A 253,840-nucleotide genomic window follows, 5' to 3' on the forward strand; every position below is an offset into this window, starting at 1 on the left:
ATGAGGGTTGCCTATTTTTAACCTTTGCTTCAGGTCATGGGCTATAGGTAAAGTTAGAGTCAAAAGAAACTGACATTTTTGTAGTGAAATACAATGACGTTAATGTTTTGAGTGATTTTTGAGTACCTATCTAAATCTATCTTTGACAAGTAAATTACTTGTAGGTTCTACATCCTTTTCTGCCTAATATCGCTTTTAATGTGGTAAAAAGAGACAAAAGAGCGTTAAGGAAAACAGTGTTTTATGACTGCTTAGTTTTTTATGAAAGGGGTTAGACAGTAAGTACCCACAGCTAAGGACTGTGAGATTTTATGCAGTTGTATAATGTGCGGGCTGTACTTTTTCATGTTCGAAATACGAAATACAAACAAAAGAACTTTTTTTTCTCTATGATTCTGTCAATGTCGATTGTCGAGTGCCAAAAAAACTAAAAAGTATTTAAAACCAGCCAGTACCCCAGATTCTGATTGTCGTGCCCAAGGGAGCCTTGTTTGCGCGCTTCGATCCCGCGCCGGGCAAATATTTGCCCGAATGAATGTGCTTCCAATGGGGACGAAAAGGTTGTAATGCATAAAATTATTTTCACATTACCACCCCTACTCGTCTGATGGCGACTAACGGGCAAATATGAAATTCTCCTTAACGGGAGGTCAAATCATCTTTTTTTTTCTTAAAAATGGAGAGAGTCGTTCTCTTGCAGTGGAAACTAAATGATCTAATGATTTCACATCAGTTTTTGTGTGCCTCGTATGAGAAATAAGAATTTAGTGCTTAAAGTATAGCTAGTACTTTTGCTCTAGTTACAAATTAAAATCGTTTTTATGGTGTATGCCTGTTTTATTACTTATAATTTCGTTAATTTATTCATTTATCTAAACCAATAAAACACGTTTTTATTTCAGTGCTTATCATTTTCAGATTGCGTCATGATTTTACAGTTATCCTCTCTATTATGTTATGATAGTGCTTTTATATAATTGAAAAGTCGTGTATTTTCCCTGTAAATTAGAAGTTATTAATAATTTACTGATAATATTGATTGATATTATAAATAAGCGAGTAAAAAGTTACTAAACAAGAATGTGCGTCACATTGTTTTTTGTCTCTTATTTGAAACGTTTCCAATAAAGTTGCACGTACTCTATCTAAAATTGCCACGTAATGAAACGTAACTCGCAAAAAGACAAAGCACGATCAAACGTAAATATCTAATATGAAGCATAACAACAATGAGTTTCATTTATATCCTTTGATCGAACAGGAAAGTGAGGCTCATTCAGTTCCGATAAAGGGCCGAAATAAAAGCCGTCACAGCGATATTTGTTTACCAATGTCGTCCCTCATTCATATCATTATTCGCGAGCACCGTAGATAAGGGGCGGGCTGAAAATGTCATTACATTACGAGGTGGGGAGGTCCTGAGCCTCCGAGGGCTCAGACAGTCGAGTTTCACCCTCTGTGCAGGACGCCCGGCCACGCGAAGTACCGCGAACCGAATCAAACTGATCGGTGTTCTTTTTTAAATTCCATTTTCAAGTGCTGTGAGTGACTTTGTTTTTAAATTGGATTGACCGAACTATTTGGTGAGTATCGCAACCTTTTTTCATCGATTGCGTTTGACAGACGTCATTTGATTTGGCGCGCGTTTTTTATTAATGGCGATGGTTAAGCCTTTTATTTTTCTTTGTTATTGGTAATAGATCGTTAGTTAACGTTTCAATGTCGGATTAAATATTAATTGAATCGATAACCTGTTGAGTCGTAAGTGGTCGGGTTCAATTAACTTTTTAATGAAAGCTGCGGGTTCGCTCGGTACAATATGGCTGGATTTATTAATGAGCATATTCGTTAGGGAGACAGGTTTTTGCAAAATTTCCCGTTACCTTTCAGTAACGAGGGACATTATTTAAAAAATTTAACTTGTTATAATCATGAATTCATGACTGTAAAACTCTTACTTACTGTTTATTGTGAGCTGGGGCTCTACATCGTTAAAAATAATTTTCACCTGTGCAATTCGCTATTTGGCCGGTTTTTTAAAAACTATCTTTGACTATATAAAAAAAAAACTCAGTACGTTTCCAAAAAGAAATAATATCGCACTGTTCAAATAAAAAACACCATCTACCTATTTTATGGAATTAGTATAAAATAATGGCTTTGTACGTTTCTCTCACAACAACGTTTTCGCATAATATTGTATTGTCGAGCATTCATTGTCATGTAAATACCCTTGCACACAAGCGAAATACTTTATAATATGATAATATGATGATACTTCGGGCGAGATACTTACAATAAAGATTCTGCGATACAAATCTTTAGAAGGAATATAAATTCGTCTATTGTTGTCAAACCAAACGCCGCGAGAAAAGACATATTTTTTAATACTATTTGACCTACAAGAAAGTATATCTTGGCCAAATTTTAAAATTAAGTTAGTACAGAGCAAAGATGTTGCTAAACACATCCTTTAATTAATCAATATACTATATAAAAATCTCCAAAAGCATGCGTACTCTAAAAGAGTTCATAATGAAAACTCTAAACTACTAATTATTTTTTCTCTAAATTATATTAAGTGTGTTCAACTAACAGTACCTATTTGTACCTAATTGAAAACGTGGCTGCATGGCATATCATATGCTTTTGCCTTTGCTGAAGGAAAGAAAAGAACAATAAAATTCTATGATCATACTTTCTATCCTACTAATATTATATGGGTGGATGTTTGTAGCTCATTCACGCCAAAACTACTGAACAGATCTTGATAAAATTTTACAGTATTAGCCTAGGCGCAAACCACCGACTTTTAGTCGGCCGATAGTTGAATCGGGCTGTTAATCAGTATGAACATGTATGGAAGTGCGCACATTACACCGATTTGGTATCGGCCGATTCTTCATACAAATTAGAATCGGGCCCAACTATCGGCCAACTAAAAGTCGGTGGTTTGCGCCTAGGCTTATTGTTCATTTAACAGATAATAAAAATGTTACTGTGACAAACTAAATTTCATCCTAGTTTAGCCATAAACTGATTCTTTCAGACTTAAATTCATCATCGCAAAACCTACTAAAATACAGTCGAACAAATTAGAATCATGTCCAGACAAAGGGAAATCCTCAGGCGCCTCTAATGTGGATTGAAATATTTTATAAGAAAATACACTCTGCTAGAATTTGGCAGAGTGGCTCGCAGTTAGAGACGCCTACCACTGGTTTTGTACAATTTTAACAAAATTTCTTCATTCTTATTCTAAATTAGCTATGCCCGCGAATTTGTACGCATGGTAATCGTAATTTTCCCATGTTTTCTTACCGTAAACTTACCCTGGACTACGACAATCATTTCAAAACCAAAATAAGCCGTATCGTAACTTGTCGAAGATCCTATTGAAAATGCTTAATGCGTAATTGCTCGATGGATCGACGATTGCAGTAAAGAAGTAGTAGTTAGTGGCTGATGAAAAAACAAGGAGTTCCCACTTTGTGGAGGCTTTCTTCAAGCAATAGATTGCTACAATGTGATGGATGCAGGGCGCTACCAATCGATCAACGTGGAAAGCACTAGGGGAGGCCTATGTTCAGCAGTGGACGTCCTATGGCTGAAATGATGATGGTGATGATGATGAATGATGAAATGGACTTATTTCGTACATTACCTAATTCAAGTGGCATAGAAAATTCTGGAGAGTCCATCAAGACACGCCCTCACGAAATAGCCAAATGAAAACAAATCTGCAAAAGCCGAAACAAATTCAAATGGTAGAGGCGTGCCGAGCTACGTAGCTAGTGATGTACAAGGCTTGAAGCCTCTGAGTCCTTTTGTCAAAAGCTCGGCGTCGTTTACAGGACTCGCCGCGTTTAAATGAAATCAAAATAAAAAATATAGTATGTAGGTATATTTCAGGGCACTTATACACGTCCCAAATATAGCTTCTGGGGATTCTTGGATGGCTCAAACTTGGAGTGCAAATGCGGTTTTGTTGTGGCGAAGAAGCACATGATGTCGTGCCCTGCGTGCCCAAACAACTGCACGCAGGAAGATTTAATGAATGCTACTGACAACGCCACTCTTAGGCCTCAGCCTCGAACTTAGCGGGCAGCGGGGCGGGAGCGGCGGCGGCGCTGGAGCGGGGCGGGCAACGCAGACCCGTTCTCGAAACAAGCGGGCAGCTCGCGCGGCGCTTTAGCGGCGAAGTGTTGTGTTCGGGGTTGTGTTGTCGAGATATTTGTTTTTATTTGCAAACGAAATGTCTGAACAACGGCGACAATTTTATTTCGATTCAAATTTATTCCTAACGCTCGATTTATTGTGGGCAAAAGAAGGAGTGCGCTGCCCGCTCGTTGCCCGCTCCCTCGCCGCTGCCCGCTCGTTGCCCGCTGCCGCCCCGCTGCCGCGCCGCTGTTTTCGAGAACCGGTCTATTTGATTTTACGCATAAGATCCTGCCGCTCCCGCGCCGCCGCCGCCGCCGCCCCGCTGCCCGCTAAGTTCGAGGCTGAGGCCTTATAGCGGGGTTTTGGGCTGACACATAGGTTTATTGTCGACACGACAAAAAGAAGATATTTACTGGTGCTGAGAAGAAGTGACGGAATAATACTCTTACTGTTATCAGCGTAGTTTGTATGAAGCTCGATGACTCGGGACGGGACCTAGGAGTCTTTTTCAGAGCTCGAGCCGTTTCGAGAGCTCGATTGATAGAGACTTTTTTAGGGCTCGAGTCTTATTCTGCACGTTAGTTCTGATGGACTGCTAATGATTGAGGATAAGTAGTGGTAAAGGACAATAGATTACGCATATACGGTGCTCATTCTGTTTTAAGACATTCATCTTTTATAGCTTTAATTGTGGATTTTATTGAAGGCTTGCGTTCAACTTATTGGGTTCTCTTTTGATAGGTTAGGTAGGAGCTTTTTAGGTTCGAACTCTTTTGAAGCTCGCGTCTCTAGCTCACTGAGTCCTGCCAATCTCGAGGCTTCAAAAGTAGAATTCGACGCCTGGATATTTACGACTACATCACTAGTGCTCGGTACATAATTAATGAATGCTCGGGGAAGACAAAAGAAACAATATGATAATGCGGGGTCGATAACCTTGTCTTTATCACTCAATCGGGGGTTTTCGGGGAGAAAATACGCCGTTTCTATTTTAAATGTGGAATTGTGATGCGATGTTGTTTTCCTTTTAAGTCATTTGGGGGCCGTAAATTATAAATTGGTGAGGTTTGGAAGTTGTCAGCCTTTTTTGGGGTTATATTTTTATTTATTTTTTGTTGTTTTGTTAAGGTAGGTACCTACTGGCAGGACATGATTGTTTAGTTTCGGCAATACGAGTTTCATCATAGATGTTGGTTTCAGTAACTTGATTTTCTTTTTGTGAGAAAATCAATTTTAACTGAAGGATTCCAATACTAAATTATAGATGTTAAAGAACGGTTGCGTTATCTGATAATTACTTAATTCATTCGCCATTTCTAAATTAGTAACAATAACATAACCTTTAATTAAAACTAAATCTCTAAACCACATACTTGAGTATTGCTTATTAAATATCATATAGAAAACCAGTCACAGTCTGAAAATTAACAAACTATCTATTTGACTATTCAACCCGAACTTTGAGAGAGTTGTGAGCTAAAATGAACTCTATTACTGAGACACAAAGTTTTATTTATGGATATTCTCGATCAGACCCCAAAGTTGGTGATTGGAAAACTTGGGACTATCGACGTAGACAGAGATAGCTTATTCGCGGTTAACTTGTCTTGTTCTAGTTGGTAAGTCAAAATTGAGTAGATAGAGGAAAAGTTTTCATAAGGTAAATACTGCATTGGTTAACTAATATAAATATAACACTAACTATTTTATGGTATTTATAAAACTGGTAAAAAGGGACAGTATTTTACAGTAATATCATATTGTTTTCTAAATAAATCTACAAAGTGTAGGAAACAAAGAATAAACTGTCCTATTAGAAGAAAGAAGAAGAAAGAAAATATTAGTATTATTATAAAAAAAAGAGGAATAATACAGGGATTAGAGGAAATAATTTCAGGGGTTTTCCCTGAAACCTACACAGGGTGGAAATGAGAAGTGATCTCACTCGATTATTTCTAAGCTATACAAAAAATACTAGTTACTGATCCTGAAAGTGCTTCACGAGCTCTATGATACGGTATCAGTAAATAGGTAAATGTTTCTTGCTTCCGTGTATCGATTTTATATTTATATTTCTTTCATCATCCAGCTCTCATATGAGAGAAAAAATATGATTTTTTTATCTCATCTGATGGAAAGTAATAATTTGGCCGAAGATGGAAATGTTTTTTTTTTTTAATTTTTTTTTTATGTGATAGGAGGCAAACGAGCAAACATAAAACATAATAATAGCTCGCATCAATACTTATGACTATAATATTTTGTATATTTTAAAGACTGTAAACCCTTGAAAAGGAGGCTGACAATAGTGACTGAGTTTCTTGCGCTGCTTCTTCTCAGCACTGGCCCATTTATTGTCCCGAAGTAGTGGTAGGGTTAATATTGGGACGTGTAAAAGTGCTCTTTAAAAGCCTATTTGCAAAAATAAATGAATTTTATGAATTTTTACTGACTGAGCATATTGCCGGGGTACGCTTTCAGAAGTAGCCTGAAAGGGCGGAGTGGCCATACAAAAGACAATCGGAGTAGGTATTATTTTACTTCTATTGTCTGATATACCCTGTAAGACGTTATTAGATACTTAAGCCTTGTTCGTACTAGTCGAGTAATTTAGAGCTGACTTTTCAATCGTCAGTTATCTTTTAACTGGAGAATAACCTTGTCATTTTGACATATTTCCCATACTAAAACTGTCAATGTGCCCAACTTATTCTTCAGATATAAGTTATCTGACGATTGAAAAATCAGCCTTTAATATTCGAGTAACTCGCTTTTAGGGACTAAACTACATACACTCTACAGTATACAAATGATTGTGTTTTAAGGACAAAAGTTTGGCACATTGACAGTTTCAGTATGGAAAATATGTCAAAATGTCAATTTTATTCTTTAGCTAAAAGATATGCAAGCCCTTAGTAACCTACTCGACGGTGCTCAAACACTTTTAGCAAATTAAATTACTCAACATTTGACTGAATTACAAACCCGCACTCAAAGTAAAATAAGTATTACATTTCAGTTGTCACTTGTGCCGGTATGCACAATACTAAATCTCTTCATATCTTATCTTGATCACGTTCACAGTGTCAGCACATTTATCACGTATAGTGCTGATGCTGTGACGTCATTCACCTTTGATCTATATCGTATAAATAGTCACGCAGTTCACACTAATAAACAGATTAATATCAGAGACTAACTACAACCCGTGTCTCATTCATACGGTCTCCCAACATGGCATAAATTGGTGACCCCGACGAAGAAGACGAAGCTGACGAAGATGACACAAATTGGTGACCCCGACGAAGAAGATGAACCAAACGAAGATGCCACAAATTGGTGACCCCGACGAAGAAGACGAACCCGACGAAGTTGGCACAAATTAACCAAAGCCGACGACGAACCGGACGAAGAGGATGGTACCGATGAAGAACCCGACGTGAAGAAGATTAATCCAGCGATCCCAACGAAGCCGCAACGACGACGAAGATAAACACGAGAAGTAACCTCCATCACCACCATCTTCGGCATCAGCCTCCGCCATCCTCACTATCTCTGCCATGACATCAAATTGGTTACCCCGATTGAGCAGAGAAAATTACACGTCCGTGTCATCAACATCAACCATCGCGAAATCAACATCAATTAGCGAAAATTATAGAAGTCTCAGCAGTTCAGCAGTAAACGACAACATCAGCAAAAATTCAAGACCAAACAATGGAAAATGTGCTAACTCAGCTACAACAAGTGCAATTGAAATAATAATTGTGCCATGACCGTGAAAATTTTGCGACGCAGCAGTTACAGGCCAAGGTCGCCTAGTCAAGTAAGAAGATTTTGTTATTATAATATGTATCAACGTATGCAGAAAAATGTGAAAAATCATGTGATTGGAAACAAACGAACCAAGGAAACTAAAAATCGCACAGCCAGTACGGCTTCTGTGCTATTTACCCGTCTAACCGCCTTATTGTTACCGACTGAAAAAGTGGTATAAGGTTTTTTAATCGTTACGGGAGCAACATATCAGTGATAAGCAACAATGCCAAACGAGCAATATGTTATTATGCCACGAATGGTTCAAAGATAAACACTTACGGTGAGAAAACGCTGACTCTTAACTTGGGAATTCAATCATTTAGAAAAATGTGAGTCCCTCCAGAGCGAATAATTTCTTAGGTTATCCGATAACGAGCCAAGGAATCGCCCAACAGAGCAGAAATACTAAGCAATCGATGAATCGAAACAAAGTTAAGGAATTGAGAAAATTACGCAGCCGCGTATCGAAGTTGAATACTTTGAATATTTCAAGAATGATAATTTGCCTATCCTTTGGTCTTCAGAAGCCGATAACGCTTATGAAATGTGCAAGGACACAAGGCATGAACGCTGTGACTACAGCGCACCCATCGCGTAACGCCGAGCTTGCGCGAGGGCAACCCACGACTGTGAAAACGCCAGATAAGGAAGAAGCCAGTGGTTATGTTTTGTTATAATCTCATCTTTATAAACATTTCACCATTTTTCACCACATGATTTGTATAACGTAGATAGTTATTGTAATTTGCATTATGTAATTAGCACATTATTTTTATTTCTTGTATGTAAGTATGTAGAGATTGAACATTGAACATGTATTAACGTAGATAATTTATGTATGTTATTGTAATTAGCGCATTATTTTATTTTTTCTTATTTAAAGGGGGGGGAGTACTGTGCCGGTATGCACAATACTAAATCTCTTCATATCTTATCTTGATCACGTTCACAGTGTCAGCACATTTATCACGTATAGTGCTGATGCTGTGACGTCATTCACCTTTGATCTATATCGTATAAATAGTCACGCAGTTCACACTAATAAACAGATTAATATCAGAGACTAACTACAACCCGTGTCTCATTCATACGGTCTCCCAACATGGCACATCACTTAAATTGCTCAATGTGAGTTATTTTTGACGTCAGTTTATTAGATTATCATTTTGTTCAAAAATAGCACGCCAGATGCTACAGTATTTACCTTCTTGTACCGTTCCTTACAAATTGAAGGATTTGCCACACTGGATGCGGTCTGTGGTCTGCGGTCAGGTCAAAGTGTACGCAGCTTGCATCATGTAGCATTAACATTGTTGGTCTCTACATTTTGTACTCAGGCGATCTGACAGTGCGGACGCGAGTAAAGAACTCAAACTGACAGGTGCGGGCTGCGTTCATATTTTGACTTGGGCCCACATTGCGCTAATTAAATTGTAAAGTCTCCAATTCATTCGCCTTTCATCTCCAGTTGCGCTTGACTCGCGCTCCAATTTAATTCCAGATGATGTACAATTCGGTATCACGGTAAAGTTCACGCGCTCACAAAGACGAAACCACAGAATGCACTTTCCATTAATGATCCGAACACTTTATTTTTGAAACTAAAATTATTAAAACACAGCAAATGTTCGTAAAGCGTTTGACTTACGTTTGAGAAAAAGTAGCTTTCTTTCAGCTCACGTAAAGGCGCAGCTGTCATAACGATAGCGCGATATGGATTGGTCAAAAAGTTGATTTTCGTTCGTCGTCCAATCGCGTTGCAGTTGAAAATTTTTGGCGCAATCGGAGCCTGAACGCAGATCGCAGAATACATTCAGTGTGGCAAATGCTTTATTCTTTTATTCAAATGCAGACTGTGAACGCCTGATGTTTCACTCCAAATTCAACAAAGCGGGCGCTCAGTAAATAAAATTAAATGTAACATTCCTCATGTTCTTTCATTAGACGTCAGCGATTCGTTTAAATTGCAAATTCCTGTGTACACTTCTTATGTACCACCGTGGGTACAAATTGCGAGACATTCGTGTGTTCCCGTAATGTAGATTACAGCGTAGTATATTATACAGGGTGTTGATTTCAACCCTCGCCATATTTATTTAGGTGATGTATTATTATGACTTATATAAACGCATTATCCAAAAAAAAAAATTACAAACGAAATTGGAATTTTTAGCCAATATTTTCCGTGCGACATCAGCTGTATTGTTGCTCGCAATACTGCAATAGTTTACACTGCGGCACCCATCGAACTAAGCGGATCGCCATCGCTCGCTTATCATGTCGGAGAGCCTACTGAAAGAAGCCACGTAAAGTAGCTAGTGTGTAACGTAAAGTAATTATTCTGCAACTAAAGTTAAAGTTAGTCTTCAAATTTTTTCGAAGTCAATTTTTTAAATGATTCGTGATCAGAATAAGCTACTTAGTCAACTCCCTAAATATTATGGCGAGGATTGAAATCAACACCCTGTATACCACCTGCGGGTTTGCCTTCATTCTCTACGCTGTTTCAATCTGTCTATGTATTATAATTTAATCAAGTTGATCCCTAGTTTAAATTGACTTTTGTTAAAATGTCGTTAAACCAGTGTTTATCGCGTATTTTAAGTTTTTTGTAATAAAGCATAAAATACTTTATTTACTTTTTATGCTTCTTCACGTCGCTAACATGAGAAACGATGAGATACAAACTTTAATCCCATAAATCCTTTCCTGAAAGATAAGTTTTCGCGACAAAACGTATTTCCTTCTCTTTCTAACCGTCTCTACAAAGGGTCATCAAAATTGATTCAGTAGTTTAGGCGTGAAAATGTAATACGGGGGCAAGAGTCATACAGGGTGACAGGGAAACTCGATATATTCCTTGAAAGATAGATCTAAAATACTAAACTGTCCTATCCGTGACATTGACAGCGGGGCGGGATTTTTGCCATGTTGGAAACTATTTATTTGAACGATGGTGGCGTCCCCCTATCAATGAGTTTGGTGGGACAGTTCAATTTAGGTCATCTATACTAGAGGTAATTAGCAACAAATTAAGTCCAGTGAACCAGAGCCCCGATTACGGTAATTTTTAACGTCTCCAATCCATACGCGCTTCATCGATTCTGCGATACGATTGGTCAAAACAGCTGACGTACGCTGTTAATTGGTTTGGATTGGAGACGTTAAATTACCGTAATCGGGGCTCTGGGGTGATTTTGACATTATGACCAGACAGAGCACACAAATCTGAAGTTTCGCTGACATTTGACGTAACAAAAACACCTTCCCGTGCCGCCCCCATACAACAGGCACTGACTCAGATAAAAGCGCTACAGCTATAGTTTCTAAATAAAGGCATAAGAGTGATTCATGTTTCGTATTTACGCTCGTATTTACAAACATTACTATGAGGTCCGATTACGGCGAGGAAGACGGTGGGCGGGAGTTTGCATCGTGCGGTCCACACAGCTTATGACCGCAGTCTGTGGAGGAACACTATCTGTGGTCGCGATCCTTATCAGTGAGGGACCGAGGAAGAAGAAGAATGAGGTCTCACAGTGCGCGTGGACGCACAGGGTGACACACGAAGCAGTCGCAGAGCTCTATTCCATGTTGTGCGTTCGATTTGCTGCTTCACTTAAGCAAGCATTGTTTGTTAATACGGGCGATAGTTTCCTAAAGGCTGAATAGTGACTCATGTTTCGTATTTAACGTCCTTAATCAAAAGAACACTACACTAATTACAGATCTAAAGTCACAGGTCCTTCGCTGCGTAAAATATCACGTTCCGTACGTGTTCCGTATCAAAATGGCGGATCAGTCAAGCCCTTTTCAGCAAGTTTATCTTGATGGAGCGTCATGTGGCGTTACTTCGTAAAGGTGACTACACATGGGGAGCGAATGCGTGTAATGTGATTATGAAAGATTGTTATGATTATGATGTTGGGATTACTAAGGCTGAGTTGCACCATTATACGTTGACTTTGACAAACGTCAAAAATATGTCAAACTCCTTACAAAAAACACCGGTTCGTTAAAGTTACGGTCAAAGCTAGGTGGTGTGGTCCTCCGTGGTTGAGGATTCCGGGTGAAGCTCGCTTCCACCTTCGGCCTGATCGTCACTTACCACCAGGTGAGATACAGGCTAAGAGCTTCCTCGTTGCGGATAAAAAAAAAACTGTCAAAATGTATAAAAAAATGTTTAAAATATCACTAAGGCTGGGTTGCACCATCTTATTTTAACTTCAAATTCTGTCAAACTCCATTCAAAAAGCACCGGTTATTGTTAAAGTTACGGTCAAAGTAAGTTGGTGCAACTCAGCCTTAATATCAGATTTTTAACGTTTGTCAAAGTTAAAGTAAGATTTATTTATTTTTTTAAAGATGGTGCAACTCAGCCTAAGTCTGGGTGGCACTATCATACTTTAACACAGGTTGAAGTTATAGTTACGGTTGAAGTTAAGGTGATGCAACTTATCGTCGCTTGCCTCTCTAACTGACGTATCTGAATTTTTTTTCGAAACTGAGTTATCTACACCATCTTAATCAATTTCGCAAGACGAATCGATCTGTCTAATCGCTTGAAAAATTTGCAAAATGTCAGTTACGTCAGTTAGAGAGGCAAGCGACGTTATGTGGTGTCAATGTAACTCAGCTTTATTTGTTGGACAAACTGTCAGTTTCTAGTAGCCTACTAACGCCACCTGCCGCTGACGTCTGAAGTTTGAAGTCACCCTTCTTCACCCCACTCCTAATGTCCCTGCGGCTTAGCTGTGGGTAGTGACGTCACTTCCGATGTACTGATAACGGGATTGAGAGGAAAAATGGGAGTTTAGTTTTGAAATTGGGACAGATTAAATAAATTAGTTATAAAGCTAATCTATATTTATAAAAGCGAAAGGTCACTGATTGACTGACTGACTCTCACTCATCACGAAATCTCAGAAACTACAAGTGTGAGCAGTATCAAACTTTGCATGGGTTCCTTTTAGAATGTAGGTGATCACTAAGAACGGATTTTACGAAACTCCACCCCTAAGGGGGTAAAACGGAATCCACACGTACGAAGTCGCGGGCGGCCGCTAGTTTGACATAATATACCTCTAATCTTTCTTAAAGAAATACCAAAGTAGCATTATGTTTACAGTTTTCTTATATTCTTTACTTCTTACATGAATGAAACTAATTTTATTTTACATAGAGTAGATTAACCTACACCTAATTTGAAACCTCAAGGTACTGAAATTCAGCTGTTTTTCTTTCTAATTTAAATTATTTTCTATCAACATTGACACCTCTTTACTTTCATCAGGTGAGATGCAGACCAAGACATTTCTAGTTGTGGATAAAAAAAAGACTACCTTATACAGAATCTTCATCAAATCGGAACAAACCGCATAATTTTTTTATGCATAACAAGGCAGGTATTTGACCACAACGCACCTGGGATGCAGTCTAGGATGGTACATAATAATATCTGCCCTGTAAGTGCCTATTATTATTTCGCCTTCAAATTGGGACGTCTCAAAACACTTGGCATCACTAGCTAGACTCAGATTTCAGCCTTTAAATGGATTAAACGCATTTATATCAGTAAAACGACGACTCCATTTGCATTTCGCTCAAACAGTTTGGCGAACAATTAGAAAGGCTCCGATTTGGAGGTTAGATTAGATTATAAAGGGTTTGCGTATTTAGAAAGATAACCTGAAGGGATTTGCATGTTAACGGATTGGTAATGAGGGTAGCTGACGTATTTTGAAAGCATTGTGTAGGTTTACAATTTGAAATCTATATTTAAAGGCAAGATCTCAGAAACTACAAATGCTAAGAGTCTCTTTTTTGCATGGGGGTTCCTTTTAGAACGTAGGTGCTCACTAAGACGGGATTTTGCAAAATTCAACCCTTAAGGGGGTAAAACGGGGTCCAGGCGTACGAAGTTGCGGGTGGCCGCCAGTTTAGGATATTTACATTTTTATGTAAAATGTGAAACCTTGAAAAAAATGACAGATCTCATGTAAAGCCAAGCTTCTTCTTAACTTCTACTCGCCCTAACTTCACATGGCATACTCTACACTTCTTCTTCTTGTGGTGTCGACAACAAACCTCCTACACAGTGTCAGCCCAAAACTCCGCCACAAGAGTGGCGTTGTCAGTAGCCTTCATTAAATCTTCCTGCGTGCAGTTGTTTGGGCACGCAGGGCACGACATCATGTCTACACCTTAGACAAAATATGTGTATTGTCTTCATCACTAAGGCGGTTATCACATTGCGCCGCGCTCCGCCGCGGAGCGCGGGGCGACAGATTTAGAAAACACGCGCGGCACTTCACACTGACAACGCGTCCGCGTTTTCACATAAAAAATCGGAGCGCGGCGCAGTGTGATAACCGCCTAAAGGAAAGAAAGAGAGACGTTAATTTTACTTAGAGCCTTCCAGCGACTTGGCCCACTTTTAGCTTGGTCCATGGACCAATTATTCACTAGATTTAATTTTTAAATATTTTTTCTTCCTGAAACTGAAGTAGATTTTTGTTAATTTGGTGTTTAATTTATTTATTAAACATTGGAGGTGGACCCAGTTGCCGGAAGAAAAAATATTTAAAATACAAACCGGTGACTTGGCCCGTGGACCAAGCTAAAAGTGGGTCAAGTCATTGGAAGACTTTACTCAGAGATAAAGCGTCCCATTATCCCTAAATGCTTAAGAATAACCATTTTTTTCTGGCAGCGGTGGGAAAATTTTCCACGATAGCCTATTATCCTTTATAGCGTGTGAAACGGAAGGTAAAAAGTTACCCATGTTGTATTAAAAAAAAATGGAAGGGTTTTTGCTATCTTTCTTTCGTAGGTAATTTCTTTTGTTTCTTTAACTTCTTGAGGCTTCAAATGTGCTTCAGATTTGAATGTTCTGTCACGTCATAATATGTCAATGTCACCTCTCCCGTGCCGCACCCATACCCCAGGGCATTGACTCAATTAAGAGCTAGACCTGTCAGAGAGGTTATCAGTTAGTAATAAAACAGGCTCTATCACCGAAGACTTCCCGGAAAAATAAAATAAGATTTTTCCACGTAACCTATCCTTTATCCACTCTGAAGATTTCCCGGAAAAATAAAAGAAGTTTTTCCATGAAACCTATCCTTTATTATTTGTATACGGAACCCTCTGAACAGAGTCATACACAAAAATAAATGGGATTTATGGTGATTGTCTCGTTTTACGATGTTTTCAACTTGCTCGCTCCCATAACACTAACGTCTTTATTTGTATAAGCCATAGGGGTGGGTATATTGCTGTTTTCTTCAGCCTGGTCATTAGGTATTTGAGTTATTGGATTGTTAAACAGCTTATTAGCTGATTAAAGAGCTGACTACAAGTGAGTGACAAACATAAAATATTTATGAGTTAACATAAGTATGAGTGAATATCCGACGATCTGGTGAAGGTCGCGGGAGGTGCCTGGATACGAGCGGCGCAGGATCAGTCTTCGTGGAAATCCTTGGGGGAGGCCTTTGTACAGCAGCAGTGGACGTCTTTCGGCTGAAACTTAAAAAAATACGCAAATTGCCTTTTTTCATTCATTTGTTTTTTTTACATGCATACATTCTAATTAATACCAGTAAAAGTCTCATACATCAATGTCGCGTAATTATAACTTTTCATTTTACGCCATTTTCTAATTAATTAACGGCACCTAAGGGAACACGCGTTTTTCATGCTTTTTTCTGTTGTTGGGAAATGTCTATGTATAATACGTTATGTAGGTACCTACTATGAAAGTGTATGTAATACAAGGTGTTTGTAAGAGAAAGCCTATTTAATTGGCTTAGTCATTTCAGCATCAAAAAGACGAAAGAAAGAAGTAGGAGGAGCATAGGAGCATCAAATAAAGTCTTTCAAATAAGAGTTTTTTGAATGAGACGATACATGAATTAAGTAAGTTTATAAGTGCCAAAATACTGGTCAAAATTGAATAAATATTTTTTTTTTAAATTCGACCAAGCGGCAGCACTTGAACTAACTCTAGCCACTACAAACACTAAGTACTTGCTAAGTGCTAGGGGACGCCAACACGTCCGCGTTGCGAGTTTTTAGCCGAATGTTAGTCGTCCGTTTGCAGGATCGCATATGGAAACGTCTTTTGAAATAGCCTTAAAATAAAAACGCTAATTACATTTTTCATTATTCTAAAGCTGAGTTGCACCACCTAACTTTGATCGTAATTATAACGATAACCGGCGTATATTGTATGGAGTTTCAAAGATTCTTGACGTTTGTCAAAGTTAAAATGGTGCAACCCAGTCTTATTTAGTTATCTTCAGCTCGTACGTAAGTTGAAAGAATACCATCTATCCTATACTGGTATGCTGAAAGTACGGGCACTAACCGTGATACCTAGAGGTAGGTTCGTTTGTTCCAGCCAAATGACGTCCACTGCTGGACAAAGACTTCAAGGATTTTCACAACGACCGGTCCTTTGCCACCCGCATCCAGGCACTGGCGACCTTCACCAGATCGTCAGTCCACCTAGTGGGGAGCCTGACACTACGTCTTCCGGTATTCTAGAGGTAGGTAGGTAGGAATAAACCTCAAAGCATAAATCAATTATAACCATACAAAGAGGGATACTTCACAATGGCTGCTTGAACAAAGGAGTGACATAAAGCTGTTACACATGTCAGAGCTAGGGCTGGCTCTAAGGTAAATAATAAAGTAGACTGTTGTTGCAATTTCTTACAAAACTTGCGCGCAAAAAGCAAATCTAGTATGAAAATAATTAAACTTCTAATGCTCGTAACTCAGTTCAGACTGAGTTTAGAGGTATACATGCCATAGTAAGTTTAGTTTATTACACTATTTTGTAATCAAAAAACAAAGTTTGGTCGATGGCCGCGCGAAAAAAAAAAGACGCCACCTTCCATACAAAATCTAGCATTGCCATTTTATAGTTCTTTTAATTTTTTTTGTATGTCAAGTACAAAATTCTGATATCGGTTGCAAAGAAGTAACCGATCACAAGTGGCAACCCTGTCACAACGCATGGAGCTGTCACGTCGCTGACTACCAGTCCCGTCATTCCCGTGACATGACATGTTCCCGGCTATGCTATGAAATGCATAAAGCTTTAGCTTATTTTCATATAGGTAGGTAATATACAAATATATTTAACATCAGATATATTATTGTGGCAAAATGGCCTCGAAAAACTACATAAGATGCGACGGTGTTTATTATTTTCAGTTACAGTTCAAAATTGAGAACAATTTTGAGTAAATTCGTCATAAATGCGAATAGATAGCGTCTATTTGTCACGAGCAATAGTGTGACGAATAATATTTTTTTCCTGTGACGACTCGACTCTGTGGCAAATCCAGTATAACCCTGCGTCACCGTTGAGAAGTTTTCAAATTCACAAGTAGGTACTTATAGTTCCAAAATACTGAACTGTCCTATCGATGACATTGACAGCGGGGCGCCACCGTCAATACCGAATCGCTGGTTCCGATTTTTGCCATGTTGGAAACCATATAGTTGAACGATGGTAGCGCCCCCCTGTCATTGAGTTTGGCGGGACAGTTCAGCGTGGGTCATCTATAGGCTGACGGCTAGGTAACAAACGTCAAAAATCTGTCAAATTCCATACAAAAAACACCGGTTATATAATTTTCGGTTAAAGTTAGGTGGTGCAACTCAGCTTATGTCTTTCCTAACGCACAGTTTCGTATATAAAAACATCCCCAAATTCTTACGAGACGTGCTAACAAATATTTCATGCACATTTCTTCCTGTAGCAGCCATCAAACGTATTTTATGGCACAATGAATGAAACCCGAGGCGTGAGGGCGCCAATGCTGGAAACCTTTATACCAACTCGTGCACTAATAATATAAGAAAGAAGAGTTTGTTTCTTTGTGGTTGAACGCGCTAACCTCAGGAACTACTTACTGGTCCGATTTAAAACATTATTTTTGTGTTGTGGAGCCCATCATCAGATCCTGACTTGGTGACGATGGGACCACCTCAGGAGTAGGTATAAAAAAGAAAAAAGAAAATTTTAAACCTTTTTTTGAAGTTAAAAATTAACTATGTCAGTCCATGTTTCTGTTATTCTCTGAAACCATTTTTTACTATTGTTTTGACAAGTTAAATAACGCGCATTTTTTGAATAAAACCATTTATCATCTATAGGTGACGCTACCTGACACGGTAACAACCACCGAAACTGCCTACACGTTACACGTTAAAATGCGTGTTCCTGACAGGTTAACGTGCGGTGAATTTTGATGCGATGTAAGAAATCAGACGAGCGACATTATAGATTTTAAAAACTTTCGCGACTCATTAATAAATGTCGCATTAAGACCCGTGTCTTTCTATGTAAGATAGTCATTATGCCGGCTACTGCTTGCGATAGTGGTAGGCGACTGTTAGGCGACTGTCGGCGATTGTCGGCGACAGCCTTCGACTTGCGCCTCTTGTTGTCATGTCATGTTGACACTCTGACTATACGTTAGTGAGAGCCCGTCTACGAGAGTCACGATGTATCGGCGACTGTCAGCAACCATCGGCGGTACTCGCGATGCGTCGGCGACAGTCGTCTAATTTGAATATCTCGACGATTATCGGCAACTGTCGCCGACTTAAGTCGCAAGCAGTCGCCGATACTGTCGCTCGTCTGTGAGCTCTCCCTGGCGCGTTTGTATCGGAAAGCAACAAAGATATGTGGATATCACCGACGGAGGTGTAAAGTTTTCACTTGATATTTTGGGCTATAAAATAAATATAACCGGAGTTACTTAAGTATGTTTAATGCAAAAGTGAAAATTGGTCGTAGTAAGCTCACGTACTGAAAATAATAATAAATTTTACGCACGAAGAGTAACAATGATGAATATAAAAAAATATTTCCAACTTGATAACGAAAAACTTTCCAAAGACAAGTTTATTTTATTTTTTCGTCCTCACTAAGTAGGTACTTACCAGCTTTCTCGTGAAATCTCTATATTTTGCTTTTATTTAATCATAGAACCACTCTCTTTGATACCTACTTATATTTATAAAGTTTTTTGCGGTGACTTAGAACCTTTATTTTTTTTACTCTTAAGAGTAATATAATAAGTATTTCTGTCTGTGTGTGACGTTTTTTCACGCCTTTTCACGCCCCAATCCTTGGACTAATTTTATTTGTGATTAATTATGTGCGTTCCCTTCGAGAGGCCACTGTGGAAAACGAAGGTTTCGTATACATAAAGATATAGCAGAACCTCTAAAACAAATGTAGCCAGAATTATAAATTTGTAGGTGTTGTAAGTTGGACGCTACAACTCGCCGAATGTGGTCCCTCAGATGAACTATGTCAAATGCCAAATTACTGAATCTGACCAAATGAGATGATTACAACTTACAACACCTACAAATTTATAATTCTGGCTACATTTGTTTTAGAGGTTCTGCTAAATCTTTATGTATACGAAACCTTCGTTTTCCATAGTGGCCTCTCGAAGGGAACGCACATGATTAATTTTAGAATAGAGATGGAATTTCGGAGAGGGACATGTTCTAGCATGAAATTATGTGGAGCCAATATTGTCGCACAAAATTATGCTTTTGTATGAGGTCTGTCTTATCGAGACGATTGATAAGTTATACAACACTATTTTTTTACTTCTTTTTGCGATATGCCTTTATTTTATTTTGTTTTTATGTGAAATAGACACTAATGGGCAGGCCTCCCACTAGGAGGACAGACGATCTGGTGAAGGTCGCGGGAGGTGCCAGAATGCGAGCGGCGCAGGACCGGTCTTTGTGGAAATCCTTGGGGGAGGCCTTTGTCCAGCAGTGGACGTCTTTCGGCTGAAACGAACGAACGAGCTAGACACTTATAAAGTTAATAAAAAAAGTGTTAGTACAACACATAGGTCATATTTTTATGATAGGTAGTTCACGGTATAGTGAGTAGAGTCCATTAAGACTGATACTCGTCCGAAAGTAATTAATATAAGTCACGTCACTTATAAGTTATAAGTGACTGATCCTTTACGAACGTCAGGATATTTCGGCTGCACAAAAGAATGCTTTCAAGGAAAGAGTATGAATGATCTGAAGGAGAAAATGTTATGGCATTGTGCGTAGAATAATAAATGAGACTTATGTGTAAGAATATAGAGTGTTGATTTGTTTGTGCTTCTACTGAAATAAAAGTTGGTATGAAAACTGGCCACTACTACTTTTTTTTTCTTAGGGGACGTCATTTGGCTAAAAACGAACGAGCGATTTTTTTTTCTCATCGAAAAATATTTATGGCCTTGCGACACTGGCCACTACGAAACTGTTTTCTTGTCGACCATTTTCTTTGTTGAATTGTTATTTTTCACACGATTTTTTCAGACAATATTTTAGATCTCCAATTTTGACATTATATTTTTATAGTACGACGCACAAGACATAATATTATGAAAACAAAATAAATAAGTATAAGGCATCGTAATTTTATTCGTAGTTAAAAGTCATCATCATCATTTCAGCCATAGGACGTCCACTACAGAACACAGGCCTCCTCCAATTGTTTCCATGTTGATCGATTGGTAGCGGCAGCGGCCTGCGTGAAGGCGCTGGCCTTCCTGCTACCTTTATGATGTCGTCGGTCCATCTTAGGTAAAAGTAGGTAGAGATAAAAGTTTCATCCGACTTTACGGTGTAGTGCTAAGACTAACTTTCGCTTCAGATCTACAAGGCCCGGGTTTGGTTCCCAGAGGGGGCACTTTATGTAGCAAAATCGTGCTATTGTCTGCATCCTTCTCTACTTCACGTCCTACTCATTTTGTCCGTCTAAAACCAATTAAATGTCCATTTCTTTACATTTCTCCGTCATCATTTTCGGTCATAAATCTTCAGACGATTAGTGTTGTATAACTTGTCGATATCGGTTGTCAGAGAGTTTAACATTTAAAAGTATCGACACTGGACAGTTTGGTAGGTACTTTAAAAGCACAGTTTAATAAATGATTCCGTGCTATAGTGTAGCGACCGGTCCGATTGAGCCCTCAGATGCCGAAGATGTTAGACCTCATGAGCCCTTCGTTATTAGAAAAAAATAGTACTTATTTAATTTTATTTTTGCATTTATGAGTTGCATCTCAAACATTTTAAAAACTTAAAAAATCAATTTCCCAAGATAAGAATCTAGTCCGCATATTCTATCGAGATTATACTCAATAATTTACCGATATTTGTCATGCGGAAATATTGTTCGACATTTTGCAGTAACGAAATCGTTTGCCTTCTGCTTTGCAAAAAACAATTCGTCGGCGTCGTCGAACAACGTCGTATGATCGCAACCGTCAAAATCTGTTTTTTTGCATTAAACTACTCTAAAATAGCCCCTTTATAAACTAATTTTTTAATTTTTCAAAATTCGTAATAATATCGAAGATACAGAATCGAACACAGACGGATGTGATTATTCTAACGCAGTACAGAGACGTGTTTGTGCAAGCGTCATTGTACTTCGGAAGACTGCACATCGTTTGTTGGAATAGCTTATACATTTGTATTCGTATTGATATTGAATGTATCTAGAATTTCGTCTTTATATCTATAAGTTTGGACACTTTATCGTTTTGATGACTGAAAGTCACAACCATCTCTTTACTAGGGAAGTCAGAGAAAAAAAAACTGTGACGTACGTACACACCCGTCGTTGTACTAGGAAGTTCGAAAATAAAAGAAACAGTGTCCTTTTGTTTTTATTTTATGGTATTTGTAGGTAGATTGATGAGTATAAACATTAAGAATGTTTGGTACAAAATAATTGTTTTTGGTGGCGGATGTACTGAACTTACATTGTTCTAAGGACATTTGTTTGACGTTTGATCAGAACCATCGTTGTAGTTCGGTAAAGTTTGGTAATTTTGACGTCGGATATACACAACCGACTTTGTACTAGGGACGGGTATTCCAATTGCGCCTTTGTTCTATTTTTAAATTGCTTAAAAAATAAAATAAAAAATTGAGACTACAATAATTTGATTTTAATGTGTTTCTTTTTGACGATTTGTTACTCAAAATAAATATTGTGTTAAAAATAAAGGTTTTTTTTGCGTATACAGGATGACATCTTGTAATGAGTGAACATCCTTGTAAAGGATTATAGTGCATGTCATTTGCAATCAAATTAGATAAGTATTTGCCTACGCAAAACACAATGTAATTTTTCCATACAAAAAATCAAAATAATAATAATTAATATCCCGTAACTGATTTTAAATTTTCCTGCTTTTAAGCTAAGGTAGAAAAAGCCCAAACTATAAATAATAAAATTAATAAAAGACTTTATTAAACACACAGTAAAACATAAAAGTAATAAAATAAAAGAAAAAAATGTGATAAAAGGGCGCCCGCTCAATTTTTATCGGAACACCATGTTAGGATGTCCCTATTAAAACTGAGAAATGCTTGACTTTTGCCTAGGCATATACCTACATAAATAAATTGGTTACAATAACCTGTTATCCCTTACAAGGATGTTCACTTATTACACGTCACCCTGTAAGTATAGGTGTGCTTAGAAAGCTTTTCGTCTAAGTTAAATTTTATACTTATTTATTTTATTCATTTCTAAGTAGCACTTACACCGTCAAATCAATGCCCCCTTTACCCTTTCAAGCAGATCCCAACATTATTCAAAAAATGCAAGATCTTATAGGTGATAGTTTTTGCATCCAGCCTTCCTGCTACCTTTATGATCATCGTTCCGCCTTGGTTTGTGGGTGGATGTCGCACGCTTCGTTTTTCGGTATGCAGCCTACTCCAGAACCTTGGTGCCCCATTGGCCGTAAGTTTTGCGTACTATGTGTCCTGCCTATTGTCACTCAGCATGCTAATCTGTCGGGATATGTCATCGACTTTAGTTTGTTTACGGACCTCCATCATTTATGATTTGATCTCGTAAAGAAACACTGACATAACCCTTGCTATAGCACGCCGTGCAACTTTGAGCTTCTTTGAGAGCCAACGTTTTGGACCTATAATAGGGTAACACACACTGATGGTAGACTCTCGTCTTTAGGCACTTTAGGATTTTGGACGAAAAGATGTCTAGTTTTCCGGATACTGCCCAGTCGAGGTAGATTCGTCGATTGACCTCTTTCTCGAAGTTGGACCTACCTAGCTAAATCTTTTGTCCAAGGTAGACATCCTACTTGTCAACAATCTCAAGAATTGAGATCCCAACCGAAGTTGGGTAGGGTGCAACATGGACATTCGACATAAGTTAATTTTTTCCATGTTCATCCAAAGGCCCCGTTAGGATATTTTCCGGATACTGCCCAGTCGAGGTAGATTCGTCGATTGACCTCTTTCTCGAAGTTGGACCTACCTAGCTAAATCTTTTGTCCAAGGTAGACATCCTACTTGTCAACAATCTCAAGAATAATTGAGATCCCAACCGAAGTTGGGTAGGGTGCAACATGGACATTCGACATAAGTTAATTTTTTCCATGTTCATCCAAAGGCCCCGTTGGGATACTCGATTAAGGTCTTTAATATTGTGTCGAGGTCTTCCAAAGATTCTGCCATGACCATAATATTATCGTCGGCATACCTAAGGTGAGTGTTGTACTCGTCGTTGATATTTATGCCGAATCCTTTCATTCCAGGAGTTGGACAGGTGAACAGTTTTGGAAATAGGTATAAAATCTCCCAGCCTTACGCCTCGCTGTAGTGGAATCGCGCTCGTGCTCTGCTTCTGTATTCGGGCCGGATTGGTGCGTTCATGTAGAAGTACTTCAGCACCTCGATGTAACGAGAGTCGATATGGCCGCGGTGCAGGGAGAGATTGCAGCACTGCCCAAATCTCGATCGAATCGAAGGCCTTCTCATAGTCCACGAACTCCAAGCATAGTGGCAAGTTATACTCTTCGATCTTCTGCATAACCTGCCGCAGTATATGGATGTGGTTTATCTATCCTTGATTTTTGTTAATTTTCTTTGATACCTCATCAACAGCCTTTTACAGTCCACTGCTGGACTATGAGCCTCCTCCACTATAGTGGAGGGTTTTGCCATAATCTCCACGCTTGGCAGGCGGGTTGGAGATCGCAGTTTAAAAGATTGATGTTTTTAAAAGAGCGCTGCTGCCCATTCTCTGTTTGATGTGTAGTCCCTAAGTCGCCTCTTACGACACCCGCGGGAAGAGTAGGGGTTGGTGACAAATGTATTCTACTCTGCCGTCACCACACGGCACTTTCTTTGATACCTATTGTCTTTATTTATAAATTAATTAATAATGAAACCTGATAAACAATGTTTTTTATTTATTTCCTCCAACTTTCTTCATCATCCGACGGGTACTCATGGCAGAAGTTCCGTAGAATAATGACTAAAAGTGACATACGTCATATATTTGATTAAAAAAATTCGCGGAACAACGACGGTTTATCACATACATCCTCAAATTGTCCATAGAACAATGACGCATGTATGCATTTTTACAAAAAACTAAGTATTTTTGGAGATGGGTACATAGTTATATAAAATAACATCTTTATGTTTATAACATCCCCAAATTTGAAACCGATCAGCCAAGTAGTTTTTTTTGTAGACACAAAAAACCGGTTCCAAAACTTCAAAACGCTCTCCTGGAAACTTAACATTTTGCAGATACGTCGTTGTTCGACGACGCCGACGAATTGTTTTTGTTTCGGGTATTGATAAATCTATCGATACTGTCAACACGCATCACTACAGACGACTGATTAGTATTCGGAACAGGGCCGAACACTGTTCCTTGGGGAATTAAAAAACGAATCCGGGATGGGGGAGAAATTCGCACTTAAAATATTGTTCGCAAGTCCGATGGTTATAACTTGAGTGTACGCCTACGGTACTGATTTTTGAATTTATCATATTTTAAATCTCCTTTCCTCCTACTAGGCCGGACAGGCCTCTTACTAGGTGGACCGATGATCTGGTAAAGGTCGCAGCAGGCCTGTTCATCTCCGCGAGTTTACATCGAAAACAAAACACGCACGATGGCCCACCTACAGGATACTATTCGACAAGGCCTCACATACGAGCGAACATTGAGTCACGCACGCGTATTCTTGTGTATGATGGAAGAAAATAAAGAAAATGGTGTACTAAATACTGTGCAGTATTTAACTGCCTAATCTATACTTATAATAAATCTGTAGAGAGGTCAATTCTGTACATGAAATATATCTTCAAAATAACTATCAGGGGGTGATTAGTGATCGATACTGATGCCAAAAATGCAATCAGTAAAATTTTTGTCTGTCTGTCTGTCTGTCTGTCTGTCTGTCTGTCTGTCTGTCTGTCTGTCTGTCTGTATGTTCCTTATAGAAACAAAAACTACTAGACGGATTTTAACGAAACTTGGTACAATTATTCTTCGTACTCCTGGGCAGGTTATAGGATACTTAGGAATTCCCACGGGAACGGGAATAAGCGGGAAAATCCTTTTGTATGAAAAATCTAAACCGCTTAAGTTAGACGCTTGAAATTTGGCGTCCAGGTACCTTAGTAAATTTAAAGCTTAGTTACAACAGGATATTGCAAAATTCCCACGGGAACGGGAGTAAGCGGGAAAAAAACATTTGTATGAAAAAATCTAAACCGCGTAAGATAGATGAAGGGGGCAAAACGGGATCCACGCGTACGGAGACGCGGGCGGCCGCTAGTTAATAATAAAAACACAGAATGTACTTTTTTAAGTTGCCTCAAGACACTGAGAGGTAAATAAGTAGTTAATATTATTCATGATAATTCATGCTAAGTCAAGTTTTTCCTCCGCCATTTTCCGCAGTTTGGCACCTCACGTCACATCATTTTACCGAAGTCAGCCCTATAGCTTCGGCGCAGTGCCGATCACTGACGTTTGTCAACAAAATGGTGCCTGACTCTTGAGACAGGCTAAATTACGCCATATTGTTAATGACATTGAGCACACATTTTTTTAAATACCATCGCGAAGTAAAACTTCTGTACGTAGTACTTATTATTATTCTGTGGTCGCAGGAAGAACGGGAGGCCTTTGTCCAGCAGTGGACGTCATTTGGCTGAAACGAACGAACGAACGATTCTGTTTCCTTATGGAAAGTAATGATCAAGTCTTCACCCGGAATCCTCAACCACAGAGGACGTGTTCTATCTTACCTGTAACTGCCGGAACACAAAATGCTTTTATAACTAAGTATGTGGTTATGGAATGAAATTATCAAGATCATTTCGTAAAGTAGCAAATACTATCTAAATCCCAGTCCCGACTGAAAATCAACATTTGTCATTGAAATAATATTCAGACGGTCTGAATCAGTTTATTATTATGTTCGAACCACATAGTTAAATATTTTTCTTATTAAACGAATCAAAACTTTTCCACGTCATTTTTCCAATATTTCATTCAGCACTTCTTTCAACATTTTCCATTATTTCTAAGTATCTTTAAACTTAAATTCAACGATAGCTTATTCATAAACTAAAACGAATTATTTCAACGCAATCACAAGCAATAGGCAATTAATAATCTCAGATCGTTATCCAGGCAGATTCCAGGCATAACCAGTCTTTCCGCCTAGCAAGGTAAATTGAGATGCATAATTCAAGCGAGGACTCCTTTGAGCCAATAATTCACAGCAGAGTGAACACCCTGTATATTGGCATAGCATATTTGTATTGGTTTTTGAACGACTGCGTATATTAAAGTTTTAAAGATGAACGAAACTGGATGCAAAATGAATGTTGTTTTAGGAGACAAGCATTTTAGAAACCATATTTTTAAGTGACTGATGAATTTGGATATGAAAAATATTAACTAAAATACATACAGTCGAACATAATATTATTATGTTCGAGTTTATATTATAACCTCCTCCTTTTTTTGAAATCGGTTAAAAAAGATAAACTAAGTGCATTGTGTTCTACAAACAATAAAAATACTGCAATACTTTGTTTAAGTAGGCAGTGCTCGAAACAAATACTTACTTGGAATTGCATGTGAAAATAGTTGAAAATAAGCTTTCACGAGTTACTTGTAATTTGTAAAAAAATATTATACTTATTGTAAGTACATATACCATTGTGGAATTCCTTTGTCCAGCAGTGGACTTTTGGCTGAAACGAACGATGAAGTATACTGTAGTGTTCATAATGTAATTAAAAACACACGAAACGGTGAAACTATCATTCTTCAGTTACGTCCAATTTAGAGATTGCAAACCGGGTCCGGCCGGGTTGAGAAAAATACCGGGTTGCAATCTCTAGTTCATTAAAGTACCTACTTAATAGAAATACATGGAAATAGCCACTGAAAAATCGCATAACTGCATTGTGCATCACACGACTTAATATGTGTCTCGTGGAAATCACTGTTCCATCTGACAAACAAGATTAGAGGGAGTAAGAGTGTGTTATCACAGTTCAATGGGACAGTAAAACATGTTTAAACAGCGTCTTTTATCTTAAAATACTACCAATAAAGAATAACCACGTAGGACATCCACCCATAAGGTGGACCGATGACCTCATAAGATAGCAGGAAGACGCTGGATGCAGGCCGCTACCAACCGGTCAATATAGAAATCATTGGGTTAGACCTATGGTCAGCAGTGGAAGTTCTATGGCTGAAATGATGATGATGATGAATAAAGAATACACAGTCATCATCATCTTTAGTTACTGTCGATAAAGAATATTCTAGCTAGAACAACCTTATCAGCTTCTAGCAGTTTCTGTTTTCTCTCATATGCATAGAACGCCATCGTAGCTCTGGGATTTTTGCATCCAACAGCAACCTTAATAATGTCATTGGTCTTCCAGGTGGGAAGGCTTCATACTACGGCTTTGAGTCAGTAAATGCCATATAAGATCCTCAATATAGGAACTGTGATTTGTAAGCTACTAAAGTATATTTTTACATCTGATACAAAACTGGGTGGGTTTTCTAGGCTAAGTAAGAGTATTTTATAGAAGTTGTGAATGTCAATTGGTTAATGATATTTACTTAATTTGCCTAGAAAATAGTTATACGAATCCCAGCAACGAGTGAAGGTGCCTATGCGAATTGCAATTCGAATTCTTCCTGCTGTATGTATTATCATTTTAGCCACAGGACGTCCACTACTGAACATAGGCCTCCCAATGATTTCCATGTTGACCGGTCATGATTTACTATTATCTTTTACTGTGGCGCAATAAAGGATTCTGATAATGCATACATAGACGCAATCGCTGGGGGAAGGGCTCAGTAATGCTATTACCTAGCTAGGTGATACACCGGGGGGACGGTGGGTCGTTAGGGTGACCATTAAGCTTGTTGCAGACCAAGGCCTAAGCTAAGGCTACGGTCTATTAAACGCTATACGTGGCGTAGGATGTCGGCGTCAAACGTTCTTATCGACGTCCATAGTGTCCATAAGGCGACGTCAACGTTTAAAAGAGACTATGTACGTTTTTATAGTAAACTAACGCAGTTTCCCATAGTGTTTGTATAGTTTGCAGTTTGTAAATAACTATAGAAAACTCAGGTAAGCAAGTTAAACTTATCTCTTGAACTAACTAGCTTATCTCGTGAAATCTGCATCAAAAGCGGCGAAAATCATCTAAGTAAAGAACTAAAACCCTTTCCAACCCGCCTGGCCAGTGTGGAGTGTAGGCCGCTATAATCCTACATTTGTCTCCAGTGAATTAGAGAGGGTGTTACTCGCTAAATGACCTGATGATGAAGGGACTAATCGCACCTCTCTTTCCCTCCAATCTTACTCCAGTAATTGCTAGGATCAGAAGTTGGTCTCCATTGATCAGTGAAGGTTAGATAGGCGCTATGTGCCTGTAAAAAAAACGTAAACAATAAGGCCTCAGAATAAGTACAAAAATCCTAATTTTATTTATCTACAGAACAGTCTCTCCCTAAAAACAAATTATAGTCACCCTAAAAGTCGTAAGTCTGGATATTCACGGACAAATATAATTTGAGATTTCACAGTCGAGCTGGCGTTGCTCCTGTAAGCTGTTTGTTGTGCTTATATGAAAATATTTTCATATTTTTACTTAGGAGGTTTTACACGTCGGCCTCGGCGCAGGTTCAGTGGAAGTTAAAAGCTTGTAACTCCTTATTACGTTAAGGATATTAAGTCCCACTTTTGCTCACCTTTTGTGTGTGCAGTAAGTATAATTTTCTCATTTTTCGACGTACTATTCAACCCTTTGCTTTGCTTTGCAACGGAGGGAAGTCGAACCTTAACTTCGAACTCCTCCTATGTTCTTCTGATTAATTTCGTTGCGGGTCCAATGACAGTTTAACTTTCCCCCGGGACAAACTTGACCTTCACTGGTTGGGTTTTTTATTGGCGGTCAAGCTGTAGATCCTGGCTACACAGGAGTTGCAGCTGTGGGAAAGAGAAATAGTCCTGTACTATTCAGTTACAGTTAAAATTGTATCTTAGAGTTACGAGTACTTTCATAAAATATAAACTTAAAAATTAGTTGTTATTTTGAATACTTCATTTTATGTTTTGTTTTAGAGGCAACGTTATAGTGGGCACCGTATCACATTATAATTAATTATATTGTATGATATTGATTTACAAAACGAATGAATGTTTTTCTTTGATCTAGTATTCTAGTAATCGAATTTATTGACAATAGATAAATATAATTATCTAAATAAATATTGTAAAAGACGAATAGCGAATTCGCTATCATATTTTATTAAATATTTAGCCATTAATTTGGCTAGCCAAACTGCTTTTATTGAGCAGAACATGGATGTTCGACCCTTGGAATCTGTTCCAAATCATAATTTAAATTACATCGTAAGACAATAGAGGATAACTCTGGCATACAAAATTCGGGTACAAAGAAATTTAACGGTTTTAATTTAGTGCATCAAAATGTACAAGGCTTCTCCGGCAAAGACTTGGAAATTGAGTTATTTATCCAAGAATTGAATATTCATGTCTTATGTTTAACGGAACATTGGCTCAGGCAATATGAACTAATGCTGAGCATTAATAATTATAAGCTTATTAGTTCATTCACTAGAGAGTTAGCTATTCGTGGAGGGTCACTAATATTAATCAATGATAAATTAAAATGTAAAGAGCGTAAAGATATTGTATCTCTCTCTGTCGAGCGAACTATTGAGCTGTCATGTGCAGAACTGGACGACTATGTTATTGTATGTGTATATAGACCCCCATCTAGTAACTATGAATTATTTGAAACCACAATGGAAGAGGTACTTAGAAAAGTGTGTAATAGTTCAAAGAAAGTAGTTGTATGTGGAGACTTTAATATTAATATAATAGAAGATTCCTCTCTTTCAATACGGTTTTTAAATTTATTCAAATCTTTTAACTTGTTAAATCTTTTCTCTGAACCAACTAGGGTGACTCCAACATCAGCTACTTGCTTAGACAATATATTCTGTAACTGCTTAGTGCTAGAGAAATCAATAATAAATTTTGTTAATTCTGATCATTGCGGTCAAATAGTGTCATTTCAACACCATTTTGTGCCATCGAGCAAGGAAATAGAATATAGACCAGTCACTGCATCCCAGAAAGACAAATTTAAATCTCAAATATCTAATAAGGTCCCACTTTTGCATTATTTTAACTGTAGTATAAATATTTTATATGAGCAATTATTTGAATTAATTAAAAATGAGTTCAATAAAACTTTTCCTAAGAAAACAATTATTATTAAAAACAATAAAACTAAATTCAGTGACTGGGCTACAGTAGGTATTTATATTAGTAGGAAAAAAATGTTTGAATTATATGGTAGAAAAGCCTATAGTAGCGACCCGGACTTTATAGAATATGTAAAAAAATACTCAAAAGTTTTTAAACAAGTTTGTACCATGGCAAAATCTATTTACATACGTGACAAAATTAAAAACTCTGGCAACAAAATTAAAGCTACTTGGAATTGTATTAATAAAGAAACTTGTAGAATTATATCTCGGGATGACACATTCGCATTAAAAATTGATAATAAGTATATTAAATGCAATGATAAGGTAGCAAACGCATTCGAAGGTTACTTCTCAAATGTACCAATCATAACAACAAGCAATCTTAATTCATGTTCATATCAGGCAATGTCTCTTCTCGAGGGTTGTGTTGATGTTTGCAATAGCCCATTAAAATTTAGACAAATAGACCCCATAGTTATTATAAAAACTTTCAAAGAACTAAATATAAAAAAGACAGAGGATATATGGGGCATATCAACAGACATAATAAAACCCATCATTCCTCTTATAGCTCCCCATTTAGCTCATATCTTTAATGAATGTATTAACGAAGGTCAGTTCCCTACCCTGATGAAACATAGTAAAATCATACCATTATTTAAAGCAGGAGACAAAAGTGACCCATCCAACTTTAGACCTATATCGATACTACCTGCGCTCAGTAAAATATTTGAAAAAATTATTTTCAATCAACTACTGTCTCATTTTAACTTAAATAAACTGTTTCATGAAAAACAATATGGGTTCACAAAAGGGAAAAGTACGACCGATGCAGGGGTTGCTCTTATCAAACACATTTTCGATGCTTGGCAGGAGAAAAAGGATGCTATTGGTGTATTTTGTGACTTATCGAAGGCGTTTGACTGTGTTGATCATCAAACTCTGTTATTTAAGCTAGAACATTATGGCGTATCAGGCAAGGCCTTAAGCCTATTACACTCTTACCTCTCAGACAGATTACAAAAAGTAAATATTCACGGAACTAACTCTTCGGGCGCCCCCCTAAAAATGGGAGTGCCCCAAGGCTCAATACTGGGACCATTGCTCTTTCTGATTTATATAAATGATCTACCTTTTTATTCAAAGGACCTTTGTGAGATAGTATTATTTGCTGATGACACTTCTTTAATTTTTAAAACTGACAGGCGTCAGGAAATATTTGACGACGTGAATAATGCTCTTTCCAAAGTATTAGACTGGTTTACAACTAATAATTTGCTATTAAACGCAAAAAAAACTAAATGTTTAAAATTCACTATGCCTAATGTCAAACAAGTTAATACTAATATTACAGTAAATAATGAACGCATTGAACTGATAAACTCTACTGTCTTTCTAGGTATTACCCTAGACTGTAAATTACAATGGGGCCCCCATATTGCTGCCTTGGCGGGAAGACTTAGTTCATCTGCCTTTGCGGTGAGAAAGATCAGAAACTTGACTGATGTTGAAACAGCAAGGCTTGTATATTTTAGTTATTTTCATAGTATTATGTCTTATGGTCTTTTACTGTGGGGCTCAGCAGCAGACATAGAATCAATTTTCATTTTACAGAAAAGAGCTGTTCGGGCAATATACGGTCTTAAACCACGTGACTCGCTTAGAGAAGTTTTTAAAGAAATCAATATATTGACTGTGGCTTCGCAATACATATTTGATAACATTATGTATGTCCGTAAACATATACATTTATTTACTAAGAAAAGTGACGTCCACTCATTTAACACGAGACATAAGAATAAACTTGCTGTTCCATCATTTAGGTTGCATAGGATAGGTAATTCATTCTTGGGGAAATGTATTACCATATTTAACAAAATACCACACAACCTTGTCGAATTGCCAATAAACAAATTTAAGATACATATAAAAAATACCCTTATGTCCAAAGGGTACTACAAGGTTCGAGACTATATTGATGACAAGGATGCGTGGTCAGTTCAGTCTGCACATATTTGATGTACTTAAATTTGACTATTCTTACCGTTAGATAATTCCTGGCAATAAGTAGTGACTGAGTTTGTTCCGGCGTTTCTTCTCAGCACTTGCCATATGTTTGTCTCGAAGCGCTGGTAGGGCCCAAAAGATAAGGAGACATGTAAAGTGCCCCATAAGGGCTACCTTTTCTTTTTTTATTATTTTCTATTGACGTTCATAAGTGCCACTTGTGGTCTAAACTGAATAAATATTTTTTGATTTTGATTTTTTGATTTTTTTTTGAAGTGTTGCCCAAATCTATGCTACAATGATATGGCATAGGTACAGTTAACACAATATTTTTGTTACAAAATAACCTATCACGCCTAGGTTCAAAAAGTGGCATATGCCAGTGTTTGTACCTTGATATACAGTTCATACTATAGATAATTACCCTGCCCACATTACCAAACCCAGACTAATGAAATTCCAATACATTTGTTATGAGATTTATGAATATCGCGTGCTCAAGCATCGGTATTGGGTGTTGCCGACACCTTGAGGAGAATTTATACGTTCTGAATATTTATTGGGCCAATTATACTAAGAGCAGGTCGTCTGGGAATAATAGAAATAAAGGCAAGGGCAGACAGCAGTTTTTAATATTACCTGCCTGTGAATTCGTAGTACCTATTGCAAACTACAGGCGAATACATACAGGCACCTTTGTTTTGTCACCTGTCATCCGCTTTGCGCTGGAAGTCGAACTATTCATCATCATCATCATCAACAGCTCTTTACAGTCTACTGCTGGACTATGAGCCTCCTCCACTATAGTGGAGGGTTTTGCCATTATCCCCACGCTTGGCAGGCGGGTTGGAACCATTACGTAGTACCTACATAATTTATTCTGTGCTATAACGTCGAACGCCTCCTATTTTCTTCTGATTAATTTCGTTGACCTTCACTGGTTGGATTTTTATTGGCGGTCAAGCTGTAGATCCTGGCTACACAGGAGTTGCAGCGGTGGGAACGAGAGGTGGGAATAGTCCCATATACAGTACGGGTGAAAAATAACAAAAGTTTTCGAGTGGCGACCATAGAACAAAAAACGCAAGGTCAGGTCTCCCAGTCGGTGAATCGATGATCTAGTGAAGATCATGGGAAGCACCTGGATGAGGACCGTGCAGGACCAGTCTTGTAAAAATTCTTGGCGAGGCCTTTGTCCAGCAGTGGGCGTCTTTTGGCTCAAACTGTCAGACGTTGGACTGTCAAAATACGAGTTGAAATACTTGTAATGTAAACCGTCTGAAACTGTCTTTTAGTCCTAACTTCGCAAAAAGACTATCGGGAATATTAAAAACTAGCTTTCAGCCCGCTTCTTCACCCGCGTGGAATTTTGTCTGTCACAGAAAAACTTTATGGCGCGCGTCCTTGTTTCAAAAACCGGGATAAAAACTATCCTATGTCCTTTCCCGGGACTCAAACTATCTCTATGCCAAATTTCATAAAAACGATTCAGTGGTTTAGGCGTGAAAGAGAGACAGACAGACAGACAGAGTTACTTTCGCATTTAAAATATTAAGTATAGAGTATAGATTTAGTCATTTTCTCGGGAACTGTAGAACTCTAGTATTCACCCTAGGAGTGATTAATAGTCGCGTCGTCTGGATCTAAGGTCAAACACTCAGACAGCTTCACAAAATAACAAAATCGTGTAAAAACAAACTCAAGGTCAAACCAATGTCGAACGACGCCCGATCTTTTGATATCTCCTTTAGTTCTGAAACATCTCCGTGATTCTTTATGAAATGAAACGCTACAACAAAGGATTACGTTTTGGTATGTAATTCATCCTCTAGGTATTGTTCTAAAGATATCTGATAAATTTCAGATACAAACATCTTGGTTTGTAAATATTTGACAACAAAAATTGAATTTTTTTAGTTCTTTTGATAAAAGTATGTCTACTATTTTAGTAGGTAGGTATACTAGTCTACCTACAGAACTCACGATCTTACTAAAATAGTAACTTTTGGAGACGAAAATTTTCCTTCCCTAATATAAATTTTTCTTAAACGCTTTCATTGTTAGTCGATGTAATTTTATTGTTTCTAATAATGTTTCCCATTTTATATTTCTACGAAGTCCTCAGGAGTATAAATAGGTATAGAAGGAGGGGCATTGATCGTCTTGTTTACCCAAAGCTGCGTCATAGAGTAAATAGTCATCTCGTAGATATCGAAAGTGGTGGCACTATTATACCTACAAAATAAATTTAAATTAATATTTTCATAATAATTACCATGGACTAAGAGCTAGTGAACGCCAGACCTACGTTATTTTATAGAGACTGAAAGTTTGTCAGCACATGCTCCCAACATAGGTAAGAACTTTGGTGTATCATGAAGTTTGGGTCATCGTGGCTTTAGCAGCTAAAATTTTCACCATCAATCCCAAATTTTTAAGTGACCCCCATGGTAATACATAACAGGAATTTTGTTTTCACGTAAAAAAATCACGGATTGAAGGTGAAAACGGGCAAAAGTCTCTTTAATAGAAGCACAAATCAGTTCAGTCTTTTGATTAGGTACTTCAAAGATAAGTAATAACAAAGTATAAAAGAAATTAGATTTCGTCGGTGAGGCTTTTAGTTTTATACCTAACGGCCGTAAAAGATCTCCTCTGTCTGGTTATATTCTTTGACCGCTGTCCGCCGGGACATCTAAGTTTTTTGAGATTCATCTTTTTGGGCCTTTAACGATTTCGTTCTGTAACGTCGTTATGTTTCTACGCAGTCTGTAATATAATGTTTCTTTGATATTTTTCTTGGTGGTTCACTTTTTTGTGGGAATATAACAAACTTGGCCTTTTATTGGTGGTCAAACTGTAGAACCTGCCTACATTTTGCCTGCAACAAGAGTTGCAGCGATGGGAACGAGAGGTGGGAATAGTCCCGTGACCGATGGATTTAATAAATATATAGTTAAGCGTAATTTAATCTTCAGACCTTTCTAACTATAGAGTCATATTGAAAAATCACTGTATGTTTCGTCCCTGTTTGATCAAAATATTTTGTCTAAAATTAAAGCTCTATGAACCTTTTACATATTTTTAAACTAGGTTATACCTAAAGGCCTTTCATTGAAACATCTCACTTGACGTCATTGTATAACCCTGAATACACAAATAAAAAAATATCAAGAATAGAGAATTATTTACCTACTGTTTTTGGCCTTTTTCTACACTACACTATTATTAATACTAAGAAAACATTTGTTTGTTTGTATTGAATAAGCTCAGAAACTACTAAACCGATTTAAAAAAATCTTTCACCATTACAATTTCTACATTATTATCTATGCTAATCTGATGAACATAGGCGAACAAAGTTCGCTAGGTGAGCAACTGAGGGCTTAGTGCAAGTCCTCACCAGTGAGCGCGTTAAAAAAATATGTCATTTTAGTTTGTGTCAGTTTCCGCTAAGGGCGCTGTACAATTCGTCATATACATTTAATGTCATTTTTTTACGCGCTCACTAGTGACGACATTTGATGTAAACTCACACTAAGCCCTCAGATATAGAATAGACTGTAGATAGCAAACTCCCGCTTTAAAATAATTTAAAGTAATGCGACTAAAAAGCTAAAAGTACCATTTATACTCGTAATAACAGCCTAGTTAGGTATTTAGGTAATACTTTCTTTAATAGTCCATTTATATTCATGGCCGCACCTTATGGCGTGCGGTTCATGACATATCCTAGCCACCCACACCCTGTGTTCCCAAATGTTGAAACATTAGTATTAAGTCTAATATTAATTTGTAGGTAACCTAATTATGGGATACTAGCATTAGTTTGTGGGTCTGGAGTGTTTATAGAAAGAAGATTGTAAATCTTTGAATTCAACTTAAGGACGAAGCACACTTCGACCCGGAAACGGATCGTAACCGTATTAACTTGAGGCGGTCAGTTTTATTTATAAGATTTTAAACTATCACGTTCCATTTTAACTAAAATAGTAAGACACACTAAAATAGCAGCCGAGACATCAAGCCGTGAGTACATAATGTAATTCATTAGGTAATAAACGTCGCGTTAAGACCCGTGTTGTCGAACAAAGGGAGAAAAGTCGAACCTTAATGCAACTTCTCTTAATATTCTTCTGATTAATTTCCTTGCGATCCGTACAAATTATTGTCATTTAGTATGCATTAGAATTTGAATTTGGGTCCAATGACAATTTAACTTTCCCCCGGGACAAAGGCTTTCCATGGTTAGGATGTAGGTCCAGTAGAGCCTGGTTAATCAGAAGTTAGAGGTTCACGAGAGGTGGAAATAGTCTTGTTTTCTTGAATAACGCCCGTATTCACAAACATTACTATGAGGTCTCACAGTGCGCGTGGACGCACAGGGTCACACACGAACCAATCACAGATCTCTCTTCAACGCTCGCTGTGCGTTAGATTTGCTGCTTCACTTAAGCAAGCATCGTTTGTGAATACGGATGTTTTAAATTCAAAGATGTTAACACCTTGTAAGACGTTCTCCCAACTAAGCCTGCAAGTGGAATACGTAAACTTCGTAAAAGCTACTTGTTCATAGTAATTTAATGCGAGAAACTTGCCCATTCGTCAGATTCTATCACAGACTAAAGATGTACAGAAGGTCCATTACGATTATATCATTTTATCAATGTTTATCTTTTTATCTTATTATTACATGTAAAACCACAATGCTGTGGTTATCTGTTAAGATGAACATTGAACATGTTTGAAAGAAAGTAAGAAGAAATGTTTATTCAGTATTTTACACAAAATATGCAGATTTGCCTATTTAGTCGAGTAATTCACTAAAGTAAATTTATGAAAAATGGATATAAATCCCTAGCTCTTTGACCTTGGTAAGTAAATTTCTTTTTTCTCAGCGCTGGCCGAAATTATTCTTCTGAATCTGTAGTAGAGTCATAATTATTAATGAAAAAGAGCATATTAAATTATTTAAGTTACCTTCTTTTCTTTGTGTGATGTCCATTGCAATAACTGAATTCTTTCTTTCTTCTTTCAAATGTCAAACATAAACTATCTTTTGTAACATCAGGATTTAGATACTGTATTTTCTACACTGTGGTCTCTACGTAGTTAATCTGAGTTTGTTCGATAAGTAGAATCTATTTGACCCAGATTCGGTGAGCGAAAATAGAAGGCTTATCGTGGTTTGGAAATTAATAACAGTTCCTTAATTTGGTGCTAATCACAACTAAGTATGTTTGTTTGGTTTGCGTGTAAAGCTCTTTTAGATTATAGTTTAGTTTAGTCTCTTTTTGATATGAGCTTACACACTAGATTTATACGTTAACTTTTTCCCGTGACTTTGCTCGCATGAGATACAGATTGGATTCAACATCGAAGTAAATTATAGTCTTTTGTGTGCCAAAAACAACAAAAACAAAACATACCGTAAAGTTTCATCAAAATCTGTTCAGTAGTTTTTGGGTGAAAGAGTAACAAACATACCTACATCCATTCTGACAAACTTTTACATTTATAATAAGTCAACCATCCATTTGTCACAAAAATACTTTTACCTAAAAAAATAAAATGTATGCTAACAAACTGGCTGTGCCTATAATTACGTAATATTAATAGCTCCCCATAAAAGCAATATGTTTAATGTACTCCAAGTATGTATTATTTTATGTACAGTCTGCGTCAAATTGTGACACCACCAAACTATCAAAACGAGACTCTCCCATAGATTTAATATGTTAATACAAGCCCCTGACGTCACTCACTATTTGGTCAACTCGAACTACATTTTTTCGATTACAAATGCAACCAAAAATGTCAATTTACAGGTAATTTAGAATTTATTAAGTTTTTAAGACCAGAAAGAAGTGTCTTTTTTAAAAAGCTGTGATTTCGAATTATTGGGGAATGGTGTCAAATAAGTCTATTGTAACAAAGACGTGTTGCGAATTTTCGGCTACTAAGGTAGCCTTTCGAACGCGTAACACACACACACACAAAACATACACGTTTCGTAAGCGTCACAGACGCAGCGTCTTTAGCTTCGGTCTTGTGCCACCAACGCCGCGTCACTAACTCGCTTCCAAAGGCTACCTTTAAGACCAAAGCTGAAGACGCTGCGTCTGTGACGCTTAATTCAAAAGACTACCCTTAGGTGTCACGAACTATTTGACGCTGACTGTACTGGTAACTTTAGGGTGTCCCTTTAGTTTCGGCACAAAAGGAGTCGTATAACACAGGTGTGAATACCTTTTGAAAATGGGTCAAAGACACAAAGGAAATACCTACTCTTCACAGGCTATCGATGTGTACAGAGAGATACAAAACTGTCGTCAGCCATTTTCTGCCGATGAAAGTTCATTTTCGATTTACTTATGAATTAATCGTTAAGTTGTGTTGCTGTTTGTAACTACGCTACGCTAGTATTATAGAAGTGCTCGAATTATCGCTAAGGTTGGGTTGCACCATCTTATTTTAACATTGACAAACTCAAAAATCTGTCAAATTCTATACAAAAAAACACCGGTTATCGTTAAAGTTACGGTCAAAGTTAGGTGCCTAAGTTGTGTTGTACCGTGACGGTAGTTGGTATTTGAATAGTATGCTACCGTTATGGTACAACACAACACTATAGAGCGGCGATAGAACACAGCGTTTTCGGAACGTGTTTTATTTAGCAAAGCCTTCAGGCTCAGGTGAATTTTTCGCCTTATTTATATTCACCCGATAAGGATCAAAAGTTCATGTATTTTGTAGGCGAGTGTAGGTCGGTAGTGACCCGTGGCCGGGTCCCGACCGCAGTCCGTCCCACGGGTCTCGGGGTTACTCTAAAACAGATAGATACAGAAGTCCCTTCTATTTAAACAAATGAAAGTGTTAAAGTACAGACACTAAACGTGATTATTCCCACCTCTCGTTCCCACTGCTGCAGTGTAGCCAGGATCTACAGCTTGACCGCCAATAAAACTCAACCAGTGAATGTCAAGTTTGTCCCAGGGGAAGTTAAACTGTCATTGGATCCGCAACTGAAATTGCAGGACACTAGGAAAATAAAGGAACGTTAAGTCTACATACGATCCATAGGAATTTCAGCGGTGCAAACACAATTTTTAGCCAAAATGGTCAATTGTCAAGCAATTCTGCCTTCTTAAAAACAGCGGTGTGTACCTAAAGTTTACATGTTAGAATTTGGTCATTTACTGCTATAACCGCATCTCCTGCTGAAGACATTCTGTATGACTTAGCACTAAATTAAGGTAGGTATGTACGAATAATAAGATCGTCTATAATATATTTTTTTTAAACCCGTCTGATGAGATGGGTTCGTCTGGTCAGCGTGAGGAGTGTAGACAAAATCCTGCATTTGCATCTACATAGTAAATTGGAGAGTCGTGCTCTTGCAGTGGTGACTAAATTACTTGATGAATTATGATATTAATATGTTGAAAACCCAATAAGTATGCTCAAAAGCTTGCATCCCTATGCAAGTAAACAAAATGTACCAATCACTCTGAGCCTTTTTCTATTGCGCCCAGCACCAATGTTCTGATAGGTCAGAAAAAGCATTTCAATTTCACGAGGGTCAAAATAACGTAATCTCTGTACGAGTAAATAGCTTTGCTAAAGGCGGGACCTACCCAAGGACCCCTCGAAAGGTAGGGGTCACAAGTTTGGTGTCCTTAAATATTTTCAGAAGTTCCAACTTCAAATGATTTCGATCAATAACTACTTTAGAAACACGACTTATGAGAGTTGGGGGTCTTTGGCATACTTTGACATTGGAATATTTTGTTGATTTGTATTATAATATACGCGCTGTAACCGCGGCTTTGCTTGCGTGAATATCGTTGTCAGATAAACACCTTTATGGTGCAAGTGTACACTTTTAAAAACCGTGCAGGCAAACTTTACATGTTTCATAATCTTGGCACCGACTCCAAAAGTATCAATCATGGTATACCTACATAAATATTAATAATTCGTCCTAATAAATAAGTAGGTAATTAGTAATTATTTTTCTACTTTTTTTGGTGTAGGTTTTTTGGAGTCGGTTTTATTTTTTTATATAAAATTTTACTTATTTCTTGCTTTTTAGTTAACTAATTATTACCTTGATGTTACCACTGAAGGTAGGCAGTACATTGAGACCATATTCTTCATGTCTAGTGTAAAATAATATTCCCTACAAAATACAGGTTACAATATAGGAAAACTAAAAAGACCTTAAACCGTCAGCCCACCTTAAAAAAACATGAAAGAATACAACTGTTGTTTAAAGAATTATCCTACAACTCCTAAGCATTAAGGATTTGTACCTACCATGACCAGTTTTTCTTCAAATTCGCATGAAACCACCCTTTTGATAATACCTATTCAACAAAAAAATAATCGTTCAAATTGGTTCATAATCGGCTGAGATATTGCGTATAAAAAAGTTCATCCCCAATTTTCCACCCTTGGGGGTGAAATATTTTCTTCAAATTCGCATGAAACCACCCTTTTGATAATACCTATTCAACAAAAAAATAATCGTTCAAATTGGTTTATAATCGGCGGAGATATTGCGTATAAAAAAGTTCATCCCCAATTTTCCACCCTTGGGGGTTGTTTTTTTATTATTAAATTTAAATGGGACCACCCTTGAGGTATTACCTATACGCCGAAAAAAGATTTGTTCAAATCGGTTCATAATTGGCGGAGTTATCGCGTAACAAACATAGAAAAAAAAAAACATACGGGTCGAATTGAGAACCTCCTCCTTTTTTGAAGTCGGTTGAAAATCAGAGATATTTTATTTAGTTTAGACCAATATTTTGGCACTTATGACCTTCAAAATAAATATAAAAACTATTCTATGTTTTCACTTTTCTCTGGGTTTTCACAGACTTATCAACTCGGAAAGCGATGAACACCGTCAACCGTAAAGCCTTTTGCGAGCTGTCATCGCCTTACGCGCGCTATTAACCGCGAGGCGAGGCGTTTACGTTACGGTGCGGATAAGTGCGCGTTGCAGTATAGAGTTTCATACAAAGAATACTGACCGCCTCGAGTTGATACGATCCCTTTCTGGGTTGATAAATTAATGTGCTACGTCCTGAAGCGTGAAAAAGTGACAGACAGAAAGAGTCACTTTTTCACTTTTATCTTCATGTAGATAAGTCCCACTGAAAATTCAAACCATTTTTGCGCTTAGCCACAGCTAGTTACCATTATAATTAGTCTTGAAGCAAATGCTCTCTAAATAAGACAAAAATATTAAAAAACTTAAAAGCCCGGTATCATGTAAGTTTCACGAATTTAGTCAATTTAGTTGTTAACTAAACAATGACGTCACTTCGCGTTCCGTTCCACGCGCCCATCAATGGGACCGCACCGAGAGTTCGCGTGATCTCGAACATTTGGCTGAACGGAACGTGGTGCTAAAATTAGAATTGAAAGTTTCGCACTGACGCCTTTTGTTCGAACTTTTCGAAAGCTTGAAAGTAGTAAATTGAATTTATTTGTATTAAGTTTACTCAGATTAAAGTTTAAGGTGTTTTAAGAAATAAGTTGACGTCCAATCTAATCTAATCAACAAAATAATAGACGCAAACTCATAGGGAAATACATCATTTGTCATCATTCAAGCCACAAGACGTCCACTACTGAACAAAGACATCGAATTATTTTCAGATTGTTCAGTTGATAGCAGCCTGTATCCTTCAGAAGAGAAAGGCATATTCATAAAATTATTATAAAGTGCGGTCGTCTACAATCAACAATGAATCGCTGAAAAGTTATATTATTTTTCTCTTTCTTTTAGGATATTGTCCTTTGTCCTTTAAATGCTCAGTAGGTTAGAGGTATCCCGGTTGTAAATAATGAAGCGATCACGAAAAAGTGATATGGGGCTATTCCCACCTCTCGTTCCCACCGCTGCAACTCCCGTGTCGCTAGGATCTACAGCTTGACCGCCAATAAAACCCAACCAGTGAAAGCCAAGTTTATCCCGAGGGAAAGTTAAACTGTCATTGGACCCGCAACGAAATTAATCAGAAGAACATAGGAAGAGTTCGAAGTTATGGATCGACTTCCATCCAAAGACTACTAAACTACGAGAGACTACGAGAGACTACGAGACTACGAGAGACTATGAGACTACGAAGGACTACGAGACAACGAAAGAGCGGTAGATAATTCCAAGTTTTCGCACTGACGTCAGTTAAAGGAAACTAGAGCTTTTAAAAACGCCATTGCAAAAGTAAGATTCGGCCTCAGAATACCGTTATATTAGTCATCATGGCCTGTCTTCGAATTCGTGACGAAAGGCCGTTTGTTTAATGCTGTGTTACATCTGAAAGTGGGGAATAGTCTTTATTCCTTAAACTTATTAATACGTTTAAGGAATATGTGAACAGGCACTTTAAGGGAAAAGAGCTATTATAAAGTAAAGAAGATTAGTAAAAAAATTGCATAAGCTACCTACTTCTTATCAATGTAACCCTTGAAGAGGCAGACAAAAGTGACTGAGTTTCTTGCAGTGCTTTTTCACAATATCCCACTTGTTACGGAATTCACTTTTTCTATCACTTACCTTAAATCAGTCATGGTAAATTTATCTCGAAACAATCGCTCCAAAACTTTATAGTTATTTACGTCAGTGTACTTATAAGACTTGGACAGTACTGCGACACACCTCATCTTTCAAATGTTGCATATAAAAAGAACGCTAGTAACAAGTGGGATATTAACAACGTTTTGGTCCTGGAGCAGTGGTAGGCTTAACATTAAGCCTGATTGCAAAAATAAATTACTGAAATTTTAATCTATACTTATCTATAAAAGCGAAAGGTCACTGACTGATTGACTGACTGACTCACTCATCACGAAATCTCAGAAACTAGAAGTGCTAGGAGTCTCAAATTTTGCATGGGGTTCCTTTTAGAACGTAGGTGCTCACTAAGACGGGATTTTGCAAAATTCAATCCCTAAGAGGGTAAAACGGGATCCACGCGTATAAAGACGCGGGCGGCTGCTAGTGACTTATACGAGTTAAAATCACCCTTATCCGTCAGTAACCTAACGAATTTCCTACCTTATAAAGGTTGCAGGAAGGAGCTGGACCGCCAGATCAGCCAATTTGGAAATCATTGGGGAAGGCCTATGTTCAACAGTGGACGTCCTTTGGCTGAAATAATGATAATGGTGATGATAATATATTATTATTAGATATTGTCAGTTTAAGTCAATCTTTTTCATTAGAAGGTATGCTTAAGGTGGCTTTTCAATTACCTTACATACTTCTTCCAACACAACATTAATTTAACAATAATTTAAGTCATTCATCATTAATTCAATGATTCAGTCATCACTTAAAGTCTAATTATTACGTGTTGAAACCGAATCGTCGCCGTTCCGGGACTCATTAACGATTATTAATTACAATTTTAATGACCACTCGCTAACGAACTGCCACGGCCTGTAATTAGCAATTTAACAGACGCAGACAGCATTCATTTGCATTCGTATTAAAATGTAATGTAGATATGTCTGTCTGTTACCTTTATAAAAGATCATAGAGTGACATGATTACGGGCACAGCAGTGCTCCCGCCAAGTTGAGCATTCTTTTCTCGAAACAGTTCAGGCTATTAGAAGTATTTCTTCCATCTTTCGTAACTTCAGGTCAAATCTTTCCATTTGCTTCTGGTAAATTAGAGAGACCTGGTCCTGAAATAGAGACTAAATGACCTAATGATGATTATGTAATTATTTATTAGTTCTACAGTCGTGCTCGTTACATTTTATGTAGAGTTTTTAATACCCAAACAAAGAGTTTTGTACTTACGAATCTCAAATACTTTAGGTTAGAGGCTAGAATTATTTTAGCACAGTTATAAAGCCGTGACATTCTCACCTAGGCTTCCTAGGCAACCTTAGATAAGACCTAGGTCTGTTTGATCAATACAGGCTTACCTTGGTTTCATTCCGGAAGCTAAACAATTTGTTTTGTTAGGGTACTTGACGTAAATAGTCAATTGACATACTTTTTAAGAGCTGTCAAACACGAATCGAGCATTGATTGTATGGCAAAGAGTGTACTATGACGTCACTCGTTTTCCAACTTATTTGACAATTATTATGGATTTCAAAACAAGTGAAAATGTAACTTACAGAAAATTTAAAATTGAGTCGATTTTCAGGGCTATAGAGAATAAAATGTTTTTAAAAGCGGCTATGTATTTAATTTGGCGGCAGATATAAAATTCTTTCTATTCTTACATTAGAGATCATGAAATCAGATAAAATTCAAATTTAAATTAAATTCTTTATTCTTTATTGTTGGTATACAAAAGTACTTAGTATGATGAGCTAAAATGTTACCAATTTTAAAGGTTTCATGCATACATTAATTATTTTAATAGTTATTAATACCATTATTATTAATAAAACCATTTCAATACTAGAACCACTGTATTCATAATAGCCAGAATGCAATATTGTTTTGTTCAGAATACCAATCTCATTTAAATTGTGTTCTATTGATCCAGTTCTGGGAATTCTGTTAAAGCTAATATTTAGGTCATATCGGATAAACAGTTTCATAGAAACAGATACAGTTACACGAGTAGATAATAATGCCATGAAAGCGCCTATACAGTGTGTCCGGGCATGTAGTGATCAAACTTTTAGGGCGTGATCTATGGACAATTTTATCGATGAAAATACTTCAAATCTGAGGCTCGCAGAATTACAAGGATTTAAGTTTTTAATTTTTAGTATTCACCTCTTCCTTCAATAACAAGTGATAGCGTGGGTAACACTAATAAGCAAATATTTTAAATATCATGCGACAGCTAGTAAAATTATCTATTGGTAGAAGTAGAAAACAGATAAGTACAAGTTTCATACATTTTAAGGGAGTAAGAATGGATTTAAGTAGGAAAAATCATGACTTTTCTCACTTCTTTTTCAGTTATTTCACAACACAAGAAAAACCAGGTCGTTAAAGTATTTTTTACTTGTATTGTATTAGGTATTATTATAGTATTTAAGCTATTCTACAAAAAGAATTAAATTTATTAGTCTATGTCTATTAGTTCCGACGTTATTGTTGAACAAAGACCTTCCCAACAGTTCCATAGCGCTAGCATATCAACACTAGCTACCACAAGATAGCATTTTGTCAATATTGGATTCTGGGACACCCTATATTTTTCACAAGTCTCCACGTTTCTCGAAGTTAGATCGCATTCTCATAAAACGTGTGTGTGTGTGTATAATAATATTATAATATTATAGACGTGAGGCGGAACTTTGGATCTCATGCGCGTAGAAAATTAAAAGTTCTTCTATAATATTAAAGTTTGCAGCTCAGGGCTGCATTTTCCTCGTTTATTACTGGGATTTATTTAAATTAGAGTTTAGATACAGTTAGAGGTAAGATCGCCAGCTCTTCTGTAGTTGAGGATTCCGGGTGAAGCTCGCTTCCACCTTCGGCCTGATCATCACTTATGCAGGCCAAGAGCCTTTTCGTTATGGAGAAACAAATGCGACTAATATTAATAATGCGAAATTATATCTGTCTTTTTCAGGGTTTGTCTTAGATGAAAGGTTTTTGAAAGAGAGACGCGTGTTTTTCTGTGACAGAACTAATTAATAGGTATTCAAGCGGGCGAAGCCGCGGGTAATAGCTAGTAAAATTAAACAAACCTATGAAAATTTAAATGGGTGAATATCCCAAGCACGTTTTTTACGCGGCGGAGCTGAGAATCGATGGGAGAAATGTAACTAGAGCGATGATTTTTTTTCTGTACACAGTTTATACAGCGTTTTACACGATAGCAAAGTCATCAGGACAATAGGTAGTTATTTTATGTACTAAAATTTTTTTCAAAGACCCAAAATCTAATAGCGGTGGCGCGACCTAACTCTATTTCTACTCATAAATTGTGTTATTCCTTCTTTCTCGGGGATTCTAGTAATTTAAGAATAGTATAGCCATAAAATACATTAAATAAGACTTCCAAATGATATGAAAGAAATGTGATATTTCATATTTTAAGTGTTTTAAATGGCCTTTCAAAACTGTCCCACGAAAAAAAGCAATTACAGTGGCTCAATTTCGACACTCTCTTACTTCTCCAAAGAAGCTTTGAGAGACGTAGAGTGCTTCTTCCCTGCATCACTCAGCTGTGTCCTCCTGATCGGGCTATAAAGACTTGCGACTTGTGGTATTGTTTTTCCAGCAGACCGGTAAATATTTGTATCAGCGGCACAAGAATACAAAATTTTTCAATTTCGCTGGCAAGTGTATGAGTGAAAGCTACCTACTTAGATGCTAAACGATTCTTTAACATAATTAAAGTTTGGTGTTTTGTTGTATTTGCATACCGAAATTATTGATCAGAATTATAGTTTTCTTTATAATTTGAATTTTGTTACAATTTTTTAATTCCGGTGGCGCAATTTCGGTGGCTCCGGTGGCGAATCTATTGCCAGAATTGGTCTTATTGGCTCTGGAGCATTGTACCTAGGTCTACTAAGGTCTCAGTCATAACTACAATATCGTCAGTGAATCGAAGTTGTGTGATGTACTCGCCGTATCTTGATACTGAGCTCGGTCTAGCTCAGAAGCTTGAAAACCTCTAAGTGGGAGGTAGTGAAGACTTTAAGAGATTATGGTGTCTCCAACTCTGAACCTTCGCAGCAATTAGATAAGTTTCGAGTTCTGATCTTGGGGGAGGGCTGATATGATGAAGTTTTCATACAAATACTTCAGAAGTTGCATGTATCGACAGTCAATTTGACGCCATTAAAGAGACTATAGCACAGCCCAGGTCTTGACCGAATCGAAGAAGGTACAAAAAGGCCAATAATAATGACTGACTATAGTCCTCAGTCTTCTGTATAATTTGACGCAGCATTAAATATGTACGTAGTATTACGAACGTCTTTTCGAAAATGAGGTTGTCTGGGAGACTGGATGTTGGATAGCGAGAGTGTCATGTTTCAGGAAAAAGCTGCCTCACCTGACTGACCATCGCCAACGTCCATTCCATTCCAGTCTCTACCACCACCATGTCTTATTTTTTAGTTTATCGACCAATAAACATGGTGGTATTTAAGAGAACTTTAGTATTAGCATTCCATCTGATTTCATAAGCTCAGTTGTGATTTCATTATCTCCTGGTACATACCTTGTTGTTTTTAATAGGGCATTCTAATCTCACTCAAGCTAAAGATCCTAGACTTTAGATCTTCGCTAAAGTGTCGGAATAATCTCGATCTTCAGCCTAATTACTAGTAGTGCTTCTTAATCTCTCCTAGCAGCTTAGGCATTTACCATAATGGTTCTGCTATCCTCGTTATTTATGTTGGTATATTCAATTTGGTCCTCGCAAATACATACTTTCGATTTATTCCAAAAAATCGTCTCTATAATACACTTTGTATCAGCGTGAGGACTTGGATAGTTATTTATACATCGATACTAAGCAGAATCTTAAAAACAGATGAGAATAGTCCTGAAACAGCTAAAATTCCCTAGTCTCGTAGGTTGCAATCTATTCTGCCACTCGAGATGAAAATTCTTGGGGTTTTGGAGCTGGATTGGCACTGGTCGTGGCTTAGGCTTCATCAGTCGACATCTTTTGAGCATCTTTTATTCGGCATTCTTCTATTTCGGTGATGACTTCTTCTTCTTCCTCGGTCCCTCACTGATGAGGATCGCAACCGCAGATAGTGTTCCTTCATAGACTGCGGTCATAAGCTGTGTGGTGATCGGAGAATGCACATGAGATTAAATTGCCTGTTCGTCTAAAAATGATTACTATATTTTGATTTTTGCAGTACTATTAGGGTGCAGCTCAGTACGCTTTTACAGTTCTGGCATCTTTTGCTAGGCCTTCTCTCTCCATGAGGCTGGCTGGATTTAGTCCTCCGTTTCTTAATTGTACTACTTTCATTTAGCTCATTGTCGCTAGGTTTGCATAGTTTTCCGTTAAATTACCCTGTCACAAATATGTAATGTGTTAGTTCAGTAGCCTGCTGATATAGATCTAGAAATATCTTCATACTTAATCTCCAGTTCGCATGGTCTTTAGCGAATAATTAGTTGCGTCATCATCATCATCATCATGTCAGCCATAGGACGTCCACTGCTGAACATAGGCCTCCCCTAATGCTTTCCACGTTGATCGATTGGTAGCGGCCTGCATCCAGCGCTTCCCTGCTACCTTTACGATGTCGTCGGTCCACCTTGTAGGTGGACGTCCCACGCTGCGCCTTCCGGTACGCGGTATTAGTTGCGTAATTCTAAGTATAGGATAGGTATGATACCATCATGAAAACTTGGCTAGCCTGGACCAATATTTTTACTTATGGAAGATAAACCTAACACCAACCTGGGGCAGTTGGTCGCCCTCCCGAGACTAGAGTTGGTTTCTGGGTTTGAGGGTCATGTATGATGTCTTTGTGATGACTCTAGAATAACGGGGCTGTTGGCGGCTAGAGCCAGAAAGTTTTGGATTTGTTCTCTATGGAGGGATTTTGCCGTTATCACCATGCTTAGCAGGCTGGTTGGTAGTTCCAGTATGGTAGTATAATACCCGGAAAGATGCTGCAGCCCACCCTCCAGTATTTTGATTCCATAGTCGGCTATTACGACTCACATGGGAAGATCTGATGCTTTTTTAGGGTCACAACACAGGCCTGAATATTGTTTTTAATTATAAACATATTTACTGGATAATAATACTTAATTGATTACAAATAATAAGTAATTTTAGAACAATCATCCGTAACATTCCGAAGTCCGCTGTATAAATAAATTTCGGTGGATTGGTTCTTAATTCCGGTGGCTCAAATACAATTTCGGTGGCTCTTGATAACTTCAAATTGACATATCTCGAGAAGTATTAATAATATTTTGATCTCTACCATATCATTGAATAATACAAGTTATTTACTATTATTTCTGCCACAAAAAAGTTTTGGAAAGTGGAAATTAAAATTCGCCACCGGAATTAGGCAAAAAACGAGTTTGTTGATATTCACCCAAATATGAACCCAGTAAAAATTGTTTTCAAATTCTCAAATCAAACCCGGGACTTTGGGCTCAAGGCACCACTGACCATCATGCTCCGAAGCTTAATAATACCCAAAAATTTAATAGAAATTCCATTGTCTATGAATATACATTTATTGATAAATCATTTCCAGAACACACTAAAGAATGTGACGTTCTAATACAGCCCTCGCCCGAGGGTAGGTATCATTACCCTCCCATTATGAATGTTTTGAAATGTACCCTCAGCGAAAATTGGATTCATTACGCCCTCTGTTATAAATACGCCTCGTGTTTGATACTGGTTGTGCATTTTTAAATACGATTATAATGACAAAGCGATGTAGGTAGAAAGAGAATTTACTTATTTATTTATTTAGCATCTTTTTTCTCAAAAATTGCGGCAAAAAGGCGAAATTTCTTTTCAGACGACAGTTCGTTGGTGCTATTTTTCGTTGGCCAATAGTTTGGTCGGGCTGTTAATCAGTATGGGCATGTATGAAAGTGCGCACATTACACCGATTTGGAATGGGCCGATTATTCATACAAATTAGAAACCGACCAAACTATAAGATAATAAAAAGTACAGAGACTCTATCTTTCGTCAGAAAACTTAACTACATAGTTACTTACATATTTTTTGTGCGGATATCTATGACTATAGTCAGTCAGTCGTAATACATAAATATCCTTGGATATCTTTTCACTTTAACTGCTACAAAAACAAAGGAAGTTTACACATTTCCCAAAATCTTTCAGGAAATTCGTATTTATTTACTTTTCCATGAATTTTCCAGTTAGAGATCTTATTTTGCTTTTTCTATTGAAGAATGAAGAATGTTCACTAATTTTGTTTTTTAGCTTTCTGTATTCTCTGTTAAAAATAAAAAATACACGTGAAAGAATTATTTCGATACGTTAATTAGTTTCCAAGATATTGAATTTTAAAAGTGCGGGCGGCGGCCGGCCCGCCATTTTATGCGCGTGACGTCATATTACAACGACTGGCTCATATTTGTATGGGTGGAATCTTGCAAACTGAATTAAGACCCACTTCCAGGCAACCGATTAAGCTGAAATTTCGCAAACACATGTGATTTGGATGACCATGCAATATTATGATGACATGGAGCTGATCTGATGATGGAGCTGGAAGGTGGCCATAGGAACTCTATAATAAAACGACTTAAATGCATCGAGTTTGGGCTCGTTCGTTTTGTATTGATGAGTATTTTAATTCTATATAGTAATCGGGGTCTAATGATGGAGCTGGAAGGTAATTCGCAATAAAACGACACAATCGCATCAAGTTTGGGTTTGGTTCAATTTTAATTTCTGTGATGGGTCTGGGTGTTAATATGTATAATAAGTTTGTATTTACAAAAAAAAAAATATTTAAGTATGTTTATATCCGTTTTCTAGTGAGCGGACGCTGTGAATGTACGTCACACGGGGTCACGTGACCGTCGGCGGGACTCAATATTTAAGCGAACTTTGAATGCCTATAAAATCATAACTACTGGGTATTTTTGAATGAAATAAAAACTGATGTATTTGTAAATGTAAAAGCTTAACTGTAACATAGGTTTCAAGTGATTTTGCATACCTAGTAACATTCTCAATTGCGAAATTAAAGCGTTACAGCATTATTTTATCTTAGAATTATTGTTTTAGTTTGTCCAATAACGTCATGTTTCATAAAATAGGTCGAAATTAAGCCTACCTAATGTGTTAAATGTACTAAATGATTACTTAGTTTACTTTACTAAATTATACTTTTCTTTGTTCCAGATCAGCCAAATGAGGAGCAGCATGTTATAATAGTTGGGGAGGTTCAGTGACTAGTGCGCTCTCTTTTTTACCTTAACTAGTGTCGATTGTGCGAGCAGGATGGGATGCAACACCAGCTCCGAAGCCAAAACCGAGGCCAAATCTACCAAAGAAGAAAATCATACTCAAGATAACCATACGAAAAATGCCACAGGTAAGTTTATTATTAAACATTGGTAAAAAAAAACAATGACTCCAATAAATAAGACTATTTTAACATTGCAAACATATTTCAGTATGAAAAGTTAAAAAAAAAAGAAAATCGCGGGAAAATTTTCACCGTCGTATTCGAGTTCAGCGCCATCTATGCTGTATCTCGTAAACTACCTGCTAGAGACGTCTGTGCTTTGGAAGGCTTGCTTTCACCAACATTTAGTTCGGCGTAGCCTGAATAGATGGCGCGCCAACAAACAATCTTGGAAAATTATACCAGATGGCGCAGTAAGCAATTTATTTTGTTAATTCAATAATTTAGTATTTAATTATCAGCTTTCCATTTTTTCTGTTTTATTTGCCCTTCATATTAACTCGAATAGTATACAAACCTTTTATTACTCACTTCGTTCACAGACTCATTATGGACATTGTCTTCCTTTTCTACTGATAGCAAAAAAATTACTAAAAAATTACTAATAAACAGTGTTTTTTACACTGTCCCAGTTTAAATTAAACTTCATACTGACATTGCTTTCAGAGCGATAAAACAGTTAATTATATTTAATTTAAGAGCTATTTTATTTGACCTAGATAACCGTGCATGCAAATCATCCTTCAAGTTTATTACTGAGCCACTGCCTTCAGCTAAAATAGAACAGTAATTAAACGTTTAGAACTAATGTAAAAAATTTGACAAAACAAGTAAAACAATATTAACTAATTTTTTTAAGGGCTCTTTTAGTGATGCTTATGTTCTACTACACAGCACCCAGTCAAAAGAGTTATTTCACGAGTGTTCCTTTATGTAAGTTGTTTTTGGAATTACATTTATTAGTATCAACTACCAATGAGGGCTATCGTTTTAGCGCTCACCAGTTTGCGCCACTGTAGAGTAAGGTCCTGTCACTTGCTAGTAGCGAGGACAGTGGCACCATCTGGTGAGTGCTAAAGTGGTAGGAGGACTATCGCATTTGCACTCATCAAGATGGCGCCACTGTAGAGTAAGGTCCTGTCAATCGCCAGGGGTGCCAACTGTTAAGTATAAAAACGATAGCCCTCATTGCTGACTGATTTGATAACAAGTGACAACGACTCGCTTGTTGCAGTGTATTTAATTCATCAGTAGAGATAGGATCAAGTAAATTTTAAAAAAATCTTTATTCGAAATATATTATAAAATTTGGCATTGCTAGTGGTCTCCAAATTAGGTTTACAACGGTCTATTCCACTTTGATCACCTGGCTTTGATGACCCAGGTGATCAAAGTCCACTTCCAGCGACAATTTAGTGTCCTTTGATCACCTACATAAAAATCACACCTCTGAATAGACACGTCATGTCCAATTGTTGTAAGTACAAACATTTTCTTAATTTAGACATTTTTTTACAGCATGAAATATTTTAAAGGGTTACTTACCTAAACAATGTTTGTCCGTACATTAAGTATAAGAGGAGGTGTGATTTGTATGTAGGTGATCAAAGGACACTAAAATAATAATTTAACTGGAGTCCACTTTGATCACCCAGGGCGTCATATCCGTGGGTGATCAAAGGACACTAAATTGTCGCTGGAAGTGGACTTTGATCACTTGGGTCATCAAAGCCAGGTGATCAAAGTGGAATAGACCTTTACAACACCCTTCTCTTGGGGACTGAAGTATGAAGATTATTGAAGATTGAGTTGAAGTTAAGTGTAGTTGTAAAAATATACTTCATGATCTTTTTGGTGTACTTACTACATAGTATAATGATCTGTACGGCTAGCACAAAAAAACTTTCGAGGCTGTTTGCGTATTCGAATCGCCATCAAAAGATTTAGCACGAAAACTACAACAGCGCCCTTTTGAACTTGTCGTAAAGTGAACTTAGTATGAGAAATGGTTGCACGAAACTTATTTTGAGAATCAAAGTTGTCACATTATCGTTTATCGAATTTTGTCGACTATGCAAACGATTCGAAGATGAAAGTTGTTCATGCTAGAGGTACTGTCTTATCTTTCTGAGCTATGATCGAGGCACTGTCTGTCTGAATACCTCGTTCTTCTGTATGATATATTTAGTCCAAGCGCACCTCAACAAAACAGCGCACTAAAATTTATGAGCAGGCTTTATGATGCCATAGTTTTCGTATTTCACATGGCGTCTGTATAATTCCAACATAAAGTGGGTTTATTTCTGTTTTTCTGCTTTATTCTTCTAATTTAGGTTTTAGTTTAGTTTGGGACTAGAGGCGCAGAGTAAAATGTCTAAGGATATTTATTTATTTATCAGTCTGAGTTAAATAGCCTAAGGTTTGGTAAAACGGAATTAGTCAGTTTTATTTCAGGTAAAAAACGTTTTTCAGGGGTTTTTTTATGCATAACAGGGCAGGTATTTGACCGCAAACGCACCTGGTGGTAAGTGAGATGCAGTCTAGGATGCATTTACATATTTCATCTCCTTAAAGAGGAAAGGGGGTGACAAATGAAAATGTCTGAACATTAATTTTATGGTTGCTGAGTTCCTGAGGATTATGGTAAAGACATTCTGTTACCGATCGAAATTCACGCGGGCAGAGCCGCGGGCAAAAGCTAGCTTTTTAATTCAAAATGTTTGATAAACTGATGTTTTTGTTTTCCGACACTTACTTAAGTGAGATGCAGACCAAAAACTTCCTCTTTATGGATTAAAATCCACCCTAAACTGCAATCCACTTATATCAAGAGCGATTGCGGGTAATTTTTTTTATTCGTAACATGGCAGGTATTTTCCTGCCTTGTTCTGCATAAAAAAAGGTGGTAGGTACTTGATCAAAATTTATCTGTCACACATATAAAATGATACACATAGATGATGACAGACAAAACACATTATGTAACAGCGAATGCACACGTATTTTCAGCGGGGTAGTTCTATCTTGCCAAGCTATTTTCAGGATAAAACAAAAGCTATATCTGGAAGGCTAGGAGGTGAGGAATACCTATATTATTCCATTCCACGTGGAGACGGCGAGGAATTTACAATTCTTGTTCGGTTGCTTGCCGCATCGAAGAGAGAGCTCAATTCTGGAGTTAGTAGAAATTATGGTATCGAGTGATGTTTTACAGACACCGATTTATTGTTATGTTATCAATTTTACTAGGTGACCCGACTAGGTGTTTTGATCTATTTAGATAAGTTCTTATTTTTTTTTTTATCATCATCATCATTTAGCCATAGGACGTCCACTGCTGAACAATGACTTCCAATGACTTCCACATCGCACGGTTGGTAGCGGCCTGCATCCAGGGCCTTCCTGTTTCCTTCCCTTTTTTCTATCGTGTAGGTTAAAATGCTATAATAATGTATGGTTAAATCGGGAAGAACCTGGATGCGGGCAGCGTAGGATAGTTCGTTATGGAAATCCTTGGGGAAGGCCTTTGTCTAGCAGTGGACGTCATTTGCTGAAATGACGACGACCTCTCTAGATTCCAGGAAAAAATACAAAATGCATCATTCATGAAGTAAGCATCCGTGAGATCTTTCGAGCATCAGAAAAACTTGTTGATGAATGATGTTTCTAAGGGGAAGTCCCCTGGGCTCTCGATTACTGATTCTATAGACTCGAGCATTAGTTAGTAAGTCAATAGACTTTGAGGGCTCGTTACTACGGAGAAATTCAGTTTTTTGCAGGAACTGTTTTTTGCAGGATCCCATTTAGTACTGTAGGCACGTGTTTTAATATTAACGTTCACACGAACATCCCGTTTGCCTCAAACAACGAAAGGTGTAATTCGAATTTCAAACTCACATTATAATTGTGTTCACACGGCTGTCCAGTTTACAGGACAGATCCTTCAAAACTGGATTGCCATGGAAACGAGCCGTGATAGTCTCGAACTCGATCGGTTCCCTAATTGGCCCTTTAGGTTTATCCAGCCCCCATAAATTATCCTACCTGAATAATTCAGCGCTTTATACGAACTGACGGGCCTGATGAAAGTTTTTTTGACATCGCATTTGTCACTTTTTGTGGGGACTGAGGAAAATAACTGTTTATTGTGGACTCACAAGGTCGTGTCTTTTGACGTTTTTTCTAAAAAATAACTTAAAAAACATAACCCTCCTTCTGGCGTAGGGTAAAAGAGACAGTAGGTATATAGGATTACTAGTTTGGAAAGTGCTAAGTCGCTTGATCTCTTGTGAATAAATTATTATTATTACTGCCGTATACATATAGAGGAATGTTATTCTGATGTATAAACAATACTAAAAAGTTCCATCAACATCTGTGACAGTTTTTGCGCGAAAGAGTTCAAACTTCCATCCTTCCATTTATTCTACCACAATTTTATAATATACCTAATAGGATCAGTATACTCGTATTATACTCGTAATAGGGTAGTAATATATTTAGTGATACAGGATTTTTGGGTCCGTTATAATTGACACATAATGTTAAAAGTTACACAAGTTATCCCACAACTTTGTACATTTTCCCATTCATCCTGTATAATATACACAACATATACAGTATGTTAACGCTCAGTTTAAATAATAGAACTCTACTGATTCCCACCATAAAACATTTCTAGCCCATGGCACGAGCTTGGTTGAAATACGGCATGGGATTGTCCTGAAAAATGGCCGACAGAGATTTGGCAGGTGTCCCGGTGTAGGCTGCAAATATATTTAAATGTAAGCTACGTGTCTAGCGACTTTAAACTAGCTAAGTGAAATCAGAATTTAAACAATCATATAAAGCTGAAGAGTTTGTTTATTTGATTGAACGCGCTAAGCTCAGGAACTACAGGTCCGATTTGAAAAATATTTTTGTGTAGGAAGCCCATTTATTGAGGAAGGTTTTAGGCTATACATATTAATATCACCCTACAGCCAATAGGGGCGGAGCAGTAATCAAAATATTTTTACGCGTGCGAAGTTGCGGGCACAGCTAGTGGTATTATAAGTAGAATCACAGAAATAAGAAGAATGTATTAAGTTCGCCTTTTGTTCCTACTTTGATGTTATTGTGTGCGATAAAGAACACATCTATCGTGTGGGGTATAAAAGTTGAATCCTTATGTCAGACTATGATCCACCATAGCGAAAATTAAAGATCCTGTGATTTTACCGCCATAGTTTTGGTACAATCGCTACGCTTATGGACATAGAGAAATAAAGTTCTCGAGTGGCGACTACGAACCGGAAGATGTAGTGTAGGCATGCAAGTCTTTCACTGGGTGGACCGACGATCTGGTGAAGCTGGTGGGAAAAACCTGGATGCGGGCAGTGCTGGTCGCTATGGAAATCCTTAGGAGTGGTCTTTGTCCAGCAGTGGTCATCCTTTTGGTTAAAACAAACGAACGAATTGAAAACTTGAAAAATCCGGCCTTCACATTTAGAAACTTGAGTTTAGTCACAAATATTACACAACCCTTTTATTTTGTACTTCTGCAAAATAAAGTTTACGCTTGGCCCGTTTTTTCCCGTGCCCACCTGTCATGTTGATCGATCGAGCTATTAGTTTTCTAATCGATACAAATAAAACCAGTTTGTCATGAAGGACTGGTGTTGATAGGTTTTATTTTATATTATTTTTTTCAGTACTTTCATAAAATAAATGTATCTATCGACATGCTATAATTTATCACTTGCCAAGAGTAAAATTTAATTAAGTATGTTTAATTGGTTTTCAAAAAAGATCAAAGAATAATACAAACTGTAAATTATGTAAACCTACTTCAATACTGCTTTGAAACTCTACATTTTAAGGCGCATAAATTTATAATTATTTGGATCACATATCACTCTAATGATCTAACCCCAAACGAAACTACAAATAAACGCTTTCATATGCGTAAATAAAGTGAATATGTATTTGCAAAACACATTTAGTACTCGCATTAAACTAAATTATGTAATACTTGCAAAATACATAAACTGTTTCTTAAAAACTAAATTTTAAACATCAAAGCAAATATTTAATTCATACTTTCTTCTAAAAGCCATTATAAAGTCATGCTCTAAGTGAGTCTTCCCTCGTCAGACACGACGTATCTATACTAATATTATAAAGCTGAAGAGTTTGTTTGTTTGTTTACTTGAACGCGCTAATCTCAGGAACTACTGGTCCGATTTGAAAAATTATTTTAGTGTTAGATAGCCCATTTATCGAGGAAGGTTATAGGCTATATACCATCGTTTCTAGTAATAGGAGCAGAGCAACAATGAAAAATGTTGCGAAAACGGGTTTTCACGCGTACGAAGTCGCGGGCACAGCTAGTTACGAATATATAATAAGACGCGTCGATTAAGCTACGAGCTACGAGTACCTACACCGCTACGAGTAAGTGCTAAGTTCATACTACGCAGCTACGCGCTACGAAGATTGTTAGGAGTGATTTTGCATTATGAGACTGTAAAATAACGGCATTTTATAAAGTCATCAGTATTTTCTTGCGGTTTGCGCTCATATTTTTTGTGGTATTGTGGAATTGCTTTGATTAAACCAATTTGTACCATAATTTGTTTTGTATTAATAATAATATGTAAGTTGGTTGATTTTATGACAATCATTTTTTTATTTCTTTCTTTCTTAATTTAAGTTTTCTACATAACCTTGGTAGTTTTATATACGCGTTAATTAATAGCCAGTTAACGTTAAGACAAGTTTTTCAAGAAAAAAAAAATTATATTGAAGGCCAACCCACCACTATACGGTCAAAATATATACTACATAGACTTACAAGTCATCATCATCATCTCAACTATAGGATGTCCATGTCCACTGCTGAACATAGGCCTCCCCCAATGCTTTCCATGTTGCCCGGTTGGTAGCGGCCTGCGTCCAGCGCCTTCCTGCTACCTTTATGATATCATCGGTCCATCTTGTGGGTGGTAGTTATTTTCGGATTACTAAGCTTTGATAAAAGTAAGAAGAATGTTTTAAAGCGATTAAAATAGCTACTATAGTGGAATGTGTGGGATACTACATGGTGAAATTTAAGTCATTGGCATCTTTTAAATTAGGTTATTAGTATTTAAGACTCTAATCATAATACATACTCCAAATAAAGACAAATCCAAATCTCATGAGAAGAGTCTTATTTTAAAAGGTTGCCAACAATTTAAATTTCACCCTGTATAGTGAAAACTATAGAGGAAACGCTTACTTCTTAATGAGAAAGTATATTTCTTAATCCTTAAGTTTTGTGTACAGTAATCTGACGTATTCACATGCTAAGTTGTAGAGAGCATGTGTTGCAAACCGCGCCATGGTATATGCATGCATTAAATGTACTGTACGAGCTACGTTGTTACTAAGGATAACCGGGTGCATTTAGTAAACAATAACGGTGTTAAATGAAAATTAAAAGAGAGTGAATGTATTTAAATGGCTAGATTTAAAAAATGCTTGTAAAAATATAGTTTTTTAAAGTCAGGCAAGGCATTATTTTTATCCACTATTAAACGTTTAAAGGAGTATTGAATTTATTAAATTTTGGCAGAAAAAAAATGTTTTTTCACATTCTATTTCATTGCCTTTTTTTGAGCAGCATAGTTCTGTTGTCAGAGTTAAAATATTGATAACACGATGTCAAACAGGGTGTCAAAATTGTTACTCCATTCTCTATACTATTCTTCCACAATTTATTTGTTTATATTTCTACTAATCGTGTCCAAAAATAGTTTTAAATGAATACCTAAATTAGAAGGGGCTTTAATCCAGCGGTTAGTTCGATATTTGCGATTGCTCACTTTAAGCCGGTCGGCTGTCTAGGAGATTATCCAGCAGATATTTCCGATAAAACGATATTTCACGGATTCAAATACCGATTGGAAATCTAGCTTTGGTGATGGTTTGAAATCGTTTTAAGTGTACCTGTTTGAATGCAGGCAGATCCACCTAAAATGTTTCATTTTAGGTAGGTAACTTGTAGTAATTAGGAATTATCTATAGCAATATATCCAAATAATAAGTATCTAATTGTGAGGATGAATGGATTGATGGATGAATGTTTGTTACTGTTTCACGCAAAAACTTCTCAGCGGATTTTGATAAAGCTTTATGGTCTTGTAGATTTTACATCAGAATAATATAAAATGCAATATTTTACGTATTTGTCGTACGACGGTCTATTTATGACTAACTGAATTTCACGTAGATTAAGCCGCGAGCAAAAGTTAGATTTGCTATAAAAATGCATAGTAGAATGTGCTGTTATTCGAAAGTACTTTTCTTTATCCAATCTAGGGCCATAAATTATTCAACATCAGTTTAATGTTTTTAAAAATGTATTTATCAACAAATAGACAGGGCAACTTTAAAATTAACGTGAATAATGTTTGTTCTATTTATACATATAGCTAGATATATTCAACCCTTATAAATTACACGTATTCACATCAATATGACGTTTACGTGTGAAGTCTCCCAGTGATGCCTCACCGGACATTCAATACTGACCTAAGGCGCGTTTCATACAAGAGTCAACAATTAATATCAAAATTAAAATAATAGAGCACGAATTTGCACTGGTAGAGTCACTGTTTTAAAGATTTTATTCCCTACTAGCGGCCGCCCGCGACTTCGTACGCGTGGATCCCGTTTTACCCCCTTCATCTATCTTACGCGGTTTAGATTTTTTCATACAAATGTTTTTTCCCGCTAACTCCCGTTGCCGTGGGAATTTTGCAATATCCTGTTGTAACTAAGCTTTAAGTTTACTAAGGTACCAGCATGCGAAATTTCAAGCGTCAAACTTAAGCGGTTTAGATTTTTAATACAAAAGGATTTTCCCGCTAATTCCCGTTCCCGTGGGAATTCCTAAGTATACTATAACCTGCCCAGGAGTATGAAGAATAATTGTACCAAGTATCGTTAAAATCCGTCGAGCAGTTTTTGTTTCTATAAGGAACATACAGACAGACAAAAATTTTACTGATTGCTTTTTTGGCATCACCATCGATCACTAATCACCCCCTGATAGTTATTTTGAAAATATATTTCATGTACAGAATTGACCTCTCTACAGATTTATTATAAGTATAGATTTAACGTGATGTATTTTAATGTACACTTGATCGTCGGTCTATCGAGTGGTTGCCTTTATTACGTCTTCCGGTCTGTGGACCTTAATTAATTTTAAATTACATGTAAATGATGATTTTTGGTTGCATTGTCATTGACAAAAGTAATTTAATCTATATGAATAACTCAAAGGTGACTGACTGATTGACTGACATAGTGATCTATCAACGCACATCCCAAACCACTGGATGGATCGGGCTGAAATTTGGCATGCAGGTAGATTTTATGACGTAGGCATCCGCTAAGAAAGGAGTTTACGAAACTCCACCCTTAAGGGGGTAAAACGGGATCCACGCGTACGAAGTCGCGGGCTGCCGCTAGTTGAGTTTATAAAATAGTGACGTGGCAGGCTAGTATTGCCATACAAAATCTATGGGAGAGTTTCGTTTTGACAGTTTTAAAAAGTACGTCAATTGATTGGTGGTATCAAATACCGGCTAATCTTAGCAACCGGTTGCTAAGATCCGTTATGACCCCGTCAGTATGACCGCCGCCCTATCTGACCCAAATCCGGCCGCTGAAAGCCGTACGTCATCCGTCACAGTGAATAGTTAACGGGACTTTCCCCGAAACCCGGGATCCGGGATTTCGGGATCCGGGACGGGGATAATGAGCTAATTAGATACACGGCTGATTGTTTATTTTGCCTTCTAATTGCAGGTCTTCTTCTTGTCGTGTTGACAACAAACCTATAGTGTCAGCCCAAAACTCCGCTACAAGAGCGGCGTTGTCAGTAGCATTCATGAAATCTTCCTGCGTGCAGTTGTTTGGGCACGCAGGGCACGACATCATGTGCTTCATCGACTGGGGAACAAAACTGCACCTGCACTCCAAGTTTGAGCCATCCAAGAATCCCCACCTGAACAGATTGTCCTTACTACGGCCGACCTACGTTCGAAGACTATTTAAAGATACATTTTCAGGTGGTAGGTAGTTAGTATTTATAAAGGTTGGCATGGCATTATTTGTTGGGGGTTTAATGTGACTTTATTGCCTGTGTATCAATGTTTTTAATATTTTACTAGCCTTTGCGTGACTTTAGTAACTTAATATTTAGCACAATATTAATTGCCACTGTTGTAAATTATAGTGTGAATTTTATGAAATAAACTCTTATCAAAATAATTATATAAGTACTGTTGGTGTATATGTCTTTTTGGGGAAATTGGAAACATTTTTATCCGATCATAGAAAAGGACTCATGATAACCATTTTTTTACTATTTTATTTTTGTGTAGTTACAGATTTAGCCAATGTCAAAAACTATAACTGTAATATTATAAGAATTTCCATAAACTTAGTTGTGCGTCTGCCACCATCGGTGTTTTCTACCGATTGAATCCAAAAGTTACCATCTCTAGTATTGCAAATGTCAATGACCCATTTGTCACCATTCTGCTATAAAAAGTACCATAAAAATTGTAGGTAAATAATAGGTAGTTAAAACATTTTCTTTTTTCATAAACTTTGTGTAACTTTACTGTTATTACAAAGATTACATAATCAAAGACATTCATTTATATGCAAAGCCGATTCAGAATGTAAACTACACAAAAGTGTACATAAAAAGTAACACACGACACGTTTTCATACAGAATACTTTTCAAAAATAAAGTTAGCCGACAACAAAAAGATAATTGTCTTATCCGAGCGTCCCCCAAGGGCCCTCTACCGTAAAACGTCGCGAAACAGTATGAAATAATAAATAAATAAAAACTAGGTCAGCAAGGGCGGAAGAATTTTCCGCATTGAAAAAATCGTTTTTTTTTTCACACCTGGCTGAATGTTCGAATCACATCTTCATACAAAAGGGTACATTAATCAAATTTGTTATACGAAAACATAATTTTGGTGTATGAAGCGTTGAACGCCATGGCAATAGACGGGCAAGGCGGTTTTCCCGCGCCTCCGCCCGCCCAGAGAGTCTACGAACGCCGTCGGAGGCGCACGTCGCGACTAACTCACCACATTCTCGATCCAACATCGCTTTTAAAACCAATTCGAGTTTTCGAACGCGCTAAATCGACCGTCTAAATTCAAATTCGGAACTCGCGTGTGCAACCCGGAAGTTTGAAGACGCCATTTTAGGTGAGTTGGCCAATTTGGATGACATTTTACTTTTTAATTGCCTACTAAGGCGAAGGGGTATACTGATAAGATTCTTTCTGATGTTTGAAGTGTTGAAGGATTTGTCCAAAGGTCGGTGAAGAGGGCAGGTTAATTAGGTTAGAACTAATTAGAGAGGGTGGGTTTCCCTCTGTTTATATTTATATACGTGGTGGCTATGCTTGAAGTGAGGGCCGCACTATGCTCGGTTATTATCTTTTCATTATTGTGTTAATTAATAACGATGTGTGATAAGGGTTGAATGGCACTCGAATGGGCGAAATAATGGTTGTACCTAATATCTAATATGTCGTTTGGCATACCAGTCGTTATACAGAATTACTCATTAACATAACAGACTCTATTTTATACTTATTTTTTTATCAAAGATTGCAACAATAGAATGTCAACACAACACCAAAATAAAAGTATGTTAAAACGCTTTGTCTTGTCCCTTTTAAAAAAACTGAAAAAATAAATGTTTTTTTTTTTATAAAAAAAGGCATCTCACATTCTATTTTTTTTCAAAACAGTTTGTCATAAAATCACTCGTAAATGCTTGTTCGACATAATGATAATATGAGAAAACGGTTTGTACTTTCATCATCATCATCATTTCAGCCACAGGACGTCCACTGCTGAACATAGGCCTATCCTTTACTTTGTCCTTTACTTCCACAATAATTATAAGATTCGGTATAGTTACCTAAAACACGATTTCCTTGTCCAATAATGTGATTAAAAAAATCAAATTAAATCAAAAGTAAAAAAATGGAAACCTAGCGTGATTGCTGACTATACATCGAATTAATAAAGATTCATTTACATACGAGACCGAAACCTTAAAATTGGGGCATATTTTCCCGCAATAATTTCCTAACAAAATGTTGGAAATTTTTTCCGAACTCTATTCAGAGAGCCCTAAACAGACCGTTAACACCCTTTAATTTGTTAGGAACTTTTAAGTGGTGATTGTATTGAATTTGGACATTATTTCTATAGAAAAGTAAAACGATACTTTATAAAATAGCTGAAGTTAAAACATTTTAACAATCAATGTGTGATATAAGGTGTTAATTACGGAAAATGGCGGAAAATTAGTTTAAGTACGGATCTTTAACTTTCCTGAAAATATGTTAATAATGGACCTTGTTTAACGAGGAATGCAATAAAGATATTGACTATCTAAATACAATTATAACTCAAAGGTGACTGATTGACTGACTGACATAGTGATCTATCAACGCACAGCCCAAACCACTGGACGGGTCGGGCTGAAATTTGGCATGCATTATATGTTATGATGTAGGCATCCGCTAAGAAAGGATTTTACGAAACTCCACCCCTAAGTGGGTAAAACGGGATCCACGCGTACGAAGTCGCGGGCGGCCGCTAGTTGTCTATAAAACTAAATGTTAGTATGGTAAAGATAGACAAATATAAACATTGAAACAGCATAGACATAGGTAGTTTGACACCCTAGTCTGCGTAAAATACTATAAAAATATATGAGTAAAAAAGTTTCCTCAACGCAAAATAAAAAAAATACATTAATAGCCACTAGGAAAAACATGAAAAGATCATTAATTCGATTGCAAAATTAGATAGAACATTACAATATAATTTTCAATTTGAATCATCGAAAATGAGTTTCAAAATGATTTCACAGATATCAAATCCAATTTGTAAAAGTCAGTCGGTTGGAAAAAACTCGTATTCCACAAATATTTTGGCCTCAATGAGCCATCATTTCAATGGCCGACACGGAATTTTAGGCTGTTGTGTTTTTGTTGTTATTGTGTTTTAGATTTAGCACCGAATTTGCATTGATAATTATTTTGTTGTACGCTCATGAAATTGATATTTTATAATAGCATTATATGCGTAAGGTATTTTATTATTATTGTACCTGTGAAATATTTTGAGACGATAATAGCCACGGTGTCGGACTGCCATGCCGATCCGAAATTCGAGGAATGCTAGTTCCATTCCCGTTTGCATCTGATTATTGTAACTTTAAGTGTAAATTAGTACAAACATATTATAGCTTACCTAGAGGGGTTAAAAATAGCAGTCCACTATTGGATTTTGCCCCACGGAGAACCATAAAAAGCTTCGTACTGGATCCCGTTTTACTTCCTTAGGGGTTGAATTTTGCAAAATCCCGTCTTAGTGAGCACCTACGTTCTAAAAGGAACCCCCCATGCATAAGAGTGTAGCAGGATAGTCTTGGAAAAAGTGCTCCCAAAGCCTGAAGTTCGAACGTTCGAAGTTCTATGTAACTTACCCTTTGAGACTCATAGCACTTGTAATTTCTGAGATTCTGATTTCGTGATGAGTGAGTGAGTCAGTGACCTTTCGCTTATACATGTATATGTAGATATAGATGTATATTGGAGCCACAGGAGTTTGGTTTAAAATAAAACTACTTTTTCAACTGTTTTAGTTTCACAAAGAAAAATAAATAACCGGCATTCAATATCAATGTTTTTGACCTATAACGGTAACAACTGTTAAAATAATTTCACAAGTCTGTATAAACAACCCTTTCGGATAGATTGAGTTTTTGTTTCAAAGATTTTACTTTCTTTTTATCTATAAAACTAGCTCTGCCCGCGACTTCGTACGCATGGAAATAGCTTAAATAATATTTCCCGTTTTTCCAACATTTTTCTTTACTGCTCTGTCTCTATTAGCTATAGTGATGTAATATAGCCTAAAGCCTTCCTCGATAAATGAATGGGCTATCCAACACAAAAAGAATTTTTCAAATCGGACCAGTAGTTGCTGAGATTAGCGCGTTCAAGTAAACAAATAAACAAACTCTTCAACTTTATAATATTAAGTATAGTATAGATGATCCACTGATACAATTCAGACCTTTTCTTTATAAATTAGATCAAAGATTTTAATTAGCTATTCATTTACTCAGCGGTTGTTTTCTGTAACATTAATAATCACCAGGTTCATTTAATTAACAAAATATATTTTTCATGATCCCTGAAAAGCCCATGAAAATCCAATGGTTACCATGCTCTTTTTATTGTCTTGGATTATTTACCCCAAAAAGGTAAAACCGTAAAAATTTGTAGGGGAGACCGAGGAGAGTTGTGACAGAGGTGAGTTGTTACAAAGTGAATTTCTACGACATATATGAAGTTGTTACCTCGAGGAAACAATTTCGTGAAATCGTTGCTCTCTCGACACTTTTCACAGTTTGCGTGAAATTGTCAGCTCAATAACGGTCATAGGCTAATTAATTACTCATAAGATATGCCCCTTTAATAGATATTTTTATTGTCCGTGGTGCATTATCTTTTCTTAAAGGTTATTAAACCTTTGTTTGTAATGGAGGGAAGTCGAACCTTCACTTCGAACTCCTCCTATGTCCTTCTGATTAATTTCGTTGCGCGTTCAATGACAGCTTAAACTTTCCCCCATGACAAACTTGACCTTCACTGGTTGAGTTTTTATTGGCGTGGTGAAGCTGTAGATTCTGGCTACAAAGGAGTTGCAGCGGTGGGAATATAAGGTGGGGATAAAGGTCATAGGCGCAAAGAAATCGGCTTTGTTACAACTCACCTCTGTTACAATTCTCCTTGGTCTCCCCTATATTTACGACTGTTGGTGAGGTAGTAGTAAAGTAATGAATTTGTATTATTCCGAGCATATCCACTTGATTGCGTATCCATGTTGATTAGGGATTAATAATGCAAACGTTATTTAGCTGGGTAATTATTTTGCTCACAATGTCGCTAAATCTTACTTAACCTAGTGATAGTAGAGAAGAGAACTAAGATAATAAAATAAGGAGTGAATAGGCACTTACAGGGCAGATATGTACCATCCTAGACTGCATCTCACTTAACACCAGGTGCGATTGCGGTCAAATTACCTGCCTTGTCATGCATAAAAAATATTTTTTTTGCAATAAATTTTATCGTGCTAAGAAGTAGTTCGATTCATTTTATACATAAACTAGCAGCCGCCCGCGACTTCGTACACGTGAACCCCGTTTACTCCCTTAGTGGTGAAGTTTCGTAAAATCGGTCCTTAGCGGATGTCCTACACCCTTTAAGGAACCTATCTGCCAAATTTCAAGTATGTAGGTGTAACAGTTTCTGAGATTTCGCGATTAATCAGTGGTGTATCGTGTACCTACTTAAATTGCCTTTTTTAGATTTATAAAAATAAATAAAAATGTCATAAAACTCATTTATTTCTGTAAATAGGCTTTAAAAAAGCACTTTTACACGTCCCAGTATTAACCCTACCACTGCTTCAGGACAATAAGTGGGCCAGTGCTGAGAAGAAGCAGCGCAAGAAACTCAGACACTATTGTCAGCCTCTTTTTCAAAGGTTTACAGGTTTACAGTTCGCTATCTTTATTGAAAATTGCCTACATCTACGTTTTCATTATTATACTATAATGAATTCGAATAAATTGTACTTCAATAATGTATAATAAATCTCCAATTCGAATAGCCGTTGCTTAGAAATCTTTGGGACAGATTCGATAAGCAATTGAATAATTTATTCCCAACCACAGCGGTACTCGAACACGTAAAGTTACTTATAATTCAATTCTGTCTGCTGGAATCCTAAATATAATACATAAGTTCTACACCTGGGTCTAAATAGCAGACTGATACTCAGTCTGAAGGTCAGGTGTACTAGGCTGTATCTACAGGGTGTCCCAAAATTTGCATGTCACACTGACACCAGAGGTTAAGACGCATCTAACAAGTTTAATTAAGACCATTTAAAAAAATAACTAATATGAGTCGCATTTCAAAACTCATCAAACTTTTCTATGGACATGAATAAATAAAACTGGTCATATCTTAAAACTTATGAAACTTTTCTATGGACATTAAGCTTGTTCGATGCGTTTTAGAATCAGTTACCTCCAGTGTCAGTGTGACGTGCTAATTTTGGGACACCCTGTAATATATATGTATAGTATACATTAGTATACATTGTATACTTAGGTAGCCTTCTGATTGGGCTATTGTGCGAATAAGTCTAAAGGTATCAATAGGTGGGGTGTAGTCAATTGAAATACTTTTTAAAATAGTCAAAACGCGACTATCCAATAGATTTTGAGTACCAAATCTAGTGTCAAAAAGCATCAAGTGTAGAGCAGGAAATCCGCTTACGGAAATACACTTGTCTTCAAGGAATTCCTGAAAAACAATAGAATTAAAACACCGATGTTATACCTATATTGCTCAACTAAGTATGTTGGTAGGTATATCAACAATTTAAAGTCACGATAGCCGAAAGGACTGTATTTTTTAAAATATTATTTTAAAAACTTCCTAGAGTGGTTGATTTCCCAAAAAAAGAAACCTAAAACTGGTAAAAATTCTCCATTTTTTAAAGCTGGTGAAATATAATTTGGTTAGAGAAAAGAAGGATGGGATTTTGACTCTCAATCAATCATTGTGTTTAACTAATTTTCTTTATTGACAACTGAAAGTAGGTACCAAAAAAGTTCAAATTTCCCTGCAGAAGATTTTTGATCCATTATAAATGTCTATCTTTTCTTTATAAGGTACTAGCTTTCCACCCGCGGCTTCGCCCGCGTGGAATTTTGGTTGTCACAGAAAAACTTTATCGCGCGCGTCCCTGTTTAAAAAACCGGGATAAAAACTATCCTATGTCCTTTCCCGGGACTCAAACTATCTCTATGCCAAATTTCATTAAAATCAGTTTAGTGGTTTAGGCGTAGGACAGACAGACAGAGTTACTTTCGCATTTATAATATATAGATGGGACCCTAAAAAGACACTTCGAGGACGAACTGGAAGTAAATTAGAACTTCGACTGACATTCGCTGTGACGTTATTATCTTTTTCATAACACCCAAATGTCAGCCCTTCAGCTGACAAAGGGCGGTGTTTCAGCAAGTACTCGTACCTACGCCCTCAACGGTGAACGAGCCGAGTAAAGTATTAATTTATTTACGGAATTTTCCAACGCCTACAAGAACTCTGATTTTAGCATTGAAAAGTGTTTGGTAACAATGCGTAGGCAACATTCGCTCACGTAACATAATATTACTTACTAATGCGAATTGAAGCCCATTAATAAAGTTACAATTAAATTAACTAGTATATCGTATTTCTACACTCGCGAGCAAAACTATGGAATCATTTACATGAAGTTGTTTCCACGCGATCTTGTGTACTAACGAATTTGTTAGTAACAAAAAAAGTGGCACCATTTTAAAGATTAAACTTTTAACTTTAAATTGATACGAAATTTATTTAAATCACATCAGTATTTAAAAAGATATCCCGGTTAATGTGACGAAGTAAGGAAAAAGACATGTATCTACTCTTTGATACGTCGCGAGTTGCGGCCTATTTACCCCCTATAAAAGCACGTGTTTTCGGATTTTGCTTTTACACGTTGATCCTTACACATCTCCGCTTCTTTTGACACTTTACCTGGGATTCTACACCTTCAGAAGCAGCATAAATCGTTGCACTATTGCAAGAAGAGCTCAGCCAGCGGGCTGTCGCACGTCAGCTCCACATAAGCCAGTCCTGGGTTTCGAAAGTTTTAAGACGCTTTCGGGAGACTGGTGGCTTTATCCCGAGACCAAGTTCTGAACAGCACCGGTGCACATCGCAGAAGGATGACCGTTTTTTCATGTCAACCTCTCTATAAAATCGTCATTTGACTGGTATCGACGTCCAGCAAGAGCTCAGAAATGTTCGTAGGATACCTGTTAGCAAGTGGACAGTTCGTCTAAGATATAAGCAATAGAATTTGACTCCAAAAAGGCCTGCCACGGGCTCGAAACTGACGGCAGGTCACCGATAAGCACGCTTCCAATTTGCTCGTACACATCTCGATGGGAAGTCGAGCAAGCCACCCCTATAAGCCACTGTTTCAGCGAATCAGCACTGCACAAATCTCTCTCCAGGCCGCCTATAGACCCGACCTCTTCGACTGCTGCACTGCAAACACAGTCTGCATTAATCGGAGAACAAAACTCGCCTCCATTACTCACCTTCCCATCAAAATAAGTGCGAGCTAATTGAAAGCGTGCTAGTCGGTGACTTGCCGTCAGTTTCGAGCCTGTGGCAGACCTTTTTGGAGTCAAATTCTATTGCTCATATCTTAGACGAACTGTCCACTCGCTAACAGCTATCCTACAAACATTTCTGGGCTCTTGCTGGACGTCGATATCAGTCAAATAACGATTTCATAGAGAGTTTGACATGAAAAAACGGTCATCCCTCTGCGATGTGCACCGGCGCTGTTCAGAACTTGGTCTCGGGATAAAGCTAGCAGTCTCCTGAAAGCGTCTTAAAACTTTAGAAACCCAAGACTGCCTTATGTGGAGCTGACGTGCGACAGCCCGCTGGCTGAGCCCTTCTTGCAATACTGCAACGATTTGTGCTGCTTCTGAAGGTGTAGAAGCCCAGGTAAAATGTCAAAAGAAGCGGAGATGTGTAAGGATCAACGTGTAAAAGCAAAAATCCGAAAACACGTGCTTTTATAGGGGGTAAATAGGCCGCAACTCGCGACGTATCAAACAGTTGATACATGTCTTTTTCCTTACTTCTTTACATCAGCCGGGATATCTTTTTAAATACTGGTGTGATTTAAATGAATTTGGTATCAATTTAAAGTTAAAAGTTTAATGTTTAAAATGGTGCCACTTTTTTTGTTACTAACAAATTCGTTAGTTCACAAGATCGCGTGGAAACAACTTCATGTAAGTGATTCCATACTTTTGCTCGCAAGTGTAGTTTCAGTCCCACCCACGCTTACATTTAGTCAAAGTTTGAAAGGACAATGGGCAAAATGGTACCCGGCTCCAATAGATATGTGTCTAGTATCGTTTGAAAGGTCTTACCAAGATGAACAACTTTTACTATGATCACCAGCCTCAGATCTGGTTGTGTACGAAGATATACTCGTACATACTTTTTTGCAGAATGGTACCCGGCTCCAATAGTTATGTTTGTAGTGTCATTTGAAAGGTCTTACCAAGACGAACTACATTTACTATGGCCACCAGCCTCAGATCTGGTTGCGTTCGAACATAAAGATACTTTTTGTGTAACCTAAGTATCATACAGTATGAAGGGGGACGCGCTCGGGGCAGGGCACCGACGAGATGGTCGGACGCGGTGAGGAAGACGGTGGGCGGGAGTTTGCATCGTGTGGTCCACACAGCTTATGAACACTATCTGTGGTCGCGATCCTCATCAGTGAGGGACCGAGGAAGAAGAAGAAGAAGAAGTATCATACGTGTCCATCGTATGGTACTTAGGTTATGCGAGGCAGGAAGGGTTTACTGCTCCAGCATCCTTCCTTAACTCTATTATTATTGATGGGGATAATTGTGAAATAAATATTTTTATTTAAAGAAGTACTACCCCCTTATTAATAAAAAGTTACACCTAGGAAGAACCTTAGATTAAAATTACATTTCCATACCAAGTGACAATTTAAGCCAGAGTTCAACTAGGGTGTAACTTTTATTAATAAAGGGGTTGGAGTTTTATTACTTCTTAAGGGTTTTATTATGGGTTGCTAAAGCGAATAAACCCACAAGACCCAATAAGTCCACCCACAAGATGGACCGACGACCTCATAAAGGTAGCGGGAAGGCGCTGGATGCAGGCCGCCACCAACCGGCCATTGTGGAAATCATTGGGGGGGCCTATGTTCAACTGGACGTCCTATGGCTAAAATGATCATGATGATGATGATGAAAGCGAATAAAGGGCTAATAGCTTGGATAGTTCATCGTAGGTATAATCCTTTCCTTTTCAATGCTTCTTTTAGTTATATTAATAGATTGTAGTCATAATACATACTCGTATACATGGATGATTGTGTTATACTTTCATTATAATACTTAGTGGAATTACTGCTTTCAAAACGTGAATTAGAACTGGCCCCATAGCAGACATTTTCCTACATCTAAAGGCCTTTTAAAATATATATTGGTTATGGCTATTGGAGCGGGTACCACTTTCCATACATTTGTGCCCATCATCCTTTCTTTATTTGTTTAGACTATAAGGGCCCTCGCCCACGGCGACTTTTGTCGCGCGTTTCGTAAACAAGCGACTGCATCGCTACTAACGCGTGTTAGTCGCATTTGCAACGCACTACAGAAGTGATGCCAACGCGCTACTAACGCGATACAGCAGCGCGACTGCATCGTTACAAAAAGTCGCCGTGGGCGAGGGCCTTAAATAGTGCTTACAAATCGTCAAATGTTTATAGAAAAAAATAAGACTATAAAAATATTTTTGCTCTTATGAAGCTTTTAATGTCTCATAATCTTTTTGCCTTACCAGAACTAAGTACCTTTAGAATTTGTTTAAGAGACCTGTAGGCCTAAGATGCGCGCCGCGATAAGCGGTTATCACGCCATTTTATCGATTTTTCCCATACATTTTGACGTCGATAAAAGTTATCACGGCGCGCATCTTAGGCCTACTGTTGACAAATATCATCGCTTGTTTGAATCTCGTCTCTCTAGTAAAAAAGTTGAAATTACATATTAATTATTCTATTGGTTTCTTTTTACTAAGCTAAGTGTTTTTCAATATTGAAATTTTGTTACTTTTTTCTTTTTGTTTTAATTAAAGTAGAGGATGGCATAGTTAAGCAAGACAAGTATAATATTTTAACGCCCGTATTCGCAAACGATGCTTGCATAAGTGAAGCAGCAAATCGAACGCACACCGTTGAATAGAGCTCTGTGATTGGTTCGTGTGTCACCCTGTGCGTCCACGCGCACTGTGAGACCTCATAGTAATGAATACGGGCTTAAGTTTGACACACAAATTCTTCACTTTCTATACATATTTAATAAGTAGCACAATTTGTTAGATGTTTCGATTAAAAATTCTGAAAAATATTTCATGATTCTACAGAAATAGACTGCATAACCCAACGTATGCGTCTCACCATTTGTTTCGAGGAATATTCATTGAGTTCGCTTGGGAAATATTCGCTGACGGTTGACTTCTGAAAATATGAAATTCAGCTCACAGCGGACTCCAATTGTGGGTATGTCAGTTAAAAAGGCAATAAACTTTTCACGATTAAGGACTTTGCAGGGATTACATAGAGTTCATTTCTTCATTTTCAGCGAAAAGTGGGAAAATGCACTAACTTTTATATCTAAGTTACGTTCATAATAAGATACTGGTTAGTTACCACCGTCTTATTTAAATGTTAACAACATTTTTAGGTTTAGTTAAAACCGGAAAACGTCGCGTGGTACGTCCATTCACAAGATGGCCCGACGATCTCATAAAGGTAGCAGGAAGGCGCTGGATGCAGGCCGCTACCAACCGGGCGATGTGGAAGTCATTGGGGCAGGCCTATGTTCAGCAGTGGACGTCCTGTGGCTGAAATGATGATGATGATGAATTAGAAATAACATAAGTAGTTAGTAGCAAGTAGTAGTAAGATAAGATAGGTAGTAGCAAGTGAGATGCAGGCAACGAGCTTCTCTGATAAGGATGAAAAAAATATACCTAGTTATTAAACTTTACTGAAACCGTCTTTATTTCACTTTAAACAGTCTAGTATGCTAGTCTAGGTTTGCCGCGAAGATCAGCTACGTAAGCCATCTTTGGGCACACCAGCGCCGCCAAGACAGCTAGGAGTCGTAGTGCGACCTCTACCGATGGCCATGGCCCAAATCGGTCGGATAAATCATCATCATCATCACTTATGTCGGTTTGTCAAGTGCAGGAATATGACATGTTTATTATTAAATCTTCAACAATGTCATTAATATCATAAAAAAAACCAACGTAAGCCTTTTAACCAACAAACCTTATCTTAAATCGATGGAAATTGCTCGTTAAATTAAGAAGCCTTGTGTCCCTCGTAAGTCAAAGCGTAGGTAAGCAGGTTATCTACAAAAACGTCGGCGATATAGTCCTAGGTCATGCATGAAATGACACGGCATGTTAGCAATACAGAGTAATGAGATCAGTGACACACGGCAGTGGAGACTAGCGAACAGGGTAACACGATTTTTATTGATTATTTTAGTAAATAATTAAAATTTTATTTTGAAATAAGACTACTCGAAGACAAGAAACCATAGTGCCAATTTTTAACTTGAATTTGAATCGAAATCTAATCAATCAACCAAGAAAAATGTTTGTACAATCAGCGCCAAATATATAGTTCGTGACGCCCGTCACGTCTTTGTTACAATTGGAATAAGTATGTGTTATCAACTTTTTGTCCAGTTTGGAATTTAACGAACGACCTATTTGCCACTGACTGTACGTAAATTAATATTTAATATGATGGCGTTCATCCTAAGAGCCAAGCTTTGAATCAAAAATGCAGAATCCTCTGTGGTTGAGGATTCCGGGTTAAGCTCGCTTCCACCTTCGGCCTGATCATCACTTACCATCACGTGAGATACAGGCCAAGAGCTTCCTCGTTGTAGATAAAAAAATCATTCATTTCCAAATGTGAGTTTTTGTACGTGCGTCAGCTTTATTTTCTAACTAGCGGTCGCCCGCAACTTTGACGCGTGGATTCCGTTTTACCCCCTTAGGGGTGGAGTTTCGTAAAATCCGTTCTTAGTGAGCACCTACGTTCTAAAAGGAACCCCCCTGCAAAATTTGAGACTCCAAGCACTTGTAGTTTCTGAGACTCCGAGCACTTGTAGCTTCTGAGATTTCGTGATGAGTGATTGAGTCAGTCAATCACTGACCTTTCGCTTTTAAAGACATAGATTTTTTTTTTTGGAATGTGAGTTTGTGTAAGTATACTGTCTAATACCTAAACTGGCTCCACGTTCTTTACGTCCGTATGTCCCACTAATAGGATTGCGGGGCCGCAACGTCTGTCTGTTACGTATCGTAATTACCCGCGAGTATAGCCGCGGTATTTCACTACATTTTACGATATACAGTGATAGTGGTATTGTGTTAACAATGCGATTTGTAGCGTCACTATTTTATACTTCGTTCTCACGCTAACATGCTAACTAGTTACTAGACCATATAAGTAACAATTGATCGATCAAAATTCGTTTAGCAGTTTATGGTGTTGAACGAATTTTAAACGAACGAAACGTAGACTGGAACAGACATAGGCTTTGGGTTAGTTTTTTTGAACTTGGAATGAAAAGTAAAGTCAAGTTTTGCTGGCTTATATTTTCTGAAAAAGATTTTAGCGGATTTTGAATCATGTCATACATTAGGTATTATTAAGGGAATATAAGGCCTCCTCAACCAGTCTGACCAAACAGAAAGGACTCTCCATATTAGGTGACTGACGCGTTTTCACCATCAATCCCTAGTTTTTCAGTGACCCCTATGAAATTCGTCTACGAAAATCGTTCAACTAAAAATCCGTTCAACAGTTTTTGCGTGAAAGAGTAACAAACATGTTGACATCCAGACATCCATCCAAAACTTTCGCATTTAAAATATTAGTAGGATACAAAAACCCAACTGCGTAAAAATTTACAGAAAAAACGTAACCCTCCTTCTGGCGCAGTCGGGTAAAAAGATAGCTCTCCTTCTGGCGCAGTGGGGTAAAAAGTAGAAAAAAATCCCTTGTCCTCAATGAGGGCTATCGTTTTAGCGCTCACCAGTTAGCGCCACTGTAGAGTAAGGTCCTATCACTTGCTAGTAGCGAAGACAATGGCACCAACTTGTGAGCGCTAAAGTGGTAGGAGGACTATCGCATTTGCACTCATCAAGATGGCGCCACTGTAGAGTAAGGTCCTGTCAATCGCCAGGGGTGCCAACTGTTAAGTATAAAAACGATAGCCCTCATTGAAAAGTAATTCCAACACTTTCGTCACACGCCCGCATGGTTAATGTCTAAAGCCGTGCTACTATTAGCACTAATTAAAAACTAAACACAAACATTACTATGAAGTCTCACAGTGCGCGTGGACGCACAGGTGACACACGAACCTATCACAGAGCTCTATTCAACGCTGTGGGTTCGATTTATTGCTTCACTTAAGCAAGCATCGTTTGTGAATACGTTCGCTAGTGTTCACAAATGCAGCATACATTCTCAAAAAACATAACCCTCCTTCTGGCGCAGTCGGGTAAAAAGTGGAAAAATTTCTCTTTTCCTCAATGAATTCGGGCTATCGTTTTTTTACCTAACAGTTGGCACCCCTGGCGATTGACAGAACCTTACTCTACAGTGGCGCCATCTTGATGAGTGCAAATGCGATAGTCCTCCTACCACTTTCGCGCTCACCAGCTGGCGCCACTGTCTTCGCTACTAGCAAGTGACAGGACCTTACTCTACAGTGGCGCCAACTGGTGAGCGCTAAAACGATAGCCCTCATTGAAAAGTAATTCGAACAGTTTCGTCACACGCCCGCATGGTTAATGCCTAAAACCGTGCTACTATTAGCCCTAATCTCCGAATATCATTCCGATCACGTTCGCGGCGATAGGGGCGATAGAAATCATATGGGAACGAATTATCGTTCGTTAGAATTTGCTCTTTAACATTATTTCCCAACTTTTTTTCTATTTAGCCCGAAGGATAACTGGTAGAGAATGCCTTATGGCATTCAGTTCGCCTAATGAACCAGTTTATGTGGCATTTAAAATTAAATCACACGTACTAATATCATAAAGGCAAAAGTTTGTGAGTGTGTATGTTTGTTACTTCTTCACATCTTTAATGGCTGGAGCGATTTTAATAGAATTTGATATGGATTCGAGTTAGCTGACACCCTGAACTAACACATTGGCTACGTTTTACCCCGGGGAACACCGTGGGGCACAGCTAGTAAATAAATAATTCTAAAGCCCAAATTTTCTGAAAGAACGTCATGCCTGGCTTCTCTGTTGTACAAAATGATATGCTAAAAAAGTTAAGTGTATGTCTTTTATAAAATCCAACTTATTTCTGTGTTAAAACTATCAAAATCAGGTTAGTCGTGAAAAAGTAATGATGTAACAAATAATTTGCGTTCGCAACAAAGGACAAAAATATACGCCCAGTATTTTTCTTCTTTCGATTTCTTAAAACTTCATTTTTTTATAATCCACCTCTGCCTTATTTTTTCCAAACGAGGCAAATAGAAATATTAAAATTTCTTCGAAGTCTGCAAATAGCGTCTTGAAATACATTTCAGTATTTTCAGTCAATTACGCCGAACATTCTGAGAATATTCGATTGCAGTTGCAAATGGGCTCCATTTAAAAAATATGGAACATAGATAACGTTAAAATTATTCTTGTAAAAAAGTATAAAATAGGTAATACATAATAACTATGACATAGTGTTTAAAGCTTGTTACATACCTAGTTCTACCTACCTCCTTCTACGTAAGAGTAATTTAAGCAAAAAGGTAACTATGTGTAGGTATTTCTCTACTAAATTCCATTAAGATGTAAAACGTTAGATTGTTATTGGATTAGGTATTTTTCTTCAAGGTGTAAAATACGAGTACGAGTATACCTAAGTTTGAGTTTAAAAAAGAATGTTTACATATTAGCTGCCACCACGTTATATAATAACAACGTCTAAACATTGGATCTAATTAAATCACTGTGTTTGAATTCAATTTTGAGCTGCATTTAATTCAGTCTATATTCTTCTAAAACAACAATAGATTTTCAGCCCAAACACACATCCCTCGCTCCACAAAATCAGGCAAATGATTTTATACAAAACAAAAGTCGAATAAACAATGAGATACAACCCTAAAAGGGGTGAAAAGGGGTTGAATGCCCTGAATATAAAAGCTATAATACCTGAATGTACGAGTAAAATACGAACATCGTAACATTTCGCGTGCGGACAACGGGCTTACTAGCAATATACATAAACGTCGGATACCCTCCATTTTGTACAAACTGCATTTTTCGTACATCGTTTATAATACCTACTTGTAAGTACACGCCAAAAAATACTAGCAATTTTGAAAAATATTCACTCTTTTTTATGACCACGTGTTTTGTGATACTTTCAAACTTTATGAGATGGGTTAACCAATCCACAATCTTGGATTGAAAATTAGATTAATTTTATTTGAAAACCCAAATCGTCATCTCAGCCATAGGACGTCCACTGCTGAACATAGGCCTCCCCCAAAGCTCTCCATGTTGCCCGGATGGTAATGGCCTGCGTCCAGCGCCTTCCTGCTACCTTTATGATGTCGTCGGTCCACCTTGTGGGTGGCGTTTTCCGGTGCGCGGCCTCCACTCCAGAACCTTGCTGCCCCATCAGCCGTCAGTTCTGCGTACTATGTAACCTGCCCTTAACTGTCAGCGACTTAACTTCGTTTACGGATCTCCTCCGTTACGGATTTCTGATTCGATCTCGTAAAGAAATACCGAGCATAGCCGTCTCCATAGCGTGCAACTTTGAGCTTCTGTATAAGGCCTACAGTGAGAGGCCACGTTTCCGAACCATAAGTCATCACTGGTAACACACGTGGCCCGTGTCTTTAGAAAGGCTTCATTATGATTGTAAAATTACACAGCTTAAAATACTCCACGACTTATTTCATATCCTTAAAGGCAAGCCTCTTCATTTAATTGCCCTTTCTATCGACCAACTAACTTTTATTGATGTCAAACTTGACATGCTTATGACTCAAAGTAATGTTATTACCTGACAAGTCCCAGGTGCCGCTTTCTCAACACGTGTTTACCTTCACAGGGCCATAAGTATTTTACTAGCTTGATAAAGGGATCTTTCAAGGCAACATACGAGTATGTATGTCTTTTGACGCTTTATTTTTATTGTACTTTTAGACTTTTGTTCTAAAATCGCACTTATACTAGACTCATATATACAAAAGTTTAGTAAAAAAGTATACGATTGTATATAGATCGTTTCATCCACGAAGACGCACCCCACCATGCTTCCGCTAATGTTTGAGTGTTATCGGTACACGCAAAATCATCCATGAGTGCACACGCACATTACAATAAGGGGCCATCCATAAAGTACGTCACACGAATTTCACGATTTTTTGCCACGCGGGCAAAGCTAGTGTTTGATCGATTTTGGGGATCTTATTGACAAGCTAACTACATTTTTGGCAATCATCCTGCGTATCAGAATATTACCTAAACAAGAATGTTGAAATTTGAAAAATAATTAATTTATCGATAATTTTGCATTAATCAGCACATCACTAATGTATCATGTCGAGTGACCTGATTTCGTGTGAACCAGTCGACGTGTTGACTCGCCACCGCTTTTTAAATGGATTACCGACGGAACTCCGATTAATGGTCTTTCGTAACTTGCCCTTTAAATAATAATTACGAATCCATAGAACCTTTGTAAGGTACAGTCAGTCAGCGTCACATAGTTCGTGACACCCAAAGTAGCCAAAAAGTTCGTATCACGCCTTTGTTACAATTTTTTTATAATCACGCGAACTTATGTGGTTAAATCCTCCATTTACCTCTGGCAAGGTAGCAGGAAAGCGCTGGACGCAGGCCGCTACCAACTGGGCAACATGGAAAGCATTGGGGGAGGCCTATGTTCGGCAGTGGACGTCCTATGGCTGAGATGATGATGATGATGATGATAAAGTTAGAGAGGGTCGTGCAGTAGAGACTAAATTAAAATTTTGTCAACAATAAAGAGCATTTTTTATTTGTATGTTAGATAGTAATTTTTATACTTAACATTTTTGAACGAGAAAGCTATAGTTTTTTTGGAAGTATGGGAGAGGTGTGGAGGAGATAACAAAGATGTCATACCTACTTGTCAAAAATAATAAAATTGAGAAGACTACTTTGATCTGATAAAAGTCTGACAGAACGTTACGACCATATCGTAAGGTTACTTATTTATTTTCACAAAAACGGCCCGTTCACCAACTAAGGATCTTGCCTGATCTCTATCACTTTTCTTGATAACACGCCAAGTTACAAGGTTAATGTTTTGATAGTCTGTCCCGAGGTTGGAACATCAAAGGAAGTCTACGTGAGACACTTAACAAGAAAACATGATATTTGCCGCTAAAATTGTGAGCTGTTTGTTTATTCTTCACCTAGGGTTGCCATCTCTAAAATTAGGCAACTACAAGACACGTGAAAACCCCGGATTTGGGAGTCCGGGTTCTGGACTCCCAAATCCGGGGATGTCACTCAATCCTTTTTAACCGCATCTGTGGTCTAGTGGTAAGACCACCTGCTTCAGATGCAAAGATCCCGGGTTCGATTCCCAGTGGAGGCTGATTTTTCTGTTCGGTTTCGTTGGCTTGTTCTAAGTCCGCCTGGCTAGCTACCACCATCTTACCTAAGTCTGTCGCCATAATATCAATGTTAACAGCATTGTTGTGTTCCGGTAGTTAGAGGTAAGATAGCCAGTTCCTCTGTGGTTGAGGATTCCGGGTGAAGCTCGCTTCCACCTTCGGCCTGATCGTCACTTACCATCAAGCCAAGAGCTTCCTCGTTGTGGATAAAAAAAAGTCAAAAAGATTTTTTTTAAAGTTAGTCGCATCGTCGGGTTGCGTTTCGACCAGAGAATTTAAATTTTAAAATGAATTTTTAAACCCGGACACACCCCGGACGCCCTCTAAACTAGGACAAATCTGGGGAAACCCGGACAGATGGCAACCCTATCTTCAAAGAACTCTATTTATAGATCAGACATTTTATTTCCCTAGAAGTTGTTATGGATTGATCCGATTTAAAATAGCTATAAAATGTACTAACACAGAAAAGACAATAAATGATTATCTTATCTTATCTTATCTATTCTCAGAAGCATGTTTACCTGATGGAATTTACATGGTGTTTTATGGGTTTTCTGAATGTTTTCTAATAATTAGAGAATGTTTATGTATGTTTAATAATTTAGATAAATAAAAAAGGTTATTTTTAATCTATTATGCGGATAGTAACGGTGGGAAGGCCGGGTCTTTTGGGGGGAAATAGATCCAACACGATGAGATACGATATTGTAGGTACAATTCAAAATGTGTTAAATACTTTAAGCTTAAATGACTACTTTTGAAATTGGCTATAGTTTTTTTAATATGCAGAATAAGAACAAGGTAGGTATTTGACCTCAATCGCATCTGGTGTTAAGTGAGATGCTGTCTAGGATGGTATCTGCCCTGTAAGTGCTTATTCACTTTCGCCTTGAAAAGTCTTTTTTAGTTTCTTCTAGCTTGAGAACCTTCTGTATTCGCTGACCTGCCCGGTTGCAGCTGAGAAAGCTATTTTTGCTGTCTACCTTTTCAAAATACAGCCTCAAAAAATATCGACAAATAAAACTGGGTTTAAAATACCTAATTAAGGGATCATCGTAACCAATATATCGATGTCCCATCCCTAGCCACAAGGCAAGCCAATATGTCAACTGACCCGGTTCGGTGCAGAAATCAATCAATACGTTCCGTTGCCCCGTTTCAAGTTTTATGGTTCTACAGTCTATTTATATTAAAACTAGCGGCCGCCCGCGACTTCGTACGCGTGGATCCCGTTTACCCCCTTAGGGGTGGAGTTTCGTATAATCCTTTTTTAGCAGATGCCTACGTCATAACATCTACCTGCATGCCAAATTTTAGCCCGATCCGTCCAGTGGTTTGGGCTGTGCGTTGATAGATCACTATGTCAGTCAGTCACCTTTTTGAATTATATGTATATGTAGATAAATTAGAAGATAGATGTTATATCTCTCGCATTGGGATGAGACGAAAACCCCCTAGACAATGTTTAATTATAAATAATTTGTTGCAGTTTTGAATCATAGAAAAGAAAATCAAAACAACAAAAAAGTTTGACGAACAAACATTTTTAAGTATTTTATTATTTTAAGCTGCTAAATTCAAATACATGAGAAACTTGATAAAATAACATTTTTAAGATGATTTTTCATTAAAAATAATCGACTGTTTCAGGTAGGTGTTTAATTTCTATAAAAACACATAGATACCTAGTAAAAAAATACAAATGAAAAGATAAAAACTGTATACAAAAAGCATTGTTTTATAAGAAGAACTATCTCTGGGTGAATTTCAACAAGTGCATATTTTTGCCTAATTTTGGTGGAAATTGTTATTTGTGTATTTTTATTCTTTAATTATAGATCAAATTTATTGGAAACTTATACTGTTTCTAAAATGATTAAGACATTAAATTTTGTCCAGTAGTTTTTTAGATTTTCCTTACACCAAAATTAAGAGAACACCAAAATTTATATTAAAGCACCAAAATTAGAAAATATGCTGTCAGTCGGTCATATCTTAGTGCCAAGCTCAAGAAATGGTTTTAAATTTACCAGCACCGACTCCAAAAATATTAATCATGGTATATTGTCCTAATAAATAAATAACGACGTACTTATTTTCTATTTTTAAGTGATTTTTGGCGTCGGTTTTAATTTTTTTGTTAAAATTATTTTTTTTCATGCTTTTTAGTTGATTAGTCCTTGTTATTGTCACTGAAGAGGGACAGTACCTATGTTTAATGTGATTAAGACTATAATTTTCCATTTTGTAATGGAAAATTATAGTCTTAATTACAATCCAAGTGTAAATAATCTTTCTAGCAAAATACAGGCTCCCTACTTTAAATATCGGCAACTAAAAAGTATCAATGTATCATGTGTCAATGTATGTATCAACAAATGAGTATTGAGTATCATCTAACTCCTAACTTATGTTGTTTGACCTTTCATCATCAGCTCATCTTAAATACCTGAAATAATACAACTGTATGTACATACCTACCTAAAATATTTAAAGAATTATCCTCCAACTCCTAAGCGTTAAGGAGTTTTACCTTCCATCATCACCTCATCAACATTAGATGATGACTACTTGAATAACTTTAGAAAACGTATTGCATTCCTACAAAATTTGAGGTTTACTCTCGATTTCCCTAGGATCCCATCATCAGATCCTGACTTGGTGACAATGGGACCACCACATAAGTGTACCCTATAGAACAAAAAAAGAATTTTGAAAATCGGTTCACAATTGACGGAGTTAAGTCGGTTAAAAATGCTTTGGTGCACCACCAAAAACACCAAAATTGACTCACCAAAATTAGATTCTCGTTGAAAAAGCTAAATTATATGAAATCTGTTTTAAATATAACAATAACATTTTAACACATGGTATGAAAACAGTTCCTTTACATTATACGAGGAATTCAACTAAAAAGAATAGCTTAGAAATCTTATACAAAAAGACACCAAAATTGCAGAATTGTTGTCCGTTTAAAAAAAAACAACACATTTACGTTTTTGGCGGGAAGACGCAGAGGTCTTGCACCCGTCTGCCGTCACTGCTCGCGGGGGCGGTACTAAACCTAACGAATGATGGGAGTGTTTAAATCCTGTTTGATCTTTAAAGAAACTGACGAGCTATTTCATTATTGACACCAAAATCATAAATTTTTCGCGGACAAAACTTAAGGACGTGACTTAATCACAGTTATTTGGGAAACTTGCTTAATTTGGTAATCTTAGATAATAGATAGATTGTATAATCCAAAAATATACTTTTTCCCTAAGTTCTGTTTTCATCTTCAGCTAAAAAAATACATATTGTAAGAAATTAAGGATGTGGACACTGCACCAAAATTAGAAACGCTTAGTTCAATTATTTTTTGTCGAATTTGTAAAAGAAAATACTCATTAATAATGTTGTCCTCAAAATTGAACCTCTGTATATTTTCGTGTAAAAAAAAAACAAAGTTCTATGTCATAAAAAACATATGATTTTCAGCTACGCCGCTCAAAAAATGTGTTTGGGAAATTTTATTATTTTAAGCTGCTAAATTCAAATACATGAGAAACTTGATAAAATAACATTTTTAAGATGATTTTTCATTAAAAATAATCGACTGTTTCAGGTAGGTGTTTAATTTCTATAAAAACACATAGATACCTAGTAAAAAAATACAAATGAAAAGATAAAAACTGTATACAAAAAGCATTGTTTTATAAGAAGAACTATCTCTATATCTTTTGCAAGCTCTACAAGAGCTTACTTTACTTATAAGATACCTACACAAAGAAATTTGTCAATAGGTACATATTATATGCATCCTTCTTCGGAATCGTACTCAAGACACTCAATACAGTGTAAACCAGCCATCGTTTCGCTCAATTGCCGGAAGTCTTCATACATACTCTGTCAGATATATCGCTCAAAGCCATAAGAGTCTGCAGATAAGTTTTTGCGAGTCTATCTGTCTCTGTCGTATTTGACAGCTTCGCATTGTGAGTGAAAGAGGCCAACAATAAAAAAAAAAACACTCATCAGACACAACGCTGGTTTTCTTATTTCCTACTCCTGTCCATTTATTCAGTTCGCACGTGACTGGAAATAGATATCGAATCTCGTAACAACAAAGTACAAGTCCGAAAGCAAAAGTTTGTGTAGTAGGTAAAACACCTTTTCTATCTGATCTGGTCAGGGTGAATTTCAACAAACTCTTTTTTGGCATAATTCCGGTGGTGAATTTTCATTTCCACTTTCCAAAACATTTTTGTCGCAGTAATATTAATAAATGACTCACAATTAAGTGAAGGTAGGACTAAATTGCTAATGATTTTTGAAATTTAGTATGTAAATTAAACTTCCTGTTTAAGCTAATTTTTCAACGGGTCTTTAGCTAACACATTCTGATCAATATTTTGTATTTTAATACATATCTCTGGGTGCTATATTTCCCAGTTTTTGAGAAGCGTTTATTTTGTGACGTAATAAATATCTTATCGAAAAAAATTTGAAACTCATAATATAAATATAAATAAAGCGCCAATAAACGAAAACAAAATTACCAACAACGTCATATTCCAAAGAGGTTACCGCAAAATATTGATGTCTATGTCACCGGAAAATAACAAGACTCGTAAGTTGATCAATTTTCTAGGTAGTTGATCAACTCTCGGAAAATAATAAACGGCATTTGAAATGTACTATTTAACGTATGTATTTTAGTAAGTTGATTAATTTACGGCGTCTTGCCGTTAAATCATCCGACAAAGGCAAGGTGCACGTTGATTGGTTAAAAGACTCACGTGCTTTTATACCGCTCCCCGCCACCCGGCCGCCGCCATTACCGGTTTAAACGTAAATAAATCTATCTATTATCTTTATTTACAGTAGTAAAATTAGCAATTGTTGTTTTGTTTGGTAATAATTCTTATTATAACGCGTGATTTTATTTATGATGAGTGAAATGGAGTCTGTAGTGGTAGAAATAAACGAACAATCAGTGAGCAATACTAGTTTTGTCGATCGAGAACACTTTGATGCAGAGTTACAAAAGTACTACAGTGGGCTAAGTACAGAAAATAAATAAACTTATTATTTTCTGTACTTAGCCCACTGATTGTACTGACTGATTAAACTGATTATAATACTTATTATTAATATAACTTACAATAATAAAACTCTGAGCTCCAATTATTTTTTTAAACATTTTTCATTTACTTAACTAATATAGCATAGACGAACTTGAATATCCCTATCTCTAAAATATAAATCTCTAAAAAGTGTTTGTAACTCTATGAATAAACACTTGCTAAATGCTTATAATTAATGCTGTCGACCAATCAGAGAAAAGTGTATTAAGTGACGGATAATAGTGTACCGTCAAATAGTACACTGGGCAACGATTGGTCCATTTGTGGATGATTTTACTTGTAGCAATATAGTTAATTATTAAATTACGGCTAGGTACCGTAAGTTGACCAATTAGCTAAAATTCAATGCGTTAAATAGTACATTTCAACTGCCGTTTATTATTTTCCGAGAGTTGATCAACTACCTAGAAAATTGATCAACTTACGAGTCTTGTTATTTTCCGGTGACATCTATATCGCCCCGGTCTCCTCCCACATACTTACAGCGTTATTTCCCGTACCCCATCCGTCTTCACATGTCTACGTCACAACGTCTTGTTACGTGACACGTAATTGCAGGTATTGTTGTGGTATATTTTGCTGGGGGTTATTATTATGCACCAGGGATGTTATTTTTTTAATATTTATTACTTGTCTGGCATTCCCTGGCACAATCTAATATACTCGCCTGTTTTATTTACCTTTATCCTAGGTGTCGTCATAGTACATAAAGTGGCTATGTAGGTCGCGCAGCATTTTGGTATTTGAATTTTACATTTTTTAAATTGTTATCCGAAACTTTCGAATAATCCGAAATGATTTCATATCCGTAACCGTAACCGAAACCGGTATAATATTAGATTATCCTTAACATCCCTGTTAAGCACATCGAAAGTGGGCCCAGTTGCTGGAAGATTTTTTTTTTAAATTCCCAAGGACCAAGCTATAAAAGTAGGCCGAGTCGCTGGAAGACTCTTATACAGGATGTAGAGAAATTGCCGTAGTTTAAGGACTATCTTGACCTGAAAGTCTTGGCTTCGATTCGCACACACAACTTGAAAAAAGACATTTATAGCTGTCAAAAGGACACTGTTACTTCGATAGTGAGTGTAGTGGAAGTTAATAAATGAAAAGAGTGGACTGTATAAAATTGTCTATTCGGTATAAATTTACAATAATATCGAGATAGTTTAGTGCAAAGTCGTTGAAGAGAGTGCGTCAGGATCGTCTTCTTCTATGTTCGCTCGCGAACCGAACATTGCTCGTTCGTTCGCCGAACGCTCGCCGCTCTCTCCGGTCACGGCAATGTCCGTGAGTAGTCAGACACCTTATAGTATTTGGTTACATTTTAGGCCCAAATCAATAGATTTTTAGATAAGTTATTTCATGAGTCAAATTTGATGATGATTTGAAAACCCTTGAAAAGGAGGCTGACAATGGTGACTGAGTTTCTTGCGCTGCTTCTTCTCAGCACTGTCCCATTTATTGTCCCGAAGCAGTAGTAGGGTTAATATTGGGACGGGTGAAAGTGCTTTTTAAAAGCCTATTGTCAAAAATAAATGAGTTTTATGAGTTGTATGAGTCTTTATGATAACTGGTGGCCTGAGTGTGTCGAGTAATATCAGATGCCTATAAAACCAAAATGTTTATTGTTTACCATATTGAGTTATTATGACAATATTAAAATAAGTGCACGTAAAGCCCTTTAAGGGCGTAAAAAACATGGAGTCATAAAGTCTAACATTTAGGGATTATTCCTTTCCATTTTGGGGTTTCGTGAAAATATCGTTAATAAATGCATTTTCATTAAGGCCGGGTAGCAGAGAAAATGGCGAAAATGAGGTTTTCATTTTTCATTTTTGAGGTACTAAACAGTAAAACTAAAGGCTAAGATTTTTTTTGGGCATAGTTGAGGATATTTTCTAGGGCTATTAACGGATGGAAACACGATTTGATGAAGTTGACTCGATAGAATAAATTCCCAAAGTTACCTCTATTCGTTTTCTATTTATGGTTTTATTTTTTAAATAAGCGATTTGAGATTCTGAATCTTTTACTAAACTAAAGATCAGAAATAACTTGAGGGCTTTTAACGGATGAAATTTTTATATTGCGTCTTATTTAGTTACTATGTTAAAAAATGTGGAAAAAATCGCCCATGACGGCTTGGACAATCTCAATCAGTCGCGCGGTGGCGCTTACGGAGGACGGACGCGTGTCAGTTTTTTGGCCGTGACAGTTCGAGATTTGTCAATATTTTTGACAATGATGACTTTGATGAGTCACAGTATAATAATATCAGTGTTACTGGAGAAAGCTAAAATTTTTGATAATTAAGAATTAGGAATTTTGTCTACCTATTGAAATTTAAATCGTTGGCATCCTTTTAAACTAAGACTCTACTCATCATACATAGTACATTCCTCAAATATGAGACAAAACCAATGAGTTAAAATTACATTTTAATAGTACCTACATACAATCGTCTTACACTCCATAGAAGAGCACACTGACACAATTATATAATAAAAAATTAGGTCAAATATTGGGGCAACTGCACGTCACTGAAAGACGATTCTGTTTACTCGGCATCTGGGCTGGAGAACATGAATCCTTGCTTACAGATGCAGATGTAAATAGAGTTATAACTGGACAAATTTTACATGAAATGTTTAACAGAAATCAGTTAAAAGACACATACATGGAATACCAATAAGGTTGCGGAGGGAAAACTACCTATTATAAACTAGCGGCCGCCCGCGATCTCGTTCGCGTGGACCTCGTTTTAACCCCGTTAGATATGATGTTTTACCTCGTTTTACCCATGTTGATAGATGGCGTTTCACGGCTTCCCCCGAATGAATATTTACGAACGTCGTACCATAGTTTGTCCAGTGCTGTAGATTTTAACCAATGACGATAGATGGCGCTTTTTAGACACGTCTTATTTATTTATTGAAATTTATTTGCCACATATCGTCATAATGTTAATCTGGGTTATAAACAATAATACTGTAAAGTTTCAACAAAATCCGTTCAGTAGTTTTTGCGTGAAAGAGTAACAAACATCCAGACATCATGACATCCAAACTTTCGCCTTTATAATATTAGTAGGATATTTCACAATCCAACCTAATATTTACTATTTAGCATTTACTTACAGTAAATATTAGTTTGGATTGTGAAATATTTAAAATAAAAAAAAGAATAAAACAAAATAGGGTTTCAAATTACCTAGCTATCTATATCTAATATTATAAAGAGGTAAAGTTTGTGTGTTTGTATATTTGTTAAATTGAAAGGGGTAATCTCGGGATCTACTGAACCGATTTTAAAAATCTTTCACCAATAGAAAGCCACATTATATCTGAGTGTAATAGGTTATATAAAAACCGAAAAATTCCACGCGGGCGAAGCGGCGGGCGGAAAGCTAGTTTATTTATAATTATGTAAGAGCATAATTGTCGGCCGTTTGGTGTAGTGGTTCAGAACGTGCTTCTATGCCAAGAGGTCCCGGGTTCGATTCCCGGCCGGGCAGAAATTGAAATGATGAATTTTAATTTCTGTGACGGGTCTGGGTGTTACTATGTATAATATGTATGTATTTAAAAAAAAAAAAGTATATAAGTAGTATATCCGTTAAGCTAGCACCCATAACACAAGCATTAAGTTGCTTACTTTGGGGCTAGCTGGCGATGTGTGAAATTGTCTAAAGATTTATTATAAAGATTTATTTATAATTATTAAAGTCGAAGTCAAACATTCTTTATTTGTGTGGACCTATATTAACGAGAGATTACAAGGCGTCAAATATTTCAAGAAAAAAAATAAAAACTATTATAAAGCTAAATTTTGCTCTCATGGAGCCTTTACCTACTCTGACAAATTAAGACTTAGAGAAGAAACTAATAATAAAACTATTTAACTGTCCTGCAATGAAAAGCTTGATCGGGTACAACACCTCAAGTTATTTCAGAATTTGATTTCATTAAAAGACTCCGAATATCAAATCGCTTAGGTTTCTAAAGTCAAACGATTCTGAAATGTAAAGTGGCATAAAGTTGGGACTAATGAATAACCCATTAGATAGTAGCGCCTTCCTGTCAATGACATACCTGGAACGATAGAGTATTGGACAACTAATAAAAATGCTTTGTCCTAAATGACTGACGGATATCGTAGAGACCTGAAAGTTGGAAGATGTGTTCTTTGTATGACGTAGGCATCTCATAAGATTTTCCGAAATGGGGTCATGAAATGAAGGGGGTGAAAAAAAGGGGCAAAGTTTGTATGGGACAAAGTGATTCCTTGGTTCAATCTACTTGAAATTTAGCTTAATAATTCCTTAATATAATTCATGAAAGACGTGTGGAACGGGTAGAAAGTAATTTTGGCAGTCATTTTCTTCGAAGTTGATATCAATACTACTTAGTGCCTTTGATTTAATTACTTTTTATTTTTACAAGTGTTTGAAAACTCCATGTCAGATTGTGTTCAATGTCAAGTGAAATTTCAAATTGAAATGTCTCAATCTCAATAAGGAAACTCTGTATTTATTCCTAGAATTCCCCTAACACCGTCAAATTACCCTTTCGAATTCAAGACAGTGCAGTTTCCCATCAGTCTGCTTCGTAATGACTATAAACAAAGCTCAAAGTCAAACTCTAGGGACCTCTGCTTAAACTCCCATGAGTACACAGAGGTACGCAGGTAACCGCGTGTGATGCTCATAGAAATTTTCGATACAGAACCCCGTACATACGTCATACATATTATAGAAATAAAACACCCAGACCTTTACAAACAAATATGTTTCTGCAATTTTAGTATGATATTTTTATTTATTAATAAACAAAGAGACTGAACAAAATTGATGCGTGTACTGATTAATGTTATTAACCACATGCAAGGCTTTGTGAATTGCAACAACTATAATTTATTTTCCAAGCTCTAAATAATCGCTACCAAGAGTAACTTATCATAAAATGTTTTTCCAATCGCTCAAGCTCCCAAGGGCCTGCCGATAGGTCAGGTGACGTAATTTTGAAATTCTTTAAGCCGGCGCAGAACTTCCAGAAGGCCGGGCGACGCCACAGCCACTTTGAACCGTGTTTACTTCTCAGTTATATTTTATATTTATTCGATTCTAAAATATAATCCCAAAAAGTCTGAAAGGTGTTTTAATTTGTATCACTTGGATATGATTTGTATTAGAAAGTGTTGTGAGTGTGACGCTTGAAGGGAAGGAAGTCAACCTAACCTAACCAACTGCGTATTTCTATACTGTGTAGCTGGAAATTGTGGCGGGAGCTCTTTGGCGCGCTGTCTTCGCCGAAAAATTGCGCGCGCAGATTTTGACAGCGCGAAATACCTACTTTAGCAGAAATACCAAGCCTTAAGCGACGTTGAACCTCTTCTCTGATATATATCAAACAATAAATAATTTAGAAGGCCAAAAGCCCCAAAGTAATCTTACTTAAGTCTTATTAAATTATAAATCCTATTTCAAACAGTTTGTGCCATAAACAAAAATGTCTCTTTAGCCCCAGTTTCCCCGCACACTTACCATTATTTGTATTGCCCCATCCGTCTTCACGGTCTACGTAAGGCTTATGTCTACGTCACATCGTGTGTCACATACACACACATCTGTGACATACAGGGTGGAAACGATAATAAGTGATCTCACTCGATTATTTTCTAAACTATATAAGATACCTATCCAAAAACTGGTTACTGATCCTTAAAGTGCTTCACGAGATCTATCCAACGGTACCAATAATAGGTTAGAAAATAAACTGGATCTATCCGAAAATTCAATGTTTCCAGCTTTGATTTTTGTGTGAAAATAAAAATAAAACACTAATATCTATCAGGCCTCCTACTAGGTGAACCGACGATCTGAAAGGTCGCGGGAGGAATCTGGATGCGGGCAGCGCAGGACCGTTCATTGTGGAAAACCTTGGGGGAGACCTTTATCCAGCAGTGACGTCATTTGGCTGAAACGAACGGACCTATCACGTGGAAAAATATTTTATTTCATATTTGTAATCATATTTTTGTCTGGAAAATAGGGTCTTTTTTTAATCTGGAATCTATTCCCACTAGTAAAGGTTCTATGTTCTACAAGATTTACGTAAAACCATTTACAAATAAATCAACCCAGTAAAAATAATTCATATTCAAAAGTTATTCTAGGAACAGGTACACGTGTAAGTGTATGGGCACTCTTGCTAAATGAAAGCTGGAAATAGAATGGATGAGTCTTGTATGTAGTTCTTTATTTGTTTCGAGGCACGCTCTTTGTAGGGATGCCTCTGATGTTTGTATAATTTCAAATTTCCTATTTTTTTGTGAATTTTAGCTGTTATATTTTAAGACTGGGTTACACCATCTTACTTTAACTTTGACAAACGTCAAAAATCTGTGAAAATAAAAAAAAACATCGGTCATTGTTAAAGACGGTCAAAGTTAGATGGTGTAACTCAGCCTAAGCCTTGAATCACACTGGTGTTATCGTCATTATTATCATCACCAAATCATTTAGTCTCCGTCTTTTCACATTGCACTTCTTTTCACATTGACCATTTAAATAGAGGATTTAGGGTCATATTAGACTTATCAACGCGGAAACACCGCGCTGTCTGTCATCGACTTTCGCGTGCTGTCAACCGCAAGGCGTTTACGTTATGGTGCGGATAAGACAGTGTGCATTGCAGTACTGAGTTTCATACAAAGAATACTGACCGCTTCGAGTTGATACGGTTACGATCCGTTTGCGGCTTAATAAAGTGTGCTTCGTCCTTTAGTCTACACTCTAGCCCAGCGGTTCCCAAACTTATTTTGTCTACCGCCCACTTTGAGAATAAATTCTTTTTAGCGCCCCCATTGAATTTTCAAGAGTCAAATGCTCAGTCGGTGTCTAAGAGACCTCCTAAGTAGATGAAATTACAAATGGCCTACCAAGCCTCTACACAATGCCCCGATTTTTTTCCGGGGTCTCTTACCGCCCCCCTTTAAGCCTGCAGCGCCCACAAGGGGGCGTTATCGCCCACTTTGGGAAAGACTGCCGTAGCCAGACGGGTTGGCCTTTACGACATCTATTCTTTCGTACTAATACTAGATGTCTTATTATTATTTAGTTGCTATTTTGTGATAAAAAATGTAATGTGCTGTTAATATAATTTAATATTTTTGTTTCAGGTAAGTCTGCTGAATGCAATTTTGGGACCCCATCTGAAATTATTTTTAAAGAACTCATTGGTATGGTAAGTAGTGGTAACTAAGTACTCATAGAAAATATTATGAAACACGCAATATGCTCTTCAAATTATGATAATTTAATTAACGTGACATTAAATTAGGTTTCATAAACATTGCTCTTTGGAGTAAATTAAATAAAAATTACAAAGTTTTTTTACATTTCAGTCTAATTGAAAAGTTTAGATTCAAGAGAAGTTTTTTAATTATTTTTAAAAAACGGTTTTTCTAAAACATATATTCCACTGATTTTTCCTATCCGAGAATATGAAAATAAATCTGTACCTACAAACGTCTTAAAACTACAGAAGAAACTATTATTTATTATGAATATTGCCAAAAGTTTAGTTTCAAGATAAAAATATACTTTTTTCCTCATGTGTAGGTACTTCTTAGTTAGGGAATAGACTCGTAAGCTACTGAGCAGATTTTTATTTCGGATTTCGTTGGTTCGTTCGTTTCTGCCGAAAGACGTCCACTGCTGGACAAAGGCCTCCCCTAAGGATTTCCACAAAGACCAGTCCTGCGCCGCTCGCATACAGGCACTTCCCACGACCTTCACCAGATCGTCGGTCTACCTAGTGGGAGCATGCCCACGCTACGTCTTCCGGCTCGTGGTCGCCACTCAAGAATTTTCCTGCCTTAGCGGCCATCAGCTCTACGAGCTATGTGCCCCGCCCACTGCCACTTGATTATTTCTGATTTATTGATAGTTATTGTCTGTTCAACCCTAACAGGAACAATGTAATATAGCGAATGTCATGGGCCATCAATTATTTATGAACACCACACGTGGCTGTATTGGATCGATGTTTAGTACCTACGTACTACACACTAATAGTATTACCTATCATTTTATTAGTTAGCGATTTTATTTTAATACTGCGGCCAAATGAGCGTAAATTGAATAGTTTCATTTACGCTACATTTCGTATCATACCTACTACAGGGAGATTTTGTTATCAGTATCAAAATTTTTAGGAGCGACTCAGAATCAGTAACTTAATCGATTTACGTAAAGAACATTTTTTTTTTCATATTTAATTATTTTTATCCGCTGCGCGTGGTTTCAAAATTGGCTCACGTGGATAATTTGCTTCGTTCATAGAAAAATACGTACCTACAAACAGTTAACTACAAAGCTTAATAGATATAATGGTAGGTGATTAAAAATAATTAAGAAAAAGTTGTATTGTTAAATTGTTCTATTGAGCTTATTGAAAAAATGAATACTGGTAACAAATTCGCCCTGTATAGGTTCACTTTGGGTCACAATTTCATGATGACTGATTTCTATCATCAAGGATTACTCGTGACACCCAAAGTGGCGAAAACGTTGACACTTTTAAAAACTTTTATTTGATTGTAGCGTGCAATAAAGAATATCCATAATTATTTATAGACTCGCCGAATTAAATTTACAGTTTTCAATAGATTGGATTAGACACACTTTAAAAAGGCAGTTAACGATTTGACGACTTTTCAAAAGTTGAGAATATAAATAAGCAGTGATGATCGCTATTTCTTTTTGTACTAAGCCAAGAATAGAAAACTATCCAAGGTCTAACCTTTGAAAGAAGAGCCCTTCTATTAACCTTCCAATGTGATAGACAATAGTACAATAACAACTATAGAATGTCATGGATCATCAAGTATTAATGAACATATCACGTAGTAGCATCGGTCGATACTATCTACTACTTGAATAAACAGTAGTTTATGGTGCTTGTGGCAGTGGAGGTCACAATATGGTGTAGACATGCTACACTAGCATTATTACGAGTATTACAAAATTGTCTTTAACAAGGTACGTTTTTAAAACTTGTCATTGAGTTGATCCTCGCATTTTTAATAATGTCTAAGGTATGTTTTGCAGAATGTACTTTTCAGAATCTAAAATTTTGGAGTTCTTAGTAGTTTCGCACGAATGTGCGTAACGACCCCTTACGATAAAAAAAATTTTTAGTAGGCGTTTCGCCAGGATGTATCAAAAGTATTAATATCGCGTGCGAATTGACTCCTTCGAGAACTAGTAATCTCATACTACTAGTTCTCGGAAGAGTCGATCCGCACGCGATTTTAATACATCTGGGCGAAACGACTAGGTACTAAAAATATATTTTTATTGAAAGAGGACGTTACGCACATTCGTGCGAACGAATTTCGTGCAAAACTACTACTAACCCACAATTTTAAGCATGCTAGGTCATTCACAGGAAAGAATTTAAGACTAAGATTTAATGTAGTTAAGAGCAATGATCTCAATTAAACAACGCATAAAACTAATTTAATGTGATTTAAATTTACTTACTTAAAACACGTTAAAACCTGTTTTTTTTTAGTTTTTATTCATAGACAAAATTGATGTATGTACTTACCTTCTCTCATTCAGCCTCATCTAAAGCCTTAATTTGAAACTACTACTAATAGAGCCGGGCCAGCTTCGCTACGCCGGAACCGGAAGCGCCCGTCATCCGGAATTGATCCCTCTGCGGCGGAACCTCCGAACCTCTGATGAACCCTGACATATTTAGAGGGAACCCTATTTCCTGAGCAATTGGATGGGAAGGCTAATATTTCAGGCTAGGTGGAGGTGGAGTAATGGTATAGGTAAATTGGAATGACAAGGTTTGCCGAGGCCCAGAATCATTCATCATTTAACTCATTTACATTCATATTATAAAAAAAGTTTTGTAGGTAAGTTTCTAGAAAGTAAGCTCTGCAATTGAATAGACCATAATTATTAAGTTATATAAATTCTTAATTAGCTTTATATCATACTTAGACCCGATTCGACCAAATTTTTATCCGAGAATAACTCTTGGTATAACATTATTATTCTGTGGTATAACTGGCATTGGCACTGGGAAACATGTCAAAATAACGAATAACTGACGATTTATTCTGAGATTAATATTTACTCTTGTTTGGTCGAAGCGTGTTCTTATTCTAGAATCCGAAATAAAAACTATCCTGTTTTTTCCTGGGTCTCAAACTACAGCCAGTTTCACCTAAATCGGTCCAGCAGTTTAAGCGTAAAAGAAAAACAAACATACATCCATCTTCACACATTTTCACTTATAATATTAATAAGATGACATAAACATAAATATTTCTGAGTCGGAACGAAATTCAGGGCCAAAAGCCCAAAAGCTAGTTTACTTATTACAGTAATTTTTTGTCATCACAGGACACCTTTTACCTTTAAAGACGTAGCGTGGGCAGGCCTCCTACTAGGTGGACCGAAGATCTGGTAAAGGTCGCGGGAGGTGCCTGGATGCGAGCGGTGCAGGACACTCTTTGTGGAAATCCTTGGGGGAGGCCTTTGTCCAGCAGTGGACGTCTTTCGGCTGAAACGAAAGGACACCTTTTAATAATGCCTGTGGAGGCTTTGACGAAACTTTCTGAACGAAAACGTTTACCTTTTAACGTGCTTTGAGACAAAACTAATTCGTAACAGATGCGTAACTTATACAGCTGACACACAAAATGTTTGTTGCAAAATAGAGCCTAATACAACGACTTAAAGTTCAATGTTCACCTTGATATGCTGTCAGTATAGTCCTAAACACGCATCACGTAATTTGGGAGCAAACTTTAGGGACTGAGCCGGCGACTCATCCCAGCAGGGTTGTCACTTCCGCGTTGAATTAAAGTTTGATGAGACTGACACATTTAACTTTTTTCGATTAGACTAATGCACTTTTTAACTCTTTTTTAACTCCCAATATTAACAGAGTTATTACAAATGAGTAGGTCATCTTCATAGAAACGCAACGAGCGCGGTTTGTATGTGAGCGCGCCAATACGGATGCGGCGCGCACGCACACACTGACAAAATTCGGCGCAACTCCGCTAATCCACGCTAAATTTACGCATACGTATTGGCGCGCTCACATACAAACCGCGCTCGGTGCGTTTCTATGAAGATGACCTACTCACTCATTTGTATTTACTCTGATAATAATTAAAGTTTGACGTGTGTATTTTAATGTCTGCCTACCCTCTTCCACAGATGAGATCGTAAGTTAATTGAATGAACCAATTTTCATCTAGTATTTTGGTTGGAAAAGTGACTTCAGATTAAGAGGGATAGAAGAATTAAAATCTGCTCAGCCGATAAATGTGAAATATAAAAGCGAGAAATACACTCAACATCAAATAAATCGCACCTCCCGCAACAAGCACTTTCAAACGTATGCATCCCCACTTCCCACCAATATTGGCACCATTTAAAAGCCTAGTTCTAAACTTCATTTCATTAAAGGAAAGGTTTTTACCCCAAAAATGTGTCTTTAGAAGGATCTAGAGTCACTTCTTCAAAAAATAGGCTATTACGCTTGAGCCAACTTTTATGGCTATAAAACTGTTAAGTTGGGATTAATCGGTATCCATCTGTTAAAGAGGACACGTGTGATCATTATTTGGTTTTATAACCATCAAATTTGGTCTAATTGATCCCAGAGGTGAGCCCAAAGTGAGGTCTCTTTTCAAGTCACATTTATGGTATATGATAATCATTTATTTAGAAATTAAATGTGTTTTTCTTTAAGGATATTTATTGGGCTTTCAAATAACACCAATATTGTTGGGGCACCATGATTGTGTCAGAAGAAAATCTTTAAAGTTCGCGTCGCGGAAGGTGCGGTTTATTTGATGTTGAGTGTAAAACAAATTCAAATAGTCTTCAAATTCAAATCCTCGATTTGTCTCTTAATAAAAGGGGGTCATGTTCCAGTGGAGAGTAAATAACCTGATGATTCAAAGCGTCATCATACCGTAAATCATCCAATGAGATTGGACAAAAAGCTAATACATAAAAAACAAATATGTTTCTTATCCAAAATAGTAAGACACAGGTCTTAACGCGACGTTTATGAATGAGTCTGCTTGTGACCACGGCTGCAGCATAGCAGCTGAAACGTCAAGCCATGAGTACATAATGTAACTCATTAATAAACGTCGCGTTAAGACCCGTGTCTAATTTAGTTAAAATGGAACGCGAAAGTTTAAAATCTTATGTTTCATATCCGTCGTCTGATATCAGATTTAGCTAGGTTTTCAATAGATGGCGCTCGAAAATTATCCAAGATATAAATTACTACCTTTCCGCCCGCGGCTTCGCCCGCGTGGAATTTTGTCTGTCACAGAAAAACTTTATCGCGCGCGTCCCTGTTTCAAAAACAGGGATAAAACTATCCTATATCCTTTCCCGGGACTCAAACTATCTCTATGCCAAATTTCATCAAAATCGGTTCAGTGGTTTAGGCGTGAAAGCAAGACAGACAGACAGAGTTACTTTCGCATTTTTAATGTTAGTATAGAATTATAGATAGTATAGAAGTAAAAATTCAGGTGCCAACCTTAGCTAGGGACGTCACACCCGCTGAGAAATTGGCCGAAAAGAATGTGCCTTGGAACACCTCTATAAATCAAGCGAGAGCAAGTCATGGCGTTTTAGCAAATTACTGGCACTAAGCATTTTATTCTGAATGGCCAAGTTTATGAATAGAAGCTTGGATATGTAAGTTATACATATATAGCTGGAACAATAATGTGGACTTTTACAAAATTACTAATATTTTTTGCCTACTTATTTATTACTAGCTCAAAGTTTCGGTTGCATGAATTTTGGTCTTTTAGAAAGTCACATCCAAAAACTAGGATGATAAGTATCCTATGTTTACTCCTGGGTCTTAAGGTGAGTATAAACTTAAGCATTTACTTGTAACAGAACGAGAACGAACGAGCCGCTCTACAAAACTGTCACGAACCAAACGTCCTAGGACCATGAAGGGGACCAGGTATATTTTAAAGTAAAAATACGAAATCATTTCAACAGACGTGTGTAATGATTGATTCCAACCGACAGAGAGTAAAACAAAAGAATGCCATATGATTTTTCTCTGTCACAATATCCAAGTACGAGTAGGTTTTATCACTCGCGATCGCGAACATACCTGTATGTAAAATGTTACATTACATAGATGTGCTCTAGTCTAGATAATCATCTTAAGATGCGCGACACGATAAACTTTTTTCGAGGCGTTTTATCGATTTTGCACGATAAACTCATACATTTGTCGACTAAAATCTTTGAAAAGATTTTATCAAAGTGCGTATCCTAGCCCGACAGGAAATATCAGCTTTGCAATCTGTCTAGCAAGGTCTTTACCAAATTACCTTTCGCTAACCCCAATCCTTTCAAGTCACGGTGCCAAGGTAAGATTAAAACTTTATTGACAGCCCTAATTTCCTTCCAAGGGCCAGGTGATCGGCAATTGCCTTGGAATAGAGCCCTTTAAAGGCAGATTACTTGCGGTTTTTAGGGTTCAAAGTTGTATGGCAGCGTTTATGTTCGTTTTATGGACGTGCTCATAAGATAGTCTTTATAAAATGCTGTGTGATGTCTAATTTTTATTTTATATTGTCGTCTAAAAAAGATATTATCATGATTTTTCGCAACATTTTTCATTGATGTCCTGCTCCTATTGGTCGTAGGGTGATGGTATATAATCCTTCCTCGGTAAATACGATAGCTATCCAACACAAAAATAATATTTTCAGTGGTTTCTGAGATTAGCGCGTTCAACCAAAAAAAAAACAATCAAACAAAATAATTTAGTTGGGCAATATATTGGGGGAGGCAGTGAGGATGTTCAGCAGTCCACTGCTGAACTTGCTGAACTGCACTTAGTGAATCCTGGACATCCATGTCCTATGGCTGAAATGATGATGATGATGATGAATAGGTAAAACCTAATAACATTCTTCTCCAAGAGTCGCAAGGACATTATAATAACGAGCTGTTCAAGTTCTAAGCTCTACTTCTAAGATTAATGTTATTCCAGAAACTAATACTTTCTATTGTCACATTTGACTGTAATTAATCTTTGATTGACTTTCCAAACACGAATAAGTAGGTCGAGCTGAATAATTCATTCGCGGGCAAAATAACGATTTTTCAAGTATCAGGCCAACATTAAACTCGGCCAGCGTAGTTCGAGTTTGGGAGTTATTTTGGGAGGGCGGTGATGAAAAAGGTTCAATTTTAATCGATTAATGCCCGTTTTCACCATCAATCCCTAATTTTTAAGTGACCCCTATGATAACACATAACAGGAATATTGTTTTCATAGGGGTCACTTTAAAATTAGGGATTGATGGTGAAAACGGACATAAATATAGCAATTTCAGCTGAGTAATTTCCTCAATTCAAGTTTTAGAAGTTTTTTACCATCCCCCATTGACATTAATACTATGTTTTAAACAAAGGAAGCCAAATAATATTGACACAGAACTATCTATATCTTAATTAGTATTAGTAAACTTATTGTTCACTCACGATGGACTGATGATTTGGTTTAGAAGAAGCAGCGCAGAACGGAAATCGTTTGTGGATCCCTTTTTGTACCAGTGGATGTCCTTTGGTTGAATCGAACGATTATTGAGGAAAAGTATAAAAAAGAGGCATTAATTCTAGAATTTCAAAGAACGCGCCCCACCAAATTTTTGGTCGAGGGAAAAGCGCGTCGAGCGGGGTGCGGGAGTGTGATCCGAGCAATCTGAGCGTCATATTGTAGTGTGCGTGTGCACTCATGGATATAAATTAGCGTATACCGATAACACTCAAACATTCGCGGAAGAATGGTGGGGCGCGTCTTCGTGGATGAATATGATCTTTAAAATAAAATGTTACATAAGTCATTTTCCATATTTACGTCAAAGACGAGCTTTCTCGAAAAGTTTACATATGCTAAAAGTGTACAGACGAAGCATGTCAAGCTTACACTGTGGCCTCTTACGTACTTGTAATAGGGTCGAATTTCCATCAAAATTGTGTCTTCTGATATGCTATTTAATATTGTTTGTCACCTCAAGGCTTTTCTTAATGAAACATCGTTGACAACTGACTTTCAATGTCTACGTACGCGACTTCTGAAGAATTAATATTGCTTGAACTTCTCAGAACTTTGCTGTCGTCCAAAGTAAAGTGGAAACTTGAAAGTGAACAGAATGTAAATTAAATTGTTTTGGGAAGTCAATTCTTCAACACTAATATTATAATACTAGCTGTGCCCGTGACCTTGTGGGTACGTAAGAAAATCGTTTGAATATTTCTTCCCGTTTTTCAACATTTGAGATAGCGCGTTCAATCAAACAACTCTTCAGCTTTACAATGAAGCCGAAGAGTTTGTTTGGGTAAAACTGAGTTTTAGGAACTACTGGTCTGAATCAAACAATTATGTTTATGTTGTATCGTTCATTTACTAGCAAGGACGATTTACGATCAATAGGAGCGGAGCATCAATTAGCCTTTGCAAAATTAATCAAGTCGTACTAACAGGTCAAAAACTAAAGTAAAAACAGCCGCAAAACAACACAAAGCTTGCAAACAAATCCTCTGTCCAAAACTGAAATAAAAACCCCCGCAATTCCCACAAACAACGAACTACCACGCAATCACTCTTTAACATTCGCATTCGCTATAATTTAGCGAACAATGCCGCAATAGCCGCGGGCTATCTCCGATGAATCGTAAGACAAAGTAGTCGACCCCGTGATTGCGATGCTTCGAGCGATTTGTATCTTGTGATACAATAAGGACAAAAAATTATTACAATAGCACCAAAACCAGCCACTATAAGGGAGTTATCTCCGATTAGTGCTGCCAATGAGAGATGCCAACTAATGCGCTGAGTTCGAAACCCAGTGTCGCATTAGAAATTCACATACACAAAGTAATCGAAATATTATGTGCTCATTATCACTGCGGTATCAGTACTCAACGTTAGAGTAATCTTTAGTACTACGCAAGCAATGTTAACTGTTTACATTATAGCGTCGCTGCTGTCATCATTGCTGTCACGAGCAATGTGTTCTGTTTTTGGGCATATTGCTGCGACACCGGCCCCGCCCCCTTGTCACATCTCCCTTTAGTTTCTGTGATCTGAGGTCACTATAGTTGACCTCGAATAATATTCAGGATAATCGTTAGTGCTAGCTATCGATAGTATTGCAAGAAGTGACAGAAAATAAACAACAACTGATTAATTGTTTTTAGTTAATGCTAATAGAAATCACAATAGTGACTGACACAGTGTTGATTGAGTTTGTTACGGCGATATATTTGAATTTGATATTTATATGATACTTTTGAATTTATGAATTTGATTTTTTGGTAATACTATCGATACTTTTGGAAATGATTTTATCGAAAGACAATGTTTGCCTTAACTATCGATAGGGGACTATCAACAACACAACACAAGCAACACTATCTCCGATGAATCGTAAGACAAAGTAGTCGACCCCCGTGATTGCGAATGGGATCACGGCCGGTCGGGTGTTTCGAGCGATTTGTATCTTGTGATACAATAAGGATAAAAAATATTACTTCGGTTGAGATGAACTTTGATACGAGGGTAGTCGGCATTTGAATTCGAATCGGAAACGAAAATCTTTGTGGATGTGTGTATAATTTTAGGCAAACAACGTCCACTAAACATAGGCCTCCCCCAATGATTTCCATATTGCCCGGTTGGTAGCGGCCTGCATCCAGCGCCTTCCTGCTACCTTTATGAGGTCGTCGGCCCTCTTTGTACCCCACGTCCCATGTTAATTTTCACAGAATTAAAATAAAGTGTGTTTGCAAAAACAATTAAGCCTTATTATTCGAAAGAGTTTTCTGTATACATAACAAGGCAGGTACAGGTATTTGACCGCAATCGCACCTGATTTTAAGTGACAGGATGGTACACAATATCTGCCCTGTAAGTGCCTATTCACTCTCGCCTTGAAAAGGCCCGGATTATAGTGTTCGACAAAGACAGCAGCAGGCAGCGAATTCCAGTCCCTAGCTGTTCGCATTATAAAAGAGTTATCGCGTACTAAATCCCGGTATCCGAGCACGTAGAATTTTGTCCAATGACCCCAAGCTACCCATCCTTATCGCTCGCGCGTAATTATATTGCTGTTGTGACTGTGCGACGGGCGTCCGCAGTGAGTGTGCGAGCGCGATCAGACTATTAGCTATTTCTTGTGTAGATAACTTGCTATAATAGACCTTAAAATAGCAAAATGTGTTCCGTTGTAGTTCGTGTAGCTAATTAGATCTAGCTCAAAAAGCTATCAAGTTTCTAACCCTTACGTAGGGGCAATAAAAACGATTTTACAACAACATAAGTACTAGTATTATTTCGGTCTTTCATAACCTTCAGAATGCTTCACGCGATCAATTACATTTAAGTTCTTATCAAAATAATTCATATAATTTTCTGATACTTTACTTACGCCCATGCCCGTATTCACAAACAATGCTTGCTTAAGTAGCAAATCGAACGCACAACGTTGAGTAGAGCTCTGTGATTGGTTCGTGTGTGAGCCTGTGCGTCCACGTGCACTGTGAGACCTCATAGTAATGTTTGTGAATACGGGCGTTAGGTCTCTTAACTTGACTTTTATCCTCGGAGAAGCTCTTGATCTGCAATGGGACTAGTCCCACCTCTCGTTCCCATCGCTGCGACTCCTGTGTAGCCAGGATCTACAGCTTGACCGCCAATAAAAACCCAACCAGTGAAGGTCAAGTTTGTCCATCTCATCTGATGGGAAGTGATGAAAGGTGGAAGCAAGTTTCAATCATAAAAAACTCATTTATTTTTGCAAATAGGCTTTTAAAAGGCACTTTTACATGTCCCAGTATTAACCCTACCACTGCTTCGGGACAATAAATTGGCCAGTGCTGAAAAGAAGCAGCGCAAGAAACTCAGTCACTATCATCAGAATCCTCAACTACAGAGGAAATGGCTATCTTACCTCCAACTGCCGAAACACAACAAAACTGTCACCTAACATTGCTGTTATGGCGTTTCATAATGGAAAACTAAAAGGATACTTTTTAAAATTTTTAAAAAGTCTTCCAGAAGAATTCTCTAAATTATTTTTAACTACCCTCCGTAACGTCTTCAAAGTTCAAGCGACTAGCCGGCGGTATTTAATTATTAAATTGATAGTAGGTCTGAAGTCTTAAAGAAAGTTTTTAAGTGGATAAAAAACGTCCGTACTCCAACTTAGTACTAAGTTGCTAACGTCTTAAAGTACAATGAAGAAAGGTACAGTAGTTTCATACATCGATTTTAAATTTTATTTATCTTCAACGTGAACATTTCTATTATGCCCGTTTTCACCATCAATCCTTAATTATTATCTGACCTCTATGAAAATAAAATTCCTGTTATGTGTTACCTATAGGGGTCACTTAAAAATTAGGGATTGATGGTGAAAACGGGCATTAGTCACTCAGACTTAAACAGGGTGGAGTATTGTAATGCTACCTGAAGGGAAAGTACTCTTAATACAGTAAATAGAAAATTTTACTTAAATAAAAAAAAAACTAATATTTTTGTAAAGAAAGAAAGAGTAACCTAAGTACTTACTGCATTCAAAGATTTTCGAACCAGTCATGGGTTTTTTTTTATAATCCTATTAAAATACTTCACCATCCGTTTTCACCATCAATCCTTAATTTTAAAGTGACCCCTATGAAAACAAAATGCCTGTTATGTATCACCATAGGGGTCACTTAAATACTTATTAGGGATTGATGGTGAAAACGGGAGTTACTTAATTAGGTAGGTACTTATACAATGTTTTCCTTGTCAATCTTGCAACTAATTTTCTAATTAAGTTTTTCTATTCTATTGTGAGGCTTATGTCAAAGAATAACGCAGAAAGTTACACGAATAATTCCAACTTCTTTTTACCGCTGGAGGCTGGAACTCAGAGTTTTAATGGTAATATACTGTACAACTTTTCTTAGGGAGATTATTAGAGCATTAAAAATGTATATTTGCTCTAATGGACCGAGATATACGCCCGTATTCACAAATATTACTATGAGGTCTCACAGTGCGCGTGGACGCACAGGGTGACACACGAACCAATCACAGAGCTCTATTCAACGTTGTGCGTTCGATTTGCTGCTTCACATAAGCAAGCATCGTTTGTGAATACGGGCACAGAATAATAATAAGTACTACGTACAGAAGTTTAACTTCGCGAAGGTATTTAAAAAAATGTATGCTCAATGTCATTAACAATATGGTGTTATTTAGCCTGTCTCAAGAGTCAAGCGCCCATTTTGTTGATAAACGTCAGTGATCGGCACTGCGCCGAAGCTATAGGGTTGACTTCGGTAAAATGATGTGACGTGAGGTGCCAAACTGCGAAAAATGGCGGAGGAAATCATTGAGTTATAATGTACTAATGGAGGAAATACATGATTTAGCATGAATTATCATGAATAATATTAACTACTTATTTACCTCTCAGTGTCTTGAGGCAACTTATAAAAGTACATTCTGTGTTTTATTATTATTTAGGCAGTTAAATACTGCACAGTATTTAGTACACCATTTTCTTTATTTTCTTCCATCATACACAAGAATACGCGTGCGTCAGTCAATGTTCGCTCGTATGTGAGGCCTTGTCGAATAGTATCGTGTAGGTGGGCCATCGTGCGTGTTTTGTTTTCGATGTAAACTCGCGGAGATGAACAGGCCTGATACAAGCGATATACTTTTGTACAGTCTGCGTCGAATAGTTGTTGACACTCAAAGCAGTCAATAAGTTCACAACACGTTTTTGTTACAATTGGAATAAGGTTGTGTTGTCAACTTCTTGGCCATTTTGGGTGTCACGAACTATTTGACGCTGACTGTTACTTTATTTACAATTACAATTTAATGAACATAATAATTCATTTTTTTAAATTTATTTATTTGAAAGTAAGTGTGCAAAGTAAGTGTGCATTTAATTACTAAAAAATATAATAGAAATAAAGTAAAGGTAGCCGGGAAGCGCTGGACGCAGGCCGCTACCAGTCGATCAACGTGGAAAGCATTGGGGGAGGCCTATGTTCAGCAGTGGACGTCCTATGGCTGAAATGATGATGATGATGATGAGAAAGCAGGCAATTTCATTGATGTGGTCAAAAATAATACAAGTACAAAAGCCTGGTTGGGTCTTTATTAGCGGTCAAGCTGTAGATACTGGCTACACAGGAGTTGCAGCGGTGGGAACGAGAGGTGGGAATAGTCCAGTTTTGGATCGTTTGCTTAGGACTAAGTTTGACTAATATTTACAATACCACCTTAATCCGATAATCGATACTTTATAACTTTGTTAGTTATTCAAGGAACTCCTTTGTAAAGTTTTCAGGTCAGACAGCTGCTGAGTTAATCTGTTTCAAATTTGTTTTATCCGTTACGTGAATTTGTATGGAAAATAAGGCATTGTTCTTTGACTGAAATTCTTCGTGATGTAAGATTGTTACGGCTACTCCTACGGCTTTTCTGGAGGATTTTTTAGTATAGTAATAGAAGTAGCTTTTGTTCGCGGCTTCACTTGTGTTAATTTGTCTTCGTCCCCACTTCAAAAACCAGGATAAAACTGTCCTTTAATTTGCTCATTTCACTAAGATAAAAACTTTTAGCTTGCACCACTTTATCCATTAATGAAAACCGCATGAAAATCCGTGCAGTAGTCTTGACTTTTACGTTCTTTAAAAACTTTTCCTAGGTTAAACTTCTGATAGTTATAAGTACAGTCAGCGACAAATAGTTCGTGACACCCAAAGTAGCCAATAAGTTCGCAACACATCTTTGTTACAATTGGAATAAGGTGTTGTCAATTTATTGTCCACTTTGGGTGGCACGAACTATTTATTTTGACGCTGACTGTACCTTTATTTAATCAGTGCCGTCCAAAATGATGAATCTATATTGTGACAAAGAATAAACAACAGACAGACCCTATTAACCTAAACGTTTACCTATTTATCATCCTCTTCCTAAAATGGCTTACGAAAAACGACACCAATTATGCTCACAAAGGTTCCCAAACAATTCATGGAATAAAAAATAAGCAAAATGCGAAAGTACGGAAGCCGTCATATCAGTTGACATAGAGTAACCAGATACAGTAGGCATTCAATTATCTTTTTCTGCCTACAATATTTTGTAACAAATTTTGAAGGACAATCATTTATTACGTTTAAGTACAGCTTTTGCCCGCGGCTTCCCCGCACAAAATCTATTAAGTAGTGTGAATGAGTAACAACATCCATAAATACTGTATATCCATACAAAATACTTTCGCGTAGGTATAGGTAGGTAGGTAGGACTCTTCCAATCATAGTCTTCTAACGAATACCTATTGGAGTCAGCGAAAGATCAACTCAAATAGGCAAAGAGCTGTCGACCCTTTTGTACAGTCTGGGAACTGGGAATCCAATCTTTTTGCCGATAATCAGGATTTAAGCCTGCAATAACTAGGTACACAAACAAGTACCCATAGAAGAATTAATTAGGTAGTGTCAACATACCTATAATTTAGAATGAACCTTCTGTCATTACCTACTCTATGCACGTGGGTGGTTAGCCGTGACGTCATAAGCCCACCTAGGGAGGTGCCCCATTTTGTGGGTCGCGAGAAACACGGATGTGGTTATTATTATGTATAATTTAATAAATGCGGATTAGTTTTACCTAAAATACGTTAAGACGGTGAAGGCTATATTTGGATGTACCTAGTAATATTACTCTGTAATCATAATTTTGAGTGGCTCCAAATGGATCGTGTAATAGGTACACGGTGCTGCTCGCCAGTTTTGTTACTTGAACTTGGCTTGACACGCTACCGTGTCTAGTGAGTCACCGTTGACCAGGTTTCTACCGAAGCGGAGAGGAGAGATGACATGTGTTTGATATTCTTTAGGTATGATGCAAGTCAATGGCTATACCCATTGATATCTCAAAAAACTCTCCAATGGTGTATCATGGCAGCTGTCATTAGAATCATAAAAAGATGCCAGAGTGTTTCGCTTTTCCTTTTTTTAAACTCGAAATGCAGTCTTACAAAGATGTTTTTAAGCCTTATCACCTTGTCTTAAGGACACAACAATGAAAAAATTATAGGGCTTGAATTATTTTTAAATCAGCGAAAGTACCATATCTCCTCTCCCTAGAATTTCCATAAATAGTAAATCAGTCTTCGCGAACGTCAAACCCTTGTAAGCCCATTTTACCTCGCTGCCCTTTTCCATAAAATCGTACTTAGCGAAAAGTCCGAAATCCGTCGACTATGCACGTTGCTGTATGAATATTGATGTAGTTTAGTAAATCATAAATGCCAGAGTTAAAGAACATAAATATTAATATGATACAAGAGCAAAACAACTGCATGAAGAAGTTAAATCTTCATTGGAAGATTTAATGAATGCTGCTGACAACGCCACTCTTGTAGAAGAGTTTTGGGCTGACACTGTGTAGGTTTGTTGTCGACACGACAAGAAGAAGAAACAAGAGTATTAAAGATTGGCAACTGAAATAAGTGAGAGCTTATCGTTTTGTATCCACAACGAGGACGCTCTTGGCCTGCATCTCACCTGATGGAAAATGAAGATCAGGCCGAAGGTGGAAGCGAGCTTCACTCGGAATCTTCAACCACAGAGGAACTGGCTATTTAACCCAATCATTCATCACGAAATCTCAGAAACTACAAGTGCTAGGAGTCTCAAATTTTGCATGGAGTTTCCTTTTAGAACGTAGGTGCTCACCAAGACGGGATTTTTTAAAATTCAACCCCTAAGGGGGTAAAACGGGGTCCACGCATACGAAGTTGCTGGCGGCCGCTAGTCACACTAATATTATAAAGGCGAAAGTTTGTGAGTGTGTATGTTTGTTACTTCTTCACGTCTAAACGGCTGGAGCGATTTTAGTAAAATTTGGTATGGAGTTAGCTGACACCCTGGATTAACATAGGCTACGTTTTACAGCGGGTAACACCGCGGGGCACAGCTAGTTCTAAATAAAAACAGTATTACACGCAATAGATAGATGAATCAAAGGTTTATACACTATCACTACACAATATTGTTGCAATATACGACCAATTACTACATAATGAATGTAAAGCTGCTGAATATTCCGGCGAGCAATTAACCATACATTATTTACCGCACTAATTAATGTATGATTAACGGCAATTAGCTGAAACCGAACTAGGCCACCGATCCCAGGAGAATATTAACGAGGAAGCAGTTTGAAACTAACGGGACTATTCCCACCTCTCGTTCCAACCGCTGCAACTCCTGTGTAGCCAGGATCTACAGCTTGACCGCCAATAAAAACCCAACTAGTGAAGGTCAAGGTTGTCCCGGAGGAAAGTTAAACTGTCATTGGACCCGCAACGAAATTAATCAGAAGAACATAGGAGGAATTCGAAGTTATGGTTCGACTTCCCTCCGTTCAAATTCTGTCTGGAGAAGTAAATGATGTCTGGAGCTTTCAAATATCTTGGTTTTTTTTCTTGTTAAAAGATAGGTTATTTTAAGCCTGGATGGAAAAAAAAATATGCATATTGATCACAGTCTGTCACATTGTATACAGCGAGACGTATCCCGTTTAAACTTGCAGACTTTAATTTCGATCCGCCATGTTTGATTAAGCTTGTATCCGGAGCTTACAAAAGCTTTCCGGGTTAATGACCGACCCGATCTTGCGAAGCCAATATATTCCCGGACGGCGGTATTATTGTGCGAAGTCTAATTTATTATTAACCCTTAAACCGGCTAGTTCTTTTCCAGTATTTATGGACCTTAAGGTAAGGGAATAAGGTTTAAAAATGGTGGGAATTATGTTCCCACTTTCTTATAAACACGCATTTCTTCGTGAAATTCAATTGGTAGAATAAAATCGATGCAACTCTTTGAACTCTTATATAATATTTAGACACTATACTATTTTTGCGATATCAGTTGTCTAAACATTATTTTATAAAAAGAAACTAGAACTTTTATGTTTCTTGTAATTTACTAAAGAGTCCCAAATTAAAATGTAGATAAGTACTTACTTTTCTATTCAATTAGATTTTAATAACAAAAAACCTTATTTTAAACCTTATTTGAAATTTTCAGCATCTCTACACAATTTCAGCGAAAAATTTCAATTTTTCAAGTAGCCAAGCAACAAAGGTTCGGCCAGACTATGTCGCGTTGAATCCCAAGGCGGCACTGTAACCTTTAATATAAACAAGCATACCAACTTCCTCACCCAGCTTTTATTATAATACTCGTACAAGCATCTAAGTTTCTCCAGACAGTTTTAAACTGAAAATTAAATAAGTTTGTCAAAGTTTTGAGAGACTTTTTTTTCATAATGGCTTCGCGTGGTTGCACTTTTGCCAGTGTCAAGTAGTAATAAATGATAGATGATGCTAGGCACAAACCTACATATATCATTATTTTATTCCACCAGCTTCCATCACTGGGGAACCAGACACAGGTTAGCGTACCATCCCTACATTGTCGACATTCCACCTGCTCGCGCTAAGCGTTTCGATAACTCTTTTATAATGCGAACAGCTAGGGACTGGAATTCGCTGCCTGTTGCTGTCTTTCCCGAATACTGGGTGATAGCCTATGTTAACAAATACATAACACTATAACTAGTGAAGTCAAAAATTTGTTATCCATTCCGAATAATTCTAAAGACGAAAGAATTTTTCGAATCGGTCCAATAGTTTCGGAGCCTATTCATTACAAACAATCAAATCTTTCCTCTTTATATTACTAGTATACATAGATGTAGATGTTATACTCCAACACTGTAGTTCTATTAGTAGGACCGATACGTGCCTGAAACTTGCTAATTTGTATACATCGAGCAGACTTGTTAACAAGAACAACACAAGTTGTGGCAAGTCAAGTTTTCTGACTGATTACGCTGAAGTTTGTGTACGTGTTTTGAAAACTACGTCATTATTGCTCATTTGTTTTTTAAACGTTACTAATGAGGGTTTTCGCGAATGAAAGATCCGCTAGATGGCGGGAAGTGGATGAGGGGTCTGACTGCTGCGTGATTGGTGGATTTTGACATATCTGTCAATGTTAATGTCAAAAATAACCAAAACCAATCATGCAGCATTTGGACCTCGCGTCTACGTATTGCCATCTGGCGGATTTTTCATTCGCGAAAACCCTTATTGGTAGTAAACAATTAACTCCTCTAGCTGGGCTTGCATGCGGGGCGTGATAAAATCTTATCGATTATTTTAGTCGACAAATGTATGGGCTTATCGCGTATATCGATAAAAGGGCGTGATAAAAGTTTGACACAGCGCGCATCCTAGGCCTTTAAATTTATGAGTGTTAGGAGTTGGTTCACTACAATAGTCGCCTTGACAATTATAATTAAATAATATTAAATAAATAAAAACCTAATAAAAAGCTTTTAATATCAAACTACCACATAGTGATTCCTACATTGATTTTGAAGAAAGAACTTTATAATAATGAAGTAATGTTCAGATTCAACTCTCATTCATTATTGAACAGTAAATCAAATCAAATCAGTTTATTTGCGTGAAAAGTGGTCTACAAGTTTTTACAATATTAATATGTCCGCACAGTCCACCAGAAGCTGGCATGCAAATATTGTTAACATTATATTTCTAACATTAAAAATTAATAAATTAGGTACATTTTGGTTTTTAATTAATAACTTTTACAAGTCTATTTCAGATTCTAGGTACTCATTTACAGAATAATAACATTTAGCTTTTAGCCAATTCGTTAATTTCTTTTTGAATATGTTAAGAGGAAGTTCAGTTAGTGAGTACGGCAACTTATTATATATTTTTATGCAGGTTGGGTAACAGTTCCTTTTATAAAATTGGGTTTGCATTTTGGGCAGCAATAGCTTTCCCCTGTGCCTTATTGATTTGACCGCATAGTCATCCTTATTCACAAATAAATGTGGATATGTTTTTACGAAAACACAGCAGTCTAGTATGTACATTGAAGGAAGAGAAAGCAAATTTAGTTTTGGGAATAACTGCCTGCATGAAGTTTGAGGTGAAACCCTACATATAGCACGAATACACCGTTTCTGTGAGATGAAAGCTCTGGGCATATCAACAGAATTACCCCAGAGTAGTAGGCCATATTTGAGATTAGATGCTACATATCCGTGATACGCCATTAATGCAGCTTCTTGATGTATTTGATTCGTTAAGCGCCACAGAGCATAAGAAAATCTGTTTAGTTTTTTACATACTTTTTCTACATGCTGTTTCCAGGAACACCGATTGTCTATAATGAAACCCAAGAAATTAACTGTTTTCGATTCTGTTATATGTTCTCCATTAATTAGTATGTCAAGTATATTATCTTTTTGCTTTCGATTGTAAAAATTTAGGTATTTAGTTTTATTAATATTTATATGTAGGTTATTCCATTCAAGCCAATTAACTATATGCGTAACAGTATTGTTAATGTCTTTGTTGTAATTTTGAGAGTGGCATCTTGATATTACTACTGATATATCATCAGCGAACAGATAACAATGATGATCAGTTATTGTAGGTAAGTCATTTATATAGATTATAAACAACAGTGGCCCCAAGACAGTTCCCTGTGGAACGCCAACATTGTTCACAGAAACTATGGATTTTGAATTTGTTTCTTCTTTGCTAGTGTTTAAAGATTTGACTTGTACGTATTGGCGGCGATTATGAAGATAAGATTTAAGCCAATCAAGTGCCGTGCCTCTTAAACCATATTTGTCGCATTTTTGCAGGAGAATTTCATGAGAAACAAAGTCAAATGCCTTGCTCATGTCAAAAAATATAGCTGTAGCATCTATACCTTTATCAATACACTCTGTTACGTTTTTTATTAAGTTAAAAGTTGCAAGCGTAGTGGATTTACCCTTACGAAATCCATTTTGTGTATTAGTTAAAATGTTATGTTTTTCGAGAAATCCATAGATCCTTGTATGCAATGCTTTTTCAAAAACTTTAGCTAACACGGGTATTAAAGCAATTGGTCTATAGTTATCCATTTTATCTCTTTCATCTTTTTTATGTATGGGATATATGACCGACAATTTCAGTTTTTCAGGAAAACTGCCCTCTGTAATTGATTGATTTACTAGATGACTCAGGACATCACATAAAATTCTAGCACAATATTTCAAGATTTTTGTAGGAAATTCATCGTATCCTACTGAAGCTGTATTTTTGAGAGAATTAATTATTTTAAATATTTCATCACTTGTAGACGGGTAGAGAAAAATACTTGCAGCTATCGGTTGGATATTGGTATGAACAGATGGTAATTTAGATTTTGGCGAAAATAAATACAAAACTTTACTTTTCGCTCAACATTTCCTTCGCAATGAAAAATCATAATCGTATTTTATTGCATGCGAAATCCGGATGCGAAGAAGATTTAAAATTGTTTTTACAACGGACAGGAAATGTAGTTGGAATAATGTTTTTGTACGTTTAATAATAAATTTTGATGAAAAACTGATAATTATTTTCGCAGAAGTTTGATTGAAGCCTGCAATGTTCATAAAAGAAATACATAAATACCTATTGTTAAAAACTAGCAAATAACTAGATGATAGTCTTAACCTTATGTAAGTGCCCACACCTGGTAAGAACATGGGAATCAGTTTTTAAATAATATTAGTATGTTGTCAATTAAAATGAGTATATTTCCGATTTACTGTCCGTGGTGTAATATATTTTCTTAAAGGTTTACTTAACCTTTGTTTTGTTACCTGTCATCTGCTTCGCACTGGAGAGAACTCGAACCGTAACTTCAAACTCCTCCTATGTTCTTCTTATTAATTTCGTTGCTGGTCCAATGGCAGTCTATCTTTCCCCCGGGACAAACTTGACCTTCACTGGTTGGGTTTTTATTGGCGGTCAAGCTTTAGATCCTGGCTACACAGGAGTTGTAGTGGTGGGAACGAGAGGTGGGAGTAGTCCCGTAATAGTTCCGTTAAACCTTCGTGGTAAGCTTAATATGCTTGTGTTACGAGTGGGTTCACCATAATATTATTATAGTCGAGCGGCGGCGGGGCTCGAACCAGCGATACTCGGATCTCGAGTCAGCCAGTCTGACGCTTACACCGTTGGCCTATTTACCCCTTTTTCTGGGGCCTAGTAATTTTAACTTTTACATGTCATCAAACCAATAAGGTTCTTGGTTGATTTTTAGATGATTAATATCACGTAATATTCGCTAGGATCGTTTATAACGTTTTTTCAAACCATAATTTCATGATCATGCTTGTAATATGTTCGCAAATTACCCCTACCTCCTCAAATTACCCCTTCCTCCTTAACTCTGTAAGGAGGGATTTTATATTGAGGCTCTTACAAATTATTTAACGCGGATTTTTCTTAAAATGTTTGGCGAGGCGTAGTGGTAAGACAGTGAAAATCAGAGTTATTTAGTTTGATTTCATGTGGGTTACACATTTTGTCGATCAACTTTTAACTCTTTCCCTAAGCAAGATCTACATATTTTACTAAAAACTATAAATAAAATTATACTTTCCAATCATTATCTTTGGTCTTCTAGCTTTATTCCTCTTTACTTACAAACTGACATCATTTCTTTGTTTCACAACTTTTGTTTTTACAAAACAAGGATGTCAAAAGTTTTCTTTTCACTTAGTTTTCTAAAACAAAATAGATTTAGCTCAATAACCAACGCCTACGAGCCTATTCAAAGCACAAAGCTCGGGACTCGATTTCAAATCTGGAGCTTTCAAAGTTCAGTAATTTGCGAGCTTTTTGCGGCCTTAATCTTTGGATAGGTCAAGCCTATTTTACTAACATCGCTCATAACTTTCATGGTCGTTAGGGTCCCACAATAAAACTTTGATTTAATACACTTCAGTCCATATAGTAAGTTAGGTTATATCTATAAAATACAAATAATATTTTATGTGAAAAGTCCACTCTCAAACTTATCTTAATTTATTATGTTTCAAATCAAATTAAATAGTTTATTTAGTATGTACGTTTGTACGTACGTACATAGGCTCTTTCCGGGGCACTTATACACGTCCCAAATATAGCTTGCCCTACCACCACTTCGGCACAACATATGGGCTGGTGCTGAGAAGAAGTGGCGGAAGAAACTCAGTCATTTCTATCAACCTCTTTACCAATGAAATACAGCAGCAGATTCCTTTTTAACTACAACGAGAAAGCTCTTGGCCTGCATATTACCTGGTGCAGAGTGAGATATCACTCTTATGATAGAAGTAAGCTTCTCTAAGAATCCTCAACCACAGAGAAAATAGTACCTTACCGCCACGTCTTTGTTATGGCGACAGATTTAGGTAAGACGGTGGTAGCTGTCAAAAACTGAAATAAACAAACTAAACCAAGGAGAAAATATTACCCCCCAGTAGGAATCGAATACAAGACATTTGATTCTAAAACCGAATGATACTAATTCTCACACTCACAATTAAAAATTCAATGTTTTACTGCTATTTTTGTTGCCTATTTATCTTTGCATGCAACAAACTAAACTAATTTTTTATATGATATAACTTTATATTGGCAGCCCTAGTCTAGCATGTAGCAACTTCCCCCGGGCTAGTTTATTTTTATCACTCCATAACGTAGCAAGTTTTTTTATCGTTCTGTTGTTGCTTTATGGAATGCCCATCTCGTGTTTTAGATTACACTTTTGAAACTAAACTTAGTACTTATTGATGTAGTGTTGTGGCAGTGTCGATATTTTTCACATAGGTTGTACATTTTCATGTTATCTTCTTCTTCTTCTTTTCAGCCAAATGACGTCCACTGCTGGACAAAGGCCTCCCCCAAGGTTTTCCACAATGAACGGTCCTGCGCTGCCCGCATCCAATTTCATGTTATAGTTTCTGATAAATTGATTTTTAAGGTTTTCGAAAAAAAGGTGCAGCGAATCGTAAATAAATAGGTAGTAGTATATTTTTTAACACAGACTTTACACAAAAATGGATTACTTAATTTTTTTATTGTTAAATATCATCTTTAATATGTATTTTGTACAAAATAGCAGCACTATTTGTAGTGAGCGAGTCAATCTTACTAATATTATAAATGCGAAAGTTTGGATATCTGGATATCTGGATGTTTGTTACTCTTTCACGCAAAAACTACTGAACGGATTTTGATGAAACTTTACAGTATTATTGTTTTTATCCCAGTATAACATATAGGCTACAATTTATGACGGTCTGTGACAGACTAAATTTCACGCGAGTGAAGCCGCGAGCAAAAGCTAGTGTTCTATAGTTGTTAGTGGTGTTCCTAGAAGAATCTAATTATTAGTTTTGTGTAGAGTTAGACATTAACTAAAACTTGAAATGGGTGAATATCAACAAACTCGTTTTTTGCCTAATTCCGGTGGCGAATTTTAATTTCCACTTTCCAAAACTTTTTTGTGGCAGAAATAATAGTAAATAACTTGTATTATTCAATGATATGGTAGAGATCAAAATATTATTAATACTTCTCGAGATATGTCAATTTGAAATTATCAAGAGCCACCGAAATTGTATTTGAGCCACCGGAATTAAGAACCAATCCACCGAAATTTATTTATACAGCGGACTTCGGAATGTTACGAATGATTGTCTCAAATTACTTATTTATTTGTAATCAATTAAGTATTATTATCCAGTAAAGATGTTTATAATTAAAAACAATATTCAGGCCTGTATTGTGACCCTAAAAAAGCATCAAATCTTCCCACGTGAGTCGTAATAGCCCACTAAGGAATCAAAATACTGGAGGGTGGGCTGCAGCATCTTTCCGGGTATTATACTACCATACTGGAACTACCAACCAGCCTGTTAAGCATGGTGATAACGGCAAAATCCCTCCATAGAGAACAAATCCAAAACTTTCTGGCTCTAGCCGCCAACAGCCCCGTTATTCTAGAGTCATCACAAAGACATCATACATGACCCTCAAACCCAGAAACCAACTCTAGTCCCGGGAGGGCGACCAACTGCCCCAGGTTGGTGTTGGGTTTATCTTCCATAAGTAAAAATATTGGTCCAGGCTAGCCAAGTTTTCATGATGGTATCATACCTATCCTATACTCAGAATTACGCAACTAATTATTCGCTAAAGACCATGCGAACTGGAGATTAAGTACGAAGATATTTCCAGATCTATACCAGCTACTGAACTAACACATTACATATTTGTGACAGGGTAATTTAACGGAAAACTATGCAAACCTAGCGACAATGAGCTAGATGAAAGTAGTACAATTAAGAAACGGAGGACTAAATCCAGCCAGCCTCATAGAGAGAGAAGGCCTAGCAAAAGATGCCAGAACTGTAAAAGCGTACTGAGCTGCACCCTAATAGTACTGCAAAAATCAAAATGTAGTAATCATTTTTAGACGAACAGGCAATTTAATCACATTTGCATTCTCCGATCACCACACAGCTTATGACCGCAGTCTATGAAGGAACACTATCTGCGGTTGCGATCCTCATCAGTGAGGGATCGAGGAAGAAGAAGAAGTCATCACCGAAATAGAAGAATGCCGAATAAAAGATGCTCAAAAGCTGTCGACTGATGAAGTCTAAGCCACGACCAGTGCCAATCCAGCTCCAAAGCCCCACGAATTTTCATCTCGAGTGGCAGAATAGATTGCAACCTACGAGACTAGGGAAATTTTAGCTGTTTCAGGACTATTCTCATCTGTTTTTAAGATTCTGCTTAGTATCGATGTATAAATAGCTATCCAAGTCCTCACGCTGATACAAAGTGTATTATAGAGACGATTTTTTGTAATAAATCGAAAGTATGTTTTTGCGAGGACCAAATTGAATATATCAACATGAATAACGAGGATAGCAGAACCATTTTGGTAAATGCCTAAGCTGCTAGGAGAGATTAAGAAGCACTACTAGTAATTAGGCTGAAGATCGAGATTATTCCGACTTTAGCTTGAGTGAGATTAGAATGCCCTATTAAAAACAACAAGGTATGAACCAGGAGATAATGAAATCACAACCGAGCTTATGAAATCAGATGGAATGCTAGTACTAAAGTTAAATACCACCATGTTTATTGGTCGATAAACCAAAAAATAAGACATTTTGGTGGTGCTAGAGACTGGAATGGAATGGACGTTGGCGATGGTCCAGAGTCAGGTGAGGCAATTTTTTCCTGAAACATGACACTCTCGCTATCCAACATCCAGTCTCCCAGACAACCTCATTTTCGAAAAGACATTCGTAATACTACGTATACATATTTAATGCTGCGTCAAATTATGCAGAAGACTGAGGACTATAATCAGTCATTATTATTGGCCTTTTTGTACCTTCTTCGATTCGGTCAAGACCTGGGCTGTGCTACAGTCTCTTTAATGGCGTCAAATTGACTGTCGATACATGCAACTTCTGAAGTATTTGTATGAAAACTTCATCATATCAGCCCTCCCCCAAGATCAGAACTCGAAACTTATCTGATTGCTGCGAGGGTTCAGAGTTGGAGACACCATAATCTCTTAAAGTCTTCACTACCTCCCACTTAGAGGTTTTGAAGCTTCTGAGCTAGACCGAGCTCAGTATCAAGATACGGCGAGTACATCACACAACTTCGATTCACTGACGATATTGTAGTTATGACTGAGACCTTAGTAGACCTAGGTACAATGCTCCAGAGCCAATAAGACCAATTCCGGCAATAGATTCGCCACCGGAGCCACCGAAATTGCGCCACCGGAATTGAAAAACTGTTACAAAATACAAATTATAAAGAAAACTATAATTCTGATCAATAATTTCTGTATGCAGATACAACAAAACACCAAACTTTAATCATGTTAAAGAATCGTTTAGCATCTAAGTAAGTAGCTTTCACTCATACACTTGCCAGCGAAATTGAAAAATTTTGTATTCCTGTGCCGCTGATACAAATATTTACGGGTCTGCTGGAAAAATGATACAACAAGTCGCAAGTCTTTATAGCCCGATCAGGAGGACACAGTTGAGTGATGCAGGGAAGAAGAACTCTACGTCTCTCAAAGCTTCTTTGGAGAAGTAAGAGAGTGTCGAAATTGAGCCACTGTAATTGCTTTTTTTCGTGGGACAGTTTTGAAAGGCTATTTAAAACACTTAAAATATGAAATATCACATTTCTTTCATATCATTTGGAAGTCTTATTTAATGTATTTTATGGCTATACTATTTTTAAATTACTAGAATCCCCGAGAAAGAAGGAATAACACAATTTATGAGTAGAAATAGAGTTAGGACGCGCCACCGCTATTAGATTTTGGGTCTTTGAAAATTTTTTTAGTACATAAAATAACTACCTATTGTCCTGAAGACTTTGCTATCGTGTAAAACGCTGTATAAACTATATACAGAAAAAAAATCATCGCTCTAGTTACATTTCTCCCATCGATTCTCAGCTCCGCCGCGTAAAAAACGTGTTTGGGATATTCACCCAAATACGATCAGTCTTAAAACTTTATAATAACGTTTTAAATATGCTATCCGCAGCTTATCTATAAAATCGATAACCACAACAGCCATGCACTAGAGTAACATGCACTCGTATAGCTTTTAAAATTGCTTTCAAAACTGAGTAAAACGCTGCAAAAAACTTGCTAAAAGCAAACTGAAATCTTTCCACGCGTCATAATTCTGTACTGAAGCTAAAAAGCTTAATTTTCTCGGAGATATAAAACGTAGAGGATTTTGATCCTTGCTCCATTTGACCTACCATTTTTTTAAGATTTTCCTTGCTCTTTAAAAGACTTTTCGTAATTTTTTAAGAAAAATTGGCAAATCTTGTACAAAGAAATTATGCGAAGACGATTTAATTTTGTTGTTCAATCCCAAAATTAATTTTTGAATTACGCTTCTGCTAATTGAGTTGGAATTGGATGCTTTTATACGAGAAAATAATTATATCAACTGCTTTTGGGACGATATTAATCTTTTCCTTGACCTGAATTTTATTAAGTTCTTCTTTTTCTTGCCTATTTGGATTTGCATCTTTTTCTGTTACGTTGTATTTTCTTACTAACTGACCCGGCGAACTTCGTACCACCTATCATCATCATCATAATATTCAGCCATAGGACGTCTTACGTCCACTGCTGAACATAAACCTCCCTCAATAATTTCCACAATGGCCGGTTGGTGGCGGCCTGCATCAGCGCCTTCCCGCTACGTTTATGAGGTTGTCGGTCCACCTTGTGGGTGAACGTCCTACGTCCAACGGATTAGCAAGAAGTGGCAGGGCACATAGTACACCGAACTGACGGCCGATGGGGCAGCAAGGTTCTGGAGCGGAAAGCCCAGCGTACCACCTATGTTCATCAGAAATTACGTAGAATTCTTATGATGATAGAATTTTTCAAAACGGTCCAGTTGTTTTGGAGCATTTTCAATGCAAACAATCAATCAAATCCTCTTTATAAATTAGTGTATAATAATATCGTCAGTGGAAAGGAAAGAATGCTAAAGCGCCATTTTGGCCAAAATGAGTTATATATGTTACAGGAAATGTATGAATTATAGGAATTGTATACTATTCCTAGGAAATGTATACAATTCCGAAGCTATTTAGGAAATGTATACAATATTGCTTCAGAGATTTTTTAATACGCACATGTCCTAGGAAATATATACTTTTCCTAGGAATTTTATAGAATTCCAATATTGTATTAGGAAATGTATAACACTAAGCGGCACAAGCGCGGTCGCGTGATCGGGTGCCCCTCGGTATGCCTAAAATTTCATTTAGTCAAACCAAATGTGGTTTGGTTTGACTAAATGAAACTCATAATTATTATTGTTTAGCCTGACAGTTGTTTTCGCACTATTATACTTTGGCCAAAAAAATATTGGCATACCTTTCTTTCGGCATCACGCATATTACGCTGAAGTATTGGAAATCCCTAATTTTAACATCTCTTTTATTGGCATGAAGGTTTTAGTACTCCTGTAGCTGGATAACAAAGTCTCGGTTAGGTTAGGTAAGACTTGCGACCTTACACATACATAGCTGCCACGCCATTTAAGTTTCGGAGAAAAAAAAGTGGCGTAATAAAAATAATTTTGTTAAAAAAAATTAGGCTTAAAATTTGTGTGCCATAGGACAACTAGGCGTACAAAAAATTTGGCGATTCGATAGAAACCCCGCGTAATCGGATGATTCAATATCCTCCCCTCGCACCGCATTTCCACGCGTATTCATTGAAATCTTAATTACATTATTTCCGATTGCTGTTTAGGAAATGTGTAAATTTCCTAGGAAATGTGTCTAATATAATTTACATCACACATTTCCGAGTGATTTTAGGACTTATACACAATTCCTAGGAATTGTATACAATGACGGATTTCATACATTTCCTGTAACATATACATTGTTGGATAGGATTTTTTTTTCTGCGTCGATCTATCTAGGTTTCAACTCAATCCGATGACTTTTTTGGCGCTTTAGCACTCTGAAAATTTTAAGTATTTCTAAAATCACCGCCCTCGTCGCTGCTAAAACGACGTGTTTTCAGTGCTTTTGCAACAAGTGTCGCGTAAGGGTTTTTTTGCTGGCAAAATATTTTTGCTTTCACAACATTAAGTATTTTTTTGTTATTTAAGAACTCGAATGACTTGTTACTTTAGCAATTCGAGCTTTTTGAGTTTTATAGTTCATTGGTATATTAGTAGTTATTCATGGTTGTAGTTCAAAATGATTTGGCGTGTAAGCAAAAGTAAGTGAACAAGATTCGATTAATTTTGGCGCTTTAGCAAAAAGTAGCCTTTTTTTAATAAGCTTTAAAGTATTTTAGCGAAAATGAGAGCATTAATCAAAGCAAAAACTATAGTAGTTAAGTATTATTAACAAAGACATCTCAAACACACTTGTGACTATAAGCACACACTACGCACTCGGGTCACTCACAAGTGCCTGCAAAGATGTAAGAATGTTGCAACTATCCAAATAAATAATTTGCTCCCTGGGCACACATTTATGCCGGTGGATTCAATGCACTCAGTCATTGAAAAAAAGTGTTCGTTCGTTTCAGCCCGAACGATATCCACTGCTGGATCCCCCAAGGCCAGGCCTCCCCCAAGGATTTTCACAAAGACCGGGCCCGCGCTCGCATCCAGGCACCTCCTGCAACCACCACCTCCAGATCGTCGGTCCACCTAGTGGGAGGCCTGCCCACACCACGTCTTCCGGCTCGTGGTTGCTACTCTTTTTCCAGAAATTTTCTACCCCTGCAGCCATCAGCTCTGCAAGCTATGTGCCCCGCCCACTGCCACTAGATTTTAGCGATTCTGCGGGCTATGTCAGTCACTTTGGTTCCCCTGCGGATCTCCTCATTTCTGATTCGATCACGCAGGGAAACTCCGAGCATAGCACGCTCCATCGCTCTTTGGGCGACCTTGAGCCTTCTTATGAGGCCTATATAAGCGACCACGTCTCAGATCCACAAGCCAAGAAAAAAGGGTAACAAACACTATTGTATGGGCGCCGCGCCGTCTAATTGGCCTGCCTGCAGTGCTGCTCTATCAAGAAAATTTCCCAAACTAATGGCAAGATAAGTCTTTCCCTGGCTTCTTGAGGATGAAGTGAGCCGTCTTCCATTGTTTGGGGAAATAGGCTATAGATAGGCATTTGTTTGCAATTTCCATTAATATCTCCCTTTCGCTACGAATAGCTCTGGTACATAAATATCGGCGGGAAATCATCCGGTCCCGGGGCTTTCTTTAGATTTTGCACGTTAAGCACGGCCTCCACTCCTGCCTCGGTAAAAAGGGGATCGTTTGCTGTTTGCTCTTCTAAAGTTTCGCTCTCTATCAGTTGTCGGAGACGCGTGTGGTGTGGTTTATCTATTGTCACGGAATCATCTGGATCAGCCGATTATTCTGGGTACTCTGCCCAGTCTTGCCGTTAAAACCATTCAGGAGCATGTCCTCTTGTCTCTGGAGCTTTCCTGATGACTCCATAGATTCCATCCCACATGTTTTCTCTCTCGTGTGTCGAGCAGAACTCATTCCAACTCTTTGTTTGCGCCTCGCTGGTCTTCTGTGCGTATTCTTGTTGCCGCACTTTCACCTAGACAGAGAGAATAGGTTATGGCGTTGTGGTCTGAAGTGACTAGCGTTCTGTCCACTTTCTCTTTAATCCTACCCAGTAGTGGCTTACTGCACGCTGACACATCCACTTTGCTTGTGCGCAATCTGCCCTGTCGATATTTTTTGAAAGAAGAAACTGTAAGCTACACCTAAGCTTTTGGAAACGCTGCCCCACCATTGGTTCTAGGCGTTCACGTCTCCCCCTATAATGATGTTTTGGGTGTTTAGCTTTTTCATACCGCTTTGTGCGTTATATCTAAAGCTCAATTGGATTGTCTCCCTTATAATACACGGACACAATTCCTAGTTTTAGCCTGCCTGCCCCCAGTGTTACCGCGGCCTCCGTCTCCGTGACCAGTTAGGGGTCGTGAATGACTCAATCGGTCACCGAAGACTGAGTGACTGGTTTCTGCCGATTGAGTGCTAAGGTTATGTCCTTGTCCTCGGCTGCTTGCAGCAGTTCGGCAGTGGCTTACTTTGAGCGTCTCAGGTTAGCTCAGATGATGTTGAGCTTTCACAAATCAAATCAAATCTCCCATAAGACCACGGACACGGTCTTTTAGGAGATTTGAACTCTGCATGTTTAGGGTGTTCTTAGCAGTATGCTGTTCTGGAAAGCGCTAAGTAAGTAGTCCTACTTTTGTTTTTCTGGGCATTCATCACTTTATCACTGAATGCCATGTAGTGGTGAATGTTGGATATGTCAGTTCTCGCCCTCGCATTTTTTCCACGATTGTGGTGTGCCTTATTTTCAGGCTGGACAGTTTAGCCATGAGTAAGTTCCTCTGCAGTTCCTCTTCCTCTTTGCATAGGGCTTTTGTATGTCCAAAACAGAGGCATTTGGCGCATTTCACTAGTGGGGTCTTCTACCGGTCTTATCTCCAGACCTATGTGGACTGCCCCCGCCTCGAACAAGCGTTTGTAGAGAATGGGCGACACTTCCATCCATAGCATTGTAGAGTTTCTTATTTTGGGCCTTTAGATTGTCATCCTTTTCCACCTTTAGACCTTTGATTTTGAAGTCAAAAGTGGTTCTGACGGTCTTATTACATTGTCGCCGGTTATGCTCGAGTCCGTCGATGAGACTATCAGTGTGTGGTTTGGCTTTTTTGGTGGGATGGACATGGTGGTGGCCGCGTAAGTCACCACCCACCATGTCCATCCCACCAAAGGTTCCCACCAGTGGTTAGTGGTGGTCATTAAAATTGTTAAGTGTCCCTACGTTTGTTCACTATAATTCAAAATATAGTAATTACCTACCTACCACTCCCGTACCCGGTTAGAAGTAATGACAATCAAATTATGCATGATGTTAGGATAAATTAAGCATTTTTTGTCATAAAACATAATACCTATTCAATCTATAAGCATTACTTTTGCTTAAAACGTTTAATGTAGTAAGAGTTTAGTAACATTTGCTTATATTCGTTCTATAGGGTCTGCGTAAGTAAGCAAATATTCATGTAAGCTCCATGGATAATATCGCTTTTACGCATTTTTTCGCTGGCGCATGCGACTATCTTATTTTGTAGTTTAGTAATTTATCTTCGACTTACTTATTAAGCTGTATCTCACTAAGTATTTTTTCTCTTTTATCAAAAAGGTTGTTCAAACTATTTAGCACTTATTGGTTGCTGGATATTTGATTATAAATGGAGGTTAGCAGTTTTACCCTGACTAACATTTAATGAATTTTCATAACTCTTTTTCTAAAGCGACACCTATTTTACGATCTAAAAGAGCTACAAACCTGGTGTTTTCATTAAAATATAGGCAAAAAATCAAGAACACGATTGCATTTTAAAAGAACTGTTTAACATTAATATCAAAAGAGATACGAATTTTTTTCGTAAAAAAAAAACTTTGATCCTCATTTCCCACAAGTACGGTTTTGGCGCTTTAGTCTTTTTTCCTTTCCACTGACGATATATAGACTAGATAGTATTGGCTCCGTGCACGATTACAGCGCCAACTAGCGTCCACAACTTTGTGGGCTCTGTCACATTGACATTTAGGTCGTATATTTGTGAAAAAATATCGAAATGAAAAAATAACAAATATTTTCAACTAATAAATTGTTGTGATACCACGATTTGGGTGGAAAAAAGGTTTTGAAATCATTTTGGTCATTCAAATCAAATGAGGTAAGTCCAAAAAGTGAGTTTAATTTTGATTGTGTCAGGGTTTGTTTACTTCATTTATAGTTGTAGTTTTACAGTAAAACAAAAAGAAAAAGCTACTTTAACGGTTTCATTATATAACAGTAAATATATTTAAATGTTTCTGTATCGCTAGTAATAAATTAAATATCGTTTTCAGATCGAAATGAGTATCGTTTTGAAGACCGGGTTTGTGAGAGTTACAATATCAAATTCCAACCACAAACCGTATTTAAAGGAAAGTTGTTGGTATTGGCTGGACAAGTCCGAGATGTAGAAGAATTAAGAACAAAACAAGGGCAGAGTTCAATAATTCACGCTCTCATCATAAGGCAAACATCTGTGCACAACAACTACTGTGACTCATTTTTGTACTACCACGTTGTATAGTTTAGTTATTTCCAAATTGTAAACGGCTATTAAAACAGTCCTATCGAAATACAGTCCACTCTTTTATTTAAGTTCCCAGTAGGACCCTTTTCATGCGATTAATTAATGATATTAAAATGTAATAAGTAGAATCGCTTTGCCATTGACAGATACATCTGATGACAGAGCTTACATTATTTCTACTTTTGACCACCATGAGCGCTGCGATAGATTATGTCCCCCCCACCTAGTACTTCGCACCCAGCGAATAGATGACATAAAGTATGTTATTCTATGCTCATTTTTCTGTCAAAACCTCGTATCGTTTAGGGTATATAGATCCTAAATACATAGATATACATAGTTATATAATAAACTAGGTTTACCCCGCGGCCTCGCCTGTGAGAATTTCGTTCAGCTTTAAAAACCGAGATAAGTATTACCTAGAGCTCTGCCCCAGTTTTTCCATTTCCATAAGCACTGGATTCCCGTTCAATCGAAATGGTTTCATATTAATACAAATGAAGTCAACTGAACACTCGCGATAACGTAATCCGAGTTCTGAATACAGAAAAATAAAAACAAAGAGCGAATATTCTGTTCCATTAACGCAAACTGCATATTAAATAAAGCAAGTCAATTTAGCGGCAAAAAGTGTTTTTATTTTGCAATTGCACAGTTAAGTTGTACCAAGTAAGTTATTTTCTAATACTAAGCGGGTTTATAGATCTTGAGTATGAGATATGGCTAGTTTTTATAGGCTACTAGCAGCCGCCCGCGACTTCATACGCGTGGATCCCGTTTTACCCCCTTAGGGATGGAGTTTCGTAAAATCCTTTCTTAACGGATGGCTACGTCGTAACATCTACCTGCATGCCAAATTTCAGCCCGATCTGTCCAGTGGTTTGGGCTGTGCGTTGATAGATCACTATGTCAGTCAGTCAGTCAGTCACCTTTGAGTTATATTAGATTATGTCTTTGTTTGCCACTTGTCATAATCTGCTTTGCATTGGAGGGAAGTAAGGAAGTAATTTTCAACTTCAAACTCCAATTTTCTTCTGATTTCTTTGCTGGTCTAATTTTTGGATTTCATGTTGGATAGTCTACAGTAGATCCTGGCTACACAAGGGTGGTATGGGCAGGAATGAGAGGTGGTAATAGTTTCGTACCACCTGAGTTTTGAAATTAATACTTAGAAGAATGTTGGCGTGAGGAGTATTTTATTTTGTATCTATCACTGTTGCAGCACGGAATATCAAATTTAACACTGTGGCATGTGCATTTTATAATAATAGTTATTTTGTTTCAAACATTGTGTACTTTGCTTTACAGTCACTGTACGTACATGCGTGTCTGCTGTTCTATCCATTGCACATAATTTATTGTAGTTATATTGCATAGATTGGTCTTACTGTCAGTATCTCTGCACTGTGGCGATGGGCCGTGTCGTAAAATTTAATCAGGCCGTGTTCAATATTGTTAGTTGGCTGTTTGCTCTCGCCGGGGAGTGGCTTACAAGGCCTATTCAAAGTACTGTTCAGCTGGATTGGACATGGATTGAATAGTTAGATAAACAAAAAACTTACCTACTTAGTAATATTGCTGATGTTAGTCAACGTCAAATTGTTCGTGACAAAGTGGCCAATAAGTTCGCAACACGTCTTTGTTACAATGGAATAAGGTTGTGTGTGTTGTGAACTTTTGAGCCACTATGCGTGTCATGAACTATTTGACGCTTACTGTTTAAGTTTTTGTGGATAGATAAAGCCTGGTCCCTGAGCACGTAGAATTTTGTCCAATGACCCCAAGCTACCCATCCTTATCGCTCGCGCACTCGCACACTTACTGCGGGCGCCCGTCGCACAGTCGCGACACCAATATAATTACGCGCGAGCGATAAGGATGGGTAGCTTGGGGTCATTGGACAAAATTCTACATGCTCACGGACCAGGTTTTAGACTATTCTTCGCAAAAAGTTTTGGAAGAAACTTCATTTCCATCAGCTATCACAATCCTTCATCATCTCATCTCAGCCATAGGAGGACCACTGCTGAACATAGGCCTCCCCAATGCTTTCCATGTAGCCCGGTTGGTAGCGGCTTGCGTCCAACATTGGTACATCCAGTGTGGGACGTCCATCCACAAGGTGGACTGACGACATTGTAAAGGTAGCAGGAATCCTTCACTGGTTGAGTTTAATTTAAGATCGAACATGAAATCCTAGCTATACAGGGGTCTGTCACTCCCGTGGGAAAGATAGGCATGATTAGTCCCGAAAGCTGCCTCAAACTTAAAACCAGAAGACTGACTCCACACTTGTCTCTCTCAGTCTATCCCAAAGTAGTAAAAAGGTGGTTAAAATAAAAACCACCTCACAAATTTTCCCAAAAAATGTAACCATAATACCACGTAATCTAAAAACGCAATCATTTTTAGCAAATCACTTTTAGCACAAAATATTCATAGCAGCACATGCCATGTAAGCTATTCCGCAAAAAAATAAAATGAATTTAGTATGCTAAAATTGCATGGAGAGCTCTGGCGTAACTGAAAATTTCATGTTCTTTCAGGCGTATGTAAATGCTGTAAATGTTGTATAACTGGTATTACTAGTGGGCTAAAGAGGTTCAAAATTTCATAAGAACTAGTTAAACTATAGTTTGACTATAGTGATTTCAAAGCAAATGCCGATTTTCTCTTCAATAATTCACAGCAATTTGTCATCTTTCGATTTCATACAACGTTTTCCTCTCCCTGAGCTGTCTGGGAAGAAATTGCTTCCTAGTAATAAAACTGCCTAAACCCGTTTCAATTTCGTGGTTCTTTTAGTTGTTAGTTAAGTGTGGTATCATCAAAAATGGCCATTTCTTAGGTGAAGGTATAAAAATTATGACGATATATTTCTTTTAAAAGAATAATAAAAGTGTAGTTCTATTAATCTCTTCTTCTTCTTCTTTTTATTCGTTACGCTCTTGGCAGAGCGTTGTTCACATCGGTTGTAGAGGCGGGTACAACTCTCCGCACGATCTCCCGCCATCTCTTTCTATTGGCAGACTGTTTGGTGCAGTCACATAAGCCGTCTCCCACTGCTGATTTCACTTGGTCGGGCCAGCGCATTGGTGACCTGCCACGCGATCGGGTTCCTTGGAGTTTTCCTTGGACGACCAGTCGTTCTATGGTTATTATTAACCTCTTGTGGTAAGCTAATTTAAGCTTGTATTACGTGTGGGTTCACCACAATAGTCTAGTAGCTAGGGTTCGAATCCGCGTTCCTTGGATCACCCGACACCATTCCCTCTGAACACGTGGTCCGACTGCTTCGTCCGATTAATCGGACCACCGGCACACGTGAACTTTTTTGGCACAACCATTGGGCTATTTGTCGCCATTGTGTTGGATACTGAAGGTTTTGGATGATTAATCAGATTTTTCAGTCTCAATTACTTTGGACTACTGGGAAACAACGCAAATATATAAGCTTCAAATTGAGTGTCAATGCCTACACATGTCTCGTCCACATCCTGAAAAAGCTAATTCGCAAGCCAAACGCGTTGAAATACAAATTGGATACGCGCGGCCGGCCGCACGGCTAGAATTAAAATTCGCCTATTGCCTATAGCTAAAATTATTCAGCCACTCTATTCATTCTTCTTGTCGTGTCGACAACAATCAATATACATTGCAGTGTCATCCCAAAACTCCGCTACAAGAGTGGCGTTGTCAGTAGCATTCATTAAATCTTCCTGCGTGCTATTGTTTGGGCACGTAGGGCACGACATCATGTGCTTCATAGACTGGGGAACAAAACCGCACTTGCACTCCAAATCGGAGGATGCCAGTCGGCCGTAGTAAGAACAATCTGTTCAGGTTAGGGATTCTTGGATGACTCAAACTTGGAGTGCAAGTGCGGTTTTATTCCCTAGTCGATGAAGCATTATATTCATTTAGGACATTAATAATCATTTCGGCTATTATTACGGCGATTTTTATGTCTATTTTTACTATCAAAAAGAAAGCCTAGTTTTACTATGAAAAGGGGTAGTGACGGTTTTTTGCGATAGGTAATTATTTTGCATTTTTTAACACATCATTGTTTATCACTGACCTATCTAAAATAAAGATCCTATTCAATTCATTCAAGCTGGTTGTTCTCTTTGGGCCATATTAAAACTCTCTGTAAAATTCACCAGCGCGAAATATTTCGTTGTTGAAACATAAAAAAGCGTGTGATTTGAATGCCCAACAAATTTCAGGCACTTCTTATTTTGTTACAAAAAAAGAACATTCGTGCAAATAAGAAAAATACCTAAATATACACCTCCTTCACTCTGACGTGGGTAGAATAGGGAAAAGAATAATATGTCTTCACACAGGCAAGAAAAGTTGTCACTCATGACACGACAGTGGCGCCAATTGGTGAAAGAAGGATTGGAGGGTAGTTTTATTTTGTTCTCATGGGATGTCCAGGACAAAATACACAAGAATTTATTAATTTATTTTATTGATGAATTCGTAGACTACTTTATTCATAGAGTTTCTACTAAGTACTTACACTTAGGCTGAGTTGCACCACCTAACTTTAACGGTAACTTTATACGATAACTGATGTTTTTTTTTGTATGGAGTTTGACAGATTTATTGACGTTTGTTAACAAAGTTAACAATGGTGCAACCCAGCCTTACATGAGATAGCAGGGCCATAAATTATATTTTGTGGCAGGACGTAGCTACATTAAAGTATAATTTGAAACAAAGAAAAATAAATCATAATAATGTGATAGTTTGTTATCCAGACTAATGATCAATCATACGCCTAGTAGGTACCTACTTGACTGTTGTTAAACAGTACTTATGGACTTCTAACGTTAGTAACTATTAATTAATCTGTGCTAGACACTCATGTCAAAAACAACCAACAACAGTGTCATTAATCGTACATAATTTTATTCATATCAACATACATAATATGAATAAGATTCAGCCCTACCATTGCTTTGAATAAAATTGGTAGTCACTTGACTAATTACTTCTTGAAATCAGGCTTTTTAAAAAAACCAATAAATTACTACTAACTTTTTGAGACTTTTTTATGTCTAAGGGATGCTCATGCTAAAAAAAATCAATTAAACCTTACCACTCTTTTTCTCTCTATCAAAAAGATACTTCAAAATGTTTTTGAACAAAATAAGTCCTATTACTTTAGGTCTTAGAATGTCTTTAAAAATAATCCTTTGCTATCTACGAACCCCATTTAAGACTGGTATTAAGTCTTTACTTCGAGCTGTCAAAACGTCAACCCTAGATAACGCCATCTACCGACAACGCCGAGTTATTTCTTAAAGTCTGAAATGTTAGCGAATTATTTTATACTAGCGGCCGCCCGCGACTTTGTACGCGTGGACCCCGTTTGACCCCCTTAGGGGTTGAATTTTGCAAAATCCCGTCTTAGTGAGCACCTACGTTCTAAATGGAACCCCCATGCAAAATTTGAGACTCCTGGCGCTTGTAGTAGATTAGTAGACTTGATTGAGTCAGTGACCTTTCGCTTTTATAGTATAGACTAGCGGCCGCCCGCGACTTCATACGCGTGGATCCCGTTTCACCCCCTTAGGGGTGGAGTTTCGTAAAATATTTTCTTAGCGGATGCCTACGTCATAACATTTACCTGCATGCCCAATTTCAGCCCGATCCGCCCAGTGGTTTGGGCTGTGCGTTGATAGATCACTATGTCAGTCAGTCAGTCAGTCACCTTTGATTTAGATTTAGCGGACTATCCTGTATAGACAGTTTTACTTAGGTATAGCTCAAATAAGTAATCTTGTTATGTGGTCGTAGCCTTCCATTCCACAAACACATTAAGCTGACACCAATGTTTGTTCTCCAGCGGTAAACTTTACTGATTTACTGTGGACTAGTTTAATCACGTCGCTGTAATCGTAAGAAACGTGATACTAACGATGTTTTTGTACGGTTCTGTTGACAGTATCCCTTACTTTTGCCTTTAATGGCCTGTTATTATGTTGTTCCTTTTCTTCCTTTTAACTGAGAGATAAAGACTGCTAGAAAAGGATTGCAAATTGTCATTGACCCGCGAACTTGGTACCGCCAATGTTCATCAGAAATAATGTAGGATTCTAATAGTAAGCACATCATTTTCAATTTGGTAGTTCAACAAAGTAAAATTTAAATACTACACTCACTCACTGAAAATCAGTGTCTTGGCAGTTACACTGTCAAGATGTTACTGAGTGAGTGACCTTTTTTGGCAACTTTGTTTAATTTTTTTATGTGTAAGGCCCAGAACAGACGGTGAAACCAAACTGGTCGCGTCGTGTGGTCTCTCAACGGACGCTATGGCAGAAACTTAGATGCAACTCAAAAGTAACTAGAAGTTGCAGTTTCGTTGCAGTTGCGTTTCACCGTCTGTTCTGGGCCTATGTCTTTTGTTGCGAAAATAAAATTATTTCCTTTTCGTAATAAAAATTTATCAGCTGTCTTAATTTTTTCCTAGATCATAAAATAAGTCAAAATTACAATCAAAACCAACAACGCTACAGCTACCCGTATTCTCTTACTTCAACTAGTAAGTAGGTACTTTTAACCGACTACCTGAAACTTCAGACTGTGCATTCACAAAGTATCTACCTAAATGATGTCTACTTCCAAAGTTCCGGTTTCACAAAGGTATTTGCTTTCAGGAGTTCGCGACCAGTAATGGTGTTATTTAGTGTAGTGTTCCACAAAGTTTTTTTGTTCAAGGTACACGTAGGAAAACTAAATGTAAATCATTTTATAAGTAATTACCTACCTTTTACTTATTAGTTACTTACTATTACTACCCTGAAGTAAAGTACTTATTAAAAATAAGTTATTTTATAAATAACTTATTAAACAAGTTCATTAAAAAAAGTATTTTACTAAACAAATCTTTATTACTTTGTACTCACAAGACAAAATAATGAATCTATTGGAGTGGCGCGTGGCGCTGTGCTTTTGAACAAAGAATTTAATAATACAACCAAAGCATATTATGATTTCGATTCAAAACTTAGCAAAACTTGATTGCTTAATTTTAAACAATAGCATTTAATAATAATGTTTACAATTGTTTGTTCAAATTAATAATGCCTAAGCTATTACTGAGCAAAATAGGGAAAATTTTGTAAGATCGATATGGGAATAAGTAGGTTAAAGGTATTTAAACTTTACTATGAACGCCGTAGTTCTATTAATCTTAAAAATACTCGTTTGAACTCGAATAAGATTTCAAAAAATTAAAAACCGAGTCACATCTACACATCACTAATATCCATTAGTAGGAAACGTGTTCCACAGATTTAAAAACATTTTATTCGAATAATCATTCGTTCCGAAGAATCGAGAACGTGCCTTGGGCGTAATTTCCCGTGCAAAATCGGATCGGATATTACTGGCACAACAATACATCGCGTTCGCTATCGCAAATTGTATCTGGCTGGCGAGAGATTTGTCTTGGGCTTTTAAAAATAGAATGTTCTTTTTTTAAGTTTTTTTTTTGTTTGATCGTTTAATTTTAGAGATTTTCAAAGGGCTGAGGATTTTAAAAAAAGAACGCAATTTAATTTAGTTTTAATTGAACCTCCTATTATCTATTTAGTCTAAGAGTAGGCGCACACCGTTGATTTTTAGTTGGCCGATATTTTTTATTGTGCCCGATTTCAAATTGTATGAAGAATCGGCCAAATCGAATCGGCGGTGTGCGCCTACTCTAATAGTTCTTGCAACTCGCGAAGGTGAGTGAGCTTTACTTGTGTGTGTGCGAGTACATGCACATAACAATAGTGTAGTCACGGTAATACTATCTATACAGTACTCCAACTCGACCATATTTTTGAAATAAATGTCAACAGCCGCGCGGTACGTCACGGAATGACAACATGCGATAGGGCTGCCCACCTGCAGACCCTATTTTCATTACAACTGCCTACTTAGAATTTCTATCTAGTTTTGTAAATGTTTTTTGTGATTGTAAATTTTTATTTTATGTTGACAAACAAAATACTTTGTGAATGAAATAGGATAAAAATGCATGTTGTTTTGTGATTAGTAGATTTAATTAAAAAAATATATTTGTGTTAAGATTTAGTAACAAATCTTATTTTGCGACCGTAAAATGTATGCGCCTCGACTGAGGCGTACAAAATGCTTGATTATTATACAGGGTGTTAGGTAAATGGGTTTATAAGCCGACACTAGCCCATGTGCATATAAATGGTATGGTGAAGTCAGAAAATTGCTATCATCATTTTAAAAATTTTAATTTTCATACCAATCTGATTTTATAAATGTTATATTGTATGAAAATTAAAAAAAAATAAAGTGGTGAATATGATGATATCACTGACTTCACCATACCATTTATATGCATATGTTAGCATGGGTTAGTGTCGGCTTATAAACCCATTTACCTAACACCCTGTATAAATAGGTACTTGTAATTATATTTATAAAAAAAAGAGCGCTTACTGTTTAAAAACAACACATCGTCCGTTTATTACTGTGGCACATTCGCGACACCCCCGACTTTTGCATGTCGAGCGCATACCGAGATTTGAATTTCGAAGGAAAGCTCGCGATTCTTCGGTTTATATGAAGTTACAATACTGTATGATAATATTACCGTGGTGTAGTGTCTAAAATTTGTATGAAAACTTTTGAAAAACGAACAGTAGCGAGCCACCACACATGTAAAGCTCACTTGCTCACTGTCACTCGCCATAAACTAATTTGAATTCAAGGAATTCGATTGTAGCTTTTCAGTGTTCTTTTTTTTTAATAAATAAGACGTTCTGCCTATTTTGTGGAGCTGCTAGAGTTTACAAAACCTAATGAAACGCATGCTTGGCAGCATTTTGAGTCTTCAATGCTTTGTATAAACTGCCAGTCACTTTATGCCAACAAAACAGCAGTTTAATGTCTTAAAACTTTCCCATTGGAGTACAGTCAGCGTCAAGTAGTTCGTGACATCCAAAGTAGCCAATAAGTTCGCAAGACGTCTTTGTTACAATTGGAATAAGGTTGTGTTGTCAACTTTTTGGCCACTTGAGTGTAACTATTTGACGCTGACTGTACCAACAAAAATACTTCCAACTAGACATTTCTGGGACAAACTCCTGTCCCAGTGTCCCAAGGGATAAGGGGACGGACACTTTTGCGAGCGCCATGGAATATTAACTTTATCAAAATTACCATTGTCTTTGCCTACGGAGGGACGTCGTATAAATCGTTATGTAAATTTCTGTTGACACTTTCGGCCGTATACCTACTGTAAAGTCGTAAATAGTAAGGTAAAGGTAATAAAGGTAATTAAAAGTAATGCTAAGTTGTGACAAAATCGTATCTTTATCATAAAAGTGAATATTATTATGTACACAACTGCACATCAAGCTGAATTCTGTAGCATAATAATTATTACGTCGGTAATAGATGCTATTTTTTTTTTCATTATTGTTTATGCTGGCAATAGGGCATCACTTACGCCCGTATTCACAAACGATGCTTGCTTAAGTGAAGCAGCAAATCAAACGCACAGCGTTGAATAGAGCCCTGTGATTGGTTCGTGTGTGACCCTGTGCGTCTGGACGCACACTGGACACACGACCTAGGTCGACGCGCACTGTGAGACCACATAGTAATGTTTGTGAATACGGGCGTCATGGATGGAGCGATGGAGCGGGCTATGCTCGGAGTTTACCTGCGTGATCGAATCAGAAATGAGGAGATCGGTAGGAGAACCAAAGTTACGGACATAGCTCGTAGGATCGCTAAAATCAAGTGGCAGTGGGCGGGGCACATAGCTCGTAGAGCTGATGGTCGCTAGGGCAGGAAAGTTCTTGAGTGGCGACCACGAGCCGGAAGACGTAGCGTGGGAAGGCCTCCCACTAGGTGGACCGACGATCTGGTGAAGGTCGCCGGAGGTGCCTGGATGCGAGCGGCGCAGGACCGGTCTTTGTGGAAATCCTTGAGGGAGGCCTTTGTCCAGCAGTGGACGTCTTTCGGCAGAAACGAACGAACGAACGAACTTTCACAAAAGCGGTACAAATAGGTACGATTCGCTTCACCCACCGACTTACTTCATTGAATAATCATTGAATTCGTGATAAATCACATCTTTCGTTCGAGCGGTTTAATAGAATTTTAGTGTGAGTAATTCCTCCAGTTCGAATATTAGTGATGTGGCCGACTGAATATAAATTAGTCGACTCGTTTTGACACTTAATCGATTGCAATGTGAGAGCAACCAACTGGACATGCAGAATGATTTTACAAGAAAACTATACTGAAAAATCAAAAATTTATAAGTCAGACCAAGTCAGGTGCGCATCACGCGCCTGTGAGTTTACCTACATAAAATATATTATCGAAATTCACGCTCAGAGTTTTATAGTTTTTTTTATTATTTCACTAAAAGCCTGATTTTGTTTGACTTTAGACTGAAAAAATCTGTTCTGTATTAAAAACAAGCATTTTATATTCGGAAGCTTATTGTTAATTAGTTTATTTTTGTTGTTAATTCGTTGACTTTACGCTATCCTACTTCCTACTTAATATTATAAATGCGAAAGTTTGGATGTCTGGATGTTTGTTACTCTTTCACGCAAAAACTGCTGAACGGTTTTTGATGAAACTTTACAGTATTATTGTTTATAACCTAGATTAACATATAGGGTATAACTTGTGACAAACTAAATTTCACGTGGGTGAAGCCGAAGCAAAAGCTAGTAATCAATTTTGCTATATTTAAAAAAAAAAACTTATTTCATCCTAAATTGGACAAGCCATTTAGTCTTGCTAGGTAAAACTAATAACACAAGCAACTAGCCCAAGCAATAATAGGGTATTAATTTAACTGTAACGTTAACTAATTACCTACACGCAACACGTTAATTAGATGCACACAGCGCCTTTTGCATGTTCCGGTAAGTTTATAGAGCAATTATCGAGTTAATTAAAAAATTATAACAAAGGTGAAGAAATTGAATGTGTATATTTTATGAACATAATTATGATTTTTAAACTATGACAATAATAAAGATTCCACATTTACATTTTTCTATTGTTTAATAAATATTTCTAAGAGTAGGTATTGTATTGCTGTAGCCTTCTTTGAGTAGTATTTTATATTGAATTATTGGTATTTAAATATCGTAGAACCACAATTTGTACACATTATTCCAAAGTTACATCCAAATCCTAAGCCACAATTTTTGGGTAAGTTATAAAGGATTTTGCAAGTAAAAAGTTATAAAAAAATATGATTACAATATTTTAACATTTCAGAATTTCCACTGAAGTTAAAGATCCTGTTTGACTTTGAAATATTTTTATAAAATATTTTTTCGATAAAAACTGTCGATATAGATACGCTACAATACCCTTCACTAGCAGCCCTAGACTCATTCCTTATGCAAACTCAATTACTAAGTGTACATAAGCTTGAATAAGTCTCAGACCCTGAGCTTATTTGTGAGGACGATTCCGACACCGAATTCAAATTGCAGGTAGTTTTATTTTAAGTCTAAAAAAACTAATTAAACAACTAAACAAAATCACACAAAAAACTTAATTAGGTAACTAAACAAAATTCAAACAAAACTATACAAAAAAGTTAAGCAACTAAACCGCATACAGGTGCTTTCCAACCTACTAGATCGTCTATCCATCGAGTGGGGGACCTGCCTACATTCATCGTCATCATCATATCAGCCATAGGATGTCCACTGCTGAACATAGGCCTCCCCCAATGATTTCCATGTTGATCGATTGGTATCGCCTGCGTCCAGCGCTTTTCTGCTACCTTTATGATGTTGTCGGTCCACCTTGGCTATATTACGTCTTCCAATTTTTAGGTCTTCCAGTTTTTGCTTGCCACTCGAGAACTTTTCTGCCCCAACGGCATCATTTCTCCGAGCAATCTATTTTATCTATAAAAGCGAAAGGTCACTGATTGACTGACTGACTGACTCACTCATCACGAAATCTCAGAAACTACAAGTGCTAGAAGTCTCAAATTTTGCATGGAGGTTCCTTTCAGAACGTAGGTGCTCACTAAGAACGGATTTTACGAAACTCCACCCCTAAGGAGGTAAAACGGGATCCACGCGCGCGAAAACGCGGGCGGCCGTTAATGTACTATAAATACTATAATAGTAGGTACAGAGAAAAATAAAAACCCGTCTTTTGGCAAGCGTACAGGGCCGCAATAGTACAAGCAATAGGTCCTGCAATAATAATGTCGCTCGGATAGTCTAAGGTGACATTACGAGGCACATTTTGTAGGGAAAATGTGAGAAAAACGGTAATCATGATGCAATTAGAGGCGATATGAATGCTGTGTTGTTTAAATTGAAAGGTATTATTGGATAGGTAATATACTGACACGTATAAAGTAGTCATGGTCTAAAATAATAGTACCAAAGACGTACTAAACTTCCGAATGTTTAAATTAAAGATTTTTTTTAAACTTATTCAAATTTAAAAATCGTTCTTACGACTTGTTAAACAATTAGTAGTTGTTTGTGAATGACAATAAATAATTAAGTCTCGGTTTAAGCATAAATTTGTCCCAAAAAGCCAAAAAATCATAGTCACCCTACATAACGTAACGGGTGCTATTAATTGTCCGGAACACACAAGGTAGAATTAAACGCTTTCATACAAAAAAAAAACATTATTAAAAATGTAACAGGACTTTTATTAGTGCTTTAGAATTATCAATACTGAAAAAATATAGGGTAGCAATAAATTGTCTCTCTAAAGTTTTTATGACTGCTGCCGATTTTTCCGGAAGGTCAGTAACGTAATAAAATGTTTTTAATGTCAAACAATATAAACATAAGAGTATCTTCAGTGGAAGGTAGTAGTGGTGTGAATAACTCGCTTTGGACACGATGATATCTTGAAACTGCCTACGGAAATACTTACTTGACTCTATGGAGTACGGACTCCATGGAAAAAAAGAAATAAAATACCTACATCATTTCTATTTTGTAACTTACCATTTGATATTGGCACAAAATAAAAGCTTCCTAAAGGCAAGGCAATCAAACCTTGATTGCCATTAAAGAAAAAAGAAGTATTAAAAAAACACATGAGTATGTGTTGATCTGGTACTGCTCTACTCTGTCTTTGTAAATAAAAAAAGTATCACTCGAATCGGCACTCAATAAACGAGTCCCCAAAAAGAAAAAAATGTCTTCCATTTTCAAATCCATTCATTCTTCCACCGTTAAAACGGACGAATGGGCAAAGGAACCTTTATACCTTCCGATCCTAGCCAATTATTTGGCTAAGAATTTGTGATTACTTAGGATAGTGTATGGAAATAAAATTGTGTTGTAAGTGAGTACTCATTTAAATGTTAATGAATAGACAGTTTGACACCATACCCCAATAATTCGAAACCACAACTGTTTTAAAAAGACTCTTCATTCTGGTCTTAAAAACCTAATTTATTTTAAATTACCTGTAAATTTCGATTTTTGTTCGAATTGTAATTGAAAAAAGTAGTTTAATTGGGTTGACAAAATAGTGACGTCACTTGCTTGTAGTGCCATACAAAATCTATGGGAGAGTTTCGTTTTGACAGTTTTAAAAAGTACGTCAATTGACTGTGGTGTCAACATGTCTGTTATTCTACCAATCAAGTTTGATATTGCTCTCTTTGACTTAAATTGCCATAATTATATTTAGTTAAAAGGCTAATTGCTGATTACTTATTGATATGGTGCAAGAAAGATTTTTTCCTGGCGGCTTGGTGACTGGAATTGAACCGCCACCGGTGCAGACGAAGAAGATGGTGAGTTGTCTGCACGTGAAAAAGAGGTTGTCCGGCTTGCAGAAATTTATAAGAGTTACCGTTCCTTGTGTGAAATTAGAAAATGTAAATAAAACAGCTCCCTCTCAATTGACACAATTTATTTTGTCTCGCAAGCTCGTACACAGTTAACAATTAGAATATTATAACTACTGTAATAGATAGTGCCAATCTCAAGGGATTCAGGGTCGCTAATTAGGTTCGGTTTGGTGAATATTATTGCCACTACAAATTTCTTAAAACTCAGCCTAAATATTAAAAGACTCTACTAGTTAAGATAACTGCGCGAAGTCAGGTCGGAAAGACTCCTACTTGAAGGATGGAAAAGTGGGTACCTTGGAAGCCATGCGGTTATAAGCCGTTACCCTGAACGTTCCTCTCTTCTTCCGGGGTCCAACAGGTCTCGCACACTTTTAGGCTACAAGCAGCGTCCTCCACGGCCTCAAGCGCACAGTGCCAGATGAAGCTCCTGCATCTCCTCGGCAGGAAAGCGTTCACACTCTTGCAGAGACAGAGGTTTGATGACAAGGAGGAAATGCGAAGAGATCAGCAGTTTAGAAGGGAGAAACAATTCATACGAAATGAAGAGAAATTAAAATATATGAAATATCATCAAAATATTATGTTTAAATTATAAAATTGTAAAATGTGAAATCCCGCATCTGAAACGAAAAATACGAGTGTCAGCATCACATGTGGAACGTGGCATTAGGTTATGAAAAAACCCGCAATGGGAAAGAAATACTTACGAAGACTGTTCGCTAATTTAAGCTTCACTCGCAGTCTTCAGCAACCCAATACCCTCATCCGAACAGGATTTAGGGAATTTCTGAAAGAAACGATCACATGAAATACCACGCACTGGAATACGAAAAATATCAATCACGAAAAAATAAATAAACTCTCCGACGGGAACTTACCTCATGTGTGTTTATTTTAAATTATATTAAGAAAATATCGTGGATGCATTCTGCATCACACGATTTGAAACACAGGGGATCACATCCCCGAAAATAATAAAATTGCGGTTGCGCACGATCGACCAAAATTCCAAAGTGATTTGACAGCTCAACTGACAGCCGCGATGTCAATCGCGAGACGTTTCGTTTCGCCGCTTAGATTAAAAGCAAATACTAATAAAAACCATGATGAAAACAATCTCCTGAACACTGAAAATATTCTATTAAAAAATAGAATAATCAAAACAAAACCATTAGGAAATGTTTCAATAAAATATATTTGAATTGACTGAGCAAAAAGCGCCATCTATTGCAAATTAATTCAAAATCACGCCAATAGATGTCGCTAGTGGTATCCTAAATCTAAATATCGAGTAAGAAAAACAATTTGTGAAAAACAGCCAAAACTGCAACGCTACAATGGCTTAATATGTGTCATGAATCAATAGTACCTAATGATGGAGATAATGTATTATTGTTAGTATCTACTTTGACATGAATATTTTAGTAAAATTGCAGTACTTACATAAATAAAACCTTTCTTTTTACCATATATTAGACTTTAACCTACATTGCATATTGTGTAAAGTTATTCAATAAATAATAATAAACTAAGTCTAAGTCTGGATTGCACCATCTTACTTTAACTTTGACAAACGTCAAAAATCTGTCAAACTCCATACAAAAAACACCGGTCATCGTCAAAGTTACGGTCAAAGTTAGGTGGTGCAACTCAGCTCAAAAAAACTCAAAGTTTTAAAACTAAGGCTGAGTTGCACCACCTAACTTTGACCGTAACTATAACGATAACCAGTGTTTTTTGTATGGACTTTGACAGATTTTTGACGTTTGACAAAGTTAAAGGAAGATGGTTAACCCAGCCTAAATAAGTAGATATCCGAACATAATCGTAAAGTGTAAATCGCATTTGAACAAGATGGCGACCGCGCGAATTTCACTCTATTTATAAACGCAATCCAACATGGCCGACCGGGCGTGAAAATTTAACGCCGCCATTTTGAACTAAATAATTCACGCTGTGCTGTTGGTAGTGACCAAAAAGAGGAGAGTTTTATTTATAGTTTGTTTTATTGGTAAGATTTAGAGACTACTGTTCCAATTTTTATGTTTAAAGGTACAGTTCAGTCAGACCCATTTTATTGGGAAAACGTATGGCGTTTTGGTACAGCGGACTTTGCTATGAAATTAAATCAAATTATTAAATTGGTTCAGTTACAAACATGATTCTTCGTTATGTTGCTGCTATCTTATGGCAACAATTTCATAAAGGAAGATAGAAATGAAACGCATTTTTAGGATTATCTATAATATGACTGATTAAATTCACACGGGCAATGTTAGTAACAGAAGCTGCAGCTAGTTAGCAATTAACAATATTTTAATAATTAATGAATGAATCCGAAGGCCTAGTGGTTTGTATTACAAATATTTGCGGCTTTAGCGGTGATCGCACATTCAAGTGGTCACTTTGACGCGGTCGATTGCTCCAAAATAGTTATTTGTTTGTGTTAATAAAATATTTTATATTAGTAACATTTATTAAAACCGGCCAAGTGCGTGTCGGACTCACGCACAAAGGGTTCCGTACCATTGATTTATGAAATTAAAATTATTATTTTTTAATTTAAGTTATTTGTAAGATAGATTACACGGTAATAAGCGGTTTACGATTTACGAGGTATTAAAAAAAACTACTTACTAGATCTCGTTCAAAACAATTTTCGTTGGTAGTTTTTATAGTAATGTACATCATATGTTTTTTTTAGATTTTTCATTTTCTTATTTTAGAAGTTAGAGGGACCAACTTTTTTCCACTTTGGAAGCATCTGTCACGCAAACTATTCGGTTTAGAAAAAAAGTATTTTAGAAATCTCGATATCATTTTTGAAGACCTATCCATAGATACCCCATACGTATGTGTTTGATGAAAAAAAATTTTTGAGTTTCAGTTCTAAGTATGGGGACTATGGGGACCCCCAATATTTTTTTATTTTTTTATTTTAGCATCAAAATCTTAATGTGGTTCACAGAATACATCTACTTACCAAGTTTCAACAGTATAGCTCTTATAGTTTCGGAAAAACATGGCTGTGACATACGGACGGACAGACGGACGGACGGACGGACAGACAGACATGACGAATCTATAAGGGTTCCGTTTTTTGCCATTTGGCTACGGAACCCTAAAAAGCAAGTATGACAAATTGATTTTTAGGCTTTTCAATGAACAGATAACTATGTAGTATTTTTCCACATAGTTCAATATCTGCTTAGTTTCATATTTTGTGATAAGTAGCTTTTTAGACTCTCATTTATTTTAATCGGCCGATAGTTTGGCTTGAAATTTGCATGAAGAATCGGCCAATGCGTGGTGCAGGGTGTCTCGTCCTACTAATATTATAAATGCCAAAGTTTGGATGTCTGGATATTTGTTACTCTTTCACGCAAAAACTACTGAACGGATTTTGATGAAACTTTACAGTATTATTGGGGTGGGGTGAAGCCGCGGGCAAAAGCTAGTATTTCATAATTTTGTTTGGGATTAAATATTTTTGAAAAGGTTCAAGTTAATGCTTACAAGCGTTTTTTATGCATAACAAGGCAGATACTTCACCTAAATCGCACCTACTACATGAAGTACATCGTTTTAAATATCGTTTTTGATTAATAATAATTACTTATTTAAACAAGCTAGAGATGCTAAAGAGATCCTAAAGTAAAACAAAGTCAGCCACGTGTTCTAGGCAGGAGTATGTGTCAGCGAAGTTTACAATCTCGGCGCAACCACAAGATGACTGCGACTGCAGAGTCGGTTCGTCGGCCTCAGCTATAAACAAAACAGTTCAGCCACGCCATTTAAGACGATCCTCTGACGTTCGGTTCTAAAAAAAACTACTTATAAAAATACCTGTCCTAATTTCGTTAAAATATTTTGATCAAATAATTTTATATGGCACAGTCAGCCTTGATCTCATTCTCTCATTCCAAATCCATTGAAACGTTAAGAACGTTTTGAGGAGGACCTAAAATGAAATAAGAAAGGGCACAGAAGACGAAGAAGATGGAAGCAAATGCGTCATAGCCCTGAATACTAGTCATTTAACTAGATAAAGTATTCGAAAATATCCGAATTAATAGACTAAGGGCCGATTTTTCAATCGTCGGATAACTTTAAACTGAAGAATAACTTTGGCACATTGACAGTTTTAGTATGGGAATTATGTCAAAATGACAAGTTTATTCTATAGTTAAAAGATATCTGACGATTGAAAAATCAGCCCTAAGTACATTACACCGATTCTAAGCTTAATAAGCATTTTTAGGGACCTTAAGTCAAAATAATTAAGTTAAATTTATGTGGTGGCAAATTACTAGATTTTAAAAGGCTAAATGATATTTTATGCCAAGAAAACAGCGCTCAAATTCACACATCATGTATCTCTACCAAAAAGGGTTGTTTTAAATTGGATGGCTGATCAATTTAGGCTGTGGCCCAGCAAAGTGCCCTATAGTGAAGTGCGGCGTCAGCCGAACGTGCCTCAGTGTGACTGCAACAAAGATAGTGCTATATTGCGATTCTTTGTGGGCTAGCCTTTTGCTGGGACTAATTATGCTTAGACTTACACCCACGAGGTGGACATATATCTCTAAAAGCGAAATACCACTCACTAATTAATAAGGAAATCTCAGAAACTATTAACACCTACAAACTTGAAATTTGGCAAGAAAGTTCCTTATAGGGATTTAAAACGGAGGTAAAACGGGATCCACGCGTACGAAGTCGCTGGCAGCCGCTAGTACTTTAAAGATTGCAGGAAGGCGCTTGATGCAGGCCGTCACTTATTTGGAAATCAGTAGACGTGTGGCTGAAATTTAATAATGTTGGTGGTGATGATGAATTTTATTCTGCCTTGCAATCCAATTATTCCGGGACTTTGAGAAAAGCAATAATGTTAAAGTTATGGTTACTTAATTATAACTACGTAAAGTATGGTTGTTTCATTAGTTTCTGAAACAAATTTTTACCGTCTCAAGTTTTTGCAACAAAAGGTAGTACTAACCCCATTTCCTAGGTCCCCACTTTAGCGGTACTAAAGTTTGTTCATCGGTTAAGTAGAGGATCGTTGCAACTAAACCTTATCTTCAACTAAGCTCTAAATCTGTTGTAAAAAGCTTGAGAGTTTAAGGCTGAGTTGCACCACCTAACTTTGACGGTAAATATAACTATAACCGGTGCTTTTTGTATGGAGTTTGACAGATTTTTGACATTTGTCAAAGTTAAAGTAAGATGGTGCAACTCAGCCTAAGAAAACTGCACCAAGACCGTTTAAAAAATACAAATCTCTACTCCATTAAGGATATACGAGATATTAAGTTCCTGCTGTAGACAGATATGGCCGACTGTGGAAATATATAACGCGTTTACCGTATCCTTTGGGTTGTTAAAAGATCGTTGGGGTAATGGTTTGGAAGAATTTACCTTTTACCACAATAGAGTATTTAGACATTAAACCAATGACCTGTTATTGTATGACGATAATAAATACAACAGGGAAACGTCATAAGTAATATCACAATACCTAGCTCCACAAGGTGGACCGACGACATCATAAAGGTAGCAGGGAAGCGCTGGACGCAGACTGCTACCAATCGATCAACATGGAAAACATTGGGGGAGGACTGTCCAGCAGTGGACGTCCTATGCCTGAAATGATGATGATGATGACCAAGCCCGACAAATTGTCAAGCTGAAGTGGTAATGGGCAATATAGTAAGGATAACTGACAGCCGATGGGGCAGCAAGGTTGGTGGTCCACCACTGGAGTGATGGAGGCAACGTACCGGAAAGCGTAGCGTAGGACATCCACCCGCAAGGTGGACCGACGACCTCATAAAGGTAGTAAGAAGGCGTTGGATGCAGGCCGCCACCAACCGGTCATTATGGAAATCATTGGGGGAGGCCTATGTTCAGCAGTGGACGTCCTATAGCTGAAATGATGATAATGACCTACCTTTGAAAGATTAATTAAAAATGAAGACTTGATTGAAGATAAAACATTATAATTTGTGTTCGTATTCGTTTCAGTCAAATGACGTCGACAGCTGGACAAAAGCCTCCTCCAAGGATTTCCATACAAAAAGCTACTTACTAAATCTTATATTTAACGCTACAAAATATGTAATTATATATATTTCTAAAAACTCAGACTTGACTACATAGCTTAGATAGCTAAATAGACTGTATACAGGATATACGCTCAAAATAATATTAAACAAAACCATACCTTGGGTTTCGTCCCTTTTTTAAACCATCTCCTTCAATTTTCATAAACTACCTTCAGAGACATTCTCAACCTAGCAAGTTTGCTTACCCCGCCACATAACTACCCTCCGGGCCACTTCCTTTGTCCTCCAGTACACAACTTGCAAAATAACAGGGCACTGTGTCGGAACTAGGTGACGTAAAATGTCCCGCAAAATGTGGGATTCGCAACAAAGGAGAACAAAGGAATTACTTGGCGAGAAAGTTTGCTAAAAGTCATATTGAAACTATTATTATTTCTGTCAAGATCAAAAGACTTGAGAAAAACTGGCGCCCAACGTGGTGTGGTCTTTAAAAGTTGGCGCCCAACGTGGTTTTGTTTTTAAGAATGGCGCCCAACGTGGTTTTATCTTTAATTTTGGTGCACAACGTGGTTTTCTCTGTCAGGTGATGCTTGGTATGAGGTAGTGATAAAAATGTGTTTCTGTAAGAAGATCCTTAAATATTTAATGGCTCATCTTAAAAACCCATCCCATAAAGTTCAAGTTATAGCTTGCTCGATAGCAGAATAAAAAAGGAGTTTGTATTTTACATTATTCTATTTCGGTGTATGAACACGTCTTTATTTACCGGACCACGACGTAAACTAGGTGAAGTAAACACTCCGTAAAATGTGAAACTGAAGACAGAGGTAGGTGAACAAAGCGAACAAAACCTAAAGTTGGTGCAATAGAGTTTAGAATAAAATGACTACCCCACAGCATGAAACACTTGAAAAACTCATAGGGGTATCCGATGTCTTTGTGGCTCAGTGGAGCATCGCTCGGATTGAAAAAGGTCGTGGGATCGGGGACGTAGCGAAGCGATCTCGAATCAAAAACTAAATTGTCTAGAGGCACTGAATCTATACTTCTATACTAATATTATAAATGCGAAAGTAACTGTCTGTCTGTCTTGCTTTCACGCCTAAACCACTAAACAGATTTTGATGAAATTTGGCAGAGAGATAGTTTGAGTCCCAGGAAAGGACATAGGATAGTTTTTATCCCGGTTTTTGAAACAGGGACGCGCGCGATAAAGTTTTTCTGTGACAGACAAAATTCCACGCGGATGGAAAGCTAGTTTATGATGAACTCAGAAAGTGTCTTAGGTACTCAAGATGCAAATGTCAATTTTGCAAAGCAAAATTATTCGCCTAATTATCCACAAGGTGGACCGACGACCTCATAAAGTTAGCAAGAAGGCGCTGGATGCAGGCCGCCACCAACCGGCCATTGTGGAAATCAATGGGGGAGGCCTATGTTCAGCAGTGGACGTCCTATGGCTGATGATGATGATGATGATGAGTTGCCTAACGCCTGTATTCACAGACATTACTATGAGGTCTCACAGTGCGCGTGGACGCACAGGGTGACACACGAACCAATCAAAGAGCTCTATTTAACGCTGTGCGTTCGATTTGCTACTTCACTTAAACAAGTACCGTTTGTGAATACGGGCGTAATTTTCATTCATTAACTGTTTAAAACACTACAATATCTTTGTAACTTAATGATTACAAAGATATTACTTACATACAAATGAATATTGAATTCTTCTTCTTCTTTTCGTGTCGACAACAAACCTACACAGTGTCAGGCCAAAACTCCGCCACAAGAGTGGCGTTATCAGTAGCACTCATCAAATCCTCCTGAGTGCAGTTGCTTGGGCACTCAGGGCATGACATCAGGTGCCTCATCGACTGGGGAACAAAACCGCACCTGCACTCTATGTTCAAGCCATCCAAGAATCCCCACCTGGCCAGATTGTCCTTACTACGGCCAACCTGCGTCCGAAGTCTATTTAAAGACTTCCAGGTAAGCCAGGGGAGCTCATGTCCAGGTGGAGGACTCTCAGACATAGGGACAAAAGGGCAGGGGAGATCAGCTCTCTCGCGCCATAACCTGCATCTCTCTTTTGACCGATCGTCATGAAGGAGAGGGGACACACTTTTTACGAAATTGCTTCGGCTTTTTAGCCTTTGAGGCACAGGGTCGTAATTGAGAAGTGGGTGCCGTGTGTCACTCAGCATGGCCGATTTCTCGGAGGAGGCCGCGACGGCTCTGCGGATCTCTGGGGGCGCTATTCCAGCCAGCGGATACACCATTTGTACCGGTGTCGGTTTTAGGCAACCAGTAATCAACCGGCAGGTTTCATTCAGTGCTGTGTCTAGACTAGCTTGGCATGGGCTGAGCGGCTCCATACGGGGCTCGCATATTCACCTGCTGAAAAGGAAAGCGCCAAACCAGTGCACCGCAGAACAGCGGGCGAGGCTCCCCATTTAGTGGAAACCAGTCGGCGCAAGAGGCCGTTTCTGGAATGCACCTTCTGCTTGATGTTTTGGCAGTTTTTCTTAAAAGTCAGTGACCTATCCAGAAAGACACCCAGGTACTTGGGAAAGTCGGTATGCTCAATGGGCACCCCACGCCATTGGATGTTGAGTTTTCGAATATTGAATTCATAATACGATTAAAGCATGACCTAATTTATAAATCCAATAGTAATAATTCACTAACAGTAACTATTTCGGAACCATTGTTGGGGCATAATGCTCAAAGCTTACCTACTATCAAATTGAACAATAAAATATGTAGAGTCATAATTTATTAACATCTAAATTAACCAATACTGCAGTGTTAAACCTCATTTCGAATACCTAATTTGAATTTGGAATGAATTCATTCGAAAACATATCCTAATTTTTTTAAATTTTGTTTTGATTTTTCTTACAATTTAAAAATTGTTTTTTTTTTCTTCGGCTTCTTTGTTCATTGTGATAGTCGACAATAAATGCTTAGGTACCTATAGAAAATATTTCTTTCATTAGTTACACTCTACAGGGTGTTAGGTAATAATTGGTAAATCAAGCATTTTTTTTAATGTTCACAGTCAGCTAGTATCGGTCTGATATACCATTTACCTTACACCCTGTATAATAAGATACAGGGTGTAAGGTAGATACATGTTATACATATTATGTATAACTATTATTTTTCCCACCCTGTATTAAGTTATTAAATAGCCATTTATCTTCTATTAGCCATAGATTAATCTCCACGGCCTTGCCAATGTATTGGAGAGATAATAATAACTAGAACGATTTATCAAACTCGGTTGTTTTGTTTGGTTAGCTTTCCCTAGCAAAATGTGGGTAGAAACGGAATATTAACTGGATATTGTTTTGCTCTTTGAAATATCGTTTTTGTCATAACTTTCAAGTATTCTTAATTAATCTAATATCAAAGGAAACTTGTGTTTTACAAAAGTATCAAAATTCGATTCAGTCTTAGACCTCAGCCTCGAACTTAGCGGGCAGCGGGGCGGCGGCGGCGGCGGCGCGGGAGCGGGGCGGGCAGCGCAGACCCGTTCTCGAAACAAGCGGGCAGCTCGCGCGGCGCTTTAGCGGCGAAGTGTTGTTTTCGGGGTTGTGTTGTCGAGATATTTGTTTTTATTCGCGAACGAAATGTCGGAATAACAGCGACAATTTTATTTCGATTCAAATGTATTCCTTACGCTCGATTTATTGTGGGCAAAAGAAGGAGTGCGCTGGCCGCTCGTTGCCCGCTCCCTCGCCGCTGCCCGCTCGTTGCCCGCTCCGGCGCCGCTGCCGCGCCGCTGTTTTCGAGAACCGGTCTATTTGATTTTACGCATAAGATCCTGCCGCTCCCGCGCCGCCGCCGCCGCCGCCCCGCTGCCCGCTAAGTTCGAGGCTGAGGCCTAAGTCATTGATTCGGTCTAAATATTAAAAGTCGACCGATTCAAAAACTATAATACCTACGAGGTTAAGCTTTGAGATTTTTTCTTTAAACACCCTGACTAAAGGTTCAGCCAAACCAACGCGATCGGCTGGCGTGCAGCGATGGCGATCAATAGAAGTCTGATCGCCATCGCTGCATGCCGGCTGATCGCGAGGTTCGGCCAAACCAACGCGATCACACGCGATCAGCCGGCGTGCAGCGATGGCGACCAGACTTAAATGCATTGATCGCAATCGCTGCACGCCGGCTGATCGCGTGTGATCGCGTTAGTTTGACCGAACCGTAAGCTTCAACAAGCGGCGCGATCAATGACAGGTCGCGCGACCTATGACAGTTCACGCGACCTGTCATTGGCCTTTTATCGCGCCGTGACGGGACTATTCCCACCTCTCGTTCCCACCACTGCAACTCCTGTGTAGCCAGGATCTACACAGCTTGACCGCCACAAAAACCCAACCAATGAAGGTCAAGTTTGTAATCGCGTCGTGAGCCGATGGCGATCTGAAGGCCTAGTGCGAGTTTACATCAAAAAATGACATTGAATGTATGACGGATTGTACAGCGCCCCTAGCGGGAAACGTTCAAAAACTAAAATTTTCAACATAATTAATCATTAAAACATACATTTTGATGTAAACTCACACTCAGCCCACTGCACGCGTTGGTGTGGTTGAAGCTTTTTAGTTCTAATGCGACAGTGAGTTTCAAACTCAGCGCATTAGTTGGCATCTCTCTAGGTCTCTATGAAACCAACAGATACTAAATGTTAGTTTAGGTCTCAAAACAATCCAGGTCGTATGGAATGCAGCAGACGAACGTTGCCAACATTGTATTTGTAGCTGAATGTGCAGCTATATTGCTGCAATCCTACAATGGAATGTCTCACGAACGCTCGAGGTATTCATTAAGGCACATTAAGGTTTAAGAAGACTTTAGTGGCTGTAAAACAGAACAATTACATTTTAAACTTTATTTATTAGATTTTGCTCTACATTTTGTTCTATCATATTATAACGATTTATTTCACCACCTCTGGTGTCAATCTTTTGAAAATAATTAAAATGATTTTATGTTTTATCAATGTTAATGTATTTTGAATTGAGTCTGTCTGTGCTAATATTAACAATGTGAAAGTTTCTGAAGATGGATGAAAGACGACTCTTTCATTCAAAAACTACTGAACGAATTTTGATGAAACTTTACAGTATTCATGTTTAAACATAAATTAGCTAAATAACGGTATTGAATCTATCTGTGGTAAACTGATTTTCACGCAGACGAAGCCGCGGGCAAAAGCTAATAAAATCATATTTTTGCTAGCAAAATATTGCTACAATTTCATCACCAAATAATTATGTTAATTAGGATGTCAATAACTTGTAATGACGTCACAAATTATGCTATTTACAGAATGGTAAACAAGTCCAACAAATTGCCGACGGAGCTCTTATTTATGTTATGTAAGAGTCTTATTTATTGGGAAGGCCCTCTTATGTAGTGATGTGACGTCACGTAATTAACTAACTTCAGAAATAATAATGCCAAGAGTTATTCCAATTTCTATCTATTAAAGATACTTCGTTCGTTTCAGCCGAATGACGTCCACTGCTGAACAAAGGCATCCCCCAAAGATTTCCACAAAGACCGGTCCTACGCCTACGAAAGATACTTGGAACATTATTCATCATTAACTCAGCTATAGGACGTCCACTGCTGAACATAGGCCTCGCCCAATGACTTCATTGACATCGCACGGTTGGTAGCGGCCTGTATCCAGCGCCTTCCTGCTACCTTTATCAGGTCGTCAGTCCACCTTGCGGGTGGACGTCCCACGCTGCGTTTTCCGGTACGTGGCCTCCACTCCAGAACCTTGCTGCCCCATCAGCCGTCTAAGGAACATTATTATTGAAGCTACAATAGCCGAAAGGCTAAGGTGTTGGACTGGCCGACTCGTGATCCGAAAAACGCGAGCACTAACCGCGCTTCTCGACTATTTGTGGTAAACCCACTCGTAACACAGGCACAGGTTACCACTTACCACATGGGTTTTATTAAATACGAGTCTATTAGTAATAGTTAAAAACTGACCATGTAATTTAAATTTTTACTTTTAATATAAATTATTCTAAATTAATCTATCGAACTCTTGTTGATACACATCCTCGTAATATAACATAATATATTTTATATATACCTACCAGCCGATTTTCCCTCCTTTAAGTACCTCCTTTAAGGATATCAGTTCGTTCGTTCGTTTCAGCCAAATGACGTCCACTGCTGGACAAAGGCCTCCCCCAAGGATTTCCATACTTAACGACCGGTCCTGCGCTGTCCACATCCAGACTCTTCCCGAAATCAGTTATTTACAGCTAACTTTAAAGATCAAAATCGAATTGAAGTTTACACAAAAGCACTAACTTACTTCATTTCAGTAATTAATGCAAATTTTCAGAAACATAACAATAAAATAATAGTAACGCAAATGGCTAAGTAACATCACTAGTTTATTACCCCCACTCACCCTACTTTCGGTAGTTGGGTCATAAAAGAGTTTCTATAACCTCTCGTTTGCTTTAGTTTCAGCCGGCATTGCCCAGTAGTAATTTCAGAGGAAAACTTAATAACTCCTAGTTTTCTTAATGTACAGAGAATACTTAAATATTGCTCGTAGGTAATAGACTAAGAGCTATAGTCCACTCAATAAAATATCATAGAGGGAAATATGTGGAACACAATTTCTGACTTCGTAACTTTATTTAAGCAAGTCACATGTAGCAAAAATCAGCTTTTTTAGTTCATAATATTATGGTCATGTCTCTAGGTCGCATAGTTTGCGAGAGTTAAGCTTAAAACCGAAAATTGGACCTTTAAACCTCCCTTTCCCCGCCGGCTCAAGGGCTAAGTAAGGGTGGGGACTTTTGATATGTTCACCTCCTAACTAGTCCAAACAAAGGTACGAAGTCAAAAGCATTCCCCTCTACACTGATAATATAAAAGCATTCATTGACTCAGTCAATCTGGAGGAATCAGGTCTGGAGTTCTGGACCTCCGCTATTTTATAAAAGCTGAAACATACCTAAGAACGTTGGTGCATCATGAAGTTTGGGTCATCGTGGTTTTGACAGCTTTGGGGGAGATTGGGAGCATACGCTGACAAACTTTCAAAGGGCTTAGTGTGAGTTTACATCAAACATTGTCACTAACGAACGAACGGACGATTGTCACTAACGAACGAACGGACGATTGTCACTAGCGAGCGCGTTAAAAAAATGTGTGAAAATTTTAGTACTTGGATGTTTCCGCTAGGGGCGCTGTACAATCCGTCATACATTTAATGTCACTTTTATACGCAGTCACTAGTGAAGACATTTGATGTAAACTCACACTAAGCCCTACCCCAAAATGATTTTCTTACTTAGATTGGGAGCATACGCTGTCAATTTTCAGCTTTTATAGAAAACGTAGGTCTGGCGTTCACTAGCTCCTAGTCTATAAGTTATAACGATTTCGAATAAATGGACGGAGTTTGCGAGTTTAAGTTCTTTTCGTTATTGTAGTGCTAGTGATTGTATGATTTTAGTTGCAGTGGTTTTCTTATAGTTGTTTTAATGGTAGAGTATGTTATAGTGCTATTTCAGGAGAGAATAACTTGGAATAGAAGAGATCAGAAAACTAAAAATCGCTATCAATTACTGGCAAGTAGTGACAAGGACTAAAATGAAAATTGAGGAGTAGAATGGGTTATTTTTTAATATTAACAATAATATTATAACAATTGTTGTGATGTTAGAAACAATTGTTCAATTAGTTGAATATCCTTTCAACAACAAGCTTGTTATGAGGAAGTAAAATAATAAATAATTACCGCAAGATGCAGTAGGTAACGAAAGAAATGGTACAAGGAAAATCTACAAAATACAAAGAAGTAATGCTGTTTAAATAATAAAGTAACTTTTCGTTTGAAGAGTCTTTGGTTAAAATAAAAACCTACGGAAAACAATTCACTTACATAAAAATCCGAGACCACTGCAACCTAACACGGCTCATTAAAAGAATCGAGAAGAATAGAATCGAATCTATAACGTCTCGAGTGCGGCTAAGAACACTCGAGTACTCGATACATCGACTCGAGTCGAGTGTCCACTCGCTGTGATGTTAAGTGAATGTAAATATCCTCGCCGAGTGGTCGGATCTTTCTTGAGAGCGGTTTCACACGTACTCAAGATTTTACTTGATAGTTTTCCTTAATTTTCTCTTATTTATTTTGTACTAGCTTTCCGACCGCGGCTTCGCCCGCGTGGAATTTGTCTGTCACAGAAAAACATTATGGCACGCGTCCCTGTTTCAAAAACCGAGATAAAAACTATCCTATGTCCTTTCCCGGGACTCAAACTATCTCTATGTCAAATTTCATCCAAATCGGTTCAGTGGTTTACAGAGTTACTTTCGTATTGAATATTAGTATAGATTGCATTTTCTGTCAAATACCTATAGTTTTTAAGATCTGGGGACATGGGAGTGCGAAATGGTCGTGCAACATATTTTTGACTAAGGTATCCTTTGGGTACAGATTCAGAAACCTAAACCAGTAACCATAAAAAGAAACCGCAATAAAAAAAATCAAAACTTTTATTCACTTCGCAATATCGTAAAATGAAGAATTCAAGTTTTTTTTAACTCTAGGAACGTCTAAATTAAGTTCTCTTTAAAGCTAACAAAAAAGATAGTAAAATCTCCAATCTACCATTGAGGAATTCAATTAAACTTTACAGTTCTTTAACAATGAATTTTTCATTCCAACTCCAAATTTTCTGGGAACCACTCTAAATATTTCTGTGTAGGGGAGACTGGGGTGAGTTGTAACAGAGGAGATTGTGACTTAGTCGATTTTTTGTAACACAACCACTAGCGAGCTCATAACAGTGCGCGTTTTTAGTTCAAGTCTTGAGCTAACAAATGCGCGCTGTTGCGAGCTCGCTGATAGTTAACAGTGAGTTTATGTCAAACGCATTCGAAATCGACTCGATAAACAAGTGACTTTAAATGTATGATGGATTGGACAGCGCCCCTAGCGGAAACCTTCAAGAACTAAATTATTACTTTATTTTTTTAACGCGCATTAACTATTTTTTTTTTAACGCAGTCGATTTCAAATGCTTTTCACATAAACTTACACTACGCCCTAAGATCCAGAACAGACGGTGAAACGCAACTGCAACGAAACTGCAATTTTGTGATGATTCTGATGAATGAAACTGAAACTGAAAGTTTCAAACTGGTCGCGTCATGTGTGGTCTCTCAACGGACGCTATGGCTGAAACTTAGATGCAACTCAAAAGGAACTAGCAGTTGCAGTTGCGTTTCACCGTCTGTTCAGGGCCTAAGGTTTCCAAAAATCGACATCGTCAAAACTCTCCTCTGTTACAACTCTCCTCGATCTCCCCTATGTCCAAATTGCGTTTTGCTCGTTGAATTTCTTGGAGTTTCTCTGAAAAGACTGAAATAAAAATTATATTCTTTTGTAACAATAGGCTACGTTGTGGTTCAGACTCGTTAGTCTATCTTTTGAAGAGCCTCGCAAACGCCTTCCGGGTTTGAAGATCGTTTGAAAAATACTCGTAAATAACATTAAAATTACTAGAAATATTGCATTTTCGGGTAGATCCAGTTCATTCTTTAACCTGTTATTGATACCGTTTGATAGAGCTCGTGAAGTACTTTTGGGATCAGTAACCAGTTTTTTTTATATCTTGTGTAGTTAAGAAATAATCGACTGAGATTACTTATCGATTCCACCCTGTATTGTATAATCACTGTTACATAGTTAGCACATCGCTACGAGTAAAAAGGATGTACAGATGTATCAGTAGCGATATCTATTGCGACTATACTCCTAAAGTCTGGTCACCGAGCATGTAGAATTTCGTCCAATGACTGACCTATCCTTATCACTCGCGCGTCATTATATTGCTGTCGCGCTCGCACACTCAATGCGGCCGCCCGTCGCACAGTCGCGACAGCAATATAATTACGCGTGAGCGATGAGGATGGGTAACTTGTGGTCATTGGACGAAATTCTACGTGCTCGGCGACCGGACTTTAGTTCTGTAGCTTTCACGTTCTGTGGCATCAAGTTTATGTAAGTACAGCTGAAAATATTTCCTTGTTTACTTTCAATCTAAAGAAATAACTTTTTCAACTCGATCCGAAGTGATTGTTAATTTGAAACACTGCCAGAAAACACTTAGGTAAACGCTGCGAGTACAAAGCCTTCAAAAACCGGTCTTGGCACGAATTCGTCTAATTTCATTACACACAGAGCCGGATTAAGGTCGGAGAAAACTGTTTTTTGTTAGCAAAAGAATTGACGGCATCTCAGATTAAACTGTGGTGTGTAGGTACCATAAGTAGTAGTGATTGCTGGAATGATGCAATAAATATTAGTCTGGAGGGTGGACATACCGGAAAACGCAGCGTGGGACGTCCACTAGGTAGACCCGACGACCTCATAAAGCAGGAAGGCGCTGGATGCCGGCCTCTACCAACCGGGCAATGTGGAAATCATTGGAGGAGGCCTATGTTCAGCAGTTGACGTTCTGTGGCTGAAATGATGATGATTAGTCTGGATCTAATATTTGAAGTATTAGTTAAAAGAAAATAATTACTCTCTTGACACAAAAGCCATTAATTTGTAACATAGTAATCAAGATATTACCTACTCATAACTAACGAAAATATTAAAATCGTGTTTCATAGAAGACACAATAATTTGACTACTTTAACAGGCAATTTATCACTTTGATAAAATCGGTTCACCGATAAAGCTATATGGCATGAATTTCATTACCTTTGTGGTACAATAAAGTTGAAATAAATAAAGAATAACAATGTAATAATGGCCAACTTAATTTGAATATTGGTTACGGTACATTGCGTTGATTGTACATTTAACCAGGGGCAAACCAATATGATATAAAAGTATAGTAGTTTATGTACGAGTTCGATTCAGCCAAATGACGTCCACTGCTGGACAAAGGGCCCACAAGGGTTTCCATAACGACCGGTCCTCGCTGCCCGATCCAGGCCCCTTCGCCAGATCGTCGGTACATCTAGTGAGGGCCTACGTCTTAAGGCCCGTGATGTACAACACTTTTAACCGATTCAAAAAGCGAAGTAATTAAAACTCAAAATCTTTTCCTTCAAAATCGGTTCAGCAGTTTAGGTGTGATACATAAAAAAATAACAGATAAAATATACTTACGAAAGTATGGAATCACCATCTTGTGTTTTGTTCCCAACGATCTGAAGAACTCAATGACTTTATGCATCTATGGTATCAAGTTAAAGTTTGTAAAGCAACCTTTAAACTGGTACCATTTTTAATTTAATCTTCATAGTCGTTTAGCTACAAAGATTACTCAAAACGAATGGGATAATTCCATACTTTTGCTCGCGAGTGTAGTTGTAGCTTACCTAAAATTGACATCTTTTACATAAGTTACTTCAATTTTCTTGTGGTTCGATAAATTTTGAGAGTATTTTTATAAGCGTAGGTTTTTAATTAGAGAATCAAAGTATATTTCCTTAAAATATAATAATATTAACGTCGAAAGCGAATTCTGAAAAAACTTTTTGGCAAGGCTTCATCTAATTTCATTTAATTTTCAAAGCTCCACAGTTCTGGAAAGTTCCCATCACTTGGCCCATTGTTCAGTTTGGGTATTTAGGGGATTGATGCATTATGAGTTCCAGAAACTTCGCTTGTCCTTTTAAAGAAAGTTGGCCTTAAGGCAAAAAGAAATATCTTGGAACGTGCAAAAGTAAGGAGACGCGATGGACTATTGTGGTGAACCCATTTGTAACACAAGCATTATTTTTTACTAAGCTATTCTCGAGAATTCGGAACTATTTTTTTAAATTACTAATATTCCCGTTAGCACCTCGTACTAAGCTAAATATGCTTGTATCACGAGTGAGCTCACCACAATAGTCGAGCGGCGGCGGGGACCGAAACCACGTTCCCCGGATCACGAGTCGGCCAGTCCGACCCCTTCACCGTTCGGCTATTGTGGCTTCTTTGAATCTGTGCAATATACTTACACAAATTATAAAGGAAAACTATAGGCTTTGACCAAGTACATTGTATCTATGCAATTTATGTATTTGTAAGCTGTTTGTTTTCTGAATAAAACAAATCAAATTAAATTATTTTTTTATTCTTATAAAAAGAGGCATCTTTAACACCATTACTAGAGTAAGGAAATAAAAAAGCTCTAAATACGGCCCTGTTCAACAAATGCAGTCCGTAATTACCTTAAGTGCAGTAGTTTCATTACGAGAACGTGCTCTACGACGGCTTCAGCCAGGGACGGACTTCGAGTCCAGAGATCTGCAGTGTCGACACGTATTTCAATTTTGAGACCTTTGTACTGGTAATATGATTGCAGTTCGTTTGCTGCACGTGCTAGGAGTGCCTAATATGGGGGAAATTTAATTTATTTGTTTTGACATAAAACATAAATGAGTTTTCTTACTTTGGCAATAAATACGAAACGTTTATGAGTTGTTCGTTTTAATTTAACAGATCTAAAGATTTAATTTATGAAAGCATGTTATTATGTACTCGTATTTCTCACTTACGTACTTATTTTATCAAATAATTTGACATTCTGGATTACAAAAGGATTAACAAATAGATTATTTTAATCATGGATTAATATGAAAGTTGGTTATTTTTTTTACAAGTTTTACGGTTTCTTGCGTTGTTTCTTCTCAGCACTGGCCCACTTACTGTCCGTCCCGAAGCTTTTGTAGGGTTAAAGTAGTTATACTGTGTGTGATGTGTCAAAGCTTTATAAAAGCCTTTTTGCAGAAATTATTTACACCACTTATTTAATTTAAAAAAATCACCTAAAGGTGACTAGAGCAAGGGTAGGTAAACATAGACTAGAGCATTTATTTCGTTTCGTTATCGTACATATTATCTGTATTGTACCATTCGTTAAAAGGTGACTACTAAACAGAAATACTCGAGAAAATGCTCTAGCTGGAATATACTCACAATAACATTTCTTTAAAAAACTCTTAAACTAAATCCAACCATCTTCTTCCACAGAAGAGAAACAGAAAGGCGAATCAGAAGTCCAGCCGTCAGAAGAACAGGCGGCGACGAAGATCCAGGCAGCGTTCCGAGGACACAAGACGAGGAAAACCATGAGCATGAAGGCCAGCAAGCAGCCACAGGCGCAGCAATCCGAGCCGGAGCCGAGCAAAGCCGAGCTGGAAGCCGAGTTCCGAGCTGATGACAAAGGTAAGTGAAAACCTTCAGTTTGGCCCTTTTTTCCAGAAAATACATTTGCCAATGTATATGGTTATGTAAGGCTCTCCACGACGGTGTCCATCGGAGCCTCATGAAACGGAGTCAGACGGAGCCACGGTACAAATGATCTAGGAGTAATAGATTTTGTACCGTGGCTCCGTCTTACGTCAACAATAGTAAAACGGGCTAAATGCCAGTATGACAAAGTTAGGACTCCAATCGCACCAATCGTATAATTTGGACACCATAGGGCAGACTAAAACCCGACGGTATCCTCGTCGCTTGCTTCTCTAACTGACGTAACTGACATTTAGCAAAATTTTCAGGCGATTAGACAGATCGATACGTCTTGCAAAATTGATTAAGATGGTGTAGATAACTCAGTTTCGAAAAAAATGTCATATACGTCAGTTAGAGAGGCAAGCGACGTCCTATGGAATCCAATGAAACGGAGCCGCGAGTTTGTCCGGGCATTCGTACGCGGCTCCATTGAAAGATAATATTTATGAGTTTTTCTAATAACATGTTCTACGAGTAGCATCTAACTAGTAGATAAAACGTTTACGGAAAGTAATACACCTAATGCTGCTATTAATAGATATTACTATGTAATACGCAAACCGGAAGTAGATCCCAAGGCCGAGTTGAAGGCTCACTTCCGGCAGATAATAAAGGTTGCCGACATTATAGCGTTAACTAAGCGAACAATGCCTGAAAGCATTTTGCTGAAAACCATGGTATTTACTCACACCTATTGTTATGAAAAGGAGGCCTGAAAGGTCAATATCTGTATGGCCTTTTATTGACATTTTTGGTGTTATGATTTTGCTATCATTATAATATTTACTATCGCTTTTGTTGTTTGTAGCATGGTTTTATAACATGAACGTGGCAGAATGCTTTTAAATACAACCTAACGTCTGTTTCTTCAATTAACGAGTACTTACTACACGATCTTTGTAAGTGACTCAATTTGTATCCCTAAGATTGCAGCGAATAAATGTTTTATTTATTTATTTATCTTGTCAAGGAACCATGTTTTAAACGATATTAAAAAGCTTTTTTTTAGCTTGCCAAAAATACAGTAAACAATAGCTCACAAGATTTTTCTTAAAGGTCACTTAAACCTTTGTTTTGTTCCCCCGGGACAAACTTGACCTTCTCGGATGAGGGTTTATTGGCGGTCAAACTGTAGATCCTGGCGACACAGGAGTTGCAGCGGTGGCAACGAGAGGTGGGAATAGTCCTGTTAAAACCTGCTTTATGCTATATAAAAAAGGTTTCATCGATTTTTTTTTTCAATAACATCTAAATAATACAGAATTGAACGTACGATAGACATTTTCATGGAATTCCCCGACATCAGACAGCAGGTACTCCCTTGGTCTTATTAGAATTTGGTCGATATCAGTTTCGTGTGCGACACAATTGTCTAGTGCACGATAATTTATCATTACTGTCGTTTTAACTGTGCCTACTTGAACGAGACAAGCACGCACTATCGTAGTCGGTGCTAGGGTTGTCTCTACTGAAAACTATAGGGAGCAAAAATATGGAATTGTGTTTTGTTTCGAGCCATCATAAGAACTGAATGCCTATGAATGTATCTATGGTATTAATTTAAAGTATATACCTTTAAATGGTACCATTTTTATTTATCTTCTATTAGTCATTTAGTTCTTACGATAGTTCATAACAAATAGGGTGATTCCATACTTTTGCTCGCGAGTTTTAAATTTTTCTGTTTCAATAACATACAGCAGTGTTAATTTTTGTAATGAAAGGAAGATTGGAGCAGGAGCATTAATGATCTTCATCCCTTCCACCTCTATCCATTAGCTTACTGGCGAAACAAATCGAAAACTCTTGGCAATATTTTACACATTGAAGTACCTAGGTAGTATACCTAAAAATAACCCGCGTAGAAAATTAGTCGTCAAAGATAACATTGAAATGTTAAAATATAAAAGATGATCCATCCTTCTAAAGGACTCTAACTAAGCCTTAGACACCAAGCCCGCCGACCGGTGACTTGGTGTCGGCGGCTTTATTTCAAAGGAATAATGCCCGCAGGTTTGGTATGTAAACTGCATAAATAAGCACAACGTTAAGAATTACAGAATGAAGAAAATGTTCGCAAGTTTGGTATGTAGATTGAATAATTATGCACAATATTATGAACTACAATATAAAAAACAAATTAAGAAAACAATATCTTCATAAAAAGTCAACCCTACAAAACCCCGCCTTATATCGGCCAACGTTCTTTCGGTATAAATTTGTAAAAGCGACGCTCCGGCTGCTGTCAATCAATACATGAAGGCGAACAACCTGGGAATCTTACGTAAATTTTGAATGAACAAAGAACCAGTTTTATGAAGATACGAATTAGATTTCTTGTGTGGGCGTCTATTAATTTCTAGCCAAAACAATCCATAGCAGACTAAAGTTAGACTTGTAAATAGATAGCTGGCGAACTTTGTGAATCAATCCAGAAGTTTCAGAGCCTATTCCATACTTCGTCGTTTTTGCGTCGGGAGTTAACAAACAAGGAAACTATAAAATCTTTCCTCTTTATAATATTAATGTAGACAAAGTATTAATTAGTATTCGACACACGATCGATTTGTCTGCAAGTTATATAATTAGTAATTAACTGATTAGTTATTTCGAGCTTCTATGGGACACATGAAAGTGTGTTAAAAACCAACCCATCTAGCCAGCATGGCGAGTTTAGGCCAAATCTTTCATTTGTGTCTAGAAAATTACACAGGATTTGTCAATTAGAGAGGGTCTTGCTCCTGCTAAAGACGAAAGTACTGCTCTACTTAGCTTGGTGCTAGATAAATAGGTTTTTTTAACTAAGTAATTTCTTTAAAATCTGTCTGGGGATAACAAAATCGTTACCAAACAAAACCATAAGTGTACTCGTAGTTACAGTCATACAGATGATGACATAATAAAATCAAATAAAAAACGTAATGCTTCTAAAGAGCATTGGAAAGCAACCTTGACCTTTTAAGCGGCTTTTAACCGAAATAACGACCATAAATGTAAAAGCGGTTATAAAGGGTTAATAGTCGGTACAATGCCGTATGTGCACATACGACAAAATCGACAGCTATAATCGTAAATGACTTAAAAGCTGGCGCAGCGAATGTAAAGTCATTGGAAACGTTAGCTCATAAAATTGGATTTAACACGAGTAATTTGCATTAACTTTTAACACGCCTACGACAATTAACAACTTTTCTTTATGACCCGCTCAAATAACCAATTGTTAACGGCAATTGGTTATTTGAGCGAGCCTTTTTAAACCGCGTGCGTTATATTTTTCGTAGGTATTGGTCCTATAACTTAAATACGTTTACAAAGACACAACTTCTTAAAAACGAATTTTCATTCTAACCTATGAGTAAGATTTCTGTTCCCTGAAAATCGAGTTGATTTTCAATTAGCAGATCAATAATATTAATTAGTTAATAGTGAGTGACTTCTTAGTTATTTTTAAATTCTATCGATATTATCATGTACCTACTGTCTTTGTTCAAATGATAAATAAAATGATTTTGCAAAGACATAAGGGGGCTGGTGCGTTTTGACAGCTCACAAAAATATTTTAGCTGACTCAGATAGTGACATCTTTCATAAGACAATATCAACACATATTCAATATCAAACTAAAAAATGATCGAATATGAATATCGTATTCTACCCAACTACATTAATTTCCTACCAAAAACCAGTGAACCGTTTTCAGCGAAAGCCCGTAAAGTTGTGCCTTCAATAATAAATCAGAACAATAAATAAAATCCACAGGAGTCGTAATAAAAAGGGGCGTTATGCCGCAATCGGGTATACATTATGCATGTCCGTTTGCATTGCCATAGCCAAGTTTATGTATAGAATGAACATTAAATAAGTTTTCAATAGGTTGGCTGTGGAAAAATAATTGTTTTTGGCTTATTATTTCCAACAAAAAAAAAAGGTTCTGTTTTAAATAAACGATTTAAGTCATCTAAAATTGCTATAATTCGGTCATAAACATCCTAAAAAAATACCTTTAAATGTCTGATACATCGAGCGGCGCAGTGTAAAATTTCCAAGGATATTATTTATTTATTATTATTTATCTAACTCTGAGATAGTTTCCAAAAGTCCAATCATATTTTAAGGAATTATTTTTGCAGAAGTACTACTAATCTTAATTTTTTTTATTTTTTCGCCAGCCCATTTGTACAGTAAGAGCATGACCTGTATACAGCTAGATAAAAAGCCACTATATTTAACTTTATGTGTCGTCTCCTACATCAAATCATAGTTTTTTTTCTTTTATACTTTAGTTAAAAGCGAAAAGCCAATACAAGAATTTCAAAACAAAAATCATGGACAAAAACATATCTAGAAATTTATTCTATTTGATTTTAAAGGTCAAAGCTTTTTCTTTAATTTGTTTTGTCTGGAACTGCTGCTTATTACTACTTCAGTTGTCTATGTCATCGACTATACAAAGTCGAGTATACTCCACGTCCGACGTACTTAAATATTTACAGTCTGGTAGGCGGGAACAGCGTCAATTTTAGGTTTAAGCATCTTGACCCTCGTGGAAGTTCCTGATACACTTCTAGTGACATAGTAAGGAAGCATTAAATTATATTGACAACAAATATGTCGTAATGTCAAACTACCAATCGATCAACATGGAAAGCATTGGCACGTCCTATGGCTGAAATGATGATGATGATGAATGTCAAACTGATACCTTGATGATGTACAATTTAATTAGACAGTTGGAGTATATGTTATGAATTACAGTTTTTCGATACTAAGTCCTTAACGAGATATAACAGTAAAATCGTAAAAATGCCTCTTTTTGACCAACTCCGTCGAAGGGGAAAATCTAGGATAGTCGCAATAAATTAAGCTATTAAAACAACAACAGTTTTTGTAGGAATTAAATCCGATTCAATTAAAATTCTACTAGTCTATGCAGATCAATACTCAATTATTAATGTAGTCAGAAAATAAATTAAATTATTGTTATGGAACCTGTAGTTACATGATTTTAGGCTACCCAACAACGTGATTTCAAGTTTACATAAGCCTTTTTTCTGAATAGACAAAAAATAAACTAGACATGCCACTAACAATCTACAAAAATACAAAAATAGGCTGCTCTCAAAAGATAACCTACAGCCTTCATGCAAATATGATTGCTTGTGACCGGGGTATTCATGGCCGGCCCTTTATACGGGCGCCCTCTGGAGGAGTATTGAGGACACAAATCTGTGGTAGTGATGGGACTGTGATAAAAATATCAAGATCGATATAACTGTTCTAATGTAAATCTGTCAGTGGTTGGTGATGGGTTTGGCCAAAATAAACTAGACATATTAAGTATTATCAGATATTTATTTCGGTAATTAAAACACAAGTTACACAGCGCAACAACCATCGAGAGCGGAAGAGACAAACAGGAAGTTGAATTGTCACTAACAAACGTCACTGTCAAACACTTTTGCGTTTAGTTTGTGTTTACAATCTAACAGTTGGATTTGTCATTTTTTTTCTCGACAGAATAATTGCTTGCGGCGCATTTTTTTGATCCCAGTGCACTGATTTTTTAACCATCCAGTCTCCTCTATAAGCTTATCGAACTTATCATCAGTCTTCTTAGCTTTTCCCTTTTTTAGGCTGCAATAAAATTATTCTCTACCCATTCTAAAATTCATTTAGTAAACGACAGTTGTGTCCATTTCATTTTACATTTAATAGGAAGATAATTATGCAAGCATTTTTTTAAAGCTTATATCACGAGTGAGCTCACCAGAATAGTCGAGTGGCGGCGGGGACCGAACCCGCGTTCCCCGGATCACGAGTCGGCCTTACTGACCCCTTCACCGTTCGGCTATCGTGGAATTTTATCGACTGTCATAACGTCACTAACCATTGAGGTCTTCATATTATCGAACGAGTGTAATCCAAGTGACTGATCGTTCGAGTAGACGTTACGCCAAAAGATATTACATACAAATGGCTAATGAATTCTGTGGCTTTATTGGATATTTTGTCGTCTGCTTTTAAGAAAAATGTATCAAGTCTAAAAAGATACAGATCAATATTCTCTACAGACGTACTTACAGACCAAAAAAATTTTAGGACGTGGATTTTTTCCTAAAGTAAAGATGTAAGTTGCTTACAAACCTTATACATTGTAATCAATAACCTGTTCCGACCATTTTGATTATGATTAATACTAGAACTATACAGCGTGGAAACAGCCGGAAAATGAATTTTCGGATAGACTCTAGATAGATTCTGTAACCTATTTATTGGTACCGTTTGATAGAACTCGTAAAGCACTTTCAGGATCAGTAACCAATTTTTCGATATCTTGTATTTAAAAATAATTGAGTGACACATGACATTTCTAAAACGGTCAATCATGCTCAGATAGTAAGCTCTGTCTTCAATCATCTTTAACTAGCTTTAAAAAGCAGACAGACAAATTACGAGTTAAAAAAATTTTTACTCTCTTAATCTTAAGCTACAGACCTGTGAGTACAGTCGTTGACTTTGTAGAGCCCGTAAACAGATCTCAAGGTGGCAACACTTCAAACCTCATTTAGAAGTAACGATGGAAATGCTGAGTGTTACGATGTTAACGACTCTTGGAATAACGTCGTATGTACACTTATAATGTTTTACCCTGTGAAATGGCAAAAAATTACCCAAAATGTAAATTATCTATTTAATCACACAGGCAAAATATGATTTAACAAAAACTCATAGATAAGCTACTTTAGCTTTGTAAACAGTCGTTGACTATTTAATTACAGTCAACCCCGTAGAAGATCTCAAGATGGCAACACACTTCAAACCTCATTTAAAAGTAACGATGGAAATGCTATGTTAACGAGTCTGGGAATACTTAAGTAGGTTAATTTAAGTATGTTATAGGCCAAAAAATAATTGATATTAAAGTATCCGTTTTAAAACGAAGCAGCAACTGTACCTATATTCACACGATCATTCCGTTTGTAGTGTCCCGCTAAAAACCCATCCGTTTTAATTTAGAGTTCGAATTTCAAACATACATGACAGTCCAGTTCTGCGGGATCCTGCATTACTGTACCCCGCAAAACTGGATTGCCGTGGGAAAGGGCCCTAAGAGCTGATTTCTCAACCTTTTTTTACCCACAACGAGGAAGCTCTTGGCCTGTATCTCACCTGATGGTAAGTTATGATCAGGCCAAAGGTGGAAACTTAACCACGGAGGAACTGGCTATCTTACCTCTAATCGTCGGATAACTTTTAACTGAAGAATAAGTTTGCCATATTGACAGTTTCAGTGTAGGAAAGAATATGTCAAAATGACAAGTTTATTCTTCAGTTAAAAGTTAACTGATGATTGAAAAATTAGCCTTAAGTCAGTTAAAAATTATACCTACCATATGTAAAGCTAGTCATGGTACGCCTGCTCGTTAGTTCCACGCAGATGGGTATTCACAACTGAGTGGGCATCGACCCTGGATACCTATAAGCCAATCTGTCTATACATAGCATAAATAAGCTTATTTACGTCTTCAAAACTTTAAAAAACGTGGCTAGCCGAGGTGTTATAAGGGCAGTTTATTGTGCACTAGGACATTCTTTATTAGAATACTGTGTCTCAGCATGGGGTGGTGCTGCCAAGTCTCATATATTGGGTCTCGAAAGGGCTCAACGTGCCCTTCTTAAGGTGGCAGCTGGGTTACCCTTCCGTTATCCTACCGTAGAACTTTACAGAAACTGGAACGTACTCACAGTTAGGAAAACTTTCATCCTCAATATCATCTTAAAAAAACACACCCAGACAGAGTATGACCCCGAGCTACTAAAGGGTAAGCGGCGAAAAGATAAAGTTTGTCCACCTTCGAAGCTAAATACCTCCTTCTCACATAAATTCTTCTGCTTCCTCGGCCCTTACTTATACAACAAAATAAACGGTAAACTTGACATTTATCCGCTCCCCAAGTCTAGCTGCAAAAAACTGGTCATAAAGTACCTCAATACATTAGACTATGAGGATACTGAAAAAATTCTTCATCCGCTTATCTAGGAGTATCAAATACTAGTTTTTGCCCGCGGTCTCAACCGCGAGAAACTTGGTTTGTCACAGATCACCATAAATTATAGCCTTTATGTTATGTTATTCGTAGTAAAGCTAGTAGTTATAAACTACTGGCTTTCCGCCCGCGGCTTCGCCCGCGTCGAGTTTTGTCTGTCACAGAAATTATCGCGCGCGTCCCTGTTTCAAAAACTGGGATAGAAACTGTCCTATGTTCTTTCCCGGGACTTAAACTGTCTCTATGCCGGATTTCGTCAAGATCGGTTCATTGTTTTGGGCGTGAAAGAAAGACATACAGACATACAGACAGAGTTACTTTCGCATTTATAATATTAGTATAGATAATACTGTAAGGTTTCACCAAAATTAGTTCATTAGTTTTTGCGTGAAAAAGTAACAAACATCCGGACATCCATTCAAACTTACGCATTTATAATAGGTATTTGTGTGTAAATGCTTTAGGTAAATTTCACCTTCACATCCTTATTCGCCCGAGTGTACAGACACGCGCTTCCATCTTTCCTTCCATAACTCATATAAGTCTTTCCCTCATTCACATACACAACACATACACGACCAAACAGGCTACACTTACACATCCACTAGCACACTCACACTTTCACACTCACAGTCATATTTTCACACTCATTCATTTAATTTTTAATTTTTGTTACCGCATGCATTTTTTATTTATTTTTGTTACCAGCTTTTTCTTGCGGCACTGCCCGCGTATTAGAAATATATATACAGGGTGACAGGTAAAGCGATACATTCCTTGAAAGGGGTTAAAGTAGAGCTTATTTGCAGTCATTTAAGTCATATGACACCATGTCCGAAACTTGTTCATTTCCAAGTTATTCAAGATTTAAGTATTTTTTTAAAAATCTCCAGTTTTTATGGTAAAATGTACCCTTGTAATAAAGAATACGGAATAATCTTAACTTTTTTATTGTATTCGTATAGCTAAATAATAAGATTGACATTTTAAATTAAAATTTGCAAGAAAGAATCGTCATTACTCAAGTAAAAGCTAAAAAACCATGTATTATTTTGCAAAAAAAATATGTTTTAGGTAATTAAACGAAGAATTACCAAGAAAAAATGTATGGAATGTTGTGTACAAATTACAGAATTTAGTTCCTTGATTCATTAGCTATTCAAAAAGGTACAGGTGTTTAACAAACACTACTTAATTATTTTTTTATTTGAATTTAAACGTCTAGTAAGATACTTTCATAAAAAAATAAATAAATAAAAAAGTCACACTAACAACTGTTCTTGGGTCTCAATAAATGAAAAACTTAGTATTTTAATAATAATTGTATCACCTAATTTTATCTAGGTACATTATTTTAAGTCCTGCTCAAACTGTGAGCCCCGTCTTCTAATACAAGCTCGTAGTCTGTTTCTCACTTTTGTTTTTGTGACTCTTGTTGTCAAACTGCTGAATATCTTGAGCTGCCCTCTGAATGCGCTCACGAAGCTGTTGCTCGTTGTTTACGGGGGTTACATACAAGAGATACTTCATGTGACCCCATAAATAAAAATCGCAAGGGGTCAGATCCGGACTTCTGGCTGGCCAAGGAATGGGCCCACCGCGCCCAATCCAACGAAGTGGATATTGTTGATCCATCCATTGGCGTACACTGAGCCGAAAGTGTGTTGTGTGTGTAAAAGCTTCGTGAGCGCATTCAGAGGGCAGCTCAAGATATTCAGCAAAGTTTGACAACAAGAGTCACAAAAACAGAAGTGAGAAACAGACTACGAGCTTGTATTAGAAGACGGGGCTCACAGTTTGAGCAGGACTTAAAATAATGATAGATGATGACCTAAATAAAATTAGGTGATACAATTACTATTAAAATACTAAGTTTTTCATTCATTGAGACCCAAGAATAGTTGTTAGTGTGACTTTTTTATTTATTAATTTTTTTATGAAAGTATCTTACTAGATGTTTAAATTCAAATAAAAAAATAATTATGTAGTGTTTGTTAAACACCTGTACCTTTTTGAATAGCTAATGAATCAAGGAACTAAATTCTGTAATTTGTACACAACATTCCATACATTTTTTCTTGGTAATTCTTCGTTTAATTACCTAAAACGTATTTTTTTTGCAAAATAATACACGGTTTTTTAGCTTTTACTTGAGTAATGACGATACTTTTTTGCAAATTTTAATTTAAAATGTCAATCTTATTATTTAGCTATACGAATACAACAAAAAAGTTAAGATTATTCCGTATTCTTCATTACAAGGGTACATTTTAACATAAAAACTGGAGATTTTTTAAAAAATACTTAAATCTTGAATAACTTGGAAATGAACAAGTTTCGGACATGGTGTCATATGACTTAAATGACTGCAAATAAGCTCTACTTTAACCCCTTTCAAGGAATGTATCGCTTTACCTGTCACCCTGTATATATATATTTAATAATTAGTATTAGACAATATTATTACATTAAGCTGTTCTGTTATCTTTATAATAATACTGTCAAGTAACAACAAATTCGTCCTATGGCTTTTCGAATAGATGTGTAAAGTAACAGGCAAACATCAATTTGTTTTCGCAAACTATCGCACTTAAGGGTCTTACTGCTATACTACCTTATAATATTCCACGGGTGGGGGCCTGGTGACCTGTAGAACAGGTTTTAAACAAAACCTATTTCAGGCACCAGTCCCACACAAACTTAGTATTAAGTACCTATAGCGTAATGTATTTTTTACCAAATGTAATTTAACCTAAGTTTGTGAGGGGAAATAAATGATTTATTATTATTATTTATTATAAAAGAGTACTCAGTTTCTAAACTTAAACCGAGTTAGATTTAGTTTTAGCGAAGCCAATTTTATATAATTATACTTAGGCTAAATTGCACCATCTTACTTTAACTTTGACAAATGTCAAAAGTCTGTCAAAAAACTCAATACAAAACACTGGTTATCCCACTGGTCCGATTTGAAAAAATATTTTTGTGTTGGATTTTAACCCATTTATCAAGGCTTTAGGCTATATAACATCACCCTACAGCCAATAGGGGCGGAGCAGTAAAGAAAAATGTTGCAAAAACGGGAAATATTTTCACGCGTACGAAGTCGCGGGCACAAACTAGTACTTAAATAACTTAACTAAGTACCCCGTTTTCTGAAACTTTTAGGCTTTTTCCCATAAAAAGATCATTAGCTGTAAAAAAAAGTATTGCTCATTTAAATGTCTTTATTCTTTGATAATTCTAAATTGTTGTTCACAGATTCGAGTAAAATCCAAATTATACTGTTTAAAAGAGAGATTTACTTTTTGTAAAAGTTTCGAGAAAGATACGACACTTAAATAACTTTGAGATTAGGGTAAAAATGGTTAAGTTATACTGAATTCAGCGTTCCTTATTATTTTTTTTGCAATAAAACAATATACTTATCTATGGTTTATAATAGTCCTATGGCTGAAATGATGATGATGAATTAATATATCATCATCCGTCTGCTCGTTTGCCCCCTGTCACATAAAAAAAATCATCAATTTAAGTTACTACGTTATTTGAAAATTATAAATAACTTGAAAAAATCGAACTGCCTAAGGCGGGAATTGAACCCACGACCTTCTGCTTGCCGGGCGACTGCTCTTCCAACTGAAGGCAAGCGGAAGGTCGTGGGTTCAATTCCCGCCTTAGGCAGTTCGATTTTTTCAAGTTATTTATAATTTTCAAATTAGTTTGAGATGCGACTCTAAACGCTAAAAAATTTAATTACTACGTTATGTTTAGTGAATAATGTACATAGAGGTGTACTAAAATGAAGGTCAAGCCACCATTGAAATTCAAGAGAGAATTCTCACGCGGCCAATAAGTTTTTGTAGAATAGAACTAACGCAATTTTTTTCGTGAAGTTTCACGATTTTTCCCTGACTGTGCCAGAAAGGTTGGGTTATGTTTTTAATAAGATGTAAATGATATTATATTGATTGCTGTAAAGTTTTTTACAATGAAACTATAAAGTTTAGCTAAAATCGGCGGAACCCGCGAAAAGTAAACGATTGAAAATTAGGTACAATATTTTATAAGTATCAAAATGTTTAAGCACAGTTTGAAGATGGTTCGTATCGCAAAAGAAAAGTTTTCAGCATCAATTAGCCACTTTACAAATTTTGCCTTTAGCTGTTTTGGTCTTGAATATTAAAATTAATTACTTCTTTATTGCTTTTGTCATAGCAGTTTTAATTATTTGTCAAGACCTCCTCACCTCAAATAGAGGGCGCTCACTAGGAAAATTTTAGTTTTTGATAGTTTCCCGCTAGGGGCGCTGTACAATCCGTCATACATTTAATGTAATTTTCACACTCAGCCCTCTGTATGCCCTATGGCCGCTACAAACCGGGCGATGTGAAAATCATTGGGGGAGGCCTATAGGTTTAGGTATGTGTTCAGCAGTGGAAGTCCTGTGGCTGAAATGATGATAATGATGATTACAGTATTGAGAAATTTAAAATTGTTATAGAAAATTAATGATTTATTGGCACCACATTAATGACTATTCCATCTTCTTTACTATAGATCCTTTTCAGAATATGTATGCCTCTCCGATTATTCTTATCTATCCAATCACATTATTTTTAGAGCCAAAGAATCTTTGACCTAGTTATTTATTTAGAAGACGTAAATATTTAGGTACCCTTTATGTGTTCCAATCAGACTGAGAGTTCAGATTTCCTCGGGGAAAATTATAGCGGATGATAGAGATAGCCAACTACTGAAAACTTATATGAAACTGAAAACACAGCCCAAACCACTGGACGGATCGGGCTGAAATTTGCCATGCAGGTAGATGTTATGACGTAGGCATCCGCTAAGAAAGGATATTACGAAACTCCACCCCTAAGGGGGTAAAACGGGATCCACGCGTACGAGGTCGCGGGCGGCCGCTAGTTTTATAATAAAGTACTTACCTACTTTTAGATAGCCACCTACAATAAATAATTTAAAAAAAATGTAAGTAACATAAATACATTTTAGAAATATTGTTCCCTGACCGTACTTAATAAAAAGGGGATTGCTTTGTCAAGTGTGGAATATTCCAGAAAATGGCTCGGAGTTTTCCATTTTCTGCCTAGTTATTCCAGATATTTTAATTATAGGTTTATAAAAGACCCTTGGAGCTAGGTTTTCTGATAATATAATTAGAGAGAGATAACTTTTTTTATATCTCGCAAGATTTTCTTGTAAAAACTATTTTCAGGACGCTTTTGGACAATATCGGGTTATTTCTACAATTTTTCGTTATTTCTAATAATATTGTACAGCATGAATGTTACTTTCATTTATTAAATCACTGGCTCATTTAAAACCTATTAGTTTATCTCTGTGCATTTTCATCTACGACTAGCTCTCCGCCTGCGGCTTCGCCCGCGTGGAATTTTGTTTGTTAAATTTTCCTGAATTTTCTTTGCTATAAACCTCACGGAGCCCGAGACCTTTCCAACGAATGCAAAACCGTGGAAATTGGTTCGTGCGTTCTGGAGTTATAGCGTCAGGAAGGAAAACCCGACTTATTTTTATACAGTGTGAGTCACGTTAAAGTGTACATATGAAAATGGATTAAACTAGACCTATTTTTATCGACAAAAAAGAGATCAAAAAATTTTTGAGATTTTTTTTTAATTTTTTATAGAATTTTTTTTCTTCCAATTACTTGTTGTAAAGTAAACGTAATAACTTTTAAACTAAGCGGTAAATCTTGATAAAATAAAAACAGTAATAATGCAAAATAACAAGCGATACTAAAATAATACATAAAATACACAAAAAATGCCAACAAATAATAAAAAATGATACTTTTTGAAAGAAAACTGCTTAAAAATTCGTGTTTTTTTGGTTATTTGATAAATTTCTCCAAAAAATGCCCCTATAACCGGTGGTTTTTATTACTTTCTATTATTCTCTATCGTATTATCTTTGTAAAACCAAAAATTGCATGTCTCTATCCCTATCACAACATTTGCTATGATCGTTTGAACAAAGGCCTGCCACAACATTATTCTCCGCAACAGGTAGAGACAATTTTAATTTTAACTAAAATGCTTATTTTACTTCTAAATCTTTTGTTTTTATTTGAAATCTAACTTGTATTTATCAAAATTACAAATCTAGAGCCATTTTCAGTTTTGTTGTTAACGAAGCGTTGAATGGCGCGCCCGGAGAGGCTTAGTTCAAACGATCATTGCAAACGTTGTGATAGGGATAGAGACATGCGATTTGTGGTTTTACGAAGGTAATACGATAGAGAATAATACAAAGTAATAAAAACTACCGGTTATAAGGGCATTTTTTGGAGAAGTTTATCAAATAAACAAAAAAACACGAATTTTTAAGCAGATTTTTTTTCAAAAAGTATATTTTTTTATTATTTGTTGGCCTTTTTTGTGCATTTTGTGTATTTTTTTAGTATTGCCTGTTATTTAGCATTATTACTGTTTTTATTTTATCAGGATATACCGCTTAGTTTAAAAGTTATTACGTTTTCTTTACAATAAGTAATTGGAAGAAAAAAAATTCTATAAAAAATTAAAAAAAAATCTCAAAAAAATTTTGACCTCTTTTTTGTCGATAAAAATAGGTCTAGTTTCATCTATTTTCATATGTACACTTTAACGTGACTCACACTGTATAGTAGATTGAAATTGAATGGATATTATTTCCATAACACCTATATTAAGTACCTAAACACTTGATTCAGTAGATTCCATTCTCAGATGGAACACAAATTGACAAACCGTCTTTAATTTTATTGTTCTCAGTTTTTTATGGATTCAAAGTAAATAATTTTGAACGTATTCACTCAGAATATTATGCTCTCTTCCACTTTACTCCATAAGTCATTAATTCCAAAGCTAAAAATATAATTTAATCTCAATTTCCCAGTTGCTGTGTTCCGCCGACTTAGAAGTTGCGAATAAAATAACAAGTACGAAGCGGAACCTTACAACTTACAATCTTCATTTGAGTTTGGTTTGACTAATTCCATTAAAAACTTGAACTTGTATGTCGTTAAGGTTCAAAGTCCTTTGTGGATCGAAGATTTGAAAATGTTCGCTTACTTTTTTATGTTTAATTTTTGTACATAAGCTAACTTAATGCATAGCATTCTCTCCCAGTTAACCTTTGGGCCAAACAAACTACTCACAAAGTAGTAGCACTTAATTCAACTACATAAGCATAATGCAGTGTTTAACTGTTACATAACTATTTTATTGGTCCTTCGAGCCGGATAAAAAGAAATGATAGAAATAACATTTTCATTGAGTTCTCCACTCACTCTTCACTTAACAAAATCACAATCGACGTATCTTTGACAATCGATTTATCTATCACATCAGTGACAGCATCACTTCTCTCAAGTCATTCAAATGACTCGACAAAAAATTTCATTGTTACAAAATAACAAAGTAAAACAAGCGTGGAACGGAATGTTTTACAAATTGGTAACAAAGCTGCTTCCGGAGCTTCGCCAAACTAACTTTTGTATAATAAAAGCTTTAACAGAATGTGCCTCGCTGTGCTTTTTTTAGGTTGCGATCATGGAATTTTAAAAATTCGCGAATAATAATTATGTGGTTTCAGCATAGTAAGTAGAATAAAATCACCATAGGACATTAGGCCTTCTCAACCAGTCAGGCCAGTATGGGGAGTGTAGGTCATATCCTGCTTTTGCGAGACGACGACTAAAGAACCTCATGAATGTGTGTGTGAGTTGAATTGTACATAAAAAACACAACCCTCCTTCTGGCGCAATCGGGTAAAAAACGCCGAAATTACGCGATTTCGAAATTCTAACTTTGTCTTGAGAGGCAAGTTGGTGCCAATGTCAAGTTAGGCCTGTCACTCACGAGTAGCGCTAACTGGTGAGCACAAATAACCGTGACTATAACGATAACCGGTATTTTTGTATGCAGTTTGACAGATTTTTGACGTTTGTTAAAGTCAAAGTAAGATGGTGCAACCCAGCCAGAGTGCTTGATGAAAACCAACTATCCTGTCACGAATCTTTTCAACTAACTGAGATCTTGTTGTTCGTATTTGTTGGCCTTTGTGAGTTAAACTCAGACAATGGTCTTCTAAAGTTATTACGAACTCGCAGATAAGGGAAACTTGCTTTTTAGATAACAACTCCAACTCTGAGTGGCTTCTATGCTTTGGACTGTTGGAAGCACGTCTGACTAAATATTTCTTGAAAAATCAACCCTATCGCATTTAAAATAAGTGCCATAAGTTTTAGCTTGTTTAGCGCTTCGCCTGTACAAAATTCTTTATTTTTTAAATTTCGAATGTAGCAAATGACGTTACCTATTTTGAAATTCGAAAGGATACGGTCAAAGAATAGACTTTACAAAGAATTTCGTACAGAAGTTGCACTCTAGTGACATTCAAAAGGCGTACATTTTCACCAAAGTATAGTCAATAGTTCAAAAGGTAACTCAAAGGTAACGTGACGTGCATTCTATACATCACCTTTCCAATTTCTCGTAGTGAACTATTTTCATAAACTATTTCCAAATTCTCTATATTCGACTATACTCGACTCCATTTGCTTACTACAATAATAAAAATTGTCCTATCTAAATATAGTAGGTGTATAACTCAAAGGTGACTGACTGACTGGCTGGACTGACTGTCTGACATAGTGATCTATCAACGCACAGCCCAAACCACTGGACGGATCGGGCTGAAATTTGGCATGTAGGTATGACGTAGGCATCCACTACGAAAGGATTTTACGAAACTCCACCCCTAAGGGGGTAAAACGGGATCCACGCGTACGAAGTCGCGGGCGGCCGCTAGTTCTTTAATATAGTATTAATGCAAAATCTAGTAAGTATTAATAAGATACTATAGTAAGCGATATTCTGTATTCCTCTAATTTTCATTATGCAAAATGATAATGTCTGACATTAAATATGAATAAAGTAAGGATAACAAAGCATAATTGTGTGCAATATCTAGCATGTGCATTTCTGCCACACACCATATTGGCACATTAGCTAAATTGAACCAGTCGAGTGTGTGTTAAGGGTCTCACGTAGCAAGGAGTCCCATACTAGTAAATAAAAAACTTTCTCTAAGGTTTTTTACATCTAAGCTGAAAAAGAAAACTGTCAGTTACAGAAAAACTTTTAAAAAAATGAAAAAACGAAATGCGAATTATGATTCTAAGTTTCTATGTATAAATATTTTGGCAATTCTGCTTGCTATTTAATGTAGATCAATATTAAATCTAACGACGCTCTATAAATTAAGAAATAACTTAAACCTAATCATGTACCTAGGTACCTCATCTACTTATAGCCTTTTAGAGTTTATTTTTAATTTATGACGCAACTTTCTTATTTTTTTTTTACATAAGAACCTCCCTCTGACAATTTCGAACACAAAAAAAATCGTATTACATACTACAACCCATACGTGAGACTCTTAAGCTTTAAACTTAGAGCAGGGTTAAACTAGTTATGGTTCAGTCCAACTAACCGTAGCTTGGGGCCTCGCTGGGTGATAAGCTCAGCTTATTCAGCTTAATAAGCTTAATTTGGGTAAGCGAAGTTTCCAATGGCTGGCATTACTATCTATTTATCAGCAGATTCATTAACACGTGAATAAACATATTCATTTAGTTGTTAATTATTGTGCTTTGTTAGTTTCGTGTAAATTCACGTTTCGTGTGTTTCACGAACCAATACGTAGAAACCAGATTTGATAAATAGATAAACTCTTTATTGTAGATACGCTACACAAAACTGAAAATAAGTAGGTATATGTATATATACAGGGTGTTAGGTAAATGGGTATATGAGCCGACACTAGCCCATGTTAACATGGTCATATAAATGGTATGGTGAAGTCAGAAAATTGATATCTTCATTTTTATTTTTTTATTTTTCATACAAATCGTATTTTATAAAATTTATTCTGTATGAAAATTAAAAAAATTAAAATGATGATATCAAATTTCTGACTTCACCATACCATTTATATGCCCATGTTAACATGGGCTAGTGTCGGCTCATATACCCATTTACCTAACACCCTGTATATATATATAATATCATTTGACACTACCAATTAAGCATTTAAAGTCATTTAGGCCTAAAATTATGCCTTAGAATTGTAAGTGTGCTAAATCTATACGAATATTTTAAAGAGGTGAAGTTTGTGTTTGTATATTTGTTAAATTGTAAGGGGTAATCTCGGGAATTCGGGATCTACTGAAATGATTTTAAAAATTCTTTCACCAATAGAAAGCCACATTATTGCTGAGAGTCGTAGGTTATATATAAAACCAAAAAATTCCACGCGGGCGAAGCCGCGGGCGGAAAGCTGGTACCCAATAAAGACGAACCTAATGCTATATTTTTACTATCATAATTTATCTTTATAAACTTTTAAAAATATTATAATTTCATATTAATAGCCCAAAAAGTAACTGGCCATAAGTATCAATTTTTGGCATTAAAGAATATATAAATGGGTTAGTAGTCGTTTCGCACAAAATTCGTTCGCAAATGCATCAGCTCTATTTTTCGCTTCTCCTGTGAACATAGTCCTACCCCCCCTTTGTAACGGTCGGGAACTTCAGCCAAGCTAATGAACCGGGCTGGAGCTTGTTCCAATATCCCTGGATTGGCTGAAAAGCTCCATATTTTAGAGCCGATACCTTCTTCAAATTTTTTAGTGTTTGGATTTATGAATAAATCGTTTCTACCATTTGAGTATACTAAACCATGTATAATGTAGGTATAATCATGATAATGCGAACAGCTAGGACTGGTATTCCCTGCCTGCTGTGTCTTTCCTGAACACTATAATCCGAGTCTTTTTAAGGCGAGAGTGAATAGGCACTTACAGGCCAGATATGTACCATCCTAGACTGCATCTCACTTAACACTAGGTGCGATTGCGGTCAAATACCAGCCTTGTCTTGCATTTTTTTAATTCTGCGAACGTAAATAATGAAACATTAAAATATGCGAAGTTTAAGCCATTAATTGGAATTTATTTAATGTTAATATACGGATGGCCCATAAGTAGATCTAACGCCCATTTTGCTCCCTTAATTTTTGATTGATGAAGCTCAATTTAGTTAACTTCTACTCGTATAAAGTTGAGCATCTTAGGCATGAATTGGAAACCAAGAGACAAACCGAGTTACGTTTCGTTAACCTTAGCTATTTTACAAATGAAATAAATTCTAAGGGCGTTAGTTTTTATAACTCATGTTTTAAACCAAAACAGATATAAAATATTCAAGACAAGCATAAAATATGTTCTGCACTGAATAAATCCCTCGTCTAATCCCTAAGGGATTGTGGTAATTTTTAACGGGATTTCCGCAAAGGAGAATCCCCACTTGAAATGCACTAGGGTTGTGCAAGTATCGATAAGAAGGCAGCTTGAAACGTAAAATGTAAAGTAGAAATAAAATAAGAAATAAATATTGTGGTAACGGCTATGTACTATAGTCGCTAGCATAATCAGCGGCTAGCTACAGAATATAACTTAAAAATGTTTGTTTTATATTGCATCTATTACACATTCTCGAACGAAGAAAACATTTTTGATTTAGATTTTTTTATTTTGATATTACGTGTTATTTACACGTATGCCAAAGTATGAGTGCTTTTAGCATAACGTATTGTGTGGTGGAAAGCGCTGGACGCAGGCCGCTACCAACCAGGCAACATGGAAAGCATTGGAGTTCAGTAGTGGATGTCCTATGGCTGAGATGATGATGATGATGATGAGTGCTTTATCACACTGAGGTGTGATTTACCGATAGTACTTTTAGATGAAGGTGTTCGGTAGTTGATTTTGGCGTCATATTAAAAATGACGTCATTACGCGACAATAACCCAACAGTGTTTGACAGACAACTCGAGGGGTGATAGGTAGGACCCCGTAGTTCTCTGATCTAATGTGAAGAAGCCACTCTTAGCACAAAAAGCTCAGCTAGAAGGGTTAACTGGACTTAAAATGTAATTTTGGTTTGGATTAACAATATTTCGTTACTTTTACATGCGCCATGACTACATTCATATCAATCTAATGCATTTTGTTTAGATATTCTTGTTGTCTCATAACAAGAATAAATAAAATTATTATTGTACACTTTGGTGTACTTTTGGCCGTCGTATTTTAAAGTTAGGACCAACAACAGTCCCAAAACTTCTAGACTAAGGTGGGTTGCACCATCTTACTTTAACTTTGACAAACGTCAAAAATCTGTCAAACTCCATACAAAAACCACCGGTTATCGTTATAGTTACGGTCAAAGTTAGGTGGTGCAACTCAGCCTAAGTGTGACTCAGGGAATAGTGATAATATTCTGTTTACAACTTACAATTTGTACAAACGTTAAAGTAACAACAGCACTTTGTAACAGCATCTCAGGAGTCGTTAAAGAAAATTGCTAAGTTTGACGATTGAAGAAAACCTTTTAAAATAAATTGAATTGATAGTACAGCTGTAACTATTGGTAGACAAAAAGATAAAATGAATGCTCAGACAATGTTATAGCCATTCAGTAATTTTCAATGTTTTATAAGATGAGCTCCCAGACCAGTACTTAAAAACTTATACTTAGTACAGATGAAACTTTAAAGGTTTCTAGTATTTGCTAACCTCTCGAAGTAAGCTAACTGTTATACGCCTGTGTTAGGGCAGAACAGTTCTCAAGTGGCGACCACGGGTCGGAATACGTAGTGTGGGCAGGCCTCCCACTTGGTGGACCGACGATTTAGTGAAGGTCGCAGGAAGTACCTGGATGAGGGCAGCGCAGGACCGGTTGTTGACGAATGAACAAAAGATTGACGCACTGGTTTATTGAATTAAGATTATTTTATTGAAGCCATTGTACCAGAAAGCTTACACTATTAGACCACTTGAAACGTTTTACTCTAATAAAATATCAAATTCCTTGACCAACAAAATTCTTCCAATAGTACAGAGGTATGAATTGGGAATGAAACGGCTACCTGCTCCATATTTTAATAAATATATTAGCCGACTGAGAATTCTTTTAGACTGCATTTAAAATGCAATATCTCTGAGAGCTGCAGGTGTAAACTTGAATTCCTTTCCATTTGGGAAAGAGTTTTGTAAAATCAAAGCTTCTGTTTCGTTAAATATTCAGATTTGAGGCTAACACCGACTATACAGGGTGTAATTTTTATACTTGTTCAAACTTTTTTGAGAATTCAATATTGATTCTGTAAGAAAAAACTAAGTAATTGTAGGTACCTATTTGAGGAGTAGAATCAACCATTTTTAATCAATTATAAAATTACACCCGGTATTTATTTATTTAGGTACAGCAACAGAATACAAATTAGTTTTTACAAATAATTTAGATAACAAAAAGGCACATCAAATAAAATATAGGCTTCGTTTTTGGTAATTTCTCTTTCTTTACCCACTACGGGGAAACTCTTGGTCTGTATCTCATGGAAGTGTGGATCACATGGAAAGTGACGATCAAGTTAAATTCACCCAGAATCCTCAACCACAGAGGAACTAGCTAAGGCAATCATACCTCCAACTTCCATTAGGTATTCCATGCAAGTTTAGAACTGGATTGACAAAAATTGGGACTTTATTCCAAAGGGCATTCTCTGCCAGTTAACCTTAGGGCTAAACAGATAAATTCGTTCAGCAAAAGGAATGAAAGAAATTTTTTTTTCAGTTACTTATTTTTTCACTGTTTGCCACAATAATTTATTTCACAAATTTTGAAGCTTTACTACCCTGTATGTTTTTGACGTCACATTTTGAATTTCATCCATAGTCCATCGCTTCAAACCGGTTTTAGTTTTAACATACACGGGTATTGTTTACGACGAACAAAGGCTTTCGCGTCAAATTGCCCATGAATGAAATGGATAGATACCACACAATAGAACACAGTATATGTACAGAGATACAGGGTGTGCTTTGGCAAAGCCACAGGAATTTAAACTGCTTAGTAAACTAATAATAATATTCTTATTCCGACAGATTTTACTACATACTTGTGTGTACTGTCTAAAAAGACACTGTATTTTTATCAAATAATTGATAAAAATAAAAATAACAGTACAGTAACTGTAAGGCTAAGTTGCACCACCTAACTTTAACAGTAACTATAACCGGTGTTTTTTATGGAATTTGACAGACTTTTGTCGTTTGTTAAAGTAATTTAAGATGGTGTAACCCAGCCCTAGTATATCATGGACAAAGGAGCCTTACAGATTTCAATCCTGTATTTGGATTCCTCCGCCTACCGTGGTCCGGAGCGGTCATGCGCTGGACCTGTGCTTCTCTAATTCACAAAGTGTTGAAGTCTATTTTTCTGATTGGCTGTGAGTGCGAATTTCAATTCCTTGTTACTCTTGAGACGTTTAAGTTCAAAGACTCCTCCCTCTGGGCGGTCCTAGAGCTGGATAGTGATATTCTCTCGGCTTGGCTCTGACTGGGATTCGAACCGGCATCCGACGGCACCCGAGTCGCCGCGCTAACCACGAAACCAATCGAGCTTGACGTCACGCGCCGAAACTACGCATAGTTCTACATCTTTGACTCCGGGGCCCCGTAGTCGACTACGACGTGCTACGACAACAGAGTGCTACGACATCACAGCGCTACGGACAAACAGTGCTTTGGCTGCTAAGAACATCGCTGCTACGAACAGATAAGCAAATTCACCCTTATTTCCTACTCATTATGCACAAATTACAACGGACTCCACCGGCCTCGCCATCGCTGGCAACTTCACAATCTCAATCGGAGCCGGACTTAGCGACTTGTGAGGAGGTGGAAGGTACATTCAACGTAACTTCACGCACTAAACGCCCCAGAATGGACGCCTCGCCCCCGATTGCGGACTTTGGACAGCAGCCATTAGCACGTCAAGACCTAGACGATTTTAAAAAAGATATAATGATGATGCTTAGCTCCTGGAGGTCGGAACAGGTGGCCTCCATGGCGAGGCTAACCGAGGACGTCGCTCACGTGAAAAAACAGTGCTCTGAAATCCATAAAACAAATTCAGAAATTGAATCCTCGATCTCTTCAATGAAGACACAGTTCGAAGATATTGAATGTAAAATCAAGAAATTGGACCTTGAGAAAAATGAAACCAAAGAACATATTGTCTCCTTGGGTAACCAACTGAACGAACTACAACAGCTGTCGAGATCTTCATCCATTGAGATTCGCAATGTGCCTAACAAAGAAAAAGAAACGGAATGTGAACTTATTCAAATAATTCAAAAATTAGGCTCTATCTTGGATGTTAAGATTCAAGACCAAGATATACGAGACGTCTACCGCAGACCTGGGAAGCCTGGGACACCTAGATCGATAGTCGCCGAATTTACTTCCGTTCAAGTCAAGGACAACATCCTCAGTTCCGCTCGGCGATGGAATAAGAGCAGAAAAGGATCGGACAGACTTAACCATGGACATATCAGAGGAAATGGTGACTTACAACCGATCTATGTGGACGAGCACTTACCATTCTCTACCCGTAAATTGTTTTTTCAGGCCCGTGAATTTGCCAAGAAACATAATTATTCCTTTTGTTGGACATCACGGGGTCGAGTGCTCCTCCGCAAAGATCCAAGCTCTTCATATGTCCATATCAAAACTGAGAATTGTCTGCATGACTTGCTTAAGGATGATAATTAGATACACATTTTTATTAAGGACAATGTTAAGTAAAATATATCAAATTGTTAATAGTAAATACAGCCAACCAATTTCACAAAGTCACATTTCACACAAACTGCACACATACACAACATACACACATTTTACACAAAATCCATCGCCTCAACCAGCCCCTACTTATGTGATTACATATGTTACTTATCAGATCATATTTTTTATTAACCAGCCGATGCTAACCAACTTTTATAAATCAAGAAAATCAATAATCCCGACATTGAAGGAAATCGCAATAGTATACTATATCTTACTCACTCTAGTAGTAGGCACTATGCCTGCTGCTCCTTTTTTATAACCCAGTTGACCAAAGAAAATGGCCTCCCTAGAAAACATTGTTACTGACATTGATAACATCAATGTCACTCAGCTATACTATTGCACCCCTGAAAAATGTAAGGATTATATATCTACAGATGGCTCAAGACTCACAATAATCCACCTCAATATTAGAAGCATCGGTAAAAACTTCGACAACTTTTTGGCTACTATGACGACAACCACCTTAGATTATGATATAATTGTTTTGACGGAATGTTGGCTTCAACGTAATCCTTCTCTTCCGCACCTTGATGGCTACTCGGTTCACTCTTCCAGCAAGAATCCTATACAAAATGATGGCGTTGTTCTTTACATAAAAACTTCTATTAAGTGCTGTGTTACCGAACCTTTAATAATGGATGCAAATTCTTTGATGTGTCAATTCGGTAGAACCTCCATCATAGCTATTTATCGTTCTCCTTCATATGACAAACTGGACAGATTTCTTAATAGTCTTGAAAATACTATACAATCTACTTCTTCTGAGAATGTAATTATTATGGGAGATATTAATATTGATATTAAGCAAGGAAATGTACATCCCGAATCTGATGATTATTTGAATTTAATGGCATCTTCAGGTCTCTTCCCAGCACATCTACTCCCTACTAGAGATGGTAACTGTTTAGACCATATAATGCTCAAAACTAAACTGACTTCCACAGTGGCTGTTATACAGATCGAGATCACCGATCATTACCCTATTCTTCTGTCGCTTAATTTAAAAAATAACCCTAATGAACGGTCATCTAACACAAACTTTAATATTAATTATGATCGTATTAAAACAGAACTTGACAATACTAACTTCGATTCCATACTTAGAGAAACCAATCCAGAAGTGGCTTCGACCAACCTTGTCTCATTAATAAATGCAGTAGTTAACAAACACAAGGTTGCTAGATCCATCCCAAGAAAGTCTAAAATTACTAAACCCTGGATCACGCCGGGATTACTTCGCTGTATTCGCAACCGGGACTCAATGCATCAAAAATTACGAAAAGATCCTGAAAATGACATATTAAAAACTACATATAATAGATATCGGAACTTTTGTAAATCTTTATTGAAAAAAGTAAAAATCTCTTATGAAAAACTCCAGTTTGAAAAGGCAAAAAATAATCCCAAACATTTATGGAACGTTGGCAAAACAATTACCCATACAAAGCGCTTACATAAATCGCCCGATGAGTTGATTCAGAATGCTGGTGATACTAAGGCATCAATTGATCATGTAAATGAATTCTTTGTCAATGTTGGGAAAAAGTTGGCATCTAAATTCCCTGTTACTTCTCTGCCAGTAAACCCGAATCACATAAGCACAAACAACACTTCGTTGAATTCCTTTATTATACTCCCTATCCATGAGTCAGAAGTGGAAAGACTGATTCTGAATCTCCGATCAGGTTGTGCTGTTGGTTGGGATGACATCCCCGCTCGAGTGATTAAACAGTCCTGCCATCGCCTTGTAAGCCCACTAACTCACATATTCAACCTGTGCATCTCCCAAGGAGTATTCCCTGCGGTTTTTAAGAGGGCTGTAGTCCACCCAATTCACAAGGGAGGTGACAGAGACCTTGTCACAAACTACCGGCCTATCTCAGTCCTCACTGCCTTATCGAAGATTTTTGAGCGTTATCTGAACTCATCACTAAAAAACTACCTTCACTGCCATGGGATCTTATCAGATAACCAATTTGGATTTCGTAATGACAAATCGTCCGAAGATGCTGTGTTGAAATTAACGGAAACCCTTGTCACCAATGTAGACAATAAAAGAAAATGCTATGGCATATTTTTAGACCTGTCAAAGGCTTTCGACACTGTTTCTATCCCAATTCTTTTATCTAAACTCGAATCGATCGGTATCCGCGGAGTTCCTCTTGATGTCTTTGCCGGCTACCTCTCCGACCGCACTCAGTGTGTGAAAATAGGGTCTTTAGTCAGTAAAGAAGAACGTATCTCTTACGGAGTCCCACAGGGTAGCATTCTGGGACCCACATTATTCCTCATTTACATAAATGAGCTTTGTAACATGTCACTCAACAACTGCAGCATATTTACATATGCGGACGATACCGCTCTACTTGTTCATGGAGATTGCTGGTCAACGGCCAAAGCAAATGCTATAAATGCAATTCGTTCCGTAATGAAGTGGCTGGCTGATAATCTTCTCACTCTTAATTTGACAAAAACGCAACTCATTCGCTTCGATATCGCCAGAGCTACTAATCATGACCCTGAATCGGACCGCTTGGTTGTCCATACTTGTCAGGACGATGACCAGAGTTCATGTGATTGTGCGCCTCTGGAGTCGGTAAAGAGCGTTAAATACCTGGGAGTTCATGTTGACGCGAGACTCGACTGGCATGTTCAAATTAAAACTGTCAAGGAAAGAACTCGTAAACTTATTTACATTTTTAAGAATCTTAGAAACTCGGCCGATCTAAGTACACTTTTTACGGTCTATTTTGGATTATGCCAGTCGGTCATCTCTTACTGCATCCCTGTATGGGGTGGTGCCGATAAGACGGCTATGATAAAACTAGAGCGTGCTCAGCGCGCTGTTCTTAAGGTTATGACCAGAAAGCGTCGAATGTACCCAACCGCTGAACTGTATAACGAGTGTCAAGTTCTCACTGTCAGGCAACTTGCGGTCTTCCGTTCGGTTCTCCGCAAGCACATTTCGCTACCGTTTGACCCTCAAATTGCGACTAGGCGTAGAGGGGCAATGAGAGCTTGCCCTCTGACCAAATGTCGCACTGGTTGGGCAAAAAGACAATATAGTGCACTAAGTACCAAATTATATAACAAACTTAATAACACCTTACATATATATTTATATAACAAATTTGAAGTTAAACGAATAGTCCTAAAGTTCCTTCTTACAATAAATTATAAAGAAACCGAAAGCTTGCTAAACAACTAACATAGGCGAAATCACATCTAACACACTCAACAACACTTACACTCCACATTACACACCCACAGCTCCTGTGCTCGTTTGCACCACAAACATGCATTTATTATTTTAGCTTATTATTTATTGTCCGTTAACCTTAATAATTGTAAACTTACTTTAAACTCTTCCTTTGATTCACTTAACTTACATTACTTTCATCACCCTGGAGGAATCACTGTCATCTAAGATACAGGTTTAATCCTAGTTTAGTTGGCAGGGACATACTTAAGATTAACACGATTGTCAATCGTAGTTTAAGTAATTAATACATCGTACAATATTGTAAATCGTCATCTTCTTGGTTATTAAATAAATTATTTATTTATTTATTTTATTATTATTTTATTTATGCTACGCATGAAATCATAAATTGTCGTCTGTTTAAACAATGTATAGTTGACTTGTGACGTCACAAATCACAATCACAACAGTTAACAAATGTTTGACAGCTCAGTGAGTTTGAGCGACGGATCGGAAATTAGAGATATTGTTTACCTACTATATTATAGTACAAATTAATCTGCTCGTATACAAATCTTATCACTACATAGTATAAACAGGCCTGTTCATCTCCGCGAGTTTACATCAAAAACAAAACAAGCACGATGGCACCCTACAGGATTACTATTCGACAAGGCCTCACATACGAGCGAACATTGACTCACGCACGCGTATTCTTGTGTATGATGGAAAAAAAATAAAGAAAATGTGTACTAAATACTGTGCAATATTTAACTGCCTAAATAATAATAAAAACACAGAATGTACTTTTTTAAGTTGCCTGAAGACACTGAGAGGTAAATAAGTGGTTAATATTATTTATGATAATTCATGCTTAATCATGAATTTCCTCCGCCATTTTCTGCAGTTTGGCACCTCACGTCACACATCATTTTACCGAAGTCAGCCCTATAGCTTCGGCGCAACACCGATCACTGACGTTTGTCAACAAAATGGTGCTTGACTCTTGAGACCAGCTAAATTATACCATATTGTTAATGACATTGAGCATACATTTTTTTAAATACCTTCGCGAAGTAAACCTTCTGTACGTAGTACTTATTATTATTATGTTGTATAAAACAAAGTAGCTTTCCCTTGTCTGTCCCTATGTATGCTTAGAGCTTTAAAACTACGCAACGGATTTTGATGCCATTTTTTTAATAGAATGATTCAAGAGGAAGGTTTATATGTATAAAAGATCAATTAGAAACGAAAACGGAAATTCCATTGCAACAGTGCGAAGCCGGGGCGGGCCGCTAGTTATAGTACAAAACTCGTAATGTAGGTACAAATAAATAAAATTTTAGTGCCAGCTTGCTTGTAGTAAATGTAGAGGTGATAATAGGAGTGCAAGTGAGGAAAAAAACAGAAAAATAAGATGTTTTTTTTTCTTAATTTATCTTTTTTCCGGTTATTCAATCTTGTTCTTTTTTTACCCGACTACGGCAAAGCAAAAGATTGGGTTTTCAGATCTAATTGACATTTTTGAGTTATAGCATTTCAAACCTAATTCAGTGGGCTAAGTGTGAGTTTACATCAAACGCGCTCACTCAAATGTATGAAAATTTTAGTTTTTGAACGTTTCCCGCTAGGGGCGCTGTACAATCCGTCATACATTTAATGTCATTTTTTGACGCGCTCACTAGTGAGCGCGTTTGATGTAAACTCACACTTTCCTCTGGTGATGGCAACCTTAAATGTATTTTCAACTTGGCAACCTCATGTTTATACCTCACAGTAAAAATGCCAAAAATTTAATACAACAAGAAATGTGTCCGCCAAAAAACAACAACACAAAGTGTCAACTGAAATTCGAGGGGAGTTATTCGGAATTGTCTCCATGGCAGTATCTTCTAACACAAGTTGAATTGTTGCCAACGGGAAAACGGGAACAATAATTCCCGTTTTATTTGCGAGGCGACACTGGGTCTGGCTGGATCGGAAGAAAAGGTACACAGTATAAAAATGATCACCAAAAGTGATGTTGACATCAACAATTAATGGGTGCGAAAATACCGCTTGGAAGCGCTTATAGGCAAAGTGACGATCGCTAAGCGGTACATAAGCGCTGTCACTGCTAAAAAATGAATTAAACACATCACTATTGAAGTTAACAATTTTTAGCGAACGTGCCCTCGCCGAAAACCGTCCGTAGCGATCTCCATTTTGCTTATAAGCGCTTACAAGCGCTTTTTTCCGCCCAACGCCAGAGGCCTGCCTTTTTTAATGGACTTTCAAGTGTTAAATTTTTTGCCCTGTGGCATTTCATCAAAGTCAAAAATTGGTTCAGTCTTATGTCACTTGAATAACACACGGACGCCCATATTCACAAACATTACTATGAGGTCTCTCAGTGCGCGGAGACGCACAGGGTGTCACACGAACCAATCACAGAGCTCTATTTAACGCTGTGCGTTCGACTTACTGCTTCACTTAAGCAAGCATCGTTTGTGAGCGTTAGTTTACCACAAAATAAAACTCCTTTGAACATAAATTGTTTTTTTTTAAGGTACAAAGATTTGTGTATGCATACAGGCATTCAAAGTTAAGTTACTGTTTACAGTTTACGCTGTGGCGTTCCACATCGTTACATTTTGTTATTTGAGACTAATATTCTATATAGGGAGACAAACTTAACTCTCGCTCTTAGGCAGAACTTGATATTTGACGTCAAATGTCTTGCTTTCCTTTTGTTTGCGTTCTATTTGGCAACGTCTCGAAATAGGACAGAATATAATTTTATTGAAAACTTATTTGTAGACAGGATTGACTGGAATGAAAACAAATACATTTATGTAGGTACTAAATAGGTACTATACAGGGTGGAATTTTGTAATGCCACCTGGAGGGAAAGTACTCTTAATACTGTAAATAGAAAATTTTACTGAAAGAAAACATTCCTTTATTTTTGAAAAGACAGAGAACTGCATTCATAGATTTTTGAAAATTTTTCGAAAACTAACACACACTAATTTTCTGTAAACAATTAAGATAATTCAAGATTTCATGGTTTTCCTTTCATTTGATTTATCAAGTTTGCTAGAGAGATTTCATCCTTATACTTAACCCTAACGATCTGTTATGAGCCTCTGGGGATTTGGGTTTTTAAAAAAGAACACGAGATTAAAAGGATAAGACAGCCGTCTAGTTCGGATGGTGGAATGAGACTGACTTGGAGATGCGAGGTATCGCAGGCTATGGATGGAAAAGGATGAGTCGGCAAAAGGCGGAATGTCAAGTAAGCAATATAGGGTGCGAGGGCTATCTGTAACACCTCCCGGGGGTAGACTAAACATCGGGGTGAAATGAGCGATGTTTAGGAAAAAACGGAAAAGGTAAGTATTTAGGTTTTACACATTTCTGCGTATACTAGGAGATGGGATTTCTTCTGCATCAGGATGACGTTTAATGATCTTCAAGGGAATGGCTGGTTCGGGAGTTGGAGGAGCTGGAGCTGGTTCTACAGGTAAGTTTTCAGGATTGGCGCGAGAGGATCTCGGGAAAAGGTAAGTTAGACGGCTGCGCGATTTAATGCATAAAAACATTTTTAAAATGCAAAATATTAAAATTATACATATAACAATTATGAGTGTAATCGAATAATGAGTTTCGTATTTAATCAGGGGGTGTTGATTTAAAATTTTATCAGTTTGGTCAGATATCGACCTTAATTTTGATTTCGTTTCCAAAGTAAAAACATCTAAATCAATATTTTGTAATTTCAAGGGGACTTCATCATTATTGATTACATTTATAAACTTATCTAGAGTACAACAAGATTGATTTATAATATTAAAATCTGGTTGAATTACAGTGGTGTTGATTTTTACATTATTAAATTTAGGTATTAATTTCGTACTTTTACAGTAGGCTATACAATTGTTTGGTATTGTAAGTATTCCTGTGCCAATGATACTTATTTCTAGGATTTTCTGATTTGGGCATTCTATATATAATTTGGTAATTTGGGATTGTACATATATCCAATTATTATTGTAAAGTGGTGTCCATAAATCTATGTTTCCGTGGACGAAATCGGTTTGACACTGCACTGGTATAGTTTTTATTACACTGATCATTAATTCACTTTCACAACTTGGATTTGCACTAACGGGGAACACAGTCATGACGTCGCAGATGTAGTCGCTCGGGCTTATCGCTATGCATTCCTTCAGTGAGTCAAGGTTACAATATTCCGATCTGTCCTTGGTCATTGCTATGTATCTGTTGCTAGGTATTATATAAGTAAAAGAATTATGTTTTAACTTATCGTGTGGTGTAGGCAATGCTATACTATGGTACAAGTTAAATTCTCTCGGAGAAACTAATGGTATTCTTAATACAAACACAATCTTGTTGCTTAAACTATAACATACTATACTAGAGACATTCAATAATAGGTGAATGTTATTTAATGCTAAATCTACAGGTAATTTATAATCTACAGGTAAGTATCGGTAGTTACTGACAATTTCATCATAAAGCTGCGCGGGAGGTAATATGGCCGGGTGCAGAATGTTTTGATTACTAATCATGATCGCGTTTGTTATGTCTTCCAGTCGAAACGATAACGTTAACAATGAAGCTTCTAGACTATTTAAGATTAAATTAATATTTGCTTTGATAGTTAATTCGTTAGAAATTAAAGTAATATTTTTCAGTTTTAAAGAGAAATTGTCAATAGCTTGGTTAAGGTTGGCCTCGTTCTGTTTTATTGAATGTAATGTTTTATTAAATTGAGATAAAACTGAAGAGGTGACTAAGATATTTTCTTTAATTAACGATGCCAATCTTTTCTCGTTATTGTGTACATTTTGGATGGCGCTATCGTACTTGATACCGTCATCTTCGCTCAAAGTACCGAATACAATTTTGGCGAGAGAGCCAATACCACCTATCCATGCCCCTCTCTTAAACCTTTTTTCCACTAGGTGAGAAATAGCAGAGTATTCAGAAACTAAATCGTGATATCTAACTGTTAATGGTTCTAAAATATTATGACATTCTAAACTATGATTGGTTTCTAATTTAACTTGAGTACAAATAAGTCGAAGTGTACCCAATATAGAGTTAATATTTTTGATATGCGGTTCGATATATGATATATCGATAGGCGTTATTACGTCTAAATGGCTTACGCGAATTTTGAGTTCACCAATTGGATCAAAGTATATGCCAGAACTGGAGTCGATTTCTTGGACGAACTCCGGGTGACCTTGGGCCAATATGCTGTAATAAAAAGAGACATTCTGTTTGATTTTTTATTTAAACTTCTATTGCTACTAATGTATATAATGTATAACGTGTATATAATGTATAACGTGTATATAATGTATAGTGTGTATATAAAGTATAGTGTGTATATAATGCATAGAGTGTATACCTAATCTTACCTGTAAAATAAAATAACCTAGGTTTAAAATAATGTAAATTAAAATCAATATAAAAAAAAAGAGACAATTAAGTAATATTTAGTTGTCTTGGTTTTCGACAGGTTTGACTTCGTCGAAATGATGTCTTACGTGGCGTCTGTTTATCGATAGCGATAAGGTATGGTTGCCATGTACCTTGACAACTTTGTATGGGCCTTTCCATACAGGGGACAATGCCTTACGCATTCTCAAATGATTTTTTAACATGACGTACTGGCCTACTTTGTATTGTACTGGGCGAGTACGGGAATCATAATAAGTTTTCGAAATGTTTTTTGATCTGTTAATGAACTCTATGGCTTTATCTCGGGTGTGTTTTAACCGATGTTGAAGCATTTTAACGTATTCTGGATACGTGGTGTTAGAGCTGTCATCGTATACTGAATCCGGTATACGAGATTTATATCCAAACAATAATTCGAATGGTGAATAATGTGTTGTCGAATGTACGGCTGTGTTATATGCGAGCATTGCTGTATAGACATATCGGGGCCAATTATCTTGTTTGTCGTTGACATACGACTTTAGATATTCTTTTAAGGTTGAATGCGATCTCTCTAAGGCACCTTGCGTTTGAGGATGATAGGGAGCGGACCACAGCTGTTTTGTTTTTAGGAAATCGCAAGTTTTCTTGAATACTTCGGCGGTGAAGTTGGTGCCTTGATCGGTAAGTATATATTTTGGAATTCCAAATAATGAAATAAAATGTGGGAGGCATTCACATGACTCCTCAGCAGTATTACTACGAATTGGGTAAGCTATTGAGAATTTGGTAAGGTCATCTTGCATAGTCAGGATGTATCTAAGTTTGGCTGCGCCGGATTCTGGTAGGGGTCCTACTATATCAATGGATAATCTCTCGAATGGGGAAGTTGAAGTGGATGTTATTATCATGGGCGCTCTGTTAGTTTTTCGTAGGGCTTTGTTTGTTTGGCAAGATGTGCACTTTTTAATGTAGTTTTCTATGTCGCTACGCATATTTTTCCAATAGAATCTTTCTTTTATTCGGTTTAACATTCTAATAGCACCTAAATGTCCGGCGATGGGAATGTCGTGGTTTTCTTTAAGGATTTTGGGAATTTCACTCAGCGATGGATATATAATGGAATCATGGTAAATATGGACTCGGATATTTGTTCCATTGAATAAATAACTGAACATATTGTATATTTTTACAAAGGAATGCCTATCAAACGGATTTTTAAAATCAGATGTACTTATTTCGTTTATTGTGGGGTATGATATCATTATTTGGTCACGTGCATATTGCAGGGATTTAAAAATATCGGAGTAGGAGTAATCATCAAAGTGATGGACTTTCGTGAATAGGAACAGGTAAGTTTTGTTCTCGATTGTAAGAGGTAAGAATGTGTTTAAGGATCTTTCTAATTTCAGGAATTCACTGCGTTCGGGTTCTGGACAATTATCAATAATTTCTTGGACATAGGGCATGGAGTCATCCATGTCTATTGAGGTAGGTACAATGATCAACTTTTGGGTTCCCTTTAAGAGGGTTTCATTATGTTCGGTGATTTGGGTATCGTGTGACTTCGCAGGTGACTTCAGGAATTTACTATAGGTTTCGTCGGACACAGGTAAGGTTTCAGCTGATGGAGAAGGAGCATCGTGGCAAGAGGAACTGGGAGAAGGTAGGTTTCCAGGTGTTGGAGGATCTTCTAGATCGGGTAAGTTTGAAACTGGTAAATTCGATTGCGTTTCAGGAATAGAACTGGAGGGTTGCGCTGGATTTTGTAAGTGATTTTTATTTTCAGGGCTTGGAGCAGAAGGCTGCATCGCAGGTAAGTCGTTGATAGGGCTATATTGGAGGTCGATTTCACTGTCTCCTTCCAAGAGGTCGATACAGGGCATGCTGTCGCCTTCTTCGGAAAGAGCGGGGAGTTGAACACTTAGGTCTTCGAGGGTTAATGGGCTGAAAGGGAGTTCATCGTCTGCAGCAGGAGGATTCACTGGATTTTGTCCTGGCGACGGATTAGGAGAGTCAGGGTTGTTCGTTTGGTCCACAGGATTAGTAGGAATTACAGGATTTACAGGATATCTGGAGAGCGCGTCAGCGGCGGAGTTTAATTTGCCTTTACGGTAAGTTATCTCATAGTCATACTCTTCCAGTTTTAATCTCCATCTTTGGAGTTTGCTGCTAGGATCTTTGTGGTTGAATAGCCATTTTAGGGGTCGATGGTCGGTGATGATGAGGAATTTGCGTCCATAGAGGTAGGGACGAAACGTTTTGCAACCGTATATTATGGATAGCAACTCTTTTTCAGTGGTGCTGTAATTACATTCGCTTTTGTTGAGGGTTCGTGACGCAAAAGCGACTGGTTGGTCTTTGCCAACAGGACCCTGGGATAGGACGGCACCAACAGCGTGGTTGGACGCGTCGCAGGTAAGTATGAATGGCTTTGAAAAATCTGGATATACAAGGAGTGGAGCAGTTGTTAGTTTATGTTTCAGGGTATCGAAAGCTAGTTGCTGTTGATTCTCCCATACGAAGGGTGTATCTTTTTTCAGCAGACTAGTAAGGGCCTTGGCAGTTTTAGAAAAGTCAGGAATAAAACGTCGGTAGTATGATACAAGACCGAGGAACGATTTGATGTCTTTTGGGGTTTCAGGAGTTGGAAATGCAGTTACAGCTTTGACCTTTTCAGGGTTTGGCTTGACACCTTGTTCGGTGATGATGTGGCCTAAGTAACAAACTTCACGTCTTAGGAACTCACATTTGTCGGGTTGTAGTTTTAAGTTGAAATCGCGGATTCTCTGGAAAATGGTTCTTAAATTGCTGATACAGGAATTTAGGTCGTGTCCATATGAGACGACATCGTCCAAGTAGACAAAGCATCGGATGCCCTGGAGGCCTGACAAGGCAGAGTTCATGAGTCTCTGGAACGTTGAAGGAGCATTTTTGAGCCCAAACGGCATGCGAGTGAATTGGAAATGCCCTTCGGGGACTGTGAAGGCTGTTTTGGGTTTATCAGCTTCATTCAGCTGGATTTGATGGAACCCAGATGCCAGGTCCAAGGTAGAGAAGTAGGAACTACTACCGAGTTGATCCAATATCTCGGTAATCTGAGGGATAGGGTAAGTGTCTCCGATAGTGATGTCGTTCAACTTTCGGTAGTCAATTACCACGCGCCATTTTTGCGTGTTGGAAGCGTCTAGCTTTTTGGGAACGACCCAAATGGGTGACGACCATGGGGAATCAGAGGGTTCTATGATGTTTTGTTCCAACATTTTGTCAATTTGTTTACGTACTTCGGCTTTGTGGATTTCGGGAAATCGATAGGATTTGACGTGTATAGGAACATCTGTAGTGGTTTTGATTTCGTGTTTCAGGGCGTTGGTGTAAGTTAGATTTTCTCCGGGAAGGTGGAAAATGTCGGAAAACTCGGAGCATAGTTGAAAGAGTGACTCTCTTTCTTCATGGTTGAGATGAGAAACACGTAGTTGTTTGAGGACTTCTCCGGTACGTTTATGACAATCTGTCGCAACATTTACGTGGTTTATTAAGGCGGGAGGTTGGCTTGTGAATTCGGATTCGCAATCTAAAGGACTGAGTTTGAGATTCAAATCGGATTTTAAGGTAATAGGGTTTTCTGACGTATTTATCACGGATAGATTTATTCTGTTATTATTTTTGACAACTACTAGGCAATTTGCAATTAATAGGTTATCGGAAACTTTTTGGTCGAGGATTAATCCTTGTTTTATTTCAGGATTCGATACTGAACATTCAATGATGGTTTCGGTTCTGGGAGGTATAATGTAGGCAGGATCATGGAAATGTAATTTAATGGACGTTTTACTGAGGTATAGAAGGTTTTTGTTATAATTGATGCTGCAACTATGAGCATTGAGCATGTCAGAACCGATTATTCCATCGTAGGGTAAATGTATTGCGTCTATGACATGGAATGAATGTGATACATTTAATTTGGGAAATTGTAATTTCAATTGGAAGTGACCTCTGGTGTGGATTGTTTCTTCAGCAGGGTCAATTCCTTTCAATTGGATGGTTTCTTTGGTGAGTTTAGGATGTTTTTGGATACATGAATGTTTCAGCAGACTTACTGAGGATCCTGAGTCGACTAGTAATGATAATGGGATGTCGGATACAGAGGATTTTACTAGGACATGAGGTAGTAATGTCTTTGCAGGATTGTTGATGATTTCGAATATATTCGATTTAGCAGGATTTGGCAGGTCAACCTTGATAGGCTGCTGCACGGATACAGAGGATTTAGCACGTTTTGGCAGGTCAACCTTGATAGGCTGCTGCACGGATACAGAGGATTTAGCACGTTTTGGCAGGTCAACCTTGATAGGCTGCTGCACGGATACAGAGGATTTAGCACGTTTTGGCAGGTCAACCTTGATAGGCTGCTGCACGGATACAGAGGATTTAGTACATTTTGGCAGGTCAACCTTGATAGGCTGCTGCACGGATACAGAGGATTTAGTACATTTTTGGGTGTCGATTTCACAATTGTGAGGTCCCGCACGACACCGGGACGAGACGGTTACTCGTTTTTGGAGTGATTGTCGACGGTATCATACCCGTCGGTTGGTTCGGACGGATATTCGTCATCGATGGGTTCCGATGATTCATCGGACACGAAGTGAACTCGATGGGATGGTCCGGGCTGGTTTCGATCAAAGTTGCGGAAACGGTTATTATTAAATTCCCTTTTGCGACATTGCTCCAGGGTGTGTCCTGCGTTTTTACAATATCTGCAGAACGGACGGGAAGAATTGTTGTTGGAATTGGAATAATTGTTGGAATTGGAATTGTTGTTGGAATTGGAATTGTTGTTGGAGTTGGAATTGTTGTTGGAATTAGAATTGTTGTTAGGCCGGCTGGGGCCGAAATTTGATCTTTGATTCGATTGCTTAGAAAAGTTTTGGTTACGGTTACGGTTAAATTGATTTGGATTTGGCCTGGATAGCGCCTGTTGGATTCTTTCTTCGGATATAGCAATGTTAATCGCTTCGTTTAGGGATCGAGGCGATTTGCACCTAACGAATGTGGACAACCGGGGCAATAGGCCCATTTGAAAATGGTGGAGGGCAAGTTCCTCCATTGCCGCGGTTCTCCCAATCATCTCTCGGCTTTTGTGTCCGTGTGAGATCGAAATTTCTGTTAATAGTTGGGACAAACAGGTCTCAATTTTTAGAGCGTACTGGCTAACAGGTTCAGTCGGGTTTTGTTTGCAATCTTGCAGGTCAGTGAGGAGGTGAGCGTAATGTTTCCTCTCACTGAACTGGGTTTTGAGGAAATCTTTTAGTTGATGCCAGTTGGCGAACTCTTTGATAGAGCAAGCCGTTTCGGCCTTGCCCTGCAGCTGGCATAGAATATATTTAAAAAGTATGTCCCTTTGGGATTCTGATGCTAGTTCGTATGCGTTATTGCAATTTACAAGGAATGAATTTAGTTGCTCGCGGCAACCGTCGTAGGGTTTAATGAATTTGAGTAAGGTGGATAATTCGATTTCTGATTTGACTACTACTGCTGTTTTTCTCTTACTCTGGGATCTAGTAGAAGGTCCAGGAGGGGGTAAATGCTGGTCCTGGCCTTCGTCATCTACGTCTGTTAGAACCACTTCGGGTCTCTCGAATTTTGGACTATTGGATCTCTCTGCCATTTTGGTACAATATTATGAATTAATTCAACAACAAAAATAGAACAACAATTGGATTTAGAATAACGCACAAAAAGATTAAAAATTACGATAGCTAAAATCGGACGAGCAATGACCAAGTTACTCACTGGAATGCGGATAGCGCGATAAGGACGATCATTCTCGGAACTGGAAGCTGGAAGTCGCGCTGCTCTCGGCGAAATGTATGCTTGTTGATAAGCCTCGCTCCGTTGCGTCACTGGATGCTCGTTTGCCGGTCGCAGCACGAAATTGTGCGCAACAGTGGGCAAACGGCTGTTCTCGGTGGAGACCGGCTGTGGATGATTCACACAGCAGTGGGCCTCTCAGGAACTCAGGAACGTTGGAAGACTTGGGCCGGGCCGGAACTCGGTGTGGTATTGGATTATTGGAAGTTCACACAGTGGAGTCGGCGCTTACACACAACACGGCACACACACGCGTCGAGACTGGATTTATAGATTTAACTTGGTTTAAAACTGAACTGTAGACGTTGACCGGGGACTCTTTTTGAATCCCTTTGCGCTGCCACCAAATGTTATGAGCCTCTGGGGATTTGGGTTTTTAAAAAAGAACACGAGATTAAAAGGATAAGACAGCCGTCTAGTTCGGATGGTGGAATGAGACTGACTTGGAGATGCGAGGTATCGCAGGCTATGGATGGAAAAGGATGAGTCGGCAAAAGGCGGAATGTCAAGTAAGCAATATAGGGTGCGAGGGCTATCTGTAACAATAAAAATACAGGGCGTAATTTTTAATACATTTTAGTTGCTTCGATTCCCGGGTGTAGCAAGCAAATTTTTGGAAATCTTTGAATGCAGTTCTCTTTCTTTCAAAAATAAAGGAATGTTTCCTTTGAGTAAAATTTTCTATCTACAGTATTAAGGTTACTTTCCCTCCAGGTGGCATTACAAAATTCCACCCTGTATAGGTACTAGTGGCCCGCCAAGGCTTCACACAAGTTATCATGATCATCATTTCAGCCATATAGGACGTCTACTGCTGAACTAGGCCTCCCCCAATGCTTTCCATGTTGCCCGGTTGGTAGCGGCCTGCGTCCAGCGCCTTCCTGCTACCTTTATGAGGTCGTCGCTTCACCTTATGAGTGGACGTCACACGCTTCGCACGAGTAAATAATATTTATTTAACCAAAATTTTAAAAAAATATGCCTATGTTCATCGGAAAAACAAAATAAGATTCTAATGGTGAAAACATTTTTCAAATCGGTCCTGTAGTTTGAGTTAATATACTTGAATGTTTTATGTTTCAAGTGTCAAATATTTAAATCATGTCTTTGATAGGTATTTTCTACTTTTAGCACAGCCTGTTTCATAAATTAGTTCCCACCCTAACCTATCTCAATGTACAAACAAATCCCTAAATGACTAGTAACTCGTATTTCCCAAGAATATTACCCCGTTATAGTTTATACAGGGCGTTAGCGTGTTCCCGGGGGCAGGCCCGGATCAGTTCTGGATTAGGGACGCCCGGGCCGGCTTAACACGTGCCAGTGTTGCAATGAAAGCTAATTTGGGTTGCCACCTGCTGTGAATCCTTCACTTTAACCCTTAAATGGAGTGGGAATGTTGTGAAATTATTTGGAATTTTATTTTGAGGTACCTTTAAAAATAATGGATTATTTTCCCTGCTGTGAATTCTGTAATTTAACACTTAAATGGAGTGGGAATGGAGTTGTGAAATAATTTGGAATTTTATTTTGACCTTTAAAATGATGGAATTTTTCCTGTCCTATTTAAAGGCTGCACATAAGCGTAGCTTCTGCCCACGTTAGACCCAGGTCAGATCGTTTCACTTAGCTCCTTCAAAGGCAAAGATTTCCAGAGCAGCTGCCCTTAATGGGTACGACCAAGGGTTGCAATGTATTCAGAAAAAAAAAGAAGAACGCTATAGTGATTGTGCAGTACGGAAATTTTATGTTACCAGCTTACTTAGAAATCTGTTTTGCAACCCAAAATGTTTAGACTGTGCTGTGTAAACATCTAGAAACATGTGAAAATTGTGCCAAGACCAGTCTTAACTTTCTGTCCAACATTTAAAAATAAGTAAAAAGTTTATTTTACATAAAACAGTACAGGCATAGGCATTTTAAGAGAGAGAGAGAGATAAAAACAAGGTAACATCTTGTTAAGTTGAACCATTTTTGTAAGAAACTTGAAATATGAAAGAATTTGATTCAACAGGAAGTGAAGTTCCTTGACACCTACTCGATATTTCAACAAAACTCCGGCAAATGAGTCCCATTCTTCTGAAAACGGGCCGGGGGCAATCTCTGGAGCTCTAATTCGCACTCAAGGGCTTTTCGTCCAATTACCAAACCTATTTCGCAGGGTAAGCCCCCATTTGTAAGCAGAGTCAGGGCAAATTGAAAGTATTCGAGATAACCTTCGGGAAATTGATCAGATCGGAACGTCGGATCTTCTTTTAGATATCCGTTACGGTAGGGCTATGTCATGCCATGTCCTTTTACCGCTATAAGGAATAGGCACTGACCAACACTTAACGGAGGGTGGCTGAATTAATGTCACTATTTTTGAAAACAAAATAAGGTTGAAAACAAATTAAATATATTTTTAAAACCAGTTAAAGGGTTAAGATAAGATTCTATTATAATATCAATACATACATCGTACAGTAACAAATTAAAAATTAAGAAAGAAAACCTACGAATAGAAGGTACTTACATTTTCGATTTTCAGTCACCGTACCCATGCCATGCTGATGAATTTTGCTCCAAAAATTACTTAAACTTGTAAAATAACTGAACGTTTTCCGCACAAATACTCATCTCTCATTCCAACAACTTACACCGGAGTGAGACAAACACATCTACCACAACTTACATCCGAGTGAGACAAACATATTAGGTTCTTAATCATGGAAACGTATTTGCATGCAGTTTGTCATACTTATCGTATTGTTCATCATTGTACAACGTGTTCGAGTAATCCTCTGGCATTCGGAAACTTCAGATGAGAATTTAAATGGTTTGTTTCACCATCTGTTCATATTTCAACGGAGAAATACCGAGCGACCGTCATTTTCACTTTACGTATTTCCATTTTAGGCTGGGTTGCACCACCTAACTTTGACCGTCACTTCAACGATAACCGGTGTTTTTTGTATGGAGTTTGATAAATTTTTGACGTTTGTCAAAGTTAAAGTAAGATAGTGCAACCCAGCCTTAGTAGAGCTATACGCGACATTACAACATTATAGACTAGATTTAGTTATTTTGTTTCTAATTTTTGACTTCCACGCTTTGGGGGGCACGTAAAGATATGTCTGAAATCAGATATACAATTAAAAAGTGAAGTTTAGTTAAATTTACAATTTTGACATCATATTCATTTTCCACACAAATTGACAATAAGAAATATACCTACTGAAGTATTTAAATCGGATATTCGTGATCGATAACCTTCCGATTGTGGTTGAAGCGATAAATCGATTAATTTGAATTCGAACAATATTGAATCGGCGTTGACAGACTGGCAGAATCGGTTGATTTATGCGCCGGATGGTTTAGTGACGTGCTTCGAGGAACACTATCGAATAACTCGAAGCAAAATTATAAATAAACAACTTGAAAAAATCGAACTGCCTAAGGCGAGAATCGAACCCACGACCTTTCGCTTGCCGGGCGACTGCTACTAATATCTACTCGAAACAATTTAGAACAAGTTACTATTTATCAGAATTATATCTTAATTCTATACTTTTAATAAACTGATTTCAATTTATCAGAATCAGAAAGGATAAGCTTTCCTGAAAAAATTGACTATGAACAACTTTTACTATGTAAGTATGGTGAAATGATAATAGAAGAAAATAAATTAAGTGGAAAATGCCGACCTACCAATAAGTAACAATAGCCACTATTGCTATTACATGATGCTAATTTTTAGCTTGATGTGTTATCGCCCATACTACAAAGAATTCGCATTTTAAAAACCGAAAACTCTTTTATGGTTTGAAGAACTATCGATACTATTTGTCGATATTTCGCTGCACATCACTACCCGTGCCTAACGTAGCGAGCATTATACGGCTCGACAACTTCAAGGCAAATGGTATTTCTTGTATAACTAGACTTTTTCGATAAGGCTGAATGTGATTTTGTCGTGCTTATGTATTACCTAATGTATTAAGCTAGTAAATGATAGAAGTTTCTTGGTAAATGAGTAAGGTGTTTATGAAATGTGAAGCATAGTTTTAGCTCTATTTCAGTTGATATTGTAACAACTAATAATATCTTTAGTATTAGTAAATATTTTACAATTCACATAATATACCATAGCACTTTTTAAAGTTACATGGACACTAAGGCTGGGTTGCACCATCTTACTTTTACTTTGACAAACGTCAAAAATCTGTCAAACTCCATACAAAAAACACCGGTTATCGTTAAAGTTACGGTTAAAATTAGGCGGTGCAACTCAGCCTAAGTTATAAAACGGTAGAAAAAAAAAACAAATTTAGCGCTAAATTATAAATGTTAATCGAATACCATTGTAGATATTTCTGGATACAATTTTTCCACGTATCTTCGTACGCGTGGAGCCCATTTCACCCCTTAGACATGGAGTTTCGTAAAATCCGTTCTTAGCGGATATCTAGTATCCCTAGTATATATACCCTTGAGGTTCCTAAGTTTGTAGGTGTTAAAGTTTCTGAGATTTCGTGAATAATCAGTGAGTAGTATTTCGCTTTTATAAATATAGAAGATATAGTGAAGGCTTCGACGCTTATTCCTCTTGACACAATGCCTCTCTGATGAATACGCTCTGATCATATATTGTTCCTGTTAATTGTGAAGCTGGATATACACAAGCACAGCCGCCACAGCGAGGATAGATCAGCAAACTTTATTGCAAATTGTTTACTGAATAAGGGTAAAAAAAGATGGAAAGAGAGCACAGCACACGTGTACTTATAGAAAGAAAGAAAAAAGTTTATTCGGTTCAATAAAATGAATGATTAGGGGATATCGTAGAGAGTTGTAACAGATGTAACTTGTGATAAAACCAATTTCTCCGCATCTATGACAGCTGAGAAGCTTAAAATGTAACGCAAACTGTGAGGACACCTGTGTGTGGAAAGAGAAACGAATTCGCGAGGTTGCTAGCTCAATAAGCAATTATTATTGATATAGGTTCATAAATATTTCTTACAACTCTCCATGGTGTCCCTACCTGATGGACGTAACAAGGTAGCTAGCCAAATGGATATACAATTTAACTTATGTCAATAAAAAGAGTAAAAAAAATATAGTACTTATTTGATGACAACTACCGTAGTCACTCATTAAGGGATTTTGTAAAGTATATCTTCCGCGTAAACGAGGGTTTTACCAGTAAAAACCTCGTAATTGAGTGGGCTGGCTGGTATCCCTCGGGGTGTGGCCAGGCTTACTGAGGTATGAATGAACACCGCCGTAAGCCGGCTTTGCTCGTCTTTGTTCAGCTGCTGTGGGTATTATTTCACAAACGCATGACTATGTAGGTATATCACGTAGCGAAGGCTGTTCGATGTACTGACGACCTCTAAAAGACAGCTGGTGGATGAAAAAAGCGATCGTACTTTATGGAGTTTCTTCGGGACGCTTATGCCCGTATTCACAAACATTACTGTAAGGTCTCACAGTGCGCGTGGACGCACAGGGTGGCACACGAACCAATCACAGAGCTCTATTCAACGCTGTGCGTTCGATTTGCTGCTTCACTTAAGCAAGCATCGTTTGTGAATACGAGCGTTAGTCCAGCAGTGAACAAACTTTGCCTGAACTGCGGTTTTTTCATAGATTTCAGACTGAAAAGTTAGCAAATATTCATATTACAGTTGAGCTAAAGATGATAGAAGCTTAGAGGTAAGAGGGCCACTAGAATATTGTGATTACAAAGTTCCCCTCTAATGTTACATTCCATAGGAGGCGATTGTCATGTTTGAAAAAAAAGCTATATCCATCATAATAATGGAATGTGTGTAATTATAAATCACAATGTCCCTATTTTAGAAAATCATAAAAGGGATTCATACCTAAATAGAAGTCCATTAATTATACGGTTTAACAGTCAAATGATATATTAACTGTCAAGGCAAGACCGTTTACACAAATACGTATTTAATTGCTCGGTCTGCGTTCACCTGATACCCTATTTTAAAGTAACATCACATCAAGTTACCTAAGGGTGGCTTATGTGTTTGTTGTAGGTGAGATTTTCGAAGAAAAATGTACCCATAGCCTTTCAGACGTACTTACTAGAAAATATAGTAAACGAACACGGAAAATTCGAGAGCTAACGAAGGATTCAAGCCTTCGAAATCCTTGGCCAAACTGGGAAAAAATACACAGATTGATTTGAGACTATCCAGTTCAGTACATATTGTTCTTTCGTCTAAATATAATATACTAGCTGTGCCCGCGAATTCGTATGCGTGAAAATCCGTTTTCGCAACATTTTTCATTATTGCTCTGCTCCTATTGATCGTAGCGTGATGTTGTAGCCTATAGCCTTCCTCGATAAATGGGCTATCTAACACTGAAAGAATTTTTCAAATCGGATCAGTAGTTCCAGAGATTAGCGCGTTCAAGTAAACAAAGAAACTCTTCAGCTTTATAATATTAGTATAGATAACTCAAATAATTATGATTGACTGACTGACTGACTGACATAGTGATCTATCAACGCACAGCCTAAACCACTGGACGGATCGGGCTGAAATTTGGCATGCAGGTAGATGTTATGATGTAGACATTCGCTAAGAAAGGATTTTACGAAACTCCACCCCTAAGGGGGTAAAACGGGATCCACGCGTACGAAGTCGCGGGCGGCCGCTAGTATAGTTATATTGGAATAGAACCCATATAACGAGTGTTCCAACTGAGACTCGTACCCAGACCCCATGTGATATAATTATAGACCACTGCCTCCAATCTACATAATAGTTTCACTACTTATTCAGTTAACTCAGACTGATTGTATCTTACGCCCTTATTCATAAACTTGTGAAGCAGCAAATCGAACGCACAACGTCGAATAGAGCTCTGTGATTGGTTCGTGTGTCACCCACGCGCACTGAGACCTCATAGTAATGTTTGTCAATACGGGCGTTAGTAAGTTCTTTGATTTCGTTCTTACCAGGAAGGGCTATTTTTGTCCGTGTTCCGAAACCTACCTCTTCATTTTTAGGGTTCCGTAGTCCTGACAAGGAACCCTTATAGTTCCCTTATGTCTGTCTGTCCGTCTGTCTGTCCGTCCGAGGTTTTGCTTGGAAACTACTGGCACTAGAGAGCTGTAATTTTGTGGAGGTAAAAGGCTAAAAGGCTTGAAGCCGTAGTTTTTGTCCAAAGTATTGCCCATAACATCTTTAGCTTCTCGTAACCACACATGCCACATTCCAGAACGATTATTTTGCATTAAAAATGATGAGATGATGATGATATTAAATGTATGACGGATTGTACAGCGCCCCTAGCGGATACTCTCATGAGCTAAAATTTTCATATTTTTTTAACGCAGTCGATATCGAATCCCTACGACTTATTTATTTACCTAGTTGTATCCATAAAAGCGGTAACTGATTAAATCTTATTCCCAACTCGTTCGACATCGTTGCCAAGTCGTGCGGTTTCGAAATACGACCGAAATATTGGTTCGTCGGCTAGGTAACACCGTATCGATCCCACTTCCACAAAATAGGTGGGAATGGGTATTTTCCAAGGTACCAACAAGATGGCCTCTAGGGCATGACGGGTAAACAACACTTTCGGGGAATTTTTCGTCATGGGAATTTACGGGGAGGAAAAATGGCTGAAATATACAAAAATAGAAATTAACGCCCGTATTCACAATCGATGCTTGCTCAAGTGAAGCAGCAAATTGAACGCACAGCGTTGAATAGACCTCTGTGATGGTTCGTGTGTCACCCTGTGCGTCCACGCGCACTGTGAGACCTCATAGTAATGTTTGTGAATACGGGCGTATATAAACCAAAGTGGAATAAGTATTTAGTTTTCACTTTATTCGTCTGAAAATATTCACTGAGATCATTTTCTTATATACGTACCTACCTACCTATTTTACTATTTTTCCCAAACTGTCCCCAAAAACTGTCTTAATAAAATATAGTGGACTTATCTACTTACTTACAAAATTGGAACAAATCCTAGTGTACAGGTGAAGGCACGTCCACCTACATACAGCATCTTATAAAGCTATAAGATCTTATAGAGCTGTAATAGAGGCTATTTTGTGGCAAATTTTTTATCAGTTGAGCCCTCAGTACCTTTTACCTTCATTATTTAGCAAGGATCGGAATGTGTTTTGACAGGGTCTTACCAAAGATTTACCCGAAAATATCACCTTTAATAACAAACGAGTTGCTTAAGGGTCAGACGGTATTTGTGAAGAGAAAGTCTAAGAGAAAAAGAACGTATTCTATCGATAAAATAAGATAAAATCTTTTTGAAGTTTTTTCTGACAAATAAAAACTCTAAAATTGTACTCTGTATTTGTAATAATTTTGGACTAAATTACTAATTTTTCTTTCTTTGAAATATAAAATCGTATAGTATTTTATTGTTTAGGTACCTATGTACTTTTTTATAATCAGCGTGCATCTTTAATGAGTCATTTTAACAAACAGGCTGGGTTGCACCATCTTACTTTAACAAACGTCAAAAATCTGTCAAACTCAATACAAAAAGCACCGGTTAATGTTATTGTTACGGTTAAAATAAGGTGGTGTCAGCCTTAGTGGATCTCTTCTACCATTTTCTGCCATGTTATTCTTGTCTCTTATACATATTAAAAATCTCATTGTATTTCATCATTTAATGATATCGTTTTCCAATGATATAAATTGTAGTGTCCACAAAGTTGACCTAATAAATAAAATATCTGTGAGTCCCTCTTAACATTATGGATAAAATAAAACTTTTTTTTTCAAAAATATACGTTATTTATATGTCCAATATAAGTAGGAGCCTTAATAAAATCGTGACCATTAATTTTAGCTGACAAGTTTTCTGTATTCTTCTTCGTAGGCTTTCAGTATAAATGAGTTTGGTGTGGGAGCTTTTTACCGTGTGTTCTTTAAAAGCTTTCTGATGTGACGCTAGTAAATGGGGTTTAGAAGGCTGTATTTAATATTCTTAATGGTATGTTCTCTCTAAACATGTCCACTTTATTTTTAGATTATTTACTTATTTTCACACCAATTCAATTTCAAAATGAAATCGGCAATCAAATTTTAAGTCAACTCTCTAACTTTGACCATTTTCAGTATTGCTGCGTTTTGTGGTGACGTCACAATTGACGAAATTGGCCTAAATGGCGTGATTTAATTGCCCATCCAAATTATGGAAATGACAGAATGCTTTATTCAAACCCACTGCATCTATCTTTATCTAACTTGACAACTAGACCAGACCAGTGCTGCAGTGTAGCGGAGAATAGTATTTTTTCAACTACAACTCAACTGGAAAGTGATGATCAGACCGAAGGTGGAAGCGAGCTTCACCTGGAATCCTTAACCACAGAGGAACTGGCTATGTTACCTCCAACTGCAACAGCTGTTGACATTGTTGCTATGACAACCGCTTTCGATGGTGGTAACTAGCCAAGCGGACTTATAGGAAGCCCTACAATGAACCTACAAGCTTTTGATAAGATCGTGGTAGAAAGCCAGGTGGACTTAGAACAAATATTTTCATCAACCTAACCTCTTTCATCATCATCATCATTTCAGCCACAGAATGTCCACTGCTGAACATGGGCCTCCCCCAATGATTTCCACATCGCCCGGTTGATAACAGCCTGCATCCAGCGCCTTCCTGCTACTTTTATGATCTCACCTATTTACAGGTATACTTAGTTGTTGCAATTCACGAAGGCGAGTGAGCTTTACATGTGTGGTGGCTCGCTACTGTTCGTTTTTCAAAAGTTTTTATAGACATTACACTATCGTTATGTGCATGTACACGTACACACACAAAGCGCACTCGCCTTCGTGAGTTGCAAGAACTATCTATAGGCAATCTACTTTTATACTACTCAGGCTGGGTTGCACCATCTTACTTTAACTTTGACAAACGTCAAAAATCTGTCAAACTTCATACAAAAAACACCGGTTGTCGTCATAGTTACGGTCAAAGTTAGGTGGAACTCAGCCTTATTCTCATCAATAAAATGTACTATCCTATCAGGTATTTTCTACACAATACCTCTACACCACACGTCCAAGCCAGACTTACAGTAATTACTTGTCCATATTTAACTAGATTACCCCCACAATCATGTCGAACCCCAAACAGGGTATCTAGGTCACAGTGAAAAATGGCCGCCCTATTCCCTTGAAGGTAGATCGATCCCTAGCCCTTTCCTCCAAGGCTCTGCCCCAAGGTCAGTTACGTGAATTCCGACGAAGGTTGATTGATAGGGTTGGTAGACGTGGCAGTAAATAGGATTTTTTTTTTCCAGTCACAATGTTCAATTACCTTAATTAGAATTTACACTACCTCGACTAATAGGTAATGGATTAATATACCTTACTTAAATAATCATCGTCATCATCATCATGACTCTGTCTGTCAGTCTGTCATTCAATCTCCACTGCTGTAGTACGACCCATTTAGTTTTTCTGTAGGAAATAAAGAATTTGGATACTACTCCCCTCTTTGGCCGTATGGCTTGGGGATGCCTGATTTTCGCATAATATGTCCTTTAACTAGGCGCATAGCATTTTACGACATTCATGGGAAGAGTGGTCCCATTCTATTGTATGTAAAATGCCCTGTCTCTTTGTTCTCCTAATTAATTGTCCATTTTACAGCATGTTGGAAGTTACAGCTTGTCTAAAAGACACATTTTATTTTCATTTCAGTTCTATTTGGCAAACTTTATCAAAATTGGTTCACGGGTATAGACGTCAAAACGTAAACAACTCATTAACTTTCGCATTTACTCTTGCAGAGTAATTAATTCGTTTTTCCTCATCCTGGCAACCCTAACAAGCTTTATAACGTCGGATGTAAAAGCTTTATGGGCCTAGTTAGAAACGAATGTTTTCGGAAGCCATAATCATGGCATAAATGGCATAAATTTATGCGAAAACCGAATTTAGCCTAATTTTTATTCACGGCCAATAGCGCCGCGGTTTGATCAGTTTTATGGGTGTAATAATCCTTTGTATAATTTTATTATGAGGGTCTCTCAATTTAGTGCTATTGAGTTTTAGCACTTCCTTTTCTTGCGGTTTTGCACGCCTTAATTAAAGATTGGGCTAGGTATAAAATAGGGAATAAACCGTCAAAATAACATGAAAAATTTAAGATCTTGAATTTTTACTATGCGTTTAGTACTATCATAGCTCATGAGTACTATTAACTATTATCTCCTATCATTCTTCTAAATTTATATAACTCAAAGGTGACTGACTGACATAGTGATCTATCAACGCACAGCCCAAACCACTATAAGTACGGATCGGGCTGAAATTTGGCATGCAGGTAGATGTTATGACGTAGGCATCCGCTAAGAAAGGATTTTACGAAACTCCACCCCTAAGGGGGTAAAACGGGTTCCACGCGTACGAAGTCGCGAGCAGCCGCTAGTTCATTCATAATCGGGATGCTATTTACGCGTTTGCTTAACTATGTAAGATGACTAAAACAACACCATCTTTAAAGTTCCTAGGGCAAGTTTTAACTTCACTAAATTCTCTAGAGCAACAAAATGTGGCCAAAGCTAACTCACCGGCAAAAAGCAAGTTTTTCCGGCAAAAACCCAGCTTTTCCGGCACAGAGAAAACACCGGTTTTTAACCAAACTCTATTTACCCTCCTGAAAGTAGTTTCCTAAGCCATCTATTTCAATTAGGGTAGGGTGACTGTGTTATTTGTAATTTGTGGACGTTTCCTGGGAAATTAGATGTGCACATTTTATGGGTTTAGGGAAACTTTATCTTAATTCAGTCATTCGTAAATGATGACATACTAAAAAGTCATTTGTTGGAAACTAGGCTTTGCCCGCGGCTTCGCCTGCGTGAAATCCAGTTTGTCACAAATCATTATAAATTACAGCCTATAAGTATAAACAATGTTGCTTAGAAATGTTTACACATTTACACTATCTTTACAGGGAAAACCTAATACGATAGCATAACTTATTTTATGTATAAACAATAATGCTGTAGTTTCATAAAAATCTGTTCAGTAGTTTTTGCATGAAAGAGTAGGTAACAAACATCCATCCTCATAAACTTTCAAATGCAGGTTATGTTTGTTTATTTTTTATACCTTAAATAAAGTAATTACGTGATCAATCCACTACAAAAACACATCGCTATATTTCCACTCGAATTAAGTGGAGGGACATGTTTTGACGTATGATAAAATGAAAATGAAATGACATCATATTGTCAGTTGATTAGTCATGTTGACATGTCTATTGCCCCTTCGAGGGAGGTTCAGGAAAACGTCCTAAAAAAATACAGTAATAATAATAATAACTATCAAATTTTATCGAGTAGGAGAATATTCCTATTTCCTTCTTGTTTGTTTTGTGACAATGATGATGGTAGACATAGGTGGATCGAAAATAGTCGACGACTAATAGTGTGAAGGTCGCTAAAAGTTAATTTAATTGTTATGGTGTTTTTTTGTTTGTTTACTCTTATAAGTTTGCTTTGTTTTTTTTCTTCTCTTCCTGTACATTGCGCCCCCCTGCTGACAACAGAGGGCCCCCGCTAAAAATCAGTTTCGAGACAAGCCCTGGCGCGGTCTTGATGTATGCTGAGCGGGTGTCTTTTTGTCAGAGGGGCACAAGCAGCTATCTGTCCATTTGTGTATCTCTTTCATTATGTACCTATGTCTTGCCTACTTGCATGTCTTTCTTTCAAATTAAAAACTATTCTGTTCTAAAAGTACCTGGATGCAGGCAGCGCAGAACCGGTCGTTATTTATTTATTTTATTCAATAAGTACACATACAGGTTACAGTCATTTACATATCAAAATACATAAACAAAATGAACAGTGTCTAGACTCCAACCTACAAGTAGCGTACATTTAAGTTACGATGATTTCATTTACGTTGCACAATTAATAAACACATACAAAATGCTCAAAAGACAAAACTGTGTTAAAAAAAAGGAAAAAGTTATCAATTATTTTTTGCATTATTATCAATATTTATATTTAAAACTAAGTTATGGAAATTCTTGGTGAGGCCTTTGTCCAGCAGTGGACGTCGTTTGGCTGAAGCGAACAAAAATGATGATTGTATTCCGATGGATTTCAATGTCGATCATATCTTCTTTAAACTGCATAATTACCATAGAACTAAACACAGGTTAGTAGTAAAAGTTTTACGTGCTTTCGACTAAGTTAAGTACCCAAAGAGGGGTATTATATTTGACATACGTGTATAATTATTGTCTGTCTGTCGCATCGTTAACATCTAAACTTTATACTGCAGATATAATAAAATCTTTATGCATTTCGTATAAACGACGTTTTTAACCCGAAGTTTTGAAGATACTGAAATTTCAGACAGCGTAATGGTGCCTCATACAATCTGACAAGATTTTATAGCCCACACAATAAATAAATCATCATTTCATGCCACAGGACGTCCACTGCTGAACATAGGCCTCCTCCAATGATTTCCATATCGCGCGGTTGGTAGCGGCCTGCATCCAGATCGTCGGTCCACCTTGTGACGGCCGATGGGGTAGCAAGGTTCTGGAGTGGAGGCCACGTACCGGAAAACGCAGCGTGAGACGTCCACCCACAAAGTGGACGGACGACCTTATAATAAACAAATATTTAATAAGATAAATCTAGTCTTTTTTAAATAAAGAGATTTGTTTTATACTTAAAACAACGGTTCATTCGACCCTTTTTGTTCGGCAACGACATGGGTCCGACGTTTAAATATAGCTCGCTAAATACGGGCTCATGTTTAGAAAAGTTCAGTTAATTACTTTATTCAAAATCTAATTAAAACATAATTATAATGTGTTGTGGGATAAAATCTGGTACGAGGTTATTCGGCAGAAGACCAAAGTAATATGTCCAAAAGTTTTGCAGCTGAAGTGGTAGTGCAGCATTATCTATCGAAGAACCAATGTAAACGGATTTTAAAATGAAGACTGTCTTAGCAAACGCAGAAGAGTGTGTTTGATGGACCGATGATCTAAAGAAGCCAGCTCAGTGACTGGATGACAAGAGCGGAAGATCGCGCTATGTGGCATTGCTGCTGCTTGAAGGAGGGCTACATCTAATTATTAAAAAACTCATAAAACTCATTTATTTTTGCAAACAGGCTTATAAAAACACTTTTACACGTCCCAGTATTAACCCTACACTGCTTCGGGACAATAAATGGGCCAGTGCTGAGAAGAAGCAGCGCAAGAAACTCGGTCACTATTGGAGTGCAATAGGCTGATTTAAGACCTGAAGGTTGGGTTTTTATTGTCGGTCAAGCTGTAGATCCTGGCTACACAGAAGTTGCAGCGATGGGAGCAGTCCCGTAATGATTTAAGAGTTTCCTATCCAAGGGTGGGAGGGAGACGCTGGGGCATGTCAAGCAGCTTTTAAAGGCACGATGGAGACTTGTCAGAATGCCAGAATACCTTAAGTTCTCAGAAGTATGTCAATCTCCGAACAAAAACACCGTTTAAAGTTAAAGTTAAACTCAGCCTTATAGTGTATACTAAATATTACGTAAATGGAATACCTACTACTCTTTATTAACCTATTTTCGGCTCCTTTCACGTACATTTCGAGTAGTGGCAGAATTTCTACGCTAGAAAGAATTTCTCCTGAAACGGTGAAAATATTCCCAATAAAGCGAAGCGAGAATCCAGGGCTTTTGAATGAAAGAACTTTTTGGAATGATAATATTAGTAATATCACAAAATACATACATTACACTAAATAGGAAAAATGTTTAACTTATAGACTTACGAAGTGCTGGTAGTTTAGTAAACTGTTTCTATATTTTGTTACCTATTTCAAACAAAACACTGTCGCCAATTTTATTACGTATTTTTTAATCAAAAGTATAAACTCAACAATTATCACCAGCCTACTCTAGGCCACAGCTGAACTTGATAGTATGCCTCTCTCAATCCATTTCCCTAAACCCTATCATCAGTTTTTCAGCCACTTTACGTTCATTTTCCTGAAGTTCAGGAAAGAGTTTCCTTGAAGGAGTCCTACATATAACTTTCAAAATTTTCAATTTAATCCTTCAAGGCCCGCGAATCTAGACACAATAGATAATCAATTGTTATGACATTAATGAATGCCGTCTGGGACTCAAGCGGTTAAACACGGCTCAACCTAAACGGACTTCTATACACTATATCCTTAATCGAAATGCTGAAATGGCATAACCCGATTCTGAATAAACAATTTGATTTTATTTGATTTTTGATAAGAATTGTCCCCGCAATTGACTCCATAATGTGTTGTCACCCTAGCACTTGTTTTTACGTCGGCCAGCTTCAAAATGCTGCTCATTTAATGAACTTTGTCAAGTTTGTTCAAAGGTTGTGTATTGTGAGTGAGTAAGGTTTTTAAGCAAGTTAACCAGTTTTTACAATGTTTAATTATAACCTAAAAGAATTAATTAAGCTGTACAGTAGCAGTGATTTTTCACCGTAATTAATATTAGGAACGCAAATTCAAAATTCAAATTCAAATATTTTATGTAGTACATAGGTCCTTTCCAGGGCACTTATACACGTCCCAAATATACATAGCTTGCTCTACCACCACTTCGGGACAACATATGGGCTGGTGCTGAAAAGAAGTGGCGGAAGAAACTCAGTCACCTTTGTCAGCCTCTTTTTCACTAAATTACAGTAATTTATAGTTTACATGACACGCAATAAGTGCGAGCTAGCTAGCTAATTTAAGTTGCTTTGTATTGTTTTACTTAGTACCTACTGAATAATTGGGTTTTTATTGGCGATCAAGCTGTAGATCCTGGCTACACAGGAGTTGCAGCGGTGGGAACGAGAGGTGGGAATAGTCCCGTTGTAAGGGTCAGTCATAAAAGTATATTCGGCAAATAGGCTTTTTCGCGCGCATTTATCCCAATAGTCTTTCTGTGACCGACAGAATTCAAGCAAAGCCGCGGCAAAAGCTTGTAGTCTCATAAATATCAATAGCCCGTCCAGGTACGGCGGCGACAGGCCATAACTCTGTGCAGGGTTCGATTACCGGGATGATGAACGGCTGTAGGCCATGTGCTTTAACGGGGAAAATTGTAGGTACCTGTATTTTATTTTCTACTAGCTGACCCGGCGAACTTCGTACCGCCTTAGCGTAGAGATTTTCTTAATATTTTTTCCGTAAGAACCATCCTTGGACTTCCACAAACATTTAAAAAAAAGAATTATCGAAATCGGTTCAGCCGTTCACACGTGATGCCGTGACAACGCGAAACGGGTTTCATTTTTATATATATAGATGTCATAAAGAATGATTATCAAAACTAGCAGTTTTTATAAAAAATATTAGTAACTAGCGGCCGCCCGCGACATCGTACGCGTGGATCCCGTTTTACCCCCATAGGGGTGGCGTTTCGTAAAATCCCGTCTTGAAAGCACTTCTACGTTCTAATAAAAGGATCCCCCATGCAAAATTTGAGACTCCTAGCACTTGTAGTTTCCGAGATTTTGTGATGAGTGAGTGAGTCAGTGACCTTTCGCTTTGAAATATACATAGATTTGTACAGCACAGCACAAATTACTAAGGGACTTTCCCCCCACGGCAATCCAGTTTCGCAGTGTATAGATTGCAGGATCCCGCAAAACTTGACTATGGTATGAACAAACAAGTGTGTTTGTTTCAATTCCAAAATCGAACGGATCGGTTTTTGCGGGACACTGCAAACGGTATGTTTGTTTGAAAATTGTTCCTGCAAAAAACGGGGCTTCGAGGTAACAAGCCCTAGTAGCGGAACAAGTACCTATCGATAATTGTTTCCCAACACTAGCCCAAGTAAGATGGATTACATCGACTTGTTTGCGATCCGAACATAGTTCGCAATAAGTATTCCAATCAATCTTGTTCCGGGGCTTCCTGAAATCTGTACTTACTGTCCTACTGAGATTTGTTGAGTAACTTGGCCTGTTTTTTACTTTTTGTTCGTTCTTTATGTGATGCGATTAAATCCAGAGATAAAAAACTTTGGAATTATTCCGAGAGTATAAAAATAAGTTACCATAAAATAAGAGCCCTATCCCAAGGCACTGTCGTGTGGACACACATTATGTGTATTTGAAATTTAAATTACAAATTCTAACGGATCGTTTTTTTGCGAACACTGCAAACGGGATGTTCGTGCGAACGTTAATATTAAAACACGTATACCTACTACTATACGGGATCCTGCAAAAAACGGGATGATGTACGATGTTGTTTACCTACAAAAGTTGTAATAAGTTTTAAATTGACGAACACATTTTTAGGCAGACTTAAGTTAAATGTGGACCAAGTTCTCATAATTAAAAGCATGCCACACGTGATGACGTCAAAGGAAAAATTCCGTTCCACGTAAGGCAAATTCTCGGCCAACCTTATGAAATTCCAGAGAACCTTGGTGTTTTGTTGTTGTATTGTTAAACTCGGCAAGGACAGTTCACGGCAGACTATTATGACACTTTTTGAAAGTATATAAGATACTAGTGTGTAGTACTTGCCATTTATGTTTGTCTCGAAGCGCTGGTAGGGCCCAAAAGACATGTAAAGGGCCCCTAAGGGCTACCTTTTTTTTCCTGCTGTATTTTGACATTCATAAGTGCCACTAGTGGTCAAAACAATTAAATAAAATATTTTCGATTTTGATTTGATTTTTTTATTGTACGTCATTGAAAGCCTTTGAAGAAAAAGCTCTGTGGTTCCTACTACAAAATTTTTGAGGAAATGCATCTTAGATTTTTACATTTTTGTTTTTGAGTTGAAAGTTAATAAGAATTTGAATCTAAATATTTTATTCACTTTGATTAAACGTAAAGTACTTACTATATAACTTTAAAGCAGATGAGATTTTTTATTAATATCTTAATAACAGTATTTAGGTCCGTAAGCTAAAAGGTTTCTTTTATTAATCTTAACTTTAAAAATCATTTCCTATTTGATTGATTTCTGGTAAAAAACTGGCGTGAAAGTAAATTAACGCATGTATTTATTTACCCAACGTTTTTGTTTTGGAGGAAAACCTAGAAACAAAAATAAGTAAAAACTTAGGTATATTATGAAGTCTTTACCGTCTAATCTTTTATTTCTCATTGCGTGTTTGAACAACTTCACGAGTTCAGTGATTATGTATGTGCCCATGTAAGTAATTGAAAAAGTTTCATGGAGCGGAAATCATTCCGTAGGTAGGTAGCTTTTTCAGGCGTTGCTTCAGTTTGTAAGAGAAGTCGTTTGATAGAATCGTTGTTTGTAAAAAAAATCAGCCGTAAAGTCAAATATTTGTTCTCGTTAAAATCTTTAAAATCGTACCTACTTCATAAAATCAAGATCTTATTTTAGTTGTTTCTTTGTAACAAAAAATGTAGGTAGGCCAAAAATGATAGTGAATTACTTTTGTGTAATGATAGTGTTTAATGATAGTGAAAATATTGTTGAAGACATTCTGGATTGAAAATAGCTTATAGGATTATTCAGTCTTACATAAGATTAAAATAAAGCCTAGATGTACACTTACAGTCTTTATATTTAGAAGCGCTTCGTCTTCAATCAAGTGAAGCTGTACTCCTAGCTACACAGGAGTTGCAGTGGTAGGAACGCGAGGTGGGAATAGTCCTCAGCGTTTGACTTTGTCAATTGTCAAAATGTATGGAAAAAGGGAGCCAGTGTGGTCCCCTTTAAGTTTTCTCACTTTTCTTGCGCTTACTATACCTATAGGCTTTATTAATATAAATCATCAGTCATATCTTTTACAATAAAACTGTCACTGTGTTTGATAAAAATAATAGGTCGTCGTCGTTTTCAGCCAAATGACGTCCACTGCTGGACAAAGGCCTCCCCCAAGGTTTTCCACAATGAACGGTCCTGCGCTGCCCGCATCCAGGCTCTTCCCGCAGGCTGGAAGACGTAGCGTGGGCAGGCCTCCTACTAGGTGGACCGACGATCTGGTGAAAAATAATAGGTATTCCAACATATTTATTACTTCTACAGTTTAATCTATGGTAATTTAATCACGGCGGTTTCTGCTATCTCATGCCCGCACAAACGTGCCATAGACACGCCCCTAATCATTATAGGTGCCATTAAGAATTTTATCGGACGACCTTCAGTTTATGGGCTAGCCTTCTTTTGGAAGTAGTGTCGTGGCTTTTGCTAAGTCATCACGCAATGAACAAACTGTGGGGTTTTTTTTCGCTTAGATGTTATGTATTAAAGACGAAAGATTTGTACTTTATTATGTTTGAAATGTAGAAACTCAAAAGCTGCTAGACCGATATCATAAATTCATTAGAATGTTACATTATCCCTGAGAAAAGATCTTGGCTATAGCAGCCCAAAATACACGCGGGTGAAGCCGCAGCCAAAAGCTCAGTCACTTCGCTGTTTAACTACGATGCCAAAATAACAGTGTAGGTAATCGAGAAAAATTAAACTTCATCCATTGTTGTAAAATGGTTACCTATAACACTGATTCTGTTTGTCTGATTTCGTTGCGCGTCCAATGACAGTTTAACATTCCCCCGGGACAAATAACTTGATCTTCACTGGTTAGGTTTTTTACTGGCGGTCAAGCTGTAGATCCTAGCTACACAAGAGTTGCAGCGTTGGGAACAAGAGATGGTAATAGTCCCGTACCTATGATGAAACTTAACAAAATGTTGTTTTTCCACAAAGATTTAAAATGCCCAGCTGTTCCAAACCTTTTTATCAGCTGTGACATTAGTGTGACAAACGCGTCCAAATTATCCGGACAATCACACAACTAAGTCCCACTTGGCCACGCTTGGCGGCTCGCCAAGAGCACTGTGAAACAGATTACGCCTTTCTGACACAGCCTTATGACTGTACATAATTTCTTATTAACTAGCTTAAAGTAAAACGGGTTCCCCGCCGCCGCTCGACTATTTTGGTGAGCTCACTCGTGACACAAGCATATTTAGCTTAGTACGAGGGGCTAACGGTAGTATTAATTTATTTGTGAAATAACAAATAAAATTTCTTTAAAGAGTCAACAATACCGAGAAAAAATATTGTTGAGACTGGAGATCCGCACAGTAAATGTAATAGTAACTAAACATCCAAATCTCGATATTGAAAATATTAAATATGTAAAAGATCTTGAAGTATAAATGGCTATTTCAAGGAGTCCTGTTAGATAGCAAAGACAGTAGGTATGTACAACATAAAGATTAGAGTGATTAGATTGCTCTTAAAAATCTATTAACCAATAGTAGTACATAAATAAATAAATACAGAAACTAGACTAATAGAAACAAGCTGCACAGAATATGGTCCAGTAACCCATTTTTTTTAATACTCAAGTGTAGTTCCAGTGTGTGCCGCAAGATCATTAAAATTAAGGTCTGAAACGGGTTCAGAAACCGGAGATGGCGTAATGGCACGCCATTAGGAATTAAATGATACTACATTGCAACCGAATGTGGGATATTTCAGCTTAAAAGCACTTCGGTCAGATTAGGGGAGTGGCTTTGTTGTTGTTGCAAAAGTAGATTAGTAATATTACTGGTGCAACAGACTTCGTTAGAATTCCTAACCCTTGTTCCCACTACTGACAATTCAGTTAGTATTGAAACATAGACGACATATGAACTGATTTATGATGTTAATAAATTCGTACGACGCAAACCCATTGAACTGATTTAGATGTGATTTGATTTAGAGACCGTTTGTGACCCAGGAAAAATATAGGATATTTTTTAACATACTTTTTGTAATGAAACGATTGCGATAAAGTAGTTTTGAGATAAACTAAAATACACGTGGGTGAAGCCGCGGGAATTCCGTTAATAATTGTGTCATTATGAGTATCATGGTCTACTGCTATAATTAGTATATCATCTATATATCAATCTCTATTAACAGTAATCAAAATGGGCAAGGAAGGAAAGACAATCTTCCGCTATATTAAGGATGAGCACTTTAGTCAAGCCAGCGGGTACCCAAGTTTTGTCCCTCAGACTGGCCATTTGTAACTATGATAAATGGTTTGACCCATTCTCGGTGAGAGGCATCTGTTGAGAAGCTTTATAAGGGCTATTATCTCGATTGGTCCGGATATTTACGGTTGGAAATATAGACGAATTTCAAGTGTCGATTGATTCTTATGTAGTAAAAGAATAAACGTATCCGTGGATTGTTTGGAAAAGAACGTTTCCTAGCTGCCTAAGGCCGGTTTGCTTTAATCAATCCTAATCCGAATCCGACCTTCAACTAATAATGTACCTTGTTTCAGATTAAATTAATAATGTTTGTTTGTACCCTCATGTCATACATACCTCTACAAACTAAGAAAACTTTATGGAAACAATTCCGCCACTTAAATAGCAAGAAAATCAAAACACAATCCCATTTCAAATTTGAAACTTATTTCAAAGTGTGATAAATACCAGATTAAAATTCTAGTTGGAACAAAATGCGCCACCACCTTTGGGGATACGGTTAATAATCTAAAGTATGAATGTTTAAGTTTTGTTGAAATAACTTTTGGATTTGAGCTTTACCCACTTCCAACGCGGAATTTTAAGTTTGTTTTGTGGTGGGAGAAATCTGTGTATAATTTATTTTTAATGCCTACCTAAGTGAAGTGTATTTTTAACTTCCGACGCCAAAAATTATTTAGTTATTTATTTATAAAAGTTGCTTAGGTATATATCTGTAAGTCGTAGGTGATCGAACGTTTAGATTACTAATGATTTTATCATACTATGTTTAAAACAAAATAAGGCAATGCAGTAACCTACAATAATTATGGATAAACATATTATTATTTTGATGCGAGATGGTTTACAGCCAAGCAGTCTTCAAAGTACAAAAAATACTAACTCGCAGTCGTTTAATGTAAATCCCCTTCTTGGCTCCAGAAATCTTCATAGAGATAATTCTAATATATCGAAGGAGGAAGTTTTTGTGAACGACTCGCACGTCGCAGCCAAGGTCGCGTGAAATATGTGACGTCCCCCTTTCTTTTGCTTCGAGATAAAAGTTCTCTTCGAACGTTTTTCGCTCATTTATTTGTACTTTTCGTGACGCAGATTTACACGTTACGATTGGCGCCAAAGATAATCTGGTAAATTGCTGTAAGGTAGCTTGCGACAAACTTTTTTGTAACTTATTTGGAGCGTGTCTTTTAAATGTTTTTTGTAAATAACTTGTATATTTTAAAGAACATTGACAATTTTTTTTTTAAAGGAACTACATAATTATTTTAAGCGGTTTATTATACCTATCAACCTACTTTTTATCAGACCTAAAAGCATCTTTAACGTCTATGATTTGATATTTATTTTCCAACTCCTAATTTTATAAAATTCAAACAATATTCAACGCTAGATAAATGGCGGCAAAATTAAATCACATCCCAACTGTGGGAAGTGAGAAATTCAATGATAGTTTTCATCCGACCTGAATATGAATAAAACCCACAACTTTTCCGATTCTGAAACTTATTCCGTTAGTGTACAATGCTTTTTAAATCGCATTTTTTGTGAATTGATCGTTTTTGTACAAGCAAAAAATTACAAATCGAATTTCAATGTGCTACTTTGATCCTCAAATATAGAGCGCATTTTCCATGCATGAATTTTGAAACTGCAAAAATTGTTCTTACTATTTTCACGCGATTTGCCTTAAAGGTAAAATTTGTTTTAATTCAGGCATTTCCTGCAGTCATTTTATGGTAAAGCTCGAATTTTTCGAACAGAATTTACTTAGTAAGACTGGTAAGACCATAAACTCGGATTTTCCTACCTAATACCTCAGTATTTTCAAAAATACTTATTGTTGCTTATTTAACATACTCGCCTGTCGTGAACTATTTTTGCCTTTTTACGTTAATTTAGGATTTTTTCACTGTTGCGGTGACTATGTCGTTAATCGTTGCTTGAAAAAACAATGTTGTTAAACAATGCAATAGGAACACGATAGTTCATTATAATCATATTGCATTATTGTGTTTGGTTATACATATGTAGTTCCGTTTTAAATTCAAATCCAGTATTTCGTGTCAGAGATCAGATACCTACCATTTAGTTTTAGTTTCGTTTCGGCTAGCATTGGAGAAATTTTCCAGAAAAGTTAAAATTGCTTGCAATTTTCCGCTTTTCGCTTTGAAGACTAGATTGGCCAATTTGCTGTGAAAATGATCGAAATATCCTGTGATAACGGTTTATGAAATAGCTAAGTGGTTTCGCAATAAGTTACCTACACAGCTAGTATTTGGGTACTTTGGTAACCTGTAAAAATGTTTTTAGAATTTAGATAGTAACAACTGGTCTATAACTATTTATCTAAATATAACTCAAAAGTGACTAACATAGTGATCTATCAACGCACAGCCCAAACCACTAGACGGATCGGGCTGAAATTTGGCATGCAGGTAGATGTTATGACGTAGGCATCCGCTAAGAAAGGATTTTACGAAACTCCACCCCTAAGGGGGTAAAACGGGATCCACGCGTACGAAGTCGCGGGCGGCCGCTAGATCTATAAAAGCGAAAGGTCACTGACTGACTGACTGACTCACTCACTCATCACGAAATCTCAGAAACCACAAGTGCTAGGAGTTTCAAATTTTGCATGGGGGTTCCTTTTAGAAGTGCTAACAAGAACGGATTTTACGAAACTCTACCCCTAAGGTGGTAAAACGGGATCCACGCATACGAAGTCGCGGGCGGCCGCTAGTATGTTATATTTTTTATTAATGAGAAAGTGGGAAACTGTTGTGGGCTTTCATCATTATCTTTAGGTCATTAATTAGGCTCCATGCAGGAGCTCGAAACTCATTGACCAAGCAAAATGGGCTACTATGTGGCTTTTTGAAAAAAAAAACTTACACTCTTCTCTGCACTGGTAGGAATAAATACCTATCTATGCTTAGAATGTTTATTTTCTGGTAATTTATAAATCAAATAAAAAAAATTTTTTGACCAGTATACCTACAGTTTTGATCCATACGTTTATTTAATTAATCATGTCCACAACCTATTATCAGGTAATACATAAATAAATAAAAAACACTAATTGAGAACCTCCTCCTTTTTTGAAGTCAGTTAAAAACTATGGTTAAATAACTTTAATCCAATTTACTAAGGAACACAAACCGTCAAGCCGTTGAAAAACAATGTCACTAACCACGATAAGAATCGATAAGCACTTATCGAGTCGTAATCGAATCAAGTTGGGTCTAATCGATTACGCATTACGAGCTGAGGCCGTGACTTCACATTACCGATGGACTGACGACAAATGAGCCTGAAAATAGAATCGCTAAGTAAACTTGGTCGTTCTGTAAATACACTGAAAACTTATTTCAAGTGAAGTTAATTACTTACTTAGTTGTATCGTATCTTTATTGTATTACTAGCGGCCGTCCGCGACTTCATACGCGTGGATCCCGTTTTACCAGCTTAGGGGTTGAATTTTGCAGAATCCCGTCTTAGTGAGCACCTACATTCTAAAAGGACTTGTAGTTTCTGAGATTTCATGATGAGCGAGTGAGTCAGTCAGTTACCTTTGCTTTTACAAATATAAATTAACTAGCGGCCGCACGCGTGGATCCCGTTTTACCCCTTAGGGGTTGAATTTTGAAAAATCCCGTCTTAGTGAGCGTTCTAAAAGGAACTCCCATGCAAAATTTGAGTTGTATTCAACTAATTTAACCACTGGGCTATTAACAAAAGACCGTAATAAACGTTCCTTCATTTAAAACTTAATTTAAACTGTCCTCCGGTTAACAATAAAACCGTTTTAACCAAAGACGGTAATAACGAAGACAGAACTAAGTTGAGTTCTCTATGGATTTTAATTAAAGAGAATGAACTTATTACGCCAAGTTCTGGTACAGAACGGATAGAAAAGCCAGCACAATCAAGGCGATATCATAGTGAAGAAAACCTCAAAGTAATTTGAGATTAAGTAATTTGAGAGTTTAAGTAACTACAACCGTGGGGACCATTTCAAGAAAATAAAAATTGGACACTTTTCTAAAATCTTGATAGAGTCATAGCCAAACAAATGATTACTTGGGGGAGGCCTATGTTCAGCAGTGGACGTCCTGTGGCTGATATTATGATAATGATAATGAAGTAAATAGGTACTTAGTTACTGAATGTAAACTCTTGTAATACCAGACTAAGTTTCTACATAATAACGATGGTTGTTTTTTTTATGATATAGTTGCCTATCCAGCACGTTTACCTATATACCGAGAAAGCACTTTATTTTTACGATCAAATGCTATCATATTTTAATTTTTCCTGCTATTACGAAATGAGCTAACTGACCTTTCCAGTCTGTGTGCAGTATATTGTTTTCCTATTTCAGTCGGAACGAGCGGTTATTTCCATTCCATTAGAACATTGTTTTATTTCTTATTCACTAATGATTGATTTGTAGTCTGTAATTTCCTTAATGACAATAGCAATTAATTAAACGAAGGTTATGTTCCTGGAATACTTTTTATGGTTGCCGTATGTTTAGTTAACTATTTATATAGTCTGGTCCGGGAGCACGTAGAATTTTGTCCAATGACCCCAAGCTACCCATTCTTATAGCTTGCGCGTAATTATGTTGCTGTCACGCTCGCACACTCACTGCGGGCGGCCGTCCCACAAAGAGATAAGGATGGGTAGCTTGAGGTCATTGGACAAAATTCTACGTGCTCCCGGACCAGACTATAGATGAAAAGCTATATTTGATATAAATAGGGTTGACTTTTAATTTAAAGTATTGACAGTAAAATAGAATAGAACGAAAAAAATAGAACTAAAATTCTCGTACAAATGTGTGGATCGAAAAAAGTCTGGATAAAGTTCATTCATTTCGCTTTTTAACACCCTACCAAGTTTCATAAAACTGTCGCTAAACACGACACGAAACGCGTTTCATAATAACTTTGTAGGTGTAGTGTAAAATACTTTTTACAGGATGAATAGTTAATTATCATTGTTTATTCGATATTCCATTTTTTTAAGTTTTTGACGATATATTATCTGCGGATATTAAAAATTAAAAATTACTTATTTTTATATTATACATTACATAATATTTAAATGAAAAATAAATGAGCACTAACCTGGTTTTTCTCGAGCAGCATTCCCGCCTTTCTAACACAACTCAAAACACTTCAAACACTTCACGAACTTTGCCTCGACACGTCCGTTCACCGTGGAGGTTGGATAACAACTGACTGTTTGCTACTCGATTTGTCATAAAGTGAACACGAGTGAGTGATTGAACGTAGATGAATGAACCGAGTGAATGACTGTACTGACCGAGTTGTCTATTACATGTTTTTAAAACACTGAACCGATTTTGGTGAAATTTCGTATGGAGATACTTTGAAACCAAGAAAAAAATTAAGGATAATTTTTATTTAAAATTTTCCAAGGGAAAAACAGGCGCGATACATAGAAGATGCCATGGCAAATAAAAAGTACCTACCTATTTTCTTTACCTTTTTGGCACTCTTTTTATTATATTGTTGTCTCTGTCTTTCTTTACTCTGTATGACAAATAAATGATTAAAGAAAAGAGTAAGGCGATTTTTAAGCGAAAATTCATGTTTGAGATATTTTAATGTCAATACCACTATCTATGGGTTGCTAAGAAACGATGATAATAATTTATTCCAATAACTTGCGGCTTATACTCATACAGGGCTGAACACGGTTCTGCCATGCTATTCACGGCTACTAGGAAATTGCATGAATAGTTCAATCTTTAGGAGGGTAACCATTTGAGAGGTATGGGAAAAATCCAAACCCTTAAAAATATGTACAAAAAAAAACTAGCTGACGATTTTTATCGACTACTCATTCTAGATTTATGAATGCGATTTGATTGCAATTGCTTCAAAATTAAATGGAGTTAAATACTTACTCAGTTGTTTTTTTTTATTTCCTCAATGTTGCGTATTTGAACCAGTACCTACTGGTTTCGCCATATTCGAGTGATTAATGACACGGTGGTGGCGTGTGTCTCTCTCTATGTGATGGGACAGTAGAGTTTTAAAATACCAACCGAGTCCGAATTTGTCCTGGAAAATCTGTAAACATGGTAACCCTACCTCGTGCAAACTAAGTTCTCTGCTTAAATATTACTTAGGATAGGAAGTTCTCATTAGCCAGCTGAATGGAGAAATGGAATAGGTATTAAACACATGAATTCTAGTTTCCTTTGAGTAGTGCAATACTGAAACGTAAAGAAGATAATTTGAAAAGTAATTTTAATTAAGTACAGTCAGCGTCAAATAGTTCGTGGCACCCAAAGTGGCTAAATTTACAACACTACCTACCTTATTCCAATTGTAACAAAGACGTGTTGCAAACTTTTTGGCTACTTTTGGTGTCACGAACTTCTTGACGCTGACTGTACCAATATTGTTGGCTGCATCAAATGTGATTATTTTTTAAGTTGCTTTAAATTCAATGTTTTTAATATGAAACTATACATTTGAGTGTACTTTAGCACTTTGCTGACAAAAGTGACCTAACTTATCCTGCTGTTGGATTACAAAATGAGTGACAATATTGACATCTATTCTCCGGTAGGCACGTTACAAGTTGGTTTGGGAAGTTCGATTAATATTTGATGTTGGCCACTGGTTCTCTCCACCAGTTCACACTTATAGGCCCTGCTGTGCATATTTGGAGAGAGGTCTATACCTACTAACAATGGGACGAATATACGAGTATATGGTTACTTTTGATGTTAATATTTAATTTTGTATCTTTGTCCACAGAGCTATGCAGCGCGGCCACCAAGATCCAGGCCTCCTTCCGGGGCCACCAGGCCCGCAAGCAGACTGCCGAAGAGAAGGCCAAAGAGCTGCAGGATCTACAGGATAAGGTACGTAAATACATCTACCTTTTAATAACCTAGGTACCTACTTACTACCCGTAACGTCATAAGTCATTTATTTTAAAAATGGCTTTTATTAAGCGTCTTTCCATTACCTAGTATAACTTTAACCCTACCATTGGCTCGGGTCGATAAGTGCTGAGAATAAACTCGGTGACCTAACTTTGTCAGCTTAAATTTCAAGGGTTTACAATAATTATTCCTCCTCCATGAAACGTATACTTCTATTTTTTGTGCTGATAATAATCAATAGAATACATTGTGTCAAATAAGAAACGATTTCCTAAAGCACCTGCCTCAATAAAGTTACAGCAAAGAGTAAAAGTCATAAAAAGCAGTCTCTCTCTGAGAAAGCGCTTGAAAAACTAAATTTTATAGCAAATGGAAATGCATAAAGCTACATTTTATTTTAAGTACCCGAATTTCACGACCAACATTCTGAAGTAGATGGACATAAAATGTCGTAAAAATGATTTTGTGGACAACAGGATTTTATAAGCCGTTGTGAACACCAACAACTTATGATAACACTATAACCATATTTTACTGCATGAGAATGGGGTGATCGCTCCATTTTCTGGTATCTCAATGAAGGTAGCTAGTATAAAGGACGTAGCACACTTATCAACCTGGAAAGGGATCGTAACCGTATCAACTCCAGGCAATTTTATATTATTATTATAATTCCATACTGCAACGGACACCTTATCCGTAACCGTAACGTAAATGCCTCGCGTCGCGGTTGACACCGCGCCCAGGGCGATACGGTGTTGATCCCTTTCTGAGTTGACAAGTCTGCTATGACCTGTAAAAATAGAACCATTATTGTATGTGGATAGGTCTTTACAGTGCAATCATCATCATCATTTCAGCCATAGGACGTCCACTGCTGAACATAGGCCTCCCCCAATGCTTTCCATGTTGATCGATTGGTAGCGGCCTGCAGTGCAAACTAACTCTATATTGATTGCAAACAAATAAGGTTTCTTTAAAATATTAATAAATTTTTAATTGGTTTTGCAGGAAGACATAGAAAAGATCGACCTGGCCGATCCAGACCTGAACAAGGCAGCCACCAAGATACAAGCCTCCTTCCGTGGCCACAAGGTCCGCAAGGACGTCCCCAACTAAGGTGACCACGCGTCAGGATCTGGACTCGTATGTTACACGTTTCACAATACCAAAGTTTTGTTTTATTTCTGAGAATAATATTATGTAGGATCACGTTTTACGAATACCAATGTCTTATTCGGAATTTGTTTTATTTATGGGTTTTCATTTATGACTCCTTTTATATAATAGTTTTTGTGGAATTTGGTGAGCTACACTTATTCCTTCATACAAAGTCTGTAGTCTCATCGTGCAAGGATGCATGTAAAATGGATATTAACTGATGAAAATTGTGTGTGATAAACTGATAAAATACAGGTGGCAAATACAGACCACATAACAACTTTGTATCTGTCGTTAGAGACTTTTAAAGGGTTTTTTCCTACACCATGTTTATTCGTCAAGCAATGTAGAAGAGTCGTACATACGGATCCAGTCCTCGCATCGTTTACTAGTATGTAAAGAGTAATCGTGGATGGTATGTCAATTCTTTACTTATCATTTTAAGTCAATTTTTATCCTTTACATGCTACGATTATCGGCTGAAGCATTGGATTGACGTGTCTCATGACTACCAAGAAGTAGTAAAGATTGGAATGAATTGAACTATTTATTGAATATGATAGGTATCTGTCCCGTTTTTTCTATAATACATTATGGTCACCCTACTTCGTGAAGCTACGCATGACAATTATTATTATCAGATGTTTCTTCGTAATAGTTCTTTATTATTATTACATTCCGACGGTTTTCTTCTTTCAATGTTTGTTGAAGATGTAATATTTTATTTAAAATAAAAATATAGTTAAGGTTGATTATTGTAGCTTTAATGCCACTATGAATGCTTAATTTATATAATATATTACATAAGTTTATGTTTTATAATGCGTAATAATATGTTATTAAAATAAAATAGTATGTATCCTTCAAATTCAATTTAACATTCTGATTAATTACTTCATGCAATTGTTTTAAATATTATTTACTACCACCATTCTCGCTGGATTTTCCTGTACATTTCTGGTAAATTTAGGATTTATATTAAATAAAATATTTAATATTCGCCTATATCAAATGTGTTTTATTGAAGAGTCCACTAAAATTAAGAAAAACCTTTGTAAGTTGTTTACTTTATTATTAAATTGTTTTAATATTTTTCAAATTATATTAAAATTTGAACTGATTAAGGACATAGAACCTAACTTCTGCAAAGACCTACAGTATTTTGTAATTCAACACAAGCCTGTGGTTATATCTAGATTCATTAAATATTGTACAAGTTTCTAGCTTCTAATACACTGCACCAAAATTTGGATAACCATAGTAAGAATTGGCTCCATACACAGACTGGCCATTCTGATAACAAACATTGTTGTATCCATTACAATTTCTAGGATCTTGTATTGTTGGTAAAAGCTTCTGGTTTTCCCAGTTGGCTACATTATTATTGCTTTTTATTACCACTTCTGTGTTTGTCCAAGTCCTCCATTTGGTATTTTTGTCATTAAAGACATTACTTTTAATTTCGTTGTCTTTTGGCTGACACAACGCACTAGCCAAATTGAAATTTGGGGGAATTGGATATTGGTATGAAATATACATTGCATCAGGTATATATACATTTGGATATACATCAATAGCAGTGGTATATAATGAAGTAGGATTGTATACTGGAGAGCTCGCTTGAAGAGGATTTGTATATGGTGTAGCAAGATTGTATATATTCTGATTTGTAGTTGGCATGAGGCTTGGATTGATGTACAACGTTGATGATTCAGAGTTAGGTAGATTTTTTTCGTCCTTACTTGGTGGCTCTTGATTTTGTTCCACTATTTCCGATATTTTATTCTGTTTGAACTCGATAGTTCCAATTTCTTCTGAAAATAATTGAAATTAAAAAAACGTTATAGAATTGCAGGATTAGAAAATAGGTTTTATGCACCAAAACGAGATCTTACTTGAGTCGTTTGACATTAGGACTATGGACCCAGTTAATCATAAGCTACTCAACAGACGATCTAAAATCTTAACTAGCATCAAATAAACATAGACAAACCTACCACTTTTAGGTTTACTCTCAACATCTTGTGCAGATGAATTGACTTCAGATTTTATTTCCTTCTTAGTATCAGCTAACACATTAGAATCATTTTGTTTAACTTCCTTAATTGTTTTCAGCAACAAATCCATGACTTCTTTATTGTGCTGTTTAGCTTTTTCAGCATTCACTTTTTCAGATTTTTCTTTAGCTTGACTCTCTGTTTTGACTGTATCACCTCTTTGTATTGGAAAATTTATTTCAGTTATATTCTTAATGACAATGGGATTGCTTTCAGCTTTCATCCTCTCATTTAAAACTGACTTTATAATATTAGGTATTTCGTGCATGATTCCTATGATTACATCGTTTTTATCTTCTTTATCACCGGAAGTTTCTTCCTTTAGTTTTTTCAGTGCGATTTCTTTTGTACAGGTTTCCACGGGTGCCAATACAGTCTTTATTGCAGTATCAGTCGATTTTTTATTTTGAACATCAGATTCTACGTAAAAATCTTCTTTATCCAGTTCTGATTTTCTAGCATTCGTTGAAGCAGATCCGACGGGACTGGTTGCATCACATTTGGATTGCAAAAGAATTCGTTTAATAGGAGGTCTAACATTGTTATTGACTGGACGATAACTAGGTGGTCTAGCTCCTCTATTCATAGCATTAATTCTGTTACGAGCCAGAACATTCGGTCTACTTCTTGGCCTATAGTTTGTGATGGGTTGTCCTTGTATATTTGGTCTGGTTCTTGGTCTATAATTAGTAATGGGTTGTCCTACTACATTTGGTCTAGTGTTTGGTGTAATGGGCTGTCTTACTACATTAGGTGGTTGCAGAGTTATTTGTGGCAGTATATTTTTGAGATCCAAATGCAGTTTAATCTTATCGTTATTGTTCAATGTGTTTAGAACTGATTGTACTCCTCTTTTATGTCTTATTAAACAATTTTCGCTTTCTTCCTGGAATATAAAGTTTTTTGATTAAATATAATATGTGGGAGTGAAACGGAACACAAGGTAATGAATGAGTGAGGGGGAGAGAAAATGACAAAGGAGGAACGGTTATAATTTTGTATGTAGAGAACAATTTCCTTTTTATTGTGGTCTATCCTGAGAAATATAAATACAGCTGGAAACATGCTGGAAAAATATCAACGCCTTTTAATTTCCTACAGCTATTTTGTTATAATAGCTTACAATTATTTTTAGGAAATTGTTTTATAGTATTGTAGGATATAAACTGTTCATTTTAAATTATAAAGTGTACCTAGTAAAAAGGTCCACAATTCAGCAGTAATGATTCCCTAAGAACTTTAATATTATACTCACCATGTTTGTTAACTGTTGAGTTATTTTAGGTATAATAATACTACCGAGATCCAGACGTAGTTTGATGTTTTCATTATAAACTATATCTTGATTATCTTCTGTTGATTCTCTTTTAGGCCTACAAATATTTATATCTTTTTCCCCCTGAAAATTTTAAACACACTTCACTATCACAGTACATTGGTCGTACATTGTTAGTGTCATATTTTCAATTAAAAATACTCTTAAAATATAACAAATAGGTACTTAATTAGTAAACAATTCTTAAAGTACCGCTTAGATTATCAAAATTCCCGATATTTTAACTGTTAACTTACCATTATATTATTTAATTCTTGACAATAACACAATGTATTTATACAAACTACCGTTAATAATTGTAACAAATTCATGATTATTTTTATAAAAACTACTCATTAATAAACCTAGACCAAACCCACTCTTACACGATTCACATCGTGCACTAAATTCATGATCAATCTAACTTTTAAAACCAAAGGTTATGTTTATAAATGTTCAGTTCTTACATTCGAATTGATTTTCATGGTCAACCTCTGGATTCAAAATATCGTTCGTATCGATTAAATACTTTTTGATAAATTCATAATTCATTAAGGTGAACATTATGCTATTGAATCAAAGTTATCAAAAGCAAAGACCGTTATAAAACTAACAACAAGTTAGCCAGTCTTTGTTTTGAAGAAATATCATGCACGTTCCACCGTATCAAGAAGTATTACTTGCACGAGATGATAGGAATAACGCCTATGCGATGCAAGACAGCCTAAGATGTTCCCACTGCACTTAGTTTACGGAAACGTCTACTAAAGTACATATGAGAGAAGTAATATGTACATTATGAGAGAAGTAACTATATCTTCGAAATCGTCCCATTTTATTGTCTGCTTTCATTAGGGGATAGACTTTGGGACGAACTTGGCCTTCACTGGCTGAATTTTGATTGGCGGGCAAGCTGTATACAATATTTTATAAGACTGGACCCATGATTGAACCCTGAGGAACGCCACATGACACTGTTCTCGTATTTACTTGCCTTTTGAACATAATGCTGTTGGATTTGTCGAAGATGTTTCTTAGACTAAAACATCACAATTATCAAACGAATTTAATCCCTAATCACATAAACACAAAGGCGATAAGGTTGCACAGGTATCGTATCATAGGGTAGAACTCGATCACAGCAGTGAAGATGAGCACGGAGAGGGTGACCACTCTGTTCACGCTGCGGACCAGCTCGAACCGGTTGATGAGGGGAGCGGACTTACGGAGGGACTTGCCTTCGAAGACAGAGTCTTCTGGAGGAGTAACCTGTGAAGAAGAAAGGAAGGATAAGTATCAACAGGGTGTGGTAGTTAGAACATGAGTGTAATAGGATTCCTATAAACAAAATCAGTCAATTTTAAGGACTCTACACGCCAAACTCAAAACAGCTCGGCAGCTTGGTGTCGGCGGCTTTATTTCAAAAGAATCTGACTTATACTTTCTATGACCTTTGACAACACGTCAAAAGTCGAAGACTGAAGAAGGGTTTGGAGTAGACTGCATTATTCGTTCCTGATAATGATAACACTTCAGATAGTCCAATCTTATGAACAAATTATACCTACTTTGGTTCTTCCTCTTCCCTTTTCATTAAATAAAGGTTGATATATTTTATGTGGCAGAAATGTGAAACCTAAAGTTGTAGATTTAACGGATACGCCTCAATAATGCTATTAGGGAATTAATTATATAGTTAATTAATAAACCTGGCACTAAAAAGATCTTAACGTTAACAAATTGGGAGGCACAGCTATACTTTTTCTGTGCTTTGTGTAATTTCTTTTCTGCTCTGTATAGCCAAGTAAACGCCAAGGGAATTTTGTAAAGATTAATTGAAAAGTTTGTTTCAGAATGAATTAATTACCTACCTGAAAAACTGTGCCCATTTCTATAGGAGACGGTTTGTTTTTCCCTGGGCAAGTCTGGAATATTAAAGTAAAGGGATCGATTCCCGTATACTTACATAAAATGTTATAAGTAGGTATACAAAAACGAATTGGATATTGCTAATAGCATAGTAGGTTCCATAGAATGAGTTAGCGGATTTGTAAAAAAAATTGTTTTTTTAGACATGGTTTTCTTAACACTACATTAAGTTCTATAACTTCTACCTATACCTACTTTAAGACTGGGCTGCACCATCTTACTTTAACTTCGACAAACGTCAAAAATCTGTCAAACTCCATACAAAAACCACCGGTTGTCGTTATAGTTACCGTTAAAGTTAGGTGGTGCAACTCAGCCTAAGATTACGTCTTCATAGTTATAAAGTTATAGTTATATAACTAAAGCACTGGATTATAGATTACTAATAAGAATAAATTACTAAGTTTTTTTAGACTAGTCGATACTACGCTTCCACGCAATCTATGCACATGTCGTGGCAGCTTTTAATTAAGGCTACACTATAGACACGTATTGTTTTCAATGTTTTTTTTCCCTGTTAATTGTGTATGTCTTGTTAGCTGTCCTTAAATAAATAAATAAATAAATAAGTACTGGATGTTAAAAAAAATGTGTACGTATGACAAATCAGAATTTTTCTTAACAATAAAACACTTTTAGACATACGCAAAGGTAAAATTACGTTTCTTTTTGTAACTAAGCCATACATAAGTGTATTAAAGAATATCACATCTCCTATATTGAAGCAAAGTGGGTATATGGATCAGAAATTGTATCAGCCACTCTCTTCGTAAAAAGCTTTTGGAAGCATTTAATCTAGTTGCGCTGAAAGCTTAAGGGGCTTTTGCATCGAATATGATAATAATATTTATTAGAGCTATATAGCATAGATACTAAATAATTACTTTCACATACACTATTTCAACGGAGTCATGTCATTGACATAGCAAAAAGCAGAAATGACTAAGAATTAATACTTTCATAATCTTGTTTTTTTTTTATGTGACAGGAGGCAGACGGAACACCTGATGATAAGTGATTACCGTCGCCCTAATAAAAGAGTAAGATACAGTTAAGCTCAACTTTAAACCTAAGTAAATAGCCAAAATACTTATGTTAGAGACCCTAAATATTTTTAAAAAGGGATTGATAGCGTTCTGAAAGAAAGAAAGAAACACATCACTTAGTTAAGGACAGAGAACGTATACGAAAAAAAGACAGAAATAGCACATAAATATTACAAGGAAATAAAAAGTGAACTGAGCAGTGCTATCCTGTCGCAACAGCGATGCCCATCGCAATGGGACTCCACTCAGCATATGCCGTGGCCCACAGTGGGGAAGGCCACGACTTCTAATTCAGAAATTCTACATAATTGTCTGTTCGGTACTTGCCCTCTTTCTGTTTTTGCCTACTAAATGTGAGGCTTAACTAGTTCTAGTTTTTCCCCTTTTTGAAAAGCACACAGGTACTTTTTTTCGAACATAAACTGATAGAGACCAACGTGTCAAGCTTGATGTACATTTACCTTAACGCCTTCCCCTTCAGGCTTGACATCCTCGTGGATGGGCTGCGCGTGGTTGGTGACTATATGCAATGCCCCCGACACGTCTCGCCTACTCCTTAATTTGTATTCTGGCTGGTAAAGAGAAAAAACAACTTTGCATACAACATTATAAATAAATTAGCTAGGTACTTATTAGATGAAGCGGAACGGCCACATTCTCTGAAGGGACCCCGATCACATGCCCAAGCAGGCTCCAGACTGGAACTCCCAAGGGAAATGCAAACGTGGTCGCCCTAAACAAAGTTGGCGGCGCACTGTAGCAGACGAGGCAAAGAAAATCGGCAAGACTTGGAGCGAGATCAAAAGCGAAGCTCAAGACTGAACGCGATGTTGGAGGACTGTTGTGTTCTGCCCCATCTAGGGGACAACATAGGACATTAATGCCCGCTTTCACCATCAATCCCTAATTTTTAAGTGACCCCTATGAATACAAAATGCCTGCTATGTTTTACCATTAGGGGTCACTTAAAAATTTGAGATTTATGGTGAAAACGGGCATTTGTCAACTATTATACTCGTAGCAACATATTTTGCCATGCTACATATCATGCTGCGCAATCAGACGTCAGTGCTGTGTACGAGAGTCGTGTAAATAACCTGAAATGCTGATGATGATAGATAAAGAGACCAGCTTCGTGAGAATACTAAGGTAACTTACTATAGCGTGTGCATTCGTGTACACGAGAATACAATTAAAAATTAACAAAATAAAAAACTTCATTCTGAATCAATACATTCTTCCAAGCTAACGCCAAACACCTCACGGTTTTTATACGAATTTTATGTCCAAATAAAATATATCAATAACTATAAAGTGCGGCCATCGAATTTCGACCACAATCGATAATTTTGTTGTGCCGAAGAAACTATGTGGGAAATAATAACCCTCGGTGCTTTGTTGGTGTCCGTTTCTGGACATAGTAATAATGTAAGATTATCTTTGCCATTATGCCAAATGAAACTTTAGGGCTTATTCTAGGATCCAGTAATGCAGGATCCCGCAAAACTGGAGTGTCGTGTGTGTTTGAAATTCGAATTTCAAATTCTAACGGATCGGTTTTTTGCGGGACACTGCAAACGGGATGGTGTGAATGATGTCTCCTTGAGAAAGAGCCCTTAATGTATAATGTGCTTCTACAAAATTTACGACAAGCAAAACAATGTCACATTTTTATGTAGTTTTAAAAGTTTTTTTTTTTTAATGTATTTATTCGGAAACAATCGTTATACAAATAACTTGTAATTAAGTTGTACTTAAAGGTCTCACTAAGTTTCGTTTAGCATCATTAAAAGGTGTCTTACATTGTTTTGTATGAAAAAACCTACAGTTTTTTTAAGCGGTAGAGATCCCTAAAGGGTTTTAAACATAATCCGAAGAGCGTTCAACACAATATCAAGACCTCAAGGGTCTGACATGGCTCAATCGTCCGACTCAACGGGCCACTACTGAAATAAATCATTTTTTTCGCATAATCATTGTATCCCAACCAAACTTAGTTAGAACTAAATGTTCTAAGGCTGAGTTGCACCACTTTGAAAAACGTCGAAAGTCTATCAAACTTCACACAAAAATCACCGGTTATCGTTATAGTTACGGTTAAAATAAGGTGGTGCAACTCAGCCTAAGTCTAATGGAAAATAACTGTGATATTTACTTTAGAAGTTGCAGAATGAAGCTGACTTGCAATCTTCGCTGATGCCGCAAGAGTTAAATCCAGCTTTCATTGATAATAAGGTAACATTAGAAATATGAACCGCATTCATCACCATCATTAGGGCTTTATTTAGTCTCCATTGCAAAAACAGACCCTAGAGGGTACAAAATGGAGAATAATTTGTCAACTACAACCTTTGCGGACCTCTTCCACTGTCAGTCTCCGTAATCGACTAAATTACATGTTGATGTGACATAAACTTAATGAGCAATATTATCTCAGTTTACATTCTCTCTAGCAGTAGCTACTACAGTCAGCGTAAATTAGCTTGTGACACACTAAGTAGCCAACAAATTCGCAACACGTCTTTGTTACAAACTGAAAAAGTTGTAAGTACTAAAAAAATATATTGTCTTCTTTTTGACCATTTTGGGTGTCACGAACTATTTGACGCTGACTGTACATAGAACTATTCGTAGGTCAAGGAAATTGGGGTGATGTATAAGTTCTACAGCCATAATTATTATTACTGACGGGATTGCTACCATGTACCTACCTTAATTTTGAGTTTCCGATATTTCGGCACTGTTGCCATCGCCATGGTTACGGAGTAACTGAAGAAACTTGCTGGTGAGATGTTATGGGCAGACATATCGGTCTATATTATGTTAGTGACCATGAAAGTTTAAAACAATATAATCTACAGCCATGTCTTTAAGAAAATAATAGTATTCAATTCATGAAATTTTATTGAAAGGACGAGCCATGGCGAGCCATAATGCCAGTGCCACGACTACGCCGAGACTTGGAGCCCCATGCACCCAGTTTTACATCTCAATTGCAACGGTAAGTACTTAAATAGGAATAAAATAAATAAGTACCTAAAAATAATTCCTAGCTATCTTGTAGCAGACCTTCTAGACTGGCAAGAGACGAAAACTTATTAAAAAAAAGGTCAAGTCAAAAATCAAAATCAATATTTTAATGAACAAAAAATTAAGGGCACTAAAAAAGTTAATAAAATTTATAATTAAAGTTATAAAGTTACACTTTAAAATAGGATTTTTAGGCGACTGCTCTAAGCGATACCTAAGCTAAGGCGACACTGGGAAAACCCATTGAAATGTTTAATTGCTTTAATCCTTAAATTAATAAGGTATTAACTAAGTATTAATTGATTTAGTTACCTATCTCAAGACGCTGGCATAGCCCGATGGATTAGCAAGCTGAAATGGCAATGGGCAGGGCACATAGTACGCAGAACTGACGGCCGATGGGGCAAAAAGGTTCTGGAATGGAGGCCACATACTGAAAAACGCAGCGTAAAACGTCGACCCACAAGGTGCAGGAAGGCACTGGACGCAGGCCGCTACCAACCGGGCGATGTGGAGATCATTAGGGGAGGCCTACGTTCAGCAGTGGACGTCCTGTGGCTGAAATGATGAATCATGATGATGAACTGATTGATTTTATTTTATTTGTTTTCAGATACAGCCGAGTGACAGCGTGTGCTGTGCTAGCATTGGCAGCCGTTGTTGAAATAGTTCTCTATGTGCTAGACTATTATTTGCCTTGATACAGTATTTATTATTCATAGTAATAAAGACAATATTACTCTACCGTTTCATTGATATGCCAAGGTTGACCTAAAATACACCCTGACAATACAGTGTGAGTCACGTTAAAGTGTACATATGAAAATAGATGAAACTAGACCTATTTTTATCGACAAAAAAGAGGTCAAAATTTTTTTGAGATTTTTTTAAAATTTTTAATCGAATTTTTTTTCTTCCAATTACTTATTGTAAAGAAAACGTAATAACTTTTAAACTAAGAGGTATATCCTGATAAAATAAAAACAGTAATAATGCTAAATAACAGGCGATACTAAAAAAATACATAAAATACACAAAAAAGGCCAACAAATAATAAAAAATGATACTTTTTGAAAAAAATCTGCTTAAAAATTCGTGTTTTTTTGGTTATTTGATAAATTTCTCCAAAAAATGCCCCTATAACCAGTGGTTTTTATTACTTTGTATTATTCTCTTTCGTATTACCTTTGTAAAACCAAAAATCGCATGTCTCTATCCCTATCACAACGTTTGCAATGATTGTTTGAACTAAGCCTCTCCGGGCGCGCCATTCAACGCTTCGTTAACAACGAAACTGAAAATGGCTCCAGATTTGTAATTTTGATAAAGACAAGTTAGATTTCAAATAAAAACAAAAGATTTCGAAGTAAAATAAGCATTTTAGTTAAAATTAAAATTGTCTCTACCTGTAGCGGAGAATAATGTTGTGGCAGGCCTTTGTTCAAACGATCATAGCAAATGTTGTGATAGGGATAGAGACATGCGATTTTTGGTTTTACAAAGATAATACGATAGAGAATAATACAAAGTAATAAAAACCACCTGTTATAGGGGCATTTTTTTGAGAAATTTATCAAATAACCAAAAAAATACGAATTTTTAAGCAGATTTTTTTCAAAAAGTCTCATTTTTTATTATTTGTTGGCATTTTCTGGGTATTTTATGTACTTTTTAGTATCGCCTGTTATTTATCATTATTACTGCTTTTATTTTATCAGGATATACCGCTTAGTTTAAAAGTTATTACGTTTTCTTTACACTAAGTAATTGGAAGAAAAAAAATTCTATAAAAAATTAAAAAAAAATCTCAAAAAAATTTTGACCTCTTTTTTGTCGATAAAAATAGGTCTAGTTTTATCTATTTTCATATATACACTTTAACGTGACTCACACTGTATATTAATATACAACTTAGAAATAAATGGTGCTGTATTGTTATAAAATAACTGACGCTACGAGTATAATTACCTAAGTACTTCTTTATTTTTGGACTTTCATAGAGTCAAAGTCAAAATTTTCTGTATTTGCATAGCATAGACTACTGACTATTTAAAGAAAAAAGGCGAAAATGACTTTCCGTAGCAGGCTGAAAAAATCGAATAGAAAAAAAAACAGTAGAAAGTTGTAACAATAACTCAAGTCCTCCAGGTATCACATTCACAGCACACTAAAGCCCATAACTAATAAATTCTGTTTTTTGGTTTATAACATTACTAGCTTTTGCCCTCGGTTTCACCCGCGTGAAATTTAGTATGTCACAGATCGTCATAAATTATAGCTTATAGCTTTCCGCCCGCGGCTTCGCCCGCGTGGAATTTTGTCTGTCACAGAAAAACTTTATCGCGCGCGTCCCTGTTTCAAAAACCGGGATAAAAACTATCCTATGTTCTTTCCCGGGACTCAAACTATCTCTATGCCAAATTTCATCAAAATCGGTTGCGAGGTTTAAGCGGGAAAGCGTAACAGACAGACAGACAGACAGACAGACAGACAGACAGACAGACAGACAGACAGACAGAGTTACTTTCGCATTTATAATATTAGTTGGGATATGTTAATCTGGGTTATAAACAGTAATACTGTAAAGTTTCAACAAAATCCGTTCAGTAGTTTTTGCGTGAAAGAGTAACAAACATCCAGACATCCAGACATCAAACAACACTTTCGCATTTAAAATATTAGTTTAAGTTTATAATATTAGTAGGACTAGTAGGACACTTTGCCCCAGTAGGATTAAAAGTTGCCAATTAAAACAGCAGAACCTTGTAGTCCAACCTTGTATAGGGCATGTACCTATTCCATTATTTATTAGCAATTTCATCATCAGCACCATAAATAATTTGTATTAAAAATCACTTTAACTGCGTAGATAAAAACAACTCAACAACATTTTTAACTGAATTAAGGTTTAATCGACATTTTAATCAAGTTTTAGAACTAATCGATTCACTTTAGTACGTGTGAAGTGGGGGCCATGAAAATCGGGCGCGAATATAAGGTGTGGGTTCAGAGGAGTGAACATTGTGGTAGCTGCAATGAAGTGGGCAGTGGTGTTATTTGCATTGCTAGCACTGCTCTGCAGTGTCCTGGTAAGTCCTTTATTTTTTTAAATCTCATCATCATCAGATCATTTAGTTTCCACTGCAGGAGCACGACTTTCTCTAATTTACCAGAAACAAAAGGAGGATTAGCCTACACTCCCCTCCTCAGGTCAGACGGGTTGGCGAGGCCTGATGTTCTCATGTTTCTACCCTAAGCCACCATACTCTTAGATAGATCAACGGAAAGAGAAAGGCCCTATTTCTTTCTACACTGTAAAATCCTACCTACATTTTTATTTTATTTTAATATGGCTTCTCAAATTCATTCTTGAGTACAAATTCATACTTGAGTCTCACCTTATAATAAGTTTTTTAATTATTTTTAGAGAAATTCCAAATTAAACACCACCTTGAATTTAGTTTTCAAGAGTTTGTTGTGCCATAATATACCTTTGAGTTAAAAAGAGGAAATTCAAAAAGTTCCTTTTGGGTAACATTATAAATGGCAAACTTCCATCAATCATTTCAACCAACATCGCCCCGGATCGTTAGTTATACCAGAGTAAATACAAATGAGTAGGTCATCTTCATGGAAACGCACCGAGCGCGGTTTGTATGTGAGCGCGCGTCAATACGTAGGTATGCGGCGTGCACGCACACACTGACAAAATTCGGGGCAACTCACCGCTAATCCACACTAAATTTTGTCAGTGTGTGCGTGCGCGCCGCATACTTATTGGCGCGCTCACATACAAACCGCGCTCGGGCGTTTCTATGAAGATGACCTACTCATTTGTATTTACTCTGGTTATACCTTCTGCGATGTATTGTGAACTTTTGTGAAACTCACGAAGGGTCGAGCATTTAATAAAATAAGTATCATTCTTCACATATTATAAAGCCAGTATGTCCTTAGCAGACCTAAATGTAGGATGACAAGTGACAACCCCATTTTTTGCATAAAATTGCGACCTTGGGATTATCTAGGAAAGGCGCAGAAAAGGTACGCGTGAAAATTCTTTGAATACTTTTCCCGTTTTTGCAATATTTTTCATTGATGCTCCGCTATTGGTTGTAGCATAATGTAGCAGCCATCGATAATGCCCTAAACATGGAACTATCCAACACAAAAACTATTTTCAATTCAAACTGGTAGTTCCTGGGGTTAGTGCGCTTAACTCATGAAACAAACGAATTATTGCATATTATTGGAAAAGATTATTGAGTGGCGACCACGAGCTGGAAGACGTAGCGTGGGCAGGCCTCCCACTAGGTGGACCGACGATCTGGTGAAGGTCGCGGGAGGTGCCTGGATGCGAGCGGCGCAGGACCGGTCTTTGTGGATATCCTTGGGGGAGGCCTTTGTCCAGCAGTGGACGTCTTTCGGCTGAAACGAACGAACGATTATAGAAGAAGATAAATTGATGAATTACCTTACAGGCCGAATCCGACCAGGACGCTGAGTCCCGTAGTGCGGACTACACCGGCAGTTACGCGGAGCTGGCCGCTCCCGTGCCCTCCCACGTCAACGAGCAGGAGGTCGTGGCCACCCTCCTGCGCACCGCTTCACAGTAACTCCACAAGGCTTGAGGGACGCAGGGCTAAGGTGAGATTCAAACTTCGAGCATCTTCGTCTTGCCAGCGCTCGGGCAGCGTTGACGATGCGTTCGCTCGCTGCCAAGTAACGCAACCCCCTCATTCCCCTGTTGCATTAGTGTGGAACCATTCGTCACCGTTAGAAGGGTCCGCTCTTTCGAACTATCCGTTTTTAAAACTCTGCTCCCGTGCCCTCCCACGTCAACGAGCAGGAGGTCGTGGCCACCCTCCTGCGCACCGCTTCACAGTAACTCCACAAGGCTTGAGGGTCGCAGGGCTAAGGTGAGATTCACAAAGCAACAGGACTATTCCCACTTCCCGCTGGAAGTCTTGTGTAGATCATGATTCACGGAGCAAGTGAAGGATCCCTACACTAGCGTCTTTTGAACGTCGTCGTCTTGCCAGCGCTCGGGCAGCGTCAACTCGGAGTTGTTACGCTACCCCCTCATTCAGCTGTTGCGTTAACGTGGAAGGATCCCTTCATCACTGCTTTAGAAAAATTCGCTCTTTCGAACTATCCGTTTTAAAAATTAGGAACTCGCTACGCTTCTTATCTCTCCCATGTCAACGAGCAGGAGGTCGTGGCCACCCTCCTGCGCACCGCTTCACAGTAACTCCACAAGGCTTGAGGGACACAGGACTAAGGTGAGATTCACAGAGCTATCCTACAAGAGTCCGCTCTTTCGAACCGTTTTCAAAATTATGAAGTGCGGACTACATGCCGGCATCCACGCCGAGTTAGCGGTCTCAGTTCACTTCACAGTAACTCCACAAGGCTTGAGGGACGCTGAGGGCTAAGGTGAGATTCATCATTGCACTTGCCGGTACATGACCTTGCTGTCCCATCGGCCGTCAGTTTTGCGAGCTACATGCTCTGTCCCTTGCGATTTCAGCTTGCTTGCCGTCGGTAAGTGTGATTCACAAAACACACTACGTTAGATGAGTCCATTCTTTCGAACTAGCCGTTTTCAAAATTACAAAGCGCGAACTACACTACGCATCTACGCCAAGTTAGCGGCCCCAGTTCACAGTAACTCCACAAGCCTTGAGGGCTAAGATGAAATTCACACTAGCGTCTTTCGAGCATCTTCGTCTTGCCAGCACTCGGGCAGCGTTGACGCTGCGTTCGCTCGCTGCCAAGTAACGCAACCCTTTTATTCCGCTGTTGTTATTCACTACGTTAGAAGAGTCCGCTCTTTCAAACTATCCGTTTTTAAAACTACGGGTTTGCTACGCGGAGTTAGCTGCTCCCGTGCCCTCCTCCGTATTAGCGTCAGTAACTCCACCCACAAGTATAGCGTCAGTAAATCCTCACGACGGACATTGATGTTTAGGGTGAGATTCACAGAACAACGGGACTATTCCCACTCCCGTTCCCTCCGCTACAACTTCTGTATAGCCAGGATCTACAGCTTGACCGCCAATAAAAACCCATCCAGTGAAGGCCAAGTTTGTCCCGGGTTTCACAGAGCAAGTAATTCACACTAATGTTTTCAAAATTTGGTTGTACCTACATATTGTGTGAAGCTGTGTCTTCTAAATTTAATTTATGTTGTATTGTAGCTACTCAAATAATATTTACACGTAGGTTTTTAAATGTTCTTTTCACAAATAATTTTCAAAAAATAAAAAAACTTTTTCAGATGCTCATAGCTCTTAGCACCGCAGTGAACCTCAGCACCATCTAGCTACCTACAACCACAGACCTGGCATGAATTCCTGAAATACCCGACGAAAACTATTTGGCGTCACTTTTCTTGGCCCGAATTGTACATTTAGACTAGTTATCCCACTAACTCAAATTTTAATTGTATAATGTTGCCTATTTTTAGATTAATTGTCTTTTATTTTTATATTACTGGATTTTCTGTGCTAAATGATTGGCTTATGTAGTTGGTTATATTTTATTTGTTATTGTAATTTATTAAAGTGTGAAGTGTGCTTGCTGTCGATACCTTGTTTTATTTATAACCAAAGATTATGTTCTTAGGAGACTTAATAAAATCGAATTATGAAAGTTTTCCTAAAAATCAGGTTGATGTCACAGTAAATGGTTTAACCTCGTTTTTCGTCGGCCGTTTGGTGTAGTGGTTCAGAACGGACTACTATGCCGAGAGGTCCCGGGTTCGATTCCCGGCCGGGCAGAAATTGAAATGATGAATTTTAATTTCTCTGACGGGTCTGGGTGTTTTCTATGTATAATATGTACGTATTTACAAAAAAAAAAAAAGTATATAAGTATGTTTATCCCGTCGTCTAGTACCCATAGTAGGTACAAGCTTTGCTTAGTTTGGGACTAGAGGCGCAGTGTAAAATGTCCAAGGATATTTATTATTATTATTATTTATCTTAAATATTTTTATCTCAGCTTTTAAGCTGGTGTTCCGGATAGCACGGGCCAAAGCCAAGTGATATCTGGTTAAAGCTAATAATTTCAATAGTGTAAAATTATTATGGGTCCGTGTTGATATTTCCAGTTTCAGGAACAGTTCTTCTTTGTACTGGTGGTGGGCGGATTTGGGTAATTTCTTCAACCTGTAAAAACTTCCTAACTATCCTACATGTGTTGAGTATGACAGCTTTTTGTTATTGTATGTAAGTGTGTTTTGAGAGATTGAGTGTATCCAGAGATTGGTGTAATTGCTTAGGTATTATTCCGGTTGTAGACAAGACTATTGGGACTATAGTGACTTTTTGCAATTTCCATATCCTTTTAACTTCTTCTTTCAGATCAATATATTTGCTTAACTTTTCAGCTATTGTTGATTGTAAATTGTGGGTGTTTGGGATTGCGATATCTATAAGGTGAGCTGTTCTGTTAGTTTTGTCAACGATTGTTATATCTGGTCTATTGTAATGCGTGGTCTTGTCAGTCAGTATGGCTCTATCAAAGTATAGTTTATGGGTGTTGTTTTCTAGTACTGTTAAGGGAGTATATTTATAATAAGCTACTGGGGGTCCTTGTAACAGTTTGAACATTAAAGCTAACTTCTGGTGAATGATGTTTGCAACTTGATCATGTCTATGTTTATAATCAGTTTGGGCTATGGATTTACACGCACCTGTAATATGTTGAATAGTCTCAGAGGCACTATTACACTTCCTGCATAAATCTGTAGGTAGGTTGTGAGTTTTCATAATATATTTTTGGTAGTTCCTTGTTTCTATTACCTGGTCTTGTATTGCTAGAATGAAACCTTCTGTCTCTGGGAACAGTTCGCCACGATTTAACCATTCGTTCGACGCACTTTTGTCGACGTTAGTTTGGTTTAAGTCGCTACGATGTCTGCCATGAAGTGACTTCCGGGCCCAATCAGCTATTTTACTTGCATTGTCTGTAACTTTTTCATTTTTCTGAGTGTTTTTATCTTGTAGGTTAAGTGGCGTTAATCGTTTATCATTTAATGTGATTACTTCATGTAAAGGAGATGTTTCTGTTTTGTGATAAAAATAAGAACGGAGGTTGGCTATTTGTTTATTGTGAAGATTTGTAATATCAATAAGACCCCTCCCTCCTTCACTTCGCGGGAGAGTCAGCCTTTGGATGCAAGAGCGAGGATGATGTTTCCTATTTTTTGTCATAGTCGTGTTAATGTTGCGCTGTAATCCTTTAAGTTCTGAGTTTGTCCATTTTATTATACCAAATGAATAAGTAAGAATAGGGATTGCAAAAGTGTTAATAGCTTTGATGGTGTGTTTGGCATATAATTGTGTTTTAAGTATAACATTTAGTATGTGTTTGAATTTTTGTACTAGAGTTTCTTTGGTTTGCTTCTGCTGTATCTGTTTTGACTGATTATATCCCAGGTATTTGTAAGTCTCATTTTCTTCTAGTGCTTCTATTCGTTCTCCAGTTTCAAGATGGTGAGTGTGTTTGTAGGTACGTCCAGCTTTTACGGAGTTTATTTTACACTTATCGATACCAAACTCCATACATATGTCTTTTGTGTAATTTTCAGTGGCATCAGCCAGATGATGTAGGTCTTCTTCATTCGATGCGTAGAGCTTGATATCGTCCATGTAAAACAAGTGGTTCAATTTAACACCTGGGAGGTCATCATAAGTATTCTGTTTATCATCGCTGCTGTGGTAATAAAGATTATATCCTATATTTATGCTGTTTAGGTGGTTTGAAAGGGGATTCAGAGCAAGACAGAACCAAAGAGGACTCAATGCATCTCCCTGAAAAATACCTCGTTGGATTTTAATTGGCTGGGTCTCTATTGGGCTATCGGAAGTATTGAGTTTCAACTTGGTGCTCCAGTTATTCATGGATGTTTCAAGAAAGTTTATAATCTGTGGGTGTAATTTATATATTTCGAGTACTTTAAGTAACCATGAGTGAGGTACTGAGTCATACGCTTTTTTATAGTCGATGTACATAGTAAATAAATCCTTTTTGAATTTTTGAACTTGTTGTAATACCACTGAATCTATTATCAATTGTTCTTTGCAGCCCTGACTTAGTTTACGGCATCCTTTTTGCTGTTCTGTTAAAATTTGAAATGTGTCTATGTGTTTGTAAATAATTTGTGTAAGACAAGCTGTGATTATTTTATATATAGTTTGCAGGCAGGTAATTGGTCTATACTTGGCGGGGTTGGAGAGATCATTTGGGTCTTTAGGTAACATATAAGTAATTCCTGTAGTTATATATTCTGGCATAGACTGTGGGTTTTGTATAAAAAGGTTTATGTAGTTATGGAGAAAAGGATATAGGTATGTATATTTTTTTATCCAATAATTATGAATCTGGTCTGTTCCAGGAGCTTTCCAGTTGTGTAATTTTCTCAAAACGCTTAGGAATACGTCTACTGATATCATTTCAAATTCCATTGGCTCTATTTGTTGGGTTCTTTTATTATTACGTTAATCACGAAAGACAAATACTCTTTTAAAATGCGAACAGCTAGGGACTGGTATTAGCTGCCTGCTGCTGTCTTTCCGGAACACTATAATCCGGGCCTTTTCAAAGTGAGAGTGAATAGGCACTTAACAGTACAGATATGTACCATCCTAGACTGCATCTCACTTAACACCAGGTGCGATTGCGGTCAAATACCTGCCTTGTCTTGTATAAAAATAAGTTATAGTTAGGTAGTGTAACTTAGCCTGTCTTCTTAAGAGACTATACAATGCAATAGGGCCATTGGGCAATCAAAAGGGGGATTCGACTGCCCTGCAAAACTAACTAAAGAGACTAGAAATGGTATTATTCAAAGGTTTATTTCTCAAAAAACTCGTCATCAGACAACCAAGCCGTCCCTCCACTTCCTCCTCGAAGGGAACAGCTTCTCGTAGATCAGGTTGACGTCAGAAGGGTGCTGGGACAACTCCGTTTCAACATGGCTTCGGCGCCCTATTGGGATGTAGTCGTAGGGAACCTTGTAGAAGAAAACAATAATTAAGGAACGGCTAGTTTACCCTCCTATTCCTGAAAAGATTTTGATAGCTTGATAAGAATTACTGTCAGTAAGCTACATTTGGTTTCACAGGACTGGGAAGGTTTTGGAATAAATTTTTCATAGATTTTCACTGTTCAAACCGTAGTCAGTAAAACAAACAATCAATGTTGCCTTGCCTCCGTTCGATAGAAATCCAAAGAAAATATAAAATATATTTTACAAGAATACACGCATCTAATATTGGTGGATTGAGAAAGTCAAACACTTAGCCTAGGCGCATACCATCGATTTTTCGTCGGCCGATAGTTTAGTCGGGCAGTTGATCAGTATGGGCATGTAAACGAATGGAAGTGCGCACATTACTTCTACGCCGATTCGATTTGGCCGATTCTTCATACAATTTAAAATCGGGCACAACTATCGGCCAACTAAAAATCGGTGGTCTGCGCCTAGTCTTAGGTAGGTAGGTTACAATTAAAGTTATCAGGTATAAGATGTGGCTAAAGGCATAGATATTTAAGTAGATAACTAATGCCCGTTTTCACATATGAAAACAAAATTCCTGTTATGTGTTACCATAGGGGTCACTTAAAAATTAGGGATTAATGGTGAAAACGGGCAAAGTCAATTTTCCGAATAGGAGCAAAGTTCACTATCAAAACCCTCAATGCTTAGTTTAAAATCTACAGATTGAAATGAAATCTAGAATATAGAAACAATACCTAGGTCTCGTAAAATAACAATTTGTTTACCTGAGGAATAGCATCAACAATCGCCACAAAAATCACAAATAGCAAAAGAAAATTCACTTTTAATCCCGCCATGTCGATGGCTGCTCTGTTATCACATAACTGTTTATAATTAAAAGCACAGCGAAAATTCCGCAATCAACTGCTTCACGGTTTGAAAATTATTTGGTATTTATCACGATGTTACTGTGGTGAAAAATTATACGCGTGTTTCGGATTAAAACTCACTTTATCATCATCATCACTCAGCTATAAGATGTCCACTGCTGAACATAGACCTCCCCCAATAATTTCCAGATTGGCCGGTTGGCAGCGGCCTGCATCCAGCACCTTCCTGCAACCTTTATGAGGTCATCTGTCCACCACCTTGTGGGTGGATGTGCTACGCTGCGCTTGCCGGTACGTGACTGCTGGAACCACACGGTTAGCTCCACTCTAGGATACGATGGATAGGATTCCCACTATTCCCGTGGCTATCTTGAAAGGCGACTAAGTTACTAATAACTTAGTATCAGGCATCTCCAACCCTTATTACTTGATAATGTTAACCGATTGTTCCTGGGCGGACTGCGTCCTTTACCTCAACTGGCATCCGTAGAATACCAGTGGTCGTGACGCGCTCTCTGCCGTCACGGCGTACCTATACTGGGCTGATGCCATTTTGGTGCTTGTACCCGTTCTGTTTGCCTTTTGTCTAGTTTTAGTTATTATCTTGCTGTGTAGGTACTTGCATCGAATAAAATACTTTTCTTTCTTTCTTTCTTTTGACCACTGTGGGATGTGTAGCTCTGTTAAATTGGAGGGTCGTGCTCCTGCAGTAAGGCTAAATGACCGGTGATGATGATGACTTCACTACGGATCAGGGAAACGACAAATTTAGTTTTCTCTTAACCGCCTTTTTGCAAACAACTGCCATCCTCTCAGCGGGTTGTCTCAAAATCAAAAATATTTTATTCAATTTAGAGCACTAGTTGCACTTATGAACGTCAAAATATAGTTCAATAAAAAAAGAAGAGGTAGCCCTTAAGGGGCCCGGGCACTTTACATGTCTCCTTATCTTTTGGGCTCTACCAGACTGCGCTTCGAAACAAACATGGTCTCGAATAGATCTCTAAACACATAGTAGGTATTAAAGAATTGAGTATTGAGTAATTTGATATGACATTATAATCTTTACTCAAAGATTACAGAGTGTGTCTAGTTCTATCTAGTTGTAATAGCTGTGATAAAATAAGTACTTACGATAACTATTTTTTATTTACAACATAAAAACCTACGATTTATGTTTTGTTTTATTCAGCAAAATCAATAAAATTTTAAGTATTTTCATTGTAATCGAAATGTTGAGTAACGCATGCATGAAGAAATTATAGTGAAATGAAAATATTTCATCTGAATCGCTCGTTGCTTGTATATTTTATTTACTTTATCTATAATGCATTATGTGCTGTAAGTATTAATTTATACCCTATCCTATAAATATCTTTTATAGACCTATTTTAAAATTTTATGACGACTAAACCAAGCTAAGTACCTACCTACTAAATAAATAAACATACGGATAGATAAGTAGGTACACTTGCTACTTTCTAATCCAGTGGTTCTTAACCGGTGGTCCGCGGACCACTGATGGTCCCTGGAGGCATTCCAAGTGGTCCGCGAAGACATCGTAATAAACAAGTGACGTGACGTGATGAGTAGAGTCAACACAAATGCAAACGGCGCACAGTAGGCGAGAAATCGACCTCCCCTTTCATAGGATTTTGAAAAAGTTATTAAAACATTGACATTTACTAAATTTAGAAATAATTTATTAGAATTCTTAAAACAAAAGATGTATTACACAGTCAATGAATTCCTGACAGAAAAATCTTTTTGACATTTTGTACTTGACATCTAAAAATTTCTTAAAATATGACATTGTGTATCATTGACATTGTATGAATCTAATGTAATAATATGTTTGTGCTATTTCAATAATTCATAATCATTTTCTGACATTTGCATGACATTCAATTAATAATGATACTACTTTTTAATATTAAAAACATAACCGTATTTTTTGTAATATTTGCACATCGTATGTACGATAGAATATGTTGGAAACTTCTCTTTTTATAACCATTTGTAACCGTATTCTGGCAAATAAATTATTTATTTATTTATTTATTTAAAAAAAATAAGTGGTCCCTAACAAGGCAGAAATTTGGTAAAATGGTCCCTCGTGACTTAAAGGTTAAGAACCACTGTTCTACTCAGTCAAGTCAAAAAAGCCAAATCTTTATAAAGGTCACTACGTTAGTAAAACACATCAACCATTAGGAAAAATAAATTACCATTTTTTTCTTCTTATCCAGTAATCATAGTATTACAATCTATAAATCGAAGGCCTTATAACAACATGAGCTTAAGAAAGCCTACATTTCAGCCTCAACAACCAGAAATCAACGACCAATATGAAAACTCGACCAAAACCGACGTCATCACCATACTACCAGAAGAAAAGCCTATAACAATCGAAGAAAATGAAATAGTAACTCCAATGAACGAATCAAGTCGGAGAGCCGATCTGATTATCGTACCCGAAACACTAACTCAGAAGTTGTGCAATATAATAACCAAACCTTTCGTTAATTTCGTTGCAACGCCCAAAGTGAACTCTGTCCTTCGGAACATAGGGACGTGTATTGTAAATGGTGCTATGGAATTGATCACCTATTATTTTCCAGCGCCACTTATACCACTTATAGCTACTGCAGCAGGCATGGTGATACCATTCGAACCAGTAGTAATGTTACGAGAGAAAATGCCCGTGACCAGCTATAGAAGAGCCTTTAGGACAGCTTTGAACAGCTTTTTAAGCACTTTCGATAGGTATAGGCTGGATGATGAGGAAGATGATCCTTATATGACTAGAAGGTTTAATAGGAGACTCATGAACGATTCTGGGGAGAAGACTGTGACAAATAATAAGTTGTGAATCACATTAAAGGTTACAAATATTAACATTCATTTTTATTGGAACTGATAAAAAAGTTACCTTAGTCATGTGTAAAATAATATTCACAATTTTATTGAACTCAGAGGGCCAAGTTAACATTTAAAATGACATCGTTTTATACCAAAATAAATATGAGTTCCTGGGTCATCACACGTACCTAAGAATCACAGGTTACATTGAAGAAGTACCTAGTATGATTGAAATATTATTTAGTCCAAAAAAGTAGTCATTGTTACTACCCCAAAGAACGGGCAAAAGAATGACGTTTTCGCGATAGTTCGGGTACCATTTGATGCTCTCAAAATATTAGTAGTTGGTACAGACTTGAGCCTCTTTCTTCTTTTGGGCAGCCTCTTAGTTACAGTGCTGTTTTGTTTACCAACGTTTCTATTTGTTGCTGCAACATTTTCTGCGTTATTTTTCACATCAGATGGTGTTTCTGACTTTCTCAAATTCTTTTCAACTTCTTCAAAACCACTCCAATAATGTCGGAAACCGTTATGGTCAATAAACACCCGTTTTGTCGGAAAATCAGTACTGTCACGTCTCATTATGAAGTTGTGGAAATAATCTTCGACTTTGTGCAATGTTGGCCTTAGAACGTTGTATTTTTCATGGTTAAATTTGACTTCTCCGACCTTTTGGAGGTCAATGTGTTGCGGAAACTGTGCTGATATTAAGTGTAACTGGAATTCAAAAAAGTATAAATAAATAAAGATTTTGACTAAATTTTTCTATACTAAGAGTCTAAAAAATGATGTAAATACCTTGGACAATAGAAAAGGAAGAAGAAATGCAATCATTTCTCACAAGCTACAAACATTTTATGCAACGAAAAAGGTATGTAATTTCAATCAAAGATTAATTTTCAGAGTTAATTGAGCAAATAGAAAACTGATCAAGGGAAAGATACGGGTAAATGATACAACAAGAATAATTTTACTTAAATATATTTGCAACATATTCTTACTAAAGCGTAAAACGAGACAGCTCCCCCAAACATTCCATGTCATTAGCAAAATAATATTCGATGGCTATTATCATTAAATTATAGAATATACCAGGTCCAATCACACTCAAAAGTGTCTTTATAAAATTCCAGACAATATCTGGAATTATTCCAGGTATCACAGAGCTCTTTACACGAGACGTTTTGCAGGGAAACCAGCCAGTATTGACGACTGCTGTATTCTTATGAATCTGCTGAATTTTTTATCACGAAAGTCAGCATCATTGCCGAAATCGTCAGGTGTAAAAAACTGCGATGAATCTACAGAATATACAGTTGGATAACTTTTATACAATTTGCTAAAACATTTTTTCCCCAAAATAAGGAACAAAATAGTTGACAATAAACAAAAAATCAACGCATACAAAAAACTTAAAGCATGATTTCGCCATCAACAAAAATTATAACAAATCTGTCGAATAACCAACCCATTTACGTCTCGCCATTCGGTCCAATTGCATCGCCAGTAACAACTAACATTAGTAAAAGTGCATCGTGTATAATGAGGTGTTCATGGCAACAATCAGTATTGTCCCTTTTTGATATGAATTTAAGTCTGTTTTCATTCATTTTCACCAAGGTCTTTTCATATCTTTATTAATCAAATCACACAATTAAATAATTTGCGCAGTTTTAATTACAATTTTTTGAAAGAAATTGAGTTAGTTTTCACTTATTTTATGACCAAAAACCAAAGAAAACAGACTGCAAATAAACGGCACTCTCAATCAGACATTATATTTGAAATACCATACTGGATTCTATACGCCCATGTGAATATTATATGGAATTTTCCTGGAATTTCTGGAATTCATTTTTTTTTTAATTATGATATTATACAAAATCCAGTATTCTATTTATGAATGAGTACACAATACACTAGTTATTTCCCTGGTTTACTCTTGATTGTTCTAGGAACTATAGGCGACAACACGCGTTTTGTGAGATTACGACTATAATCTAATTAATATAAAAATATTTCATTAACATAAATAATAATTATGCGATTTATTATTGGCTTATACCATTATAAGCAATACTTGTGACGAAATTAATTGAAAATGTGTATTTATTTATGAGTCTAGTTGGTTACAAGGGTTCTAAAGGCTGGTGTACACTCTACGATGCGAGTTTATTATTAATATTTTTAGGAATTTCGAAATATTTCATACACGTTAGGCATATTTTAGAGACTAATATAATATTTTTACAAATAGGACTTGTTGCATGCGAGTGTAACACCAGCTGGGAGATTACAATATATTATATGCCTGATTTTTAGCTGGATCTGTTTGAAAGTATAATGGTGGCTTATTTTTTGCCAATTTCTCGTAATTTTCTACCTTTAAAACCGACTCAGCTAAATTCAGGCTAGTGCTTTAGGCAAAGTAACTTCGCTTCGAAATTGCATATTTTGATTGTTAGTGTGTATAACAAACACACAAAATGACAAATTGAACTTAGTTTCTATATTATGTCATTTCTGTATTTTGGGATTCATGTGTTTGTTTAAATAAACAATGATACTGAATTCGATCTGATTATTCACTGTTTTTGCTACTCAGTTTCTTAAACCCTGTTATTTTATATTTTAAGACTTGTAGTTTAGAATAATAATATTGTCACTTTTAATAAATTGTTAAATAGTTTTTATAGGTATTATTGCTTTTACAATTATCTTCGCTAACGAATGTTACTTTGCCTAGAAGTCTGTATTTACATGACTTGTCATAAAAATACTAGAACTAAGCCATCTTGATACTTTTATGACAGCCGTTGACTAGTAATCTGGTGGATATGTCATTATTTTACAATATTATGTTATGTATCTAAGTTCAGTGGGTAAAATCTATATTCTATTATTATGTATCATTAAAATTACAGTTTTACATATTACGGTCTTGCCATTTTCACATACAAATTAATAGCAAACGAATGTTAAGACTAGAAAATTTATAACCTAAAAATTCAGTCAAGTTGTTGTACACTAAGCGTGAAAATCAAGCTATGTAATAAAAGTGGGCGATCAGAAAATTGTGTTACAAAAGAGTAAAATTTAATTTAATTTAACCAAAGTTTTAGAAAAATATCAGAGACAAAGATCGTTTCGAAAATTTCCTATTCTCATTAAGCTCTTGAAATGAAATGATAATATAAAACTACTATAATCTATATTTTAGAAAGGAAGAACTTTATGCAACACGCTTTTTTCCCAAAAAAATAGAAATCGTTTATTTACATTAACAATTTATTATTAAAAAGTCGAACAGTAATGCTAAGAATTATATTGCAAGAGTTCATAAGTCAAAGTGTCGAATTTATATTTTTACATACACATAAATATGAAAAAATATACTCTATTTGAATTGCTATTTAAGTAGTTCCTTGAGACAGCAATTTCCATTTATGAAAATATAATTAATATTTATATTACAAATATTTACAATGAATGAGTAAGATGAATACTGATAAAAAAGAACACTGGAATTCACATTAATTAATAATTAAATGGTAGCAAAATTTAATGGATAGTCTGATGCTAATCTCAGCCATTCTTTTATGTCACAGTACCAAAGTGGTACTAAACTATTTAAATTTTTTGACAGTAGAATAGTGAACTTAACTGTCAAAATTCTTTATACACTTCAGAATCAGCCCCAATGCGTTAGCTTATATTTACCAAATTCTATTTTACATTAAACCTATCATATTATAATACTATCACACTTTTTAGAAATGAAACTGATTAGCAAATCATCGGAAGACAGCGTCTCTTTATTTAATAAGAGATAACTGCTTAAAAGAATGAGTTTGACTAAAACTAGCCAATGATTGAAAAAATACAGAATATCCACTTGACTCACATGGGCATTATGTACATACATACTTATATTAACCGATGAGACTTAGATAGTTGACAGTTTGACACCATAAAACCCCTGAAAATTTAGTTTCCATGTGTCCAATGTCAATCTGTAGTATTTAAACTTTTAATTAAAGTAATGCGAATTTAAGAAAATTATCACCTAATCTGTTTACACACAATATTTACAGCATCATTCACCGAGTCAATCCATTTTTTTAAATATCCAATGATCTATTTATTTGATTTTAGTGTCACAACGTTTGTGTCACAAATTCACTGATTGCACAGAATTCAAGTTGTAAAGTCTCTGCCTTCGTTGTCAAAGATTATAGCAGTATAGTACAGAAGTGACAGACATTTTAACCTACTTTTTTACACTTTAAAATGTAATGATTGTTAAAATTAAAATGTCTACCCCTTGTTGCTGTTTAGTAAATACTCTTTTATACGATTTTACGTACGTTTTGAATTTACACCCGTGTAAAAGAGGTTATACTAAATTTTTATTAATATAAAGGCACATTACACGTAAATGTTTGGCGTAGGAACGTTTACTATTGCTTTACATGATAAGAATGGCAGATTTGTACATCACATCAGGTGATTTGGTAAACTGTGTTCTTTAGTGCTATATTTAAGAGCGAAATTAGTATGTACAATCGTTTCATACGGGGTGTCGAATCCATGTTGTTACCCTTCAGATATGTTTTATTAAATACAGGGTGTTACTTTGCATTCTTGCCATATTTACAGAGGTTACTATATTACTGATACTGAACACAAATCCGTAAAAAAATAATGCCCGAAAAAAATTTTTTTTAATCTTGAGTATTTTATTTTATCGACAATCTGTTTATCACACCACTAATTATCGTAACGCATGCACATCACTTGTTGGCGATGGCGATGGAGACTTTTTTACTTTTTATTGTATTTTTAAATATCTATTGCAATCTATCTATCTCTATTGTCTTTAAAATGTCTTTTTGACACTTGTAAAAAACTGAAAAATCCATCAAACACATATCACGTTAAAAAAAATACAAAAATGACTGAAGTGAA

At 37.1% G+C, this 253,840-nt stretch overlaps 2 protein-coding genes and 1 long non-coding RNA gene across 3 annotated transcripts; 1 reads left to right on the forward strand and 2 right to left on the reverse strand.

The window, feature by feature from the left end:
• Nucleotides 1-1,445: 1,445 nt before the first annotated feature.
• Nucleotides 1,446-225,813, forward strand: LOC135084482 (sperm surface protein Sp17). Its single transcript, XM_063979268.1, has 5 exons — nt 1,446-1,583; nt 51,527-51,719; nt 158,003-158,197; nt 224,443-224,549; nt 225,585-225,813. Exons 2-5 carry the CDS (start codon nt 51,626-51,628, stop codon nt 225,690-225,692), a joined length of 504 nt encoding a protein of 167 aa, XP_063835338.1. The 5' UTR covers nt 1,446-1,583; nt 51,527-51,625; the 3' UTR covers nt 225,693-225,813.
• LOC135084373 (uncharacterized) lies at nt 190,485-196,436 on the reverse strand. The gene is made up of 3 exons (XM_063979148.1): nt 195,342-196,436; nt 192,042-195,231; nt 190,485-190,579 (listed from the first exon to the last, which is right to left on the reverse strand). Exons 1-3 carry the CDS (start codon nt 196,434-196,436, stop codon nt 190,485-190,487), a joined length of 4,380 nt encoding a protein of 1,459 aa, XP_063835218.1.
• Nucleotides 225,814-244,955: 19,142 nt separating the features above from the next.
• Nucleotides 244,956-246,422, reverse strand: LOC135084640 (uncharacterized). The gene is made up of 2 exons (XR_010259913.1): nt 245,906-246,422; nt 244,956-245,132 (listed from the first exon to the last, which is right to left on the reverse strand). It is a non-coding gene; the product is annotated as an uncharacterized LOC135084640 (long non-coding RNA).
• Nucleotides 246,423-253,840: the final 7,418 nt, after the last annotated feature.

The sequence above is a fragment of the Ostrinia nubilalis genome, chromosome 26 (genome assembly GCF_963855985.1).
Source record: "Ostrinia nubilalis chromosome 26, ilOstNubi1.1, whole genome shotgun sequence".
NCBI classification, from domain to species: domain Eukaryota; kingdom Metazoa; phylum Arthropoda; class Insecta; order Lepidoptera; family Crambidae; genus Ostrinia; species Ostrinia nubilalis.

Bases quoted from the DNA above. Each gene is read 5' to 3' on its own strand.
- LOC135084482 (XM_063979268.1), top strand. From the start codon at position 51,626: ATGGGATGCAACACCAGCTCCGAAGCCAAAACCGAGGCCAAATCTACC. The intron at 51,720-158,002 runs GTAAGTTTATTA...CTTCTTCCACAG, and splicing joins CCATACGAAAAATGCCACAG to AAGAGAAACAGAAAGGCGAA. The intron at 224,550-225,584 runs GTACGTAAATAC...TTGGTTTTGCAG, and splicing joins TGCAGGATCTACAGGATAAG to GAAGACATAGAAAAGATCGA.
- LOC135084373 (XM_063979148.1), bottom strand. From the start codon at position 196,436: ATGGCAGAGAGATCCAATAGTCCAAAATTCGAGAGACCCGAAGTGGTT. The intron at 195,232-195,341 runs GTCGACAATCAC...GTATCCGTGCAG, and splicing joins CAACCGACGGGTATGATACC to CAGCCTATCAAGGTTGACCT. The intron at 190,580-192,041 runs GTGACCAAATAA...TTTTTATTACAG, and splicing joins TAAATCCCTGCAATATGCAC to CATATTGGCCCAAGGTCACC.